Below are 288,358 nucleotides of genomic sequence, written 5' to 3'. Positions count from 1 at the left end.
AATATCAAGAATAGAGAAAAAAGCATCCCTAGCTCATGTGTTCAAGAAAATGTAGAGGGGCTGGGGATGTGGCTCAAGCGGTAATGCGCTTGCCTGGCATGCACAAGGCACTAGGTTCGATCCTCAACACCACATAAAAATAAAATAAAGATGATGTGTCCACTAAAAACTGAAAAACAAATATTTTAAAAAAAAGAAAATGTAGAACATGTTAACATGTTAAGGCAACACTCTGAAATTAGTTAAGTTTCAAAATGTCTTAAGGTGTTGGACTCATAGGTAACTATAGTGAAATAGAAGACATTTATATTAATCACATTTAAAAATCTGTTTTTAATAGATGTTCTCTGAAAAGAAAATGACCTATGTTAATTAAAGTTAATTTTACATGCATTTAATCTCAGGAGTTAACTATGATCAAAGTTGTACTAAAAAGCACAGAGCACAGTTTGAAGTTATCAACATAAAATTTTCTATTAGAGATCATACAGGACCCACTGGGCATCCCCTAACCTACCTTTGTCCACTGATAATCTCCTTTAGGCACTTGATCTAATTCAAGACTCAGTTGCCCACTGAGCACCAGCTCAGCCAACCAGTCTCCCAAAGCAATTTAACACTCTTAATCCTATCCCTCTACCATCTTTAGAGGTTTCAGATGATATACACTGTGCATTACGCCTCCCCTCTCCCACGTTCCCTGACTAAAGTCAGCAAAGCGGTAGACAATCAGTAGTACCCAGAAATTCTGGGAGTTCCAGTTAAATTTTTGCCCAGGAATTTTTAAACATTTCATTTGACTCATTTTTTTAACCTTTTCAACCAAGAAGGATATGTTAATAGAATATGCATTTATTTCACCTGAACATGTGAACATCTAAAGCATATAGATCTCCCTCTACTCAAAACCCAAGGACACTAATCAGGTAAGACTAATCACAAATTTCCTGTGCTACTTTCCCTGCTGAACCTTTAACCCAGAGCCTGTCCCTCCCTTAAAAAAATCCAATTTTAGGTCTTTTATTTCCCTATTGAGTTATTATATAATATTTTAAGATAACCATTTGTTTATCTAAATATTAGTCCTGTATCTTTGGAGAGATAATGATTGAAGAGATTGAAATTTCTACGGGAATTAATATAATAGTAAATTCAAAAATAAAAGTCATTAATTTGAAATGTCATAACTCAGAATTTATAACACCTAGGATCAGAGTTGATTTACTTTTACAAATCATATATAATCACATGTACACACACACAATACACACTTCAGTATAAGTGATGTCAAAATTACTATTTATAGTAGACATTAATAACAAACCAAATGAATCCCTTTTGATTTTTGAAGAGCCTAATGTTTTTCTAACTATAAAACAAAACATACCTGTGGTAGAAATTTAGGAAATGAGTTGGTTGCAGTGGTGCACACCTGTAAAAGCAGAGACTCGAGAGACTGAGGCAGGAGGATGGCAAGTTCAAGGCCTGCCTCAGGAATTCAGAGAGACCTGTCTCAAAATAAAAAGTAAAAAGGACTGGGGATGTAGCTCAAAGGTAAAGTACCTCTTGGTTCAATCTCCAGTATCAAAAACAGAAAAAAAAATGCTGAGGTCTTTTCAACCATTTCAACTTTGTAATCTATTTTCTCCCTTTTTATTTCTTATGCCTCACTCTTTTCAATGTAACAGCTACTGATCAAGAAATCACATGACTGCTCTGAGAAACTTGAGAAGGATATGAGATAAGATATGGCATTTCAACATAGTTGAATGGACATGATTTAAAAAAAAACACATATAAAATGGTATCATTAGCCAGAAAGGATAGGGGCACAGATAATAAGCAGATAAGGATCTATAAAGAGAAGGGTGCCTCCTGGAGAAGATGACCAGGAGCTGCCTTTACTGATTTATGATTGAAAATACAAAGTAAAAACCATTCTTGGAGTATTCTCCAAAAAGAAGCAGCACTAACATATAAACAACAAATAAAAACAAATAAAGCCTAGATGGACTCAATGAAGAAAAAAGAGTCAACCAGTGTTCCCTGGTTTAAATATATGTGAACCAATAATGTTTGAGACATGAACAATTACTCAGGATCTATTGTGTGGCCACTGTTGGAATTTATACAAGACTTTTCTTTTCAAGTGCCTTTTCACTGTTTTTATGGCCTCTCACATTTTTGTGGGAGAGAAGGATGTCTGAGGACACGGTAATGTTGATTATAATTATGGGACAGTGTTATAAACGCTATTGACTAAGCCCATTTGAGCATTGTGAATATTACAGGTGGTGAAGGATCTGTTTTGAACAAAAAGAGGTTGAATTCACAAAGAACTGAAAAAGAACAACCCGGGGTTTAATAAATTCCAAGGCATATAGATTTTGGAAATCGTTATGTGTGCCTGGCATCCACATATGCATATACTAATGAATACACCCTGATTCTCTAACAGGGGACTGTGCACCTTCTGCTTTCCTCCTGCATTTTGACAGATGACCATGCCTGGCCAATTGGATGCATTCCATGCAAGTGAGTCAGCATGACCGATTCAGAGATGGCGTTAAGACATAAGCTATGAAATGAAGGTGTTGGTTTTACCGGATTTGTTTTGCTTATAAGATAAAAACCTGGGTCTGTACAGACCCTACAAGGTAGGAAACTGATTAAGAATACAATAAAAAATATAGAAGGAGGACAGAACTGATACATGCAACAAATCAAGCTCTACTCATATTAACTGAGATCCTGAGAATCCATGTGAGTAAAGCAAGCTCAGATACTGGACTTATCATTGACATGACTTTGAGAAGGGGATGTGGCCAGGAGATTTCTATGAGCTTTAGCCCTTTAGTTAGGCTGCATTCAGTTGAAAAATAGGGAATTATGAGTGCTCTGAGGAGTTAAGGATGATTATCCTAATCTCAATGAAAAGTAAAACATAAGGAGATAATGTCAGTTGCAGCAAACAAAGAGTAAAACCTTCTAAGAGAGAATTTATATGTATAAAATCCTGTCACCACCACCACCTGCATGTGGAAGTCTATTCTGCTTTTATAACACACCTATCAAGACAAGACTCTCTTTATTCCTACTTCTGAGTCATCACTAAACAGATACTGTTTATGCTGATGAAAACCTCTTAGGGACCCTGTATGCTTTGTTGTTTTGTTTTCTACACAGGATTTTTTCTCCCTGCAATTTCTTTTATCTTCATTGCCATGCCAGCAGCGTTAGAGGTGGGTTGGTGTGATTCCATTCACTGTTACCTTCTGAAATGAAAGCTGCCACATGATAATTACTGGTGTTAAGGCATCTGGTTGTGGGCTCACTCATTGCAACACAATAGCGATGGGTTTATTTAATCTCCCTCTTCAGCAGGTGATTTGTCTCATCATAGAATCTGGAAGCTTCTCTTTCCTTAAAAAAATATTTTAAGGGACCAAGACAAATGCACAGCAATGTAAAGACTTGCATATCTGAGTGATAATAAATATAGAAATTGCTACTGACCTGGAAACCTACCATAAACGAACAAAATCAGTTTTAAAAAAAAATGATTGAAGATAACAAGAGGTATACATTATTATCAAATGAAATAGTTTCTTTAGCCTGGTAATAAATCCTCCTTGAGAATTATAAAAGTATCATTAGCTACCAGCACAAATCTGGTTAATTCAAGTAAATAATTTTTGACTTTTAGAATAATGAGATCAACAGCGACTGTTAAAATGAAGCTGGTACAGGCCATGGTTGTACTAGGTTGTGGGGAAAGGAATTTTGATATTCATCCCAAGGCCAGAGAATATAGCACAATTGAATATAAGCAAAACCAAAGCAGCGTCCACTTCCTTTTCATAATTCAGAGATGTGCTCATTGTAACTAAGAAACAGTAACAGTTGAGTGTCTCTTAACAACTAGTTACTAACTAATGTAATTGATGATATAGAAGTTTATATTGTGGGTTTTTCTTGGTTTTCATGAGGAAAACTTTGGGTTAAGGCTGTGGCACCTTACACACAGAAAAATAGAGGGTTTTAGTTTAATCATCATAAACATAGTGATCACAAAAATCAGCACCATACCACAACAAATTTAGCCACACTCTGTTGTTACCTGCCATTATATTTTCTAGGCTAGCCACATGTGCACCCCAAAGCTTAGCAAAAATGCAGCTACCCACCCTTCAAAAAAATTCAACGGGACAGGATGTGAAATGCAGATTGGCCCTTAAAAGTGTTTTTTAGAAGGCAACATTCTAAAGTCTTTACTTTTCTAGAACTACTACAAATTGGTTAGCATGCTGTGGGGAATCTTGAATTATATAAGAAGAAGAATAAAAATGAAAATGAAAAAAGCCAAAAACACTGAAATGATATCAGGAGATGGTGCATGCACTGAGCTGAGCCCACGGTTTTGCTTTCCCCCTTCTCTCCCCTTTATGACCCTAAGGTGGTAACCTATCAAGTACATGGCATTCCTCCCGAGACAGGGCTTGCCAAGTAGGCAGTGTCTTGTCATGATTCCTCCTAGAAGTTAATCCCCAGAAACCTTCTCAGGAAATAGTAGCATAGTGTCCACTGATAGGTTTCATAGTTAGCATGTCTATGAAGCAAAGATGTCCCCTTTGCCTGTTCAACTCCGACAGAAGCCCTCCTTCCATTCCTGATCATCATTCCATAAACATGGCTTCTTTCTTCAAACATCCTTAGCATATAACCTAATGTTCATGTTCAAAGCCTTCCTCACTCCAAGACAAAGAAAAGAGTCATATCTCCTGCCATTTTTCTGACATGTTAAATAGGTCTACCTTTCTTGGGCCAGTGGAGTTTTAAAAAATGTGGCAGCTTTTGACTCAGATATATTTTTATTTAATCATTTGTTAAGCATGATCAACTCTACGACTGTAGTATCTTTCATATATTTTTCCATTATTCACAATCTTAGGTCCCACTTCAAGAGCTTCCTGACTCACCTATTTCCTTTTAGATTCTTCTATGTAATATAGTATGTATCATTCACTTTGAAAATACGGTTGTTCCAATATTCATCTCCAAAACTTTTCCTGGTTCCCAATTAGCCCCATTCACCCCTAAAGCATACCCAGCTTCTTTCATGTTCTCCCATATCCCTAATGTTCTTTATAAAACCTGGGTCCACACAAAAAGTTGGACAATATCAAGGGTGAGTCCACTATTCCTTAGGAACAAATAAAGGCACCTACATGGCTTTTGTACACATTTTTTCCTTTTGCTATTTCATAATTGATTATTTCTTCAAATGTTTTATGTTCTTTCTCCTTGAGTAAGGAAATAAACTTTATCAAATATCTCAACCATCAAATGAAAACATAGGGGGAAAAAGTAGCTTACTATAAAACACAGACCTCATCAGAGACACGTGCAGTCAATCTCTTCCAAATGATGACAAGTTGAAAAGAAACCTTACCCTTGGCATACAATTTGAATAAATCAGTGATTTGTTGGAATGAATTCAGCTTAGTGGACAATTAGTATATCCTTTATAATTTCCTGCTGGGACTAAATCTTGAGCCAACAAAAAAAGGAAGAGGTTATTTCTGCACAGAAATTTGCTCATGATGTTCACCCAACTTCTGGAAATACAGGTTCCATTTGATTTTCATTCTCTCTCAAATTTCATCTGCCTGTCAAACAGCTCTTCTCTGAATACTTCCAACTGAGCATAGTCACACTAAATCTACCACATAGCTACCACACCTCTTCCTTGAGACTTCCCAAGTTGGGGCAACATACCACTACTTAAAAACTGTGAATTCAGACTTCTTTCTTGGTTTCTGTCCCATTCAATCATGCTTTTCTTCTTTGTAGCTTCCAATGTTTACTCTTGAGTCTGCGTCCTCCTTTCCTTCTGTCTTCATCACCATAGTGAGTTCAGATCCTCAGAGCTCTACAGCCAGAATGTTGAACTAAATTCAGGTCCCCTGTTTCTTCTTCTTGAGCATACTTCTCTTCTAGCACACTTCCAGATGTTTGGGTCCTGCCTGTAAACAAGTTTATGTGGCTCCACTTGCAAAGGTATTAGGTCTAAGTTAGATAATCTGTGGATGTGTCAAACAATAAAGTGGTATGATCAGCACCATCCAGATTCTTTGACATGGTATCATTATCTCATTATCCCATTTTAGAAGGGAAGAAACTGCATCTCAGATATTCCCATATTTTTGTACATTAGATAGTGGTTTTGAAGCAATGTTTCAAACTGAGGTCTTTTTAACTGTAAGGCTCAAATATATGCTTTATTATATTTTGCTGTAACATTGTGGTGTTCATTTTATAAATTAATTATTGGATTCTGAGACTAAAATCAGGATCATTAAATTTTTAAGTCAAATCCTTAATGTCAACCCAAGTTTTATTTAGTGCCTCCGGTTATAAATAATGTTTTATAGGACATAGTTGACCTATTTATTTGCATATTGCCTTCATGTCAGACTTGAGTAGTTGTGGAAGAGACCCACACAGTCTAAAATATTTCCCATCTGGCCCTCTAGAAGAAAAAAAAAGACTTTTGTCTATTGGCCAAAGTGTATAATTCTCAACTCTAGTGGGCATTGGAATCATCTACCATAAGGGTCCTATCTCTTGAGATGCTTATTAAGTTGATATGGGATTTGAATGTGAGCATTTGTTGTTCATAAAAATCTTTCAGTGGATGCTAATGTGCATTCAGGCTTAAGAACCACTGGCAAGGAATGCCCTTTATAGACTGATGACAGTTGAAGCCACTGAATGTACAATTAGAAAATATGGCCCAATCACAATTCAGGATTTTGTAATCTGCCTGGTTGGTAAGGATACTGGCGTGATTTACTCAGTGAATGCATGAGGCTTGCAATGTATAAGCACTGATATTCTGTCTCTGCTGACAAAGCCATTGGAAAGAGGAAAAAAAAAGGCTTGCTGATAAGAACTAGGATTATTCTAACACCTACTTCATTTTCCTAAACAAAACTACATTTTATTCCAGAGAGTCAGACAATGGCAGATAATTAAGAAGATCATTTGTGACTTGATTAGAAGCCTCACTTGCTAAAAAATACAGAATACCACTTATATTAAACACAATTGAAACAAGTGGAACATAACTTCAGTACACTTGTGTTGTCAATTACCACCTAATCACCTTATAATTGTAGCCACCATTGTCATGCCTCTCGTAATAGAGATAAACTCATGAAAGGCACTTGCATCCAATCCTTCTTACAGGGTAAGAAGCTCCTAGGATGGTAGAAACCAGGAAGAATATCCAGAGTATGGAACATCCAGGGTTAAAAGTTCACTATCTGGCATCATTGAGATGGGTCAAGGGTAGCCAGGAAAGCAATCGAGCAAGCTAAACCAACCCTCATGCTCCTCTCACTCACCATGAAAAGACATGTGAAGGATCACTAAGCCTGTGCCCTGAGATCCTCACAGAGAGTTGGATCCCATGTCACTGAAAAGAAAAAAAAAGCAGAGGCCACAGTGATAATGCAGAAAATAGTGTCAATAAAAAAATGAGTCTTTTCCAATTCTTACCAATCATATAGAAGGAATCCCTGTCTATCTCTCAGAGATTACGGGGAGAGGAATCTCTCCTTCTGTCCTCCCTTAACAGTATCTTTTCCCCATTGGAAGAGGCATTATTATCTGATTGCTGATATTACCAAAGTACAGCAGCCATTAATCCTTATTTCTCCCTTGGGTAGAAAGATAAGTTTAACCCTCATTGAGCCATTTGAATCTTGGATTCTTGGTCTTTCTGAGCTGAAAGTTGTGAGCTTGGTCACAATTTTCCTTGGTAACTGTATGTCCTACAGATTCAGTCAGTCTCCCTCACTTGAATTTCATTCTTGGAGAGGAAAGATATGAGAGAAAGCTTATTCTACGATCTCATTCCTACTATGGTCTTTAAGTAAGCAAAAGTGAAGTCTTGTCCATTGATTCAGACTCAGAAGAACAGATGCTTGTGATTTATTAGGAGATTTGAGTTACCATAAAAGTTTCTGGCACATTCACAGTTTTCCATGTGATTCAAAACTGGGCCCTTCATAATAACCATGTGAGGTAACTGAAATAGGGAATTGTTTCAGATCTCTTTCCAAAGCCTCTGGTGCTCACATTCCATTGAATTCATACGGCTGTAAAATAATCTACTGCTGGGAGCCATCAGCCAAGTAGGTATGACAATTTCCTTGCCAGCGTACCCCCATGTTTATTTAGTGGAAGGACTCATGGAAATAGGACATTTTGCAGCGACATTGCATGTAAGGTGACCTTGTTCAAGGACCAGGGCGGATCCGTGTTTAGGGTGTTCCTGGTTTAGCATAATACGAGATTAGGGCGTTCCCCATTTAGAATAGGGCGTATCCTGCTGCCTGAGTTCCCCTTGAGTTCTCACGGGATTCAGAATATATTTGGGAGACAGAAGCCCAGTGGGTGGTGGATTTGGGCAGAGAACGTGGATTTCCCCAGAACGTGTTTATAGACGGCCAGTGTGAGACCGGGAATAAAGAATTGTTGTTTGAATCTAAAAAGCTGTGAGTGGCTCATGATTTGTGCCCAGCCAGACTGTGGCAATCTACCACAGTTTATTTATCCCTCTGCCCATCTATCTTTCACATCACCACCAAGTTTGTCCCTTTAGGCAACACATATGATGACCCCAACCTTTGCCCCAAGAAGTAATCTAATTATCACTTTTGACAAATTTTTAGTCCCTTAACCAAACATAAGGAGTTCTTCTGACCTGATACACCTTGAAGTAGAAGAAGAGAGTGGGATTGCCAGTCTTAGTCCCTAAATAGAAACTATTGTTGCTCCATTGCATACTAGATACTGGAGACACAGTAGCAACACATCAGTGGTTTTTGCTTTCAGAGTTTACAGTCCAGTGGCCAAATTGTAGTCATACATTATGTTGAACAACCATTAAATATTGTGGAAGCCCCTCTTGTGTGCTTTTCCCTTGAATCCGGTACTGCTCCCAGCCACACATGGAGTACCACAGAGGAAACATATGCTCATAAAGTACAACCACAGAAAAGAAATGCAAACACAGTGAACCACCATTGGAGGGTCTATTTCTCATTTCTATTGTTCATTGCTTTGTTTGTTTTAAAGGGCATGAAAGGGATTTTGTGAAATCTGATCCTCCTATTTCCCAAATCACAGAACCAGAACACTACCAATCCTCCATAACAAAGCTGTTCATTCATTCCCATGACAACTAAAGATAAAAACAGAATTTATAACTTCAAGAATGGAGTACTAGGAATAGACAAACTTTTAAAAGCAAAGGTTTTATTTCCATTCAACTGCCTTAAAGAAGAATTTAAAACAAAAATATGTTGTATATGAACAAGAGTGGATGTACAAATTAACCAGAATTGCTTCCAAATATTATGGAAGAATTTTTTTTACAAATGGCCTTGAAGCATCAGGGGCTGCTTCAGATACAGCCAATAAATAAAATTTGCACAGCACTCTGCATTATTATTTCAGTAATGAGGAATATTTTTCAGAGATTGGTTCTACATAACATACTAGAAGGCAGATGGTCATCATCATATTAAGATTATGATTTAATCTTGGCCTCAGCTCACTTCAAAAATCACAAATTACATATCCTTAAAATCTGCCAGTTTGAGTGCAAATTGTATCTTTTTATGTTCTTCTTTTTTCAAAAAAGAAAAAAAACATACAGAGTTCCAAATTTCCCTGCTTGAAATAATTCATCGATCTCTCATGGTTTGCAGAGATAAAAGGAAATCTGGAAGAATCCTGCTCAGTTTGGGTATTAGAGAACAGCACTGAAGACTACAATCCTTACAAGCTTAGTCAACTGTGCTGATCTTATTTTTGAAGTAAAACTAAAAGGTGACTGTCAAATTATATAGGTCCATAGAATATTAATATATTCACAGGGTATGAGTAGTTTTTACATATTTGGTAGTTGTTTTCTATATGACCCTTTCATACTTTGTAAATATCAAGGTCTGGAATTACTAGGCTTCCATCTTGAAGACCATGCAAAAAAAAAATCAATTTTGAAATCATAACCATGCAATTTCTTAAAAGAGTGCTCTTGGAAAAGCCATTTAATCTCTCTAAAGACTTCCTATCTACAAAATACATGTAAAAGCACCTACCTAAACATTTGGCATAAAGGAATTAAGCATTTTATAATATTTGTTTTTAAGTCTCCGAACAACACACAGTAACCTAAATCTAGCACTGATTCCCATATTTATTCTTTTTCCAACCATTGTTTTCTGATGAATATTAGTCTTTAGAGACTAATATTTGGTTACAAAATGCTAGAAACAAAGCATCCATTGTTCTCCCAATGAGTTCATTTTGTGGACTAGAGATGCAAGATTTGGCACTGGTATGGGAATGTGAAATAGCTGCCACAGACCTGCTGCTAAGCTCCAAATACATTACCGTTTGCCTATGTGAATTATCTCTTCGTGTTTGTCGAGAGAACAGTGCTTACCTGAAATGCTGCAATATCATAAAATCTTTCTTCAATAATACGTTTTAGTTGAAGAGGGGATATATCAGCCAGACAAGATTCTTAGGCCATAAGGTTTCAGTAATCAAGCCAAATAATCAATGGGTTTTATAGCCTATAATGGATGAATTCATATTTCACTTAAATAATCTAAGTAGCTCGAAGCTTTTGATAATTTTCTCATTATAAAATTCAGTTGTTTACAGATAAACTGTTTTGTAACCTCATCCAAGCAAATTCATATAAATCAAAGTTCTGAAACCTTGCTATTATAACCCCATATGAACACCTTCATTTCTGAAGTAGATTTTGGACTCATAAAATATTCATTTGTGTGCCTGGACACTCCATCATATTAAAAAAATTCTGCTTGATTAAACAGAATATATTATTCTGCCTCCTTATTTGCATAATATATCAGACCTACACTGTGGGTCATTGAGTGCAAGTTACAGCCTCTAACAACTTGTGCCTTCAACCTTGCTCTCAATTTTCAATTAAAATAACTTTAAGGAGATACAGGATTTTCATATTGCAAAACTTAAAATGATCTTCAGAAATATATGGCCTCTTTGATATGAATATTACAGCTACTTGATGCCAAAGGAAATGGTTTCTGCAGTATAGAATTTGGGGTTTTATCTACCATACAATAACTGATATACTTACTTTTGAGATTGAGTGTATTAGGATATTATAGATAAAAGCTTTTGTCACAATTCAAACACAAGTACAGCAATGGTATGTCTCTCTGTTTTCCCTATTTCCTGTTTTGATAGAAAGATTTGTTACAATTCGGAATGGAGATATATAGCAAAATAATCAGAACCAAGTGATAAAAAGAAATCACCATTATTGCTTAAACTATTAAAATACTAAAATCAAAAGCTGATGCCAATTATTTTAATAATTAATATTAAATGCATTATATATGAAAAATACTACCCAGGGCTTCTGTGACAAGAGTATCATTGAAATTTATATATTGATACTTTTACACAATGAAAAAAAAAATACAGTAGCAGTAAAATACACTAATAACTGGGCATCTATATGTTGAAGTGAGTGCTCCTAATAGGAAACTAAACTATTTTCTCCCAAGATTGCAGATTTGTCTAGCCATATCTGAAGATGGGTGATTCAGTTCTTCCAGAAGTGTATTTATAGAATAGATCCAGTAGCTTCCAAGAAATAACTCAAGAAAAAAGATCTTGAGGAACAACAAGGTGGTCCAAGAACAATGGTATGGTGGTAAAAGTGAAAGATTCATCTTAAATAGGGAAGAACATTGACCATTCACAGATGTATTGCTCAGTTGCTCTGAAGTTTGGTTTGATTTTAATAAAAATCAGTAAAAATAAAAAATCTGCCTTGCTGAACTTTTTAAAAATCTTTAAAGAAATGAGGTAGTTCCACTGTGTAACCTGAATAAAAGAATCAGTCAAAAGTGGAAGAGTGAAATAGCTTTCCTAGCATCCGGGATTTGAAAATGCCAAATAAGAAAGTTAGTGTGAGCAACAACATGGACCAGAGAAAGAAAGAACGTTATTTTCTGGTCTCAGCAGAAAATTATGGAATTGAGGAGAAATAAAAACAAAACAGAAAATATAAACAAAAGTTTGTGAATACATAAGATGCCCCCTGGAGATTTCATTCAGTTACTATTTGGACTGAAATACATTGTAACTATTTTCTCTAGTCTTATAAGTAATGCAAGAACAGTGCAGAGAGGGAAAAAATAGAAAAGAAACAAATTAAGCAAATATAATTAACTTTTGACCTCATCAAAATAAAGAATTAGAGGAAAATGGAGTTGTTATTGAAATGATAAACATAGTGAAATGCTATTATAATTATTGTTATAGTGATCTCATGTTTACCCCTGGCTAGGATAGTCTTGTTAATTCCATATGATCTCCCCAACAAACTATAGCTACCCTGTCTTATGACTTCTTCCCTAACAAAGCCATTTCCCTCTAGTTACTAGAAATTAGCCCTTCCTGCCATTTCCTGCCATTGCATATCCAAGCAGCAACATCTCTGGAAGCACAGAGTCATCCAGGGAAGCCTCAGGTATTTGTTCTTCTACTAGATTGTTAGTGGATCTTGGCTTACATATTCTTTCATGGAATTATTTTAATAGATACTACAGCAGTCTACCTTCCCTAGAAGAAATCAACACAGTGATTAATAATGACCTTTGGGATATAATTTTTCATCTTCAACTGCAGGAGTAAAATGATGCATACTTTAATCTCCTCTCTCCAGTCCTATTTTTGCAGTACTTAATGAATTACTATATCTGAAATTTTATAATTCTATCAGAAAATTAAATATTCTGGAATGACATCAGCTCTATTTACTATTGATTTAACCAGCAGTCAGGTCTCTAATAGAACCCAAGATAGTAAACCATCAGAATATCATACAACCAAGTAAAGCTTGGTGCCATAGTATTAAAGGCATAATCAATTCCAAGAAATTAAAAAAAGAAGTGTGTTTTATTCAAAATTTTAGAGGTAAAATTAGAGATTTGAGCTAAACATTTTGAGACAGTGGTTCAATTTTAAATCCCTAATCAATTTCCAAACATTCAAATCCCAATTAATTCCATACACCTGGCAAATGATATTCAAGAAATGCCTATTGAATAAATGAATGAATGATTCCCTCAGTTTTGAAAGCTCAATAGAGTTGCATATATCTACTTTTGTCAGACACCTAACCTTTGTAGGGTGGTCCTTAGATGATAAAGTCAGATTACTGGAAGCCATTATGTTACTGCTCTGTTGCTGATGCCAGTCACACAGGATCTGTCCAAATGGTCTTTCTGCTCACTCTGTCCTTTTCTGGTCAATCCACATTCTCAGTCATTGTCTCCATGGTCACACCTGTGTCCAAAGCTCTTTATCCATTTTGCAATATCTGTGGATTTCAATTTCTTATCCTGAATTTCCAGGACTCCTGTGATCTCTGCCTACTGAACCTCTTTCCCTTTCATTCTCTGTTCTATACCTACATCCTTTCCTTGTCAAGTTCTCTTGCCTTCCTGATCAATGAACTCTCAATAGTCATTCCCAGCTCAGTGAATTACATCATCAAGTTCTCCATGCTGTAACATTCCTCATTCCCATCTGCCTTTTTTAAATATATATATATATATATATATATATATATATATATATATATATATATATATATATTAATTTAAGTTGTTGATAGACCTTTATTTATTTATATGTGGTGCTGAGAATCGAACCCAGTGCCTTACACATGCTAGGCAAGTGCGCTACTGCTGAGCCATAGCTCTAGCCCCACTCTGCCTTTTTAAATCTCCATCTTCAATTCCTAAGACCAAGTTTTCTGGGAATCTTTTCAAACTATTGATATGTCGTTGATCACTTGTTCTTTCACTGTTAACTTACACTGTGCTGAGATGCAGTTACCAGCAGCCAGAAATGCAAATATTAGGCTGCATGAGTGAAGGATTTAAAATTCTTATATGCAAGAGTCAAAAATAAACGTGTAAATAAAAATATTTTAATTTAATAAGGAAAATTAAGCACAAAGCTGAATGAATATAGATTGCTACAGGAGTAGCTCTTATTGCTTTCTCACATAATTGAGAATACATTGCATATTTACTGTTGTTGTTGTTTTCTGATTCTGTGTATGTATTCAGATTGCTTTTAAGCTTGAGTATAAGCATTTTGAGAACAAGAATGTCTCATTGTAGCATTTATATGTTCTTTTAATTGTGCCTAGCATAATAATTCTTATTAGTTGATTCTCCTGTGGATGTCTAGAATTCTATGGAAAAAAAGAAAATTTTCAATAAGTTTGGAAATCATTTTTAAGTCATTTTTTGTGGTGGTGATCAGTCCCAGGGCCTCACATACTTTCACATGCTAGGCAGCAACTCTACCACTGAGCTACATGCCCAGTCCTTCTTTTTGTCTTCCTAAAAATAAAACCTTGACTTGCAGAAGGAATCAGCAGACCCTTCACATAAGGTAGATACAAGTAGAAAGTACAAGAATAGAAAGATACTCAATCTCACTAATTGTCCAAGTGGCATCAAATAAACAAGGTACCATTTTTTAAAAAAATTTTATAGATTTAGAGTTTGTTGTGCTGTACATTATATAAATTGCAATATTTTGTCAATACATAGCAACATGGGGTAAAATCCATTTAAATAATACAGGCTTATCCATTTCACTTTGTAAGAAATCTAGAGATATATATAGTAATTAAATTCATTTGTCCCACTGGGGATTTAGCATGGAACAAAAAAGTCATTAATCTCTTCAAATTTTATTACATTTGTGTTTGGATTTGAAGATAAGAGAAACATTAAAAAATAGATATAAAAATATCTCTCTATATGCTCATATATAAATGTAAGTATATATGTGTATATATATGTACACACATATATATGCATATATAAGTTTTATGAAGAACAATAAAGTAAGGTAGTTTAAAGTTGGGAAAGAAAAACCAACATAGTTTTTTCTGTCTACACTAACATGTAGGTTTGTTAATATCTCTATTCATATTCTCAAAGTTGCTAGAACAATTTTTGTTGGACCACAGGGTAGCCTCCAGTACAGAAAAGGTAAGAATGAATGATGATAGTCATTTTCCTGCTTACACTTTCTATTTTCATTGGGTTCAAAATATTCGCCAAAAGTCCTTCAGTCATTAATTAGTCAATTTTCTGTTGTTTCTAATACAGTGCCACAGATGGAGTAAATTGTTCTGTTGTTTTAAGTTCATTTTGACTCAGAGTTCTGAATGTCTAAGGTCAAGGAACCACATGTAGCAATAACATCCTTGCTAATTGAGTCCAAGGGCAATTAGCAAGGAAAAGAGACATGAAAAGAGACAGGGAGCATGGATGTTGTAATCATGAAGGCTCCAATCTATTGACTCAGTCTAATCCCAATCACATCCCAAAGGTCCCCTCTCCACATACCATAGTTGGATTAAGTTCCCAACCTCTTATTCCCTCATAAATGGAATTAAATCTCAAAACAGGAATCCTTTCAGACACACTTAACTAATATCAGAGCCCACATCTTCCTCTTTTTTGTTTTTAGGTTACATGTGCTCCCCTGAAGCCATGACAGAGAATGAAGAGTGTGATCATCCTGACAGTCCTTAGTAAAAGCAGTTAGTCCTCTGGAATTCAAGCTGGAGATTACCTTCCTCCTGTTATGGGCTGATTTGAAAGTGAGCCTATATTTACCCCATTTTGTTCAGATACCTCACCCCATGTGAAATTACCCCCCCAACAAACACACATTTAAGCCCACTCACATAGAAGCTAACACCTCCACCCCCACCTAATTGCCCCCTGACCATAATATCCTTGCTCTATGGGACTAATGCAAGATTGTTTTTCTGAGAATGCTTGGTTCTCTGTACTTTCAGCCCTGGCTTGAAAAGAAAGCTTTTATCTTCACTTTCAAAGGACCCAGAGAATTATTTGGAAATTTGGGAATAGGACCTTAACATTCCCAGCATATGCCTAGCTTTGTACCTAAAGCTAAGGAGTCTTGTGTCAGATGGTAAAAGAGAAGGAAAGTGACTTTAGACAACCAACAGTATCTATTATATGTTTATTCTAGAAAATTTAAGTTGATTGCACAATGTCACAAGGTTATTAGTTGACAGAGCCCTGACTGCAACCAAATCTTTTGACTCAGTGCTCAGGGCTTTTTCACTACTGAGTGGACTGTTAGTCCACACTTGATTTTGTTTTGGGTTGTTTGTTTAGCAGCATAAACACACTAGAATAGAGTTTCAGAGTAAAAATGGAGAAGGGGACCGGGATGGATTGAGGGAGTAGACACACTAAAATCTCTAACATGTTAAGTACCATTTGTCTCTTAAGACTTTTGAACTTTTTTCAGCCCCATCCTAAATGTCTGTGCAGAACTGAAAATACTGTTGGATTTCAGTTCTTCTGTTATAAAATGAACAATTAAGCCACATAATTTCAATAGCTTCTTGGCCTTACCAGTATCCCAACTAAACTAGTGATGTATTGTCACTTTATACAATCAACAAATTCATATTCCTAATCCATAGAACTCCATGGGATTTACTCATGCATTTTATTTATTTATGTATTCATACTGAGGTTAAACCCAGAGGTACTCCACCACTGAGTCACATATTCATAGTCCTTTTTTTAAATTTTTCCCTTTGAGATAGAGACTTGTGGAGTTGCTTAGATTCTAAGTTACTGAGGCTGGTCTGGAACTTGCAATCCTACTGCCTCAATCTCCTGAGTCGTTGGTATTCCAGACATGCAACACTGTGCTTGGTCCTCCAGGGAGTTTAATATTTATGAAAAAAAATGCATTGCAGCATCAGAATAAGCAAATTATTAAAGAACTTATCTTTCATATATTACAGCATCATTAGAACTTGCAATCTAGACACACACATGGATATAAAGAGAGAATAGACACCCCCTCCTGGCTAATTTCACTCCATATTGTGACCCCTTGTTTTGGGATTGACTTTATCTATGTGAAGGAGATAGTCTAGAAAAGTGGACAGATCACTTTTCTGTAACACTCAGACTGGTCCCAGTGTTACTTCTGCCTCTAACTTGGCCAGTGGCCTTGACAAGACACATAATCACTCATGATTTCTGTTTTTTTTTTTCTTGTTGGAAAAAAAGCATTAACTGTATCTTCCTTGTTAAACTGTGGTGAAGATAATATATGAGTTTTATTTGTGTAATAAATGCACATGGCTATCATTTATTAAGTGGTAAGTATGGCTTTTAATAATGCATTATATTTCTTACATCTGTATTTGCTCTGTCCTCCAGCAGCTTAGTTTTACTTATTAATCACATCTAATGAATATCTCTAACAAATTGGAGAACAACAACAACAACAAAAAGAACAATTTATTTCCATATTGTTTTTATCCCATAAATTTCTGGCTGCACAATAATTAATACCTAATATATACTAAATTAATAAATAAAATCATTGCTTGCTGTGAACCCCAAATACTAAAACCTTAAAAATCTATGGGTCTCACTGAATATGGTGGCACACGCCTATAATCCCAGAAGTTCCTGAGGCTGAGGCAGAAGGATCACTAATTTAAAGCCTGTCTCAGAAAAGGTGAGGCACTGAACAACTCAGAGACACCCTGTCTCTAAATAATATACAAAATACTTCTGGGGTATGGCTCAGTAGTCAAGTGCCCCTGAGTTCAATCCCCAGTACCAAAAAACAAAAAAAGAAAAGAAAGAAAATAAAAAAAAAAATCTATGGGTCTTAAAATCATGGATTCTAAATTAATGAATCAGTGTAACCTAATAAATAAAAATCCCTAAAAAAATAACTCTTGCTTTCTATTAATGCTTAAATAGAAAGTAATAATTATTCAAATTATTATTTCAAGGACTTATTCAATCTGTAATGACCCCGGGCTTCTTGATGTAAGAGTTGAAGCAGTCAGCCAATGTAAACCTTCATTGAAGTTTTAGTAGAAAATGATAGGTTAAGCCAAGAAATGTTACATTGTTTGGTGTGAAAATAAGAGGAAATACATTAATGTGGATAAGACTTTTGCCTTTTATGCTAGGAGAATAAAGCATATTTTATTGAATTTACTGCTTATAATCCACTGATGTTGACATCAGCTCAACTTCCCTCCCCAAACAGAACTTTGTTGCAAGGGCTCAGAGATTTGTGTCTCCAGTTCAATTTTCTCTAAGGAAGATATACGAAGTACACATTTGCATGAGGCTGTCACACCAGACTAAGGGAAAGAAACTGAAGGCCATCTGTGTGGGAACAATGGGCTCCATTTACTGCTTTGTTCTGGTAGGCTATCGGTGGTATTCAATCACCAAAGAACACAATCTAATTTTCTATTCCAGTCCTGAGGGCACACTTGGTATTAAATGAAAATAGTATACTGCATATAGAAAGCATTCAATAAACCGTGGGTAATGTCTCATCTAACCTTTGGATGAGTCCTATCAAGGTAGGCATTATTCTTCTTGTTGTGCAGATAACGAAATGAAGACTCGTACATGTTAACTGAATTTGGCATCAAACAGACCTGGATTAGAGTTACAGCTTCACTGCTTTTCAACACTTTATCCTTGGTTAAGCTGCTCTTTCCACTGCACACAATATGTCCATCCTTCCCTCCAAGAGTGAGTGTCAGTGAAATTCATATTTAATGGGCCTTCTATAATCTGTGATCTGATCTTTATTCTCTGACTGTGCAGGTTGCATGCTGATCAGTTCTTCCCTGTCTTGCTGTGAGGCCCTCTTGCTCTCACTTTGTTAGAACCAGGGAATTTAGTGCATTGTTTTGCTTAGGCATGGCTAAAACTCATGAGCCAGGGAAGCGTTCCAACTTTTCATAAATGATTTGTCCTTTTGATAAAACTTCAACTGATACTTCAGAAAAAATTAAAGGGGATCTAGCAGTACAGGGCACCTTGGGTAGATAAAAGCCCAATATCACAGAAACTTTTCCTCAGTCTTTTCAGATCATCGCCCTAAATAATGAATCTGAAGTTTCCTGATGTCTTTTCTGCCATGAAGTTTAAATTAGATGTGGCATCCCTTGGGTACCAATCAAAAGAGTTCTAATGACAGTGTAAAAATATTGAAAGAAGCTAAACGAGATTCTTTTACTTAAATATACATAACTATACATATATACTCACTTAACTTCATTGAAATGAAAAGGAAAAGAGCTAACTTCAATGCTAATATCATTCTCTCACTGTTTGACTTTATATATAAATGCCAATTATTCTGAGGTTTTGTAAGATGGATATTTATAATTACTGTGGATTTCATTAGCTAAAAAGCCAGCATTAGAAGGTAAAAATTAGATTTTAATGAACAATTCTTTGGAAGGATGTCATGAATTGGTATCTGGAGGATATAATCATGACTTAAAAATCAAGTAGATTAAATGAGTCTAGGAAGAGATGAGATAGAATAAAGATTAAAATAACTACAAAGACAGGCCTCTCTTGAACCACTCTTTCCACCCCCTGGAGGAAAATGGGGTGGGGAAAAAAAGAATTAAGAAAGAATAATAAATGTGTGCTTTAAAAATGTAATTTGTCTTTTAATGCCTTGCAGTTGATGGGGGAAATTTGGTTTGACAATTTTTACAGTTGTGATTTAACATGGTAAATTAAAGGCTTTGGCAGCACATAAATAGATTTGCAGTGATTGGTGATGAAATTCAATGGCCTTCCATGGGTTATTGTCCAAACTCTGCCTTGTCAGACTTCATGAATCCAGCACCATCTCAGGAGAGGTGAATGCCCAGGATAAATTGAGGATATGGGTTTCCAATGCAGCTTGAGAAGAGATCTGCTGCTGCTGATAGAAATGATAACATGTAATATTGCTATCTTAGGTAAATGAATGAAGCAGTTTTCCATGCCCTGCTCTGTGCTAAACAAACTATATACATAAAACATATTTACTTGAAGAGATGAATTAGTCAGGAGCCTGAAGAGTCAGCACTAAGGAGAACCTCACCTCAGTACTGGTTTATTTCTGTTAGGTAACTGCACATTGTGTCCAAACAGCTTTATGCTAGTTCATCTTGAGACTGCATGAATATATTTAAGATAGCAATAAATATTTTTAAAGTAAGGAAAATAATAACTTCCATCTACTTAGTGGTAATCATTGAGCATGACTATTTGATTTCAAAAGCTACCATTTGTAAGTTTGAAATCATTTTAATAACTAAACAGTATTGTGCTTGCTATAGATCACAAAGACCTTGTGTTCCTCTTGTAGAGAAGCAAGAATTATAATTCAATCTAGGTAGTAGTCTAGTAATTTTCCACTCACACTCATGGTCATCCATAATCTCTTCCCCTTCTACTAAAATTTATCTTCCTTTCTAGAGTCTCAGTCTGAAATATCTCTATCTCCTACGACTTTTATATTATAAATGAAACAAGGAAAGAGGATTTTATGGTTCTCTCTTTGATTGTTCACAATTCTGTTATGGGGGCACCAAGAGTAAATCATTCCAAAAACCTATCCTTCTGAGTTGTTTGAAATATTTGGGCCCTTCTGGAAACTTGATGTTTGTTTGGTGTTACTGTTTTTATGAGAGTAAAAGTTTTTGTGTATGAGTGTGTGTGAGTGTGTGTGAGTGTGTGTGAGCACACACATGCATGTATGCACACAGAGTTAGGGATTTCATATAGTTAACAATATGGAATATCAGAGAACACATTAATAGACACTCATAGCCATCAGATATCTTTCCATCTTCTTCTTTCTCTGTCCTCTACAAACCCTAATTACAGAATAACTAAACTATCCTTTAAATTTCCTTCTTTCCTTCTATCTGCTAAAGTGTTCTCTCTCCCACCACAACGTTTCTGCTTCTAATGATCCTTAGTGCCTTCATCTCTGTTGAAATCTGAAATATTTTTAGAATTAAGCTTAAATGCCATCACATTCGTGAAGACATCCATTAACATGCTAATTAACACTCCCCCTCCAAGACCAGAAACCTTAGAGACATTCTATGGAGCTCCATCACATGTTGTGAAGTTTCTGTGGTCACGCATTTTCTCTTGAAAAACAAAGCTCTTGACTTAGATATCTTTACCTTTATCACTGCTTGTTTAAGAAAAGCATCTTGAACATATTCAATAAATGCTATTAAATGATTTGTGCCTTACAATAACATTTAAGTCTTACACAGAATTTTCATGAGACCTCATTTTAAAAGTGATTCCCAAAAAAAATTTTAAAAAGAAACAAAAATGATTTCTATAAATAAGAGGAATTATTACTTGAATCTGTTTACCCTAGGGTTAAATGCAAACACTTTATAGCCAGGTTACAGGGTTCAAATCTCAGTTCTGCTGCTAACTCTGAGATCTATGGGAATGGTATTTTATTTCCCTTTTCCTCAATTTCTTTCTCTTTAAAGTGGATTTGATTAAATAATAGTCATTATCAGTACCTATCTTCTAGGGTAATTAAGAGGCTTAAATATGTTTATATGCAAACAAATTTGATACCCAGGTAGCAAATGGTGGATGTTATGTAAGTTAACAGATGTATTGCACTTTGCTAGACATATGAAAGATTTCAAACTGGCATCCACAGGCTGAACATGTTCTGTAGGGATGCTGTGTCCCAACCTCACACTCGGCGTGCACAACACTTTTGAATCTGTTGTAAACATTTAAAGGGAATATTTTTCATTTTTAGAGTTTTAGATTCTCTGAGGAAAAAACGTAATTAAAGGAGTGGTTAACACCAAGACTTCTGTGTTGTAAAGGGGTTAAAAAAATAGTTGAAAGCTAGTAACACCTGCCACACTTAGACAGGATATGTGTCCTCCAGAATTCTAGAATCCACAGTTGCTTGCTGTCTCCCTGATCAAAGCCTCAATGCCATATGCCATTCCTCACATCATACCTCATCTAAAACACTCATCTGAGCTATCTCCCCCACACATCTAAGCACCGGATTTAGAAGACTCTGAAATTAAAAAGAAAATAATTCATGAATATATGACTGATGACTTACCCACAGCAAAATAATACTACCTGAAAATTAATGATAACTACTACAAATGACTCGGATCTTGGCCACTCCTACCAGTCAGCACTTACTGAGTATGCATTAATTACCAGGCACCATAGTAGATGCATTAATTATCTCTACTATTAATGAGAAACTTGCAATGTAAATATTATCAATGTATTTATTTTACAAGTGAAGAAACAAAGACTCAGTGAAATAAAACTACTTGCCCAAGGTCAGAGATGATGTCAGCAACAAACTCCAGTACTATCAGGGTCCAAACCCAAGGCTTTCCCACTATATTGAACTTGTCAATCTTTCTGGCTTGCTTCTCTCACACAATACCTATCCACATACTAAGGGAAACTGAAAGACGACAGTTTTAACTGTATTTTACATACCACAGCCAGATTCCTAAAATAGAAAATGACAAAGGTAAATAAATGCTTGATTTAGACGTGTACTGTCTTTTCAAAGCTCAAGTGTTGAAGGCTTGATCACCAATGCAGCAACGTATTGACTAGGGGCTTCTGGAAACTGAATAGGTCATGAGGCTTCTAACCTCATCTGTGGATTAATCCACTTGCTGGATTACTAATTGGAATGCACTATTGGGAGGTGATAAAAGGTGTAGGAGTTGGAATCTAGTTGGAGGAAATAGGTCATCAGGGACATGCCGTGGAAGGCTGTTTCTTGTGCCTAATCCCTTGCCCATAAAGGCAGTAGCTTTCCTTTCCATGTTCTTCAGCCATGATGTCTTCCCTCATCTTGGGGCCAGAGCAATGAAGCTGGCCAATCAAGGACTGGCACCTCTGAAACCATGAGCCAAGGTAAACCTTTCCTCCATGAAGTGTTATTGTCAGGTAGTTTCATCACAGTGACAAAAAGATGACAAAGGCAATAAGCATACAGCTCAGATGAATGCAGTCATTGTTCCACTATTAGAAATATTATGAGACAATAATTCTGAAGAAAAATCTTGCCACTATCAGTACTAGAGGCACTCAGTGGAATCTTCTGAAGTGAGACAAAAGCCTTTATAGATATAATTTTCCAATTACTGATGTTCAGCTCTATTTCAGAAAATATGAAAAACTTACATTTTGAAAGCATAACAACCCCTTTCTAATGAGGCAGAGAATCAGTGGATTTCCATTAACATTACAAAAACAAGGGAAAACTCACTATATATATTCAGGGAATTAAGTATCTGTTATTCATTCTCATTAGGAGATACAGCACAGCTTCATAATTTTACTAAGAATAATTTTGCAGTTGCTTATTAATTTTTGTTTATCATTTTTTGAGCTCCTTAAATCTAAAACTAGTCTTGTTTTGCTGAATCATTTATAACAGTACTGGGAATTATATTTTCTGCTATCTGTTAGAAAGGGAGGATCCATTTTGCAAACCCTAATTATCTTTTCTGATTTTCAAAGAAGCATTCAATCTCATACTTCAGTTTCAGAATAAATTAATTTGGATTCCCTAAAATTCGGTCTTTTCTCTCTCTTTCTCTGGGAAAAAATAAGAATGCAAGTCATACATGACTATATGAATTGTCATGCCACTTCTCAAATTATGCTTTACCAAGTAGTAATATTCTAAAAGGCAATATTAAAAATGTAGAATTGACATAATGCTTAGGTGAAAAAATTTGAAATATTGAAGAGAAATCTCTTTAATACTGAATCTTACAAGATCCTCAACTAAACCTAAAGAGGTTATGAGCTCTAAAATGCTCATGGAAATCCCACCACAGTAGTTGCTATAGAGGTTTACTGAAATTATTTATAAGAAAATGAGCTTTGTCACAGAAAAAGGGCCAAAACATATCTCAAAAAATTTTGTATTTGTTCTGATTTCCACCACTGCTAAGCTCCAAGTAAGCATAAAAGTGGAAAGAGAGTGGTATTAATTATAGTAAATAAACATGTAGGGGAAGGATTTCTTGATCACTATTGAAATTACACTGAGCTGCCATTTTAAGAAAAATAAATACATAACCAAGATCTGGGCTCTATTGGATTTCACCTTAACCTTATTCAGATTTACTGACTCCTTCTACAGTAACTGAAGATATCATAGAAACATGGCTTCCTTTACTATAGTGTGAGATTAGTAATTACTGTAAGTATAGAATAATCAAGCTCAACTATTTTAATAGTGAACTGGCACTATGCTGTTTTAAACCTATATGTACAAAACAATTTATCACTTATATAGCACCAGCTCCCTTGAATATGTCAACACATCAATCTGGCTTTCCTTCTCCTACAAGTTCTCAATCTTCTTTACATGAGCAAAGAGCCACTTTCAAAAGGAAGCAAACACCCTAATATATTCATGCTATTATTGTTCCTGGAAAAGATCCAGGGCCTCAATAAGGCAGTGATTGGAAATGCACAAAGTATTTTAATATCCTAATTATTTTGAGTTAACTTCCTCTAATAGTTTAAATTGATACTGAATTTATTTAGAACCCATTAGAGGGTTTTTTCCCCCACCAGATCATAAACACAGACTGAACTTAATCTCAGACAAAATTAATTATTCATGTTTCAAATTGCTGATACCCTTTTCCAAAGACCTGCCACCTCCTTCTACATTCAGGCTTTTATTTTAATTCCCTCTCCAGTTTAGGAAAGTAATTACCAGCAATGTATATGTCATTCTGGAGAGCACTGAGGCTTTCTACCCACTGATCTGAACACAAAACAGAACCACAGAGCTATAGGGAGAGAGGCTGGTAGGTATTATCCACTCGGTGGCAGGATCATAGCTGCACAGTGAAAAGGATGAGAAGTCACAAGAACAATCTGTCCTGTGGTAACAACAAGAGATTCACAGATCCACATGTTACCTGGTCTCAGGCTCTCCAGATAACTCCAGCCTGTGTCTTCAGAGAACACATGTGCTTCTATGGAAATTAACCCTCACCTTTCAGTCACTTTGATGAGTTCAAATGCTTGTTTTTGAAAACGGTGCATTTTTAACTCAATGGGAACATTGGGTGTTCCAACTTGCTAGTAACCCACTGAGGCAAAATAAGAACTTCTGGGTTCTTAGGTTCCCCGACATGAGTAGGCATAGACAGTCACCTCTACAGTGAATCAACAACCATCACATGGCACACATGGTACCACACATTTGTGTACATTAATCCACTGGAAGTCACAGACACTCCTGTGAAGCAAGTTCTACTCCTGTCTTCATTTTACAAAATAAAAAAAGAATTGAAAAATTAAAAAGGTGAAGAAACTCGCCCCAAACCCAACAGTAGTAAATAATACCAACACATGTGTTTACCTCTTAATGTTAATTGTCCAGTGTAATTAGCCACCGTCAGGATGCCTCTGACCCAGTGGCACATATGCATTTGGTTATTCATCCAACACATACAGCAAGGTACCTTTTCACAGATCTTGGTGTGGGCTACTGGCTGTAAAATACCATAATGGTTAAGATATGGGCCTCAGGTTTAAGCTCCTAATGTAGGAAGGCACTTAACAAATGTGTATATTTTTATATAATAAAAGTGACAATTTTGCCATTTTTTTTAATTCAAATAGGAAACACCTAAGGAATTTAATAGGAAAAAAAATATCAAGGTGTGCCCCTAGAAGGACCCCATGGAATGTAGAAAACATGAGGCCCCATGTGTTTCTGTCACTAACCTTACTATTACCTTGTCAAAATCTTTGCCTCTCATTTCAGCTTCCCCATCTTTGAAGAGGAGGATAGACTATAACATCAAAAACAAAAATAAGAGCTGGGGTTGTAACTTATAGAGTGCTCACCTTGCATGTGGAGGGCACTGGGTTTGATCCTCAGCACCACCTAAAAATAAAGTGAAGGTGTTTTGTCCATCTACAACTAAAAAAATAAAAATAAAATGTACCAATGACACATAATATTTAATGATATCATTAATTATTAAAATAATATCATCTTTAATTTCTAGTTGTCTCTAATCTTGGTCCTCTGAACAGTATAAGAATTACTTTTCAGTAAAACTGATCTGTTGGTTTTGTTTCTTGTTGAAGAGCATCTTCATAGGAGGACTCTTTCCCTCATTTCCCCCTTCAAGACAAGTTCTTCTTAGGCTCAAAAGTGCTGGGTACATAACAAGTGTAATGAGAAGTATCAAGAGGGAAACACCCAGAGCCTTAATAAACTCCTTCTCAATGTAGAAATTTTAAATCTTTATCTGTGTTCCTTATTTGCTTTTTTGACATAAGTGAGTTTCATTTTTATTTATTCACTTATTTATTTATTGGGGGAGCATATCAGGGATTAAACTGAGGGGCACTGAACCACTGAGTCACATTGTAAGACCTACTTTGTGTTTTATTTAGAGACTGGGTCTCATTGAGTTACTTAGCCCCTCAAAATTGCTGAGTCTGGCATTGAACTCGCGATCCTCCTGCCTCAGCCTTCTGAGCAGTTGGGACTACAGGCACGCACCACTGTACCTGGCTGATTATTTATTTTTGACAGCTCCTCTTTTGAAATTTTTTCCAAAAATGGCTTTCTAATTCAGTTTTGGTAAGCGTTGTTACCCAGAGCCTAGGACAGAAGAAAGGATTCAATAGGAGAATGATTCAAGAGGCTTATTTTTCTTCTGTTTTAGTCGTAGTGACAGATGAAGAGCAGGTCCATAATTCTCCTACCCCAATATAGGATGTAATTGATTTATCTGCTTCTGTGTCAGTGGATGCCAAACACCTGCTGAACTCTGCGGCAGCATATCACCTGCGTGTCAGTGGTGTGTCTCAATAGATGAGATCTGGCATGAAGTACCAGCTTCCTATTCCAGGGGACACTGCCATTCCCCCATTTGTCCACCAGTGATGGGCCCTTCTCTGTCATCCTCATCTACCCAAATAGCAAATGATCCATGGTCCACTGATAGACCTTCTATTTTGGACCTCCTTTGGTGAAAGTTTGGCTTTTTAATTAAAATTATTACAACAATTAACTTTTGGCTTCCAATATATTATAGCTGAGTGAGTTTGGACTAGTTATTCAAAACTTACCAAAATATAGCCCACTATGAGAATTGGCACAGAACAGTTCTTGACACATAAGAAGTAAGCAAGAAACATCAACAAGGCTAACACTCTGTAATACTCAGAGTCATAATAAATTCATTCTGTATGTAGAAATTTAAAATTTTTTTCTGTGTTCCTTGTTTGCTTATTCACATAAATGCATTCTATTTTTTACAGCTTCTCTTTTGGAATTGTTCTTATACATGGCTTTCTAATTCAGTTTTGGAGATAAGAATGCAGAGTGATTTATTTTTGCCATTTTCATCACACCTATCAAGATGCATTTATACAATGAGTGCTCATTAATATTTGTCATGTAAATAAATAAACAAATGAATGAGCTACTTGTCTTTTGGAGAATGGCCTCTTAACTGCATGTCCTTTGAATATCTCACTTGTTTGTTCTCCTGTTCCCCATAAGAGTCTGATATTTGTATCATCTTGCAGCCTGGAGACAGCTCCTTTTCTTTTCATATTCTGCTTCATGCACTAGGCAGTCAGCATTCTGCTCTCCACACCAATAAGAAGGCAAAACCCACCCAGCAATGCTGAAGGCAGATAAGACTCCGTGATACACAAGAAAACTAGGAGTCTGGACAGCTAGTTGATTGACAAGAGAACACAATAAAACTTCAAAAGCAGTTTGAGATTATGTATGCAAAAATGTACTCCCCAAACATTTAAGACATCCTTTCTAGAGGGAACAAACTAACATCTCTTTGGATGCAGACTTTATCCCTGTTATATGAGAGGAATGTCATGGGAGGTCCTGTCTGAAGAGTGCAAGCAGAAAGTACCAGACTCTTATCAGTAACTGTCATTTTGGGTAAACAACTTCTTGGTGCACCTGTTTCCTTCACGCAAAGGGGAAGAAACCAGATATCTTCCTAGATTTATCTCCAATATACAGTTTTGTTAATAAAGACCGTGTAATACATAGAATAATACATAGCATAATTAAACAGACAGTCATGAAGAAGAAATAGTAGTTAAAAATACAAGCATTTTGAAGTCTGATTCAGTAAAATAAAATCCCCTTTTAATGAAATAGCCTCATAGAATTTAGCCACGAATCAACATTTTCAAAGATAACCATTTGATTTGGGATCAGAATGTGGACATAGAGGAGCAGAAATTCAGTCCCTCAGAGCACATGTCAGAGATGTGTTGGACATGAACACAAAGCTCAGGTAGACATCACAGGATTTTTTTTAAAGAATTTGACTTAAAGCACATGATGCTATTAAAGTACACACTTTGTTTATTTCAATATTTTTAAGGAGTTTGACCAAGTGAAAGAAACTCTGTGTCCTTATAGGTTATGAAAATAGGCTGATTGTTTTTCCTGTTTTCTGTTGAAGGAGATGTGAATTGAAAGTATGGGGATCTGAATTTAATGAATTCCTTTAGTCAAAGTCTGGAAACTTAAAATCTTTCTTAAGAAATTGTGTTAGAAACAATCTAAAAATTCCTTATCACTGTGTCTCACCCACAGTCCAGTTGGGCCAGGAAGGGGAGTAGGTTGCAGACAGACCAAAGAAAGTACCTGGAGATAGCATGGGAGACATAGGATTTATTTAGGAAAGTTCACAGGAGATTTATTGAGAAAAGTAACATCAATGATCCAAGATGAACTGACAGCACCTCTGTCCCTCACAGTGCTTTGTCAAGCAGGGTTTCCTGTCCCTCATGATGTTAAGTCCAGTGGTGGCTAGCTGTATGATTCACATATCCTTCCCACAGTGCCCTCAGTTCTGTGGGAACATCCCCACTCACACAGGTTTTGTGTTTTAGGCTGCAGAAGCAGTGACATCATCAGCATCAGCTTACTTAGCTGTCATGAGCCACATTCCAAGAAGCAACTATCATAGTGTGCATGCAAGAAAACAGCTTTCTACATATAATGTTAACTTGCCCTGGCTCCCAATGTGCATAGCACAGAGACAGTGCCCTTGAGGATAATATGTATCTGAACTTTCTGGCCCTTAATTTGGATAGGATTTTTTGGGAACCCAAAAGAGACATTTAGGGACATGACATTTTCCTGTCCCTCTTTTCTTTAGGGGCCATAAACACTGCTACACACACACACACACACACACACACACAAACACAGGTACACACACACACACACACACACACACACACACACACACCATATCCAGTGTCAATGCCTGTCCTGGAAGAGCAGCTATAGAGGAGAGGGGAGGAGAAGAGAAGAAGGTGGAGGAAGCTGTGTGCCATTTGTAACTATTTCCCAACAACCTACAAATGTTCCAAGTTACTTGGCAGTGTGCTGCACATAAAATTAAATCTGAAGTGTTAATTTGGCACAATTTTTTATTCATAACATCAATTCTCAACATTAATATTGATGTGTTCAATTTTTTTTTAAGATTTCCAACTGGAACTGAAAAATTACTTGGCAAAGTAGTGTTTGGTGAGAAGTGTGACAGAGTCCCTGCTTCTGGCTAAAGGGGAGCAGTGTTCCCTCCCCCCGACCCGGGTACATGGGAGATGTTTTCTGCTGGGCCTGAAGGCCAGTTCTTATCCCTGTGCCATTGGCCCTAGAGAGTTGATAAATAGTACTTATTTCCTACTCGTGACCTAGCTGGTAAGCTCATAAATCACATAAAACTTCCTAAAATCTATTTAAGCTTCCTCTTGATAAACCATGGGGTAAGATACTTGCCAGAGGTCAGGGGATCAGCTAAGAAATCTGGGCTCCACTCCTAACCCATTAGCCACTCAGTTACCTACTCTTTGAGGTTCACAGTCATTTTAATCATCAAAACAGGCCAGAGGCATGTTCATCAATGAAGGAGGTGTGTGTGTGTGTGTGTGTGTGTGTGTGTGTGTGTGTGTGTGTGTATACATAAGCCTGTAGCTATGATCAGAAACCAGGTTTGTTTGTTCTTGTAGCAGGGATAGAGTAAGGAAGGTAGAGAAGATTGGCCAGGTAACATAACTCTGAAAACCAGAGAGCCTAAAGATAATGAAACCAACATGTGTCCTAAGGTTGCATCCTCCTCCCACAAAATTCACCTTTAGTATATTTACATATCTGTTTGCTCTGTATATTATTAATTAAAATGTCTACTTATATCTCTTTGTTGTCAACAAAATAGTCACCTTAAGCCTTGTCTTAAAAAGGATCAGCTGTAAAATTATAGAATTTATGTTCTGCTAATATATTTTGTAATGTACACAAAAACAGAATTATTAAAAGTTTTTTTTTAATATGTATGGCATTTGAAATCGTGTATTTGTGATCACTATTTGTATAACACAGTTTGCAAAACTAAGATTCACCTTTAAGTGAGTTAAATCAAACCAAGTCCTTGTTGAGAATGTTCTTCCTGTTTTATATTCTTCTCAGACAAAACCAACCACTGTTGGGTGGTGTTGCAAGTTTCAGAATTGTGAGGGAAACAACTTCAATATATAGGAGACCCATAGAGTACTTTTGTTAACAAAAAACTAGCAGCTTTTTGACTGGAAAGGAATAGCCAACACTGAATAATGTTATCAGTTAATTGTTCTAGGCTACTGCAGGAACTGAACTTCACCAAAGACCTTTTCCCTGAAGAATGAGAGAGACCAAAAGTTTTCAAGAATATTGCAAACAGATCTTGGAACAAAATAAGGTTGTGAAGGACTTTCTAATAAATCATGAGCTAATAAATTTATTTAATTAATTTTAAGACATATCGCTTTGGCCTGCTCATACAGAACTTTCTCAGGATTAAAGGTACGGCAAAAAGGATGAAGCCTGACCTTTTACTTGGTTATCCAATGCATGTATATATAGAGGACTGTTTCTCTCATGGTCTGAGGGTGCTCCTCCACTCTGGTGATTCACTCTGCTAATTGTACTGTGCTGGAAGGGGGATCAAAGTCCTAAGCTCAAAATACATACCCCATAGCCACATTCCAATTCCCACCTCCTCCAACCACACCCTACCACTTCAATTAATCCCAGCAGGGATTAATTTGCTGATTGGGTTAAGACTCTTACAACCCAATCATTTCTCCTCTGAACCTTCTTACATTGTCCCACACGTGAACTTTTGGGGACACCTCACATCCAAAACATAACAATCTCTAGCATGTCTTTTATTTTGTAATTGAATTTTGTTTTGCTTTGGTTTTTAAAATCATCTTTATGGCTTTAAAATTTATTAAGAGATACAATAGTTCAAAGTATATAAAACATAAACTACACAATAAAATGCACCCATTCAAGCACAAGAGCAGTCAATTAGGCACTTGTGAAACCAGTCAAGATTCAAAAAGTTTCCATCATTTCATCTTCCACCAGTCACACCCGTCTCCAAATTCCAGGCAGTCATGGTCTGTTTATCTTTCGTCTCCAGAGACTAGTTTTATCTTTTAAAAATTTTCTGCCAATGGAATTATATACTAGGTATCCTTTAATGTCTGGTTTCTTAAACTCAACATAATATTTTTGATATTCACCCATGGTATTATTAATATTCTGAGGTAGTGCTAAGTAGACATCTCTTGAATGAATGCATTATCTTTTGCTTTTCGATTCACCTACTGGTGGACATTTATTTGTTTCCCTTTTGGGGATTATATTGAACCACATTTATATACAAGTTTTTGAGAAGAAGTTGGATTTTTATTTTCTCTTGTGAAAAAAAACTAAAAATGGAATTCTTGAACTACATGATAATATGTATGTTAATTCCCCAACAAACTAACAAGATGTTGTGCTATTTTACATTCTAACCATGCTTTAGAAAAAGGCCTATTCTTCTTTTTTGCCAGCACCTGGAATTTGTCAGTTTCTTAAATTTGACCATTCTATGAACAGATGACTGTTTCACGGTGATTTAAATTTGCATTTGTTTGAGGATTAATACGCATTTTTGCCATGTGTTTGCTATCCTCCCCTGTGTCTTCTGTTAGAGAATATGTTTTAAATCATTTTTCAGGTGGGTTGATTTAACTATTGTCTGAAGTTCGAGAGTTCTTTATATACTTTGGATATGAGTCCTTAAGCAGTTTAGGAGTCCTAAATTCTCCAGCTATAATTGTGGATTTTCTATTCGTCAGTTTGCTTTTCTGACATTTTGCTTCATTTTTCAGAAGCTCTGTAATTAGACATATAAACCTTTAGGAGTCTCACTTTCCAGATCAATTGAACTCTTTATCATAAAAAAAAATGTGTCCTTGATCCCTGGCAATATTGCTTTTTCTAAAGTCCACTTCATTTGTACTAATAAAGCTGCCCTGGTTTTCTAATACTTTGTGTTTTCATGATATATATATCCTTTTACACATTTTGTCTTTATTTCCATGTGTATTTATATTTTAAGTGGTTAGGTATACACAGCATGTAGATATTGTCCTCTTATGTAGTCTGAAAAATCTAGGCTTTACATTGGGGTGTCTCCATAATTTAAGTTCAAATTTTAAAAATAGGAATAAATTTAAATCTACAGCCTGTTATTCCTTTCCTATCATGCTGTGTAAGCTCTCCCTGCCTTTCCTTGTCTCTTGTTGGATCAACTTGCTCCACTTCATTTTTATCTTATCTATTAGTCAGTGGTTGCATTAGGGTTCATAATAGGTATCCAAAGTACAAAATCATGTAAGGCTTACACAATTCTTTCATTTTCTTCTTTGTGCTATTCATATCATACTTTTTATCTACATATCGTTTAAACCACAGCAAAATTTTTATTGTTGCATTGAGCAGTTTATTTTCTTTTAAAGAAAAGACACTTAAAAGAGAAAAACCAGTGTTTTTCATATTTTCCATTGATAGTTATCTTCACTTATTCATGTTAATCCAAGTGTTCCTCTCCTGTCACTTCCTTCCTCTTGAAGAGCTTTAAAAATATTCCCTATAGTAAAAATCTGCTGGCACAACTTTTTTCTCAGGGTTTGTTGTCTGAAAAAACTTCAATTTCACCTTAATTTTTGAAGGTATTTTTTTTTTCCTGGGCATAAAATTCTAGATTGTCAAAATTTCCACTCCCCCCCACCTCCATGCACGTAAAAGTGTTTGCTCTATCATCTTCTGGCTTGCATAGTTTATAATAAGACTTCTTTTAAGTAATGTTTTCCTTGTTCCTCTGCACCTGATATAGACTTCTTTCCTGTGGTAATTCTTACCTTTGTTCCTCAGCATTTGATGTGCCTTTAATCTCTTAGTGCTTCTACAACATTTTTCCTTTGCCACTGGTTCCCATGCATTTGATTATGATGTGCCTTTGTGTGGTTTTCTATTAAGTCTGTGTTCACAGTTTTCATGACACTTAGAAAAAACATGGTCATTATTTCTTCAAATGTTTTTCCTGCCTCTCCCCACCCTGCTTTTTCTGGGATAAATTATATGTGTATTAGACCAAGCCATTTTGTTCTAGAAGTCCCTGACTCAATGATATACTTCCATTAGTCAGTCTCTCTTTCTTTCTCTCTCTCTCTCTCTCTCTCTCTCTCTCTCTCTCTCTCTCTCTCGTCACAGTATATGTTCTACAGTGATTTTAAATCTTCTGTTCATTTTATACAGGATTTATATAATCAGATGTTATATATCTTTATTTTACTGTATTGGTTCTTTTATCTGTCTTTCCTTTTTCTTTGAAAATGTTTACATCCCTAAAAGCCGCATTAACATCCTCCTATGCTGGTTTTGTTATCTGTGTCATTTCTGGTTCTGGTTTGAATGGTTGATCTTTTTCCTGGTTGGTTGAAGAATACAGTTGCTTGCCAGCCTCTTGCCCTGTCTGGCCAAAGCTTAATATTGTGAACATTACATTGTTGAGTATCTAGATTTCTGCTGTCTTTCTTTAAAGACCACTGGGCTTTGTTCTTTCGGGCAGGTCAGTTACCAGTGGATCAGTGTGATCTTTTTGTTTTGTGTTTTAAAGCTTTTCGTAGGTGAGTCTAAAGGCAGACTAACCTTCACTCTGGGAGAGTTGGGGCTCACATCTGAAGTGTGCAATTTCTGGAGAGTTTACTAATTGCTCTAGAAAGTCCTAGAGGACACTCCCTGTGCCTGGCTAAAACTTGAACCTCTCTGTAAGCTTTATGTCTAGTTCAGCTTTCTGCTTTGTGGTCTGTATTTTGTTCACCCTTATGGACAGACTTGTAGAGCTTTCTTCTACATTTCTTTCTCTTTTCTGGAGTTCTGACCCACATTTCCTGATATCTCTGTCTCCTTGAACTTGATCTCTGTCTCCTTCATTCAGCAAGATCACCGGGCTCTGTTTGTTTTTCCCTTCCCTCTATCCATGGTTCAAAGTGTCCCTGAGAAGAGGCCTAGAATTTACAGTACTTACCTCATTTATTTCCCTTCTCTCAGGCATCATATTTCAGCACTTCCTAGTGTTCAGGGTCTGAATATAGTCAGTTAATATATTTTACTCAGTTTTATAGTTATTAATAATGGTTCCTTATACTTCATTATTGTCAAGAGTAGAAGGAAGTCCAATATCTCCCATCTGTATTTTAAATTTTGATAAAGTATACTATGGCTTAGTATGTTTCTAAGAAAGCTTGAATTTTCAACTTTCTGAATCTCATGTTAAGCACTGGATTTTGCATTTATGCAATGCCAAAAACCTAATAAGCCATTGTCATTTTCTTTCACAAATCTATGGAGAAATTTTATTGTTAAGGGATGAAGGGGACACGTAAGTTAATCCTTGCATGACGTCTGAGTGACCTCCTGCAAAATTCAATTGTTTTATTAACAGCTTATATTTCAATACCTGCAATGGTGGATAGCTCAGTTCTTTCCAAGGATTCTCATCTTATGATAAGACAGCCCTGTTGCAAAATACTTTCTTTAAATTAAACTAAATTTTTTCTTCTTGTGACTGGAATCATTGAGAATTTATTTATTTTGAATAATGTACATCCTACTTACTTCAAAATCAGATTTGAAGCACAGCGGACACTTGACGCATGCATGCAGCTCTCAAGTCCCCTAGGTGTATACCCTCGTTCAAATTAAGCATCTCTGGTCTCTCAATTATTTCTTGTATAATGTAACTTGATATGTTCTAGACATTTCTGCTGCTCTTTTTTTTAGCTATACCTTGTGGAATTTTATAATGTTTTCATTTATTTAAGTATTATGCATATTACTTATTTTCCACAAATGTTCCTCTAGCATTTGTTGTAGAGAGAGAGAGATAACTCCCTATAATAATTTAAAAGAATGTGCAAAATCTATAACAAGAGGTAAACAAATAAAAACAACAATGAAACTTCATCTCATATTCATTAGGTTGATTTCCCTCAAAAATACAGGAAATGAGTGTCCATGAGGATGTGGAAAAATTATGATCATAATTCTACACTTGAATGCTGTTGGTGGGAATGCAAAGTGGTGCAGCTTTTATGGAAAACAATATGGAGGTTTCTCAAAATAAATTAAAAACAGAATCATGTGATCCAAGAATCTTACTTTTGTTTCTATACACAAAAGAATTGAAAACAAGATCTCAAAGAGATATCTATATACCCATTTCACATTTTGAAACCCTAGTCCTCAATGTGTTATTATTTGTATATTATATTTGTATATTATAGGATCTTTAGGAGATAATTAGGTTTTGATGAGGTCATATGTTGGGACTCCCATGATGGAATTAATGTTCTTATATGAAAACAATGGAGTTATCCCACCACCACTTCTCTCTCTCTCTCTTCTCTCTCTCTCTCTCTCTCTCTCTCTCTCTCTCTCTCTCTCTCTTTCTCTGCATGTGAGAATATCCAAGGAAAAAGGCATCACCAATTGAGCATTGCCGGGACATAGCAGTACTGGTACCCTGATCTTGGATTCCAGCATCCTAAACTGTGAGAAAATTTTTTCAGCCACTTGATCCTTGTGTTTTGTTATAGCTGCACAAGCTCACTAATATATCCATATTGGTTGTAGCATAATTACTAATGGGAAGACATAAATGCAATATAAATATATGTGAATGGAGAAATAAAATATGATCTATGGATACAATGGAATATTATTCAGCTTTGCTTTTAAGTGAAACCTCAAGAAATAATTGCTAAGTGAAATAAGCCAATCACTAAAATATAAATACTGTCTGATTGCACTTATATGAGGTATCTAAAGTCATCAAACTCTTAGAGTAGAACAGTGATTTTCAGGACTGACAGGAGAGGGATAAGGGAAGTTGTTCAATGAGTATAGTGTTTTGGTTTTGCAAGATAAAAAAATTCTTGAAACTTACAGTACAGTGATGTGCATATGGATAACAATACTATACTCCACACTTCCATTTAAGTTGTATATTTTCTCACAATTTAAAAATACAATGGACATATTAATAAAGACAATTGAAATATAAGCAAATCTTAGGTCTTATCTAAGAGTTATGAGGAAGTTTTCATTCTGTTGATATCATTGTTGTACTTTCCTACCAACAAATATGTCTTAAATCTATTTTTTCCCAGAGCTCTGCAGAGTGGGAGGGGTGGGGGAGATAGTGAGGACCATAACAGGGCTCTAGAAATGATAGTATAATTTAGCCATCAGACTGAGGCAGCTGGATCTGCAGAACCAAAATCATAAACTCTTCTTTTGCCACAAGAGTGGCCATGGATTTAGACATTTTTTACATTGGTTCAAAATTAACACCTTGACTTAAACTTGGAAGCTGACCAAGAGCCAGTATAAATTAAAAAGTTAATGTACTGGACTGGAGGACAGCCAACTGGCTCTAGAAGAAGCCGCACACAAGATTCAGCAAAAGAATGCTTCCATGTTATTCCCAAAGTGAGCCATACCTTGGGAGGCTGATGTTGCTGTCCCAAGCCAAAATGTCACTGAGAATGACCAAATATAATCTCCATGGTTCTGTAGTCATATGGGAGGATGCTGTTCATCATACTCATACAAAGTCCTTTCTTCCTCACCTAAGAGTGTCTGCATTTCATTTTGGGATATTATCAAACCTAGAGTATCTGTTTGGGGTGGTAACAACCCACACTTATACTTGTCTTGACCCCGTCATTCAGATAATTTTTTTCTCCAGGCTACAGAGATGGATTTATGGATGTAAGAATCTGAGCCTGGCTTAATAGACTCACATTTTCTGTAATTACTAAGAAACATATACTGCTGCCACCAGTTACTGAGCTGAAAGAAGATGAGGTTCTGGAAACCCTTCTAGACAATCAATAGAGTCAGTTTCCAGTTGACACATTTTGAACCCCTGAATATGGATGTGCTGACACATTCTCTTTGTGTCTAAATTGGTTTGAATTGGTACTTTTTAACTTACTTCAGAAAAACATATCAAATAAAGTTATAACAAGTTGAATAATTTCATACATCACACCCCTCAGGCTATAAGTCTATATCTCATGTCCTCACCTGGTTTGTAAGTTTCCTGAGGGTGTATTAATGTTTTTTTCTCATGTAAATGAAATTCTGAGTGTGTGTTTTTTAAAAGATAAGTATTAAGTTTTTCTCTTGTATAAAAACCAACACCCAACCCAAAACACACTCAGACACACCATTCTTTAGACATCTCTGTAGCTCTTATGTTCTCTCTCTCTCTCTCTCTCTCTCTCTCTCTCTCTCTCTCTCTTTCTCTCTTTTTTTGGTCATTTAGTTCTTTTTTATTATTTTTTTCTATTAGTTGTTCATGATAATACAATGATCTTGACATATCATACATTTGAATCAAATGGGGTATAATTTCTCGTATGTACTCTCTTTCTGCCAAAAACCATATCTGTCCTAAACATTGTCTTCTATATCATGGATCCAGGAAGTCTTAGCATGATATTATGGTTAGATCTAGAATGTCCCTCAAAAGCTCATGTGTTAAAAGCCTGATCCTCAATGTAGCAAGGTTCAGAGATGGGGTTTTAGGCAATGATTAGGGAAATGACTTCATCAGTGGATCAATCCATTAGCTGGATTAATCCACTGACAGTAGAATATACTACTGATTGATAACTATAAGCAGTGGGGTGGGGATATAGGAAGTAGGTCACTGGGTTGCTGGGGGCAATGTCTTAAGGACTCTATTGGTTCTGTCCCTTTCCTCCCTCTCCCCCAGCCCTCTCTCACTCCCTTTCTCCTTTCTGGCTACCTTGCAGATTTTTTTTGTCATGACCTTCCATTACGATGTTGCCTGCTGCCTTGGACCCAGCCAGCTATAGACTGCATTCTCTGAAAGCATGAGCCAAATTAAATCTTTCCTAACCCAAGTTGTTCTTGTCAGGTATTTTGGCTACTGAGATGAAAAGTAGACTAATAAATATGAATATGCCAAGTCTAACATTCTTTAAATTTTGTGGATTTTTCCATTAAGTGCTTTAAATGTTTAAGATTAGCATAATTTGTTTTCTTGCACATATGGGAATAAGTATGAATTGATATGCTGGTATTTTAAGGTCCAAAGGAAAGAAGGCCATGAGCCAGTCTATTGTTCAGCCCACACATGAGTTTTCCTAGGTTTTTCTCACGTATTCTATGCAGAGCAAATGACGTGACAATTGTCTTAGATAATAAATTTACTAAAGCAACATGACTGGGGGTGGGAGTGGGAGTAGGAACATGCCTGGTCCTCTCTGAGTCCAGTGTTGTCAGAGTGTCTAATGGCAACCTCGGGTTTGAATCACCACTGATTAGCTGTATGGTATTGAGTATATTATGCCATCTCCCTGTAACTTGGCTTTCTCTTATGTAAAATACATTTATAACTGTTGTCATTGGGTAATTGTGTGGATGAAGTAATCCAATACATATTAAGCATTTGAAATTCCATGCAGAGTAAATTCTAAGAAATACCAGCTTTATACTATGGAGAAACAGAAGGGTAAGTAAAGACTCTTTTCATAGGGAAAGAAAATCTCCCTAAATAATAGATAGATAAAATAAACAAAACAACAACCAAATTATGCTCAGTTCTTCCAAAATATTCTACCCTCTTCTCTCTCTCTCTCTCTCTCTCTCTCTCTCTCTCTCTCTCTCTCACAGGCTATAGAAAAGCAAAGAAATTATGAAAACAAATGAGCAAGAAAAGTATCTCTATAACCTCTTCATACATCTTACCTCGCTGCTAAGAACTCCAAAGTTGATGCTCCAGATAGGGAACATCTTTTCATGTCTACTCGGACATACCGTGCTTATTTTTCTCTGCTGATAAAAGACTGGAAAAGTCATTATTGGTAAAAACCATACCATTTTTCTCATTGCTCTGGTAACAAAATTGTGTGTACCAGGGGCTTAAGAAAATCACCTACTCTTTCCTTTCAATTTAAGTGTCAGTGACTGTAGGGCAGATAGAAAAAAAAGGGCAGTCCATTTGGAGAGAATGGCTCCTCTATCAGTGTCAAGTTCATGTTTGCCAACATAGCAGGAAAGAGCCTGTGCCAGCTTGGACCCTTACCTGGCTCAGTCTTGGGCACTGATGGGTACTTCATTGAAGTGGATCTTGGCTCATGCTCTGAGAACTCCCCACAAAAAAATCAATCTTTGCCCTTTCCCAAGTTGATACCGTCAGCAGGCCTGCCTCTTTTCTTTGGCCCTCAAACTTGACCTTTCTTCTTTTGCTGTCTCACTATTTATTTTCAGAGCCAGCAAATGCATTTCCATTTCTCCACTGTTCCCTTTTTTCCAGAGAAACCATTTAAATAATTAAGATAGAAGGTAAGGTTTTTTTAGGAGAGAAGACAATAGCATTAAAACTTTAGTTAAAAACGAACCACTTATTCTATAAAACGTGACAAAATGTCTGCCAAGTATTCCGGAAAATATATCATATCCTAACATAAGAAAAACATTGTTAGGGACACATGATGTATGGTTTTGGACTTGGAGTATCACCCCAAAAGCTCATGTGCTGAAGGGTTGGCCCTCCAATACAGCAATGATCAGAGGAGGAACTTGATTGGATCTTGAGAATTCTGACCTCATTAGTGGATTAATCCATTGAGATATGCATAACTGAAAGTATCATTGGGAGATGGTTTAAATTCTAAGAGGTAGAACCCTAGTTGGAGGGAATGGGTCACTGAGGGTATACCTATGAGGTCATGTCCCCAGCCTCCCTCCACCCCCACTTCTTTCCCTCTCTTTCTTTCTCTCTCTTTTCTGTATGGATGCCATAAGCTCAGAATCTTTCCTCCACCACATCCTTCTGCCATGATGTCCCCGCCTTGACACAGGCCTAAAAACAGTGGTGTCTACTAAGCATGGTCTGAAATCTCTGAAACTGTGATCCAAAATAAACCTGTTCTTCTCTAGGTTAATTTTATCAGGTAATTTGTCACAGTGATGGAGAGCTGACTACCACACAGGAGGTATCCAGTTCAAATCCCAACTCTGCTCGTGGCTCGTCATGGAGACTTGCAAGATGGAACGAGTTTCCTTCAGCTTCAAACTTCTGGTTTATAAAATAAGAATTTATAAGGACCAACGGACATGAGTGTTTTGCTGACCAAAGTGTTAGCATGTGAAAGACCTTTGATTTTCCAGGAAAGTGATAATTTTCCTTTCCTCCTCGCCCTACCTATTTTCTCATTAGTAAAACAGAAATTAATTTACCTGAGAATAAATTTAATTCTCTTCACATCTTGCATTACATCCCAGGATTCTCTTAAACTCCTAAATAAATTATTTTAAAATTTGCACACATCATTTCACATGTCTTGCCATAAAGTTCAATGGTTTTTTAAAAATGTGTAATGTTATATATCTACAACTACAGAATAGCTTCACTGCCCTATTCAACCTTCCTTCTCCTTCCTCAGAAGTCTTTGCAGCCAGTTTTTCCTGAAAATAAAATAAGCTACTAGAAATATTGTTTGTGCAGATTCTAAATCATAATTAAAGTACTGAAGAGTGTCCTTGTTTAACATATAATAAAACTATGTGAAGCTTTGTAAAAATTGAAAAAAAAATTGTCTTCTAAATGGCAGTGTGATCTCGTGGACCCTCTAGGAATTAGATGATTCTAATTGACTTGAGTTTGAGTCTTTGATTGACACTAGCTGCATAGCAGACTGTAAAATACACACAATAGTTCGTACATCTGACACAGTGCTCTCATATAATTTCCTTCCCTTGAACGCTATCAAGATCTGTGACTTGCTTCTCACCAACAGAAGATTACAAAGTGATGGTTTGTCATGATTACTTAACATTTTATGTGTCTCTATCTTGCTAACACTGGTTTTAGAGACTTTCTTTGCAAACTTGATAAAGTAAGTGACCATATTGTCAAACCCACATAGCAAGGAAATGCAGCCAAGTCAACAGGGACTTCAGGCCTGTGGGAGCTGAGGATAGCCTCTAGCTAACTGCCAGTAAGAAGCCAAGGTCCTTAGTTCTACAATTGAAGAAAGAAAGTTCTGCTAACAATCTGAATTTAGGGGTGGATCCTTCCCCAGTTCTCAACCTAACCCTGGCCATTACTTTGATTACAGCCTGGAGAGAGATTAAGCAGAGAATCCAATTAACCATATCCAGATTCCTGACCGATGGAAACTGTAAATACACTTTTCATTATAATCAGTTCTTGTACTTTATTGGTTCACTCATTAATTAATGAGTTAAATAAAATATTTGGCACTTGTTAATTTGATGTTGTATTCATATGGATTTTCCAATGAAACAGAGCCAATAGGACATGTATAGAAGACTTATTATATGGAATTGGCTTACACAATTACGGAGACTGGAGTGAGTATTCAAAATCTGCAGTCTGGGCCAGTAGCTGGAAACCTAAGAGACCCAGTGGTGTAATTCCAGTCTGGCGGCAGTCTTCTGAGAATTTCATCTTGCTTTTTTTTTTTTTCCTGAGAATTCTATTTTTCTTCTATTTAGACTTCAACTGATTGGATTGATCCTGACTACATTATGGAGAAGCATTCACTTACTCCAAGTTCACTGATCCAGCATCAATTTCATCTAACCATTTTCTTCCTCAAGTTGACACATAAAATTCAGCATGATAGATGTTTATATGAGACTCAGGAATTTTAAGTAAATTGTCTCTTAACTAGAGGTATAAGAAGTGCTAGCAGCCATGAAGTATTATAAGTTCAAAGGACTTTGCTGAAATATAAGAGTCAGGTGCAACCTGTGAAAAACTTGGAGAACATACAAAGAAGAGGCACTAGTGAGTGCAGAGGCCAGGTTTAGAAGTTTCTCTTCATAGAGAAACAAAGAAACAAGGAAGAGGCCAGTATGGATGGCACAGTGAGGACACAGGAGGGAGGAGAGAGAGTTGAGGTCAAAGCAGTAATGGGGAGTTAGATTACAGACCATGGAAAGGGGATCAGAATTTAACTTGAGCAAAATGACAAACTATTCCATGGAACAGACATAACATGAATTAACTTTGCAATGTTTCTTCATTGCTGTTCCTTCAATTAAAATAGACCTAAAGAGTAAAAATATAGGCTTGATTTCAGACATGTTTCAGATGCTGTCTGAACTGATATTCAAAGCACTTAAGTGAATTGTCCATCGTTATAAAACTCACAAGCAGAGGTGCCAGATGTAATTCTGTTTCCCCTGACCCACATGCTGATATTCAGGTAGCTCTGCCCCTTCCATGATCTATAAGCATCTCTAGGTCTTTATTTGGTGATTTATAGCCATGATTACTAGGACCACAATTTTTAATTCTCAGCAAGACCAATCAAATTAGTCAATAAAGGAAAAGATCTGAGTCTTTTCTATTTTGTGAGCTCCAGACTAGTATTTGTATGCATGGAGAAAGCTACTTCTACCTTCTACTCATGCTCTTTTGCTTAAAAATGTCAGCTTGTTCATTCTCCCAGATTTCAATCTCCTCAGTAATATAAAGAAACATGTTTTTTTTTCTTTCTGTTCCTCCAGTCAGAAGAGTTCAGAAATATTTCCCTGGATAATGCCATTACAATATTCAACAGCAGCTCCCTGGAGAGAAAGGATAATTCAAAATCTTAAATAAGATATTCAATTTGAGATTAGTTAAGTGGTTATTTGGCTGAAAGGGATTTGACAAATAAGAAACACTTCTATACTTCAGGTAAAGAAAATATTCAGTTGGATTTAATTAGCAGTGGGATTTTTCTGGCACCTCTCCATTAAGAACTTTCAAGCATTGGAAGGATAATTAAAATTTCTGCAGGTTAATAATCACAATAAAGTTTCATTTTAAGAAATGAAGATTCAAAACTGAAGTGCAAAAATATCAGTGTGCGATTCCCGAGTGTATTTCTTCAGGGATCATGTTTAATATACAGACTGTAGTCATGCATATTATTAACAGTTGTGGTCTTGATCAATTTGCTTTAAAATCACACAGCTTCCAAGTCTAGTAATTTTAGGCTTCAAAGAACATACATTATGAATAAATGTTGGCAATTAGTTTCTTCAAAACTCCCAAATAAGCACATTATACTCTGGCACAGACAAGACTCACAGGTAAAGAGAGTCTTGTCTTTGAATATTTTATAGGAACAATTATCTTCGTTGTCTTTGTGGGAGATGGTGGCTCAGCACCAAGGAGAGCAGTGACCCCAAAATCAAAATGATGAGGAGATATGCCAGTGTTCCAGTGGGGTAAGGGCCTGGTAATTAATTTTTTTCCCTATAAAATTCCATTCTATATATTCTGAATGTGGTAATTTCTGATTCTCCTTCACCTTTGTCTTTTTTATTCTGGTTTTTACTCCTGGTGTGGAAGAAGGCTTTAAGCATGATGAATCAAAATTCTGTTGAGATAGGGTAGATACTAAGAAGTAAGAGTCTTGTTTATTTTTGAGATATTCCATCCATGATGAATGTGAGGGTTCAATACAAAAGATTTATACTGGGAAAATGTATGTGAGATAAGGTCTTTCCTTAGGGGAAGAATGATGGAAAGAAAGAGGGAGAGAAACTAAAGGAAAAGTGAACCCAAGTGACCAGGTGAACAGCTCATGGCAGTGAAACAGAAAACAGAAAAACATTTCCGTCTGTCCTCTGGATATGATGAGGGTTCCTAGAAGTTTCCTGAGATGTATCATGCCTTTCCACACTTACAGAGCTTAAGTTAACGTTTATTTCAAAGAATTTCCAAAAGAGTGCCTTACATTGTACACACACACACACACACACACACACACACACACACACACATGTGTATGTATGTATATACATACATACATGTATGATTTTAGAATTTTATGTATGTGTGTGTTTAGAATGTTATGTGGCAGTTATTAAATCATCGGTACTCTAAAACTGGCCATGGTGGAAGTATTTACATCAAAGCATTAATGTCTCCACTCATCCACCAAAACCTACCCACATGGAGGGCCATTTGTTTACCCTTTGCAGTGCACCATTTTTCCGCTCCCTGACCACCTCCACACCATGTGGTTGTCCTTATTCCCCATCCAACTCTGTCACCTAGACAGCATGATTTCCCAACCACAGCTATTACCACACCATGCACACCCTTCCTGATCTCTCAAAGCATTGACTGAAATTTGATTCTGATTGTCTACATTAGTATTACTTCTTGGGCCCCTTACAACTCTTAACTGTCTCCTTGGTCTGTTTCCTTCCCTGAAATACAGCCATTTATCAAGACTCTGAACAAAACCTTCATTCTTTCTCCTTTGGACATTCATTCATTGTCTGGTTTACATTATTGCCCAATTCTTGTTTTCCAGACTCACAGTTAAGTTCTTGGTTAGTCTTTCAACAGCCTGGTAAGTGCTGACCATGACATCACAAGCTCAATCTTTCCTGAAACATACAAAACGTCTTTTCATCTCTCACCAGCATATCTTCAGACTTCTTCATTATGGCCATAATAGCATTATCTGCCAATCTAATCACATCTGATGATCACAAATAATTTATACATAATAAAATTTGAAAAATTCATTACATCTGATTTGTTGTCTTGGTATAATCTACCTTCAAAGTGTATTTCATGTATTATCTCTAACATCCTTTTTGTCACCATACAACTTTAGGTAAAGTCTACCCGTTTGGTCTTCTTGACCATGGCACTAGATTTATAATTTGTTTTCCTGCCCCAAATACCTTCTGGAATTGGATACATATGTAAAGTAGAACATTCTTAAAATATTCTGAGGCTAAGTCATCTGTGTTGGTTTTAATTCAGGTTCTTAATTTTTTTGCTATCTTTCCCTTCAATAGGTGGAGCGCAATAACTGACCTCTGCCCCTTGAATATAGATTGAACTTAGGGACCCACTTTTAAGTAAATAGGCTGAAGCAGAAGTGACAGTGTGTGGCTTCAGAAACTAAGTCATTAAAAGTACCAAACTCCCTTCTTAATCATTTTCTCTTGGAATGCTCTTGGAGAAGCTGGCCTCTAATGACCTGAAGAAATTTAAGCAACCTATAGAGACCCATGTGATGAGAAGCTAAGGATTCCTGTGAAAGTCATGATATTGAGCTATCCTGATACCTTCTCATATGGCTATATTCAGAGCCAACATCTTGACTGCAGCCTCACGAGGACTGCCGAGTTGGGACTGCCTTGCTGATTCACTCTTGAATTCTTATCTCTTGGAGAGTGTATAAGTAAATGTTTCTTTTAGGCTCCAAAATTCGGGGGCAATGTTTTATACAGCAATAGATATTAATGCACCACTCATCCTAGACCCTACTCTAAAATAAACTTCAGAAATAATAAAGAAAAAGATAGTAATGTTTTTATGGTGATTACAGATACTTTTTTCTGCAAACTCATTTCAAACTATCTTCCTTAAGGAAATGAAGATATGAGTGATTCTTTTATGTACAGCAGAAGGATACACACACACACACACACACACACACACACACACACACACACATCTTTAGAATGCCAGCAGAGGTAAAAAAAAATAGGCTTCACATCATCTGGTATTCTATTAATGAGACACTGGAATAATGACTGGGGTTGGTCAGGAGTATTACTGTCTTTTTCTTCTGTTGACTTGTTGATTTGGTGCCTGTTCTTTTTTTTAATACTTTAAATGTAACGTTTTTTTGAATTTTTAATATTTATTTTTTTTTAGTTTTCAGCGGACACAACATCTTTGTTTGTATGTGGTGTTGAGGATCAAACCCGGGCCACACGCATGCCAGGCGAGCGCGCTACCACTTGAGCCACATCCCCAGCCCCTTGGTTCCTGTTCTTTCAGAGTTGCTGCTTTCAAAAGTGCACTGTTGAAATGACCACTGCCCTGACTCCTATGTGGTCATGATGCTATGTTTTATTACTCTCAACTTCCCTCATATTTTAAAAAAAAGACACTATATTTTATGGATCACTTGTCAACAAAATTCTCTCTTTAATAATTTTCTTCCTTTTTTCTTTGTTTTTGTTTTTAGGTTTTAAATCTTTATTCTCCACCTCTTTCTCCTCTTTGTTCTTAAGTGCTATTCTATACACTTTTGCTCTGAGATGAATATTTTAATCCTTTTTTGGTTGCTATAACAAAATAAGTAAGACCAGGTAACATATAAAGAAAAAAAGGTTTATTAAACTTATGATTCTGGAGGCTGGGAAGCCCAAGAGCATGGTGCCAACATCTGATGGGGACTTCTTTCTTAATAATAACACGGTAAAGCCATAACAAGGGGTTGCTTTAATGACCTCATCCAAACTATTTACTTTCCAAAGGCCCCAGTTCCAAATTCCATTAATGTATGCATTTTGGGATAAAGTTTCCAACAAATTAACTTTGGGGGAACATATTCAAACTATAGCAATGTGCTTATGCAAAAACTGTTATGATTTTTAATTTTAGTGAACAAATGATAGTATTTCTGTCCTGTGTATTATTAGCTGCTGTAACAAAGGAAAAATTTTGGTTTCTGCCTGGAGTTCTTGGGTTGATGATGGGGCATCTCTAGGACTGTTACACACTGTTCATTGAAACCATGAATTTTTCCACATAATATATTAGGGACTATTCTTATTTAACACTTGCATGGGAACAGAATCATCAGGTATAAGTGAACCTTAGGGACATTACATGTTCATGGTGTTCTAGACCATGAATTTTATGGTTGTTATTGTCCCCATGTTCTTGGATTGTTTTCTATTCATTCCACGCATTCTTGGCAGTGTTCTGCATAAATAAAAGACAGCATCACAGAGAAAAGAACTAAGACTAGCAAATTGTATGGGAAAGAGGATTTGATCTGGTTACATGTGGTTTCTCTGCTATCTATTTGCTATGTGTCCGTGAAAAAACAGCAAAATCTTCTTCAAAGGAGGTGATTGGCCAAGTTGATGGTTGAAGAGGATGCATGATACTTCATACTCAGTGCTCAAGATCTAATTAGTGGATTATTTCTAATTTTCCTTCAAGCTCTAGAATTCCAGGATTCAAGTCAAGCAATTTTGCCAGGCTTGACTCTTAAGAGAGATTTGCCCTGAGCTCTGAAAATGTATAGTCATGCCGAATTACTTTCTGCCTTCTTTTCCCAGGAGAGCATGGCAGTCCCACTCTGAAATTATGCAGAGTGAGCCACTGTAATATGCTCAATAAGCCACCTTGGCATTGCTTTTGCTTTGTTCCTAGAAACTGCCAACTGCATATGCTACCAGGGAACTCACATCCACATATGCACAGAACAAACAAACCTGCTGGTTTCAAGAAAATTTTGTTTGCCAAGGAGTTTAAGGTGGGTTGGTTACATGTTCCCCCACTGTATTTCTTGTTCCCTAAAACTACACAGAGCTAGGAGCCAAGTTGGTGTTGGAAAGAGTGATAATATGAAGAATGTGGAGGGAAAGAAAATACAGACAAAATCTAATTGAACCTTATAATAAATTGGCAGTTACTATATTTATGTGGCTGCTTCTTTATGTCAAAGAAGCTCTGAGAACAGCAGATAATTGATCCCCAGAGGGTTTAGAGAAAATGGAGTCCATGGTGTCCAGAACATCCTTTAGGCAAGGATGAAGGGGCTGTTAGGAGTCCCCAGGTCCCTCTTTCAATCTGGGAGAAGTTGAGATGCTTTCAAAGGTATGTCTAATGTACCTGAGATCAGCTCTTAAATCTTGTTTACTGAATCTCAGCTATTCTCTTGTCTTTACCACAAGACTCAAATGTGAGCACTTGTCTCAGTTTTTGCTGAGACTCCAAATCTCCATTATATTCTGATGTGAACCACTTCAACCCTGATGCCATGATTTATTTGCACCATTCCCTGTCCTGGAGAATCAGCCAGCCCTTCACTAACTATCCACCCCAGGTTACTCTGCCAGGTCTTATTACAGGGACCCATTATTGTGGACTTGCAGGGATCAGCAAAAATTGGGCCATCATCCTCACTTCTGGCATAATCACTGATTACAATCTTGAGCTAACTTGCCTTTGGCTTGGGGTCTAGCACAATCTAAATTTTCTACCCCGCTTTGGATACTGGATTAAATTCAAGAAACAGCCTCTTAGCAGGGTTCATCCTGCCTTAGAACCTTCCCAGTCTGCTATCTTATCCCTTCCCACTTAAGTTCAGGGTTCCTCCTGAGTCAGTAGAACACCCCAAACTAGCTTCTCCTATTTGTAATGATAGAATGAGTTCTTGTGAGTTAAAAAACAAACAAGCAAGAGAAATGTACTTCTTCTAATGTACTTATTTATAATAGAGCCACAAGGCCTCATTCTGAGCTTTTACAAGAAAATTTCTACTTTATGAGAAGTGCAGAAGGAAGATCTTGCCCCACAATGAGGTCACTGAAGAGAAGCCTCATGCATGAAAATGGGAATTACATGTAGGGTTCTTATCTGTAACAGTTCAAGCAATGTCTAAATGTATATGGAGTTATATACATACATATCTGTATGTATATGATATGTATATATTATATATATTTCATATGTATATATTGTATGGGTATTCATATATAGATAGGTAGGTAGATAGATAGCTTATATAAGCTGTATAAGCTGCTAGGTCTCAGATTACTTAGTGCCACTATTTGGAAAACACTCCATCTCCACTTATTTACTGAAGTTAGCAAATATCAGTCCTTTCCTTTGGGAGAGCTTAGATGCTCCACCTATCAAGTATATCATGTTAAATAAGGTCAAACAGAGTAAGTCTTTATTTGTGTATCTCAACAGCAAGGGCTGAGATAGGATTTGCTATATGCTTTCAGAAGAATGATACTGTTTTCCTTGTGTAAACTCTGAAAACTACATTTGAAATAGAACTGCATGAACATGCAATTCTCTTGTTTTGAATCATCTCTTATTTGTGGCTGACCCATAGGTGGACTGGTAGAATGGAAAGAGAAGTGGGTACATCCATAAGTTGAAATTCTGATATTGCTACTTTACTTGTTATGAGATCTTAGATGAGTGAATTAATTTTTCCAGACTGATGTTTCCACATTAGTAAATGAACATAATCACCTTATAACATTTGCATACTTTAAATCTTTTATTCCCTTATTCCTGATTACATATTAAAAGTACCATATGACACCAACTTTAACTTTCTTTCCTTATAGCTGATTGCCCCAACTTATATAAAACCCTTCACATCCTCCTATCCCACAGTCCCTACCTTCATTGGGTAATGTTTGCATAAATTTGGGAGACAAAAATGAAGAAATATATATGGCACATTTGTAAATGCATTTAGGGATTATAAATGATACACTCAATTGATCCAATAGCTTTCTGATTTGTCTGCCATATTAAAAATAAAAAAAATACTACTTTCCCTTTTGTATTTATTGGAAGTAATGTCTGAATATTTATATGGGGAAATTCTATCTCATGCTAATTATTTTTTGTGCTTACTAGTTTAACACACACACACACACACACACACACACACACACACACACACACACAGAGTGAGTGAAAGAGAGAGATTTTTATCAACTTATGCCAACCCTACTTGTCTGGATGCCCAGAGGTTTTGATTCCAAAATTCCCCAGGGACATCTATTAAATCTCAAACAGAAGAGAAGCTCTAAATAGCAAGAAGGAAGAATCGAATCGTTTCTGGGCATTCTTCCAGACAGAAACTTGGCCATTCATGTCACTAAGGACAACTGTGTCTGCCTTTGAGCTGCCTAAAATGTAGCACACTGAAGACTTTGGAAAACAGTCCACAGCTCTCTCATTTAATCCAGCACACAACTGAGCTTTGATAGGAAACAAATCCTTTGGGGTTTCTGAGCTTTGTGAGTGTGATCACTAGTGAGTCTTTTCAGTTCTCTGAGCTTTACCTTCATGAAATGTAAAAGAAGGAAAACTTTCCTTCCTAGGGAACTTGTGTGGATAAAAAAAGAAAATGAGTGAACAATGTCACATAAATGTTAAAAATAATTGTAGCTGCTTTCCTATGTCCATTATCCTGAATGTTTTCCATCCAGGACTTCCTGTTCTTCACTACACTTTTGTTTTATTTATATATTTTAGGTTCATGTAACTTTTAACTCTTAGCTTGGGACTTTCAATCTTAGTAGCCTTTGGCCCTTCAGACCTGGTGGTCGTAGAGGCTCACCTGTTTGGACCTGTACTTTGCACTGTAAAGTCTGGTTGACTTACCAATTGATGGTGAGCATTGCTTCCTGGCTGTGGCCAGTGAGAACTTCCTATCCTTGGTTCTTCAGCATGCACTTGGCTACACCAGTCCCAGCCATTTGTCAAGTGTGTGTCTGTGTGTGTGTGTGTGTGTGTGTGTGTGTGTGTGTGAGGTAGTGCTTGTTGGTGTCACTACTAAATCAGATTGTCTTCCTTCTTGTGGCTGAAAGGTGGTAAGGGAAGCAATGAGCTCCGGGAGAGGCAGGTAACAAGATGGTACAGTAGTTCAAAGGGAGAGTGTTGTCCTCCAGCAGCTTCCACCCGTCTCTCCTGGGAAGGACTTTTCTGCCTACATGTCCCCTCCCCACCTCCGTCTGCTGCACACCATGAATACTAAAGAAACACAAAATCCTCCAAGAGTTAACACACAGTCTATGCAATAGGTCTACAACCTTTAATAGCACATCTTTTGTTTGTTTATGGTACATAAATAACTACTGATACTTCCTTATTTGTTTAAATCCGAGTTTGTGTATGTGCATATATTTAAATCATGCAAAAATATGCAAATATACATATTTATTTTTATGCTGAAAATTTGTATTAATCACATACATGTATGTATCTCTGTGTGGGTATGTACGTGTGTATGATTCATATGCACATGGGTAGCATAATTACAGTTTAAAAATGTTAAAACATTTGAAAATTCATATATTAAATTGTAGGCACCATAACAGCAAAATAATATTTTCATCTCAATATGAATTTAAATTGATAAAAATGAGAAAAAAATATCTTTTTATCTAAGAAATTATTCTTACTTTATTAAAAGAATCTATATACTGTTGGCAGTAATGAATTTTTCTATACACTTCATATTTATTTATAAATAATTACACAATTCTAATAGAAAATAAAACTTTATGCTTACTTCACAATATATTTCTTGTAAATTTTATTTAGCATTTTTTATTTAGCATTTTGAGCATGCAATAAATGTATGTTCATTTTAGAAAATCTTAGAAAGTATGCCCAAAAATGATGAAAAGAATTAAAATATTCAGTTTTATAAGTTAGAAATAACCACTGTTGTTAATATTTAGTCTTTCTGTTTGTACATGTCCATACATATATATTTTACTTTCAGTATTTGGGATGGAACCCAGAACCTTGCACATGATAGACAAGTGCTCTATTACAGAGCTATTCCTCAGTCCTATATTTCTGTAAAAAGTTATCATACCATGTAAGAATTTAAATTCTATTATTAACATCAATTTTTATCCTATGTCATTAAATATTTCTTAGAAAAGTACTTTAAGAGAAAGTTACTGTTATGAGTACATGTATATACATATATATATACATATATGGGTGTGTGTGTGTCTGTATTTCCTACTAACTACTAAGCTTATGCATACTACTCATTGAATTCTTATGCATCCACCAGCTATTATTAATACTTACATATGCAAGATTTTGTAAATACACATATATATGCATATATTGAAATATTAGTATGGTCATGTAGTATTTTTATTCTAATCTAGAAGCTTATTCTTAAAAAATTTCACAACCTTCTTTTGCTTTTCTTTTCTTCTTCCTTTTCTGACTTTTTTTTTCACTACTGGGAATTGAATCCAGAGCTACCGTACCATTGAGGTATATCCTCATCCCTTATCATTTTTTACTTTGAGACAGGGTCTTACTAAGTTGCTGAGACTGTTCCTCAGCTTCTTATCCTCCTATCTCAGCCTCCTGAGTCCTGGAGATTACAGGTTTGTGTAACCATGCCTGACTGTCTACTTCTTGTTGAATACCTTACAAATTTCTTTTCCACACCATCTTCTTTAAAGAGGCATTCTGGCCACACTTTGACATTCCATGGAGCCACAGTGAAGTTCCCAAATAGGAGTTGCTGGGGAGGTGGGAACTGTGCACTGCTTCCAGGTCTATAGAGGTGAATAGGGCTGCTGGCCCCACACCAAAGACCTCAGGCAGAGGCAATGAGGAATATAATGGAGATTGATGGCGTGATTTTCTTTTCCTTTCCCACTTCTGTGAAGACGTTTTTTCTTCTACAGTATATCCAAATTACTTTTCAACTACACTCTGCATTAGTTTGTTCTGCTATGAAGTATTTTTTGAATATGTAAATTTGTTCCAATATAACTGATGTATTAGGGGAGAGTTTGAAGATAATACAAGGGTTGTACAAGCTTGTGTATAACTGCATGAATGAGAAATACCATGGTTGGATATGAGGTGTCCCTCAAAGTCTTACCTGTGAGACAGTGCAAGAAGGTTTAGAGGTAGGATGATTGGATTATGAGAGCCTTAACCCAATCAGTGAATTATTCCCCTGATAGGGATTAACTGAGTAGTGTCTTTAGGCTGGAGGTAGGGTGTGGCTGGAGGAGGTGGGTCCCTGGGTGCAGGCCTTCAGGATAATTATCTGGTGAGCTGAGTGTAGTCCCTCTCTTTCTCCTTTCTGATCATCATTTTTTTTAGCCAATTTCCTCTACCAAATCCTTCTGTCATGACATTCACACTCATCATTCAAGCTCTGAGGAATACAATCACCATCTATGGATTGAGACCTCTGAAACCATTAGCCCTTAAATAAACATTTCCTCCTCTAATTGTTCTTGTCAGGTCTTTTGGTCACAGCAGTGTAAAAGCTGACCAAAACACCAGCTATGTAAAAATACACAGAACACACACACACACACACACCCTACAACTTTGACCAGCAGCCCTCTCCTCCCTGAGTGTTACACCACACTGATCACATTTAGTGTTATAAACTTCTGTGTAATTACAGGTAACTTTCTTTGCTTCATTTCACAATAACTCATAAGCTGGAAACATTTGAATGACCATTCTTTCAAGCAAACTGCATGCCTTCTTCAAGATAAGTGTTTTGTGCATGTGTGCTTGTTAACAATTTAATGTGTGTAAAAGGGCTACCATTTTAATTAGGCTTGTACCTCTTTTCAGTGTGTCCCTGGACACATTATCCTGAGATGTGAAAGAGGTTTTATGTTCCTAGGCTTTGTGGTGTTTTACTTGTGCCATTTTTGCATAGTGAGGGGATCTTTCAGAATACCATGTCACATCATATCACAGAACAACTGATTATATATACCACCCTCTGGGAAAAAACCTCTGCATGTGCAATGTGAGAGAATTTTCCCTGAATCTCAGGAGCATTTCTGAGTTTTGTTTAGATTCAAAATCGTTTTTTTCTGGGTCAGGTGGTTTTGAGGCTGACTTGAAACACTTTGGAACTATGCACATGTCTTCAAATTGCTGGTTCTTGTTCTGTGTTAAGATCAGGGACAGGTTGGTCCTTAACATCAAGACATTTGAGCTTCTGAGGTCCATATCTCTCACTCCCATCCTGGGCCTCAATCACTCTGTTGCCTATCCTGTTTTATTTTCACATTATAATAATGTGAAATTATCTTATGAGCGTTGTTTATGACATGCCAAATTACATCATTCCTGTTAGAATGTGCTTCCCGAAGGCAGATATTTTAACTGCCTTGATAGTAGTTGTGTCATCTCCACCTCTAGCAGTATATGCCACATACAGATCAATAAATATCTTTATTCTTTAAACCACAGATTCTTGTCCATGTATTTAACACTAAAATGTATAATAGCCATTTCCTTGCAGGTGTTCATCTGGAATTATTTTGGGATTTCCCCCACCATGCAAACATCAGCCCAAAAATGCATTTTCAAAATCCTATTAGCTCCTCAGGAAGTAGGTAAGCAAATTATATAATGATCTAGAAATCGAACTTGGACCTTTGATTTTTTATTCCACTTTCTAGCCAATCCCCCCCCCATTTTCTAAAGTGCAATTATTTCACTTAAATTACTGTCTAAGAATAGCTCGTCGAATCCTACAGCTTGCATAGTAACAGAGAGGAAGGGCAGGAGGTGTTGGTTCTTGACAAACAGCAATTGGACATGTAATTAGAGGTGCAAGCTGGGTTAGGTTTGACCCACGATGCTACCTCCAAGATCGTGTCTAAATAAAATGGACTTGCTCACAACACTAAGCTGAAAATCGAGGGTTGAGTTTCATCAAACATTTATCTAGTGCCCCCTAATGGCAATGTCCACAACTGAATGCTGAAGGAATGGAATAAATCAAATGAAATAAAATAAAAACGATCCTCTTTTAAATTAGCATAGACTTCAGAAAAAATAGGAGTAACATGCCACACATAAACATAATGCTAAATTCTAACTATGTGGGAAAAAAATCATAGAGCACGAAGCTCTCCCTGTGTAAAGACTCCCTTTGGGCTGGGGGAGATTTGCGGATTCCACACAGGCTGAATTTGAAGGGAGTCTGTGCCAGTCACCTGCCCGTATTCGCACAGGTCGACATCCCACCCACACTTGCTCTGGCTATTTCAGTAAATGACATTTCCCAGGTTTCATTGACTGTTGGCTTTTGGCCAGGTGTGGGCAGTGAGGAGGATTGCCCAGGAAGAACCAGAGCAAAGACAAACTGCCTTTGCCCTCTCCTCCCCTTGGCCAACCATCACTGCCCTGCCCCCTCGTCCTGTCAGATGCATCTGCTGTGACTTTGGCTTCCATGTGTCAGTATTGGCTCCAAGGCTCTCATCATGCCTGTTATTTCCAGAACAGGGAAATTAGAGATGTCCTCATTAGGCTAATCTCAGCATAGCCTTCTCTGCTTCTAACTGGCATCTCAGCTCTTCCGTTATTCAAGTAACAAATTCCCTGTATTAAATCCCCTTTGTGTGAAATATCTAGGCAGGCTTTCTGTTCTTGTGGCTTACCTCTGACTGACACAGGAGATAATCTGCTTCTGATGGGGCAAAGATTGGCCTGAAGAGCAATGCAGGGTGAGAGGCGTCAGTCTGTGGAAAAGGAAAAAACTAAAGGCAGCCATAAAATTAAAAAAAAAAGGAAATTCCCATGCATACTGAGACTGCACTGAAGACACCACAACCTTCTGACTCCAGTACTATTGGGGGAGTGCTGAGGAAGGTTTTGTGCCTGCACAAATGTTTTGACCTAAGGAACAGATGGTCCCCAAAGAGTGACAGATCCAGTCAACTTCTTTGTTTTCCACTAACTTTGAATCATTTATTTGGAACTCTTGGGAATGACTTATGCACTCAAAACACCACAATAGTAAGGGGTCTTCTTCCTCCAAATTATACACATGGAGGCAGTGAATCTTCTGTGTTAAAGTGGTTTGCTCAAGGTCACACAGCTGATAGAGACAGAAGGGAACTATTCCAGGTCCTAGAACTATTCTAGGTTTCTTTCTACCATCTGAGCCTCTAGTGCATCTTCCAAGTCTCAGTTAATTACATGTAGTTTGGTCCTTCAGTAACTACAAGGTTGCGAATAAATCTGAATGGGTTTGCTCCCTGTTAATTTGTAACTTTGAATTGATAACAACTATAATGTTATTCCTTTCAATGTAACCAGGGTGGAAGGATGCTGAAATGGAATAATACAATGTAATGAAGTGACAGGTATTGTACACTCAACTAAAATATAGGTACAATTTAGATTGGAAAATATATTCTACTTTGTTAGTTTAAAAAACTTAAAAAATATAAAAAACCTTGAGCCTGTGGTGTTAACGATATTGTTTGGTAATTAGCCGTTATGAAATCTTGTAAATGCATAACTTTTTGACTAAAAACAGAGTTTTGGGATAAAAATAAACATCTCCAGGCAAAGACTTTAGAGACATTATCTGTTTAATAAATATGAATGCTAAAGCAATAAACAAGAGCAATTATACATTACATTACATAGTATTTAACAAAAAAAATACACCAAAAAAAGTCATTTTGAAATTAGAAGTAGTTCCAATACTATAAGAAAACTTTCTTTTTTTTTTTTTTTAAATTGGCTTCCTATAAAAAAAAAAAAGTTGGCAAATGAGGGATTTCAATGCTCAGTTGGAATCCTGGAAAACACAGAACAGCTGCCAAGCACCCCATTGCTCTCAAAGTTGCTGTTTGGAACTTCTGATAAAAAGCAAAGCCAACCTCTGCATTTTGGATAGTGGATCCAATTAGGAATAAGGCAAGAGAGAAAATGTTGGTTGGGTAGTTCAGGGTAGAACATGCACAGTTTGCCTTCTGGGGTTTTAGAAAATGTTGCAGTTTTGTATTTTTAGCTTGCCCTGAATCTTACCTTCCACACACATCCCTCTCCACACTCCTCTGGCCTTAGGCCCACCAAACTCCTCATTGTGTTTGCACCTGCTATTAGCGAGTAGGTAGGCACTTGGGTCCCTCCCATTTGTAGGCTGACATCATTGCCTTGTCTTTGGGCTTGAGCTGGAATGGCCTGTTCTGGTGGTTCTCCAACTTGAGCATGCATCATGATCACCTGGATGGCTTGTTGGACTGATTGGTGGGACTACTCCCATCCAGAGAGAGAGAGAGAGCAACACTATTCATCCCCTAGAGTTTCTCACTCAGTAGCTCCAGGGTATAGACCCAGAATTAGCATTTCTAACAAGTTACAGGTTATGCTGATACTACTAGCCTGAGTACCACACTTTGAGAACCAGGAGCCACAGTCATTGGAACAATGAGGTCCCCTCTGAGCAGTACCTTGCCTCACTAATCACCTACAGGTGGGAGGGAGCTTTGAGGAGAGGCACAGGAGAACACTGGAGATGCTGAATCTATATCTGACCACCTTTGGTCACTCTCCAAAATGCCAAGCATCTCATGTCTGCCTCTATTTTAAATTAGGGCTCCTTCTTCCCTATGACTTTTCACTCATTTATTTCACTGACAAATAATTTTCAGAATACTACTCTAGGCAAGGCACTGTGCTAGATTAAGAGTATATACCCCTTTTCACAATTTTCTAATTAAAATGAATTGAACTGCAACTCTGAGAACTCCCTGTGCTGGTGTGAGTGAGCCTCTTTTGGTTTCTAAACACTTGGGTTTTCCAGATGAAATTTGGGAGGCTCCAACTTAAGAGAATCATTGAGGATGTTTTCTAAGAGATAGGAAGCCTGGCAGATTGGGAATCAATCAAATTTTACTAAAAGGTGGCTGCCCCCAAGCACAGCCCATTGCCCAGATTCATATGCGGCCTCCTCAACCATGACACCTTTTACATGGTTAACTTCTGGCAGCAGCTTGCTACTCTCGCCCTACCTAAGCTACATTAGGGCAGGAGTCATTGGGATCTTTAGGATATCCTCATCATCACCAGGACCCTGTTATACCCTGTTGGTGGCTTAGGGACTCAGCCAAAAAGGACAGTAGGTTCTCTGAGTGGTTTATCGTAATGATTTCTCCCACCTTTCAAATGGGCTTTGTCCAGTTCAAGTACTGAGGGGGCTCCAGTAGTGGATGGACTTTTGTTCCCTTCTCTGGTCCTTCTTTCATGATCACCCTGGGAAAACTGGGGATATCTAAACGCTTTCAGGATTTAAGGACTGTGAGGATTTCTTTTGCTTTGTTGGAGGCCTAACTCCTCCCGTGTATACTGAGTTATTTTTCCTTTACTGATACCGTGATGCTCAAAAGATTAGAGACCACAGGTGAAATCGCCAGGATCACCCTAAGTAATCAAAATCTCATCCTAATGTAAGATAAGACCTAATTTTCTCGACTTTTTGACATTCTTAAACATTAAGTCCATTAACCTGCTTCTCCTTCTGGTTAAATCAGTGTTTATTTCACAAGTGTTTTTATTCTGTTGTGAGAAAGGAAGTATGTGGTAACAGCAACTATCACAGGAAGACATACCCTGCAATACAGTCACATGTTCAAAACATTTCTCACAAGAAGCTTCCAGAATCTGAACGCACGAGATGTTTGTTAATGTGCAAGAACACCACTACTCAGTTGTGCACTTTCTTTTCCAAAGAATATGGCCAGGTTTGACTGCTTTGCATATATCAACTCTTTCACATTACATGTTTCCAGGTGGGAAAAGGCAAGGATATTGGGAAAAGGCAGGTTTTAGAGGAATAGACAAAGGGTACATGAAACTGAACCCTGCTGGGCAGGATGCAGCCGGAGCAGTGGGCACAGAAGCTGGCATGCTTGGGAGTGTACAAAACAAACAGAGATCTGAGACTTGCAAGTGGTGGGGTCAGGGTTTGCAGAGCCTAGGCCAGTATTTAGGAGACATCAGGGGTGATGTCCAAAATCTAGCAACGTGTTTGTGAAGAAAAAGTAGGAACAGTTGAAGGATAACTTGGGGATTGAAAGGAAGGGATTCAAAGACATGGACGGATCATGGGTACACAGGGATGGCAAATGAATGGGAAGGCAAGACAGAGGATAACTACTACAAAAAAATTCCATCTTCTACTTCAGTTGGGATGGGAGTAGGGAAAGCTGCAAGGAGAAAAGCTGAACAAGAAACAAAGGTCCGTTTCTGACGTGCTTTGCTTCCCTGCCTCTCTTTTTGTCCTAGTGTACCTGCACGCACGATCTTCAACTTGCATCTTTGTCCCTGTGGCCACAGAGAATAGAGAGAAAGCAGCTTTGTGGCCTCTGCTGACCAACAAAGCTACCACCGCTAACTTAGAAGGGGGAAACGACAGTAAGGACAGTGGGACAGAAAAACGGCTCAGGGTTTCCCTGTGCATGTCTTTGTGTCTTATGAAAAGGCCCGGGATGGCTAATCCACCCCTCGCCCAGGAGTGCTAAAATAGCTGTTAAATCTAGAGCCAAGAATATTTCCAAAAATACATGCAGATTTCCTTGGCCTATATATGTTATGAATTTTCTACAAACACGACCGATCAGAAAAAAAAGAAGAAAGGGGGAGGGGAGTGTTTTCCATTAAAATAGAGCACCTGTACACTGCCCCTCCAAACATGTCCTCAAGGTATTGTCCACATGCACAGGCTTAAAGCTAAAAACCCTTGTTGTCTGTGTCAGAAGAATTAAAAGTCCCGGTGCAATGAGTGTTTGTTTTTGTTTGTTTGGATTTTGACTGTTTTTATTTTTATTTTTTGTTTTGATTTGTTTTTGTTTTTGTTTTTTTACTGGCGTCCTCCATTAAAACATTTACATAGATAGGGATTTCTTTTGTGCTTTAATTCTCAGCAACTATGGAAATACTTCCTGGCAAAAATAGGAAACAGAACAACAGAGGAAAGCAAAGAAACATAAAGTTAGTGGTCATGAAGGATGATGCGCTGGACAAGAGCGAAATTCTTTCCTGATCAGCAGGTTGCCTGTAGCCTTTGGGGTTTTTCCTTAAATTGCAAATTGTGCCCCAGCAGATCCCCGCTTTGGCGTTGAAGGTGGAGTGGCGTGTCTTGCTCTTTGCAATCAGAGAGATGAGTCACCAAGTTGAGTAGAAGGGGAGGGAGGGGAGGGTAAAGCTACTCTCCTAAGAGAAAACGTGTAACACTTACTCATTTAATGACACTGGAAATGGAAAAGTGTCAGAGAATTTGCAATGTGGTGTGACATGTTCCTGGAGAAGAAGGAACTGCTACTTTAATAAAGTAAGCAGCCACTGTGCCATATACCCTGTGGAAATGATACTGAGAAGCAAATGACCCCCAAAATGCAGCATCTTAGATGCTTTGTAAGTAAACAGACAGGGTGGGGTGGGGGGTATGAATTTATTAGCTTATGTCCCCCATAAAAGAAAATGCATGGTGAAAACCGGATACCAGATGTGGCTGCAGGTGTTATTACCACCTACAACAGGAGCCAGTCATTGTATTTGAATTCCCCCTGAATGTCTCCACAGACCTGTCCCATATCCATGTAAAAGAGAGGGTTCTGTTTCTGTTTACATGCTCATTTTCCCCTAAAATAAAAGATTTCAAATCTTATGTAAAAGCCTTCTAGACAGTTTGGCGTTATGACATTAGAGTGAAGTGCAAACACTTATGTAATAATTTATTATTCAAGGTCAGTAATGCAGGATCTAGATGTGAACATTTACAGCTTCAACTCCTGAGGCCAACAGACAAGAGGAACCCAGGAAAGAAATGGATCAGCAATGGTGGCTCCATGGATTTGTCAAACTTCCAGGAAACTTTATTCTGCAATAAATAGTAGGACTCAGCAACTGAGCTTCAGACAGGCTATACCTAGCTGCTTATCTCCCATGCTTACTTCACAGGTGGAGAGAGGTTACTGAAATGTGAAGTCCATTTTAAGGTATCTGATATGGGACAGTTGGAAAAAAAAAGGCATTTGTTGATCTTCTCTGTAATAATCTAATCCTGTAACTGGGCTCTCTTAGGATCCTCTCTCCCAAACTTTGTGTCTCTTGTCCTCAAGTTCTCAGGAACCAGTTTCTAGATAATTGCTACATTAAAAAAATCTCTGGATGGTCACACTTGTCACTCTTATTATGTCCCTTCTTTGGTGGTGCTCTTTGCCCTCCACAGGGTTGTCTATAGTTGGGCTGCCATGTTTTGCTTTGGTCCACTACACCTCGACCCCAACCCCTTGCCAGCCCTCCAGTCCACCGTCCCCAACCTCTGAGACCTCTCTTTCTTGTATATTGCTCATAAACATTTGAAGCCCAGTGTTTTAGGGAGGGTTTTTGCAAAGGGGGAATTAATTAATGAGAGAGGGGAAAAAACTGAATAGAAGCAAGAAAGAGGCATCTTAGCTGTTTCTCTCAGGGAGTGTTAGAACAGAAGGAAGTGGTTATGTGAAGCCAGAAAGCAGTTAGAGGGAGAGTCAGCCATTGGTTACAGAGGCTGAACAACTGATGGCTACTGGGAATCATTTACCTACGAGCTGTGATTCCACCTTCTCATCTCTAAGCTGGCCAGGCCTTCTTAGTTCAGTCTGAGGGATATTGGGCCTGTTTTCAGTGTGACTGACTGGACTGATCATCTCTTGTTTTTTTTCATTATGCATCTGGGTATAAACATTAATCCCCAGGATCTTCCTAAAACATTAACAGAAACCATAACTGCTGTGCAAGGGAGAAGCACAACACTGCCATATGTGCTTCAGAACCTGTCAGAAAGAGGGAGGGGGAAGAGGTAGGGGAAACCTGGATGGAGGGACACGCACCTTTTAAACTTGTAGATGATGAATACGGCCAGCCCCACAAACACCACCGAGAGCAGCATCAACATGGCGGATCCACTGTGGGTTGGAGTAAGGTCCACCAGTGGGGCTGTGGGAGGAAACAAGGAATTGTCATAAGCAGAGACTCAGGCAGGTAAGACTCCATGAGAGACTCACACAGTGAGTCTCACAGGCTTGGTGAGTCCCAGAAAGCCACATGGGAGGAACATACAAAGTACAAATCATACAGCTGATACATGTATGCACCTGAGCCTGTCCTAGCCCCCAGATGCTCCGATTGGCCTGACCAAGTACTGGAGCAATGAAGAGCAAAGACCCTGGAGCCAGACTGTAAGGATTCCAGCCATGCTCCACGACCTGCTAGCTGTAGAATCTTGGGCAAGTTACTCCATCTTAATGTATTTCTGTGGTTAGAGGAGATGAATGGTCTATTCCTCTGTGGTCACAAAGATTAAATGAGTTAATGTACCTTATTATTAAGAACTCTATAAGGTTTGCTTTTATTTCTACAACTGCTACTATTATTATTAATTAATACATGTCTTCCTTGAGTTAATGTTGGGATAATATCCTGATAAACTCATGGATAATACCATTGAATATACTCACAAGTCAAAATACATTCCGTAACTTGAACTTGCCAAAAATCACAACTTAGCTCAGCCTACCTTAAACTTGCACAAAACACTTACATTAGCTTACGGTAGGGAAAAAAGAATCATCTAACACAGATTCATCCCTGAGAGAAACAGCTAAGATGCCTCTTTCTTGCTTCTATTTTGTTTATTCCCCTTTCTCATTAATTAATTCCCCCTTTGCAAAAACCCTCCCTAAAACACTGGGCTTCAAATGTTTATGAGCAATATACAAGAAGGAGAGGTCTCAGAGGCTGGGGATGGTGGACTGGAGGGCTGGCAAGAGTTTGGGGAATAAGGTGTAGTGGACCAGATCAAAACATTCAACTATAGACCACCCTGTGGAGGGCAAGTCTGTGTTAGATGATTTTATATAACTTACTAAATACTGTACTGAAAGTTAAAAACTGAACACTGGTATGGGTAAGCCTCTTAAGCCCAAACATTTTAAGTCAGGGACCATCCATATTTATAATAATATAATGCTAATTGTTATTAAATTTTTCCATATTCTACATGCAAGCTTTCCCACTAAGCAAAGCAGATAACCAGTAAAACCACCAATAGGAATATTTTTTTGTGAATTACCCAATCTCTTTTGCTCCTATTCTAGCAGTTGTAAGGACCAGAACTGGAAAGTGATGGTGCATGTTATATTTTTGTGCACAACAAGGTGTGGATAGCTAAGTGAATATTTTTCAAGGGCAGTCACTCTGATGCTGGGGAAGGTGTGACATGCAGAGGGCTCCATGACTTCATAAAGTCCTGACAACAAGCCCCTGTCCTTCAAATGCAGTGATTTCTCTTCCCAAAAATATAGCTTCTGTGAACACTAGTCTTCTCAAGTTTTCCCTGAAAGGGCACACACACATGCAGTGTTGGAAAGCATCTCTCCTGACCTCCAAATCTTCTTCCACCTCAGGGTGAAACCTGTTGTACTTGTAATGACTTTGTTTACAATTAATTTCTACCCTCTCAAGAACTGACATTCTGCAAATCTGGCACAGCTCCAGCCTGAGCAACAATCCACATGAACCTCATGGAAGCCAGCATGTTGACCTTTACCTTCCATCAATTTAAGCAGAATCTGATGCCCAGAAATGCAGGTGACCTTTAAGCACCATTTTCTGTGGCTTGTTTCTGTTGAGAGCCGAGAGGTCAACATTCTAGTCATCAAGGTAAAAACGTTCAAGGATAAGTGACTGCAATATTAATGGTCTGAATACAGACCCTCAGCTGCTTCTGTACTGTCTGGTTTTCATAAGATTACATCACTGTCACTCAGTGGCCACCACTAGAAAGTATAATTCATGTCACCACCCAGTTCAGTGTAAAATGAAAGCCAAGCCTTCTTCTTTCTCTTAGTGAGTTTAGTAGAATTGGCTCACTGAATATAAGGAAGCTCCCTGCTCTTTTGTCTTCCTCTAAGTCAAGCAGCACTTAATTAAACTGTGAAATAGCTGTGTTGGCGTGTGTGAGAAGATGGGTGCAGCCCTATTCGTGTGGAACACCCAAGGAAAATTTGCTTTCCATATGAAATAAGAAAATAAAGCCTCAGTGCCATCAGCGAAGTCCAGGAACACTTCAGAATTAGCACTACGGTTGGTGGGATATCATCAGGCAGGAGAATACCTTCCATTTACCATGGACAAAATCTCCATAGATTTTCACAAATGAAATGGGGACAATGATCCTTATTGTGTAGATAAGAACAGAGAAGTTCTCCTTGGTTCCTGTCACTCCAAAGACTTGGAACTAATAAACAGAAGCACACATACTTGAATCCAAGTCATCACAGATACACATACACACACATGCTATATACTCAGGCTGCTGGGAGATAATTAGAAATTTAAAAAGATATTTATGAATATGGGCATTGGGACTAAAACTATATAGTACAGGAAGAAATAACAAGTGACAAGCTAAAATTTTGTTTTAAAAGGAACAGTTAGAATCCTAGATCATACACTTTTAAACGTAGATGGCATGTATACATATGCATTAATGTTTGTGGGTGTGTGCATGTGTGTGTATGTGTGGCTGTGTGTATGTAGAGAGAGAGAATAGAGAAATTAATCCTAATGTACTCATTATTTAAGTCTCACCAGACATCAACTGACAGCCAATCTTATTTTCTCTTCACCACCATCTAATCTCCACAGTCTCAACCACTGGATTATTTTGAAGCAGCTTCTATCATACAATTTCATCATCTGCAAATGTAAAAGATAAAATCTCTCTCCTCTCTCTTCATTATCAGAAAACCATCATCATATTGAAAACTAGATATTTTCAAGGTAATCTTCTAAGGCAAACCCTTCATCTGTCAGGTAATAAATGGAGGTCTAGAGGTGGTTAGAGTCAAGAGTATTTAAACTTCCTACCCTGGAAGTGAGCTCTGTCAGCATAGCTTCTTGGTGCCACCAAGAAGAAGACACAGTTTACTTGAAGGGGTGGCATCTAAAATAAATGAAAAAACTAAGAGGAAATTCCTTGGCTAGGTCCTCACTAACACATATGAAAGCAAACTTACATATGCACTTATGCACTTGCACGCGCGGGCACACACACACACTAGAACTTTACCGCCCATCTTTGCCTTCCTCCTCCCATCTCTCTTCCCATCACAAGGTTAAATCTTTTAATCCTAAACCATTCACACTCAAATTGTGGTTCTTAAGGAAACAGTGTTAACACTGTTAGCAATTAGCACATTTGTGTGGGAAAAGCATCTTTTGACCCCCCTCCCAATTTCCAAAACTCATGCTATCCCCTCTCTCTCTCCTCACTTAGTCAATTCTCAGAGGCAGCAAGTGGGACACAGCAGACAGCAGTGGAGAGGGATTGAGTGCCACTGCCCTCTGTGTTCCGTGGGTGGCTTCTGCTTGTTGATGTGTGCCTGGATATAAACGGTTTTTTACTGCTCCACACAACAGCAGCTGCATATCATAGTTTGTCCAATACTTAGGTGTGTTTCTGTGTGTTTTGCTGAGGAATGGAAAGTGGTGATAAATGGGCTTTGGCTTGTTGTGTGGAATTAGCATAAATTAATCCCTCTTCAATTGCAGCCTAAACAAAGTAGATGTGCAGGAGGAAAAGTGCTGAGCAGTTTTTTTCCCCCATTATAAGCGCACAGAGCAAAACACAGATACAAGCACTGCTCCAAGTGACTCAACATTTCTAAGCCCCAAAGTTGGCACACACCATTTGAAAAATCCTATGAGGATCTTAGCAATGCTTTGAATGATCATATTCTATTTAAAAGATCTGAGCTGATTATCCTAATAGGGATGCTCACATTAATAAACACATCTTCTTGTAAAAAATGATTGACATATATAGTCACAGTTGCACATCTGAGAGTAAATTTGAAACTCCCTATTTGGGGTTAAGTAACTGATAGAGTCCCATTTGGGAATCAGATCCTGGTTTTGCTACTTCAGGCTAAGGGACTTCAAATTACACTCAGTTTCCTCATTTGCAGAATAGAGATAAAAATCATGTTTGGTGTAGTAAGTTGTAAGAATAAAATGAGATGGGATTTACAAAGCACTGTTACAGCTTCTGGCACACAGTACATGCCTAATATTTTTACCCTGTCATTATTACTGTCATGTGTCTGAAAGCGTATTCTGTAGAAAAATAGTGCTAGAGAGTTCCATGGTGAACTAGTTTTGGAAAATGGCAAACCTCCTTCTGAAGTTTTATGATGCACATTAAGACATCAGAGGTCTGCATGCCTGCAGGAAAGGAACTCCTTTACCTTTCCTATAGTTTTCCACCAATTCATCAGACCAGTTTCCCACAAAGTGCTTGCCTCACCCTGAGAACCACTGTCCCTTGTACTGCAGCTTTGCCCCTTTCCTTACTTGATTTTCAAGTTCTGAAATCAAGGACATGGTAGCATAACCCAGTGAATCCAGGCAAAAATCCATGGTGGCTGCCTTGCGTCCTCTCTTCTTCTATTAAAGGCATCATCTTGGAGAACTTCTACCTGCACTATGATTCTGAAACTCTCAGCTACTACTATATATTTCTAACCCAAGAACTGGTGCTGTCAAGAAGTTACAGAAGCATATTAGTTCACCTTACCTTGGTTTTCTTTTACCCTCTCCCACCTCCCAAAGCACACCCAAGTCCAACTTGTAGAACGGCAATATGAAAATCCATGTGATCTGGAACTTTTGGGGGGAAATTAAGGTGGTGTTGTAATAGCACAGAGAAAGCTTTCCTAGAGTGTAAAATGGGCATAAAAACTCATGCTCACTTGGCCAATGGACTTCTCTCCAGTTCAAATTCAAGCCCAACTATGATGGTCTTAATGACTGCTGTACCATATTGGGATAAAGCTGTGGGACCACTGGACAGAATAGATGGGAATTGCCAGGGAAGTTGGCTAAGTAAGTAACTGGGAGTCTGGTTGACTGAGGCAGCTTAGGTTCCTCTGAACTTTGCCAAAACCCAGTTCAGCATAAATGGTCATATTGTAGGAAAACAAAATTTAAGCTAACCAGTCACAAATTACCAACCAATCTTTAATCAAGGGCTTCTGACTGGAATAATCCAATAAGGCTACTCCTCCACTTCATCCAGTCACATTATTTTCTTTGTCTTGCTTCAATATTCCACCCATAAAGGCCATTCCCAAGTGCCCCTTGGGGGATCCCCAAACTGTTGTCTATCTAACTCTACCTCTTCAGTATTTGAAGAGTGCTTCAGTTTGTCTTTTAATAGTTTCAATGATTTGTGAAGTATTGTATGGAAATTAAACTGGGGATTAGTCTTCAGAAGTATCCTGTCAGAGAGAGCTGAGGTCACTTGACTGAGTAAAGACAATCATGAGTCATGAGAAACTCCAAGAACAAACCTCATCATAATGAATAGACAGGTCTTTGGTTTTTTTTTTATGGTTGAAAGACAATGAGTAACCAGAAGGATGAAAGTTATATTCCACTTATGTGTGAAGTGTCAAAATGTATTCTACTGTCATGTATAATGAATTAGAACAAAAAAAAAAATAAAACACACACACACACACAGACACAGGCACGCATGCATGTGCATATACACAAAGAGATTCAATGAGAAACCCTTGTTACTCTATAAATTGTTTTTCAAAATGTAGTTTATGAATTTCTTAATCAGAATTACCTGGACTGTGGGAAAGCAGATCCTTATGCTGCAATGGAGAAAAAAAATTTGAATGATAGGACTTGGATATGGTTTGAGTGTGTCCCACTGGGTTATAGGTGTTAAATTTAATCCCCATTGTGAGTTATTAAGGCAGTAGAAATTTAAAATGACTATGGTGGTTAGAGGTGGGGCTTTTCATTAGTGATCAGAAGTAGGTGATCACTAGAATAAAGCTCCCATGAGTGAGTACTAATGGCTTTATAAGGAGAGAGGGAGACCAAAGAATACAGACATATACATATGCTCCATGTCCACTTTCATACTCTACCAGCAAGAAGGCTATAATCAGATGTGAGTCTTGAACCTCCAAAACTGTGAGCTTAATAAACTTCTTGACTTTATAAAGTCACCCAGTCTCAAGTATTTCATTACAGTTATGCAAAATTGACTAATATGATCTCTGAGACTAAGTCTCCAAAATCTATATTTACATATGAGTGTGTGTATATACATATATGTGTGCGTGTGTGTGCATTTGCATATATATACATAAATGACTATTATGTACAATCAGTTGAGACTTATGACTCATAAAATTATCTAGCCCATATCTTTAGGGCATACCTGACTTTCATATTTTCTAGGTCATGAAAACCAAACCAAACCAAACCAAAAGTATCTCTTTGTTGCTATTAGTAGCTGAATCTGACTATGGCTCTCAGAGTTTTCTAAAAATTACCTATAAACATTTCAAGTCTCCCCTTAGTGAATTGTCAGCCTCATGGGCACTGACTACATTGCTGGCTCAATTTTCTAACACTCTGTGTCCAGGCCTTGTACAATGAGTTTGAAGCTTCTCCCACCAAGAGGTAAAATCTGTTTCTTTCACCCCTTGAGTCTGGGTTACCATGACAACATGCATTTGACAGTGGAATGTAACAGCAGTGATGGTGTGCTCATCATGTGTTTGAAGACCTGTGTCCTGTTCTCTGTCCCTCTTGGAACACTGCCATGGTGTGCAAACCCAGAACAGTCTCCTAAAGGATGAGAGGCCACGTGGAAGACAGTTTAGTCATCCCAACCAACGCCAATCTAGAGCAGTCACTATGCAGCTACCCTTTCCCACGTGGGACAGCCCAGCCAAGATTAAGGAGGTCATTAAATGGTAGCAGGAATAACACAGACAAGACCAGAAGAATCGCCCAGCTGATCCACAGACTCAGAAGCAACAATAAAAGCTTATTTTTAAGATGCTGACCTTTTAGGTGGTTTGTTACAAAGCCACGCCTACTTCCTCTCCTTAAAATTCTCTTTCAACTAGTTAAAATCCAACTGGCAAGTCTCACCACATTATCCAATACTTGGTAAGAAATTGGTAAGGCAGGTTAAAAATAAACCCATCTTAAAGAGAACACTTTAAGAATAAAGGAGTATTAGAGCTTGTACTGACAAATAGGTATAATCCAGGACAGTCCGATCTCTTTAGGTATAAGAAACTTGGTTAGTATCTGAAGACTAGCTGGACCTAGGTTCCGGATTCTTCTCTTCATGTGTTTTCTCATTTTTTTTCCCCCAGACCAGCGCTTCCTAGTTGCCTCCTCAGGGCTGGTCAACTCAGGCCAGTTACCCTGATCAGTTCTTTTATGAGCTCAGGTAATTGAAAAAAATGAAAAAAAAAAAAAAAAAGACGATGATGACAAAAGAATCTATTAGAAGCTGAGGAATAGCTCCATTGCTTATCTTTGATAGATTTATGAAAACATCACATTCATTTCATCACGCTGGGATAAGGGATCTATTTAGATCTCTGAGCACCTGTGATTATTCATCTTAACACCATAATGATTTCATAATTGTCAAAAGCCACGTTTGCATATATCTGTGAAACAACTGAATTATTTGAAGAAGAAAACAATTAATTTTAGGAAAAACAAAATGAAGAACAAATACTATCACTATTCAGTTACTCACAAAAGACCTTTAAATGATCACTGTGTAGATAATAAGGCAACCAGAGACTAAATAGAGAAATGTATTGGCTGTGGAAGTTTCACTAGTACTAATTCCATTCCTAAGTGGAAAATGTTATGGGAACAATTTATTTCACTTTACATTTCAGAGCTCCACAACAACCATTTGACAGGAGCATCTGTAATGCTGTGACTTAGATAATGTTGTAGGGTTCAAAGCTTCTTGACAAATGCCAGTTCTACCCTCACACAGGAAGTGTCTTTCTCAATAGGAAGCCGGAGGGCAGAATTCATGAATTGGACAACCTAGGTTGAAATTTGGAGCTGCTAATGCTCCACCCTTACTTATCACATGTCCAGTGGCATCGACTGAAGCCTGGAAATATTAATTCTCTAATATCTCTGTGATAATATCTTTTTATTACACCCACAAAAGAAATTAAACCAGTCAGCAAAACCATGGAAGCCAAGATAACACAAGATAACAGTTTTATTACAAAACCCACACATACCCTTGACAAAGGACAGTTATCCTAAATGTAACTGCTTAAAAAAGGCAACTGATAGGCAGTATGAGTGACATTACTGTGCAATTTTTAATATATATTTTATTTAACCTGAGATTTGAGGCTCTTCCTTTGAGAAATATTAACCTTTGTTTCTTTTTTTTTTTTTAATCACGTGTGTCCAAAATTCCAGGAGAACAATGACCTGTCTGGAAAGCTAAGGGTAGGACAGCATCCTTATTTTGAAGTATGTGTAGGGATCCAGTGAGATGTGGATTTATCATTCATTTTCTGCTCCTATTAGCATATGAATATTATCTAGATGATATCATTTGTTTAACTCTCATAAAACTCACGGCTATTCAATTATATCTGCCACTAAGATTCTCACTCATACTTTAATCATTTTTCAACAGCTTAACGGCCACAGCGCTTTGCTGGCCTTTGCCATTCCTCTAGATTATAGATAGAGAACATCCCAGATTTGGAGGCACATTTCATTTTGCTCACCATCATCTACCTTTCTGCCAATTACACTGTCTCCAACTATGCCAGGAAATTCGATTTTAATGTATATTAGTAATTTTCTCTCATAGTTAATATCACAGCCCCTTCTTATTTCTCTGTTTGAGTGGATTACTAGTTATAAATCAGATTCATTGATGGAGATGGTGCCAACACCTTCCCTTGTTTTGAAGATGGATTTTCATTTGTGGAATGCTTTCCAACAGTGGTTGTTGAGGCTGGTGAAAGTGATGGCTGTATAAGCATGATTTGGGAAACTTGCTAAAAAAAATGCAGATTCCTGGATATCATCCCTTGAGAACTCCTGGGATGCTTCACTGAATGCAGTGAGGTCTGAAAATTCTCTTTTTTCAAAGTTTCATAAGTTTACTGAAATGTGCTTGGGTTTGAGAATAAATGATTTACAACAGATATCTCCTACCATAGGTTAGAAATAGCTTTTCCAACAATAGAACTGGTTTTCACTCATTCTAATTGGGTAGAAGGAATGTGTCAGCCCTTTTCTTACTAGTCATTCTGCACAGGAGTATCACCACTCAGATTTTAGTTCATTTGCCTAATAAACAACTTTTGAGAAATGCCTATAATCCCTGAAAAGTTATTGTTTACAGTTTAGTGTGGATTAATCTAGTTAGACTTTTGCCTACTCAAATAAAATGTCAGTGTGACCCCTTTCTTGCTGTCTCTTTATCTCATGAAGGACCATTATCTGTTCTATGGTAGAAGAATCAACACATTTTTATGCCACTTCCCAATGTCCCTGACCCCAGTCAAATATAAGGACTAAATTTATTCATGAACATGACTGCCCACAAAAGCAAAGATTGTGGTTTTATGGAGCTTGAAAGATTTGTACCAGCAAATTAGGGCTTTAATTTACCACCTGTCAGCAGATTCCCCTCACCTGAGAATCTGGTAGGTGGTGGTAAATTTGAACTCAAAGTTGAATGTATTTTCAGGTCCTGATATTCTCATATGAGTTTTCAAGCTCTGATTTCTAGCTTCCTGATGGGGTGTTTCACTTATGTGCTTTATGACATCAAACCCAACATAAACCATAAAACTTATCTTCTTTGAAAACCAAGAAAGAGTCTGAGACAGGAAGATTCTGAGTTCAATGTTGGCCTCAGCAATGTAGCAAGGTCCTAAGCAATTCATTGAGACCTTATCTCTAAATAAAATTTAAAAAAAGGGATGGGGATGTGGCTTGGTGGTTGAGTGCCCCTGAGATAAATCACCCGTACCAAAATAAATAAATAAATAAATAAATAAATGCCATACATTTTATATATGTGTGTATATATACACACACACATATATATGTAATATATGTATATATACACATATGTGTAATTCAGAAGGGCAAGGAAAATGCATAAGTGAGAGAGAGAGGGAAGGCAAGGGAAATGTCACAAAAAATGTTGGTTTGGTAAGGTGAGGTTGGTTCCATAACAGGTATGTGACCTGGAGCCCCATCATGATGTAACATTGATTTCTGATATTGGAAACTCTCCTGTATGGGAGCAGAACATAGAATAAGGGTTAATAAGTTGTACTTGATTCACTCTCTTTCAGCAACAGCCTCTTGGTGGTCCTTCTTTGAGTCCTTCTCAGACCTCTTTTTCTAGGACACAAAAATCTAGAGACCATGAATCTAATTTTGCTTCAACCTGCCCATTCCCAATGCTTGACACATATAATTAATGCCATATGGAAAAATGAGGTGGATTACCCCTGGATGCTTATTGGATAAATATATGCAAGTCTCCACAAACCAGTTGTTTTGTGACAGAGAATATGATTCCCAACTGAATAAGTTGGATCTAAAGACTAACTGAGAGAATGAGATTTTGACTACATTGCTAAAGTTATACATTCATTACACATCTAATTGCTACCAAAGAAATATGTACTTGCTATGTACAAGTTCTCTGCTAGGCACAATTATGAAGACAATATAAAGATACAATGAACCACACCCACAGGATTTAAATAAGAATGATGAAAATTATGGTAACAATTGGTCATGACCATTATCATCAGAAAAATATAGATTTAAAAGTACATGTGAGTTCAGACCAGGGAAAGATATTATTTAGGTAAAGCTCTCTGGAAAGTTTCTATGTGAATATTGACATTGAGCTGAGCCTTAAAATACAAATAGAATAAGGGGATGAAGAAAGATGAAGAAGTTGGGAAAAATATTCCAATCAGGGATAGCATAAGCAAAGATACACTTTGGTCAAAACACTGGTGCTTCCAGTCCAATTCCCACATGATGGTTTTTACTCCCTTTCCAACTCTCGGGATTATTCTGTAATGCCCCAGACTTTGTCTGCTAAACATGGTCACTGGCAGCCACAAAGTCAGAAATGCCTAAGGGAGCCACTGAGGTCATGTTCCTCAAACTTATTGATAACATGTTTCTCATCTCCTTCCTATTCTCATGCAATTTCAAATCTCTCCTGCAAAGAGAATTTCCTAAAGATTTTTCTGACATGTAGGAGAAAACCAGCAAAACCAATCTTGGATGATTCTCAGGTATCTGCAAATGCTTATCTTGTATTCTCATGAAAGAAAACAGGGAACGGAATTTAAAAACCAAAATAAGGCTAGTGAATTCCTGAAAGGAGACATTTCTTTTTCCCTTGGAGACAACCCAAATTATGAATTGCCGTTCTCACTGGCAACAGACTCTGGCTTGAATATTTTTAAAACACGACTGCTGAACATCTGCTAAGCAATTAATGGAATGCAGCAGCATGTTATAATGGTCCCTGGGAAGGCATTAGCGATCCTGCTTATGAGACATGAAATGTTGCAAACAGTGGTCCTTTTCTTAAAACAAAACAAAACAACAACAACAAAAAAAAAAAACCATTTTCCCTCCCTACAAGGGAGAAGAAACGGAAAAGAAGGTGAAGTGAAGTGAGAATTCTTCCTCACTCTTCCTCCTTTTCTTCAGACTTCCTCCTGCTTCTCTTCTAGGCACCAAAAATGAATATGTTCATTTCAAATTAAAAGAAATTGTGGCAAAACCAGGTGCTGTGGTGCATGCCTGTAATCTCAGTGGCTTGGGAGGCTGAGTGAGACAGGAGGATTGTGAGTTCAAAGCCAGCCTCAGCAATGGTGAAGCACTAAGCAACTCAGTGAGACCCTGTCTCTAAATAAAATACAAAATAGGGCTGAGATGTGGCTCAGTGGCCAAGTGCCCCTGGCTTCAATCCCTGGTACCAAAGAAAAATAAAACAAAGAAAGAGAGAAATTATGGCAATTATCTCATCTCACAAATCCTTCATTCAAAGTGTCAGTCTTTCCATGTGTGAAAGGAGAACTCTCTCTATTGTCTTTGGTAGATAGAGTCTAACACCTGTTAAAATATTTTTTGTATTGTTTTTCTAAATCAGATAGCTAGTTCTAACTTAGAATCAATCTCAAACAAAAAGCTGAACCCTCTTAAATTTGGCTTCCTTGTTTCAATTGTTGAAAAGTGCTAATCTTGACACAAGTCTTGGCCAAATCAGTCTCAGTTAATTACCAAATTCTTAAATTCCCATTTTTCAACTTGGTCCCAGCTCTAACCCAATTCTTCTTGCATGAACATTTTTTAAAATAGCATTTAATATTTTAAATCCCCTCCAAAAATCTGAGCAATATTTGGCACATAATAAAAAAATAATAAGTCAAATGAAAATCAAACAGAAATAATAAACTATGGGAGAGAACTATGAGAGAAAGAAGAATGATGAAATGTTGGCGTACCTCCAGAGTTGAAGAATTGGAAACACGAGGCTAGCTGTCTATCCAGCTTGACTTAGGATGCTCCCCCTTTCAGTAGATGATTCTGGTAAAAGGAGGGTTTTCTGATAAATCACACCAGTGCAGAGCACAACATACAGCCTGAGAATGTTATTCAGAAGCTGAGTATGCTATAAAGCAAATTTTAGACCACAAAGGATGGACTAGATAGTGATCCCTTAAAATGGAGTTCAGTATGGAATATCAGGTTCAGTTGCTCTTCAACCTCTAAATTCATATGGAGTAAGCAGCTCCAGTGGCCACAGGAGAGGATTATGAGATCTAGTCTGCTTTCTGAACAGAATAGAAAATTTAATTAAATAAGTTTCACACCTCTTTTCAAAGGTCTGGTCTTTCCCGTTGACAGGGTCACTAGCCAGAGTCCTGGGACACAGAATCTGACCTGCTGTTAGGTGAGCTGCATGGACCAGAACTTGGACCTCAGGCTTCAATTCAAAGTGCACTGAGTTTTGGTTGAGTTTATGGATCAGTACTTCTGATATCTGAAAGAAGAAGTGTTATAGTTAGTGCTACCAAAACTGTTATCACTGACCATGAATAAAAATGCTGAGAAATATTACTATTCTTATTGAGGTATCCCAACATTATACCTGTAAATTGTATAAGCAAGTTTTAAATGATTTTGAGTTATATTCTGGAGTAAGTAGATGGAACTATTTTTAAGAATGACCAGACTTTACATCCTGATTGCTAAAAAACAAGATATTAGCAAATAAGATCATTTCTACTTTTAAAACTTACCCTGTTTTACCTTAGAGAAGTCACTCTCAGTTTTCTCAGAAAGCATTTGTTATGCATAAGGACTTAAAGGAAGTAGATAAAAACTTCTTTTTTGTTATTATTATTTTTTATGTTATGCTGGGGGTCAATCCTAATGTCTCACATGTGCTAGGCAACCACTCTACCACTAAGCCACAACCCCAATATACACATTCTGGTAAGATTCATGAGATTTCATTTGCCTTTCCTTTCCTCCTCCAAACTATACATCATGGCTCTCCCAGACAAGGTACTTTGAGGGTACTACTGAATGGTACATAAAATTCTTATGAAATAATAAATTGTATAGTTGAAACAAAGTGTATTCACAAACACAAAATGTAACCAACAGGGGCAGTGATCTTATTTGCTCCTTGGGCTGGCACATAAACTGGACAGAAACGTAGAATTCTGGACCATGGAATATTGAACCTGACCATGGGGTGCAGAACTTAGTTTTGGTAAATATTACAATGCAAGGTTTATAGATATGGTAAAATTGTATTCATTTGTTTAGAGTAGACTTTTACCCAGTTTTGCTTATACTTTTGAAGAATTTATGCAAAGCTATGAGGGATAATCATGCTCCTATTTTTTTATCTGGTATCCTTATCTATTTTTAATAATCTGTTTTAATCATAAAGTTCATATTTTATTTGATACACTATTTAAATGTTAATAGATGTTTTCTGAGAATCATTATGCTGGTAAAATTCTTCATTTCCCCCTTTTTTTTTTCTATTTATCAAGCTTCATTTTCTCCACTGAGTTGCCAAAATGACACTTTTGATCTCTTTAATAATTAAACAGGGCCTGATGGCTTAGTTTGGCAGCAGAGACCCTTAAAGAATGCCCTGGTTGGCAATAGAACTAAATTGCCCTGAAGATGAACTTCTCTGTTGAATAACAGGAGCCTGGGATAATTCTCCATGCACTATAGATGGACACCCGGGATCTTGAGTAATACCAGTACATCAAATGCTTTCATTTGGCAAACCACAGAGAAAAATTAGACTTTTAAAACTATGTTGAAAACAACTTTTTCCTCTCTATTAAGATACTCCTTTTCTTGAATACTGACAATCTTCCAGAATGGTTCCAGTTTATAGGAGGAATGGATTTCTAATCAATAATCTATCAAATGGATTACATATATGTCCTGTAAGGTCCTTTCCTACCTTATTCTTTTCTCTTTTTAAACATTATTGGGATATTATTTTTATTATATTTTTATGTGGTGCTAGGGATCAAACTCAGTACCTCACATGAGCTATGCAAGCACTCTACCACTAAGCCGCAACCCCAGCCCTCCTATCTTATTCTTATCATTCAATTGATAGGGTCTTGATAGGAATCTGACAATGGTTCTTTAATAAAGGTTTTGTCTGTGAGATACAAACATGCACATATAATAATGTTTAATATACATACATATATGAACATATGTAATTACATAAAAATTATTTTAACTTAATATGAAAGACTTGTCATAAGCAAGTTAAAAGTTTACCTTTTTCTGTAGAAATTATCACAAACAAAAGAGAACAATGTACTTGTAAGAGAAAGACTTTTCTCTTTCAACCAGGTGAAGCTATACTCATTTCTTATCCCTGTAAATGTTTTTCCTCAAGAGAGAAAAATAAATAAGCAAAGGATAAAATAGATTTTATCAGAACTGCATGCTTCTCATTTATAATCTTCAGGAAACTCCGTTCTGAAAATGATTAACTTCCTAGATGTGTTTGGTTCCTAGCATTGCTTCATTGGTTTGTTCTGTATCATTTACAAAACTAAGCAGGCTGTGCAAAAATCATCAGGTAGCAGAAAGTATATTTCATGTATTTAACTTGCATCAAAGGACATTCAATAAAGAACACATACTCTGTGGGAAAGAAATTGTGCATAAGAAACAAAACTAAGTGAAATTTACATTCCATACAAGAATAACCTCAATTAGAACCATGTACTTTTCTACTCAAATAAATTACTGTGAGACTGTTGACAGATTTTGACAACATTTTAAATATTTACTATGTTACTTGGAGAAATGAATATCTTTGATTGTTTGCATCAGATCATGAGCTGGTTGCATATATTTTTAAGAATATTATACGTGCATTGAGCACTTTATTTTGATAAAATTGCTTCTTTCTGGCTGTTATTCCTAATACTACATGTCTGGTGTCTATGTGGAGTGGAACACAGAGATTACTGGACAGACCTAAGTTTACCCAGTTCATATTTTAAGAATTGAGACTAGACTTCAGCTTTGTTTGACCCGTAATCTAGAGAATTTTCATTTAAAAAAAAAGTCTGTGAACAAGTTGACAAAGACAGCCAGAGATATGTAGAGAAAGTTCTGGCTAAGTGGGCTTAGGAGATAGAAAAAAAGAAAGGTTCCTTTTGTTAATTTTACTGTCATCTCTGATTCATCCATGAAGCACACAAGTTAAAATACCATTCCCAAAGTCAGCTGACTAATATGGACCACAGGAATAGGCAATTTCTAATCTCAGGACTGTCACATTATTTTTACAAGTCTGCACCTTTTGTAATATTTGGGAGCATCTGGGCTTTGAGAAGAGTACAATAAATGCAATACACAGAGAGGCACAGCAAGACCTAAATGAGCAGATCAAAAACACTGGCCTGATAAAGATCCAAGTGAAACAATATGTGATATCTGGGAGACTGAACCTGCCAAAACAGGTAGAATTTACTTCTATTTATTTTTCTGTCCTGTAAAGTTGTGTTCCTATAATGCACCGATAAAAATACATGGAAAACAAAACACAAATTCTTAGCAAGTACATTCCAATAATTAAAACCAAAACATGAGCTTGATTAAAGGTTTTCGTGTTCATAGCCTTAAAAATGCATTTTTTTAGACAATTTCATTTATCCTCTGTACTGACATCTTCCTGATGCTGCTCTCCTACACAGTACACCTCCTACTGTACTGTAGCTAAATAATCATGGTCAAAGAAACACAAATCATTCCCAGTGTCTACTTATTAGGTAGACTATGCACATTATTCAAAGGTAGCCCACACTTCAGTTAAATTACCACATTAGAGGACAGTGGAGATTCAATACAAATAGGATAAAAGCTAGGGGGACATGCTAGAGGAAAAATACCAACTTTCTTCTTGCCTTCTTCATAAAAGATGAAGATCAAGTACAGCAGTGGGAATCAACTAGGGTGGGCTGAAGGAAGCATGGTAACTTCTCGGAGGCTTGAAACAATAAAGGCATACTTCTTGCTGACACGTGGTAACCACTGCGGATAGATATTTCTTAATGATCACACAGGGAACCAGGCTAGTGGAGCAGCCATTTTAAACATTTCTATTTGCTATACCTCGGGAGGAGAAAACAGTTCTCAAGGCTTATGGGCACTTGAACTTGTCAGACTGGAAGTGACACGTATCACGTATCACTTATTCATTAGCCTGAATAAGTACTGTGGCTCTGCCCAATCAGAAGAGATACACAGGTATGATCCTACACTGCAACACAGGCAGTGGGCTGGAAACATTTAGTCAACACCTGTGATGATTACTACACAAATCTAAACCACTTTTAATTAAATTCATTAGGCATAATCAGTCTCAGATTATCAGAACAAAAATGTCAATCATTGAAATATGAAAAAATAGAAGTTTAAGAACAATAGAGCAATTGGCACATTTATAGAACGTGTAGCACAAAGAAGTGGCATCAGGTGAAGATATAGGTTTAAAAATGGGTTTGGAAAATTTATCAATGATAAGGCTAACCTTGGCCAAAATATAACGATTAGCCATGATGTTGGTATGAGAAGCACAAATCCTAATGAACATAAAAAAGCACTGTGGCAAGATAATTGAGATGGAGCCTGGCCTGAGATGACCCCAGAGCTGACCCACTTGGTCAATCCTAATGCTGTCACATTTTAAGATACCTTCAAATAGCATTTGAGGAATCTTTCTCTTATATTCAATGGAGGAAGATTTTCCCCAACTTACACAACACAGTGTCAGGATTAAATCACAGGGAGGCAATGCAGCCAAAAGCTACCTAAGAGTTAACACAGTTCACACAATCCAATTCTTTCTTATCAGAAAAGATTCAGCTTAATGAAAATGCTGAAGGAGTTTTCTGGATGATGTACAAGAAGAAACAAATCAAACCCCTAATAATTCTTTCTGCGTCACCAGTTTTAAACTTCTTCCCCCCAAAAGGTCCATTTCTTACCTACTCTACTTTTAGTTATAGTTTCCTATTTCAGTGACCTTCCTTGTGAACTCCAGAGTACCTTTGTAATCCAAATCTTTTCATTAAAATTCAGAACAAAGAAAGTAGACCAGGTGGATATAGAATACAACCTGGAAGTATTAACTACATTTCATTGTGAATCTTTAGTTTTCTAAAATGCTGCCAATAGTCTATTCTATGTTTATATCTGCCTCTGCTTTCTCCCTTTGATTTTGTATTCTGCCATCTGTCAAATGTGAAAATTAATACAAACAGACAAGGAAATGTATTGTGATTGACATTTTACATGGACTTTTTTTGTTCCTTTTAAACATTCTCATAGCCTTTAAGGATTCTGAAAGACAACACTGAACAACATCATCGCCCCAGAACAGCATCACAAAAATTCTCCCTGAGCATTGTGACCTTCCCTCCTCCCATCAGGAGAGAAGGGTGCAGACTCATCACCCCTGAGGACTTGAGGAAAGCAGGGAAATGCGGTGCCCTGAAGGCTGAGCCTGGTCCATGCTTGAGCATTTGGCCTCAGCACAGCAGGATGCACTACCCCTAGAGAGGCCACAGAGGGCAAGAGAGCCTTTTCTCAGTTGCTGGAGAGCTGAAAGAAAGACTGGTTGGAACCCTCCTGGAAGAAGGTCGCTTGATTAACCCAGCCCACATGATCCTGATAACAGCATCAAGTACTATCACAGGGAAGAGTTTTCAATTTATTTCACAGAAAAGGTAGCTCGATCCAAGCCAGCATCTCTGCTCCCCTGGGAAAGCTCCCACAGGAAGCTCAGGGAGGAGAGTCCAGGGCCTTTGCTGGGTCTTTACCTCCCACTCTTCAGGGCCCGCTGGCCAGGATCCTTGTTCTTCCCTGCTGGGCTTCTGCACACTTAGGTTTACAAGAAGGAGGCCAAAGCATGAGGAGAGGGAATAAGGTCAGCCCTTCCCAAGTTTCCTTTAAGATTTAGAGTAATCTTCAAGGGAGAGGTTCATTTCTGTTGTTTGGATTTTCTGTGCATTTTTTAAAAAATTTGTGTGTATTTCATGGAATTGAAAGTCAGTTGTGTTTGCCTGCCCAGTGGACCTCCTCCCTCCCCCTTCATCTTTCTGTGAGGGACCAAGTGCCCTGCTCTCAGCCCATTTGGTTCAGGAAGGACTGCCCTAACCCCATGAGGTGGAGAGCACATAAAACACTGGAGTAGTCACAGAAAGCACTCTGTTCAAGCCTTCAGGGATTGGTTAAGAGATCCCACTTCACCCAGGCTGGAGTGGTGAGAACTGCAAACCTGGGGCTGTGGCTGGTGCTGTCTGTGGGATGGAGTTGACAAAATGGCCACATGGCAGCTGGTGCTGTGGCCATCCTTGCTTTCTATGTTCAGGCTTCATTCCAAAACCCCCATGTGATGGCAAGAAAAACAGAGAGAGAGAGAGAGAGAGAGAGAGAGAGAGAGAGAGAGAGAGAGAGAGAGAGAGAGAGAGAAGCAATTTGTAGACACTTCTGAACGGCTCTGAATTCATCCATGCCGGGACTGAATCTCTGGACTTCTAAATTAAGTGAGTTCATAAGCTCACTTGCTTTCCTCGGGAAGTTATTTAAGAGACTAAGTCAGAACAGAGGATCGAAAGATCCACCTAGATTGAAAATTACAGGTTTCCAGTGGGGAGCCCATTTCACAGGCCCTCCAAAAGTGTCTTGTTTCAAAAGTTGATTTACTGTACTTTTCTCTCAGGGTAATAATGTTATGCACAACCAAGACACCATTTTCTCAGGGGCTCTGTGTGGTCACCATGTTTACTTTGGTTTGAGTCCTGGAAGAGACTGCAGCCAACCTTCTTAATCAGAGTTACAATCTCTAGCTTGGTATCCTATTTTCTTTTAAAATGATATAAGACTTCTGTTCTAAATCTGCATATTTACATGAAGTCATATCAATAATATACATTCTTCCCTTTTCGTATTGTCCTTGTTTTTGTCTCCATTTTGTGAAATCCCATTCAGTATTTTTTTTCTTGCTTACTCTCCACACCCTCTCTTCCAACATACGTCACTCACTATATGGTCCATTTAATGAGATTTGGCTTTTTTTTTTTATCCCAGAGGGGGCACTCAATCACTGAGCCATGTCCTCTGTCCTATTTTGTATTTTATTTAGAGACAGGGTCTCACTGAGTTGCTTAGCATCTCATTGTTGCTGAGGCTGGCTTTGAACTCATGATCCTCTTGCCTCAGCCTCCCAAATCCCTGGGATTACAGGCATGTGCCACTGTGCCTGGTTAATAAGCCTTAACTTTGAATTTGCATTTCCATATCTCTTTCTATTATGAAATAAGCATAAATATAGCTATTATCAACTTGCCACTTATGGAATATCTTCTATCAAAACAAGTTCCCCAACTGTATTATTTATTTTTTCTTCTCAAACACCCTATGGAATCGCTGTGACTTTGGCTACATCATTTAACTTTTCTGTTCCTTATTTTCCTCCACTATGAAATAGACACATGGATATCAGAGCTGAAACTAGAAGCCTGGTTTGCATTTCTCTAAACTTGTGATCTTCTACCAAAATGGCTGATGCCCCCCCATGGGTGCTGGGTGCTATGTTGCACAGTCTTTCTTCAAATGAGTCAGCTGCCTTAAGATCTCTGATAAAATGGTTTTTCAATGACTCATTCAGGCTGCTTGAGTACCTTCCCTCAGCAACCTGTGTGCCTCTGTGAAGGAAGCACCCAGAAGAGACAGAGACGAGAGGGAAAGAAGTTAAAAAAAATCTGCAGTCAAAGCAAGATACATCCTGCAAAACATGTTTAACAAATAGATCCTTCTTTCCATGTTTCCCCTCAAGGAATCATTGAGAAAATATTACACTAAAAAAGGGGGGGGCAGTATGAAACATAGAAATGCATGGATGATTTCATGCCTGGGAAAATATCTGGCTCTATCTCTGGACTCTCTCCCATACTTAAAATAATTATAATCTGGATTTCATAGAAAATTCCTAAAATTTCCAGAAAAGGAACAGCTACAAATGTCCATATCTTGGATAAGGATTAACTTCCCCCTCAGGTTCTCAGCATTCTGTGGTAAGAAATAATTCATTTTTTCTCTTATTACATTACAGTGCAGATAATAATTTGTAGAATATAATGGGAAGCTGAGCATGGCAGAGGGCAAGTTCAGATGCAAATCCAACAGGTTACCTGCCGCCTGCTCTCCAATTGCATCTGGCTAGGAAATGGGTTCATCCGGGACTTCTGGGACAGCTATGTTCTTCATGATTTACATACAGAGAAAATTAGAGAGGCAATTTTTCTGATGGGTGAGAAAGTAGCAGTTGAAAGGAGAATATATGCTGAGAGGTGGACTGAGCTTTAATTTGGGGTTGTTGTTAGTAAGGGTATTGTAGTTCATAGGCCAACCTGGAAGACTAGAGATCATGGGACTGGATTATGGGTTTATTCAAAGTAAATTAAAAAACTCCAAGTTCTTGAGGAGCCAAATCCAATACTTATTTAGTGGTTGAGAGGAATCCCTTTTTAAATCTATGTTCCTGGAAGAATTGAGAAACCCAAATCCTTAGGTTTTTATGAGAACAACAGACCAAGACTAATCCTTTTAGTTGAATGGATAAAGGAGAAAAATATCTTCCTCAATACAGAAGGAGAAGAGCCTTTTGAAGTTAAAAGGATGAGAAAGAAAAAAAAATGACCAAAGAGGGCAGGACACACACACACACACACACACACACACACACACACACACTCCAGAACTGATTGAAATCAAGAGAAGGTGAACTTTCACATAGCCAGAAGAGGAGCTCTAGAGCAGATATCACATAATCGTTGTGAATACAAATCAGATCATCTTAGCACAGTGATAATAAAAGGATCAATATTTGAATCAAAGTTGTAGCTTTTATAACAGTTGTCATTGTACTCCCACAACACTCAAAATGAAAGAAGTCAAGTAAGTTCTAAGTGGGCTTCTTGTCCATGTGTCAATCAGCTACTTGATTTTTTTTCTCATAATGTCTTGGGCATGTTTTCATGCCTATGCACATAGATTTCTCTAACTAATCATAAATGCTGCCAAGTATTTTGCAGTATGAGCAATTCGGTCCTCTATGTGTTGATTTGGTGAAACTACAGTTAGGGCCACCAGCATGTGACTGAGAAATGGAACCAGAAAGTGGAAGATTCCCCCCAAAGAGGTGGTGCCCCCAGACCCTGCTCCCTAGAACCCCTCAGAGCTGCTGTGATGGTTGAACTAGCAGTGGGGTGACCCAGACTGCAAGCAGAAGCTGAAAATGTTTGCTAGGGGACTTACCTGCTCCAGATCCTCCAGTGACCTTTTGTTTTCTCCTGTTGAATCCTGGTAAGGCAAGACGAAGAGCTCGGCAGTGGTGGGTAAACCAGGCAGTACTGCCACCAGGATGTGCTTGCTTGGAATTCCTGTGACCTGAGAAAGAGAGGCTCAGGTGAGGTCCTGCAGAAAATGGTGAAAAGGAACCAGGTATTCAGCTGGGATGTGGGTTCAGGCAGAAGATACAGGGAAGTGTGTGGGGGACATGAAGGCAGAGGCCTGGGTGCTCCTGGCAGGAAGGCACAGGAGAGGCACCCCTGGATCACAAGTGCAGACTCCAGAGAGATCCACAGAGGTTTTTTTCCCAGCTCCGCCACTGTGAGACTCACCCATCACTTATCTTCTCACTGCCTATATTTCCTCAAATAGAAAACAGGGACCCTCACTAACTTCTTTATCTGCCCCCCCCAGGCCATCATCCGTGCTAACCCAGTTTCTTCCTTTGTCACCAAAGTGGAGATACTCTTCAAATCCACCAGTCATATTCTAATTATCAACCCAACTAGGACAGCCCTCAGGGGCTCCTGTTCACTTCTGTCCAGTACCAGAAGCTGATGGCCAGTCCTGCTCCATGAAGCACTCTGAGCTCTTCACTTGCTGTGCTCACGCTTCTCTTAAAAATTAGAAATATTACTCAATTTCCTCTTTGCCTTTTTCTAGCTTTCCCTTGAACTTATATCCCAGGGTGTCCCCCAATCCCTCTCTCTAGACAGTTCTAGAATCAATATTTATAATCCCATCTTTTCTCTTCATGGTCAGTCAGAACACACTGCTTGGCTCTTCACTAGGACTTCCAACAAATGTGTCAAAAAAAGAACTTGCCATTCCACCCCCCGCCATTTTCTTTCTATCTTTGAGGTGACAGGAAGTAGGCCCTTCCCAGATTCCTTAGCCTGAAGCCTTACACTCACCTCCTGTATTATGCCCTCCTCACTCTGTTACATGCAATCATCCTATGAGACCCTGAGGAGTCCTCTTCCACACTAATGATCCTACTGGTTCCTTCTCACTTAAACATCCACCACTGAAATCCCAATTCAATCTTTATGTGTACCCCATCAAGTTTTACCTGTGTTTCTCTGTGTGCCTGCCACCTCCCTCGGGATGTCTTTTCTTTCTCTTTGCAGATAGAACTCTGCTTACCTTTCATGAGTCATTTACAAATCCACACACTTCAGTACATTGTTCCCTAGTTTCTCAAGTAGGTGACTGTCTTGGAGCTACATTTTTGAAGCAGTCACAAATTTTTTATACATTTGATTCCTTATCGTGTGCCTGGAATTTTGCTAAGTAACCTATAGATACTGTTTTATGCAAAATAAATAAATAAATAATAAAGCAAGCAAGTATAGTTCCACCTCACTTGGATGGTAAAAAATCACATCACAGGTTGGTGCCTCAGGATGCTCACTCCGAGTTTAGTGTTCAGGGAACTTAGTAAGAAGAGCTTGAGAATAACACCTATGGGGTAGGGAAAGTTAGCAGGCATGGACAGGGGAGGAACTGAGAAGCCATGTAGGTCCAGTCTCAAAGGACCTGTGGGGAGAAAGGCTGGCCTTCAGAGTTTTTGTTGGTTGGGCTGAGATGGCCAGGACTTTGTGTGTATAACCATACATGTCCATCACTCAACTGGAGCTACCCTGTGAGATGACATGATCCAGGACAAGGCAGGTAAAGCCTCTGACCACAGCTCCCTAGCAGCCAAGACAAGTCTCTCCTGAACCAGGATCTAGGTATGTGTCCTTATCTCCACCCCAGGAAAGTTGGGTGCTGAGGGCAGGTGAAATAGTGGTTCAAGGCCATTTAGGAAGAGGCTGTGAGGCTTATAAAGCTGCATTTCACGGTGAAGCCTGTGATGGTAACCTGAACTCTAGGCCTCCTTTCTCCTGACAAACACACATACCAGCTCCCATTACAGCTGAGCACATGCTGTTTAATGCCCCTATTAGATTGTAAACTCAGAGATTAAATTAAATCATCCTCATTATAACAAAAATGCTTCCTGAATGAGATTTAATTAAAGATTTCATCATGATATGTCAATAGCAAAAGCCAATTTGATGAGGAATGGACCACTAATTTTATACCAAATTCTGTCACATAAATGAATAGGAAGAAAACTGCCAATAAACCGATTCTAAGTTGTACATTTTATAGGGATTGTTAGGGCACACTTGGCAATGTGTACTTTAAGACTTAGGAAAGTAGCCAAATGTAATTGCTGATCTCAAAGACAGGGTTCCAGGGGAACACAGGCTGGATCAGCTGCCTACTGGGATGGAGTAACTGGAAAATTTGGGGTACTAAAAGATATTACCATCCCCCCAACCACCCTGTCCTGAAGGATGCTGAGCAACACATTTATTCTTGTTTAGCTGATTATAATATGCAGCATCCTTAGGAATACTGATGAGCAGTGGTTTCTGGCCTACTGGACAGCTGGTGGGAAGGAGGCGGCCCAGGGCATCTGACCTCTAGATAATGTGAAGAGAAATCATCCCAGAAGGCTAATCACTGCTGAGCTGGTGCCTGAGCTGGTGCCCACAATCACCTGGTGGGTTTGGATTGTTGCCTGGGATACTTAGGTCCCTAAGGGATCCCATGTCTCTAGAAGGTTGCAGAGTTAACCAGGTGGGCTGTGAGTGGGTTCATGAAAAGTTGTAAGTCATCTCGCTTGAATAGCAGGAGAAAGAAACCAATTGTCACTCCAGGGAAAGATGGCTCCAAAGACAGAAAGTCCTTAGTCTAGTAGCTGCCCTTCCTGGTAGCCATAGTGTTGAAGCTTTAATAATGCCATGCCTGGTGAAGCCATGGAGACAGAGCTGGACTGCAATTACCAGGAGACACATGAAGATTCCCCTTCTCTACCGCAATATGGCTTCCATCCCTGTTTCTCCTTGAAGAAAGACAATAGACAGCAGTACTGTGGAACAGTAGGAAACGACAAAATGGAGATTTTAGCCTTGAAGGTCTGAGCCTGAATTTGTAGTGGCCTGACCTTGGGCAAGTTCCTTGATGTCTCTTATACCTTTATAGGCTTATCCTTGGTATTTAACATTAAACAGTATGAAGTACGGACGGGAGGGTCTAGAATATTTTAAGTGCTAAACAAATGTCAATAAAGGTGATGGTGTGAGGACTGGACTGCTGAGAGGCTGATATAAGATCTCTTTTCTGACCAGGGTTCTCTGAAGGTCTTATTACAACACCATTTTCCATCAGTGATAATATGTGTTGGGAGTAGGATATACAGAAACTTAAACTGGTTTTCTGTGTGGGTTTAGAACCTCAGGAAAAGGCAGCTCGTGCCTAATGTCCTGGGTTTGTGCACCTAGTCCAAGCAGCCACGGAGCTTCTATCCCACTGTGCTTACTCCTGCAAGTGGAGTAGGTCGGGGAAGATGGTACCCCCACAAAGGGTCTCTTACCCACTCTTCAGGAACATCTGCTCAGGGAGGGATAAAGTGTACCCTCTTGGATGCTCCTAGAAACCTCAGGAGATCATGTTGCATTACAAAACCTTAAACACTGGACTCAGGCACTTCATTTCAATTCTGAAGCTTTGTCACCTATTGTCTGTGAGAGTTTATGAAAGTCTTCTAACTTCTCTGAACCTCAGTTGCCTCATCTATGAAAATAAAATAGTAATAGCTTCCTCATGATACTGGTACAGGAGGGAAATGTCTTATTTAAGAGAAGCAGCACATATGACCCACCATCAGGTATGAGTCCTCACTGCACACAGTGGTGGGGCTGGCACCCAGGGTGCTCTTAGTGATTACACCTGCCCACGAGGACACTCTGGCACATGCCCCTCCATCATTATGCACAGTGGCTCATCTTACACTAAAGGCCTCATCCATCATGAACTCTCTCTAAGCAGAATCAACTCTGTGAGGGACAAGCACCTCATGACCCTCACGGTTGCTCTTTACCCTGGTGCCTGCCACAGGCCTGCATGTGGGGGCTCAGCACCAGTGACACCACACCTCAGAACTAGCTTCCTGTGGCCCCATCTCTTTCCTGTCCCTTCTTAGGTGTTCTTCCATAAAGTTCTCCAAGAACAGAGAGAAAATGGGTCCAAATGAGAGAAGAACTCTTGGCACTCACTTCTACCAGGGATTTTTTGATGACTCTGCTGATGTCCCTCCTCCACTCAGGAATGTCCAGGTTGTAGTCATCCAGGTTTGGAGAAAAGGACAAGCAAAGAGAACGGAATTCCTCTGGGGATACAACAGCAGGTGGATTACTGGAAGTCAGGTAGTTTAGTCAAGCAGCATAAACTTTGTATTTGATGCAAAGCCCTCATGGAGGGTCCTGTCTCCTTTCACACTCACCAGAGAAAGAAAACTTTCTATCCCTGTCCCTGGTATCTCATTAGTTTCTTACTTTATAAACCAAATTCTAGGACTCTGGCTCACTCCTAGCTCTATAGACTCTGACTATTATCCCCAATTCCAGACTTGGCCTTCCTGGATACTAACTGACCTTTGAGCTCGGAATACATGATATACTTATGACCCCAGGGTCTTTCCCTGTCCTCTTTCTCCACCTGGAATGCCCATTCACCCCACTGTCTTTCCACAAAGCTTTCAAGCTCTAGTTTAAGTTTTCCAGACTGACCATTCTACCAAACCCCAAACATTTTAATTTTTTAATGAAACTACTATGTTTTTCACATACTTTTATCATTTGATTGTATAATAATAGTTATATAATTATATACTTTTATTTATTATAGTTACTTTATCTTTTGTCTGCAAAGAAGTTTCATTGAAAGGAATGTTAAGCTCCTTATGTTGAGGACTGTGTTTGTTTTTGTGTAACCCCTGAATTAGGCCTGGGTTCATATGCATCCTCCAGGAAATGGGTTGGGGATTAAACAAGCAAAGATTTTATGAACAGAATCATCTTTGGGAGAAAACGAGGAGGGACCCAGGGGAGGCATGGTGAGCCATCAGCTCACAGGCCTGCAGAGCTGTTAGATAGAGGAAGAGGGCTGGTGACTGCCCTGCAGCATGCAGAAGGCTCAGCAAGATGACTGGGAGATGTTGAACCAAAGCTGACCTGCAAAGGAGTCCCCTGTGTCCCAGGAATGGGCCAGCCTCGGTAGCCCTGGAACCCCCATCACTGGCTGGGACCCATCCCTAGAAGAAGAAACCAGGCCCAGGACAGTGAGGAATTCCAGAGCACAGCATCCAGGGTTTGTCAGTTTTGCTTCCCAGAGTTGGAAGTTTCTAGGGTGCATCTTTATGGCTTCCATATCTTAACACAGGGCAGTGTTTGCCAAAGGACACACCCAGGTAAGCTCTCCCCTACAACCTGTGAGTGACTCCACAGTGAAGTTTAGATTCTTACCAAGCCTTCCTGTTCCCCCACACCCTGGTGTAGACTTACTCTCCTACCTCAGCTCACCTCTGCCTCTCCACATTACAGCATGTAGCTCTTCTCATTATTCAGTCTGCTAGCAGACTTTCTGACCAACTGACCTCAGGAAGCCTCCTGTTCACCAGCCCCAAGTACCCTCCATCTCTGGATCCTGTTTGTCTTCTTTATACCTAATATTATCTAATTTGTCTTCACTACATGTCTCCCTAACTGGAATGTAAAATGATTAAGAACAGGGACTATGTTCCTGGCTGTGAAAGAGTGCTAGAACATAGTAGGTTTTCAATTATTATCTCTGGGACATTTAATTAGTAAATGTTTATTGAATAAATAAATGGTTAAATTATAGCGAAGGCTCTCTGTTATTTCTATGTTTATTTCTTCAGTACACAGTACTTATTTTAAGCATGTCCTTGGGTTTCAGTTGGGGCTAAGCGATGTCACTGGTATCAATTATAAATTCAGGAAACATAAAATCCCCCTTGTGCACTTCCTAATGATGCTCATGGTTTATCCAACATATGCTTTGAAGATGCTTACATTATAAGATGTGAATTTATGGCAGGAATCTGATTCCAAAGACATATTTTTCAAAGCTTGACTATTTTATGAGTCACTGGTCACCTAGGTGAATATCACTGATTCAGTTCTGATGGAGAATAACAAAATGCATGTTAATTAGCAGCATGGTAAACCGTGGCACTGAAGATGCACCAACTGAGTCGTAACTTTGCAGCTCTGATGGTATAGATTTATGTTACTCTCACTTTCTCTGCACCTCTCACCAAGCTCTAGAGAGTTATCTACAGGGGACAGTGTTCACCTTAGTGAAAGGACATGGATGACACAGCTGCCTCCATGATGATGGCTGGAAAAGTGGTGATGGTGTGGCTGAATTTATTCAATAAACAGGGGCTGTCTGTGGGAGGACTTCAGGCAAACACCAGAAATATAGCTCTTTTGCAGGTGCTGAAAGAGTATTTGCATTTTTTATTTAAAGGCAAACCCATACCCTGGAGCAAATTAATGGAAATAATGCAAACTAGATTTTCTTTCTTCCATTGTATTAGGAATTCCATTCTATTCCTTCCTCAGCCAAATTTTGTTTTATTGTGTATGCGCAGTGCTGGGGATTGAACCCAGGGCCTCCTGTATGCTATGCATATTGGCCAAGCATCTGCTACTGGGCTGCACCTCCAGCCCCTCCATCCACTTCTCTGTGGAATGCCTTCTTCCTCTGACCATAACGGTATCCTCTGCCCTTTGACTAAGCTTTAGATAGGTGTCTAACAGGAGGCCCCTGACCTCCCTTTCCTTGAGCATTTACTCTAAATAATTTGCAGCTGTAATTTCTTTCTCTGCCCCACTGAGATGCTCAAGATTCTAATCTGCTACAACTCAGGAAAGGGTTCATTATCATCAAGAAATAAAGGTTTCCCTGTCTCCTTGGCTATGAGGGAGGATGGGAAACTAACTTCCCCCAAAGGGTCATTCATTCGAGCAGAGGACTAATGACACTGAAAACTCCATGTACTCCTCAATATCCTCCAGTACTTTCTTATTAGCTAATCCCAGCATGTTGGGTCTTCTGCCTTTTGTTTCAGTGGAGTTCAATCCTGCCTGTTTAATTCTGTCTGGTGTGATTCTCCCTTAATAAGTCACACTTGTCACTAAAAATTCCAAATCCTGTGTAGACATCTTGGATAACTCGCTTGATTGAGGATGAGTTAAGGATGGTCGGTGGCTCAGGGATTTGGTTAAAGGAGGAGGAGACCACTTCCTCTGCTGAAATCTTTAATGAAGAGAGAGAGAATGCATTTTGTGTAAAGTGAGTCACCCTCAGATGATTCCTTTGAGGAGACTGCAGAAAGAGGAAGAAGGAGCAGCAGCGGGGTGGAAGGTGCATAGAAACTTGCCCTCTGGGTTCAGAATCCTTACGCTGTTTATTCATTACACTTATCTCATGTTTGCTTACCTGTAAAACAGAGATAATTACAGATTTTTTTCTTGTCGGTTCAATGGATTCAATAAAACAGACCATATACATCAAGTGCTTAGAACAGATACAGGTGGTAAGTGCTTCATCAGTGTTAGTTATTATCACCTTCACCATGACCACTTCTGGTGAAATGACTTTAAACCAGTACTCATCCAAATTTGGGTCTCAAGTTTCTATCTGTAAAATGACACCTGTTAAGAAAAGGCCAAAACCCTTCCAGATTTAAGGTTTTCTTTGTGATTCTAATGAGGAAGCTGTCCATACACTTAACCAAGAGGACATCTGTCAGGCTAATGGCTGAGTGCCTTTAGTGCAGCCTGTGACATCCAGAAGGGGCAGAGAGAGGAAATAGAGCATCCGATGGAAAAGAAACCGAAGTCAGTCAATCAGGGTGATTTCAGACCATGGGCCCTGGGTCTAGGTGGTCTGGGTTGGAGGTCCAACTCTACCTCTTACTAACTGGGGCAAGTTATTTACCTCCAGGAGAAAATGACTAATAATATCACCTGCCTGGTAGTAGGCTTGATACGGAGAAGATTAAATGCATTAAATGCATTACCTGGACCAAGAAAAGAGGTGGGGGAGGAAAGAGAAGCACACAGCCACTCAATGGCCACCTGGAGGAGAAGCTGTACTCACTGATGGGGCCTAGTTAGGAAATTCTCAGCCCTTGTTTACTTTCTGCTACTATCTGGACTGATCAAGTCTCTTCAGGAGGAAGGGAGAGGAGAAAAATCATGAAATCTAATTCCTGGCCGGCCATGCATGGAATAGTGTCCTTGGCCCTTGGTTCCTCGACATGCTTGAAGTGGCCTACAAATGATTTTCAGGTTTTGAACATCAAACTGGCAAGAGGAGAAATGAAAAACAAAATATGACTCTCCACAGAAAGAAGAAGTCCCAAATTATCTCATCAGCATCAATTAATTTACAGAACTGGGGTCCTTGCTGCCCTTTCTCGGCCTTTCTCCTTCCCACCTTCTTGTTCTCTCTTTCGGCACAGCATATATTTTCCTCACCTAAATTTAAATCCTCTTTTCCAACTATTCTGTGATACATATGTACCCCTTCCATATTAATATTAAATGTTTGCCTTTTTACCCTCTCCTGATAACACCTTGTTCATATCCACCTGAACAGCTTTCTATGCAGAAAAAAAAACTTACCAAAATGGTATCAATCTGGATATATTGTTTTTATATCCCATTTCCAAGCAATGATCACACTTTTCCAGTTCAGCACATTTTCATTCCATCTAATGCTTTGACCACATTCAATTTCCCAGCTTGATCACAAAATTGTTCTATACATCAGATTGTTCAATAGCCAGTCTACTGCTACAAGTGATATCCACTTATGACCCTTCCTTTGCTTTGCTTTTAGTCGAGTAGAGGGTTTTTTGTTTGTTCGTGGTTTTTTTGTATTTTTTTTTAAATGCTGACTTTTGAAAGAGATTTTTAAAAGTAATTTGATAATGGAAGATTTCTCTTAAAGTTGAACTTTCAAAAAATGCCGCAGCATTAGCTCTTTTCTTTTAGAACTGGTTTTAGCTATTCAAATGCTACCAGCATCTCAAGTGAAATGAACCAGCTTTACTCATAATGAAACCCAGCCTGTTCCTCTTAAGGTGAGTGAGCCAACAGTCTAAGTGCTTCAGACCAACTTCAAGAACATAGAACAGGGATGGAGATGTGGTTCAAGCAGTAACATGCTCGCCTGGCATGCACAGGACACTGGGTTCTGTCCTCAGCACCATATAAAAATAAAATAAAGATGTTGTGTCCACTGAAAACTGGAAAATAAACTCTCTCTCTCTCTCTCTCTCTTCTCTCTCTCTCTTTTAAAAAAAAGAAAGAAAGAAAGAAAAGAAACAAACACAGAACAAACTCCTTCTTGGTCCTGTGGCTGCAGTTTTGTTGGCGAATCAAATTTCCCTAAAGGAGGAGACCAGAATCATCTCAGCTCTTTCTCAACTGTCCAGGTGAAAGTCTAAGCCAGAAAGACTCCCAGTGCTATGGTACCAGACATCCTCATCTGAGCATGGGGGCAGGGACAGATCAGCAAAGACAGGCACTCACCGTATACTGCAATGGTCTTTGTGTCCTGCAGAATGGCATTTCCGGTGGAGACCTGCACTGTGATGCTGTTCATTCCTTCTGAAGTAAATTTGAATGATATGCTTCCCTCCAAGGTGATCAAGGGCTATAATAAATAGGAAACAGAGCAAGCAGAAAGCTGCTTAGTTAAAGTTGAAATAGCCGTGAACTACCTGGTCAGTAACTCTGCAGGGGCTCTTCTTGGTACACTAGCATGGAACTTTCTATGCATCCCCATCACCTGAAATGCAGGCCAGAGGGGAGGCTGTCTATTGCAACAATGGCCCCATGTGATTCCATCCATTTTGGGGGGATTGGACACCTCTCTCCTGGTATCATCCTGACTCTAGACTGGAAAATCAACAGGTCTTTCTTGTTGATGGGTTACATGTCTCTCTTTTTTCACAATCTATTTTGATCAAGAACATGTTTTAATCCAAGCACACTTTCAAATCAAACAAGAAAGGGGATCTCTTATTAATCTAAACTTAATAGCAGCCACAGAAAATCTATACATTGCCAAACATTCATCTCTAGGCTCTACCATTATATGAAATTCCAATGGAACACAGCAACCGTGGACACTTAAATTGGACAATAGATAGAAATGGGAGGTGTGGCGGCTCCCTGTGAGAAGCACCATCAACAGTTTCCTGGAAGTAGCTTCCGTGAAAATAAGTAGTTATTGGATTGTGGTTTCAGGACTCAAGAAAGAAAGAAAAAAAAAAAAAACAAGTATTGGAGGAGTGCTGTAAAATAAGCAGATGCCAAGTTTCTAGAAGAAAAAATTATTAATCTGCTGACCTCCCATGACTCACTCCTCACAAATATTTCTTTCCCATCTTAATTAGTTCTAAAATCAAAATTCATTTAATTCCCTGTATGGTGAAGGGCAGACTAAAGTCCAGCATAAGAATTATTTTTAATAGGGTCGGCTGAGAATTTTGTTTTATATTAAAATTAAGAAAAAAAATAATAGGAGGCAGAGAAGAAAGTTGTTTAGTGCTTTCACAGTCTATACCAGCTTTCAGGCAAATAGCATTGATTTCTCCTTTCTCACTATGGTCAGTGGGCCCAATGAGCTACATTTGCATGCATAGCTTCAGAAGAAATCAAGGAGCTTCTTTTGTACTCTGTTGTGCAGCAGTGGGGGCAAGAGCTTCCTTCCCTATAAGGCTTGCAGCAGGTCTAGGTGCAAGAGAGCTCTCCTCCCTGCATGTGCACAGCTATGTTAAAGCCAAAATTCAGTTATCAAAATCAAGTTTTTACTAAAATGAGGTGTATAGCATTGGAAGAGCAAAGCCACAGAGTGAATGTAACTCTTGGAAGATGATACAGTGTCCCTGTCCAGGGAGGTTCATCTGAGTGCCCTTTTGGGAAGGGATGCTTTGGGCCTTAATCCCACTATTTTACTGACATTTGGAAGTATTTAATCTTCTGAGAATGGAATGAGTTCAAAACTGACAAAGACCATGCAGCCTGGAGGACAGGAAGGAAAATGAATAAAGGGAGCAGAAGGCCTGGGATTTTGCGTCTCTATGAAGCACCTAGAAGAGATTGGAGGAAGCTACTTCTGCTGTAGCAGCCTCACTCTTCTCACCTGAAAAAGGAAGGACTAAGAGTAAATGAAGGTTAAGGTCTCTACTGGTTTTAAAATTATTGCTGACTTTTGAGTACCAGGATATTTACAGAAAACATAAAAAATGAAGCTGACCTAAAGAAAGGACCATGTCTGATTTAGGATGCGAGGTCATTTTGTGTGTGTGTGTGTGTGTGTGTGTGTGTGTGTGTGTATGTGTGTGTATGTACATGCATTTATGCGGCAGTGGGGAGGGGGTTGTAATGGATATGGGTTGCCTCTTTGTAATGAGATACTTAACATAGACCGCCTGCTGGCCCTGCAGCTAGGGCTCCCCCTGAACTCTTGCATTCATAAGCCATATTCCCTTCCATTTGGCTTCAGCCAGCATAAGCTGAGCCTCAGTCACCAGCCCTGTACAGAAGGCAGACTCACCTCCGTGTTGTTTCCATACCACCACTCATAAGTGAGGGTGCCCACTTGGCTGCGCCACAGCACTGCAGTTGCATTGACCTCCTTGTTCTTTGTGGTGACAAAGGGAAGAGATAGGTGCACATGCTCCAAGGGACCTAAAACACAAGAAAAAGAGGGGCCATGGAGAGGAAAGAGCTTCAGCTGTTCTGCCTTCCCTGCTCTGAGAGAACACATATTTACTCAGAAGCCTCGCAAACATCACAGCCACCTTCCCTAAGGGAAGTGCCTGGTGCTCTCACCACTTTGGAGAACAGAAATATATTGCAAACAAAGTCATTTTGTCATTTTGTATTTACAGATCTTACTTCCAGGTCTATAACCTGAGTTATAGATGTGTGAAAGTTAAAAAAATTTACAAGTAGTTTATGAAGTCCTTAAATGAACAGACAAGATTTCACAGGGAGATGCAAGGTCTTTCCAAGAAATTATAGCCTTGGTGATAAACCAGAATCATGGGGACCTGCCGAGAATCATATTGGGGTGAGAAGTATGCAAATCCCCAAATCATTCCACAAGTAATTTTTCTTTATTATTTTTGCATTTCAAAGGTGTGTATAGGTGTGCCTGTGTGTGTGAGCATGTGAATGGGAATCTGCCTGGTAAGCATGGAACACACTATATTTGGGGCTGAGTTAGGCTTGCCCAGGAAAGAGGCATACAGGAAGGGCTCTGTGCCAGTGTGCTCTGGGCTTTGGAACATGCCCCTTGGTCTTGCCATCATTGATTGTGCAGATCTTGCCAATGCCACTCACACTTTTCCCCCAGCAGGCACACCTTTGCCTTCTGCAGGGCCTTGCTTATACACCTTTCTCATGGCCCTGTCAGCCTTCAGGTTTCAGTTCCAGCATCACCTCCTCTGTGATGCTCTCCCTGTCATTGTGTCAATGACAAATAGGACACCTTGTTAGTGAGTCATGGTCATTCATTCAATCAATAATTCTTAAGCACTTGTCATGGTTTAGATATGGGGCATCCCCCAAAAGCTGATGTCTGAGAAAATGCAAGAATTGTTCAGATGCAGAATGGTAGAATTGGGAGATACAATCTGATCAGTGAATTAATCCACTGATATGGATTAACTGGACAGTAACTCTGAGCAGGTAGGGTATCCTTGAAGGAGGTCGGTCACTGGGGTGAGCCATTAGGGTTTATATTTTGTCCCTGGGGAGTCAAGATCTCTCTGCATCCTTGTTGCCAGATCCTGAACTAGTTTCCTCTGTCATGATGTTCTGCCTCATCTTGGGCCAGAGCTATAGAGTAAGCCATCTATGGACTGAGACCTCTGAAACTATGAGCCCCAAATAAACTTCCTCTCTTCAACATTGTTTTTGCCAGGTCCTTTGGTCACAGTGATGAAAAAGCTAACTAAACAGTACTGTTAGGTATTGAGTATAATATTAGGTACCAGAGATATTTAGCACTTAATAAGCTTAGGTAATTTTAAGGGAAAAAGTTATTGAAAACATAAAGCAGGGATAATTTTGATGGAGTGGTTAAAGAAGCCTTCTCAGAAGAAATGATGTTTGAACAATGGCCTGGATAGAGTGAAAGATTATACCAAGTGTCTGTTTGTGATGCTCCAGTATAAGACCTTGAGGAGAAGATACGCTTTCCATGTCAGCCAACCAGCAAGGATGCAAGAACAGCTAAGTGGAAAAATGGAGGGAAACGTGTAGCCGAGCAGGTCCATCAGGGTTCAAGGACACACAGCACATTGGCCTTGTAGGCTCTGAAGTACATATATATGGGCTTGTATAAGTTTATCCTTGCATGTATATACATTATACCTCCATAAAAGTGTGACATTTTTCAGAGTTGCCTGACCTCTTGTCTTTACCTACTTTTCATGGGTATAAAATACCTGGGGTTTTGCTGTCCAGAACCCTAACCATTAAGCATCTCTGTTCTGCACAGAGGGTGAAGTCTTCCCTAAAGGAGCCACAGAGTAAAATTCCACCCTATGGAAGTCCCCAGTTGATGGTTCTGCTCAAAGAGCTAAACAAATTGGTAGATGCTGCTCTCTATATAGGTGCCTGCGATGCACAAAAGGGACAGCAGGTGGCGCTGCATCTCTCCATATGAATATTCCTGGCAAGTTGGTTGAGAGAATTAGGAATTACTTGGGTGAATTGGGTTTCCCTATCCTTTTTTTGTATTGCCTTCCTATGCTGCAGGAAACAGCTGATGTCTGTGAGACTGAACATTTTGTGTGTGTGTGTGTGTGTGTGTGTGTGTGTGTGTGTATACACGCACACTGCTATGATCTCCCTCTAGCATTTATGTCCTGAAGACTTCTGAATATTTAATTAAATATTGCAAATATGTAATATTCTTATTTATCTGAAGTGATTTTCAAAAAGACACTAGAAGAAGTAAAGGGGATTTGAACTATAAGGAAGAAATTCCAAAATCAGACTTTCTCAAACTTCAGCATATATAAGAAGCATACTACTGTGTTCAAAGCACACTATGATACTACATTTCCTGTTATCTTAATTTTGTAGGTTAGGGATAGAACCCAGAAAAAGAAAATTACTATTTAATTTTGAGCAGCTGGTTCATTCAACCACACTTAAAAAAAAAAAAAAAACCTGTTCTGATTTGCCAGTCAATATAATGATGGCATGATAGTTGCAAAGCCACACGTTTTTTTCAAGCCATATGGATGACTTTACCCTAAAGGTGGGGCCAGAGAGATATCTTCAAATTGCTCCTATGTAAGGGAGCAGTTAAGGAAATGGTTTGAGGAAGAACTAGAACATCTACCTCATCTTCTTTCACCTCCCATCCTGCAAGTTTGCAGAGTCTTCAATGTTTTTTTTTTCTGCAAGATGGTTGTGATAGGGCAGCTTTCTGAGAAAAATCTGCATGCCCTCTAAAATCTCTGCCCCATCCAGCTGAAGGCAATGCTGGCCGCAGCATGTGTCTCATTAGTTTGCAAAACAGCAGAGCATAGTGAATACTATCCCCAAGGAATTTCCAACTGTCAGCCTTCAACAAATTACCCAGGTGCTCTGTGAGAGCAGAGCAGCTGGCCCATTCCTGCATGCATTAAAGCAGGAACATGGGCTCCATTTGTTTTTGATGACCCTTGCAAACCCATATTGAAAAACCTCTGATTTGGAATAAAATCACCTTTCTGCACTGGAGATTGGAGAGAATGTGTATGTAAGACAAGAAATGGGTTTTCTGGTGTTGACAGATGGGGGAGTCAGTGGGACAGAGGCAGAGAGGAGGTTAGCAAGCTTTGTGGCTAGTTCTGTAGCTCAGAATCCATGAAGTCCAAATGCACATGCTACTTTAAGATGATGGAAAACCAAATGTTGTTAGTTGACAGGGTACTGCTTGATAGATCTTTTGAGAATAAGATGTGCTTCCATTTGATAGAGAAGAAAATCTAGGTTCAGTGAGACAGAGTAATATGACTAGCATTTGGACTTAAACAGCACATCAGAAACTCTGACCAGTACTTTTAAAAACTTTTCTCTCACAAAGCCAACTCTGTCCCCCACCTGCACTTAGGCACTAAAAATCACTTACTACACCTCCCAGGCATTAGAAGTTTGGCAGTGTGACTCAGTGCTACTCTTATTGTGACTTCCTTTTATTGTAAAACTGTGCCAAAATCAGAGAGCTTCTCCAATCTTTGTTTTCTCTACCTGAAAGAAAGGGCCTAAGTCATTAATTATGGTACAGATGCGAAAACAGACAAAAGCACCCCAGAGACTTTAGAAGAGGTGCTGAGCTAATGTGTCAGAACCTGTGGACCCTGCTGAGGTGTGGGTATTAGGTTAATGTGAGCTACAAACAGCTTTAAATGTGATCCTGCTTTAACACAATCTGTATATAAGAGTGAATTCTCATCCCCAAGGCCAAGCTCAGAAAGGGGTTCCATTAATATGAGGAGGTGGGCTTACCCAACAACTTCACCCAAGAGGAGTCTGAGAGATTAAAGTCAGAACACAAACATTCAATCACAAATCATCTCCTGCTATTTTACCTGATCAACCAGGTTGATGGAATGAAAAAAAATGCAGAGGAACAAAGAAACTCATTTCTTTTAGAAGCCTTGGGCTTTGGCAGGCCTTAATCTTGACAGAGGTCAACTATCTATTATTTTCCTTCCCTGGATTTAGGAAATCTGGGACGATCCTTAGGGGAAGCAGTAGATCCCTCAAGGGATCTGATCATGTACAGAAATGAGAAAAAGTGCCCAGGGGCACAGGGAGGTTGAGCCAGGGAGGACTCAATGGGAGGCCCTGAGAAGCGGAGATCAGAGCCACTCCTGAATTCTAGGTCCAGAGTTGTACATGACTGGAGTGAGGTGCATGCATAATAGATACATGAGAAGTGGACTGCAGCTCCATTTCCCAAGGAGGGTCACTGTCTAGTAGAAACCCACCCTCACAGAACAAGTTCTAGGGAATGATAAGCTACTAGAAAGGCCACCATTCTCAGCAAATGGACTGTCATTTGTGTCACAAGTCATTTTTTTGTTACCAATAATTAATGTTTGTTTGTGGTGTACCTTCAGAGATTTTTAGATTATTCTCATGATCATCCCTTTATTGCCATCAACACTGATGGACAGGAGGTATTGTGTCTTGGCTATATGAGATGGAGGGGAACCTGTGCAATGCATCTTAAACCTGCATAGTTGTGTAGCAAGGAAGCTACTTCTAACCTAAACACTCATGTGTCTTCAGGATGTCTGCCAAGGTATGGAGGGAGAGAATACCTGCTGATGGAGACAGTTCCTGCAGCCCCAAGCCACCCTTCACACTGACCCTAACTTTAGTGATCAAGAACTGGAATTCCTGAGATTGGCAGGCCTGAGTCTGGGGCCTGGCTCTGTTAGGTAGTACATCAGCTACCTCAAACAATTCACTTTTAGCTCTGTGGTCCTTTGCAAAGCAGGGTTTCTCACTGCTTCTACTTCATAGGATTGTTTTGAGAAGTGTGGTAATACACATAAAGAGCTTATAGTGCAAAGCTTACCTGGCATACAGAGGAAGAGCTTAATAAAGTGTAGCCAAAGTGGGAGAGACAGTTAGCAAAGTGGGAACCCTGTCTAACTCTGTTTAGACCCAAATTAGGGAGTGTGTGCTTTCTCAGAGAACCCCAACCATGAGTGTACAATAGGCAAAGATGGAGAAGAAGTAATACATTTGGAGTCTTCAGCAACCACACTGTCTCTTGGGCATCCCTAAATAGTCCTGTCCTTTCACACAGTTTTTATATTATTCTTATTATTTAAAGACAGAGACCTAGATGTCACTTTCATTATTCTTATTTTGTTCCCTGGACAAGGTGCAGGGGAGAGGTATAGAGTATTGCCAGGCCTTAATACTCTTTCTCTGGGGACTTGAAATTTGTGCTAAGCCTTAATGTAAAGAAATTACTTTAATGTAAACTATTTTTCTAAGAACCAAAATGAGTCTGAGGACTGTGGGGGACAACTTCATGCATACGATATTTATGACACACAATATACCCAACATAATTTAGTTGTTATCTCATTACAGCCAGCCGTGCCTTCTGATTCCTCAATGGGGAAAAGCTACAGCGTGTCTTGGAACTCTTTCCTAGGGTAGCTTTCTTAACACTCATAACACTCTTTCCCTCCATATCACCTTCTCTGGAATACCAAACCATCATTAGACAGTAGCCCAGAAATCACATTAAAAAGAAAAAAAAAGGAGTGAAAATGTAAAAAGGATGATTTTTAGCAAGACATAACTTGGAAAACTGAAATAAGTGGCTAGGGGAGCAATTCCTTTGCCTGAGCTAGTTTGATTGAACTGTGCATTTCTTTGTTTCTGACCATTTGTAACCAAAGAGCTGGTGGTGGGGGGCAACTCATGCCATGTTTCAACTGAGAAGTTCTGAAAATTGCCCAGATTCAGACCCACACGCAGGTCCTATATCTCTGGGGTATCTGGAAGAAATAATCTCACTGCATTTATAATTTCAAGCAATTCAGATTCCAAGATGGCTCAGATTCCCCTCGTGGATTTTCTTTTTACTTTATCTCTACTTTGCCCTCTGACTCATTTTCTTCCCCCCCCTCTGCTAAAATGTAACTCTTGTGTTTCTTCTGGATAAGTAATGTGGGATCACATTTTAAAAGAAAACAAATTTAAGCTATGCCATAAGACAACAACAGTAATAACATACAAGTTACATGTAAGTACAGGACGGCGCTGTCAGACCCCAGACTGTTGTCCACCTGCATGGTCACTCGGAAAATGCGCATGTTCTGATAGACGTGTTTGATCTCATCTTCCATGGACCTGAGATTGACGTAAGACACTGCAATGCCATCACCAAAGTCCACTTGGATGAGTGTCCACTGGACATCACCCTGCAAAAGAGCCCAGAGTCAGCAGAAATGGAGTCAGAGCTTGGCTGCACTTTCTAGCGGCCTGGGGCTTTGTTTTGGTCCTGACTCCTCCAACAGCTGGGAACATCTGTCTGTTTTGATAGAATCCCTCCTGACACTCCCTGGCAGACAGGAATTTGCTAAGATGGATACTCTCCAAACATGTAGGGCACCAACTACCAGAAATTTCAAGGCTTTGGAGATTAACAGTGTTTGATTATCAGGTTCAATTCGATATTCAATTACTCAAGAAGGCTTTGTTAACAGTCTTATCATCCACATCAATAAAAGTTGCACCCAGGTGGTTTCAAAAATTCAGCCTACCTGTTGTGGTCACCAGGTACCTCCTGCTTCTCCTGAATCATTCTCTTTGTTTCTGGTTCCCTAACCATGTTGGAGGAAGGGTAGAGGACACCTAGCCTAACATCAGATAGGACACTGAATTCTCTTAAAATTCAGTATTTTGTATTAAGAAAATGGTCTCATTTTAGTATTCACAGAATCTGAGTATGGAAAAAAGAACAGGGACAGTTCAAATGCCTTGACAGATGAAGACTACAAAGTCTACAGAGGTTTCATCATCCACTCAGGTTAACACAGCTAGTAACTGGTGGACCAGGATTCTGACCTGGTCCTCTGGATTTTGGTTCATCCATTTCAACATACCACTGTGAGTAAAGTTGAAGCCCCTGAAGCTTGAATCCCAGTGTGTTATTAACAAGCTAGATGACTTCATACATGGGGTCTATCATTCAGCCTGCTTTGGCCTCAGTTACCAAATCTATGAAATGGACACAATACTACCACACCATCTTAACTCAAAAGATTCTTAAAAATATGTAGATAATTAGTAATCCATAAAGTGTTACACAAAAATCAATGACTATAAAAACAACACAGCTGTAAAAGACCTACAATACTTCTGCAAAGATGGACTGGGATTATATGACTCTAAATCTCCCATGAGCAGACAGAAGGTAAAGTCTCTAATCCAAAACCTCAGACCTCTTTAGTTTCTCAAGAAGCAAAGTTCCTTAGACCAAATTGGCAAAACAACAAGAACTAAAAACTTCTTTCACACAGTCCATCTTTATCAAACCATGTTTCATTCTTTTTGATAGTCTTTTCCATTTTCAGATAAAAAGAAAAAGAAAAAAATACCTTTAAACTAGAAATGCCTTTTTGATTAAGTAAGGTTTATATGGTATCACATTTTTTGAAAAGGCCAAATTTAAAAGCTGATGGTTAAAGGATTATTTCATACCAAAGGAAAAGCAGTTCAAATCCTAGGAATCTGTGTGACCTACTCCTCTGATCTATGCCTAGCCGAGCACTGTTGAGGGGCACACAGCAGCTAACACTCATTGAGAACCTAGTACAGCTCTCAGGAAACACACAGGCCAAAGTCCTCCCCTGGGGTGGAAAAAGAAACTCGACTCAAAAGTATGAAGCAAACATCCACAAGCTCAAGCATTGTGAGATTACTTGAAGTCCCTTCACTAATAAATATAAATGTCAACTATTCTTGCTAACTTGTCCTTTGCTTGGGCAACCAGAGTGGACTAATGAATCCATCTTTCTGTTTCTGGTGAGCTTCCGTCTCCAGGTCTTCTGGGTTTTTGACAGAGTAGTTGGGAAGCCAACCCTATGTGTGTGCTGAGGGGAAAAGACCACTTTTTGAAATGAGGGTCTGGGGTAAATATCAGGGGTAGATGGGGTTCTCCAGGGCATTCAACAAGCAGTGGAGTGGGAGAGGGAGAGAGACAGGCTTTGTGGGGACAAAGAAGGCGTCAGACAGGGGCCATCGCTTACAAGAGGATGGAGGGGAGATTTCCACCTACAGCTAACTCTGCTTCATTCTCCCTTGAGAGAGAGACAAACAGAGAGTGAAGGAGAGAGAAGCCACCCACAGAACCGGCAAGACTAAAATGTCAGCCAACATCATTTCAGTCTACATTGGTGTGAATTTCCTGTTAGGTATTCACTATTTTCCTTTAGTTGGCCTTGACTTAGACCTCTTGTCAATTACATAAACCCCTCCAAGTTCTATCTGTCTGGATTTCATGTGGTCCTTTGGCTTGATAATATTCTGACATCTTGATTTATGATAAAGTTCTCTATGCATACAGTTGGTGAAAGAAGGGAGTTACTCAATGTTTACATGAATGCAGCGATAAGCATCTCTAATGGAAAATGTTTTAAATATTTTAAAATGTTGAGGCCCAAACACTATCTAAGACCACAGCAGAATCAGGTTCTTAGAAGATCCATTTACCTATCTAGATGTATGTACATATATCTAGATAGACATATATCTAACCTTAATATACATATATATCTCCTAAACACACACACACATTCTGCAGGGAGGTAAATATTAACCAAATCGACAATACAAACATGGTCTGAGATTTCATGAGCTTCCACATCATTAGTGAGATAAATGCATTTTAAATAATCACACCAGAAAGAAAAAGGCATGAAGGAGTGTCTTGGGGCATGGTGAGTTCATACAGTAAGGAGAGCTGCAAAGCTCATGAACTGGGAACTTCAGGGAAGTCTTCCCAGAGAAAATGATAAATGAGCTGAGAAAACCTGAAGGAAGAAAAAAATTAACCAAATGAAAAAACTGAGTGAGAGAGTGGGAGGTGAGGGAGGCGATGAGAAAGAGAGAAGGAAGAAGAGTGGAAGGCTCTGTGGCAAGGGGAGATGGTACAGTGGAAACAGGTAAAGGAGACTGAAGAAGAAAGAGTTGACAAGAGCATCTTGTAAAATGAGGCTGGCGAGGAAACACAGGCCTTTGGGGACTTGAGGGTCCAGTTTCTGAATATGACCTTTCCTCTAAGAGCAATGGACAGCCATTAAAGTGTGCCAAGCAGAAGTTTGGGGTAAGATGCATGGTGATATATGATCTCTCCAGCTACTATGTGGAGGATGAAATGAAGGGGGTCATGTATGCTGGGAAGCTAATGAGCAGGCAATTTGGGGTAGATAATGGCAGACTGAAAACAAAAGCTGCCTCATGAAGTTACATGCATCTCTCTGAAAACTAACTCACAAATAGTTTATTGGTGTCATAATCAATTATTCTGAGCATTTAACAGCAGTATCTCTTATAGATATTTTTTTGAATGTTGATGCCCAACTACTCCCAAGAACCATGATTCATGATTTCTGGGGAGGATGCTCAGTCTTGTTGCAGATCTAGAAGGTCCCCCACTACATGGGGCTGTACTCAGGGTTGAGGCCCTCTGGTTCAGACTGTTGAATGGCAGGCCTTCTTGTGATTGGATTCATCCAAAGATGAATATAGTATAGCACAAAATGATGCTATTCTTATTAGATTTTAATGTGATGATAAAGTTTCTTCAGGATGCTCTAGGATTTGAAGTGCTAAAGGTGCATTAATAAAGCTGGGAACGAAAGGACTAAACTCCCTGTTGGTGGAATACGGCACAATCACTCACAGAAGTTCTGGGATATGTGCAGTCAAGATTAGCTGCCTTCTCTAGGAAAAAGAGTCGCTGTCTGATACCACACTCATTTGCAAACTCCTAAAGGCTGGAATGTATTCTGTTAATGTCTGGATTCAGATAATTATTTTTAATGCAGTTTGATTGTTGTGCATTTAAAATGTGCTTATCAAAATGGTAATTTTTAACATATTATCTCATTTAGTCGTTAAGATACCTGGGAGATTGAAAGGACAGATGCAATTTCTCTTTGATATAGTAGGAAACTGGGGCAGAGACATGTTAAATAAGATTCCTAGAGTCACACAGCTATTAAGAGTTTTATAGAGGCGTTTTAGACTGTCCATTTAGCACAGTTTTCTCTGAGTTTCTTCAGGTGAGAGTTCCTAATAATACCTTTCAGGGTGAGAGAAAGATGATAAGATGAGGCTTCACTTTCTTCTCTTGTTTGACTCTATTCGCAGCTTTGACCATTTTCTCCTTGGTCAACATTTTGACTTAGACACTTCTAACTCAAGAAGGGTTGGCCCCAGTGAAGCAGTATCATGCTCAAGCCATAGAGAAGATAGAGAATATGAGAAAGACTCAGTTTCCATAATCCATGGTTGGGGAAACTTTATATATAATTGAGAGTTACTTGAATTTAATGAATGAAAGCCATTGTTTCTGCACCTGAACCCAGGCCAGCAAACCCCTGGACTATCATAGAAAATTCTTTACATCCAAAGCCCTTTAGTCACCTGCCCTAATATAGACGCAGAACTGAGAAGACTGGCTCAAATAAGTGCCTGGCAAAAGCAGAAAAGCCACAAAAAATCCAGATGGGGATTCTCCAAGGGCATCACTGACTTCTGCAATAGAAAAACAAATGTATCAATCAGCCACAATGAAGCCCAGATCAACCGAAGCAGTGAAAGGTGTGTGAGTCTATCAGATTCTGTGACATAGACTCAGAGAAAAAAATAAATGGCATAGTAACTCCGCACTAAGGCCTCAGTCCAGAAGCAAGACACAGAGATACAAGGAAGTGTCAGAGACACACTGCATGAAACCAAGCTCATTGTCAGAGTATGACAGTAGGCTTAACTCAGGTTTCGGTAACATTTTGTCTCCGAAGGAGCTTAAAGATCATCCGACAAAAACTGCAATGTAGAGACCGAGTTCGTACATCCCATTTCATTAAAAATAAACAAAAAATGTCACAGTGTATATACCATAAGTCTAAGTGGGTGGGTATGAGAACAAAGAAGGGTGTTAACCAATGTAACCATACTGATTACTCTGGCCTGGGTGGTGTAAAGGAAGGGGCCCGAATACAACAGGAGGTCTGAAAGACAGGGGAGAAAAGTGGGGAAATGGTGATCCCATTAGATTTAAAAGGGGGATAGAAGCATTGCAAATCACAATAGTTTATCTCCACTATTACCATAAGTATTGAAATATTGATTAAATATATGGGACCTAAGCAGAATGTGACACCGATATTATATTTCATGATGAAACATGGTCAACTTTAGTTTGGGTGTCTGTTGTTATTTAAGTATTCTTGTGACCACAAATTAGGACCAAAATAAGATGGTCGAATGAGACAGCCATCATTACCCTAGGTATGTGTATGACTGCATGAATGATGTGACTCTACTTAGTGTACCACCAGACAAGTCAACAATTGGGCTCCATTGTGTACAATGAATTGAAGAGCATTCTGCTGTCATGGATAACTAATTAGAACAAATAAAAAAAAATTTTAAAAAGAAAAAAAAAAGACCAAAATAAAAAATCCTTATGCTGCACTGAGCATCCTAAACAGAAATCATAGACCTCAGCCCTTTATCCTATGGCAATCTTTAGGCAGGGAGCAAGTCACTCAGCATTACCTAGCATACTACTCCAGGTAGGCAGACCCAGGTTAGCAAGATCTTGATAAGTGGGAAAGGAGAAAACTATGGAGCAAAGTGTCCTGTGTAAGGTCCTTGCTTAGCATCTGGCTGGCCATCTTAAGTGACAGCCACCATTTTAAGAAACATTTCACTTTCCAACCCAAGGTTGTTTCTGAGAAAGGCTCATAACTCCCTCGTAACAATCCTGAAACTTCACAAACTTACACACACACACACACACACATGCACACACACACACACACACACACACACACACACACACAGCATCAGGACCCACCTGGCTGTCTAATCCCTGAGACCACCCCATAAAAGTCCAAATCCCCAAGCCTGTTTTGCCTCTCTCCATCTATGGAGAGATGTGCCTTTATTTGTTGGCTCTGACAAATAAAATCCCATGTGTATCTCTGCCTGGTCTCCATCTTTCATTTCTCGTTTTCCTGTCTCCCCGTTCCTCGCTTTCCTTTTACCCTGGACTTCAAATAAGATGTTTAATCAGCCAGTGGAAGGAGCACTGGATAGAAGTTTTATCTACACTGCACTTATTCAATAGGATTGAACTCATGTGACTCACACACAAAGTTGGGGTGCAAACTAGATTACTCTAGAACATACCTTGGTGGTCACTAAGAAGCAGAGAAAGGTTTCTTGAAAGTTTATTGTGCAAGAAATAATAGAAATTGCTTTCTGTGTATTATCTTATTTAATCTTCAACCCTGAAAGACTCAGGCCTGTTTGAATTTTCCTAGACTCATTAGACTGGTCCTTTTTAACTCTAAGTCTCACACTCCTACTAATTCACAGGACACTCATCCTGCTCCGCTGTGCTCATGTCTAGTTGTGTGCTAGAGTGAGCATTCATTCATACATGAAATCAGAGGGCTGACTGTTCTGGTTTGAAATCACCCTCCAAAGGTCAAGAGCTGGAAACTTCATGTCCATTGTAAGAGTGCTGAGAGGTGGGGCCTTCCTGATAAAAATATGAATGTGGGCCCCTTCTCTCTCATTAGTACACATGTTCTCTTGCCAACCTACCTACCACCATGGAATGATGCATGAGACGACCCTTGCCAGATGTAAGTACCTTGACTATGAACTTCCCGGCTTCCAGACCTGTAACAAGTAAATCTCTGTTCTTTATAAATTACTCATCTCAGTCTGTTAGACCAGTACAAAACAGAGTAAGACCCTAATTAAATTTCTTTAGGGGCATGCAAACATGTAAAAAATTCTTCTGAAAATACTGATGTAAGAGGTTCCCAGTGAAATGTGCCAGGCTCTATAAAATACCATGGAAGCTACAAAATTCTGATTATGAGGACCCCTGGTGGTGTGAGTGTTTGAACAATGATTGAGAGACTGTAATTGGGAAGTAACTGTTATAACTGCCATTTGGGCCTTCCCAGGGGAGATTTTATAATGGTGATCTATCTGGGAACTTCCTATGCAGAACAAACCACTCTATGACAAAAGGCAGTTACAACTGTCCTATCTTTTGTCTCCAAGCAAGTTCCTGGGCCTCTTGTCTTCCTTTCAAGAGGTGCTGCCAATGCTGAAAGCTGAGGCTGCCACACCAGAACAGCTGGAAGACAGTCTCCCCAGCACCTCTGGTTTGAATCATGCCCTATGGGCTTTTCTTTAGTTTCAAACCGGAGCTCTGAACCACACGAAGAGGTGCAGAACAGAGGCAGCCTCCTCCCCTTGCCTGTTCAGAGATGGTTTTCTAAAGCACAGGTGTCTCCCCAGGTACACAGGTCTCCTGGGCCTCTGGGCAAGCAAAGGCAACATGAACTTGTATGGTCTGACCCAGAGGAGGAATGGCCATCACACTGAAGAGAGTGGTACGTAATGTTTTGAGGCATAAGTCAGGCCTGATAAGGCCAGGGATACCAGAGAGACCACAGTATTGACCAACGCATCATTGGACTTGACTTATGATAATTTCACCTTTTATTAATCAGATGGCAACTAGCTCGGTTTTTAAGCCTTTCTCTGAGGACTCTGATCCTTGGAATTTGCCAACTAAACTTCCAGGTACTTCTAGATGTAACATTCAGATCAAGAACTTTCAATAGGAACCTCAAAAATGATTTGCTCCTTCACTTTCAAATGGATATAACACCATATATTTGAAGGAACTACAGACTTTCAAATTTTGTTTTTATGTCTTCTGTACTTGGTACCTGGCCTAGGGTAGAACAGCGCACATAGAAGAGGCACACTTGGCTTGTGTAAGTAGAGAGATGACTATAAATTGGGGCCTCTCTACTCCATGTAGATATTTTTAAATGACTAAGAATTTTCTCTATATTACCACTACATGGTGGCTTAAGGAATTACCTCAGTAGACTTTTGCAGGAAAACTATGGAGTTACCAAGGGACATAAATCTTATAAATGTTTCTGAGTGACTTTTAAAATCACTCATAAAGTAAAACATTCAACTATGTAATAAGAACAGAATTACATTTTTTAAATGAGTAGTAGGAAGATTCCTTTAGGAATCAACCTGGGCAATGAGATTTTCCTAGTAGTAAAAGATGTAATAGAAATATGTAAGCTTTATGAAAAGAAACAGAGAGAGAAGTCATGGTGTATTCATTGGAGAAATGTCAAAAAATGATGAAAAAGAAAATTAAAATTGCACACAATTTTGTCACCTAGAAAGCAGATTGTCAACAGATTGGTGAATATCATCTTAATCAAGGAGAATTCCTGAACACATACACATAACCAAGACTACCATAACAGCTGTGGAATCGCTATTTGAAGATTTTGCTGTAGACATTTTCACATACCTTTCAGTTTTTATGCCTGTCATCACTTGGTGGACTTCACCAAGTGACACAACCCCTTCTATGAAATGGACAAACCATTTCTTATCCTTAAAGTTGCTTCATCCCCTTTCCAAATTATTAGGCTGTTGTGGAATCAAAGTGAGTTTACAGAGATCTAGCAGGGTGCTATATGTGGAAGAGGTGCCTTGCAGAGGTCAGCTAGAACAGATAGTTGCATGTCCTTTGAAATACTTTAAACATTTGGATCTCAATTTCTTTGCCTGTAAAATAAAGATGGGCAGACCCGAGGATCCTTATTGCTATTTCTAGTTCAGATAGGCAGTGACTTTTATAATTCCATTATTCTTATCATTGGTGGTATTGAACACTCACACACACATATCCTAATACATCTTTGGGCTGATGGGATCATCTCAACTCTGGTGAACATGCAGCACTTACTCAAGTGCTGCTGTGACATGGTAGAAATTTTCCATTGCACATCAGTTATGGATTAGGTTGAACACTGAGCTCCTGAGGCTGAGGCATAGAATAATGAATGGTAAACTGCAAAGCCTGAGCTAGAGGAAGTTATCCACAGTCAAGGATTAGCAGGTGTGGTGAAGCCCTTACTGGAGGGTGGTTGCCACCCTGTTAATGATGTGGAACGTTAGAGCCTCAATCAAGCAGGCTAGGAGGGTAAAATTCCAAACTGAAGACTATTTCAGGACTCTAAGCCCTAGGATGTTCATTGAGCTGAAACCCTCAGTAATCAGCCAGGTATCTCCCTTTGCTGGTCAAGGCGGAGCAAAACTCTTTGCAAACATCTCTCCTTTGAGACCCTAAAGAACAGCAATACCCAAACTTATGTGTACTGCTTTTGAGAGGAGAGAACAATGGAGCCCAACCAATGCAACTTGAACTTTAGACACTAGGCCTCTGGCTGAAGACAATCCTAACTGCCTGCCCCATTTCCTTCTTTCCTTTGTAATCTTAGGCAACACGGGAAGAGAAATGAAGTGGCTCAATTTCCTCATTAGAGTCAAAGAGAGTAAAGCTGAATGGAGTAAGCAATAATACACGAGAAAGTCTCAAATCTCATGGCTCATTGAATTCAGCTTTTGCTCCTTTGTGTAGAAGGAGAAAACAACTGAGGCTTGTATGTCAGAACTGAGCTGATATCTGCCCCAACTTAACACTGTCTGCCAACCCTTTTGTGCCACTTCTAAAGGCTCTAAATAGTCTTTCTTCTGTCATGAATTCAAACAAAGGAGCATCTCACAGCCCGTTTTATTAAGGTCATCTTCTCTAATATCTGATGGTGGCCAGTACCCTGCAATATTTACACTGTGGGCACGTCCATGCCCCATCAGTCTTTCAATGTATGTGAAAGTGAAATTATGGCTCATAGGAATCCATCTAATGAGGACACAGCCCTCAGGTTTCACTTAAATTTCACTGAAATGTAACCATGAATTTTCCTTTTTCAGTTTCAGTGTTTGTATGTAAATGGAAGTATTGAAACAACAAGATACCATTCAAAGTTTTAATTTTAGTCTCTTGCCTCAGATTTAATTTTAAATCTTAAAGTATGCACAAAATGGCATCTCTTTATTCTTACAGCGGTATAAAAGAGATGTGATTTATTTTCTGTAACATGCAGGCACTACTCCCAAATTAGTTGTGTTGAGTTCTGGAAATGGATTTGTTCCTTCACCAACCACCCTGTGCCTGCAGGTTCCTGCTCTGGATTTCTCTGTGCAGTTATCATGTTGAAAGTCTGCAGGCTCATCAGATGCTTGTTAGTCCTCCAGAGACCATCCACCTTGAGTCAGTCTCCAAATGCTGAAATGCCACCTCTCACTGCATGATTAGTTCTCAGTGCAAAAATATCTTTGATCAACTTGGTAAGACTCAGGCATAGTTGAAAAGGTTTGGCTTCTTAGACACAACCTCATAGATTCTTCCACTTCCTTCTTGGTTGGTTCTTGGATCAACTGTTCTTTGTTCTTACAGAGACAACAATGAACAAATACAATGTATGTGTGTGTGCATGTGAGTATTCTCCTCAGTTGTGCTACAATGAGTTTGAGATGGAAGCAATACCACTCCTTTGCCTTTCTGATCCTAATGAAGCTCCCCCCTCCTTTAGCATACATATGGAGAGAACTCTAAAAGCAGAAGGGATGGATACTGACAATGGAATTTTTCATCAACCTCAACAGTTATGTTGACCTCTGAGTAATACTTTAGGTAAGGCAGACTGTGGGATGTTAGAGAAACTGTATTAGGAAGTCACTTATGTCACCTAAATTTTGAGAGTGACTTCATATGCTATTTGCAGAAGGGATTTAATTTTATACACAGGTAAAATCTGCAGTACTCTAGCTTTGGTACTTACTGTCATATGTGAAATTGCAAGCTAGCCTGGGTAACCTTATCATTGAGTTTCTATTGTCAATAAGAGAAAGTTCTCTGCTTTGCTCTGATTTTGGCAATGTTATCAAGTTTTATCAAGGTCATCTTCTCTACCATTTCTCCCCCTCCCCCTCCTTCTTCTTCTTTCTCTCTCTCCCTCTCTCTCTCTCTCTCTCTCAACTGGGGAGTGAATGCAGGACCTCACTCATGTTAGGCAAGTGTTCTACATCTGAACAACATCCAAAGCCCTTTTCACTTTTGAGATGGAGTCTTGCTAAATTTCCCAGGCTGCTCTTGAACTTGTGATCCTTCTGCCTCAGCTTCCTGAGAAGCAAGAACTACAGGCGTGGGCTACTGGGCTTCGCTTCATGTATTCCTGTGTTGCGATTAGAACATTCACAATTAGAGGATAAAGGAAGAGACTTAGATTTCAGATGGAGATTTTAACCTGTTTTGTAAGGTATTCAAACTTCAACAGTCTTTTTCTTCCAAGTTTGGGCTTTGTCTCTGTTCTTCCTGGATAAGCTTATTCAAATCCACACATATTTATTGTGTTATTTTTTCTCTATAAATGTGCTCTATCAATATGCAACTAGAAGTGACATGATTCTTACCTTAATGATATTCATAGTTTGAGAATGTCAAAAATATTATTATAATGTGATGCAATAAATTTGTTTTTTTTGTTCTGTACTTTTTAGTCATTTATGCTTCATATGGATGGATTTTTACATAGTGTTTGATACAGCAGAGGTCCTAGTTAACTCAAAAACATGTATTCCCACTTACACCTAAAGTAAGTCTGCTTGTGAATGGAAAGTACATTACATAAAATTGATGCTTAGAAAAATATATATTAAATAACAAATAAATAGATATACATCTAACTATTGCATCCTGAGCCTTATGGTGCTTCAGTTAATAGGCATAGGAGATGGAAACTATGTGAAAGGGTTTGGATGTAAGTAATTGAGAACAAAAAAGAGGGCTTCATCAGCCCATACATCCTCCAAGCCCAAGAGGGACCACAAGACTATAGGAGAAAGTTGAACAATGAAACAGAGACACAGGCTTCAGTGCACAAGTAAAAACAAATATCCTTCTAGGGAAGGGGAGTCTTTCATCCACTTCTGCATTAATCACAACCATGATGTCACATCATAAGGTAGCAGGGACCTCTGGATCCCTTTGGCACCAGAAAGACTTGCTATTTTTCAGGTATCAGAGGAATGACATTAAATATTCCTATTGTTATGACACTTGGCACTAGATACTGGGCATGAGTGAGACACTATTTCCAAAGTAAATCAGGTGCATCAAGTTCAAGTGAGGAGTGAATGCTCAGAAATGTCTGAGGAGGATTTAGAAACAACATGTGCTGCCAGTTGTGGGGAATTTTTAAAATCGTTTTAGTTTGGGATTTAATTTTTATAAAACAATTACATTTTAATTCATACCTAGGCCACAGGAGAAATTTGATTTACTATACATGAATTCTAAACTCCTTAGGTACTGCATTCACAGCTTATGATTTTCAATATTCTTCAGAATAAATTCAACAATTTCAGATATAAGTAGGCATTCAGGAAAGGCATAGTTTTTCAAAGAGGGAGAAACCCAAGAGAGGATTTAGTATCTCTCTTTGCTGAAATGTTTTTCAACAAACTGGTCTGAAAGTATAAATCATCTCATAAAATAAGGAAAATATTAGTAGATTTGTCAACTAGTGTCTGACAATACATGAGCACCTGTAGGCCAAACTGGCTTGGGCAGAGATGATGTTGGTTTTCCTTTCTACTTCTTTATCTTTGTTACTATCTGCCCTCAGCCAAGGGTTTCTACAGAGGCATAGAAACTACAGAAAGTTCTTGCTCAGAAAATGTTTCTTTCGATCATAGAGAAGCTATAAAAAGATGCTACAAGCTTGAACTTTGACTCCTGAGTCTACTACTTAGTACGTGTATGATCTCAGCTAATTTACTTTCCTTTTTTATGCCTCAGCTACATCATTTATAAATGGCAAACATGACACCACCTATTTACATAGAGCACTGTGAGATCTAAATGAGATAATCCAAGTGATGCACTTGCAAACTAGAACTGATACTGCTCAATAAATGTACATCCAAATTGTCATTAATTGTGCCAAAGTTCAGTGCTCCCTGGATACAAAGAGACCTTTTCTCTCCCTTGTTCATTACATTTATCACACATGCCTATGTGCATAATCAAGAGAGCAACAGAAAAACTGAGGTTGTTTCTGAAAGAGTCTGTGAAGAATAAGCACAGAATCCCATATTCAAATGTGTGGTCTCCAGGGCCTCCTGATGGGAGTCAGTTGTCTTGGCTTCCATGTCTGCACAGGAGATAAGAGCATCCAGGGGCCATGTCTGACAGCAGAAGGCAGCAGACTTTATCCCTTCCAATGTAGCTTCACCCACTCAAGTGGAATGAATTGACTTAATATGTTTTTTCCCTTCCTGAGAGAAGAAGGCATGAATTCACACATCTTAGTACCAGGTCACCCAGTCTGTTTTTATTTTCCCATGTCAGGCAGCCCAATGTGAAATGCCTGATAATTATTGTTATTTGGAAAGCCAGATGGAATTGAGACAAGGCCATGCCCGTCAAGTGTGTTCTCATTTGTTCAAAGGTCTGAGCTCACCAGGAGCCAAAGGTCTTACTTCAGAGAGTGCTCTACTATGTTCTAAGAAATGGACCAACAGAATAAACATCTACTACTTCAAAAGAGATACCTTTTGGTGAATCATATTCAGGTTCCATGTGTCTCTGGGTAATATACAATGCAGGTAAACAGAGTAGAGGGTTGGTCTAGGAAATGAATTCTTCCCTAAGAATCCAACAGAGATTTTTTTTTCCCCACAAAGATCTAAAGACAAAGTACTATATTTTGTTTGATTTTATATAGTATTTGTTAATGTGCTCTAAACCATAGATTCTTTATGCCCAGCGGGTGGTTTCCTTTAAAAAAAAAAATCTTTGTCAAACTCAAGGTCATGAGGATACTCTTGTTTTATTTTAGAAAGTTTGGTTTTACCTTCCAAATTAGAATGACAGTCCAGTGAGAATTATTTCTCATATTATGGGAAGACATAGGATAGTCAATGGCCTCAATATCCCATGTAAATATCCAATGTTGCAGCACCATTATTGAAAAGACTATGATTTGTTTATTGATATTTATGTATTTGTTACTGAAAAAAATATATATATATTCATTCTTTATAAGTACACATACTCATATATATTCATTTCATTAGATAATACATAAACATATATTTTTATATACCTCTGTTTCTTGACTCTGTTCCATTTATAGACTCTAAGAACATTCTTAGTCACTATTTCTTCAGAAGTGATGCTTGCTCCTAATGTCCCTCTTTGCTAGGCCTATAATTCCATCTGTGTTAGACCTACCTATCATTTCATCATTTTCTACCATTTTTTTTTAGTTGTATATGGACACAATACTTTATTTTATTTATTTATCTGGTGCTGAGCATCAAACCCAGTGCCTCATACAGGCTAAGCACGTGCTCTACTACTCATTTCCTTTATTTCTTATATTATTATTATTATTATTATTATTATTCCTTTTTAGCTAACACTTTCTGTCTGGTCTTATTTATGAATCTGAAATCCAAGCTTACTATATAGTATAATATATCAATTGACAAAGTTCTTCAAGAGAAATATAAGATAAAATATTGTACTAATCCCATCGAATCCCTCATCTCTCGAGAAGAGAACTTAGCTTCCCAGTCTTCTTGATTTGGTTTGCTGAAGCTAATCTGTCATAGCCTCAGGCAGAAGTCCCCACAGAATTTATTTATGTGAAATACAAGCGATTCCAATTTATCTAAATTAACTTGTATAATTCTAGTCCCAATACATGATTTTGGGGAAATCTCAGTATTTAGAATATTGGTCTTGAAAGGCACTCATTTAGGAGTATTAGGAAAAAAGTATTAGATTAAAGCACTGGTTTTTAAGTATCCCTTGGACCAGAAGGAAAAGCATCATCTAAGCCACGGTTTCAAACTCAATATTCATTTATCCCAGAGGAACAAAAATACAAATAATTTTGATGTAACCTGACACAGCAATCCTAATTACTTCACCTTTTTCTTTCAAGTCATGCCCCAGAGCCTATAATTTTGTTCTCTCCTTATTTTTCCTCTCCCAAAAACACTGACATTGTTTTTGTTTGTTTTCCTCCAAGCACAAGGCATAACCCTTGAACTTGCTCCAAAAAGGAATTCTTAGGCTCCTTGCCAACTCTCCAAATAAAAATCTTTGGGGATGTGACCAAAACACAGCATTTGAACCTGCTCTCCAGCGGAGTCCATGCATGTCAAAGACCTGAAGCCAAGAACTGTCAGAAGAGGAAACTGGAAGGCAATGGTATATATTTAATATTGACTTTTAAAATCCCTTTTTATTTGTTTGGCCCAGTACAGTGCTGGGCACATTTTAGCTTCCTCCAAAATATGGTTGAAGGTAGGACTGCCTGGTGTAATAATTGAAATAATGTAATGAAAGTACTTATCCTTGGGAGGCCTTCTTCTTCATTTACAAGATGACAAAAGCCCTGTGTGCATTCTAAACCTCATAGGAGAAACTTCATTTTATCTGCCATCTATGTAGTCAGAAATTTCAGACAACCATAGTTTGGCAAAAAATAATTGATGCTCACAATGATATCCCTCAGGTTCTACCAAAATACAAGCTCCCAACTGTCAAAGATATTAGACTTGGTGATGTTTCGATTGGCCTTCGTGATGTATGTTTGACCAGCCTGTTTCCTTTGGAAACAAAACAAAACAAAACAAAAAGCCAAGAAGTGAGGCTGAGAGGGCAAAAGCATTAGCATCTTTTAGGTTGGTGAGTATATGTGTGGGTTAAATTACTCTAAATACTGTTAATGTATCCTGAGAATATATTTTGCTGAAAGTGCCAATAAAGCAAAGTTAAAAGACCAAAAAACAACTGCATCAAAAATGAGAAGGTTAAAAAGGATACTCAAAGGAAACTATGCTTTGTTAGAACATAATCACCAGCTCTAGAAGGTTAGAGGAAGACAGGAATCAGCCTACCTCTTCCAGCTGCACCATGAGATGACATTGTGCCCCTGTTCTGCAGTCAGCTTTCCATCTGCAGTGATGATCCGGAGCCCATGAGGGGCCTTCCCTGGACACTTCTGTGGTTTGGCCGTGTACTGTTCTCGCACGCCATCAGTGCAGTTATTGGAAACCACCTTTCTATACCTAAAAGGAGAAAAGCTCAAGTTGTCATCTAGCTCTTGACAAAGTAGATCACTCCCACGATTTTACTACACTGAGCTGCTTGGCCCTGAGGGTCATCAGGGCCATCAACCACCTACCTTCCCTGTTACTCTGAGCATTAGGGCTGATTCATATCTAGCATTCAACAGAGATAAATAGAGAGAAATAATTGGAGCAACAAATTGTTACCTATTATTTGCATCTTAATTGACTTCTTTGATTCATCAAATCAACTGATTAATCACTTCTTCATTTTGGAACTGTAGGAAATACACACAGTGGAAGACATTGTCCCTACACTAAGTCAAAAATCAGGATGAAGAGACATAAATCGATAATTAAGGAGATAATTTAAAGAACATATAATTAAGGACCAAAATGAATAATACAGTCCTGGGCATTTGTTCTAAGATCCCCGTTGATGCCTGAACTATGAATAGTAACAAATCTGATAAATACAAGCTTTTCCCTATACACATATGTCTATTAGAAAGTGTGATTTACAAATTAGATACAATAATAGATTAAGAACAATAACAATAAAAGAGAACAATTTCAATAATAGACTATAATAACATTGGTGTGAATGTGGTCTCTCTGTGTCTCCCTTTCTCTCTCCCAATATCTTACTGAACTCCCAGTATCTTCCTATGATGATGGGAGGTGAACAATGGCTACATGATGAGACGCTGTTAGCTGAACAACAAAGGCATTGTGATGTAGACTTAGGCATGGTTCACCTCACTGCTCAGAATGACACACAGTTGAAAACTAATAAAACATGTATTTCTGGAATTTTCCTTTTAACATTTTTTGGCTGCAGTTGACCATGGGTACCTGAAACTGTGGAATGTGAAGCTATGGATAATGGGGGACTACTGCATAGATGGCAAGGGAACTTACAGTTCAGAGAAAGGATGCTACAATAATGGCACAGTACAGAAAAAGCTGGCTAAATTTGGTAATTTCTAATCATTTCTTGAGAAAGTATACTGATTGAACTATTGAAACCTTACACCAAGGAGGCTTCAGTTTTTGCATTCTGAGTAAATCCTTCAAGCTTTTGCTTATTCTCATTTTAGCTCTAATAAAAGAATAAATGAATTATTTTACAAATATGTCCCTTTCAATTTATTAGAAATTTATCAGCTTCACGGTAAATTAGAATCTGTATATTCAGGATGACCAACCTTTGAGAACTTTGAGGTTCAGTATTACCAATTCATCTTTTTTTTTTCTCCCCTGAGGGGCTCAGCAATCCCTGTAGTTATATTTGATCTCTCAAATTCACTTTTCCAGCGTTAGTGGTAGAACATAAATTGGAAGAAATCAAAATATAGTAGACCAGAGGTTGGCAAACTTTTAAGGGGCCAGCTAATAAGCCTTTTGCTTTGTAAGCTATGTAGTCTTTGCACTACTACTCAGCTGTGACTATACCATGAAAAGTTCACATAGTACATGAAAGAATGGGTAAAACTAGGTTCCAGGAAAACTTGACAACACTGGCAATAGATTGGATCTATCTGAGCTGCAGGCAGTTTTGCAATTCATTTACATCTAGCCAATGTCCTTCCCTCTGTTCCTGAATCTCAGGATTGACAAGCTAAAAGCAGGGTTAAAAAATCAATGAGAAACTTGCAAAAGCACTTTGGACATTATGGATCAGCACAAAGGTCAACCATTAATACTTAACTCATGTCATGGGGTAGGTGCAAGAATTCCATGAATTAATGTACCCAGATTGCTGAAAACTGCCCTATCATTTAGCAAGTACTTGTGAAATGTTTTCAACTATTTTCAGTTAGTATTGTTATTTCTTTTCTCTGTTCACAAGCTTCATGGTTTCCAAATGCCCTCCAGATAAGTGTGAATCCTGTAATTCTTCACAGAAGCCCTCTACAAGATGATTTTATTCTACTTTTTCTGAAGTTTCTCCCCAGCCAGCTCACTCTGCTCCATCCAAAACTCTTTCTAATCTTCTTGAAACCACTTTTTTTCTTCTGCTCCTTCTGCTTCTGTGCCCTCTTGCATGGCCAATTTGGATTATTTGTCCCTATAACACATCCTTTCTGCACTGCCTCTTTACAGTAGTAAGAATGACCCACCTCTATACTCTTAAAGAGGTCTTCATGATTCATGTAATAGAAATTCTTTGAATTGCATAATTTCACAGGATTCCTGAGAAATGAATAAACTTTAAAGCTCCTTGAGGGTCTCCTTGTGCTCAAATAAGCAGAGCTGAGAATCTAGAAATCCTCACTGGTGTAACTGTATCAGTTTACATGTTGACATGCCAGCATAGCATCAGTTATTACTGCTGCCCCACACACTCCAAGCCCCTCACCCACCAAATGAGCAGTGCTGATCTCTATCCTAGGAGTCCTTGCTTCTCCTCATAATCTATCAACTAAGGAGTTAACACCTAGCTGACTGGGCAGCCTCCAAATTCCAGCTCCGGTACTTAGACCATTCTGCTGGGTCACTGTCATGCCTGAGCAATTTGAACATCAGCCTAGAAAAGAAATTCCTTTTTATGTTTTTATGGGTGTAAACTGATTATGAGAGAAAATAAAGGCAGGTGGAAGAGAAAAAAGGGGAAAAAAAACTCCCATGGTGCATACATTGGAGAATGATAACATTTTGGTAACAGCAATGGTAGCAAGAAAATGACCAGCAAAAGCCTCCGGAATAATCATGGCATCTCAGGGAGTTTAACTGTGCATTAGAAACTGCCTGCTGGTTTCAGAGGTGTGGCAGTGTGCAAACTAAAGGCAGGTTATGTTTTTTAATTGCATAGTATCAAGCACACCTGTGGCTCCATCTTGGCGAGCCGCACTAGAAGCACTGGCCCACCACTGCTACTGGCATCATGAAGTGCAGAGTATTTCTTTTGTTTGTCACCCCTTCTGACCAATCATGACCTCAGGTTCTCCCAAATCCTGCAGCAACAGGAGCTCTGCTTCAACCCAAAGCACGAATCTATCCTCCTGGGATTCTGCCACAGAGAAGGCTGTTGGTGATTTTTTTTTTAAATGCTCATCAAAAACCATTCTGAAACCATTTTATTTCTTGGATGAAAATGGCATCACATTAGCCCTACCAGACCTGTCCCTGAAATTTAGAAGAAAATTGTGCAGAAATACCGAGTTAATTTATTCAAGTAAGCACACACCTGCTTTTTGCATTACAGAATGGTTCCATTTTCATCCCAGCAGCTGTCCCTGGGTCTGAGTTACATAAATGAATAATGCATTTAATATGTTATTAAATGGGGCTGCTACTTCCGTAATAACAAGGCAACTTGTGATTATGTTGGACCTGAGCTCTGGATATTACTGAGATGCATTTAGTTGGTAAAGCATTCTTCAATTTGCCAAGAAGAAAAGTGCTTTGTAATGGCAAGGGAGTCTTTGTACAATTACTAAAAAGGAAATATTCTGAAAATGTGCCTTTGATATTACCTACAGCTCATCAGTGGAGCCTACCTTATTACTCCAACACCCCCAGTTTCAGCCATTCTCCTCCTTCCTATCTTGAAATGACTCTGTCACCTTTTCCTTTTTACCCATACTTTCTTTCATTTTGCTTATGTGCTGCCTGGACAATTTTTTTAAAAAGATGAAGGCCATATTTTCTTCTTTGTGAGGCTAAACCTGGAAAGAAGCATTGTGAGTCTTCATACTGCAGATTTTTCTATTCAGCCTTTTTTATTTTCCCCTCTTGGGAATTTGGGGTGGTGTGGTCAGACTACATGTATTTATGACTATTCACTTATTAAGGTAAGAGCATTGTGTAAGCTCAGCAGATCTCAAATCTAATAATAACTGCATATTTATGGAGTACAATGTAATCAATATAGACATTGTAGAAAGATTCAATCAAGGTAACAAACATATACATCAAGTTATTTTTTGTGGTGCGAACATTAAAAATCTCTCTCTTTGAAAAATCTTAAATGCACGATATGTTGTTATTAACTGTGGTCCCATGCAGATCACTAAAACTCATTTCTCCAGTCTAACTACAATGTGTATGCTTTAAAGGACATCTCCCTTTTCGCTATCATCTACCCACTATGGTAAACACCTTTCTCTTCTGATTCTATGACAGCAATTTTTTAAGATTCCACATGTAAGTGAGATCATGTGGTGTTTGTCTTCCTGTGCCTGGATTATTTCACTTGGCAGCATGTCCGCTAGTTCCATCCATGTTGTTGGAAATGACTGAGGGTCTTTCTGTTTAAAGACTTCTTAGTAGTCCACTGTGTATACCTCATTTCCCTTATTCATTCATCTACTAATGGACACCTATTTGGCTTCTATATTTTGACCACTAGAGTAACGTTGCAATTAATATGAGAGTACACCTATCTCTTTCACATTCCATAAGATGCAGAAATCTCACTTCTATCTGACCCTTTGAATCACTTGAGGGCATTTTATACATGTATGATGCCTAGGTCCTTCCCCTAGGAATTTGAATTTAATTGGGAACTTTGGACATCAGTTTGTTTTTGTTTTCACTTTAAGTCCCCTGGTGATTCTAGCTTGCAGCCAGGATTAAATGCCACTACCCAGGAGGTTAAAACTAGTGTTGTGGAACAAACTGTCAATTGTTTTTCATTCTATGTGGGATGCTCTTGCCTCCTCTTACACTTTGACTCATGCTTTGAAAAATAAGCCGAGAAATCAGGCTTTGATGTAAAGATGCATCTTCCTTTTTTTCATAGGAATTAGAACATGTAATGACCGAGGTAAACTGGAACTCTAGTTCTTGCTGTACCCAGATGGATATTATTGCCACTGAGCGATGGTTTCCCATATTACTACTCACAATGAGAAAAAAATATAATAATTTCATTTTGTGGATTGGACTATGTGCTTTGGTTTCAAGGGAAAACTCTGCTTTGTTCTAATGATACTGGACTTAATGAAGTAGGAAATAGAGCAAGCCTTAGGGACACAGAAGGGGGTTGGGTCTGGGTACAGTGTGTGGCTAAGACTTAAAATATTTCTAGACCCACTACTCTTAACAATGAGTAAAGAGCAACATGTTACGTTCATGTGTGTAAGTTGAAAGAGCTATATACCTACAGACCTCTGACAGCAGTAGTAGGGCTTAACAATGGAATAGAGATAGGTTTTTCCATCACTTTACTCAGAGAAACTGCCCCCAGGAAAGCAGTGGCTGAGGAGTCCAGGTCTCCTCATCTTCAGTGAAAAGGGACTGTGCCAGACATCCAAGCTGACAGGCCTTACTGGTGGCTGGCTATATGTATCCGTTGTGTGTAGGTATATGCAGCTCAAAGATGCTTTAAGTGGAATCCAGGTGATAAGGAATGCTCAGGGATAGCAATGTGCCCATGAATCAACAATCATCCTATGCAAAATCCCTAATAGCAATATTTAGAAAGTCCTTGGCTGACTAGGGAGGTCTTGCAAGTTCTTTATCTGAAGGCAAAATCACTCTCTCAACTTTTCCTTTAAACCAAGTAGGCAGACCTAGGGATAAGGGCGTGGAATGAGACAGAAGACCAAGTGAATGGAATAAAGTGGCTCTTGCATTAAGCAAGATGAAAGCACAAGTTATTTAATTTGAATAGTAAATGGAATGGGACTTCATTTTGAACACAAGCTTGATAAAATGGGGCATGTGGCCACACTTGACTAAATGGCTTAATATAGAGAATCATGAGAACTGGCTCATAGGATCCACAATCTGAGTCAATTCATTGTCAAACCGAATTATAGAAACATGTTTCCTTTTTTAGAACACCTGCAATCCAAGGAATCCTACTATTGAATCATTTCAGTTGATCAAGGAAATTTTAGAGTTAGAAGGCTTCTCAGAGATCATCTAATACCCTTGTTTTGCACATCAGGAAAAGGAGATAGCTTAGAGAATTGCACAAGGTCAGACAGAAAATGATTAGGAGTCCAGGGACTCTGGGCTAATTTGCTGTACTTGTGCCGCTTTGCCAGAGCACCTGGGTGAGAAACACTAATGCCAATTCTACCCATGTGGGTAGGAACAACCGTAAGAGGAAGTGGGTGTCCATGACTCTAATACACATCTTCTTCATTTCTCAATCCCTATGACTTCCCATGAAAAGATGGGAAACTTTAGCTAAGAAGCATACTCTGAGGAGTCAACTTCATATCAACAAGCAATTATTGTGTGTTCGCATTGAAACTGCAGAGTTCTTGGCTAGAAAACAGCTACACAGTCCCCTGCAGCGATCAGTCTATAAATAATGCAAGTGATTTCCTTTCTGTGGACTTTAAACACATGCACCACTTTTAGGGCCAATTATTCTCCTTGATGCACACTGACAAATTTCACTGAACAGAGATCAGACAGAACATCAAAATCCCCACAGGGCACCTGGAATAGAGTCACATGGGAAGAGATCACAGCTCACGATGTCCCTGGAAATAGCAAATTCAAGGGAATGGTACATTAGATAGGGGTTCAGTGTTACTATGGCTGATGTAGAGAGGAATATGTTTATAAAAGCCTGTTCTAAAACATTCAAAATGTATGTTAATAGTATGGAAATTGTTATTTTTCATAGAATTTAAGTCTGTATTTACTTTTGTTGGACTCACTAAATATTTTATATAGCGACAGAAATTAAACTATCATTTTAAAATTGTGCTTCATGAGGAAATATCCCCATCATATATTGATAAACTAACCCTGAGAAATAGTAAGAGTTGTCTTTGAACATTATTCCATGAGGAATTAATGGCTCCTATAAAGAAATTCCACAGACAGAAATTTCTACATGCACTTTAAAAAAAATACATCTAGAAATAACTGCAAATTAATAGCAAGAAGAAATCTGTCCCTTGAGAAGATTATCTTGTTTTCTTAGAGGAAACCAACCCAGTGCCACTTTATTTGATATTTACAGAATCTTTTACTACTGGCATGAAACAAGCAATGTCCTAGTTAATTTAGCAACTTAAATTTGCAGTGTTTTCCTTGGTTCCAACACACTATAAACAAAATTTAACCATATGTAGGTATAACTCAGTGAGGCTGTGCTTGTGTATGTGCAAACTGAGATAATTATAGATACTGGTGGAGAAAAAAGAGAATGGATTTGAGGTTATTTCAGCATTTACATGCAACAGAATATGAAATTAACATGGTTGTCATTTTGTTTGAGCAAAAGAAACATGTTTAGCAGTCAGGTAAATGAGTTTTCTGGTAAAAATGGCAAGGAAGATAGACATGTGTTTGGTGTACCACAGTTCCATCACTTTCTAATTATGTGACTTTAAGCGCCTATGGGGGTACTTCTTTTTGTTTTATAGACAGCATAGCAGAGGTTTAGATGAAAAATGTCCCAGATATGAGCATTGCAGTGACAACCAGGCATCAATACATATCTGGGCTACAGATTCACAATAAAAGAAAGTTCCCTACCCCTCTTTTTTTTCTCTACTCTAGAGAAACCCTTAGATGATAGCAATTGATGGTATTTATATTTTGTAATACATGTGCCCAGCATTCTGCTACATGCTTTCTATATGGTGTCACAGTTATTCACACTTGAAGGCAAATAGCAAAATGTAATTGGTTAAGAAACTAAGGCTCAAAGAAACTAAATCACTCATGAAAGATAACAGTCAATGGTAGCTTTGGATGGAAAACCCTCCATCATTTCATTCAAAAATCTCTCTCTTTTACACCATATGAAATATCCTTAATTATATTTCACTTTCCATCCAAGCAGGCAAACCCCTTACTTTTCATCTGGATGTGAAATGGCTTATGGATGTTTTAAGGGGCCAGAGGTGAACCAGGCAGGTAGCTGACAGTGGAAGACAGCAGGGCATTAATGACTCACTGCTCCAGCCCTGGACATTAGAAACCCTGATACCAGTGGACCAGGAGCCAGGATGGCGGCCCCCTGGAGGCACATTCTGTGCTTACTCACTTCTTTTTTAACCATCTTTTCTAAGTTTTAGCCAAAAACTGAAACAGAAATTGTGCAAACATTCATCTCTATACAGTGAAGCTGATAGACATTTTGGCATTTCCTCAAAAACTGCCTTTCTAGCCAGGTGTGGTGGTGCACACCTGATATCCCAGCAGCCTGGGATGCTGAGGCAGGAGGATCCAGTGTTCAAAGGCAGTCTCAGCAAAAGCAAGGTGTTAAACAATTCAGTGAGACCCTGTCTCTAACTAAAATACAAAATAACCTATTACATTTTGCAATTTGGGATGTGGCTCAGTGGCTGAGAACCCCTGAGTTCAATCACTGGTACCCCTTGCCCCTGGCAAAACAAAAAACAAACAAACAAACAAAAAACAGCCTTTCTGTTGGCATATTAATAACATATTCAGGGATTTTTCCACCTTGGTGAAACCTGAGAACACTGCTCTCTACACACAGTAGTAAGCTGATTCTGAAATCAACCCTAACCATTTATACATTGAGTCATTCAAAACTAAATAAAAAGTAGGAAGGTCTTCCTGCTTGCTTCCAACTAAGCTCTCAGAATGGTGGTGCTGGGAGGTCTGCTTACTGCCCTGGACTGACAAGAGCGACCTTTGGTTTAATAGACCCACTCAGTTCAAGTTTTGACTACATTTCTGCTCCAGAAGCTATTTGGGAAGGGACAGCCCAGGAGTAACCTGCAGGCAGGCACTAACTGCAGGCCAAGCCACAGCTGGGATTCTTCTGCACTTCATCCCAGTCCTGAGGTTATTCTACACTGAATGAGCACAAGCTTCTCAAGGACAGGTTAAAACAGTCATTGGAGAGACTCAGGGGGCACAGTGGCTCCTTACTTCCATAGCTTCCAAGCACTGGTGTCAGAGCCTTGAGAAGATTACCAGTGTGGCCCTGTCACCAGTCATCTCTTGTTATTTGTGCCAGAAATGACCCTGTTTACCTGATTCATCTAGGAAAAGCTTACTTGAGCTTCCCCTCATCTTACCCTTACTGAATCCACTAGCATTTGCCTCTAAAGAGGGAGGCAGTTAATTCAAATTCCTACCTTGTGGGACTCACAGGCAACAGGTGGGCAGGAGGCTCCTGTTTAAAACCCTGTGAGGGAACTATTTGGCACGGCCTGATACTCAGGTCCAGTTGGCTGAGTGGAATTTTATTTATAATCTAGCAGAAACACCTCCATTGCCAAGAGATTTAATTAGCTTTGTGTGTTTTTAATAACAAGTAATATGGTATTGGAATGTTAATTGTAGCCTTGTTTATAGTGGCAAAAAAAAAAAAAAAACCCAACCCAAATGTTCATGAAAGGGAACAATTAAATAATTCTATAATACTTAATACCATGGAATAAAAAGAAATGAGATGGAAAGTAGCCTTCTATATTCTGACTTGGAAAGATGTTTAAAATATGTTTTTAACTTAAAAAGGGAAACAGAATATCTATCACATAAAGACAGCAAATCACACAAAAACAGCCTTCCAAATTAATTTTATATACTTTCTCTTGGCACAGTTATTCACTGGCAAATGCTAAAAAAAGTGTTTGGAAGCATGAATACCAAATAAATAATTGTGGGAATGGGGCTAGGATCGGGTAATGATTCAAGTAGACTTTTTAATATCTAAAACACATCTATACAATTCTTTTGTAATTAAATATTTTTAATAGAAAGGTAGCAGCATTGTAGTGACTACAATGTTACATGTTGAATCTGTGCTTATGAAGAGTGCTGAATCAACACACAGCCAAGGGACATCTAAGGTGATATGCTGCGCTGACATTAGGAAAGACAGAGAGTAATTTTTCAGTTTCACCTACATTTTTCCACTTGACAATTCTAGAGCTGGCTACAAACACTGCACATGGGAATTTGATGTTGTTAGGTCTTGTAAGATGACTCTGGCCCTTGTCCCAACTAAAGGTCTTCCAGTTTCCCATGCAAAATGAGTGATTCACGCGATATACTGATCAGTGAGTTTATTACTGACACCTCTCCCTCCGAATGTCCCCTATAGGACCCTAATGCAGTGGTTACTCCTTCACCTATGAGTACCATTCTTAGAAGTGCAGGTCATACCTACTGGTGCCTAGAACTTATCACATGTTTTTTTTTTTTCCACATAAGCTCTTAGGCTGATGCTGATGCTTTTGTGCAAAATGTTTGAATGGAATGTACAAACCCAGTGGATAGCAACCTAATAAAAATCACCTGGGGTCAGAAGCTATTAATGCTCATTGATAAGAACATAATCCTGAGGGTGCAGGTTGTACTGTAGGAGACTGTGTTCTGATTTTGACTATTGAACATAAACAATTGCATTGATACACATTTATGTAACCCGGACACTTATCACCAAATCAACTGAAACTGTAATTTTTCAAGGGCACAGGCGATAAATGCTTCTGAATAGGAAATTGTAACTTAATCATTTGATGTTTCATTTTATATAAGTCAGTATATTCAGAACTTATTTTATTTATTTATTTTTTATTGGTTGTTCAAAACCCTACAAAGCTCTTGACATATCATATTTCATACATTAGCATACATTAGCTTCAAGTGAGTTATGAACTCCCTTTTTTACCCCAAGTAAAGATTGCAGAATCACATGGGTTACACATCCACATTTTTACATAATACCATACTAGTAACTGTTGTATTCTGCTACCTTTCCTATCCTCTACTATCCCCCCTCCCCTCCCCTCCCATCTTCTCTCTCTACCCCTTCTACTGTAATTCATTTCTCACCTTGTTTATTTTCTCATTCCATTTACAACCTCTTATATGTAATTTAGTATAACAATGAGGGTCTCCCTCCGTTTCCATGCAATTCCCCTTTTCTCTCCCTTTCCCTCCCACCTCATGTCTCTGTTTAATGTTAATCTTTTCTTCCTGCTCTTCCTCCCTGCTCTATTCTTAGTTGCTCTCATTATATCAAAGAAGACATTTGGTATTTGTTTTTTAGGGATTGGCTAGCTTCACTAGGCATAAATCTGCTCTAGTGCCATCCATTTCCCTGCAAATTTCAAGATTTTGTCATTTTTTAGTGCTGCGTAATACTCTATGGTGTATAGATGCCACATTTTTTTAATCCACTCATCCATTGAAGGGCATCTGGGTTGTTTCCACAGTCTAGCTATTGTAAATTGTGCTGCTATGAACATCGATGTGGCAGTATCCCTGTAATACGCTCTTTTAAGGTCATCAGGGAATAGTCCGAGAAGGGCAATAGCTGGGTCAAATGGTGGTTCCATTCCCAGCTTTCCCAGGAATCTCCATACTGCTTTCCAAATTGGCCGCACAAATTTGCAGTCCCACCAGCAATGTACAAGTGTACTTTTTTCCCCACATCCTCGCCAGCACTTGTTGTTGTTTGACTTCCTAATGGCTGCCAATCTTACTGGAGTGAGATGGTATCTTAGGGTGGTTTTGATTTGCATTTCTCTGACTGCTAGAGATGGTGAGCATTTTTTCATGTACTTGTTGATTGATTGTATGTCCTCCTCTGAGAAGTGTCTGTTCAGGTCCTTGGCCCATTTGTTGATTGGGTTATTTGTTATCTTATTGTCTAATTTTTTGAGTTCTTTGTATATTCTGCATATTAGGGCTCTATCTGACGTGTGAGGAGTAAATATTTGTTCCCATGATGTAGGCTCCCTATTTACTTCTCTTATTGTTTCTCTTGCTGTGAAAAAACTTTTTAGTTTAAGTAAGTCCCATTTGTTGATTCTTGCTATTAACTCTTGTGCTATGGGATTTTCTGAGGTAAAGTGAAGGTAGTCCCTCAATTGCAGTCCCCTGGGGCACACTGGACAGAATCTGAGCCAATCACCATCATTCCAAGATGGCTCCATGACTTGGCTTGTGGTCAGTTGTGATCAGTGAGATGGATTCAAGACAAAGCAACCTAAGAAGAAGGCCCCCTCTGCCTCACCTCCCTGCCTCAAATGCTTTTGTGGGATGGTGCGACCCCAGGAGTGTGACAGAGGCTTGTGACGGTGAAGCAACAGGCCTGGGACAGCTAGCTGCATGCTAAGGTTGGCGGAGTGGGGAGCTAGATGCCATCCTGGACTGGCGACCTCTAGACTTCCAGTCAGGAGAGATGCACTCTCTGGCCATCCACCAGCATCCCCGTCCCGGGTATTCACAGCCTTCATCACCACAGTAACCCCAGCCAAAGCCCAGCAGGAACTCCAAGTGCTTCGTCATCTTCTCAACAGTGTCCAAGTGGAAATGAGCAAGGTCCTCACTATATAGATGACCAAACTGAGGCACTGTGCAGGTAAACAACTCCCCCTGGGCAGTTATTCAGTAGGTGACAGAGCTAGTCCTGACCCCAGCAGTGTGGTACCAGCCAGACTCTGAACCATTGGGCTAATATGTCGTCTAACCCTGGTCATGAAGAGTTCAGCTGGCACACACAGAGGGGCAGTGCACAGGAGTGCCAGGGGCCCTCCCTGCAGACCCAGCCCAGAACCCCATCTGTGTATGTGGCACTTTAAGTACAGTGTGACAGCCCTTGGTGGTGTTTGCCCCCTGCCTGTGTCACCATTGTATCCACAGGGATTTCACAGGAAACCAGGAGTGGCGTGCCCAGAATAAACACAGAAAGAAATCAGGAGCCTTCTGCAAGTTGGGCCCCAGGGGCAAGGCAACCCAGGAGCCACAAGGACCTCCTGCCGAATCTCGGGGTGCAGTCTGGAAGACGGGGGGAGAAGCAGAACTCCCCACTGGGGGCAGACCCAGAGCCAGACCCAGAGGCCAGACCCAGAGCCCCAGAGGGAGCCCGCAGAGGCCGACCTTGTTCTAAGTGTGTCCACTGAAGAGTGATGGCAGTGTGCACTCTTCATGGGTCTGGAGGGACAAGGGGAGGCCTCAAGGATGCAGACCCTTGTGGAGGAATCAGTTTTGCCTCTGAAACTCTTACTGAGGGTGTGCTGGGCTGAGGGGCTGCCCAGCCAGGCTCTCTAGGTGGGTGGTTTTCCTGTGTTCTGTGAAGTCCTTGGGCAAGCATTCTACAGAGAAGTCTAATCCACCAGCTCAACGCTGGGCAAAATGATTTTTCTTATCACAACCTGGCCTGAGTACTGGGCAGAGATGAAAGGGGACAGGCAGACCCTGAAGAGAAGCCTGCTCCTCCCTCAGGTGGGTGCAGGGCCCAGAGGGTGGGCACAGTGGTGAGTCCAGAGTCCTGCCACACACAGCCCGGGCTGAGGGGAGGCAGCCTTCAGCAAGCCAGGCCTAGAACTGGAATGTCCATTCCATTCCGAGGCTAAAATCCCTTCTGGAAGCTTCTGTCCCTTGGGCTTGTTCCCACTTACTCAGCCAGCAGGGCAGCAGCTGTAGGACTGGACCCTGGCAGGAACCAGGCACCACTGCATGGGAAGGCAGTGAAGGGCTGAGTTTCTTGCAGTCAGATAATTGGTGTCAATCATTCGTAGGATGTGATTGACAGCAAATCCTGAAAACAGCCTGGGAGTTCGACCAACTTCACCTGCAGATTCTGCATATATATATATACAGGTACACATATCTGTCAGAATCCTCCGTGTGTATATACACGGAGGGAGAGAGACAAGAGGGATTTGCAGATGGAGAGATGCAGAGACAGGGCCTGTTAAGACTTGTTGGTTTCCACCAGGAGCTCGAGTGCTGGGGCTGGGGTTGGGGTGCTCAGACGGCAGAGGACTCGGGAAACTTGCAGAGCAGGAAATGTCCTTCTGCTTCCTGCCCTCTGATCATGCAGAAGAGGGACCGAGTGTACAGAACGTGCTCTAAATAGGACAGGCCCTGGGCAGAGCACGAGGGACACAGAGGGCCTTCCGAGTGCCACTGTCCACTGAAGCCTGTCCCCAGGAGGAGATGGCTCCTGAGGGCCTCTCTGGGAGAAGCTGTCTTCTCGTCCTGTGTTCTCTCCTGCTTGTTACCGTTGCTGTCCCTTCCTCAGAACCCCCACTCCTCTGACAGGTGCGCCAGAGTGTCACACCAACCACAGCCCATCCTCATTGTGATGATGTCACTCTCCCGCCCTCTCCCTCTTTGGCCCAGGATCTTGATCACAGTTTCTCTCCGATTGCCCTCTTCTGGGTCCCCAGGCCCCGTGCCTACGAGGCCAAGGACACCCCACATTTCTGATCACAGCCCCCCCTCCAGAAAAAGCTCCCCCAGGCCTCCCTCTGTGGTTGCCACCCACCCTTCCTTGAGAACCGTGACTCCTGGTGGCACCCTGAAGCCAACAATCCAGGACCTCAGCACCTCCAGCCCAGGGGCCCCAGTGCTGCCACAGGATTCGTGAGACCCCCACTGTGTTCACTTCCTGCTTTTCCCTGCAGGGACTCGGGGGTCTGTCAGTGTGTCCCTGCCCTGGTCCCTTCCCCACCAGGGGTCTTGCGACCCTGGTTACCCAGCACCTCACCTTCTCTGGGCCTGCCCCTGTGCAGCTGGACTCCTTGGGGAAACCCCACAACCATGCTGATTGGTGTCATGCGCAACCAGAGCCTCTGCGGCCCTTGGCCACACCTGCACTTCCCAGCCGTTCCCCCGCCTGCTGCCTGTCTCCCCTTCTCTCTCCCGGCTGGTGGCCTTCTTTCTCCTGTCTGTGGAACAGGAGTGACTGAAGGGCCACCTTCTGCCTTGGTTGGCAGCTTGGATCTCTGCTGGGTCACTTCCCTCCACAAACAAACATGACACCAATTCTCCATCTGATCGACTTTGTTAGGTGAGACGGTGACAGTGACAGTGGCGAAGAGCTCAGGTTCTTTGTGTCTTTATCTGTTGCGGATGAATACCAAAGTAAATCTGGGTGAAATCATAGAATGTCCTAGATTTTCTTTAAAATACATCTGGGGGTTGGGTGGAAGACAGGGACCCACAGGAGTCTGTTTATTCTCTTTCCTTTTGTGTAGGTTGACAAAGTCCCATGTTATAAAAGTGCTGTCCCCTTCTCTAATCTCTTCTGAGGAGAAATTTCAGCTCTCTGCTGGAAATCTTATACTCCAGAGGGAATTCCAAAGTGGGATTCTTCCGGGCCCAAGTCTTCCTCTCCAGCAAACCTTCCACCAGCCCCTGGGCCCAAGTGAGCCACACCACCTGGCTTGGGTGACACAGTGGCCTCCTTCCTTGCCCTTCCACTGTCACCTCTGCCCTGTAGCAGTTCTCCAGCAGGGACCCAGCACATTCTGTGGTGGATTTTAGGTCTCCTTGATGCTCCACGCAACCCCCGCCCCCCAGGTTCCCAGGATGTTGTGGATAAAACTCTTGCTCCTCGCCAGCCCACCTCACCCTGACTTGCTCCTGCCGGGCCCCTGTCCTCTGGTCCCACTTTTCATCTGGAATGCTCTCCCAACCTTACCTGGCTCAGCCTCTGAACTGGTCAGATCTCCTCTCCCCAGTCAACCTGGACACCCTGAATTTGTTTCTTGGAGCCACACAGACTGGGGGCTCTAAACAGCAAGATGTGTTTCGTCCCCATCCTGGAGACAGGAGTCTGTATTCAGGGCATTGGCTGGTGGGTCCTTCTGAGCCTGCGAGGGAGGGTCTGTTCCCGGCTTCTTGTGTGGCTTGTAAATGGCATCTCCCTGATCACACCTGTTTTGCCTGTGTGGGCTGGTGGCCAAATTTCCCCTCTTGTAAGAACCCCAGGTGGACTGGACTGGGGGCCCTGCTGACCAGGGGGTAGGACTTCGACATATGAATGGGGCAGGGGGGCACAGTGCGGCCCACAACATGGCCCCCAGCAGCCTCTTACATCCCCTCCCTTGCTATTCTTGGAAGCATTCTTTCATACTTCTGATCTTTTTTCCGGATATGCTTGGGGTGTGTCTGTCCCATGTGAATGTAATTGGGAGGAAGTGAGTCCTCTCTCCATCTTCCCAGCCTGAGCACCTGGCTGCTCTGGGAGGGAAGGAGTGAATTCAGCTCTCACCTATGTGTCTTGGTGTCCCACTTTCCCTCTAGTGGCCACAGTGCCCCCTAACTTCTTCAGGTGAGCATAGGCCCAGCTGCCTGTGACTCTGCAGAGAACCACTGGTGACAGGAGAGGCCTGAGTCCATTCCCAGAAAGCCTTGGAGGTCACAGAGGGACCACAGATATTTTTTTCTTTGTAATCACCTCATTATTTGTCAGGTCTCATCCCCCTGCCAGAAATGACAAGATGGAAGAGTTATCCTCTGTGTTTATAAGCCAAAATGCCAGGGGCAGGTAAATACCATCAGAGAGAGCTACCAGTGCCTGGCAGCTGCTGTATAATTGGACTGAGATGAAGGAGGTTTGGGTCAGGAGCCCAAGGCTTTCTACTGCACCAAGCTCTTTGTGGAAGGAAGGGGCTCCTTCTGTGGCCAAAGGAATGGGGATCTCAGGGGTCCCTGAGCAGCCAGGGGCCTGAACAGGACCTAAGGAACTACTATCATTATCATGGTAATCTTCATTGTCAGCATTACCATCATTACTACCATTACTATCACCATATCACCATCATCAATATCACCACCATCATCATCATCACCACCATCACCACCATCACCACCATCATCACAATCATCATTATCACCACCATCATCACCACCATCACTACCATCACTACCATCACCACCATGATCACTATCGCCACCATCACCACCATCATCACTATCATCATTATCACCACCACCATCACCATCATCATCACTATCACCATCATCATCACCACCATCACTACCATCACCACCATCACCACCATCATCACCATCATCATTATCACCACCACCATCACCATCATCATCACTATCACCATCATCATCACCACCATCACCACCATCACTACCATCACCACCATCACCACCATTATTACCATCATCATTATCACCACCACCATCACCACCATCACAACCATCACCACCATCACCACCATGATCACTATCACCACCATCATCATCATCACCATTACCACTATCACCATCATCAATATGAACATAAGCAGTGTCATCACCATCACCACCATCATCACCATCATCACCACCATTACAATCATCACCATCACTATCATCAATATGAACATGATGAGCATCATCAATCTCATCAATATGAACATGATTGTCATCATTACCATCATCATCATCATCACCATCATCAGCACTACCAGCATCATCACCATCATTAGCATCATCAGTATGAACATGATCACCATCATCGTCATTACTATCATCACTACCAACATATTACCACCATCGATATTAATGTCACCAACATCATTGCCATCATCACCGTTGCCATCTTCATCACATGCTATTATTTTATACAGAACATTTTATAGAAATAGCCGTCTCAAGGCAAAACACTTCTTTTTGTCAAAGAGGCAGTATACCACACAAGATATGAAAATATGGGTACGAACAGGACAAACGACCCCCATCACATATGTAGCAAGCAACCATGAACTGGAGCTACCACCTTAGGCAGTTGCCAGGTGGCTGGGTGGCTTTGCCCACCATCACTGTCTTCACTCATGCACTATTGCAGCTGGGAGTGGTCTCCCTGGGCTGGGCTGCAGAGCTTAGGGTCAGCAGGGATGCCTCTCTTCTAGGTGTCACAGAGGGTGTGTGCGCAGGCTGGGTCCTGGCTGAAGGGGCAGCAGCTGCTCTCATGATGATGACAAAATTGCAAGAAATAAGTGGGAACAGACAAGTTCTTTTGAGGATGGACTTAGAGCTGGCACAGTGTCAATGACCAAAAGGAGTCATGTGGGCAAGCCCAGAGCCAAAGGCCAGGCCACCAGCACCCTGCAGTAGAGCTCATCCTCACGGGCTCTGAGGACCCTGGTTGCTGTGGTGTGAGGCACCCTCTTTCCTGCTTCCTGTTGTGAAGGTCCTCTGCCATCTCTGCCTGAAACACTGGAGGCTACAGGTGTGGTGAAGAGCTGAGGCCATGCTGGGAGCAATGGGTGTAGGGGCCCAAGGCAGCTGCCCTGAGTAGCCCATCTACCAAGGGTTCAGATTCTGTTTCTGACAGATTCCAGCTTGGTGATGTTGGACAAGTCCTCACACCTCTTTGGGCCTTTGCACTCAAGTGTGTAAAATGAGGTCATGGCCCTGGAGGCAAGGATAGGATGAAGGAGTGTGAGCCCGAGGCCCACGGCCTGACCAGGGTGGTGCTCAGGAGGCGTGGCTGCTCCTGCTGCTGCTGCTCACTACTCGAGTCCCACCGGGAGGCAGGACTTGGGTGGAAGAGTCAGGAGGCCTGACTCCTACTGATCTGTGTGGCCAGGGAAGGTCGAGTAAAGAGTGGGCAAATGAGGAAGAGAAGGACATGCCCCATGAGAGGAGGGAAAGCCAAAGCAGGGGGACCCTGGAGGGCCCCCAGGTGTTTCCTCATTTACAGTAGGAGTGGCTCTGGGGCCACCATCAGCAGGGAACAGGGAGGCCAGGCGACACTGGCGGAGTCCACACAGGCAGGGATTCTTGCATGTCTGACTTTGGAAGGCAGAGTGGCAGCAGGTTGGCCACGGGGCTCTGGGTGTCCTTGAACTGTCACATCCAGACATTGTTCTCAGAGGAAGGACTGACTCTTCTGCATCTTCTTAAGAGCCAGGAAATTTTCCCAGCCTGGGTCCCGTGCCCTCTCCTAACCAATCTCTGCCAGTTAGCAGAGCATGATCTTGGGTTTGGTCCAATCAGAGCATGTCCTGGAGCTGGGGACAGGGTGACCTGGAACAAAATTGGGGGCATGTTGTGTGAGCAACCCATAGTACCCGCTAAACCCTGGAGCGGGAAAGAACTTCGTGCCCGGGCAGCATCTGCAGCTGCTCTACAAGGCCACTTTGGGTAGAAAACTGTGTGGTGTCCCCAGAGAGGGGCCAGCTGGGGCCTCCCTGCCCATGGGGACTGCAGGTCTGTCCAAACAGGAACTGAAATAGATACAGCCTTTGTTTACAGGGATCTCAGGGGCCCAGCATTTGGCTCATGAAAGCAGGGCTGCAGGGCCAAGTCTGGGTGACTAGTCCAGGCCAGAGGACAGGCCATTCCAGCCAGACCCTTTCCTTCACAGCATGGGCACTGGCAGCTGCACAGTGGCCTGCTGGCCAAAGGTTTATGTGTCACCGTGGTTTAAAGAAACACACTCATTGCCAGAAAGTGGGCTGGGGGCCCGTCTTCAGGATGGCAGTGTCCACACCTCGAGCTTCCCTGTGGGATCTTCCAGAAGCTTCTACAGGAAAGCAGTAGAATTGTACCCTGCCTCACAGCAGCACACCAGAGCAAGGACTGTGGAGATCTTCTCTTTCTTCTTGCTTGATGTGACTCACGGTCCTCAGAGGGTGATGATGACCCCTGTGCTGCCCACTGTGTGCAGGGTAGGGTTCCCCTGCTCTCTGAGGGACTTTCCAGGTTGGGGAGAGGAAGAGCTCCTCTGTAAGAAAGCAGCTCTCAGGCCCTCATCTGGGAGCTGTGGACCCTCTGTGCAGACGGGCTGCCTGTTCCAGTCCCCTGAGTGTTTGGCTGACACCAGTGGGCTCTATGTCCCTCTGTGAGTCAGTGACCAAGCATGTCCTGCAGAGGTCTGGATCCAGCCCCAGCCCTGAAGATGCTGGGGTCCCCACCACTCTACAGGCAACGATCCATGGCACAACCCTTTGGAGGTGTTTCTCTGGCTTTCCACGCCACTTCCACAGTCCTTGTTGAGGGTGGCCACTGGTGCCTGGAATCAGAAAGAAATCCCCAGAGCTCAGGCCAGGTGTTCTGGCTCTGCAGCAGAGCCTCCCAGGCCCCCAGAGACTGCAGGGCCTGGCACTCCAGACCTGCTTTTTAAAAGCACCATTGAGATCAACTTTGCAAACCACCTCGAGCTGGTTCACCCACAGTACGCGGGAACCTCAGCCCAGGCCTCTTTTTACTTGGTACCTGCTATTTAGGTGGAGTGGGAAGTCCTTGCCCTTTGGGATCCCACTTTGAAGTAGAACTCCTGACTAAGAGGCCTGCAGGACCCCATGACCTTTAGTCACCAAGAAATATCGGGAGAGAAAGAATAGATCCCGTCAACTCTGTCCCCTAGGCCGCAACCCATGCTTATGGGAAATGTGCCGTGTTTTGTTCTTTGAAAAAATTTTGAGGCATTGGAACAAATATCACAATATCACATATGCACACACATGCTTACTCTCTCTCTCTCTCTCTCTCTCTCTCTCTCTCTCTCTCTCTCTCTCTCTCTCATCCCCACATACTCACACAGGCATGGGCAAGACAAGGTTCATACACCCAGATCACATCATGCTTATGTCACTGGGAAAGTGGGGAGAACATCTCCCTCTCATAAGACAGATCGCCCAGACCTGAAGAGCCCCTCCCTCCACTCTATGGCATTCGTGTCCCTTTTCCTTTTGCTCTGGCTGTCCTGGGCCCCAGCCCCTGCATTCCTATGGCCAACTTGCTGCAATTCATGCACGGGGAGAGACTCAGAACATTCGTACTTAGTTTGGCATTCAGGTGAGTCCCCAAATGAAGTAGATTGCACCCTAGAACTGGCTTCATGATGATAGCATTATTCATTCCACAACGAGTAATTGAACAGCACCACATAAAAATAAATAAAATAAAGGCATTGTGTCCAACTACAACTAAAAAAATAATTTTAAAAATCTGACAAACATTGGGAGAATTACAATCTATCTTCTAGAAAGCAATCTGACAAATTGTGTTAAGTTTTGGAATCCAGACCTGTTTGGAATATGTGAGAAATGATAAATGAAGTGCAAAGATTTGTATCAGGATTCTCCAACAGTGGTGTTGGTGATTCCAAAATGATGAAAATGGCAGGAATGTGCAGTAATCGAGCTTTGTTTATGTGTCATAGGATTGCCTCCTACAAAAACTATGTCTCCATTAGTTGTAGTCCAGGTCTATCTGGTTATATACAAGATTCCCGTTATTCATTATTAAATGCGTAGCAAGTTAAAAAGTCTCCATAAGGTCCAAACAATTTTATTTTCATTAATGAGTGTATTTGTGTATTTCTGTGTGTCCAAAATGGCATGGACACAGCTCTATCAGGGCATTAACATCACCCAGGGCATGAATGACTTTTGATCTAAAAAAATCATTACTCTGAAAGTATTTCATGGTGAGCACAAAGATGGAGAAGAACTGATCACTGAATGCATCAGGCTGAGATAAGCTGAGGCATGGACTTACAGTGAGGGTATCAGAACACTCTAAGCTGGTCTAAGTGTGTTCCTCCCTCTCCGGGCAACTCACTGAGCACCATCGAAGCCAGGCTTGCAGCTCAGCTTTCCCTTGCCTCTTCTCATTGACGCAGTCACTGCTGCTGAAGCCGTGCCCTACAGCTCTGCACGCCCTTATGTTTTAGGAGCACTCTGTGTTTCTGTTATGACTCAGTACAAGTGAACTCTCAGGGAGTAATTTTATTTCCCTTATTTCCAAGATTTGGAAGGGGCATGAGGGAGGCTCAGTGCTGGATTCCTAGAGACAGAGGATTAGCTCCATTCTGCTAAGTCCTGCTGAAGACTTCTGACTCAACATTTTTCCTGTTTCTTAATTCAAGGCACGAGCAAGGATCAGGTTTCCTTTACAGGATTTCTCAACCTCGCTTCCACATAAAACTAAAAATGACTATTTCCCTAGAGGCTAAACCAACATGACCTTGCAGAAGCCCCATGTGCCAGCTGGAAACTCTCCAGAATGTCTCTTTTAAAGAAGGAAAAATATTCTATTGAACTAAGAGCATGACTGATAAGAGGAAGTAGGCTGGATGGGAAAATATTGAAATTTATTATAATCATGTCTGGCACCGAGGGTCCCAGAAGGAAATGGAAACTCCATCAGCTGGTTCACAGAAGTCTTCTTAATGAAGGGACTCTTACAGAGGCTTGGCAGGCTTCAGAGAAGCAAGGAGAGGCTGGGCTACTCAGAGGCCAGCAGTAGTGGGAAGCTGTCATTAGCCCAAGGTGGGGGGTGGGCTGAGCGTTTGGAAGCCCAGTGACTTCCCAGAGCCAGCAGGAGGAGCTTCCTGCACAGGGGAAGTCCTGGAAGAATGTCACTACCCCCAGAACCAGACATAGATGCCCTCTAATGACCCCTCACTGTTGAGCCCAGCCAGACTGCGGCACCTCACTACCTCCCATTGACCAAATTATAGCAGAAACCAGCTGAGAGAGACCCCTTGAGAACTCACAGGAGTGGAGAAAGCTAGAGAGAGTGATGAATGGGTGAGGCCACCCGTGGAGAGGGACCCTCTCGATCCCTGGAGGAACATTCTGTTCCTTTACAAGAGAGAACACAGGGCTTGGGGTTGAAGGTTAGTGGTAGAGTACTTGCCTAGCAAGTGCTAGCATGCTCCAGGCCCTGGGTTCCATTCCCAACCAGCACCACCAAAAAAGAGAGAAAGAGAAAAAGGAAAAAAGAAGGAGACACACAGAGATAACATGACTTCAAGTACAATTTTGGTGATGCTCAGCCATGCTTCCTCAGAGTTCACCTATGTGGGGTTTTGGGAATTTAGAGTTTTCAAGAGAGACTGAACAAAACAAAGCCCAGGAGCAGCCCAGAGAAACACACCATTATAGACCAATGTGTCCCTCCAAACTCACATGTTGAACCCTAGGCCTGTGGGATGGCATTGGAGCAGGGACTATGGAAGGTGATTAGGTTAGCTGAGGTCACGAGGGCAAAGATGGGGTCCTCACAAAATGATTAATTAGTGTCCTTATCAGAAGAGCCACTCACCCCTGTGCTTTACCCCATGTGAAGAAACTGTGGGAGGGGGCTATTTGCATGCCAGGAAGCAAGTCCTCATCAGAACTCAACCATGCTGGGCTGGGGAGGTAGCTCAGTGGTAGAGCGCTTGCCTCGCATGTGTGAGGTCTGGGTTCAATCCTCAACACTGCATAAAATAAGTAGATTAAAAAAAACCTCAGTTATGATGGCACCCTGATCTCAAGTTTCTATGCTCCAGAACTTGAGAAATAAGTTGATTAAGCTTCTAAGTCTATGGCACTTCGTTGCTGGAGCCTGAGCTGACCAAGTCCCACACCTAAAATGAAACATGCACATTTTGGAGACAGTACCATCTTCACCAAGCACCTGTCTGGTGCCAGGTACTGTGCCAAGTACTTATGGCACGGGCTCTTTTAACACCCACACTGGCAGGGTAAACACTGTTTTCCCCTTTGACATAACGGAAAATTGTTGTCCATGGAATTGTCCATCTTTCCCCCAGGTCCCCAGCCATCCAGGGTGGTGGCATTCATCCTTGGTGGACAGGTTGCTATAACTGGCAGCAGATGCTGCCCCAGGGGGAGGGGCTGCTGTTGGGGTCCTGGGTCACAGGAGCCCCCTGAGGACCCGAGACCTGACTTGTGTGGCAGGGGAGGGGTAGGACATACTTGCTTGTAGTCTGGTTCCTCTTACCAGGACACTGTCAGGACTCTCACAGCAGGAAGCTGGTAGGTCTTGTTCGTCACTGTACCACCTGCCTGGCATACAGTAAGGCACACTGTGTTTGTGAAGTGAATACATGACTGGGGTCTAATAGAATCAATGTTTGTAACTTACATTCTTTCATCTTGATGGTGCGTTTAGGTTGTGCAAAAATCATCTTCAACAAGGGGAAACACACTGACACTTTTTTATACCCAAGTCGGCAGGTGTGTGTTTGAATACAAACTGGTTGGCACCCTGGGTCTGGCTTGCTAAGGGGAGCAGCTCACCAGAGAGGGGTGTGGAAGACGGACATTGTGCAGGAGGCTGACATGATGGGAAGAGAGAGTCTCAGAGGTATGTGGCCAGATGTCATGTAAATGCCTGTGAGGGTGAGGCCTGGCTTGCAGGAAGGTGACAAGAGTCACCCAGCACTCCTCTGAGAGACTAGAGGAGGTCAACTAAAACCCTAAAGGGAGTGAGGGTTCCCATCACCCCCATCAAGCAGGAATGTTGAAAGAAATTCTCAAAGATTAGTTAATGCTCTTCCTCAAACCCAGTTAACAAGGTCTTCAAAATTAACACCCTCAGCAAGGTAAAGGCTTATTTTCTCCCAGTGTCAGACTATGAGAAAGTCTCACTGATTTGTAATTATTACTATTACTTGCCATTGATCTGAATTTGTTTATTTTTTCTTTACCTAAGGAAAAGCTGAACCCATATGATCATTTTGGAAACTAAAGCTAGACAGACAGCTTCAACATTCAGGTCCAAATGTTGTAGTCTCCTATAGCATGGCACCCGAGCCAGGTGGGCATGAGCACAGGGATGAGATACTCTGGAAACTGAGGAAGGGAGGCCCCCCTGGGAAGACCACTGGATCAGCTCAGGGTCAGGTCCAGGGGACAAAGAACAGAGAGGCTGAGTTCACTGAGCATCAACCACATCCGGGCCCATGCTTCCCTACCCACACGCTGGCTTCTTGGAGCTGATGACCGTCCTCAGTACAAAACTTGCTTATTTATATAAGTTGACAAATATACAACATGTATGCAACATCATATTTTGAAATACGTATCCCTTGTGTTGGCCAGCACCCCAGCCTCCCTGCCCCTCCTCCTGGTGACCACCGGAAACATTCTTCTGCTTCTGTGCTAGACTTTTTTCACTTCCACATACATGAGATCATGTGGTACTCATATTTCTGTGCCTGGCCTATAATGTTCAAGTTCATCCATGTTGTCACAAGTGACAGAATTTCTTTACTTTTTAAGGCAAATAAGTATTCCATTGTGTATGTATATTACATTTTCTTTATCTACTCTGTTAATGGACTCTTAGGTTCTTTCCTTGTGTTGGCTATTCTGCAATAAACATAAGGGTGCAGGTGTCCCTTGGGTGTGCTGATGTTAAGTACCTAGTAGTGGGGGTGTTGGGACAGATGGCAGTTCTATTTTTTAATTTTTTGAGGAATTTCCATACTGTTTTTCATGTGGCTACACTAGTTTACATTCCCACTAATGGTGTTCAGGGTACCCCCTCCTTCACCCACCTCTTTTTTTCTCCCACACTTCTCTTCTTCTCCTTCTCATTTCTTTTTGCAGTGCTGCAGATGGAACCCAGGGCCTCGCACCCTGAGCTGTTCCCCCAACCCTATCTTTCATGGTCTTGATCATAGCCATTTGGATAGGTATGAAATGATATCTCACTGAGGCCTTAATTTGCATTCCCTGTTGATGGTGAGCAAGTTTTCCTATACCTGTTGGCCACGTGTATGCCTTCTTTTCAGAAATGTCTATTTGCCCATCTTAAATCAGATTACTTTTTTTCTTGATATTGAGTTGTTACTTATATATTTTGGATATTAATCCCTTCTCATATATTTGTTTTAAATATTTTCTCCATTCCATGGGCTTTGACCTCACCCTGTTGGTTGTATCCTTGGCTGGCAGGAGAGTTTCAGTTTGATGCAATCTCCTTAGCCCATTTGCCTTTGTTGCCTGGGTTTTGGATTCATGACTAATGTCATGGAGCTTTTCTCTTGTGTTTTCTTCTAGTGGTTTCACAAGTGTTTAATCCATCTTGAGTTGAGTTTTGTGGATAGCATAATGTGTCTAATTTTGTTCTTCTGCATGTGGATATCCAGTTGCCCAATGCTTCATTGAAGAGACTGCCCTTTCCCCATTGCATGTTCTTGGCATCTTTGTTGAAAACACTTAACATGTGTTGGGCACTGATCCATAACTGCTGCAGGTAGGGTGACCTGGGACAAAAGCAAGCTCAGAACTGGAGTCTTAGCTAGGACTTGGCCGTCTGACCAATATGTAACTCAGGCACCTTGAGAAGGCAATACAGGTGCTGAAGCAAACCAAATAATGCTATTCAAGTTTTTGCCCAAAGCTCAAGGAGACTGAGAATTGGACACATTAGAACAAAGATAGCTCAGCCTTCCTTGTGAACCTATGTACAATGGGTAATTAAGTAATTAATTTTCGATGTGATTTTAAATTAAATTTAAAATTTGATTGAATTTATAAATAGTATTGGAATGTTCAAGTGCATATGAGATTCACTATTATTTATAGGTTTAATTTACTAGATTTATTACTATTGTCTAAGTACTTGGAATGGCTGTGCTGTTTAGGATAGGCACTTAAAGTGGTTCAAAAGAAAACTGAATATATTAAATTTATAATGGAAATTTAACATATTTGAGGGAATTTAATTAAGCACCATGTAAAAGGGAATGGTTGTTTAAGGAGTTCAGTCTGTTCAAATTGATATAGCCATTGCTGACAGAAAAACTGAAATGAATCATTCTTGTTTTACTAGATGTATAACCAAAGAGTTATAATTTGAATTTAGTTGTGCCAGGAGCCACTTTAACTAGGTTATAAAATTTGGCATGCCCTGGGCTGGGGGTATAGGTCACTGGCACAGCACTTGCCTAGCTTGAGCAAAGTCCTGGGTTTCATCCTCAGCATTGAAGGGAAAAAAAAGGCATGATCTTCCTCCTTTCCAATTTCCTTTGGCCTTTGCTTAAGAGGCTCAGGGGTCCCTGAGCTTTCTGAGATTAGTGGGGAGCTGGGAGCTGGTGGCCACCCATGAAGTCTTGGGACAAGCAGAGAGAGACGCTGTTGTCTTCTCTAGGAGGGACAGGGACCGTTGCTGCTTACAGGGTCAAAGAGAGACCTGGCTTTGCCTCTGGGGGATAGTGCATCACAAGAGAGCCACACACACACTTCCTAGAAGGAGACATTGTCAGTGACAGACGTCAGCATCAGATGGAACCAGACCCCATTGGACAGAGACTGGATTACCTTCTTGCCCAAGCTTGCCCATTTCCCACGAGCCTGTGCTAGAACATGGTCCTGGAGTGAGATTGGCTGTTACTATTACTAACTTCCAGTGCTATACAGACACCATTACCTCTTACCTCTATTTAAATTTTATGTGGAAGCTGGTTTCAAAGAATTATAATTCTTTAAGACAATAAAAAATAGAAATAAGATTCAAATTCAAAAGAGTTTTTAAATAAATAAGTAAAACTATCCTAAATATATTTAAAAGGATTAAAATGACACAGAGTATCTTCTATGATCATCATGAAATTAAATTGGAAAAAACTAACAGAAATATATGTAGAGAATACCTGAATGCTTGAAACTTAAACACCATGCTTCTAAATTACCCATGGGTCCAAGTCGAAAGCACAAGAAAAATTGGAATATATTTTGAATTAAATAAAAATTAAGACAAAACATGAATATTACTCAATTTTTAATAATGCATCTATGGCCAAGTACACTTGTAATCGCAGAGACTGGGGAGGATGAGTCAGGAGAATTGCAAGTTCAAAGTCAGCCTTGGCAACTTAATGAGACCTAAGCAACTTAGTGAGACCTTGTCTCAAAATAAAAAATAGAAAAGCTGGGGATGTAGCACTGGTTAAGTGCCCCCAGGGTTCAATCACCATTATTCCCCACCCTACTCCCCCCAAAAGAAGAAGCATCAGTGGAACTTGATACAGTGTAAGACAGAGTGCTCTTATCTGTCTGGCAGTAATTAGAAATGAGGTGGAACATTTTGAATCAAAGAATTAAGCAGCCTCTGGGGCCGGGGCTGTAGCTCAATGTCAGAGTGCTTATCTAGCATGTGTGAGGCACTGGGTTCGATTCTCAGCACCACAAAAACATTAACAAATAAAATAAAGGCATTCTGTCCATCTACAACTACAAAAAATTTTTTAAAAGAGAATTAAGCAACCTCAAAGGGAAGAGTTAGTAATGATAAGAATGAGACATGGGCTGTGTCTCAGTCTTCCGCTGGGATCCTAACCTTCAGACATTCCAAACAGCATGTCCAAAGAAAGATCCACCACAAGACAGAGAAGGACAAATATTTAATGGATATGACAGACACCCAATCAGAACACATTGACATGCACAGACAAGGAGATGCACATGCTTTCTGTAAGCTGGCTGGTGATGAAGCAAGGACCAGGGTCCCAAGTACCGAATTCTCTAATATCCTCTGGGACAAGATTTAGTGGAGTTTAACAAAACTGAAAGCTAGATTATGTAGATTCCAATGAAACAAGCCACGGATTGAGTAAAAGGTGTTTTCCTCTATAAATGATAAAAGTATCCTAGACTGTGAACAAAGTAAGAATGAAATAGTATGCATATGAGCCATACTCACATCATTTAGAAGTACTATCTTACACCCATGGATACGGAACACACAGACACACACACACACACACACACACACACACACACACCTCTGTTAAGTTTCAAAGGCAATCTTAAGATTTCCAATTGTTAGTTTGTTGAAGTTTGAGTTTGAATGTAAAAAATAAAATAAAATACCTTGGTAAGACAATTCTTTCTAAATGCAGTTGACCTTTAGCTACTATGACTCATGATGAGTTCTTCCATAAGATCTTTATTAAGACAGATTGGGAAGATATTTAAGACCAAAGAAATAATAGTCACAACCTGCTCTGGAAAGAATGAACCCAATTTCCATGAGAATAGCAACCCTATCGCCTCTAACAGGCGTGCCTGCTAGCACCACCACAGAGGCCAACTGCCACATGAGCTTTGAAGGGGACGAACAACCTTCAAACCACAGCAGCAACCCTAATCTCATCACCGTCACTGCAGATTTCTCCTTGTTTTTGAACTTTATGTAAATACAATAATATAGCAGGATCTCATTTTGTGTATTTTTTTTAAGTCAACATGGTGTTTGTGAGGTCAATGCAGGTCACAGGATCACAAAATTTGCTCGTATTCATTACCTTACCCATCCCATCCCATGACTATTCTACAATTTATTTCTTGTACTATTGATGATGGGTCATTGTTTTATTTTCAGTTTAGAAGAATGGTGCTACAATGGCCATTCTTCTTGTGCATGCCTTTTGATATGCGCATAGCAGATTCTACCAAACAATTTTCAAAAGTGATATTGCAGGTTAGCTTTTGCTGCATTGTAAGTCTCCTGAAATGTAGAGATTTACCACAACGGCCTGTGGTTCTCTGGGTCAGCATAGTGGACTGGACTCACCTGGAAAGGTTCGTTCGTACTCCACGTGTGTCCCCTGGATTCAGTCCTGCATGTGCAGTCAGCTGGCAGTTGGTGGCTTTGTTCACAGGTCCAGCAGACAGTAAGTAGGTTGCCGCTAAGAGCCGGGGACCGTGGGTCACTCGTCATCTGTCAGTGTGGCTTGGGTTCACTTACAAGTGATGGCGGCATGGTTCCCGAGACCAGCAAAAGAGAAAACTCCCACCTACCAACTTTTTTCAAGCCTCTTGTGTCACATTTGCTAATGTCTCATTGGTCAAAGCGTGTCTCAGGGCCACACCCAGATTCAACACTGGAGCAATGGACCCTGTGGAGGGAGAAATGCACCGTCTGTAGCCAATGGATATGTTGATTGCAAATGTATACATAATGTGAAAATCTGTGGCCATTTATTTAACTTGCTATAATATTTTGAATTGATTTATGCTCCAACTATCAGTGATAAGTGATCCAGTTGCTCTTATCCTCACCAAGACTTGGTATTATCAGTCTTTTTCATTTTAGCCATTGTTGCAGGTGAATGGTAACATCTTATTGTACTTGCAGTTTTCGTTTCCCTAATGACTAATGCTATCAAACACAGTTTGTGCTTATTGTTCTTTTGGATATACTCTTTCTTGGAGAGTCTACTCAAGATTTTTCTTTATTTTAAATTTGATCACCTGCTTTCTCAATTATTTGTAGGATGCACTAACAGCATATGTGCATGCACACATACATATTATTTACTATATATATATATATATATATATATATATATATATATATATGATATACATTTATACATTTATACATATGTATGTCTGTATATGTATGTGTGTGGGTGTGTATGGATACACACTTTATTTGTGTATTCTCACAGTTTGTCACTTGCCTTTTCATTATTTTAATGGTACTTTTTTATTGTGGGGTTACTGGGAATTTAATTGAGGGGGGTTTTATTTATGAGTTACATTCCAGCACTTTTAATTAATTAATTTATTTATTTTTGAGACAAGGTCTCTCTAAGTTGCAGAGGTATAAGTAGGTTAGCAGAGGCTGACCTCAAACTGTGATCCTTCTAAATCCAGAGTCACTGGAATTGATACCGCTGTTGACCGGTGACCAGTTCTTGCTTCCCCAATGTTGAAGAATAACACCAAAAAGCACGCCAAGGTCAGAATAGAAATTAGAAGTTTATTAAAGGACAGCAGAAAAGACTTCTCCCGGAGGAAGAAGGGGACCCAAGAGGTGGAATCCGTGGAAGTGCAGTTGTTTCCCCTTTTTATAGTTTTTTCAGTGATGGAATGTAGGTTGGAGGCCCGAGGGGTGGGACACAGGTGGGCCAAAGAAGTAATCTGGTCAGGAAGGACTTCTGAGTAAGCACCTTCAAGTTTGCTGGGGGCTATTTCCTGGGCTCCATTAACATTTCTCTGAGGTGGACTTTGGCCTAGGGCCTTTTCAGGACTTCATTAACATTCCATGAGTTGTCCTGCATTTTCCCTGAGTCATTCTCAGCATGGCCTCCATTTTAGATTTCATTCGATATTAGACCCGATTTACCTAACTACACTGACTACCTAACTTTAAATCTGGCTTCAGAATTACAGGTATCAATGGTGCCTTTTAATAAATAGAAATTCTTAACTTTTAATAACATCCGGTTTCTTACTTTCTTCTTACATGTGGTGCTTTCGATGTCCTCTTTGAGAGCTCTTGGTGTATATCAAGGCAATCAAGATCTTGTCCTGTGTTATCTTCTAGAAGCTGTATGATTTTTCCTTTTTCATTTAGGTCTTTGATCTATCTAGGATTGATTTGGGCGTAAGAAATAAGAGATCAAGGTTCATTTTTTTTCCCATTAGAAACCTCATCTCTATTGAAGAGACCACTTTTTCCCCCCCTGAACTCTGATCTCCCCTGAAAATAGAGAAACTCCAACAGACCAACTCTTTTCAAGCCTCTTGTGTCACATTTGCTAGTGTCTCACTAGTCAATGATGTTCCATCCATAATTACTATGGTTACCTAGTTCCCATATACCATCGTTATTTAATTTGATGTTAGAAAAAATCTGGATATTTGGCAATATGTCTTCCAGTTTTTTTCTTCATCAAAATTGTTTTTATTCTTTTCGGCTCTCTGCACTTCCAGATAACTTTTAAATCAATTTGTCAATGACCTACAAATTATATAGTATATGTTAATTGATTTAAATAAAATTAACCCTTAAAATATTTATCATGGTTCAATATTGAATAGTCAGTTGATTTGAATGATGTTTGTATCATTGAATTTGAGCATCATACATACTTTCAGTTAAGCCTTTCCAACATTCAAGAAGTTTCATAGTGTTCAATGCAGAGACTTTGCCCATCTTCCATTCCATTTATTCCCATCAATTTGATCATTTTTTCCTTTATTGTATACAATGTTGTCTTCATTTTTTGTGAAAATATCAGAAATTTATTAGTTGCTCAAAACATTACATTGATCTTGACATACCATATATCATACATTTGATTCAAATGGGGTATGAATTCTTATTTTTCCACGTGTAGAGATTGCAGGATCACATTGGTTATACAACCACGTTTATACATACTGCCATACTAGTGTCTGTTGTATTCTGATGCCCTTCCTATCCCCTTCTTCTAAGTCTTGTTTTCTAATTTTTTTCTCTAATATATAGAAACACAGTGCCGGCCTCAGAGTTATCTTATTGTTGCCCTTTGAGGGTAATAATTTTTCTCTAATTCCAAATTTTCTAACTGTGATTTTCAGCAATCTTACTGTGACTTTGCCTACAAGTGATTTTCTTTCTTTATCTTGCTCAGAGTTTACAAAACTTTAAAAAACAGTGTCTTGATTTTGTTGTTGTCGTTATATTGTCAGTTCTTGTCTGTTTTGGAAATAGTTTCTGCCCTGTTCTCTCTCCTCTCCTGGGATTTTAACTGCACGTACATTAGAACTTTCTACCATGTCCCATACATCTTTTCATTCCATTGTCTGTTTTTGAATTTGTTCGCTGTGCTTCAATTTTTTTTTGAACTGACCTATCTTCCAGTTTGCTAATTCTTCTGCTTTTAATAACTATTAAATACAGATTTTTAGTTCTTACTTCAGTTATTATATGTTTCTTTTATAGAATTACCATTTATTTTTTTTTTTATAGATTTCAGTTCTTGGTGAAAACCTGTATGTTTTTGTCTTCATGACCATTACAATCATAGTTATCCTAAAGTTGGAGTATCATGAATGCAATGTCCAGATTGTATGTGTTTCTCTTTCTGTTGTTTTGAAATTTTGGTCACCCTCCATGTTTTCTGGCATGGCTGAAAACTTTGGATTGACTGCTGGACATTTCTTATAAACATTATACAGGCTGTAGATCAAGACTGCCTTCTCAGAGAGGATTCAAATTTATTTTGGCAGCAGATCCCCGATCTGGTCAGGAACTGAGGTGTTTGAAGTTGCGTTTCAGGTTTTACAAAGGCTACCGTCTCTTTTACCTGCCCTTGTTCCTCTGCTGTTGATCTTTAGGGGTTGCCCACAGTTGGGCACTCTGGCCAGGAATCCTCTTTTTTGAAGTCTTGTACTCCAACTCTTGTCTTCCAGCACCACAAGGCCACTAAATCTCTTATCAGCAAGCTATTTGCCAGGTGGTTTCTTGGCCTCTTGCCGATTAGACTGTGCATGCTTTGCTGAGAAGTAGGGCAAGACCTTGAGGGGAACCTACAGAGAATGTGGGGATCAATTCTCGAGTAAGCCAGTTTCTCAAAATCTTACAGTTGATTAGCCACCAACTCTAGTGTTCTTCGCCCTAGCCCAGTGAGAATCTAGCACCACTAGGTCATCTTGTTTATTTATTTATTGGCGTCTTTAAGCCCCAGAAAATTCCCATGGACAAATTTTCAGGGGAGTCTTCTGGCTCACCCCAATACATTTTACTTGTCCCAGGACTTGGGCCCTATTTAGTTCTGGCTCTTTGGTTATTGAATATCTGTTGTGTTTATAGCTTTTTACTTGGGATTGTTTTATCCTGCCTTTTTGGTTGGGTCTGTGGGAAAGTTAGTCTGATACAAGCTACTCATTCACAGGCAGAAGTAGAAGTTTCTCATTCCTTAATTTTTAAAGACGAATAACATGCTCTCAGAAACCTGCCTCTTGTGAAGGGAGGATTCTTGCTCTTCACTCAAGTGTGGGAGGCTTCTTGTGATGCTTCTGTGTCTTCTCACCCTCGTTCTCCACTTGACACTTGACTTTAAGCAGATTTGGAGACTTTGGACAATTGGGTTACATGTTCTGTAACTTTCCATCACTCTCTGAGGGCCTGACCTTCATCAGACTGATCTCTGGGAGGAACAGAATGGTATTTATCAGCTGTTGAGGAGCTGGGTGTGTGGTTATGGCAGTGTTGGTTGATTTTTCCAAGACTGGACTTAGCCTTGATAAATCCACGGGGATGAAAGATGGGTTTGTTTCATCAAAACCTCCACGAAGGAAAACAGCTCAATAACTCCTTCTTAAGCTAAGGCTGTTGCCAGTCCTAAGGGAATGGTTTCCATATGAAACAATAATAAAAACTGCCTTAATTTTAAAGGAATTACACTTAGGTATCCAGATTTTAAAATAATTTAAAATAACAGAGGAAATATTCAGAGTCAGCTATTTCAGTTTTACAGCCCCTCCTATTCTGAATCGGAAATGCTTGTTCTTTGGGTGTCCTCCTTTCACCTGAGGGGGTTATTGAAATGTCCTCAGCCTTTTCTACTTAGAAACGTGAAAGTCTGGCACTACATCCATATGTTCCCATTTTTGTCCACTGAGAGCACATTCTGTCCACTATGAATTTTTGAGGTTTCTTTTAATAGATTGAATTAACCAACTATCATGAGTTTGTCTCTTAAGAAATAATTTGGGATGTGGCTCAAGCGGTGGCGCGCTTGCCTGGCATGCGTGTGGCCCGGGTTCGGTTCTCAGCACCACATACAAACAAAGATGTTGTATACGCCAAATACTAAAAAATAAATATTGAAATTCTCTCTCTCTCTCTCTCTCTCTCTCTCTCTCTCTCTCTGTCTCTCTCTCTCTTTAAAAAAGAAAGAAAGAATTTTACAAGAACTCTTTGCAATTTTTCTTTTGTATCTTTGACATGTTTTCCATCAGTATCCAGAAGTTGCTCCCAGCTTGAAGAAACTTTCTTAAATGTGTCTTTCTTTCCAGTTATGGTAGCATTCAGATGTCATGTTAGCATTCATAACATTGGGTTATGAGAAACAGAAAGCAAGCTTTGGATATTTTTACAAATTTATTTATTAACAATCACTTTTTGCAACTGGTCGTGCAACCAAGCCCATGAGATATTTGTAGGAGGCGGGGTCAGTCACCATTGTTTGGGAGCCCTAAGAAAACCTAGTCAAATGGGTTAGCCCATCAACACTCAGGTGAGGGACAAGACTGCTATTCTTAATCTTAAAAAGTCAGTTTTAGAATTTAGACAGCAATGAAATTTGATTTCAAATACATCTCCATGATGGGTCAGAGATGTGCTTAGAAACGTGGCTGGGGTGTCACTTCTGCTGGCCTTAGAGGGTAGCTTGCTTAGTGGCTGGTGCACACAGCACTCAGACGTACCTATCTAAGGGAAAGTGGCTGTTGTCCTCTATTGACACCATTATAATCAGGTTATCCTTGCCAGAGCTGTTAGCAATTAGGGCTTGCTTTGGCATCTGAGCATGCCCAGTTCTATCTGCTATTCTTAAAGAATTGCAACATCCCAAAAGAAATAAATGACAAGACCATGGGGATAAAAAGAGGGGAGTAATTTCTAAGCCTTGGTTTCTACCTATAAAAATAAAAGATCATTTCTGAGCCTATATTTTTACGTATTTATATCTCATCAATCTCTCTATCTACCTATGACATTATTCCAGGGATAATGGCAAAGGTGAAGGAAGAAAAATCAGTACCTGCACGCTTTCTAAATACATGTCCCCCTTCTGCTTAGTTAGTACAGTGTCCTCACACTAACAGAAGCTGGCTGTGAGGGGGGTGTTAGACAGGAAAGCACGTTCCCAGCAGTCGAAAGAGCTGCTTTTTGGCACATTATGGCACCTCTCCAATAGGTTTCTGTCACTACCTTTGTGGTCACCAAGGGGCTGCTAAGTGACTTCACTGAGAAGGCCTTGGGTTTACAGAAAGATCTTTCCCATTAAGTAAAGACTACAGGCATGGACAGATTACGTCAGAATGGGCCAGGGACATCTTCCCCCACAGACTAGGCCAGAGAGCTCACTCCTGGTTGCTAAGGTCTCCTCCCAGGTTTCTAGGGTAGGTGCTGACTCAACGGGCCCAAGATTGTGCTCAGGCTGTTCGTAATATGAGATGCCAGTCTGCTTCTGTACCTGGAGGTCTCTAATTCCTTTCACTCTTTATGGCTTTTCTGCCTGCCTTCCCCATTGCCACTCTTCCCACAAGCCCTTTCAGACTGGGCTCCCTAGTTGAGGACAGCGAGACCACCTAGCTTCCACAAGCAACATTCTTCTGTGACTTCCACGTGGCTCTTCTAAGCAGACTTTAACACTGTTTAGGATGCAGCTTCTTTAAAACCTGGCCCTATATCAGGGTGTGGTGGTGCATGTCTGTAATTCCAGCAATTTGGGAGGCTGAGGCAGGAGGATAGCAGGTTTGAGGCCAGCCTCAACAACTTAAAGAGGCCCTTAGCAACTTAGCGAGACATGTCTCAAAATAAAACATAAAAAGGGTAGGGAATGTGGCTCAGTGGTTAACCCTGGGGACAGAAGGATCCCTGGTTTAAAAAAACAAAAACATGGAACCTTTTATTGGCTTCTTTGGAGCCACACTCTGGCTTTTTCTCAGCTGACTTATTGCCTTTGCTCCTCCTACTTTCTAACCCTTAAATTTCAGCACTCCCCAGGGCTCTGCCCTTAGCTGTGTTCTTCCTTGTTCTGTATATTCATTTCCAGTTCCTGGTGACCACGAGGTGAACAGCTTTGCTCTGCCCACTGTGATGTTCTGCCCATGGCAGTGGGGCCAGGTGACCATGGACTGGAACCTCTGAAACTGGGCCCGAATACATCTGTCCTCCTTTTAAATCTCCATCTCATATATTCTGTCAGTCACCGAGATGGAAAGCCTGCTAACAGGAAGGATGGCGTTACCAACATACCCAGATTTGCCTTGGTGCCCATGATTGGGAACCTAACCTGACATTGCACATGTCGCTTAGGTGCCTTCTCTCTCTCTCTCTCTCTCTCTCTCTCTCTCTCTCTCTCTCTCTCTCTCTCTGTCTGTCTCTCTCTCTCTCTCTGTTTCTGGTTTCTCTCTTACCATATTCTTTTTTAAAATGTCAGTCTAAAGAGAGTTTTGTCCAAAGTTTTGCCTCAAACTTACTGAACATCTGTGTTAATCTAGATAGCCACATTTGTTTGATTGTTAAGACACCAAAGCCAAGAAAATGGAATTTATATTACCCCTTTCCCTTTTGCCAGTAAGATCATAAATATTTAGTGGAGGAGTGCTGGTGGCAAGTTTTTCTTACGGTGATGATTTTATACACGGACAGGACGGGCTGCCGTGGAGGCTGACTGTGTGGATGAGACTCAGTGCTCCACTTTATTCCCACTTGTCCAGTGAACCAGGCATGCTCTCCCTCTCTCCAGGCATCCCTTCTAACCTGTGCTTGACAGCTTCTGCATTTTGTCTAACCCTAGAGATTCACACTGCACACAAGGCACTGTTGCTACTGCAGGGTGTGCTTGCAGAGCTCCCTCATCAACCCAGGAAAGGCCTTGCTAATGTCAGAGTAGGAAATGTCAAAGGGAAGTTTCCTTGTATTTGGTGCTTTCCAGAGGATAGATTTCTATCTGATATGATGTATTGCTTAAAAAAAACTTTTACTCATTTCTGAACAAATTGGGGTATGAAAGTGATATGGTAATTTCATTCTTCAAAAGTATATTAAGAAATATTGGAGGAATACAAAAATGTTATTACAGAAAATAGCATAATGAAATCATGATAATCTCCATGGGCCCATCACATAGCTTAAGAAGTAAAATATTTTGTGTTCATTTAAAGTCGTGTCCTCTTTTTCATCTCCCCTACTACATCCCTTGCAGAGATAACAAATATTCTCAATTTTGTATTTAGCATCCCTTTGGGTTTTTCTTTTAAATTTTAGTATATATGTATTTAACCATAAGTAATATATGCTATTAAAATTCACAAAAGATATCATGATATTTTCACACTTCAGCAAATTTCTCTTTTCATTGAATAAAATTTACATGTTTATTCTTACAGATCTAATTATTTCATTTTACTAATTATTTTATTTCATATAATGTCTAGGGTGTGAATGTCTACAATTTCTTGAAATAGTCTCCCACTGATGGACATTAGGTTTTTTCTAGTATTGATTTTTTACTGTTAAAGCAATGGTCCTGGGATTGCCCTGGGACATGTCTTCCTGTGCTTTGCGCTAAGGGCCTAGGTGGAGGTCATATGTGATAGTTCCACTGTTTCACTTTCGCACCAACATGAGGAATTGTCTCACCTGTCGTTTTTATTACCATTATTTCTGGCCGAATGTTATGATTAAGCAAGGGGGAGGGGTTGAGGACAGCAGGCTTCATCAATAGTTGTGTTAGTTCAATTTGCTATAACAAAATATCATAAACTTGGTGACTTAAGAAACAAAGATTTATTTCTCATAGTTCAGGAAGCTAGAATTCCAAGATTAAAGTACCAGCCCTTTCAGTTCCTGGAGAAGGTGATCTGATTTTCAGATGCTCATTTTCCTATTGAATCCTGACATGGCAGTGGAGAGATATATACATGTCTCCCTTTATAAATGGAGAGAGAGAGAAAAACTAAGCTCTCTCACATCTCTTCTTATGAGGGCACTAACCCCATTCATAGGGGCTTATGATCTAATTATTTCCCCAGGGGCCCATCTCCAAATACCAATGTTGGATCAGGGTTTCAACACATGAGTTCTGAGAGGGACTCAAATGTTCAGTAGAAAACATGAATCTAAATCCTAGACCGGGCTGGGGATGTGGCTCAAGTGGTAGCGTGCTCGCCTGGTGTGCGTGCGGCCCGGGTTTGATCCTCAGCACCACATACAAACAAAGATGTTGTGTCCGCCGAGAACTAAAAAATAAATATTAAAAAATTCTCTCTCTCTCTCTCTCTCTCTCTCTCTCTCTCTCTCTCTCTCTCTCTCTCTCCCCCCACTCTCTCTTTAAAAAAATTAAAAAAATAAAAATAAATCCTTGACCACTCAAATGCCATCTTTAAAATAGAGATATTTAAAGATTCAAATATTTACTCCTAAGTTTATATAAGAAAAGGACTCCTGGACAGAGGTTTTACATGAATGAAACTTGAATAAAAAATATGAAGAATTAAGTTCAATAAACTTTCTTCTTGTATTTACCCTTGGAGAGATTTAAGTTGACTTCAGTAGAAAAATGACAACTTGAATAAGTCTACACTGTCCTCTCCCAATTTTAATTGCAACTTCTACTTCCAAGCTGGAGGGAGAACACTGCTGAAATCCAGGGATAAGGGCTAGCCTCCAACCCTTCCAGGTCCAAGTAGAACCCAGCAGTAGGCCCTCTTTTTCTGGGTGGCAGAGTTTGGGAACCACAGGTGGGGGACTCTGGATGAGCATCAGAAGGGCCTCCAGGAGCGGGTGTGGTCTGAGAAGTCCATTCACCCATGGAAGTAAAGGCCGCACTCAATACAGCGGTTTCCCTGGTAGCACACAACCGGGGAGAGATCACAGGACACCGACAAAAGTTTGTCATGCGAGTTCCACTGCAGGCTATCACAGAATAATTGGTGACTGAATAGACCCTGTCTCCACAGTGGTTAGAAAATGAGCCAAAATATATGAAGCAGCAGCTTTTAGAAGTTGTACAACAGGCAGAAAATGAGGGTAGTGCTACAATCACCTCAGCTGTTTGCCCAAGGGAATTTTCTGGACTTTTGAGCAAGGAGAAGCAGCCCTGGCACACCCTGGACATTCATCACGCCAAAAGGGCAATGTTACAGGGATTGGTTGTTACTCTAGTCTTGGAGTGAAGACCACTCTAGACCCAAATCACAAACCTTATAAGCAAACATTGAAATGCTTAAGCTGTTCCAGCAGTGAGTTGACTGTCCAATAGGAACAAACAAAGAAACAAAAACAACTAAATATACGTGCTAGTCCAATTTCTGTAACTGTAACAAAATGCCCAGAATAATAAACATAAGAAAGAAAAAGATTAACTTTGGCTCCCAGTTTTGGAAGTTTTAGTGGATGGTCAGTTGGCCTGTGGCTTTGGGGCCTGTGGCAAGGCAGAGCACAATGGCAGGGTGCATGTGGCCGAGAAGCTGCTGACCTCATGGTGACTGCAAAGAAAAAGAAGGAGAGGAAGGGGCTGGAGCCCACCATCCCCTCAAGAGCACTCCTTAGTCACCTAAGTTCTTCCTACCTCTTGAGATTTCACTACCTCTCAGTAGCCCACAGGCTGGGGACTAAGCCTTCAACAGAGAGCCTTTGGTGGAAACTTACCCCAGCCACAGCAATAACAGACATCCCTGTTCTCAACAGTGTAGCATTCCCAATGTCTGGCAACAGTGGAGAATTACTAGACATAGAAAGAAGCAAGAAAACCTGACCCAGGAACAAGAGAAAAACAGAGGTCTAGGAAGCAACCATGAGGTAACTCAGATGCTCTAATGAGCCGACAAGAACTTTAAAAGACAGTGCTTACAAATACGATCAAGGACTTAGAAGATATGATCATCAGTCAAGAGATGAACAAAGCTCAGCAAGAAAGGAAAACCCCATAGAAGAACCCAATGGAAATTGGTAGCTGCAAAATAAAATATAAAAATGCAACTGGTGGGTTTAATGGCAAATTGGAGATAGCAAAAGAGTCTGTGAACTTGAAGACAGACTAACAGTAGCTATCTGATCTGAAGAACAGAAAGATAAAAAACTCTAAAAAATGAATACATGGAGCCTCATTAATCTGTGGAGCAATAGCAAGCAGTTTAACACATGTGGAATTGGAGTTCCAGAATGAGAGGGGAGAGAGTGGACCATATACAAATATATGTGTGTGTATTGTGTGTGTGTATTGTGCACGTGCGCGTGCACACACACACACACACACACACACACACACTACATATACAAGCAAGGATCAATATTTTCCCATATTGAATAAAGAATGAATACAAACTAACAGATCTAAGAAGTTCTGAAACTTAGCTTAGGCAAGATAAATAAAAAGAAACCACAGTTGGACACCTTACAGTCAAACTTGAAGCAGACCAGAGACCCCCACCCAGAAGGCCCTTACTATAATTAAGCAGAAACCACCACCATATTTGTAACATATAAGTTACTCTTCTTGTCAAAAAGCTTTTTACACAGGGTATCAGTAAAAACTTCTGTAGAGGGCACTGTCGTGTGTAGCTTCCACTTTGTTGTAGATGCCAGGGTTGCAGGGAAAAAAAACCTTACAAAACCTCTATCTAGCCTAAAAAGAAATGGAAAAGCACCTATCATGTGAACCTTCAAACCCCTCCCTGACTTGGGTATAAAGTTCCAAGAATTTCCAGACTCGCGTCCACAGAATTTTAGGCCATAGCCCCTCTGCAACTTGCAGCCAATAAACCTGCTTCCTGAAAATTCCCTGGGTGCCCAGCCTCTTCTGTCCTACATCAAACTGAAGAAGAGTCTTGAGAGGCCCTTTTTCTGAGGGATGGACTACTGGGGGACAGCAGCACAGGTGAGAGCTGGCTTTTCATCAGAATTGATGGACACTAGAAGAAAAGGCCTAACACCTTTGGAATAATACTGCGGGGACAGCACCCATCACCCAGAATTCTAAATCCAGTCAAAGTATCCTTAGGAAGAAAGGCACCAAGACAGCCCCAGATAAAGGAAACCTTTCTTTAGCATTTCTTTAGGTTGAAATAAATTGGTACTAGATAGAAATGTGGAGCTATGGAAAGGAATAAAGAGATTCAGAGTGATAAGTATGGGACTGAATATAAAAGGGTTTTTCTTGTGATGTCTTTAAGTGACATATGAGTTTGTTGCTGTTCTTTCAGAGAGTATTTCCCCACTTCCCTGGAGAGTACCCATTTTGGAGGGGAGGAAAATAGCTTTTGAGGTTTCCTGGTGGTGGGTAAAAAAAAGAATATGTCTGAGCAGTTAGTTCTGGATGCAGCTCATAGACCCAAAGTGGAAGTTAGATCCTTTTCTTTTGTTAGATTATTGTGTTTAAACTAAACTTTTATTTTAGGATGTTTCAGACTTATTGAAACACGAGGAAAATAGTACCTAACTTTTTGCTTTGTTGGTTCATATTCCAGTCCTTCCTCATATACCAGTGTTTTCTCATGAGGAGCTGAGAGTTCATGAATTGATTCCTCATGCACAACTAATAGTCAGGAAAAAAAGATATGCAAGTGGATTCAAAACACACGTGAGAAAAGTCACCTCCCAGGTTTACCCACACAGATGTGCACACATCTGTCTTCCAAGGTGGCAGGCTTCAGCCTCAGTGGGCAGAGAGCAAAGGAGTCAAATCTGCTTAATTAAAACTATTTCTGATCATTTAAAAAATATCAGGAATATTGTATGTTTGAGTATGAACCCATAAACATGAAATGAGGAGAGAAACCCATTTGGTAGCTTATTTGCAAAATCAAGATTCAGTATAGGGGGTGGGGATGTGGCTCAAGTGGTGGCGCGCTTGCCTGCCATATGCGGGGCACTGGGTTCGATCCTCAGCACCACAGAAAAATAAAATAAAGATGTTGTGTCCATCGAAAACTAAAAAATAAATATTCAAAAATTCTCTCTCTCTCTCAAAAGAAAAAAAAATCCAGTACAAAACTTTTGCCAGGTGACTTAAAAATTCATGGCTTTTTAAAAAAAGTTCTTTACTCTTAGAATGTGAAAAGTTTGGTTGGAGACCTCTCCAAGGCCCTCTATTTTTGTTAACACTATTGCGACAGTAGGGTGGAAGGCATGTTTTGCTGTTAATGACCACAGTGCATATTTGTGTAAGAAAGTGAATTTTAGGCAATAACTCACTTGAGTAGGCAGGATTGTTTTACATAACTGCTTAATGGTGCTGGCTGCAACACAAGCCTGTAGAGGCAGAGATTCCACCAGGATTTGGTCATAGTTCAGTGTTATGGTGGAAACACATGAGAGTCAGTCTCAGTTGGGTACACATTGAGACTTCCGGTGGTGATTCCCCAGGGGAACGTGACTGTATTGGGTCCACATGGGGGGCTGACATCTGAGGCTAGGTGGGTGGGACATGGGGTGACCCTCCACGGCAGCTGTCAGTGTCTGGTGGGACCCTGCTTTTCAGAGGTCAAGGCAGTAGCAGGTTCCCCCGATTCATGCCTCTCAGGTCTTCTCGGTAGATGCAATGTGGGTGACGTTTGCTTGGGCAACCCCCTTTATTTCCTGGTAAAGGGCAAGGGGCCGAATATGCTTGGTTGGGTAAATGTGGTACCCTTAGATATTTATTAAGCACCAACAGTAAGTCAAGCACTAGAGCAGAGCAGGGGACCAAACACACCACACTGCACCCCTGTCCTCGTGGGGCTGATGTTGCTGTGGAGGGTCAGAGACTGAAGGCAAGAACAAATGACCCAACCTAGTGCCTCCACCTTGCCATCTCTTTCTTCCCTCTCTTCGTCTTTGCTGTCACCTGTGAAAGTGTTACGTGAGGTTTCCATTTTCTCCAAGGGCATGGTGAGAGGCTGGTCTTCTGCCTCCCGTCCTCCCAGCAGATATTCTGAGTGGCCTTCAAGTACCTGTTGATAGTGGAGAGGGGCTCTCTGCTAGCTTCAGTGCTTCCCAAATGTCCTGCCCCAGTGGCTGGTGATCAGGAGCCTACCTGTACTTAGTGACTTTTGTTTTTCATGGATTCTGTCTGTCTCAGGGTCAGACAAGCTACAATCAAAACCTGTATGATTCTGAATAAAAAAGTAAGAATTTATGTTCAAAGACTTGCAGGCCTAGGAGCAAGAAATCACTTTGACAAACAGAAAACTCATCAGAGGCTCAGTGATCAGGTACCTCAGAAAGAACAGGGTATGAGGTCAAAGCTGGTGTAATTGTGTGTGGAAGTGGTCACATCCCCCTTATGTGGTCCCTTTGAGGATGTGGCAGATGAAAGGGCTGATAATGTAACATTATTCACCTCCAGCAAGATATTTAACTCTATCTTTAACACCACAGTCATCCATTAGCCAGAGGAAGTGGTCCAGGCCAGGGGCCCAGGTGCCATAGTGGGTAAGGATCCCCAGGAAGCTTTTTAAGATACCAGTCTCCTGGATCCCACGTAAGATCTACTGACTCAGAACCTCAGAGCTGGGCAATGGGTAGTGATAAAGCTCAGGAAGTTTCATTTATTAAAAGCTTTCAGTAAGTGACAATAGCTAGTCTCTAAAGGTTATATACAGTATGATGCAATTATGTAAAATTCTTAAAATGACGCAGAGAACAGACATACAGTTCTCACAGGTTAGGGGAGGGCAGGAAGACAGTACAAAGACTCTGTTTGTGTTGATGAGACAACCCTGTATCTTGATTAATCTGTACATATGTCAAAATGTTATAAATTTATGCAAAAGAAATCAAATAAATGACTTCATGCAAAGAACACAGTACAAAGTTCCTTGTACTGTGCCAACCAACTTTCTTTCATTATGTAAGGTGTCACTCTTAGGGTAAGTACGATGTCAGTACTTTTTTAGATAGAAAATAAGATCAGTGAAAAGGTTAAGGGTAAGAAAAATAAGCAAAGGAAAGAAGAGAGAAATTAAAAGGTCGAGTACTGCCTGCTCTATTTTTGCAACTCCAATCAGTCTATAATTATTTCAAAATAAAATGGTAAAAAGAGCTTTCCGGGTGTCCCTGGTATGACCCTGGTGTGTGGCCAGTGGTTTCAATGACACACCCATTAGTGGTGGCAGTGTATCAGTATGTTAGTGTGTGGCAGGGAGCTGGCCTTAGACCTGAAGTTTATTGGATCCTTTATCAATTGCCTGAAAGCAGAAGATAGTTTAGAATGGGAATGGATTTATGCTGGTGTAGTCATTACCTTAGAAATGCCGGTGGAAAGGACGATACCACTAAAGTGACTTTGGTGACCTGCAGAATGCATGGTGATAGACAAGGGCACCACGGTTCACCTGCGATAGGGAAGAGTTCAACCAGGCCACACCCAGGTTAGAGTGGGACAAACCCACGTGTCACACCATGAACAAGGGGTTGTGATATTAAAAGTGAAGGCCAAGTAAAAACCTGGAGGTGCTGGGGAAATGGGGAGAAGGGTAACCCCACCTGTTGAGGCGTTCTGAGTGCTCAGGGCAGCACCTGGTGTGGAGGAGACACCCCTTGGGTATTTCTGGAAGTCCTGGCCATGTGAGGCCCTTCCAGGGGCAGGGGCATGCAGGTGTTCCTGTGGTCCTCAGTTCTCACTGCCTTTCGGGCACCTCATTTTCACGGCACCAGCCCCTCTGAAATGCTCTACAACAGAGGCTGAGCCCCAAGGGTACTCCAGAGTTCTCTCTGTAGAGAGAAGCTGATGGACAGCCATCTTCACCTGCCAACTGGTGCCCTGCGGGTGGACGCACCTTCTATGGTTCTGTTTCTCAATATGTTATGTGATGGCTTGGTGTTGGACAGTTTGCCTCAGGAAGGGGAGTTTCTTATTTCATAGCATTAAAATTACCTCAAATAGCAGGTAATGTTCTTTCAGATTGATCTTTTTTCCTTTTTTAGGTAGATCTTTTAAAGCCTTTTTTTTTTTTTTTGGTAAGTCAGAAGGCAGCCAAACATTTCTCACATTCAGAAACTTAGTGGGAAGAATGTGTGGGTGTTTAAAATCTCTCTACACTGCATTTTCTTAAATGTTTTGTTTCATCTAAAGCAAGTCTCCATGGAACCTCAGAACTCTCCTCTGTCCACAAATTATTCTTTCTCCACAGAATTTGTGCCAGTGCTCGGGTTGCCAAGCCTGGTGGCTTCCCATGAATATTTGCTCTAAGTGTCCTTTCTGCTAAGTGCTGCTTTATTCCTTCCTTCCCAGAAAGGCACCGGGGCCTGGCCTGTGGGTCAACACAGCAAAGGCCACCCAACACGTTTCTGTATTTATTTGCTTTTGCAGAAGTTAATGTGTCACTCACCTTGCAGTGTGACAAAGGATTCGGGTCCATGGTGAGCTCATGCCAGTTACTTGGGGATCTGCTCACTCAGTGAGACCTTGAGAGTCTATTTAGAGTTTTACATAGACACATGTACCACTAAGTAAGGGACATAAAATCAGAGATTCTGGATGTTTGTATTCTCACATCTTCCCAAAATGACATATCCATTGATTCTCTCATATATTCCAAAAATACACATCCAAAATTACTGCACCAGGCATTGAAAATTCACAGGTGACCTACATGGGCAGAGGGTTGGTTATATTTGTCTGGGTCCCTGGGGAATCAGATGTGAAGGGATTAAGTGTGCTGTAATTTTATTAGGAGAAATGCCCTGATGGGGAGAGGACACCAAGGGAGCTGGGAATCTTGGAAGGTTAGAACCATTAGAACATTCGGTTCTCACTCCAGGGAAGGCAGAAGTTGTATGAGGCCTTCTGCGCAGTCTAGGGAGGGTTTGGCAAATTGTTTGGAAAACAACTTGAGTCCAAGTCAGAAGACAGGGGTCCTAGGACCCCTAGGAAAAGTTCTGTCTCAGAGTCCCCACTAAGACATTGAGTGGGGACATCACTGGGAGGGGTGGCCTCACACAAAAGGGATTTCCAAGTGCAGCATCTTGGTCCCCTGCTATTATGCTCCCCAAAATAGGATTTCTGGGACATGCCATCTGATTCTGCCCCACTAGTGGGGATGGGCAAAGATATTAACCCAAATCACCTCAAAAAAATGTAAAGTCAGAGCTGCAAGGATCCCTGCACACAGGGGAATTTGTTGGAAGGCACAACATCACCATGGAACCTAGTCTGCAGTGCTGGCCAGGGAAGGCCCTGCCCTGGGGGAGCTGAGCTCTGAAGAATGAGGGGAGCCTTCTGGGAAAAGTGGGCATCTCAGGGGAGCTTTCTGGACAGGGCTTCCCTCCTGCCCTTTTGAGTAACTGGAAGAGGGGTCACACTGGCCTGCTAAGTGAGCAGTGGAAGCCACAGATAGCATGGAGAGAGAGCTTTGAAATGACAACTTGGTTTAAGCGTGGGGGGCTGGGTGGAGGGGCAGGAATGGAAGAAGTCCAGGGGTGGCGAAGGGTCATCTTGGAGAAGGAGTAATGGACTGTACTTAGGTTGGAGTGGTGGGTGGAGAGCCCCTGGTTTGCAGTCTGAAGGTGGTGGCAGAGAGGGAGAGAGGGAGGGAGAGAGGGGCAAGGGCTTGACTTGTTGAATTTGAGGTGCTCTTGTCTAACCTTGGGAGTTACATTGTTGAGTGTGACCGCATTCAGGGAAAAAGTTTAACTGCAAGAATGGCTGCTGGGACAGGCAGAGGCTGGAAGGGGGTGGGGGGACAGAGCAGATGTGAGAAGGGCAGGGGAGACGAGGAGGACAAGGGGGTACAGGCAGAAAAGGAGGGTTTCAGTGGGGAGGCGGCCATCATGAATGCTGGTGCTAAAAGTGGCTACTGGATTTGGTGACATCCTGGTCATTGGTGACCTTAACAAGAGCTGTTCTGATGAGACAATGGTGGGGACACCAGATTGGAGTGGGCTGAGGCACTGTGGGAGGCAGGAAACAACATCGTCTGTGAGTTTGGCCACGTGGGGGAGAAGAGCAAGGTCAGGGCTAGAAAGGGTCTGAGACTGGGAGGGGGCTTTTTTTTTGCCTTAAGGTAGAGACTTAACTAGATTTACAGAATTAATTGGTTCTAAGAGAAAGAGTCGGGTTTTTTTTTTTTGTTTTTTTTTTTTGTTTGTTTGTTTGTTTGTTTGTTTTTTTTGCCAGTGCAAGCTTCCCGAGAAGGCAGGAGGTGCTGGATCCCAAGTGAGGCAGAGGTTTTGGCTGTGGGAAGAGAGACTCTTCTCCGTGTAACAGGCAGGTGGTAACAGAAGTTCAGGATGTGTCTGATAGTGGTCCAGAGTTTACTTTGAAACTTTCCTGATGCTTCTCCTTTGTCCTTTCTGACATGGGACATGTACCTTGGTTCTTAGCCTGGACCATAATGATGATTCATTTTTGATATCATAAATTATACTACATATGAGGAAATTATTCTGTGTTTTTTGTGGACTTCTGTGAATGGATAGTGTTTCCCAAAGCATTTGACACTGGTGACATGTAAACATCAGCAAATCCTGTAGCTGTATCCTTAAACACCAAATGCTAATTGCTTACCAAAGCGGGAGAGGGTAGAAAAAGAAAGGGAAATAAAGGGAAGTGGTCAGTGATCTCAGATGATTGGCCAGAGGGCAGCAGAAGCAGAGCACAAACATGCATTTGTACCCAGTTTCCACTCACCAGCTGGGTGAGTGGAGCCTGTGCGGGTCATTGTTGGATTTTAGCTGAACACAGGCTGGTGCAAAATTTCCCTGGGTCTGCTAGAGACTCCTGCTGTGAATGCACAGCCTGCAGGGATGCACAGTGCAGCAGGTGCCCGTGGAAAGACCTGTCCTGCTGGAAACTGAGCTGGGTTCTCCTGTTTGCCTGGGCACCTGGAATGCATACCGGAAGTCACCCCTTGTAACAGAAACTTCCAGCTGCCTTGATCAACCCCTTGGTTCTGAAGAATCAAAGACCTGGCACATGGACATCACAGAATTTTGATCTCTGCTTCTTGCCCTTCTTTCCAAAGTAAGGGGGGAAATCTTGAAATTACTTGTTAAGCTGAGACAGCAGGCACAGTGCATGGGACTTTTAGTGTGTGGGTTGTTTCTGTAAGAATCAGATCTAAAGCAGCTTCCATCACTGGGTCATCCTTAGCCACAATAGTCACCCCGGCTCTGCTGCTGTCCAGCTGTGTGCCTGTGGCTCACTCCCTTTGCCTCCCTGGGAAGATTTTCTTTATTCCCAGATTTACTGGATGGCTGAGCTCTCCTCCAGTTCCAATGGATGATGATCTAATGAGCTAGACTCTGGGGCTGACTGGCACCCACAGTGATGACAACTGTGGTGCCATTCTTCCCCTCCTGCCTTTAAAGTCAAATCAGAAGAAATCCTCCACATTGATTCTTGGGGTGCTGGAGAGAAAGGGGACATGAGGAGGTGAGTCTCCATGATGTCAGCATCTGCAGCATCCAGCTGGTGGTGTCTCTCCCTGAGTTTAAATGATAACCTTGGAAAATTCACTCACAACTTCTTTCTGTAGTAAATGTCATGTTTGGTTTGGGGTAGGTACAATCTGCACCCTCTAATTCAGATCTTTGGATTTTTTTTTTACAAGTCTCTTCTTTGCCTGATTGAATCCTGTCTTGTTTTCTTTCTTTCTGCCTGTCTGAATGGCACATTTTCTAGATGTTTTAATAGCACGTGATTGGATCCATGCATCTCTCATGCTTCTGTCTAGCTATGTGTTTAATCCTCTAAAATGTCACACTTTCAGGACATAGTGGGCCAGACTTCACAGAAAGGATGGTGGGGGGTGTTGGTAGAGAAGGTGGGGTGTGGGACTGGCCTTGCTCACTGTCGAGAGGGCTATACTGATGATGGTTTAATGCTTCCAGCTTCATAATCAATATATCAACAATGAGTTAATGAATTCCTGTTGTTTTTGTTTTTAAAGTTCCTTCTATATTTTGGGTTGGGCTGGGCTCCCAAAAGCCATTAAGTAATACGATAAATAATACTGTCATAATAATTTATTATTATCTTTGTTTTTAAAAAATATTTCTTTCTTTTTAAAAATTTAATGCTTATTTATTTATTTTTATATGGTGCTGAGGATGGAACCCCATGCCTCACATGTGCTAGGCAAGTGCTCTACCACTGAGCTACAACTCCAGTTCTTATCATTATCTTTCTTGCTAGTTTATTAAAGAGTTGTGTATGGAGTCGGAAAGTATTTTTTTAAAAAAATCACCACTCTCAGAGGAGTTGATATAGAGGCAGGAAGGACAGTGGAGTGTTGTTTAAGGAGTGAATGGAGCCCTGAAATGTGCTTATTGCATGAAGATTGCTAAGTGGGCAACGTTAAGGCTTCTATAGAACAGAGGGGGATGCATTTCAGGAGAGAGAAGCTCATCAGACGTCATCTGTTCAGAGATAATAAGATGTTCATTTTTTCCCCCAATCCTGGATTCTTTGGAAGGATAAACTAAAAGTTGGTGGCAGGGAGATTTCCAAGACAGGCATAATTTTCTAACCTGAAAAATTCCAAAATTGACTTGTTCACTCAGGGAGCCATCACAGGGAGGCAGTGACACAGGCCCTCAGGGAGCTTGCAGTCTGTGACATGTAGCTACAGGTGCAGGCCTGGCCAAAGCAGGTGACGTTGTGGTTAAAAAGGAAAATTCCGGTTGCCATTTTTTACATCTTCCAATTTCCTGGCCCCCTTTTAACATTCAAAACAGTATTGTTTCCTCAGAAGGTTTCCTCCCTAAACACCTTTTTAATATGTTGGCACACACTTTTAAATGCTCATTACTGTTTTTCTTGGATCACCCAGAGAGTGGGCGAGGAGTCAGGCCAGAGCCTTGACAGTGGACCTGGATGGAGCCGTGAAGTGGCTCACGCTTGGAATGCCAGGGGGAGCTCTACCTGACACTTCTCAGCTAGGGGAATAATTGTTCAAGAAGGACCCACGTGGAAGCTTAAAGATCTTATAAATTAAGCAATTCCACTTAAGTGGGAGTCAGGAGACACTGTGATGGGAAAGAGGGAGGGCTGGGGATGGTCCTCCTGCAGTTTTTGAATGAGCTGTCTTTGAGGATAACACACAGTTTTTCGACTAATACTAGCAAAATGGTTTTCTTCTGCCAGGATTTTGACCATTAAAACAACAAAAGAAAGAACAGAAACCATTGTGCGCTGCATGTAAAGATCGACATATGGCCCACAAAAGCTCTCCAGAGAACAGGGGTGTCTTTGCGACTGTCTTCCTCCTTCTCTGTATGCCTCTCCAAAGCCCACAGGAGTAACATTGCTGTGGACCCTGATGCTGGAATCACCCACGCAGGTGCACGTGGGGAGAACAGGTGTTATGCAGTACTTTCAGCATCTGTGGGCAGTGATTCATTGACCTTGTCTGGTTTTATTGAGTATTGCCAGGAACATTGCTTAAGGAATCTCCAGGCTGAACTGTATGTTTACAAGTTTGTGCCCCCTCTTGAAGGGAGATGATTTAGCCCAGTTGCATTAGATACCAAGCTATTCAGCCTAATTTATTCATCACACACATATTATTATCCTTATTACCTTTACTACTGCCACCACTGCTGTGTACTCCAAAGCCAAATAATATTTTGATATGTACCACTGTCAGCTTCCACGGCCCACCCGTGGGACCAATTAATTAGATATAATTACCCCCACTAGGCAGGTGAGTACACCCGGGCTCAAAGGGTCACAGAGGAGCATCTCCAGCATAACTTGGGCTTATGGTCCTGATACAGGTTCCTCTCTCTCCAGAATATCACTGTGCCAGGTTCCAGGGACACAAGAGGGGAAAAACCCAAGTCTCTGCCCCTAGCGGAGGCACGTGATTTAGAGGAAGAGGAGGGAGATGCAGACCAATGGAAACTGGAGAGTGAAATGTAGGGGGAGATCAAGGGGGACAGGCTCCTGGGAGGAAGTGGTGCCTGAGGGAAGGCAGGCAGGAGCATTCTGGGGACTGGGATGCACAGATTAGAGAGAAGAGAAAAATTCTCATTGTCTAAGAGTCTGGTGGGAAAATTCTCCAACTTTCCCCCCAAAGCTCACCATCTCTGGAATGTCATTGCATATTGTGACAGGTGCTATTTTAAAAAAGATACACAATTCAAAATTGGTGTCTGTACTGAGTGGCTGTGCTTAGAAGTGCCCCAGGTGTAAACTGGGTACCAGAAGGAAATCTGGAAAACCAGGGTTTTCTTGCACTAGCTCTTCAAGGACTTTGTAAGTGCGCCGACAAGAGTCTGTATCATTGCAAAACATCTTTGGTTTTGGAACGTGTATTTGGAATGAATTTTGTAAATTTCCTCTTACTCAGGCTATATTAAAATTTATTTTGTAACTCCCTAATTCATACTGACTGTAGGTAGCTAGAAAGTTGTAGAGAAAGAGGAAGAAAAGGGTTAAAAACTGCCATTTTCCTGGGGCTAACCTTATAGTTCTGTGTGAAAAAGTATGATTTGAATGATTTTCTAGGCAGTAATTTTTGTATGTGTATTTTCCATTAGAATATCTGTGAATTATCATAATTGAGTCCTTCAACCATTTTGAAAGTGTTTTTTTCATCTTGATTAAAGAAATTATAAAAATTGTACATGCTATAGTAAAAAGTTCCAATTGTACATATGCTGTTTAATGCAAACAAGTCCATCCCCCCCTACCCCTGCAATCCTCCCCTAGTTGTAACCATTGGTAGCAATTTTATGATGTCCTTCCAGAAATGTGCTTGTTTGTCTTTGTGCATGCATGCTTGTGCTTAAAAGCATATGGGCCTATGGATAGACCCTACACACATGAACTTATACCCTACATGCTATTCTGTACTGTTTTTGTTACCTGATCACACACCTTGGGCAGGTCTCTGTGTTAGCACATCAGAGCCCCGGTCTCTCCTCAGGTGCTGCACAACATTCTGTGGTATGGGTGGACAAGAAGGTACTTAAGAAAGATGGACTTTTGGCTGCAGTCAACATTCTTGTACATAGAGTTTGGCATTCACATGTGACTTTTCTATAGAATTGTTATTACTTGATTTTTAGCTGTGAGTTACAGAAAATGATGGTTTGCATTGGTTTACATGATATGTAAACCTACTGTCTCTCTAAGGAAGAAGTCCAAGGTCAGGCATGCTCCAGGATGTCTCAAGGGCCCAGGCTCTTTCTCCCTCTGCATTCACTCACTGCAGGGTCCCAGGTGGCTGCCCTGACTCCAGGGGGACACATCCAGATTGGATACCATCTAGGGAAATGTGAGGCCATCATTTTCCAGAAGTCAGGAAGCCCTAGTCTGTCTCATGACCCCTTCTAAAACCAGTCACAGGCCAGGGGCAGAATGTGCATTGAGGGGTCAGTTTTCATGCTTCTAGAAGGATAAATCCCCTCAAGCAGAATTCAGGGTCAGCAGTCCTGAAGCCAAATTTAAAATCTTAAAGAATATCCCCAGATTTCCTGGAGAAAATGTAGCACCGATTTATACTCCTGTAAACCTAAAGGAAGCTGAAGCAGTTGTTCAGGAAGTGACTTTTGGAGCTGAGAGTGCTGCACTTTGGAGGATTCTATGAAGCACGATGTGTCCATGATCAGATGTGCGTACCCATTATCCAGGAAGTATGTCCAAACAGGGTGGGGAAGTGGACGTATACTAAATGTACATCTGAAAACACAGGTGGACAACACTTGTTCATATTTTGAGATCAGCATGAGGCCTTTTCATCATTGTGACACGGTGTGTCCTTTTACTGCACAGTGGAAGCCAGAGAACTGTGGTCTCTTTCCTCAGCCATCCCCCATCGTGTCAGATGAGCCATTCAGTATTCCAGAAACATCTCAGTGAGTGAGTGTCTATCAGACTTCTGCAAATGTATCTGTTACCAAATAATTCACCAGGTGTCGGTTTCCTTGTAAGTCCGAGCCCTCATAGAGGGTCAAAGATAAGGGGATTTAGAGTGAGCTATTAAACCAAGTTGGGAACACTGGAGGAACTTTAGCGATTCCATTGTTATATTGGACAAGAGTTGCATTGGAATACTAAACTGAAGATGCTAGGACTTTATACGTAGTGCACAAGTGGTGATTGATTTAAGGTGCACATGCAGGCTTGGAGGACATCTGTATTGCAGCAAGCTTGGGACAGGGCTGGGGTGGATCCCAGGGGGGTAAAAATAAGGGTTTTTAATTTTCAGCCTCCTTGCAATGATAGTGTGGTACATTTGTTAAGATTGCTCAGCTTACGTTGATTCATCACTATTAACTGAGGTCCACAGTTTATGTTGGGATTCACGCTGTGCGTGGTACATTCTGTGGGTTTACGTCATGTGTGACGTCATGTACCCACTATTATAGTACCACACAGAAGAGTTTCCTTGTCCTGAATATTCCCTGCATGCCCTCTCCCGAGTCTGACAATCATTCATCTTTTTATAATCCCTAAGTTGCAGACTGTTACACAGTTAGAATCATGTGCTATGTGGCCCTTTCAGATTGACTTTTCTTGCTTAACAATGTGTATTCAAGTGTCCTTTATGTCATTTTGTAGGTTGGCACCTCTGTTCTTTGTACTGTTAACTGGTATTCCACTGTGCAGATGTACCACTGTTGGTTTATCCACCACCATTTGAAGGACATCTTGGTTGCTTTCAATTTTTGGCACTTATTAATAAAACTTTGATGGACAGGTTTTTGTGTGGACACAAGGTTTTGACTCATTGGGGTAAATATCCAGAAATGTGATTACTGGGTTAAACTATGTTTAGATTTGAAATAGTTCATCAAATTGTGTTGCATAGGGACCGTGTCCTCCTGCATTCCCACCAACAATGAGTGGAAGGGAATTTCCACTGCCCCACATACTTGGCAGCATTTGGTATTGCCAGTGTTTTGGATTTTAACTATTCTAATTGAAGTGCAGTAGCATCTCATTGTTTTAATTTGCAGTTTCCTGATAATATGCTATGGGGTGTCTTTTCACATGTTTATTTGCCATCTTTCTGAGCTATTTTAATATCTCTCACACAGCAAGAAGTCTCTTGTCTTAGGAGAGCAAACTGGAGACACTAAGGATTGGAGAGAAGTTGCTGTCATTCAAGCAGCAGGCTGGGCCTCTGAGACTGATTTATTGTCAATCTGAGTGACCTAAGTCAGCTTTGAGCACATCTCAGTGACTGCTTCTCTTTCTTCCCCCTGTGGAAGCAGCATGCTCTAACGTTTAGGTTAGAACTTGGACACATTTCAGTCCAGTTGAGTGAATGACTCAACAAGGGAGATGACCTTAAGGATGGGGTTTGCCTGAATGGGTGGAGGGCTAGTAGGTTCCCACAGTGGCCTTGTTGGTTTCAGTAGACATTACCTCCTGTCCCTATGCAAAGTAGGCCTCAGGATCAGCTGGCCTGACCTTCATATAAGATCCAGATGAGCCAACTCATGAGTTAAGCTAGCATGAGCTGAATTTCCTGATGATTTACAGCCAAGGCATCCTGACATATAGAATTTCTTTTTTAGTAAAGAGCATTCCTATATTTTCTTCTTTATCAAGTCCTTGTACTGTTGCTACTAAGAGCCCAGAATTGAAACAAAACAAAACTTGGAGTCTAGCTATATTCTACAAACCAAGATACAAGCAAACTACCTGCTCTTTGAACTGCAAACTATTCAAATCCCCACCAGCAGTGAACGAGCGTTCCTGTTGCTCCATATAACATTCAGGAGAGGAGTTGCTGTCGTTCGAGTAGTGAGCTTGAGGGCCTTCGTGGAAAAGTAGTAATAGAATTGTAATAACTAACATTTCATTATGTGTTGCACACAATTATCTCATCTGAAACTCAATCCTCCATTCAGCAGCCTTCCTAGGTTTCAGGAGAATCATAACAGCTCTTGGGAGCAGGGAATTCAGCTCCATTCAGCAGGTGAGAGCCCTGGTGGGCACAAGAAGCAACTCAGCCATGTGTCTGGGTCTGTTTGGAACTCTTTCCAGTGGGCTGAACCATAACCTTCTCCAGAGCATCTTCCAGATATTCCAGCCTGCAGGTGATGTAGTTAAGAGGTGATGTAGCACAGGAAGGTGGTTGATGGAGGGTGGGAATACACTCTGTGTTAGGATCAACATGGAGGTCAGCATTAGTGCTCTAGAAGCAATGCAGACTTTGTGTTTTTCTTCCGTCAGATATATCCCACACCTCTCCATTGAATGTTCCAAATTTTAAAAATATTCCAAGTCCCTTACTGGGACCTCCACCCACCCACCCTAGACTTAAAGGGGTTGAAGGGACAAGTTGATGACTGTGGAGCTGAACTCCATCTCTGGTGTAGTGGGACCCAGGAAAGCAGGGAGCTCTGACTGTGTAGTGGGAGGTGGCCTGTTTAAGACACCTGTTACCTGGAAGCTTCTTATGCATCATTATAATGTGGACATACTAGATATTCCATTTTCACTGAATGACTTTTGAAGGTGGTCCCCTGTTTTTAAGGGTTCTCCCTCCAGTGTCAGGATGGAAAAGGTAAGTCCTGTTCATGATAATGGGGGATGTGTCAGCAAAAGTTAGTAATGGTATGTTGCCGAGTCTGGCTGCAGCAAAATAACCTGGGGGAGACGAACAACTTGCGTAGATTGATACAGCAGGAGTGGGAGCCGTTTATTGTAGGACAACAGAGGTATTTATACATTCCACACAGCTTATCTTAATTAACATAAACTAGATACAGCAGTCAACCAATAAGGAATCTCCATTCTTAATGGCTTGCTGGCGTTACTTCACAAACCACTCCCTCTGGCAAAATGCCAGGCACCATCCAGACTTGTTTACAGACCTTAACATTTGCCAGGCACCATCCTGACTTGTTTACAGACTCTAACAGTATGTGTAAGGCATTTGTATAGACCTATTATGTGCTTTTTGTATTTTAAAATTTTGTGTCTTTTTATTATGCATTTTGCAAACTGTGCAAAAGAGAGTGGCTCTTTTCACAATATGTCTATATCCTCAGGGTCTTCCATGTGCAGGAATGTGGATCTCTGTGAATAGGAAAAACCACTTAAATACGTGTGCAATACTTACCTTACCTCACCTCTTTTTAAATATTAGTTATAATGTACTCTTCTGCTTTCTATTTTTTTTTTTTGGTAAGGAAAATATTCTCTAAGGCCAAACCAACTAGACTTAGGTTGTACTGTTGCCAGAGACACAAGCCTTCCCTCAAGGTTGCTGGTACTCCCGTTGGTAAAGTTTATTGTTATTGACATTCCTCAGCTTAATAAGATCCCCAAAATGCCAATGACCTTGAGTTAGACCAACTTTGCTTGGATTTTAGGCCTTTGCTTTTCCGTCCAGAAATGAGTTAAGTGGAGGCCGGTTGACAGGTGTGGTTACAGTTGAAGGAAGGCAGGTATTGTAAGTTTTAGGGACCTTTTATTTTAAATGCATGAAGACTTTTGGAATTCCTTTTCCTTTTATTTGGAATATGCAATCATTCATAGGTTCAGGCTGGAAAGACCCAGATTTTCTTTTTCTTCTTAGACAGTGAACATGAAATATGATAAACATTATTCGTAAGTAAGTGTTTGAAATGCTACTTTTTCAAACACCTCAAAGTTAAAAACTGAAAGTAATAAGTTATATTATATTTTTAAAAATTCCACAATTAACGATTCCCTTTTATTTAATCCAAATTGGTGAGGCTTTCCTAAGTATTTAGGGATTTCGTAGGTAGGCTCTTTAGCCGGTGGAGCATCTGAAGCCGGACTGGGATGAGGAATTCTGACTTGGCAGCCTTCACTTGTCACGTTGGGGCTCTAAAATGTAAACAGTGGCACAGGCTGCTGCATCAGTGAGTAGAACATGTGTCACCTGCAGGTTCATCCCCGAGGAAGTGGCCTTCCCTTACTGAGCTGTTCCAACTCTCAATCCTCTCACTGTGGGCTGTGGCTCTGTAGGGTGGCATCTTTAGAAGGGCAAGGCCCAGGCCTCTCCCCAGAGCTGCAGGCTGACTCTGAGCTTGGCTGGACCACCCAGGCAATTTGTGTACAGTGCAAGGTGTCAAGGCACTGCCCCATGCACCTCCTCTTGGCACCTCATTTTGTAGCTCCCAAAGAAAGCCCGGCTGACAGACAGTCGGGGTGAGCTGGGTCCCAACTACCCTCATCAAAAGCCTCTTCTTGTTTCACCCATATTTTAACAAATGCAGACTTTGCATAACTGGCTGTTTGCACCAAAAACAAATACGTCTCTTTTTCATCTCAAACACCACATGCACTGAGCTGATTCCTGAAAATGTTTGAGGCAACCACTGTGTGATCTATTTAAACATACTTTGTTCTGGTTGACAATGTGTTGAAAGGAGCTGTGAATTGGGGGGGGGCGAGAGGCAAACCTGAAAGGGACCTTTCTCCTGACAGAACGGCAGGTGGGGCAGTGGGAAGGTGCATTGTACCTTTGGGACTTATTTATTTATTAAAGAAGAGGAAAGGTAGGATCGAGGTGTCCTGTCAGCAAAGGAAACCTGGACTCTGGTTAGGTAGGTCTCCAACATGATCGCTGCTCTGTTTTTTTTTTTTTTTCCTAGAATGATTTTCAATCAAGAGGAAAAAAGAAAAAGCACAGAGAGGGAAGGACAAGAGTCACCGAGGCTCCCTAGGCCAAGGCCATCCACTCACCAGAGCTCTCAGCAGACACCTCATCAGCAGTCAGAGTGCAGAAGCGATGCTTCACTGGGCCATGAACACACACTAGGTAGCGAGACTTTCAGGAGGGCCTTGTTAAATGTCCACTGGGCCCAGAGACATGGCCACCAGCCAAGATGGGATTTCAGAAATCGGGGGGGGGTTAGGTTTGTGGGGTGTTAGATTACTGATCTGGCACCCCTGAAACAAGGAGCCTTCCTTTCACATCTCTCACTCAAGTCCCATGTCTGATCTCAATGGAAATATCTCTCCAATACATCCTTTCTCTGCATGTCCAATGCCACTCCAAACCTCAGGCTCTGGTCCCCAGACCCTGGTCCCCAACCTGGGCCCAGCATTCCTCATCAGGACCACAGCTGGGTCTCCTTGTTCCCCTACCCCCATCCCTTTCGCTCTTCTTGCAAAACCACTCTGTAACCAGAGGGAATTTTTTATGTAAGCCCTAAAATCAGATTGTTCTGATATTTCAAAAACCTCATCATTATTTTGGGAAGGATTCCATTGCCTTTATCGATTAAATGAAAAGGATTGCATCAGTTTACCTCGAATCTTATTGTTTGGGAATAGACTTGAAGTGATTTTCATCATTCAGGTTAATTTAAATTCTCTTCATAAAGATCTTATACAATCCTTTTTAAGAATTTCATACTGTTGTTGCTCCTACAGATGGAGGACTTTCTTCTAATACTTCTTTCAACTGGTTATTGTTTGGATATAAATAAGTTATTGATTTCTATGTATCAATTTGTGTCTACCAGCTTACTGAATTTTCTCATGGAGTGGAGAGTTTCTTTCTTTTTTAAAAATTAATTAATTGATTAATTGATTTTTATTATTTCTTACATACATCACAGCAGAGGAGTGCATTACATTCATGATTTTTTTGTATTACAATTCTTAGTACATCTTTATACCACAATTTATCAAATCTCTGTTTGTATATAAGGATGTTGACACCAAATTTACATCTTCATACATGAATTTTGTATAATGATGAGGGTCTCCTATCACTATCCTTGCTATTACCATTCTCCCTCCCTTTCCCTCCCACCCCTATTCCCTATCTAGAGGTAATTTTCCACTCATGCTCTCCCTCCCTACCCGACTTTGAGTCACCCCTCTTATATCAGAGAAAACATTCGGCATTTGTTTTTTTGGGATTGGCTAACTTCACTTAGCATAATCTTCTCTAATGCCATCCAGTTCTTAGTGGATTCTCTTGGGGGCAAGTGGCTCTGTGAGCATATCATATGTAAACAGTAATAATTTTACCTCTTTGAGTTTTGATCCTCATTCCTATTCTTACCCAAATGCATTGGCCAGTTCCTCAAAGAATGATGGTCATGGACATTCTGTCCAGCTCCCGAGTCATGGAATACTCTGTGCTCTCTGCTCCCTGCTGCATTTCAGGTTGGAATCATTGGATTTCATCATGTTAGGAAAGTGACCATCAGCACTTCATTGACTAAGTATATTGCAGAAGTATATTTTTAAAAGGTCCACTTGACCATGTCACTCCACCACTTCCCAGAGCTCTGGAGAGGAAACTCAACTTCTCCCTGATTCCCAGGCCTAGGGCCATCAGTGCCTGGTCCTCTCCAGCCTCGTCTTGCCAGATGCTCCTTTTGATGCCTGCAGCCACACTGGCTGCCTGGTAGCCCAGAGCACGCCCCACACCATCTTATCCTGGGACCCCACTCTACCCCAGGTTCCTTTGCCTCCTACGGTCTTCAGAGGTCATCCCAGTAGGCACTTTGTCATGGGAGCTGTTAGATCCCCTGACCACATGGTCCCACCTTGCCCTCTGCATTCTTCCCACAGAAGCAGGCAGAGTGAGAGGATGAAGAGCAGGCTGTGTATCCGAGGTGGTCAGACCAGGGGTAGGAGGTCCAAAGGTGGTCATCACTCTGGTTCACATCCAGATGCTGAGGGCCTGGTACAGGTGTGGCCCTGGGGCTGGTGGGAGGGAGACAACATGGAGGTAATAGCCACATGACATGCAGAGAATAGATGCAGGGGGGTGGGGTATGAGAAGGACAGTTGTAACAACTGAGGACCTTCTTGGATGGTTGGGTGGCACCATTTAAGAGGCATTCCAAGGACAGAAGGAGGCTTAAGGGGGAAAGCAATAGATTTGGTTTGGGACATTCACTCAGCTTATATCATGCTTAGGGCATGTTTGACACCATGTTAGGTTTGCAGGATCCCTTCAAACAACCAAGGGCCACATGGCCCCCACTCTTGTGGAGCTGATTAACTGGTTAAAGGGCCTTTTGGAGCCCTGAGTGAAGAGTGCCAGGTGGTAGGATATACGGATCTGGGGGAGAGGGTGGCCTGGGATGTCATTGAACTCTGCTGTAAGGGTAAATGAAGAGAATCCAGGGAGACCTCAGAACACAATGCCACAGAGAAACAGCTTTTGGGGTTAGAAAGGCAAAATCCAGAGAAAGGGGATCTGGAAACTGTTAGGAGGGAGCTCAAGAAATGTGAGTGGAAACCAGCATCAGATCCTGGAGTGGGGTGGGTAGGAAAAGTTTGCAGTGGGCTTTATATCTGGCAATTTGGAGGTTGTAGTGATCTTCGCAAAGCATTTTTGTGGAAAAGGAGATTTCATTATAGTGGGTCAAAGAGTAAATGGTGGGGGCTGAGGAGCAAGGAGGGGTGGCACCAATTGCAGCCTCCCTTTTATAAAAGGTAGTTATGGGGAGGAGGAATTTTAGGTGATATCTGAGGGAGAAGGCAGGTGAAGAGCCAGTTTAGAGAAAAAGTAGAAAAAAAAATCAGGTGAAATAAGGGTGTATCTGGGAGCAGGGCCAGGAGCAGAGAGGGTGGAAGTAGGGTGCAGAGCAGAGCTTGGGAGAGTGACCCAAGACGGGAAGGGCAGCCCTACCCTAGGACTATAGGTGAGGAAGGAAGGTCAAAGGTTGGGTGGCAGGTGAAGGGGAGGGAGTTCTTACCTGCTGTTCTTGATCCATCTGTCCTCAGAGGCCCATTGGATAGCTCGTTCTGACACTAATACACCAAGGGAGCTGAGAAGTGAGGCTTGTGGTCGAAACGGAAGTATCAATCCATGAAATGGGGAGGAAAAGTGCCACTGGGACAGGACGGTGTTCCTTGGCCTCTAGGATTTGGACTTCTCGTGTCTGGGGGAATCTGCCGCATGCACCGTGGCTCTCTTCTGCCAGGCCTGGGAGTGTGGGGTTGTGTGAGCAGACCTGTGATCCATTAAGGGCTGGAATTTAGCAGAGAAAATGCAGGACCGAGAGCCCTGGCAGTGGCAAGAGAGGAGGCAAGTGATGAACCGGGGGTCCAGGCTGGCAGGGCGACAGGGAGATGGTCACAGGCTCGAGGAGTGTGGGTATTCGGACAGGAAGGCAATGTCACTTCAGAAGGGCACCAGGTCGGCTGATCCTGCAGATAAGAGTCAGAGATCCACCCTGAGCCTGGCCTGCCTCCATTAGAATGTGGAAACATCTCGTTTGTGACATTACGGACCTAAGGCAATGGAACCATGAGGTTCCAATCTTCATCTTTCCTGGGTGATGGCATAAAGTGTGAATATAATGAAACGCTGCTGGCGGTGGGGGTGCAGGTAGGCGTTGTGATTAGAGGAACATCCCGTTCCTTGGGGGTTGCTCTGACATTGACGTGTGCTATTTTGGGCCCCCTCAATATTTTCTGCCAGAAAAACTCTGGAGAAGCCTGAGAGGGCTCTGCAAAGGCAATGTCTGAACATGACCCAGAACTTGAGAAGCCCCGCGGTGTTCCTGTGGGCAGCCCCAGCCCAGAGCCGGGAAGGGAAGGGCCTCGTGGAGGCTGCAGGGGCCACTCATCCTGCAGAGCCTCTGGCTGCCCAGCAGCTCTGCCAAGGAATCTTCTCGGCAGAGTGGACTGAATCTGCAAAGCAGGGTAGTGTTTTTCTAAATAAGTGATCTGGGAACTGCTATCCATCTAAAATTAGCCCGTGGAAAGATAAGCTTTAATATATGTCATTAGGTGGAATGACAAGTAATTGAGAGTGAAAATTCCCATTTCAAAAAATAATCTGTGCAAATAAGGCTCTCTTACATAAAAGGGTACTGTGACTTTTTCATCTGCTTTTTATAGCAGTGCCCTCTGGAGCTGGTACCCTGGGCACCCCACGGAGGAGCACCGGAGAGGCATTCAGCTGTGCGCGAGTCCCTAGCACAGGCTTGCAGAGGGCCTGACCAGGGTTTGCATCGTCCACTAGTAATCTCCCCTAGATGTGTGGGGTGATTCATGAAGTCAGTCGCAGCACATTTTTAGTCATTTGGTGTTTTGCCCAAATGTTTTGGTAGCTTCTCCTTGCAGGAAGATTAATCTCTGTGGATAGACTGGACAACTTGTGGCTTTGGTCCTCAGTGCTGCCTCCGTGGGCACTGTTTTCTTCTTCATTGCTCTGAGCCCACACCTGTGACTTCACTTGAGTGACATTTGTGGCCATGTACCTGGTTGGCAGGAACAGCACATCACGGCTTTCCACATCCAGCTCCTTTGATTCCTCAGCCTCCCGGGCTGGTGGGACTGTGTGTTTGTGGTTATCACAGAACTGACAGAGCCCGAGTCAGCTCACCTGAACAGACAGTGAGGTGCGGGGGGGGGGATGTCTGCAGACCACCAGGGCCTGGTATGCGTTCCTGAGGACTAGCCTCTGTGGAGCTGAGGAGGGACCATTTTACATAGGTATCAAGACTTCTGGGTTAGCTTTTTTCCCACTGAGAAGTACACTCCATGACAGGTCGTGAACTCAGGTTATGGTCAGAATTAAGAATGGAAAGAATAGAATATGCCGGGCATGGTAGTGCATGCCTGTAATCCCAGAGGCTCAGGAGGCTGAGGCAAGAGGATCACAAATTCAAAGCCAGCCTCAGTAAAAGCGGGGCATTAAGCAACTCAGTGAGACCCTGTCTCAAAATAAAATACAAAAAAGGGTGGGTTTAAGATGTGTCTCAGTAGTCTAGTGCCCCTGAGTTCAATCCCTGGTAATCCCCTGCCACCAAAAAAAGAATAGAATAGAATGTTAGTCAGAATGAAGGAAATAAGAGTACATCCCTTTAAGTAAGGGTAGTATGATTTGGTGAAAGTTTTATTTCCATTTGCCATGTGTGTGTGTGTGTGTGTGTGTGTGTGTGTGTGTGTCTGTGTGTGTGTCTGTGTGTGTGTATGTGTGTGTGTGTGTGTAGTAGACTGTGACATAGAAATGCATCTATTGCTGTGGTAATGGTCTAAAAAGTTTGAAAGTCACCACTCTAATTGGATGGTAAGTCTTTGACTAATGAGCTCCTTGGATAAAGATTAAGGATTATTCACTCATTTTTGTATTTCCTTGCCTCTGGCAATAGGTCGTATATTACCAGGGATTGAACTCAGGGGCACTAGACCGTAGGTAGTGTATAGGTGCTTAATAGTTATTTGTGGAAAGAGGGAAGAGAGTAAAGAGGGTGGAGGGAGACATGGCTTCATGGACCTGAAGCACTGGATGGGGCACACATGGGTATCAGAAGTGTTACGGTTTGGATATGAGGCATCCCCCAAAAGTCCAAGACAAATTAGAGGTGAGATGATTGGATTATGGGGCCCTTAACCCAATCAGTGCCTTCATCCAGTGATAGGGATTAACTGGGGGGTAACTGTAGGCAGGTAGGGTGTGTCTAGAGGAGGTGGTACCTGTGGTTGTGGCTTTGGGGGCTTGTGTTTAGTGCCTGGTGAGAGGAGTTCTCTCTCTCTGCTTCCTGGCTGACATGTCTCCTCCACACACCACCATGATGCCCTACCTCACCTTGGGCCCAGAGCAATGGAGGCCGGCTGTCAATGAACTGAAGCCTCTGAAACTGTGAGCACCAAATAAACATTTCCTCCTCTAAAATTGTTTTTTCAGTCTTTTGGTTGCAGCAACAAAAAAAAGCTGACTAAAACAATATGTCACTCCCAAGTGGCATCCCAAGGTCTCAGCAACCATCTCTCTTCTTTCTTCAAAATCTCTTCCTGGGGCTGGGGTTGGGGCTCAGTGGTAGCTCACTTGCCTGCTATGTGTGAGGCACTGGGTTTGATTCTCATCACCACATATAAATAATTAAAATAAATGTCTATCAACAACTGAAAAAAAAATCTCTTCCTGAGTGATCTTGAAGTGAATCAAGAAAGTCTCTTGTACAATGGTCAGAGGTGACCCAGCCTCTAACCAAAAAGCTGAAGTTCAGAAGAGCAGAGACCCTTCTGGAAAAGGAGGATGTGTGAGGAAATGGCTTCCATGCAGGATCCATGGGGTTTAATGCAATCTCGATCGTACAGCATAGGATGTTAATTTCTGGTTAGCTGCTATAGAAAGTTTCCACAAACTTAGTGGCTTAAAACTTCCCACATTTATCATTTTACAGTTTTAGAGTCAAGTAGTTCAAAATGGATCTTACTGAGCTAAAACCTAGTGTTGGCAGGGCTGCGTCCCTGCTGTGGGCTCTAGAGGAGAATCTTTCCCCTTGCCATTTCTGGCTCCTAGAGGCTGCCTGCATTCTTTGGCTTGTGGTGCCTTCCTCTCTTTTCAAAGCCTCAACGTGAAGTTGAGTGCTTCTCACGCTGACATCTCTCTGTTCTCTCTTCCACCTCCCTCTTTGGCTTTTAAGGATCATTGGGATTACACTGGGGTCTCCTGATAATCCAGGAGGATCTAGATTAACTATTAACTGATAAGCAATTTTTCCTCCACCTGCCATCTTCATTGCCTTTTGCAATGTCTCCCAGTGTAGTCACAGGTTCTGGGGATTAGGACAAGGACATTTCTGTGGGGCCACTATTCTGCCTACCACCTATGATTTATTTTAAGATTGCCAATCAGTGTGTGGCTCCTGCCAAGGGTTTTGTATGTGGGTGGAGTACAGTGGGGCTGGGTGTGTGTGCTGTGAACATCACCAGGATGTGATAAAAAGTTCCCTTCCCAGGAGAGAGACTGATCTGACACCTGGTTTGGCTGGGTTAGTCTACAGCCAGGTTGTGTTCTTCTTGAGTATTTTTCCAGAGCTGTCATTGTGTTGCTGATCTGCTTGATGAAGTTTTCTGTAAATAGCAGCTGTCTTTATCTGGCTCACCTACTCCCATCTGCCAAGGTTCATGCAGGGTGAAAGGAATGCAGGCCTGGGTAGACCCAACTGAGCACCTACACTGGGCTCTGAGCAGAAGTGACTAGACACCCCTTGAAGGAGATGCCATCACCCTCCCTGTTCAGAGATGGTCAAAGCTCAGGAGGTTCATGATTCATCCATGTAGATCACTCATCTAGTCCAGGTGACTTCCATCCCTGAAGTTCTCCCTTGCAGGAACCTCACAGAGGTGAGCTCAGTGCAGCTCCTAGCACTGGATGAGAATCTGTCTTTGTTGGGTCAGTCCTGTGCTCAGGTCAGCTAACTCCATCGCAAGGGCAATATACTTGGATCCTACATCCAATGCAAGCAGATGCACTGTGATGGGAAAGCATGAAGGAGTGTTGAGTGGCTGAGAATTCTGTTTTGGTGATGGCCCTAGTACATTTGGTGGAGGTAATAGGGCGAGTGTCTATGTTCTTGTTTGCATGGGTTTTGTTGAAATCTCTTAGCTGTTGAGGTCTCAGGGTTACCTCAGTTCCCTGTGATTACTGAACCAGTAATCAAAACAAAAACAAAAACAACAAAACAAATAAAAACACAAACAAAACAAAAAACAAGTTACCCCGTATTTTCTCCTTGGCATTTAAAAGAAATGCTGCTTTAATTTTTTTCCTCTTGGACTTTTGGAAACACTTAGCTAGAAACCATCTACTGAGTGAAGGGGATCACTGTCATCCTGGTAGAAGGTCATGGGAGGAGCCCAGAGCTCATTTGTACTTTTTTGATAGTTGTGATGCAATTTGTGTAAGGTGCAGTTTGCTGCTTCATGTACTGTGTAGATTTCAGTTTTAAAATAAATGGAAAACGTTTCTGGCAAAAATCAAAAAGAACCTTGTTTTACTCATCTCTGTATCTCCAGTACTTGGCAGAATGGGTACTCAACAACTGTTTTGAATGAATAATCAGATTATTCATTCCTTTATTGATGAGCTAGCTTTTGAGTCAGAGATTGTGTGGAACCAAAGAGAACAGGACAGAGCTCCTCAGGGAGCACACTGTCCAGTAGGTGTATTTGCCCTCTGCTTTTTTAGGGACATTAGTAGTTGCCTAGAGGTTGTGAAGTTATGAGAGAGTTCATAAGTCAACCAAGTCTTTCCTGAATAAGAGTTTTCCTGAGCAATTTATTTTCTTGTCTGATAGCTTCCAGTAGGAAGTGTTTTTTGGGAACATTTTCATTATAATTTAATTTAAAATTTGACTTCCTGAACAAGAGAATAAAAAGCATCAGGAATGCTTAGAGGCAGCAGAAATCTAGAAATCTAATTAGATCTCCTTCTGTGTGATTTTATGAACAGCAAGATGGTTCTCCTGACAATTAAACCACTGTCACAAACCACAAATTTAAGCCTATTCTGACCACTAAGTAACACCAAAAACCGTAGTAGGAAAGATAGCTTTTCGTTTGTGCTTCTGGAAGTTGCTATATACTGTTGACATTTAAACATATGCAGTTTTGGGGGATCATTTTTATGATTTTGAATCCAGATGGTTTTTCCAAAAGGAGCACTGTCCCTGCAGATCAATTGGTAAGTAAAGAAACACTTTCCTGCTGCAGTCACACCCACTGTGCGGGGCAGACCTGTAAGTAGTATGGACTGCAGCCCCTCACCTCCCCAGAGCTGCGTGTGTGTGTGTCTAATGAAGGCTTTAAACAGCCTGTGGTCACCTTTCTTTGAAAACCTTGTCCTGTGCCTTAGCCAGTGTGCATTTGGGCATGAAATCTAGCACACCACTGACACGACTGTTCTCTTTCTGGAGACTTTTTTGGGTAATAAGAATTTGAAATTGAATCACGTTGGGCCTTATTACTAATTGTTTTACTTCTGACCGTGTGGGCACAGGCTGCAACCTAATACCATCACATCTTCGATGATCCTGAAAACAGGGTAATTTCTTTGCCTAACTGTAGCCCCCGCTTGAATGCATTCCACTAGCCTAAACTCAGAGACTCTTAGATGTCCCCTAAATAGGGGAAAAAAGAGCTTAGAAGTGGTAACCAGAACAAAACCAGAGGTTTAGGGCCTTTAGCGGTGAGCCAGGAAGTGATGCTCAGGAACTGCGGGGCAGACCACTTGCCCTCCAGGGAGTTATTTTGTCCCAGTTCCTATGGGAGGAGTCTCTCCAGCTCCACAAATTCTCTGGCTGTGTGACCGTGACACTTGGAAGGGCAGGTTTTGTGACAGTAGCAGGACAGAGTGGGACGTGATCCTCATGCACACAGATGTACCCCCTCATGTGCCACAGCACCCCTGGCGGCCCTGGTTGGCCTTGACAACCGTCCTTTTTAAATGAAGATGTTAACAAACAGTGATTGACATGTGTCGTGACAATGTGAATGCCCTGGCGTCCAGTTGGCTGGCTGACATCGTTCGTGAGGGAACCCTAGACTTTTAGGTAGAGAACAATGGCAGTGATGAGGAAAGAGATGTACCCACCAGCCCACCCCTTGTCCCTGGCAGAAATGTGTGACTTAGTCAAGTGCAGTCAACCTGTGAGGTGCCGAGATTCAGGGGGCATCTTGGGATGTGGTTTCTGGTCCTCCTAAGACGAATGCTGAAAGATTTTAAACTCCAGCTTCAGGATTATATAGCCCCCAACAATCCAAAGAAAAACAGTGCTTGCTGGGTGCCATGGGGGCACACCTGTAATTCCAGAGGCTCAGGAGGCTGAGGCAGGAGCACCTTGAGTTCAAATTCAGCCTCAGCAAAAGTGAGGCACTAAGCAATTCAATGAGAGTCTGTCTCTAAATAAAAAACCAAAAAAAAAAAAAAAAGGCGGTTGGGTGGGGGCAGACTGGGGATATGGCTTAGTGATACTTACCCCCAAAACAAAGAAGAAAGAAAAACAGTACTTGGCCTATCATGTAATTGGTTACTGATAAACTTTAGAAGTCAGCTTATAGAATATACACTTACAAATTATGTGCTTATATACAGTAATGCTATTATAGTTAGAGTTCTGGGTCACTGAGCTATTCTGATGTTCTGGATAGATTAAGGCCTGGTGACTGCAAAGTCAGGGCTGGGTAAATCCTCCTGACAGCCAGCCAAGAGCACCCTCAGGAGCTGAGGCCTCTTTGCAGCAAGCAGGTATGAATATTGGCCCAAACTGGGGCTAGAGCGCCCTGTCTTCTCTGTGTTCTGCTGCAGAAGTCTCCATGAAGAGTCTGGCTCATAAAACCATTCCAGGAGGCCCTGGGTTCAATACTCAGCACTGGGGGGGGCGGGACCACTTCAGTGGTCATGTTCAGTGGTCATGCATGGATGACTTATGTAAGTGACATGATTGGCACAGTTCCTAGTGCTCTTAAACATTTTATTTGGGTCACTGGAAACACAATTCTATTAATCATTTAGGCAGCAGTAAGAACTGCAATGGGGTTTTCTTATAATATCCTTTGGGTACTTTCAAAGTGGATCTTTCATTTCAGGTTTATCGTGTGTGTGTGTGTGTGTGTGTGTGTGTGTGTGTGTGTGCGCGCGCGCATGTGTGTGTGTGTTTGGGCGATGCGGAGGCTCAGACTTCAGGCTCCAGGGAAGAGCCAGGTTCAATTAAAAAAAAAAAAAACAAAAAACGCAGCTCTGGCTCCTGTCACTTTAGTGCATTTTATTGTTCAAGGAGCTATTTGCTTAATGAAACTGGACCCACTCCGTGCTGGGAGAGTCCTTGTGTGACAGGTTTAGAAACTGCCCTGTCGATGGGGATTGGCTGTGGTCTTGGGAGAGGGGGACCTCCAGCATGACCCGGGCCCATGGCTCCCAGGGAGATGCACCCACAGGTATACCAGGAGGCAGGTGTGCCAGGAGGCAGGTGTGCCAGGAGGTGTACTTGGTTTGGCCTTTACATAAGGACAGAGTGCAAATCATTCACACCATTAGTGAACACAGAGGAGCTCCATGGTGGATCTTGGGGCAGGTCGTTCAACCCTGGGGGAACTGCCATGTCAGGCCCTCAGGGCTTCTGTGTGCACATTCATCCCCCTCGATCCTGCTGCCAGTCTAGTAGATGGGGAAACTGAGGCTCTGTGAATTCCCTGGGGAAGTCAGAGGTAGGATTAGGATTGGTTAGGTATTTCCTGCCCTGGGGGAGGCTGCCTTCTAAGACAGGGAGACTGGGTAGGAGTTAATCTGGGAAGAAGCAGGAGGAAGGGATCATGGCAGGGGACACGCTGGCTGTGGAGATGTGAGTAGGAGTAAGGGGTGTGCTGCAGAAAGTCTTCCTGAGCCAGTGATGGTGGAAGGATGCTTGAAGAAAGGCTGGGTTGCACTTGCACAGTTACGTGGTTATCCATGAATGACTTCTCTGGCATTTGCCTGTAAGCTCGATAGGATGGGGCATTCCATTCTTCCCTTACTGTTGTTCATGGCAGCTGTGTTAGCTGGCTTTCCATCACTATAACAAATACATGAGGAAAACCAACTTATAAGGAAAAAAGGCTCCTATGGGCTCATAGTTCAGTTCATGGTCAATGGGCAGCACATTGTGATGGGCACCCAAGGAAGGGAAAAATTACTCAGGTCATGGACAGGAGAGAGGGTGGAAGGGAGAAGTTGGGATTCCCCACAATCCCTTTCAAGTGCATGTTCCAATTACCGGGAGACCCCCCACAAGGTCCCACCTCTTAAGGTTTCTACCCCCTCCCAGTACCGCCATGGTGGGGACCATGGGGCTTTGGGGACATTCCAGACCCAAATTTGGCAGTATCCCCAGGCCTAGCACTTGGTGGGTAGTGCCCTGTGTACACTACTCCAGGGGTGGTTGGGAGGGATCTGGACATGGAGGCAATTTCAGGCAGAGTCCTGGGTGCGAGGATCAGGGCCAGTGTCATTTGACTGGTCACTTGGGTCAGGAGAAAACCTGGAGCAGCATTCATGAGGCAAGGCACCACGGGGGTTGGAGTCACACTGTGGGGGGTCTTCTGATGCCAGCTGAAGGGGCTCCAGGGAGCCGCTCTCCTGCTGCCCGGAGTTAGTGATAGGGCATGGATGACTTCTGACCCGCCATTTCTTCCTCATTTGTAAACTGGAGATTTTGAGGGTGCGAATGCAGAGGAGAGGTGGTTTGGAAGGTTCGAAACATGACTGTCAAGTGCTTACCACCGAGTGACACCAGGGTACGGGCTTGATTTCAGCTGTAGTGTGTCCTCAGTTCACCAGATGACGGGAACATGTTGCTTTCTTGTGGGGAAGTGACATGATTGGCAGCAGGCAGGGGCAGGGTGCTCAGGAAGGGAGGTAGGGACCCCATAAGTGCTGGGAAGATGAGTTAATAGGTAGCGGGGTGCCCAGGGGAGGAGCGATGAGGACCTGAATTGGGGTGGCAGGAAGGAGGTAATGGTGGGTACAAGGGTCGGGGTCTTGCCGGGGTCTGCAGGACGTGGCAGCTGACTAAAGGGTAGGGTGGAGGGTCTACTGAGTCTCCAGGGAACAGACTCTCCGTCTTCACAGAGTGAGTGCTGGTGATTGCCTGGCTCCTAGGCCCCTTCCAGATGCGGAAGTTTTGCAGAGTTAGAAAATGCCAGAATTCTGGGGGAGGTCCACAGAGGAGTCCGGGAGAGCCTCTGAGAGAACTGCAGGGAGCTCCCGGGGTCTGAGGGGCTGGAGGGGGCAGTAGGGCAGGTGCAGCGGCCTTCATCTGCAGGTGAGCTTGCTCCTGAAATTCATGGCAGCTGTGGAGAAAGGCGGAGGACTGTGGGCATGCGTGGTGTGGTGACAACTGGCCCTGCTTCTGGGGCCACAGTCTTCCTTGTGCATCCCAGAGGGCGCGGGAGCCCAGCGCGGTTTGGGAATACCTTTTGGGAGTGCCTTTTGACAGAGCCTCCCTGTTTCCAGGTGTCCCATCTGCACGCGGGACTTGTCACTTTGTTTCAGAGGTGCATGCAGAAGCACTGCAGAAGACCAGCCAGGACAATGCGGCCTCCTTCCTGAAGGAGGTCACTGCCCTGGAGAGGACACCTGGGTTCTCTTTATAGCAGTGCCACGGAAATGAACCGCCAGCCGCCCTATGCTCCGAAGCCTCCCAACAGGCACTTGCCCTCCTTCCCTGGCCTTGAACTGCTTTGTCTTGGTCCTGAGATTTAGGTTCTTAATGTGTTTGGCAGGAAGTCATTGGAAACCCCTCCACGTGCCTGCACCTGCACTTGGACCCATTCACTGGGTTCCCAGATCTCTGAGAATGCCAGTTAGAAATCCTTCCCTTGCAAGCATTTTCTTTATTTCTAAAATATATTTATTGTTTAGTTTAATTTAATTTTTTTGAGGGGGGTACTGGGGTTTGAACCCAGAGACGCTTAACAACTGAACCACATCCCCAGCCCTTTTTTTTTTTATATATCTTATTTAGAGACAGAGTCTTGCCAACTTGCTTATGGCCTCCCTAAGTTGCTGAGGCTGGCTTTGAACTTGCAATCCTCCTGCCTCAGCCTCCAGAGCCACTGGGATTACAGGCCCAGCATTTTCTTATTAATAATAAAATGAACATCAGTGTCAGGGTAAAGTGTATTTAAATTATTTACTGTTGAAGGATACCAACCCTTCTATGCAACTATATTAATTGATTACTATGGAATAATAAGTTCATATCTTTAAAATTGGGAAAAACAGCCCAATGCATGATTCATTCTTCCCATATGAAATTACGTGATCATGTAGCTCAGACTTTTACAGAAGGAAAAGCCCCAAATTGGTTAAATTACAACCTTAGTATTTCTATGAAAGGGTAGGGTTAAAAATAATCCATGTATACCTTCTCTCTATTTTATAATTTATTTGATTTTCTTAAAAGGGATTGAGCTAGTTTAAACTTATGTATATTGAACTATCATGTAATGTTTTCATTGAGTTAAAATATACAAATAAAATTTATAATTTTAACCATTTTTAAGTGTACAGTTCAGTGATATTAGGATATCATACAGTTTTAATTAATCTGATTGTGAAAAATTTCTAAAGCTTCCCCCCAAAACATATGAGAAAGTGGAAAAGGCTGTAAGAAAGTATTTACCTGGGAAAAAGAACAGTTGGAGAACTGAGAGCTGAGGGTTAGAGATGTGGGCTTGCCTGGGCAGCAGGATGGAAGCATTTAAGATAAGAATGTTTCATGGGGCATTCTCATAGGTTCTACAAATAGGATTCTTTTTAAAATGGAGTGACTATTTTTATTTTGTCAGGGAGTAAAGAAATCTCTGAGGCAATCAATAAAATTTTGGAGATGATAAAATCAAAATCTGGACTTCAAGATGTGTTCAGAAAGAAGTGTAGAAAAATCATTGATATTCTTGAACATAAATATCCTGTGTCAACAAATCTCTGTATTTTGCATCAGCTGAAGTTAACAAATTGTCCTCACAATGATCTCAAAGTACAGCACAGTGCTGACGTTCTCATGTGAATCTGCGAAAGAGGGGATCGCTATAGCAACAGCTATATTCAACTTTACCTTCTAACATTGTTAGTAAAAGACACTTGTGTCTTTGTAAGTCTTCCTGGGGAATAGAAGGCATCTTCCCTCCACTGGACCATAAGGTGCTTTTTCTGTATCTGAGGCTTTTTTTTTTTAAGCTTGAAAGTCTGGATGTCAACTTGGGAGCAGCCAAAACACTGGCGTTGGCGTCAGGATGTTAGAAGACATTTTCCAATTAGAAGCTTGAGGCCGAGCTCTGGAGTTTGTCCATGTGTTTGGCCATGGAGGGGGTGGCAGGGAAAGCTCTGGACAAATGTATTTTATAAGTGATAAATTCAGGGTATTGTCCAGACTGTGGTGTGAACCAGGAGCTGAATCCATCTAGACTCACACTTTCATGCTGAGTTAGCCACTCTGCTGCTTAGGGACTCGTTGACACAAAGGGTCTCAATTGCTGTTTGTGTGAGGGTCATTGAGTGGCTTTTTCTTAACACCCTGTTCCTGAGGTTGGGTGCAGATTCCCTGTCCAAAGAAATGTTGTCATTTCCCCTGTCAAATCATCCTTGCACATCTCTGATTTCCTACTAAATATGTTCTTTCTTCATTCCTCAAATATCTCCGGGCCCTTAAGGAAATGGCAACTGCAGCAGCAGAGGGCTAGAAATTGTTTTTAAGCCTAAGCCTTGGAGGAGACACGGGAGGTTTCTAAAGTTTAGAGAAGGACTGGTTCTAAGGTTGCTGTTACCCAAAAGGAGAGGAGTCCTGGTGGATCTTGATTTATGACTTCATTTTATTGCGGAAGGTACCAAATTAGGTAAGTAGGCCATTTGCAGATGTTAATCTTGGGGGACCTGGAATGGAATTCAGAGTAAGCCTGTTTGGAAAGTTAAGCTACGGAGAAAGGACTCCTTAAGACACCCTGTTATAGAAATTGAAATGTGCAAGGTTGGTCTTGTTAGGTTTTAATTTGTGTAGAAGAATATGTGGTTGTTGATCTATACAGGAGGGATGGAGAAAAAAAGAAGAGGCAGACAGAACTGTGGTTTGCATACCCTGTTCAGTCCTCCAGAAGACAAAGATTATGGGAGACCTAAATCTTTTAGGTCTAATTTAATAGAGACTTTGTGAGTCTGGGGCTTAAGAAGTGCCATTTATAGTCCAGAAGACAAATGACTCTCTGGAACCACGAAAGGACTATTTTCCTAGTGCTTCAGGAAACTTCCAGTTCCCTGGGTAGACTTTGGTACCATTGGTATTCTCTCAAGAACTAAGTGGACAGGAAGGAGAGAGAGAGAGAGAGAGAGAGAGAGAGAGAGAGAGAGAGAGAAAGGAGCAGTATGAAAAAATTAGAATGGACATATGGCTAATGATGGGGCCATCCCACAGACTCCTATAGATGCTTGTGAGGGCTCTGTTGATTTATTTTATCTACTTTATTCTCCTATAAACTCAGCCTTGAAGCCTTGGGTGATATTAACCAAAGTTTAGGGCCCTTGAATAGAAAGAGCATAGGCCAAGAGACCAAAGTTCTGATTTCAGGTCCAGCTTGTACTATTAACAAGATGTGAACTTTTTGAATAAATATTTCTCTCTGAAGATTGAATTATTTTTCTTTATCCAAAAATAAATAGGGGTATTAAATATTTATTAACCCTTTTTAGTACCAGGTGTAAATATTGTTGCCTTCTCAGCCAAAGGACTTTGTGAAAATATTAAGAGCATTCAGATCATGCTTAAAACTGTTTGCTCATTTCCTCTTGCATATGGATGGAACCCTTGCCTTGATCATGGTCTTCAGGTTGTCCTGACATGGTCTTTGCCTCCTTTGATTTCCACTCCTACCATTTGTTCCAAGGGTCTCCATGCTCCATCTATACTGCCCTTCCTTCTGCTCATTGGGTCTTGAAGTTCATTCTCACCCCAAAGCCTTTGACCTTGTACTTCTCTCTGTCTAGAAGACTCTTTCCACAAAGTGTCACAAATCTGGATTCTTCTCATCATTTAAAATAGTTCAGATTTTTATCAGAGGGACTCAGAAATAAAATGGTCACCCCCACCCAACATTGTAGCTCACATTTATCTGTTTCATTTTATTCCCAGCATTCTTGATATCCTGTAATTATCTTGCTTGTTCTCTTGTTTATTCTGACTCTTCATTAGAATTTAAATCTTTGAGAACAGGAAACTTGCTTGCTTTACTCAGCACTTAGAATAGTGGTTAACTCATAATAAGAATCAAAAATTCTTTATTCCATGCATCAAATAAATGAATAATAAATAACTCAGCGTCCTGCTTATTAACTGGGCACAAGAGTGTCTCACCAGAGCTAGAGTCTATGAAGGGTTGAAAGGGTATCTTTTTGACTGCATCTCAGACTGAGGGATATTGTTTCCTTTTTCTATGTTTAGAGACTGATGTGTAAAAGAAGTGATTTATTCACCAGATTTTAGCCAGAGTGAAGTTTGAAAAAAATATAGAAGGTTTCAAAATCACACAAATAAAAATACCATTTATATATGGCTATTCTAAGCCTAGTTCTGCATAAGGCACATCATTAATGTCATCTCCTTTAATTACCACAACAAACTTATCATATAGTTATTTTCATCTCCACTTTTGAGGTGAGGAAACTGGAACTCAGAAGCAGTAGGTCACCTGTCCAAGCCTCATGTCTATTAATTAGCAGGCTAGGAAACCCACTCTGTGCCTCTCCACCAGATGGCCTCCCACATGCTTTATAATGCTACTGCTACCCCTTGAAACAAATTAGTCTTGTGACATTTTAGGTCCATGTAATTGCTGAACCTAAATCTTGAGGAACTTGATTTGCCTTCTACTTCTGGCAGGCGACTAGGAGAAAGGAGGTGTTGTCATTTAGAGGACATATAAAATCAAGGACTTTGCCACTAATAGTCAATAAAATCTTCACGATGCATTTTCCATAGCTGTTCTGGATAAATTCCAGTTGATGCAATTAGCTTTAATGCCATTAAATGTCCCCAACACTTTTAGTTGCTTCATGCACTTCAAGTGTCCACCTAATTTGTAGGACATTAGTGACTATGAACTGTGAATGTCAACTTTCCCCAAACTTGAGACCAAGGAGGAAAAACTAATGTAATTAATATACTGATTAAGAAGGAAGGACAGAAACTCATGAGTAGGGTGAAGGTAGAAGGAAAGGAGGAGGAGAAAAAGGAAGATACAACACAAAGGTAGAAGAACTAAAGAAAGTATAAAATGCAACCACGAAATGGTAACCACAATCACAGTAACACACATTTATCAAATTTTTTAATGTTTATTATGTTCTAGGTCCTATTCTATGAACTTTCAAATATTATTTTTCAAATATCATTTTTCAAGGCAGTCCTATCATATTAATGATCATATTTTCATTTTGCTAATGTGAAACTGAGGCATAGAAAATTTAAGTAACTTGCCCAGAGTCACGGGCCTATTAGATATGTAAACAAGAATAAGAAGTCACATGCACCAGATTTAGAATCTGCATTTTTGAGCAAAATGACTTAAAACATGATCACAGGAACAAACTTAGTAGGTACCATTGTATAGTGACACTGGAAGATGATTGTTTGCTTGTCTATGATGTGTTAAAGAAGTCCCCTAGCCTCAAATATATTTCATGCTGGGCAATCAATGATGAATTAAATCTTAAGAGATATATTTCATTTTGATAAATAAGGTATAACATACTATTTCAACGCCATCATTATATAGCTCTAAGTATGTCCTGGGTTAAAAACAATCAATGAGAAATAAGGAGAGGCATTATTAGTAGATCTGAAATGTAGAACCTGGCTTAGACCAGAAGACTTAGGAAGGCTTTTATTTTTGAGATGAGATCTCAGACTGGCCCCAAACTATTGCATTCAAACCAGTCTCCTGCCTTAAGCTTCCTAAGTAATGGGACCATAGACATGAGCCACTATGCCTGGTTTTTCTGAGAAAGGCTTTCTTTCTTTTCCTACCAAAATGCACAGCACCCTGACCTAATGGCAAGATGACAATATTGGAGATGGTGAACATGCTGAAGCAGGTCTATTCTGGTGCACTTGCTGAATGGGAGACACAGCCAAAGAAGATTCCCAAGTCTTGCTTCTCCAGTACAGGCAGTAAATGAAAGGCCAGGAAACCTGGCTTACCAAGTCACATCAGGCATTCCTCTTGTAGAAAGAGTGAATAGTAGAGCCTTGGAGGATGGGCGGCATGTCTTCAGTAACCTTTTCTCATTCCAGAATAAAATGTTGGACCATGAAAGCAAATGGTGTTTTTCAACTAATACGATCTCAGAGATGAGAGCAAGAATGAACATAGAACTAAAAGAATGCTGGGGTTAGTGAGCAGCACTAACTATACTGTACATGGAAGAGAACTGGTCTGAGCATGGATCCTTTCTTTTTTTAATGGACACAATACCTTCATTCTTCATTTTATTTATCTATTTTTATGTGGTGCTGTGGATTGAACTCAGTGCCTCACACATGCTAGGCAAGTGCTCTGCCACTGAGCTACAACCGTAGCCCTCAGATATTTTTCTTTTAGGAATTTGTATACTTTTATTATTTTGAAATTATTCATTTAGTTAAGGCCACTTGTACATTTTTCATATTGAAATTGTCATACATTTCCTAAAAAATTGATATGTACAACTTGGTGAACTCCTTTGACAGTAAAAATAATTCCAGATCACAATATATAAAAGGCTGCTGTGGTCACTCCACAAACTTATGATAATGTATTATGGTATTTATAAGCTCACAAATGTTGTCTGATACTTAGCTTTTCTTTGTGTTTTCCTTGGTTTATGTGAACAACATGAATTAATCTACACTTGAGTATGTGTGCTCCAGGTGATGGATTAAATGAAGAAGATGGAATAGAATGTTTTTGTTTATTTAATATGTAACTTCCAAATGTTCATGTCATAAAAAAGCAATGAGATGGTTAAAATAATTTTATTTTTACACATTTTTTATTAGTAAATTTTGACTTTTTTTTCTCATGTGTGACTTCCGACACAAAAAAATTAGAGGGTTGCTAATTTAGGAAATTTTGAGACCAGCTGGTTTTCAGGCTGCAAAACACTCAGAGTGTCCCAACATCGTACAGTAAATTAGAGGCAGAGTATAGAAGCTAGGACTCAGTTTCCCTGAATTTCAAGGTATTCCCATTACATTGTCTTTTTGGATTTATTTACCAAATGAAAAATAGGTGAAATTGCCTCATTCATCTGATTAACTCTGTCATGTGATAAGAACTGCACTAAGACACTGGGATACAGTTGTGAACATGGTAGACACATCGCTGACCTTGCAGAAAGAGGTAAGACGTTGAAATTCTTATAATAAATGCAATCAAATATGAAGCAAAATTGGACAAGTCAGAATTATATATTAATAGACTCCTGCTACCTTCAGTGTTCATAATTGAATAGGTAGACAAAAGTGTAGTTGGAGAGGGTACAAAAAATTTAATCAGAGATTTGCTTTTTTTGTATAAAGATCAAAACCAGTGGTGCTTTACCACTGAGTTGCATCCCAAACCCCACCTTGTTTAAAAAAAAAAAAAAACATTTATTTTGAGATAGGATTTCACTGAGTTGCTAAGGGATTTGCTAAATTGCTGAGACTGTCCATAAACTTGTGATCCTCTTGCCTCAGCCTCCCAAGTTTCTGGGATTATAAGCATGCAAGCCGTTGCACCCAGTTGAACCAGAGTTTTGCTATTGAAGATGGAAAAATGCTTGAAAAATTTAGAACTATGAAATCCTAAACTAATATGTAGTTGGGAATGAGGAATGGATAAAGAGAAAAGTCAAAGGTAGCTTCTCACTTTTCTGAATTGGGCAGCTTTATTAATGTTGCTGATATTCATTGTGGGGAAAATGATATATCCAATATTGGTGATGTACTCAGAGAGACATTGCGTTAATGGGGATGTTAAAATTTTGTCATTGGTGGGAGATTTATTGGATTGTGGTGGTTAATGGAGTCCTAATAGTGGGAATACTCCCAGTAAGTAAAGTGTGGGATGCAGAGCAAAGGAGCAAGGCTCTACTATCAGAGCACAAACAAGGGATGTGAAAAGGGAGAAAAAAGGGAGAAAATACCACAAGGAGACTGAGTAGACGTTAGGGAGTAAGAGGGAAAATCTACAGGAGTAGTTCATGAAAGAGGTAATAGTCAACATTGTGAAATTATGCCAGAGGATAAGAAAGATAAAGCCTGAAAAGAGTCCACTCAAATTTAGCAGAAAATGTTTCTTTTGACCAAGGAGTAAGAAGTTTCTGTGACATTATTGGGGAAAGGAGCTAAATTACAGAAGGTTGAAGAATCGGTGCATAATCTAATAATTTAGAACTTTCTTTTTGAAGGATAGTGGAAAAATAGGAGTTCAGAGGGGCTTAGGTTAAAATTCCAGGAAGTTGTTTTAATTATTTTAAACTTATTAAGAGGAGAAGGTGAAGATAAAGAGTGGAGAGAAAAACAAGAAAATTACGTCCTAGAAAGGGCAGGTGGAGAAGACTTTAAAAACATAGGTGGAATAATTAGTTTTGGAGGAAGAATGAACACATTTCTTTCTTTCTTTTTTTAATATCATTTAGTTTTCAATGGATCTTTATTTTATTTATTTATATACGGTGGCTGAGAATCCAATCCAGTGCCTCACACATGCTAGGCAAGCTCTCTACCACTGAGTCATAGCTCCAGCCCCTAACTGAAACAAGGAAGAGAAGATGTGTGCTTTTGGGGAATGTAATGGGGCAGTAAATTGATGCTTTACTAAGGGCTTCTATTTTATTTTGTGTTCTGGGCTAGCAGGAGCTTTGAGGATGGGACCTATATTCACAGGGAATTTCTTGTGGAAGGAAATTGCATTTGTAACACATCTCAGTTCTTCTAAGTTTAATTTTCTATGTGTACGTAGTTTCTCACATCAAGCAAAACCAATTCTGTCAAAACCAACCTGAAAGATAGATGTCACAACCAACAATAAATGCTACACCTACCATTAAGGAAACTTTTTTTGATAATGTAATCATTAGAAATATTTATAAAGATTTCTGTGTGTGTGTGTGTGTGTGTGTACCTGATTACATCCTCCTTGATATAGTTTTATGCTTGAGATGATGCTGAAGGTGGGCCATCTACTTAGTAACTTTTTGTGCTCCTCACTTAAATTTTCTGATTCAGAGTTCTTATCAAAAAAATGAAGCTAATATATGCACTACAGAGATGTTATGATCATCAAATTAGAAAATAAATGGAAAATTTTAGTTGGCGTATTTCATTTCCTTCCACATAAGGAAGATGTGGATTATTTCTCAACAAAGCACAGATTTGTGCAGATGAAACAAAATATGACTAGATAGACAGTGGTGGACCATATCAATGGACGAGATTGATGTGATCATAGTGAAAATAATTGCTTATTATAACAGAATACAATATAATCTTTATCTTCTAGGCCCTGAACTTTCCTGGATTATTCTCTTTTTCATCTCAAAGTAAAGGAACCTCCCCAAATCTTTCTTTTTTTCTATTTTATGTTTCATTGTGGAGTTTCAAAACTGACATTTCCTGCTATTGAATTGACTGTTCCCACAATTCCTCTCTCTCTCTCTCTCACACACACACACATTCCCCCAAAACACACATGTGTACCCCCAGACACTTTTCTGTATTCTATTCTGATTAAAAGGCTCCTTTTCACATCTGTCTGCCACTGGCTAGGGGTGCCCTTGGGGCTCCTCCTTGCTAAGAAATGCCAAATTATCCATAAGGGTAATAAGATTATGCTGCCTCACTGGCCAGCAGGGGATCCCAAGAATTGTGCTGTTTGCTTCCTTAATTAAAAATTTAAATAAATTGTAGATATTAAGTGTAATTCTGAAGAAATAAGTATAAATTCAAGGTATTTATGCATAGAAGGTCTTAATTAAACCTATCATTTCTTAAGTATACTAAGCTCATTTTCTCCTGTAAGCCCTTGGAATCTGTGTGGATTTCGACTGGCATACTCTCCCCTCAAGTTGGGCACAGCTCCCTCCCTCAGGCCCTCAGGTCTGTGCTCCATTCTTACGCCCTCAGAGACAATTCTTGTTTAGGGAGCACTTCTTGCCCGTCCTGTTGGTTTTTCTTTATGGGACTTCCCCTGTAGAATATAAATTATATCAGGGCCATGTAGTCTGTTTAATCATTATAACCCCAGCATTTAGGACAAGTCTAGACACATAGGAACATTCAAAACATTTTTTTAATGTAAAAATAAATTTGAATTTTTCAGAAACAATGTAAAAAATCCTGATGATATAGACAGATGACTTGATCTCAAACAGGTTTTGCAATAGGTATCATATCATGTTTAAGAACTGAAAGAGAACAACCCCTGATAATGCACCATTTTTCTTTGACACAGCACCTGCAACAAAAGCTACTTTACTGAAGCCTCACTGGGACTCTCTAGTAAGTGTGCATAGGAATTGGATTGGTATGTGGGCCTTTGAGTCACAGAAATCTGTGTTCCAAGTGGAGGCCCCATCAAGAGCAGGACCATGACCAGTTACCTAACTTATCTGTTGATTTCCTGAAATGGGAGTTATAATATCTACATCACAGATGAGTTGCAAGTCCTAACTAAACTGGAAGATGTAAAGTGGTTAACCCAGAAAATGGTCTAAGAAAGGACTTCAAAATTATAAACTGTTACTACTATCCCAGGGATGAACTAGAGACCCAAGACTGCTTGCTTTCTCAATGAGTTCTAAGATGGATGTGATAGGCCTCAGAAATAAGTAGAGGCCAAGTCACTCATATATTTTGCTTGGCAAGAAAATAGGAGAGGACAGAAAAAAGTTCCTTCTAACCTAGTCATGACCAGGAAAGTACAATGGGATAAAACATTTGTCATGGTATCTCAAAGGCCAAGATGAACATGTCTCCTATTTTGGATTGTTTACAGTTTGCCTATACAGGGACTTTGTGCAAATTAGAAAAGGTTACTTTCTCTAGGAAAGTAATTAGAAAAATCTTATCCTACAGTGGGACCACTTTAAGGAACAGGGAGCAAAGTCTCATAGCTTGACAAGCAGAGTCTAAATTTCAGCCCAGGGATGCCTTGTGTGATGTGCAATCCTGGAGCCTTGCTCAGAGCTGGCATTGATTGCCCCATGGGCCCAGCCTATAAGATACAGTGCCATATTCCAGAAAGCCATTTACTTCAGTGCTTCTGAAAGGTTAGGGTATGGCAGGGAAATATAGAAACAAAAATCGTGAGGTTATTCCTCAGCCAATCTTGTTTTCAACAGTTTCTTCTTAGATGGAGGCTCCAGAATTTGTTATGGAGAGAAGCTGCACTTTGTTTCAACAGATAGTTTTTTTCCCCAAAACCTGCAGAGAACAAAGCCTTTCCTTCCTCTCAGATTATGCAGACCTATATTTATTCTGCATTATTTCTTCTTCCATACAAGAGGGGAGGCCTTGGTTGGGATATGGTGTTTACCTTCTAGATGCTTTTTGATTTTCTTGTAATCATTTCTACCTTCCCTAGGTCTGCACCTGTAGGTTAAGGGAGTGATTTAGGAGCACAGAAATTTGAGTTCCACCTTAGCTATTCAGCCAGGAAATTGTAACTATATTGGGATAAGAAGAGCTTCTGCATATCTACTACCACTTTTTGATGTCTTTGGGAAATTTGACAAAGATATTGTCTAATATTCTGCAACTCAGGTTTGTCATGATGTGAATTGTTTCTGCTTCTGCTCAGCAAACTTTATGCATGAAGTTGTCAACGAATCCCAGCATTCACTATCTGGCTGAAGGTCTAGGTTCTCCTTGTTTGTTTGTTTTTCCTACCTAATCCACCACTTTTTTCTCTCTTCTTCAGGTAACTCTTTTCTAGGCAGCCTAGTCTATTCATTGCCAACTTCTTTGGCAAATTATTTAATTTCTTCTTTTTTTATAAAAAAAATACAGCAAATAATACACAAATATTAGATGTGAGCAAGATCTAAAAGATTAGAGAGCCTGTGTGGTTGAGACAGGCTGGTTGCTAACCAAACTGTTTTTATCTTCATAGCTCACTTCCTTGCATCTAATTCACTCTACATGAAGCATCTTACAGGCAGTGGTATTGAGGAGTGGGTGTTTCCTTCATTTTTTTTTTCTTCTCCCATCTGCCTGCTATAGGATGACAGGGTTGTTTCCAAATCATGTGGGGAACATGGTGAAATCACAACTGTAGTTCGCCTTTATCTTTTGAGTCTCCAGCTGGTTGAGAAGAGCTGCTCAAGAGAGCTATACCATCATGGTCAACAACGTTAGACATTTCATGTAGGATGCAGGAAAAATTAACTTTTTTTCATAAGACTCTGAGACATGGGGACAATGGCTACAAAAATAGCCTATTTTACATATTGCAAGTAATTTCAAGATTAAGAAGGTGAAGTCATGCTATATCTTAGGCTATTATCTTTAATTTATGGAGAAAAATGTAATCCTGACTCATAGAATTGATGAAAAATATCAGTAAAAAAAGATTAATATAGAATAATGCAGGTGCTCTCAAACTCATCTGAGCATTAGTATTTCACAGGTAACTTCAAAAAATAAGGACACCTATATCGCTCCACAGACCCATTAAATTAGATTTATAGATTAAGATATCAGATACAGACCTACGTGTAAGCATTAAAAAATAAATAAATTCCTAAATGAGTCTACTATGCATCTGGGATTGACCACTGCATTTGATGGTCTTCAAAATCAAGTGGCGCATGGCAGAAACAGATGCCTCTGGAGTGAAGCAGGTGTACAGAGGGACTTTGCCTCTTACCTCTTACCTACCACACCCATACCAGTACTCCTGTGTCAACAACATTCCATCGAGTCTCACTAATGCTCCTTATTGGGAGAAAAACATGCTTAATAAAAGTTTCACCTTTTATTTTTGGTTTAAGAGAATTACAATCTGGTGACAAAGAGAACAAACCATCAGCCTCTGACAAAGGTTGAGACGTCAGGGTGACACACTGAAATGTAAAACTGATGTAATTTCCAAGGGCACCTGTTGTCAAGGTAACACACGGGTGGAGAAGGAAGAAAGAAAAAAAGAAAGAAAGTAATCATGAAAATAAGAACAATCAGACCTAAAAGAAAAATATATCCTCATGGATAGAAGGAAATTCTTCACAACTTCTCCATTTCTTATTACTCCCTAAAAATACTTAATTTGCTGGTGATTCAGGTGGCTAAAGTGAGAGGATCACAAGTTTAAGGCCCACAACTTAAAAATGAAAAATAAAAAGAGCTCAGGATGTTACTTATCAGTAAAGTGTCCCTGTGTTTAATTCCCAGAATAAAAAAAAATAATAATGACTTAATAAAACAAGTACTGAAAAAACAAGAGAAAAAGATAGAGAAGGATATAGAAACAATCTTATAAACATTGCAGATCTGGGTGGTAAGTTCAATATAAGACCAAAAATAACAAGTGAGTGTAAACAATAAGGGCCCAAATCTATGCACTGAATAAACAACAGAAAGGAAAGATTGAAGCTCATCAGAAAATAAGTATGTAAAAGAGGAAAAAATGGATTGATAAATAGACTCCAATGTAGGAATAATTGGAGCATTTGATTAAATACAAAAATATTTTTTTCAAATATAGAATAAAACATCCTAAAATTAAAAAAAAAACTTCATACAAATATTGAAAAATTATTAAATCCTCCATGAAATTTTGAGATCCAACATTAAAACAAACTATCCATACTCGTGAAGGGATAGAACTCCTCCAAATTCTGTGAAATCAGTGTCACCTCATACCAAAATCAGATAAGGACACATAAAGGAAAGAAAACTATACAATATCCCTGATGAACTTTGATGTAGAAATACTTAATAAAACATTAGCAAATCATATTAAGCAACATAAACAAAATAAATAAAATAAATATTAAGCAACACAAATAAAATATTAACAACATAATATTAAGAAGATTGTAGACTATGACCAAGTTGGTTTTACTCCAGAGATGCAAGGATGGTTGAGTATATGGGAAACAATTAATGTAATTCATCACATAAGTGGATTCAAGGACAAAAATCATTTAGTCATCTCAATACATGCAGAGAAGGCCTGTGACAAAATGCAGCACCCATGATAAAAACACTGATGAAACTAAGGATGGAAGGAATCTACCTCAACATTGTGTAGGCTATATATGAAAAACACAAAACCAACTTCATAGTAAATTGAAAACTGAAAGCATTTTCTTTAAAAGCCGGGACAAGACAAGGATGTCTACTCTCAGTATTCCTGTTTACTATTGTGCTAGAAATTCTACCCAGAGCCATTAGGCAAGAGAATAAGATAAAAGGGAATACAACAGACACCAGAATGGCAATATGTAAATCAATGGTTGTGCAACTGATGTGATTCTGCAATCTGTATATGGGGTAAAAATGGGAGTTCATATCCCACTTGAATCAAAGTGTGAAATATAATATATCAAGAACTATGTAATGTTTTGAACAACCTACAATAAAAATTAATTTAAAAAAGGGATTTAAACAGGAAAGGAAGAAATCAAATTATCACTGTTTGCAGATGGTATGATCCTATGCCTGGAATATCCAATGAAATCCACCAAAAGACTGCTAGGACAGATAAACTAATTTGGCAAAGTCACAGGTTACAAAATTAGCATACACAAAATCAATATCTTTCCTATATACAAAAATGAACTTTCTGATAAATAAATCAGGAAAAAAATTCCATTCACAATAACCTCAAAGAAAAATAAATAAAACAAACAAACCAAAAAAAACTAGGAATAAATCTAACCAAGGAAGTGAAAGATCTTTAATGAAAACTACAGAAAATTGAAGAAATAAATTGAAGAAGACCTCAGAAGATGGCAAGACTTGCCATGTTCATGGATATGTAGAATTAATATTGTTAAAATGGCCATATTACCATCAGCAACATACAGATTCAATGCTATTCTTATCAACTACCAATGATGTTCTTCACAAAACTAGAAAAAACAGTCCAAACATCCATTTGGAAGACTAAAAGACTCAGAATGGCCAAAGCAATTCTAAGCCAAAAAAGCAATGCTGAAGGCATTGCAATACCTGACTTCAAATTATACTACAGAGCTACAGTAACAAAAAACTGTATGGCACTGACATAAAACAGATACATAGACCAATGGTAAAGAATAGAAGATAGAGACAAATCCATATATGTACAGTCATCTGATCCTTGACAAAAGTGCCAAAAACATACTTTGGAGAAAAGACATTAATAAATGTTGCTGGGAAAACTAGATAACCATATGTAGAAGAATTAAACTAGCCTCTTATCTCTCACCCTGCACAAATAAAATGCAGCAGGGGACCTAGAAATTAGACCAGAAATTATATAACTCCTATGAGAAAATATAGGATCAACATTTCAGCTTTTATTTTGTTACTTTATTTTTTAACATTTCAGCTTTTGGATACAGGTTAATTGCTTTCTCAATAGGGCCCTAAATTTCAGGAAATAATGTCAAGAATTAATTAATGCGTGGCATCAAATTTAAAAGCTTCTGCACAGCAAAGGAAACAATTAGGAACGTCAAGAGGGAACCTACAGAATGGAAGAAGAATCTTTGCAAGGTATTCTTCTGAGAGGATTAATATTTAGAATATATAAAGAACTAAAAAAAACTTTACACCAAAAAATCAAATAACCAAATTAATAAATGGGCAAATAAATTAAATATACCTCTTAAAGGAAGAAATACAATGGCCAACAAATATATGAAAAAGTATTCAAAGAAATGCAAATTAAAATTATAATGAAATTTCATCTCACACCAGTCAGAATGACAGTCATCAAGAATATAAATCATAATAAATGCTGCAGAGGATATGGAGAAAACGGAATGCCTTTACCCTGTTGATGGAACTGTAAACTAGAACAGACACTATGGCAATCAGTATGGAAGTTTCTCAAAAGGTTAGGTATGGAACCATCATGTGACCCAGCTATACCACTCCTCAGTAAAAAATTCATCCTGAAGAATCAAAGTCATCATAGTCATTATACTACAGTGATACATGCATAACCATGTTCACAGCAGCACAATTCACAATAGATGAACACTGGAAGCAGCCTAGATGTCCATCAGTGGATAAAGTAAATGTGGTATATATACCCAATGGAGTTCAGCCATAAAGAAAAATGAAATCATGTCATTTTCAGGAAAATGAATGGGACTAGAGATAATGATGTTCAGTGAAATAGGTCCAACTCAGAAGGTTAAGGATCATATGTTTTCTCTCATATGTGGAAGCTAGAGAGAAAAAAGGAAAAGGAAAAGGGAGATGAGAGATCTCATGAAAATCAAAGGAAGCACAGAAGAGGAAAGAGATGGGAGGTGGGAGGGAGGGGGCATTGCTGGGAACTGATATTGGCCAAATTATGTTTTTATATTGTGTATTGTGTGCATGTACAAATATTTACCAGTAAATCTCATCAGTATGTACAACTATAATGCAGGTAATCTGTTCAAGTGGATTAATACACTGATTATATTAAAGCTCTTATAACCTGATCATTTCATCTCTAAATTTTCTTGTATTTTTTCTCACATGAGCTTTTGGGAGATACCTCATATATAAACTATAACAGTTGTTTCTATAAATAATACATTAAAAGCAAAACAAAGTAGTTAATGATGGTTGATGAATTATCTGTGTGTATGCTTATTATTTTCTTCCTGTTTCTATATATTTAATTCTCCTTCTCTCCTTCTCTCTCCTCACCCCAAATTTCCTTTGATGACATTTAAAATCTTATTCCCATTCCAGAGGCATTTGTTATCACCAGTTTGTCATATTTTCTCCAAGACTCTTTTTCTATGAATGTTCTAACATACCTACGAAGAGATTTTCATTTTCACTTGTGTTTACGTAATATTTTCATACTGCATATTTTGTTCCGTTTTCTGTTTTAAAATTCTGTTTTTAAATTGCTAAGTTATAAATATCTTTACATGAAAACTAAAAATCTTTCATCTCTAAACTATTTCATAATATAGATCCATCAAAATTTATTTAGCTATTCATCCATTCCTTTCATTTAGTTTACTTCCAAATCTTTGCAATTTGAATAAATGTGAGACTAAGCATCACTGTGAATGTTGTCAAAAGTGTATCTCTCTCAGGTAGATACTGAATAGCAAAAATGATAGATATTAGGAACATAGTTTTTCTTTTCTTTTTTGTCATCTTCAATTGGCTATACAAAGTTTCTTTACAAATTTACATTTCCTTCAGAAAGAGTGTATATTTCTAAGTAAGCGTTTCTCGTCTTCAGTGCTAGCCCATATACTTCAACTTGTGTCTAACAAACATGATATTAAGAGTGAAATGATGATACAGTAAATTAATAGTAAGAGTTAACTTCTTCTTTCTTCCCACCTCTCCCCACCCCACCTCTTTATCTATGTGTCTCCTGGTGTCATGTGGGATAGAGAAATATTAATAAATAATTGAGCCATTATGTGATGAATGTTTTATGGATAAGCAGAAAGGAAAAAATGTAGGGAACAATCAACTCGAGTTTTAGAGTGTGTCAAAAGGATGTTTGAGTCATCGTAAAAGGCAAGAAATTGTTCTCTGAGTGCAGTACAAAGATGGGCCTTCCTGGAAAATATATGAAAAAATATTTGAAAACCAGTATTTATGATCTCAAACTCTTCTTAGAGACCAGGCAGGTAATATAAGCAGGAGAAGTTCTTCAAGGGTAAGAAAAATAGCAAAAGAGAGAAGAGAATGTTCTGGCCTCATTGGGTAGAAACTAGGGAAAGTGGAGTGGTGGCAACCCAGGGGGCTCAGGCCCCACCCACAAGGGACAATGTCTATGATTCAATACTCACAGCTCTGAAGCTTTGAAGAGCCATTGTTGCTAGGTCTGAGTTTTTTTCAAGAGACATTTAAATCCTGAATAGCTGTATTATTTCTTAGTTATTAAATGTGGCATTTTGATTCAAAAATATATTTTTTAAATACCATGTAATTTAAAAAAAAATCAAGAGTGGAAAAACTCCTGATGATTTGCCTGGGACTACCTCAGTTTTAAAATGAAAAAGTCCTGTCTCCCTGGAAAACTGAAAGTGTAGGTCACCATAACTAACAAAATCCTTCTGTGGCCCACATCTGGCCCAGGGGCTGCCATTTGGTAACTCCAGAAAAATAAAGCTCTTTGTTTTAAGGAAGTGTAAGAGATCCCATGTTCATTATGAAGTGTTAGGAGAAAGAATTGCAGACTGGAGTTGGAGACACTGATAGAAGCAGTATCATGTGTATTTGTACTTTGACACTTAAAGAAAGTAGAACAACACTTATGAAGAATTAGCCAGCCTAAAATTTTACTGTAGCTTTAAACCTTCCTGGTATCTTCATGAAGTCAAAATCCACCACCTAGCTAATTGGTTCATTGCTGAAATAAGGTCAAGAGGTGCATTCTCTGGAGTCCCAGTCAATTACTAGCGCTTTGTATGGTTTTATTTTCCAGTTATTAAGGGCTGCTACCTTGGAATCCTCTATCCTTCTAGTCCCCCTATTGCGGAGGATTCCAGCACATGTCAGATTCTCAAGTACCCTCAACAGCCAGCACTTACGTTTCTCCATAACCCACAAGTTGCAGCAGAAACAATGAGTATTATCTTTGACAAGAACAAAATTCAGCACTCCTCTCTAAGGATTTGAGTGGTGCTGATCACCATAGTAACCAGATGAAAATATAATTTATATAATACATTTAAAAATGATGTGGTGCAAAGGCCATGCCTGTGAAGAATAAGGGAAAGAGGGAGGAAGCAGAAAAACATAAAACTTCAGTATTTTTATGGAATAATGCAAATAATTATATTCTAGCATACCAGTGTTGAATTCCTGAGTTTGTTCTGGGGCAGAAGAACATGAGATATAGAGAGGTTATGTCACTTTTTCAACGTCACTCAGTAGCTATAGCTGGGGATTTAGAACCTGTCTCTTTAATTCGATACTTAAAAAAATAAATGTGTGAAGGCTAAGGCAGGAGGATTACAAGTTTATGTTTGAAGCCAGCCTCAGCAATTTGCAAGGTCCGAAGCAACTTAGCAAGATGGAGACCCTGTCTCAAAATAAGAAAACAGCGGGACACAGTGGTGCACGCCTTTATCTCAATGGCTCAGGGGGCTGAGACAGGAGGACCGCGAGTTCAAAGCCAGCCTCAGCAAAAAAGCGAGGTGTTAAGCAACTCAATGAGGTCCTGTCTCTAAATAAAATAAAAAGTAGGGCTGGGGATGTGGCTCAGTGGTTGAGTGCCCGTGAGTTCCATCCCAGGTACTCCCCCAAAATAAAAAGGGCTGGAGATGTAGCTCAGTGGTAAAGCCTCATGGGGTTCAATCCCCAGGATTCAAAAGAAAAAAAAATAAAATGTTTGCTGTATAAGATAAGAGAATTTAATTTAATAACATATAGCCTTTTCTCATTCTCAAAAATATAAACACCAGTGTAGTATATTGTACTCTGTTTAGTACTCTGCATATTCTCTGCTCTGTGTATTTCCTTCCCAAACCAGCTTTTTCATAGCAATTTTATTTGGAGGTGACCCTAAGACATGCTGGCAGTGAAGTGGTGAAAGGTATAGGTGAGGATGCGTTGTCAAGCAATGTCACACTGAATGCACACGGCTCAACCCTTTCAGAGGGTTTTTAATTTGTGAATTATAATTATACATGGTAGTGGGATTCATTCTGCCCAACCTTCTAGAGAGCTCTTGAAGTCAGCATCACACAGGTGTGCCTGAGTTATTTCATGTGAGGAATAAGGAAACGTGCATTTGCATGCTCCTACTCATTATTCCTTGGTTAAAAGTTGCTCCCAGGTGGTACTAACCCTTTTGAAGGATGCGCAGCATACTTCACATGTAAGCAGAGGAAGCATAGATGACCAGGGAACACATTAGGCAAAGAGAGGCATGCACAAATAGTTGGAAGACTTTACCATGCTTCTCAGCACTGAGGTAAATTTACCTCATCTTATCATTGATGGGCAGAGGGCAGGAAGAGCTGCTGTAACTGCTGCTGAGACATGGACTGCCCTTGTAAGATCTCCCTCTTCTATAAGCTCAAGGCATAAGCCAGGCATATGTCTACTTACTATCTCCTCATTAGGCTCAGGCTGTTGTAATGACACATTCCTGGTTATTACTGAGAAATACAAAAGCATATTCCAATGAATACTCTAAATTACAGTCATACCTCTTCCTTCCCATTTTGTAGCGGACATAATGATAATTGGGTAGATCATCACTCTCAGAATGGCAAATCCTTTCTTTCCCTGCCTTTATAATGACATAAGAGATGAATGATCAATGTTGTCTATTTCTTAGGTTTTTTATTTTGAATTTTTGGAATTTTTTTTGTCTCACCTTGGAAAATTGGGCTTCTAATACAGTAGAGAGCTGCTGCATTAGTCTCCAATGCATCATTGCTAGTGATAGGTGGGTTGATTCCCAATTCTACTTTCTGTTCTCCGCACCTACATGTTTTACCGAGTAGGGAAATTATATGAAGGCTTTTTTTTCTGAAGGTATGAACCAAATTTTAAATAAAACCACCTTAACCTTTCAGAGAATCATCAAGATCTGGTGCCTTAGATATGTTTTTATGAGAAAATTTCAACAATGTACTAACTGGTAACATCTGAGAAATATGGTATACGGTAGAATGGGTGGATTCCATGGTCATTTATATTTCTCATATCTCCTTCCTGGGAGATAAATGTCCTGATACTCAGCATATAATGGGAAGATCCATTCATGATTTCACTTGATATGCTGTGGTTAGGTATTTAATATATATAAGATTAGGTAGCATAGAAGATGTTGTTTCATTTACTCAATCCATTAATTTGTACATTCCTACTTCCTTTATCCATTCATCTGATTAAGTGTAATTTGCACCACAAACTAATCCTATGTAGATAGCTTCATATGTGCTCATCTGGGTAAACCACAAAAATTAAGATACAGACTGCTTCCAGAACTCCAGAAAATCTCCCATGTTCATTTAAAGTCCATATGTCCACAGAGGTAATATTCTTGAGTTAAACATATCTTATTTTAACCTGCTTCTTGAGAATCATTTAGGAAAAATGATGTATAGGATTCTATACATCAGAAATTCTATACATCAAATTGATGTATAGGATTCTATACTAAGGACTGTTTCTGGCTTCTTTGGCTAAATATAAAATTTTGTGAATTTTTTTCATGTTAGATGTGTATCACTAATTTGTTATTTTTATTAATATATTATAATTATCCTCCTAATGTGGATGAACATTTATAATATTTTTTTATTTGTGGCCACTGTGCATAAAGGTATATTTTATTTTATTTATTTCCTCATTTCTCTTGGGTATGTTCTCAGGAGTGAAAATGCTGGGCTAGGGTATTGGTCTATATTTACCTTTAATGAAATGTACACAATAGTTTGCACAATGGGTGAAGTAATTGACACTCCCAGCAGTACTTGAAGTTTCTAGTTTCTCCCATTTCTGCCAGCAATGGCATTCAAGTCTCTATTTTATTCACCTGCCATATGCCATTATGCTAACCTAGGGCATTTCTAGGAGAAGTAGTGATGTTGAGCAATTTTGAAATACCCATTGGATATTTGGTTACCTTCCTTTTTGAAAAAAAAGTTGTCAAAATCCTTCCCAAGTTTTAATTAGATTGTTTGGGAGGTTTTATTACTAGCGTTTGAATTATTTATATATTCTGAATATAGGTGTTGCCAAGATATGTTGTGTGGTCAAACATATTCTGTAAATCTGTTATAAGCCTCTTCACTTTTAAAGATGTACTTTGATAAATGTTCTTTTGTTTTTCAAAATGTCTTTATTTATTTATTTATTTATTTATTTTTATATGGTGCTGAGGATTGAACTCAGGGCCTCACACATGCAAAACAAGCGCTCTACCACTGAGCCATGGCTCCAGCCTTTGATAAATGTTCTTAATGGATTTTATTAAGTTTAAGAATGATTATTTATCAAAATACATTCTTAAGAGTGAAAAAGCAAACCATAGACACTGTAGACTATTTGAATGTTTTATTTCCCCATTTCTATGAATTATATTCTCTCAGCCCTCTCTCCTCTCTTTCCCTCCTTCCCTATTTCTTCTTTTAAAGATTTTATAGGGTTGTGTTATTTTGCCCTTTAAAAAAATAAACTTGATTTTGTTGATTTATCCAAGGAATCTTTTTTAAAGGTAGGGGATAGTGCATTCCATTGTGCCTTTAATTTGTAGTTTTCTAATGACTAATGCTGTTGCCCACATTTTAATATGCTTACTGACTATTTTATATCTTATTTTGTGAAGTATTCATTTGGTTATTTTTCACATAATAATTATTTTATATATTGATTTTAATGTAAAATTGGGTTGCTCTTATTTTAAGAATATTTGAAGAGTATACACATCTTGGATATGTATCCTTTGTCATTTTCTATGCAAATATTTTTGCCAAGTATGAGTTCGCTATACATTTTCTTCAGAGAGTATTTTCATGAAAAAAAATATTTTAACTGCATATTGCTTGTAATTTTACTTTTATGATTATTTCTTTTTCCTGTCTTTTATAGTTTGGATGTGAGGTGTCCTTCAAAAGCTAATGTGTGAGAGAGTGCAAAAAGTTTCAGAGAAGTGATTGGGTTGTGAGAGTCTCAACCTAATCAGTGAATCGATCCCCTGGTGGGATTAATTGAGCAGTGACTGAAGGCCTCTGGGATATGGCTGGAGGAGGTGGGGCATTGGGGCCTGGCCTTGGGGTATATATTTGTATCTAGCAGTGGAGTCTCTCTCTGATTCCTGATCATGGCTGCTTCCCTCTGCCACACTCACCCATGAGGTTCAGCCCCACCTCCAGTCCCTAGAAATGGAGCCTGTTGTCTGTGGATTAAGAGCTCTGAAACTGTGAGCTCCCAAGTAAAATCTTCCTCCTCTGCAGTTGTTCTGGTAGGTTCCTTTAGTCACAGTGGTGGGAAAGCTTTGATTAAAAGACTGTTTAAAAATACCTAAGGTAAACCCCAAACTATAAATATGTCCTTTGGTTGTTGATAATGTTTAAAATGCTCTATGGTGTTTCACAGTTAAATCTATTGATTTCTTAAAGTCTGGTAGGAAACATGGTTGGAGTTTCATGTTTTTCTCAGGTAAACATAATGCACCATTTCTGAAAAGGCTCTCCCTTCTACTTCCACTTAGCAGATTTGTAAAATAGCAAGGTACTCTGTTAAGTGTATGTTCATTTCTAAACAACATTCTGTTCTGTTTATTTACTATCAGTTTTTACTTCAGTGTCAGCAAATATCACTTACAGTAGCTCTTTATTCAGTACTGAAACCTTTTAACTTTGACATTTCCTCAGGATTGCGCTACATATTATGGGCCGTATGTATTTCCTTATATATTTTTTAATAAGTTGTCCGAATTCTACAAGAATTTCTGCTGAGATTTTGATTTTGATTATAGATCAGTTTAGGGACAATTAAAAACTAAAATAATGAGTATTGGGCTGTGGTAGAACACTTATCTTGTACTTACATGTGCAAGACCCTAGGTTTTATTGTTAAGATCACACACACACACACACACACACACACACACAAATGTGTCTTGGAATTTATAAGCCCAGTCTATATCTCCACTTATTTAGGCTTTTTAAATTTTTAATTTTCAATCAGTAGTGTTTTATAGTTTTATTTCTAGAAGTCTAGTCAAATTTGGTAAATTTAATTTTTCGCAGAGCACAATAGTAAACACCTATAATCCCAAGGTGTTCAGGAGGCTTGGGGAAGAGGATTGCAAGTTTGAGCCCAGCCTGTACTACTTAGCAAGACCATGCCTTGAAGTTAAAAACAACAACAAAAACCAAAACCACATATACAACTATATATATAACTATATTTAAAAAAAAAAATATATATATATACACACACACATACACATAGGTGTGTGTGTATATATGTGTGTGTGTGTGTGTGTGTGTGTGAGTGTGTATATATATATGTTTTTCCCTTCTCTTGCCTTATTCTAAGCTCTCTAGGACAATACTGAATAGAAGTGATGGGAGAGGGCACCCTTGCCATATTCATGATATTATCAAGGAAATTTTCAGTCTTGTATTATAAAGTATCAAGTAAGCTCTAGGGTTTTGTTAACACTTTTATAACTTTATGTAAATGTAATTATAAATCATGTACTCTTTTTTGTCTGCTTTTCCCCCAGAGTATCATACATTGAGATTTATCTATACTGTTGTGTGTTTATTAGTTCATTTCTTTATATCTTCAATGAATTTAATTTATTGCTCATTTTGTTTTATGGCTTTGTATATATGTATGTGTATATATGTATATATATATATATATATATATATATATATATATATATATGTGTGTGTGTGTGTGTATGTGTTGATTTATTATATATAGCATGATGTTTTGATGTACACATGCATTGCAGAATAGTTACATACAGCTAATTAGGAAATGCATTGTTATCTCATATAGTTATCATGTCTCAAGAACAGTTAATATTCATTCCTTTTTCATTTTCAAGAATATATGTTGTAATTAACTATATCCATGCTAGCTCATGGATCACTTGAACTTATTCCCTCTACCTAACTGTAATTATCTATGCATTGACCAGCATCTCCCCAGAATTCTCTTCCTCCTAACCACTCTAGCCTCTAGTAGCCACAATTCTATTCTTAACTTCTATAGGATCAACTATTTAAAATCCCATATGTAAGTAAGATCATGTGATTTTTGTCTTTATATGCCTGGCTTGTTTCACTTGGCATAATGTCCTCCAGTTTCATCTAAATTGTCAAAAAAGCCTGGATTTTCATCTTTTTCGTGGATGAACAATATGCGTGTCTCTATTTTCATGGTTCATTTATCAGTTGATAGGCATTTATGTTGATTCTAGATATTGGATATTGAGAAAAATGCTGCAGTAAACATGGGAATGTAGTATGACAGTATGTCTCTTGGACATACTCATTTTATTTTCTTTAGCTGTCATAAGTGTTAGAATTATGATTTTAACTTTCAACTCATTAATGGCTATTGAAGGTTTGGATTGTGCTCTTATGCTTATTTGCTGATTATATAGCATATTTGGTGACGGATCTTTTCAATTTTTATACTATTCATTTGTTTCTCTTATTGAGTTCTTACATTCCAATTACAAGTCATTTATTTTATATAAAAGTGTGTATATGTGTTCACACACTTTTCAAATATTTTCTCACAGTCTGTGGGTATATGTTTTCTTAATAGCATTTTTGGTAGAGTTTTTATTTTTTATTAAGATATATATATATATATATATATATATATATATATATATATAATATGTATATATATATACATATTATTATGTGCATTTGAATTTATAATCACAATATTGTCTTGTAAAATGATCTTTTTCCTCATGAATCTTCCTTTTCTTTGTATTTTTCTATACATTTTAAAAACATATCATTTACCTAATATTAATATAATCAGACCATATTTCTTTTAAGGTTCTTTGTTGGCATATAAATTTTCCTATCATTTTAAACTTTAATCTGCTCTTTTAAGATTTAAATGTTCACTTATGCAATGATAGATGTATGGTCTGGTTTGATAACCTTGTTTTTCATTTGTAAACCTTATTTAATTTACATTTAAGGTCAATATTGACATATCTGGTATTATGATGGTCATCTTGAAATTTTAAAAATTATTTATTTTTTCATTTATTACTTTCTTTTGCTTGATCACCTATTTAATTTTTTTTTAAGTACTGGTCTCATTGCATGTTACCTGAAAATATTTATTAAAATCCAAATTTCACTGTTATAGTCTATCTTTGGTTAGTACTTTTACCATGTCTCAAACAATTTGAAAATTATATAAAGCTAGAAATACATTTAACTCTCTTGTACCTTTTTTTGGTAATTATATTATACATTTTAGCTTGTTATACGACTCTCGAGATTTTGCAATTTTCAAGGCTGCAGATATTCAATACTTTTATATTTACATTTTTATTTCCTATTATGTTTATTCTTTATTGCTTTACCATTCTTTCAGAATGAAAAGAAGGGAACATTACTACAAATTGCACAGGAATAAAAGGAAAAAATCTTTTGTAATGAAAAATTATGCCAATGTATTTAACATGTTGATTGAGGCAAAGTGAATAATCAAAAAACATAAAACTATGTAAATTTTACAGCAAATAAAAAGAACATAGAAGATTCTTGCCTTTGTTAATGAAATTAAGGATGCTATTTTAAAAAAATATACTTTCACAAAAGAAACCCCAAACCCACATGAATTTGCTTGTGAAATTTTCTAACAAATGGGAGTTCATAACCCACTTGAATCTAATGCATGAAATATGATATGTCAAGAGCTCTGTAATGTTTTGAACAACCAATAATAAAAATAAATAAAAAAAATTTCTAACAAATATTTAAGAAAAGAATATCACTAATCTTAAATAAGTATTTCCATTGCATTAAAAAAGAAAGGCAAATTCCTGACTTTTTTCTGAGGCCAGCATAATTATGATTCCAAAATATGACAAGGACATTGCAGAAAAGGAAATTGCAAAGCTGGACTGAACTTTCTGATGCAAGTCCTAAGACAAACAAATGAAGGAGAAGGTATATCATTGGTATAGAGGAAATAATACTGTCATTATTCTCAAATGATTTGAGTTTTATGCCAAGAAAATCTAAAAACAAATCTTAAAAAAATATTAAATGTAATAAGAGAATTAAATGAGATCCCTGGATTCAATGTCACTGTAAAAGCATACAACTTATTCAATAGCAAAAATAAGAAAAAGAATAAAAAGGCTCAAATTCATTTTTAAGTAAAATTTTATTTTATAAGTTTTAGAATTACAAAAATAATAAAAAATTCCTCTATACAACTTTCCTCTGTTATTATTAACATTGGTGTGATATATTTTGTTACAATTAATGAGCCAACATTACAACAATTAGATTAATTAAAGTCTACCTCTTACTCAGATTTCTTTACTTTTTGATGGACCTTTATTTTATTTATTTTTATGTGGTACTGAGGATCAAACACAGTGCCCCACACATGCCAGACAAGCCCTCTAACACTGAACAATGGCCCCAACAGATTTCCTTGCTTTTTAAAACTACTTTAATTTTTTTATTGTTTTGTTTTAGATTCCTATCCAGTGTAACATATTACTTTATGTATATTTGTCATTCCTCCTTAGGCTTCTCTCGGCAGCAAAAATACTCTGGACTTTCTTTGACAATTGAGGAGTCCTGGTCAGCTATTTTGTATAAAGTCTATTGATTTGGAGATGTTTAATGCTTTTATCATGATTAGACTGAGGTTATGAGTTTTGAGGAAGGCAAAACACATAGCGATGCTGAGAGCCATAGCCCAGTCCGAATGACCCATGGCATTTTTGCCAGAATGAAGTGGTTGAGAGGTGATGGCAGCAAGCTATTGAGATGATAATGGTTATGTTAAGCTGTGTATATTAGACCCCTGCTGTCCGCCTAGGCCTGCTACTTTGGAGTTCTCGCGGGGATTCCTGGAGAGTTCCTATTGGTTGGGGAAGTGCCGGAGGAGGGATTTCCGGTTGGTGGTTCCTGGAGGAGCCACATGGGTGGCGTTCGGGAGAGTTCCCAGGGAGCGTGTGTGGAGTGTGCTGGTGGAGTTCAGAAATAAAGTTTATTCCTGCTTCAGTGGCTCGTGATTTGTGCCCAGCCAGACTGCGACATAGAGATGAAGTGATAGTCTCATCATGTTATATGTAAGAGGAATATTATTGCATGACTTTGATGTTGATGTATGATCATCTGGCTGAAGTAGTGCTGGTCAGGTTTCCAACTGTAAAGTTGCTCTCATTTTCTCCTCTCCTCTTCCCATACTATACTCTTTGGAAGAAGGTTACTATGTGTGGATCACATTTGAAGAGTGGGGAGTTCCGTTCAACCTCTTTAAAGACAGTGTATATGTGTAAATTATTTGGATTTTTTTCTGCAGACTAGGTTTCTCTCTTCTCTCCCATTTATTTATTCATTCATTTTTGTATCTCACTATGGAACCATGGCTATTTATTTTATCCTTTAGGTTATTCTTCAATAGTTTTTTTTTTTATTTTGTTGCTCATCTTGTTCTAGCTTTGATCATTGGACCCCTTTTCAATTGGTTTCTGTTTTCTGTTTTCACATTCATTACCATTGCTATGTTTGGGTTATTTTTTCTTGTAGTTTAGAATACTACAAGGTGCTCTAGGTTCATCTTTATATTTCTATTTCCTGATTCAGCCTATAATGAGCCATTTCTCTTTGGACATGGTATTAGAAACCAAGTTCTGCCTAATTGCAAGGCTTTTTATTCTGAAATGCTGCTAATAGGTCCTGTAAGCTGATAAAGCAAAGAAATAGTGTGTGCACACCTATTATCTGGAAATAGTTTAATATGCAAACATCTGTAATGATATTAATCTAAACATGAGTTCATCCTGATGTCTCTAGCTCCACTGGATTACCACTTAAGTAATTCTAGCTTCCTCAATTCTTGGTTATCTGGAAATTCCCACTTCAACAGTAAGAAATATGATTCCTACTTTTCTTTAACTGTCTAATTATAGTAAATACCTGTAGTTTTGAGTGTACTTGACCTACATCTAGGTGTGGTGTGTACCTGTAATCCTAGCAGTTGGGGACTAAGGCAGAATTGCAAGTTCAAGGCCAACCTCACCAAATTTGTGAAAGCCTTTGTCAAAATAAAATAAATAAATGAATAAATAAAAGGAGCTGTGGATGTAGCTTACTGGTACAGTACCCCTGGGTTCAATTCCCAGTACTGAAAAAAAAAGTTACCCAACACCTCCATGAGGAACAACTGTGTATGTTAGAATGTGGTACCTAAGTATGGTTTCTTTCGCCTTCACTATCACACACAATCTCAGTTCAAAAGCTACTTAGATTATCATCTTTTTCCCACTTTTTTCAATGAAATCATTTCATACATTTATGATAGAGTTAAATTGTTTTATTACTTATTTCATTCCGTCTTGGGATCCCCGACCTCATAAATGATTTTTAAAACTCCTATGAAAACATCAAGGCTTACTGTTTGTGTGGCAAAATTTATGAGTTTCACAAAATACATAGTATTATATATCCAGTTTTACAAGGTTATAAAGAATAGTTTCATGCTCGCCAAAGTCCTCCTTGACCGACCTTTTAACCCTTCCTTAGACTTCCCTTCTCCCAATACAGACGCTTATCTTTATAGTAACAATTATTTTGAATTTCATAATACTTTATATGATAGCTGTTACATTATTAGATTTTTATGGTTAGCTTTTTTTTTGTTCCTAGCAATATACATTTAATATTCCTCTTCATCTGTGTGTGGCTGGCTAATTTCATTGTGTGAGCATCATGGAGGAAATGATAGTGCATCATTTCTTGTAATCACTGAACATTATTCCATCATAGGTGTGCACTCCAGCTTGCTTATCTTCCTGTTGAAGGCTTTTGGGTTTCTTTACAGTCTGAACTTCATTTTTGTAATAAAAATCAAATCACTTAGGAACAACTCTGCTGATACATGCACAAGATCTCAATCTGTGCTATAAACTATGAACCTCACTGAGAGAAATTAAAGATTTAAATAAAATGAGGGATAGATCCTGTTTATAGATTGGCAGGATCTATCCTGTAAAAAATGCTAATTCTCCAAAAATTAATTTATAAATACAATGCAATTCAAATTAAAATCCCAGTAGTCTTCCCAGAAATCGATCAGTTCCTTAGAAAACTTTCATTGAAATGTAAAGGGAGAAGTATAACCAAGATAACCTTGAAGAGAAACAAAGTTGATGGGTTTACACTGCAAATATGAAGACTTTATAAATCTATAGTAAATAATACAGCATAGTTTTGGCACAAAGATATAAAAAAAAACAATGGGACATAGATTCTGGAAATGGATCCACAGTTACTTTGTAACCTGATTTATAACAAAGTGGGAAAAGGTGGTCTTTTACATTATGAGAGTTATGCAAATTAGATTTCCATGCTGGAGAAAAATGAATTTCTGGAGTTCTACCTCAAACCATATATAAAAACAACTGCCAGGTTTTATTTTGCAACCCTAAATTAAGAAAGACAAATAAAATCTCTAAAGAAAAATATAGGAGGAAATGTTTATTACCTTGGAATTGACTAGATTTTCCTCAACAATGACAAAGCATTAATCAAACAAGAAGGCAGCAATAAATTCTGATTTTGAGAACTTTGATCAATTAGAAGATGCAAATTTCAAATGGAAATGCAGGGAGTAAGAAGATATTTGTGGTCTATGGAGTAAAGGAATTACATTTATCATTTACTCCTAAAATTCAGTAAGAAAAATTACAGTCACAGTTTAGAAAAATGAACAGAAAGGGGATTAGACACTTCACAAAGAAGGATGTACTAGTGGTCAACGAAACTATGGAAAGTGCTTAATCTCATTTATCAATAATAATATTCACATTAAATCTATGATAAATATCAGTATAAAACCATTGGAATCACTAAGATATTAAAATGAGAAATACCAAATTTTTGTCAGAATATTGATCAAATTTCTCATCACTCTCACAGCGGGAGGGTCATTTGGAACAACAGCTTTGAAAACTAGTGGATCTATTCCAGTTGGATATATTTTCCGTGTTTTTACTGACAGTTACACTCTTAGTTCTATACCTAAGCAAAATGTGTTCAAAAGTTACAGAAAAAGACATGAGCTGGCAGGTTCATTGTAGTTCTATTTTTAATAGACACAACTAATCAGCAGCTGAATGGATAAAAATACTGGGTTCTCCTCTTAAAATGGCACATACTATAGCAATGAGAATGAATTATCTGGGAATGATGCTACTATGATAGGGAAATATTGCATCTTATGAACGTGAATGGAAGGAGCCAGACACAAAAACTTAGCTTTGGGCAGACAGCCTGAGCAGAGTTTCTGGGTATTGTGGTGCTCATTGCCTTGTCTGGTTGGGTTTAGTTTGTAAAATCTTCACTAGTCTATAAGCTTATGTATTATACAGTGCTCCAAATATACTACATGCCAAAAGTTTAAAAACCCACATACAAAAAACTCCCATGTTTTTTCTTCTGTCCTGATTTCACACTTGTGCACTCTACTTCTCTGAGATCTTTAGGTTCCTGCCATATCAGGTATCCATCAACTGTTGCCTCTCTAGTGCCACCAGTTGTCCTCTGAGGTGCTGGTGACTCCCTTTTCTGCACTACTGGCTTTCAGGGTTTCTTTCTTGCCTCTCATGTACCTCATCTCTTTCTTAGTTTGCAAACCTTGAAAGAAATGCACTCTTTGTAGTCCCTCTTACTTTGTTTCCTATCCACACATCACCCAGAGCTCATCTTCTTGGTGCTGTTCTCCTCTACGTGAGTGACAGGATTTTGCACATTAGATAACCCAGCATGCTGTAAAAAAAACCACGATGTTCACAATAAAGTCCAGAGCCATGCAAATTGATATAGAGACAGAGAACTAATAGATTCCCCATTGGATTTTTGGGACAGGACTCCCTCCAAAGACAAGGAGGGAAGTAGATTTTGGCAACACCTGGTTTTACTTAACCCTTGTAGTCTGGTGGAGGAATCCTTCCATTTGAGGTCAGAGTCTATTTGAATTTGGGAGTGGGTGTGATTCTAGCTCACCATCTCCAGGCCTTCTGATACTTATCCCCTAAGATCCATGTGGTGACAGATGAAGGATGTCCCACTTGCTCCCCCAGGAAGCCATTTCTTCAGACTATGAAATATACATCTGACTCGAATTGCCTCTGCTAACACAATTCATCTAACCCACACTATTTATTAACAATACAATGTGGAATTCCCAAATGCTTCAGATGACACTGTTCTGACTGAAAGTTATTTAAAAGTGTTCTTCAGAAAAAAAAATTTTCTCTTGGTTATTTTAATTTTCTTTTATTGTGTCTTGGCAATGCACACAAACATTCATTGAAAAAATGAGACATTATACAGCAGAGATTAATCACTACAATATTAAGAGATCCTGTGGCAGTGCTTTTGGAGCTAACAATGTCAGACTCAGGAAAATTTTGGAAAGACTATCACCCTGCTTTTTATTTTCCTACACAAAACAGAAATTATATACATGTTGCAAAAATTTTTATTTCTTTTCTTTATCATGCATTTTCTTTAGTTCTTTTAAAGAGAACAACTCTTCTGTTAGACGATAGAAAAGATAAGGACTGATAACCTCCTACTGTTGGATCATGTTATTCTAGAACAGAGAAGCTGTTCAAAGGGTCACTACACCAAGTGTCACATGCATATGTGATTTATTTTTTGGTGATGCTCTTTTATTCTTTGGCAGCAAAAGAGAAGCACTGAATGTCTTTTTTAGTGCATCTTTGACCTTTTTTTTTTAATCTGCATAGCTCTTCTTCAAATGTCATCTTTACTTGTCCTGCATTCTCTTCTGAAGTTTGTGAGCCTCTATATGGCCAGAGGTAGAAACAGACTGAAATGTAAGTGCACAGTGCCTAGTTACTTGCACTCTGCAATCAAATTTATTTTAAATTTCATTTTTGTTTTCTGTATTCTAACTGCATGACTTCGGATGTGAGCTTGTCCCTTTTAACTTTAATTTCCTAATTTTTAAGAGTAGGTATTTTAAAAGGTTACTATGGGTGATATATGTACATATAAGTATATATGTGTATATATACAACATATGCATGTTATATGTAAACATAAATATAATATTCATCCATTTAAGTATATATGTAAATGGCACATAAATATGTATACAGACATATATTCAAAATATATTAGTGATAATTACCCATTGTTTGGGGGGGATTGAACTCAGGAACACTTGACCACTAAACAACATCCCCAGCCCTATTTCGTATGTTATTTAGAGACAGGGTCTCACTGAGTTGCTTAATGCATTGCCTTTTGCTAAGGCTGGCTTTGAACTCGCGATTCTCCTGCCTTAGCCTCCAAAGCTGTTGGGGTCACAGGCATGTGCCACTGCACATGGAAGTGATAATTATCTTATCGTACTGCAAATTTGGCCTTCCTCAATTTAGAAAGAAGTCTTCATGCACATATATGTTTGCCTACACGTCCCTAAGGAAACCATTCTTGGTGAGTGATGGACAAGGCCCTGCATTGATCATGGTTCTCCAGAGATACAGAACCAACAGGAGAGGCAGAGGTAGAGACAGAGGTAGCTATAGAGAGATATATGGAACAGAATTTATTAGATGAATGGTCTTCCATGACCTTGAGGCTGAGAAGCTTTACAAGAGGCCATCTGGAAGCTGCACACAGTGGTCTTGCTTAATCCATGTCTGAAAGCCTGAAAACAAGAGCTACTGACCCTTGAAGGCCAAAGACCTGAGAAACTGTGGGGCTTCTGGTTCAAGTCCCAGAGTGTGGAGGTTGGAAAATCTGGATTTCTGATGTCCAAGGGCAAGAAAACAAGGTGTCCCAACTCTTGGAGAAATGCGGAGGTGGGGACAATAAGTTTTCCTCTTTATTCTGAGTCCTTAACTCATTAGATAGTGTTTGCCCCAACAGTGGGTGAGGGCTGACCTTCCTTACCCAGTCCACTGATTCAAATGCTAGTCTACGCTGGAACAGCCTCAGAAGCATAATCCAGAAATAGTGCTTTATCAGAGACCTGGACATCCCTTCATCCAGTCAAGGTAGCATCTGCAGTTAACCCTCACAGCTGTCCTCAAAGCCGTTTTGATGTTAGTGTGTACAACTCACTTATGTCACTGATTACTTTCTTGTTTACTGTTTTAATCCAGATGACCACTGAGGGGCCTCATTGTCATTATATATCCAGGTCAAGCTAATTTAAATTGATTTAAAAACTACCTGCCCCTCCACTGACCAGATATATGAGGCATTCTCCAACGTTTTAACAAAATGTTATGGGATTTTTGACTTGGCATTACATTTGTTTCTGCATTATGAATCACTATATTTTTTGCTTTGCTTTTTAAAAAGTATATTGTTAAATAGGTAGTACGTTTATTTTGCTTGTTTAAAATTAAATTTGCTTTTTAACTGATACATACCAAAAAAATATATATGTTAAAAGGGTATCACAATGTTTCAATACATGTATGTATTCTGTAATGTTTAAGGTTATCTGTCTCAAATATTACACAATTAATTTTTTATGGTGAAAATAGTTGTTACCTCTAGTCACAATGCCACACCAGAGCTTTACTGCTTTTCTGTGTGCACCCTTTCCCTAGCAACAGCCAACTTGAATGAAACTCAGGGCTTTTATTTGGACTCTGGTTGACCTTTCATGGAGGATTTTCGGAGTTCCAGTGGAGACACAACAGGGATGACATTATATCTTGCATGACTTTCTACATCTTTCTGATTCTTCCTTCCTCTACTTACCAATTACATTTCTTTCCACTTCTTTATGGATAATTCCCAAGATTTCAAAATCTGCTCTATGATGCAGTTGATCCTTGATCTGATATCATGATACTTTGATGCCTACTCTTCCCTTCTATCCACCACCATTATTTCAGTGTTTCATTACAAGTGAAATATAGTTCTTGCCCTGAAAAGATTTCAAGCATCAGCTAATATGGTAATTCCATTTTTCTTTTTGCAAACCTATACCATGTTTCCTATGAAACCTGACACTCATGGATAGAAATATAACCTGGAAAAATGAAGATACTGGTTTTGGTTTTCTTAGCACTTTCAATATTTTCAAAAGTTTAGTTCTCACTAAATCATTTTTAACTTTTGTGTGATTCTAAAGGGAATATCAACAAGGTTTTAATGAAGTGAGGGAGTTGATTTTAAGGTCTCTATATAAAGCATGTAATCCCAGCAGCTTTGGTGGCTGATGCAGGAATATTGTAACTTCAAAGCCTGGCTCAGCAAAATCGAAGCACTAAGCAACTCAGTGAGACTCTGTCTTTAAAAAATACAAAATAGGGCTGGGGATGTGGCTCAGTGTTTGATTACCCCTGAGTTCAATCCCCAGTAGCTCCCTGCCACACACACACAAAAGTCTCTATGTTAAAATTAACAAATAAAAATAGTTAGAATAGTACCCCAAAGGAAGAGCTAAGAAACAGTATTAGCTCTCTCAGATATTAAAATGTATTTTAAAGCTTCTCTGTTAACACACCATAATTCTCACAAGTGAATAGGCAGAACAATGAAATAAAATGAAAGAGAAAAGAAAAACTACCTAAGAATTCTATGATATAATTAATGTGGTAACTCAAATTAATGAATCAAAAAGGACTTCAATGGAAAGAATGGTGTAAATATATTAAAGTATACAATATTAGATGTACTCCTCCCATCATATGCAAACAAATGAATTATACAATTCTCAAGGAAACTCCAATTCCTTCCATTTATGAAACATCTTTCCAAGTAAATCAAAATATAGATTTGATTCAAAATTGGTAAAGTTAACTATACAATAAGAAAAGTATGTTTTTCATGGAAAAATTCATATAAACAAAAATTAAAGATAATTGAAAACCTAGAAAAAAAACATTTGTAATATGTCAAAGACAGAGGCTAATACCATTAATATTAAAAAGAACTTTCAAGTTTGAAAAAATTACCAAAACTCTCATTAAAAAGCTAGGCAATAATTGTAAAAAGTAGACAATCAATGCAAACAGGAAATTTACCATGAAGACATTAAAATGGACTTTAAATTTGTAAGGTGTTCCAATACAAATTCAAACTAAATTTAGAAGTAATTTCTCACCCACCACATTGGCAAGAATTTGGAAGTTAGTGGAGCTTGGGGAAGGAAATTTGGCAATGTCAAACAATACTATATTTGAAGTTTCACTCATTCAGAAATGACTCTTCTAGGAAATCATTCTGAATTTACTCTCCCAACAATACAGAACTCTGATGCAGACATTCCAATGTTGTTTCTAACTGTCATATACTGGATTTCTAAATATGCAAACAAAAGAAGGAAGAAAAGCAGAATAAATTATGTGATATTCAATAAGGATATAATGAAGAATAAAGACAATTCTAAACTAAAATAATGTGATTTCCAGTATGAAGAAATCCATATACTGAAAAGTATTATGTCTAGTGCTTAGGAAACTAATAGAGTTTTGTATGTGTGCATATCTGAATAAAAGAAATGAAGGGCAGATAAAACAGAAAATAAGCTAGTTTTTACAAAATGTTCAGAAGATGGATGGTAGAATGAAGGAAAAGATTATTATCATATAATAAAAAATGAGAATATTTATAAAAAAGGATACCATAAATATTTTTTTTGATTTAAGGAAGTATATCAATATTATGTATTAATACATATTAATATATAATATTAATATATATTATAAAATAACAACAGCAACACACAAACACATGTGCACTTGTATACATACAAATGCCATAAAGAAGAGATAACCAAATCTGAAATAATAGCCAAAACAGGATATTTATGAACACCACTTTTGTCTGATGTGATAGATAATAATCTGATACATGGGGAGCTCACAATTCTTTAATGAAACTGTGTCAGTTTTGACTAAGTTGTCTGAGACAGTTTAAAGGGAGACTCTGAATATCCAGTCTACTAGCAGGGAGAACTTCACTCAGCTCTGAACACCAGCCATGTCTCATGAAAGAGACAAGAGTGCAGAGTCCAGAGAAAAGACACTCAAGACTTGTGTGTGTGTCTGTGTGTGTGTGTGTGTCTGTGTGTGTGTCTTTGCACATGTCTGCCCATTTGTGAAACGGGGAAAATAACTCTTCTATTTTGGGAGGCTGAGGTTGGAGGATCATGAGTTCAAAGCCAGCCTCAGAAACGGAGCAAGGCCCTGAGCAACTCAGTGAGATCCTGTCTCTAATAAGATATAGAAAAGGGTTGAGGATGTGGCTCAATGGTTAAGTGCTCCTGGGTTCAGTCCTGGTACCAAAACAAAGCTCTCTTATGCCTTCCTTCTGATGCTTCGTCTCTGTGCTGCCTTTCCCTGCCACAGTCATGCTCTACTCAGTGTCATGAACAGTGAAAGAAACAGCCACTGCTGCTGGGGCACTAAAGTCTCATACTGCTTGTCCCTGCAGTTGTAAAATTATGCCAGTGATTATTCCTGAACAGGTTCAACAGAACCCATGAAATTATATTAATTTCCTATGAATTTATAAAAGCAAAATCATTAAATTTTCTTTTTAAAAATTATTATGGAGATATGTTGTTTAACTCTACAATTCTATGATTTAGAACCTTAGAATATTTTTCCTATTAAATTAAAAAAGTGAAAAAAAAACTGAGTTGAAAAAAATCTTGGGCCTGGGTTTGTGGCTCAGCGGTAGAGAGCTCGTCAAGTATGCTTGAGGAGCTGGGTTCGACCCTCAGCACCACATAAAAATAAATAAAATAAAGGCATTGGGTCCAACTTTAACTAAAACAATATTTAAAAAAAAACTTTAGGCCTTTTCAGTCTGTAAAAGTGGGATGCATTTACAATTATAACTTTTAAAATTTGTTTAAGTATGTTTTGTAATTTTTATTGTACAAGACTTTCACCTCCTTGATTTTTCACCTCCTTAATTTTTACCTCCTTAATTCCTCAGTGATATGTTCTTGTTGGTGTTATTGTAAATGGACTTATTTTTGTAATTTTTTTTTCAGATGATTCATTTTAAGCTTATAGAAATATAAATTATTTTTGCATTGACTTTGTTTTCTGCTGCTTTACTGAATCCATATATTAGTTCCAACAGTTTTGTTGGTGGATCTTTAGGATTTTCTGCATAAAAGATCAAATCACTTATGAACAGAAATAATTTTACTTCTTATTTATCAATTCTGATGTCTTATTTCTTTTTCTTACCCAACTCTCTGTCTAGAACTTTCAGTTCAGTGTTGAACAAAAGTGGTGAAAATGGGCCTCCTTGTCCTCTTCCTGATCTTAGAGGAAAAGTTTTCAGTTTTTCACCATCAAATATAATATTTGCTGTGGTTTTTCAAATATATGACTTTCATTATTTGAGATAGTTTCCATCTATTCATAAATTGCGGGGGCTTTTGTCATGACTAGAGTGGAATTTTGTCAAATGTTTTTCTGCATCAATTGAGATGATCTCATGGATCTTTTCACTTCTCTCTGTTAATTTCAACCAAGTACAAAGGCAATGCACAAAATGAAAGAAATTATTTTCAAATCAAATATTGATGTAGAATTAATAGACAATTCGATAAATACCGAGCTCCTAAAAGTTATGAAGAAGAAGAAGAAGAAGAAGAACAACAACAACAACAACAAAAAACAGATTGAAAATGGGTAAGATTTAATTGCTATTTTTCCACAGAAGGCAAAGAAATGTCTAATAAGTACACTTTAAAAATACACACACACACAAACAAGTGTTGGTCACTGTGTGGAGTAATGGGAATTCTTGTACACTGTATGCTCGCTATGGAAAACAGTGTGGCAGTTCCATTAAAAAAACAGATACAATTCCATCTCTGGTGATGCATTACTAAAATTGAAAACAGGGTCTCAAATCATATCTGTATACCTGTGTATTCATAGCAGTATTATTGGTAAGACCTAAAATGTGGAAGAAGTCCTATGCTCATTGTCCACAAAATGGATAAATAAGACATGGCGTACACACACAATGGATTATTATTTTGTCTGAAAAAGGAAGCAAATTCTCACGCATGCAAATAAAAAAGATGAATCTTGAGGATATTCTCTTTATTTTTTCCCTCCTTATAGTTTTTCCCCCAAGTATTTAATAGCTTGACCTGGACACCGCTTAAATAATTGAAATGTATTTTCTCAATAATTTTGTTCATATCATCTTATTTAGTTCATAAAACTTTACAATAGGTATTATTAAGTCACATGTACAGTGGTAAGAAGAGGTTTATAATGTGCCACGTTGTCAACCCTAAGATTCAGCATCATGGAAGTCCCTGCTCCATTTTAGTGCAAGTAAACCATAAAATCAAATCTGCATCTGATAATGGATTACATTATATCAGAGGGTGGGGGAAGCAGTTCAGAGGGAGGAAGGAAGGGCGGGAGAGAGATTCACTCAGTTTACCAAGCCATACTGGTTGGAATTTGGGGTGTTTGCAATTATTATATAGTCTGAGATTACCTCCTTTTCTCTCTCTCCCTCTCTTTCTTTCTTTTTCTATTTATTTATTTATTTTTGTGGAGCTCTAGCAAGACTGGGGAGAGAAAAAAAAGTATAAATTGATTTAAAGTATGTGAGTATTTCTGTTTCATGATAGCTTATTTTCAATTTAATCAATAAGTATTGAGTTGAAAGAGAACCCAATACTTATTACAGGGATTCCTGAGGCCTAAGTTTTATTTACTCAACTCCTTTCCCAACGTTCTCAAAACTGTTTGTGTTTGGTACTTTCTATCCTGTTCACCTGATCCCAATCTCCGATTTCCTAATATAATTTATTTCTCACTTTCTGTTTCCAAAATGAACAGTTATATCTCCAGTGCCATCTTATTTTTCCATCAAACCACATTATTCGTTTAGAAATAGACACTAATTATACCACCACACAACTCTGTTTTCATATATAGGGAGAGAAGGAGCAGGTGACATGGATCTGTAAATTTATAAAAGGCAGCCTTATCAAGTTGCGCAAAGGTGAAAATACTGATGCTTTGTTTATTTGTTTGATTCATGACAATGAATCTGTAGAAGACAGATACAATCTCTTATGAATGTCACTACATAGAGAAAATTAACCTCTCACCATCCAACAGTATATAATATACATATAGTCCCCAACTTCTGATGATTTCAATTCATTTTTTTACTATATGATGGTAGCAAAGTACACCCATGTAACCATTTTGTTTTTTACCTTCACTCTAACATATAGTAAATCACATGCAATATTCAAAACTATTATAAAACAGGCTTTGCGTTAAACAATTTTTGCCCAACTGTAGGCAGAAGTGTTCTGAGCATGTTCACAGCAGGCTAAGGTAAGCTGAGATGTTTGGTCGGGTAGGCATATTAAATGCATTTTGATATATGATATTTTCAATGTATGATGGTCATTTTAGGAGGTAAACCTATTGTAGGTCAAGCAGCATTTGTAATGAGGCTTTAGGATGTCTTTTGGAAGAATTTTCAAGTGATGCAGAAATTTTATTTTATAATCATAGCAGATACTTTGAGGGATACTTTCAAGTTATGTACTTAACTACTAGAAACATCTTCAAACTTTCTGGATTTCTTTAAGTGTATAAATTATTACAGATTGATATTGAGAGGTTTTAAGTATAAGAGACCCAGTTATCTTTTCTTAGGATAATATGTATTTTAACATCCCATCTTCAATAATAGGATGTATCAAAAAACTCATGATAATCCTGTGAGTGAATTAGCAAATTAAAGGTTAAAGGTTCTTATAATAAATCAAACTTCCTTCCTACGAAAACTCAATGCTTTCTTTCCATATCAAAGATCACTGCTAAGTAAGTCTGAACACCACCCCATAAAATAACACTTTTTACATCAAAACATTGCCCCCAAAATGTTGTCACATTCTATCAGGGAGTATTTTCTAGAAACTCTCATATCAGATTGATCTTTATTATTGAACTGGGTCATATAGGCTCCAATAACTTCAACAAAGGATAATAGAATATGTTGTTTTTTTTGCAGTCTCTGTAAACAACTAGCTCAGAAGTAAAATTTATAGAGTATGACATCAAATTTAAAAATTATCAGGCATGGAAAGAGGATATAAAAAGACCCATAATAAGACGTAAAATTAGTATAAATATACCCAGAAATGAAAAAAAATTGTATACTTGATACACAATGACATTGCAACAGTTATTACTAATATTACTTCTATTAAAAGTATACTTCATACTTTCAAAAACTAAGGCAAAGTTTGCATGTATCAACTAGAGGCATGGAAGACATTTTTTAAAAAGATACAAATGATATTTCTAGAGATGGAAACTACAATATCTGAGATGGAAAATTATCCTGGAGGTTTGTTTTTTCTTTAATGTCTTTCTTTCTTTCTTTCTTTCTTTCTTTCTTTCTTTCTTTCTTTCTTTCTTTCTATGTGGTGCTGAGGATTGAACTAGTGCCTCACATGCATGAGGCAAGTATTCCACTAGCTATAACCACAGCCCCTGAGTTATTAATGGTATACTATGACTGGTAAATTAAAAGGCATCGAAATAAAAACTCTCTGAAATAAAACACAGCAAAAAAACACCTGGTCACTTTGTGCTGTAAGAGAATCTTAAGCAATCTAATATACAAGTAACTGATATCACTAAAAAACAGAAGAGGGACAAACAAAATAACAGATGAAATTTCCAAACAAAATTACACGTGAATTTTTTTTCAGATTTGGTGAAAACTATAGCTGTGCATCCCCACTAACCTCAGTAGAACAAAATGCATAAATACGAATAAAACTACACAAAATTACCACATAATTACTTGAAACCAATAATCAAGAGAAAACCTTAAGACAGAGAAACACAAACACAGACAGACACATAAACACACACACACAGCATACATACACATATAATGCATATATGTTTATTATATTAAACTTTGTGTTTTATATATGCGTATACTTTTATACATATATGAGTATAAAATACACATACACACACACACACACACACCTGCGTACACACACATATACACACACACTCACACACACAGGAACTAAGTTCAAAGTAGGAGACTTCTCTTTGGAAACCATGCATGCCAGAAAATAGTGGAGCAACATTTTAAAACACTGATAAATGTCTGTCCAAATCAAATTCTCTACAATTAAAATATTTCAGTAAATAAGGGAAAATTTTTTTGTATGTCCAAAGTTGAGAGAATTGCCAACTAGTTAAACATAAATGTATTATAGGAAATCCATCAGACAGAAAAAAATTCTATCAGATGGGAATATGGATTAATAAAAATTACACAAAGTAGCAAAGCTTAATTCAATGACACACTCATCATTTGATTAGCCTGATACTTATTAAAATTTAATATTTAGTTTAAAAAATTTCCCAAAAGGAAATTCCAGGAACATAGGCTTCACTGTTGAATACTATCAAATATTTAGGGAAGAATAATGTCAATTTATTGAAAAAGAAATAGAATCTAGATAAAAAGAAAAGAGAAAGTACTTCACATTCCCCAAATCATTAAATGAGGCAAGCATTCAGCATTATTCTGATACTAAAACTACATAATGTTAGAAAATAAAACTACAATTTTCCTCATGGGCACAAATGAAAAATTTCTTAGCAAGATATTAACAAATGTAATTCAACAACAATTTTAAAATAAGCTCACATCATGACCATGTATAGTCATTATCCAAGATTGCATTAAGACTAAAATAATAAAGATAATTTACTATTTTAATTTTAAAAATCACATCAGTGGAGAAAAAAAATGAATCTAATCCTGATAAAATCTCTTATTCAAGTGGTGATAGAAAGTTCCTCAACTTGGTGGTGAGTATCTTTGACCAACCATTGAGCTCTTATTATATTTAGTGGTGAAACTTAATGATCTCTTTACTTTTATTACTAGAGGTTTGAACTAGTATTGTAAAGCAATGAAATGAAAGAGAGAAATCTGGGTTGGAAACTTAAGAATTAAAACTGACTTTATTAAGAGAACATATGAATTCCTATATTGAAACAATTATTAAATCTAAAAAAAGGGCTACTGATCTAAAAGATGAGCTTAGTAAGACTTCTTAATACTAAATCAATATACAAAAATATCTAATTGTGTTTTATGTAATAGAATGGAAAATTAAAGTTTGACATTCAAAATTCTATTCAGAATGACTGTAAGTATGAAATGCTTAAATCTGATAAAAGATGTGCAAAATCTATACAATGCAGGTGATTGAAATTATACTAAATAATAAATGAAGAGATATACCACATAAATGAATTGGTATAGTTGATGATGATGTTGTCAAGTCTCTGCAAATTTATCTGTTCAACACAATTCCAATAAAAATCTAAGAAAGCAAGTGTTGCTTGAAATTTAAAAGTTTTTTTTTTTCTGAAATTCAGGAAAAAATGCAAAGGGTCTAGAAAAGCCTGTACAATTTGAAAAGGGGAGACTTTTTTTGTTTTGTTTTGTTTTTGGTGACTTTATATCACCTGGCATGAAGACATTTTAAACATAGTTAAATAATCAATGTGTTAGCTTTTTGTCTCTGACAAAATACCTGAGAACAACAACTAGAAGGGAGAAATATTCATTTTGGTTCATAGTTGTAGAAATTTTTCATCTGCATTTCACAGGCTCCATGCTATGGGCCTGTGGGGAGGCAGAACACTATGGTAGAGAGGGCATGGTGGTGGTAAGCTGCCTGCCTCATGGCTACCAGAAAAGAGAGAACAGAGAAAGAAAGAGAAATAGGAACAAGATGTAGTCTCCAAGTTCACACTCCCAAAGACCCACACCCTTCAACTAGGTTCTACCACCTACAGTTCCCACTACTTTCCAATAGTCCATTAAGCTTGAATTTCTCAATGGATTAATAAGACAGTAGAGTCAGAGTATTCATAATCTAATCATCTCTCCCAAACCCACTGAACATTGCTGCACCAAAAGTGTAAAAATTGAGCTTTTGGGGGACATTCTCCATACAAACCATAACAATTAAGATAGTTTTTTGTTAGCCTAAAGTTAAAAAGAGAAATAAAGCAAAATAGAAAAAAGCAGAGTTTTGAAATTGATTCATGAGTTTTAAAATTGATTCATACTTATTTGTCAATTGATTTTTAGTAAATGTACAATGTCAATGAGAGAATAGTATGCAACAGATGGTTGCATGGTTATGTTTGTGTTTAAAAAGAGAATGTATAGCCCATACCTCATACCATATAAAAATTAACTCTAGATGGAAAATAGATACATATGGGACATTTTAAAATTATACAAATACTAGATGAAAACATAGAAATAAATGTATGTCAGGCAAAGATTCTTAGATAAAACATTAATAGTAAGATCAATATTAAATAAATAAATAATAGAATCATAGAAGGAAAAAAGAGAGGGTAGGGATAAATGTTTGAAGATCTAATATTTGAGAAGTTATTAAAACTGATAAAAGGGTGGATCCAAGATGGTGGGCTAGAGAAAGGCTGCATTCTGTGTTGCTCTGGGACCTGAGATTTAAGTAGTCACCATGCCCCACAAGTCTCCAGGTCTCAGAGTCAGTGCAGGATTCCCAACCATTCATCCATGCATATCCTCCAGGTGGCTGAGCATGACCACAGGCATCAGCTCCTGCATAGGACTCCTGGCTGCCCACCCACACAGGAACCCCAGCCACCTCTCCTAAACAGACACCTGGCAGTTTTCTACACACAAAAACTACGGCCTCCACACCTGTGTGGACCCTCATCTACCAACATGGTGCTCCCCTGGCTGCCTCCATCTTGGGACACGGCAACCACTGCCATAGTCCCCTACACACAGTAGCCTGCACCTGGGGACATGGCACAGGTTCTGGAGACAGCTGCCAACTACAGCACTGCACATCACAGAGCTGCATGTCTGAAGATGAGGCCCACTGCCGCTTTCTCTGGACCTGACCCAATACCCCACTGCTAAAGCAGCCACCTCCATCTTGGGACACATTTGCTGCCATCTTTAGTTGGAGCAAGTCCCAGCTTGGAACACCAGCTGGGCTTAGAAGAAATATCAAGGAGAAGTATTGGAACCATGCAGGGACACTATAAGCCTATAGGGTAAAAACTGTAATGCCTCAGATCCACAGTCCTAGAAGGGAAGACACATGAACAACATGGAGAAACAAGGGAAGAAAGTGTCTCAACAAACTAAGATTCTACATTATTAGAATCTGGGGTTAGCAAAAGAGAAGAAATGACAGAGAAGGAGTTCAGGATGTATATAGTTAAAAACTTCTGTGAATTAAAAAATGACAGAGCGAATACAGGCAGCAAAAGACCACTTTGATAAAGAGCTACATAAGCAAATACAGGCAGCAAAAGATCACTTTTATAAAAAGCTACATAAGCAAATACAAGAAGCAAAAGAACATTTTAATAAGGAGCTAGAGGTTCTTAAAAAAAAAACCCTGAAATCCTAGAAATGAAAGAAACAAAAAATCAAATTAAGTATTCAACAGAAAGCACCACCAACAGATTAGATCACTTAGAAGACAGGGCCTCAGACAATGAAGACAAAATATATAATATTGAAAAGAATGTTGACCACACAGTGAAGATGGTAAGAAACCATGAGCAGAACATTCAAGAATTATGGGATAATATAAAAAGACCAAATCTAAGAATTATTAGGATAGAGGAAGACATAGAGTTTCAAACCAAAGGAATAAACAATCTATTCAATAAAAAAAAAATCAAAAATTTTCAAACATGAAGATGGAATTGGAAAATAAAATACAAGAGGCTTATAGGATACCAAATGTACAAAATCATAACATTATAATGAAAATGCCTAGCATACAGAATAAGGAGAAAATTTTAAAAGCCACAAGAGAAAGGAATCAGATTACATATAGGGGGTAACCTATTAGGATATCTGCAGATTTTTCAACCCAGACTCTGAAAGCTACATGATCATAGGAAAACACATACCAAACACTGAAAGAAAATTGATGCCACCCAAGAATCTTATATCTAGCAAAATTAAGCTTTAGATTAGGTGACAAAATAAAAACCTTCTATGATAAACAAAAGTTAAAATAATTTACAACTAGAAATCTTGTATTATAAACATCCTTGGCAAAATATTCCATGAGGAGAAAATGAAAAACAATTAAAATCAGCAAAGGGAGGTATTACACAAAAGGAAAAACCAATCAAAGGAGAAATCAAGTCAAGTTAAATACCAAAAATACACAAAAATGACTGTGAAAACAAATCATGCCAAATAATAACCCTGAATGTTAATGCTCTAAACATACCAAACAAATTATATAGACCTGCAGATTGGATTTTTATAAAGGACCCAACAATATGCTGCTTTCAAGAGACTCATCTCATAGGAAAATACTTCCACAGACTGAAGTTGAAAGGTTGGGAAAATCATACCACTCATTCAGACTTCGGAAACAAGCAGGAGTTTCCATCCTCATATCAAATAAAGTGGATATCAAGCAAAATTTAATCAAAAAAGATAAAGAAGGACATTTCATACTGCTCAAGGGAACCATACATTAACAAGACATAACAATTATAAATATATATGCCCCAAACAAGGAAACATCTAAGTTCATCAAACAAACTCTTCTCAAGTTCAAGGGTCAAATATACCACAACAAAATAATTCTGGGTGCTTTTAACACACCTCTTTCACCACTGGATAGATCTTTCAAACAAAAGCTAAACAAAGAAACTATAGAACTTAATAATATAATCAATAACTTAGATTTAACAGACATGTATAGAATATTTCATCTATCAACAAGTGAATACATTTTCTTCTCAGTAGCACATGGATTCTTCTCTAAAATAGACCATATATTATGCCACAAAGCAACTCTTAGAAAATACAAAATAGTAGAGATACTACCCTGCATTCTATCAGATCATAATGGAATGAAATTAGAAATCAATGATAAAATAAAAAATACAAGCTACTCCAACACCTGGAGACTAAATAATATGCTATTGAATGAACAATGGGTTGCAAAAGACATCAAAAAGGAGATTAAAAAGTTCTTAGAAATAAATGAGAACACTGATACAGCACATAAATATCTCTGGGATACTATGAAGGCAATACTAAGAGGAAAGTTCATTGCATGGACTTCATTCCTTAAAAGAAAAAGTCAACACATAAATGACTTAACATTACATCTCAAAGCCCTAGATAAAAAAGAACAAATCAATACTAAAAGCAATAAAAGACAGAAAATAATTAAAATCAGAGCTGAAATCAATGAAAGTGAAACAAAAGAAAAAATTGATAAAACAAAAAGTTGGTTCTTTGAAAAAATAAATAAAATTGACAAACCCTTAGCCATGCTAACAAAGAGATAAAGAGAGAAAACTCAAATTACTAACACATGTGATGAAAAAGGGAATATCACAACAGACACTACAGAAATACAGAGGATAATTAGAGTGTTGGGGCTCTGATTCATTGGTAGAGGCCTTGCCTTGCATGTATGAAGCCCTGGGTTCAATCCTCAGCACCACATAAAAATAAATTAATTAAATAAAGGTATAGTGTCCATCTACAACTAAAAAAAAAAGACATTTTAAAAAAAGATAATTTTATTTTGAAAATCTGTACTCCAATAAAATAAAAAATATTGAAGGCATCAACAAATTTCTAGAATCATATGATTTGCTGAAACTGGATCAGGATGATATGCACAGTTAAAGTGATCAATTTCAAGCCATGAAATAGAAGACACCATCAGAAGCCTACCAACCAAGAAAAGGCCAGGACCAGATAGGTACATAGCTGAGGTCTACAAGACCTTTAAAGAACTAATACCAATACTCCTCAACCTTGCTGGGTTCCCCTGCATGGAGTGGGCTGGCTGAGAAACATGGTGAAAAAATCACATGACACAGAAAAAATAGCTTTGAAGAGCAAAGAGCAGGACAGCTCTTCAACCTTAAGGGTTGAGCTTCCACACTGGAAAGAGAGTGAGAGCCCCATTGGCTTTATTTATGTGGGGGAACTTCAGAGGCTTTCTACAGAATGTTCTTAGTCAATTAAGGTAGGAAGTGAGTGCTGCAGTCTGGCTGGGCACAAAATCACGAGCCACTCACAGCTCTGTAGATTCAAACAGCAATTCTTTATTCCCGAACTCACACCGACACTCTACAATCGCGTTCTGGGGCAATCCACGTTCTCTGCCAAGTTCCACATTCTGGATCCCAAATGCTCTCTGAATCCCTGGAGAACTCAATGGGAACTCCAGGAGTGGCACGCCTGAGGCAGCAGGATACGCCCTATTCCCAGCAGGGTACACCTTAAACCTGGAACCGCCCTAAACCCAAGGAGAGCCCTAAACCCTGATCCACCCTAAACCCAGATTCACCCTGGTCCTTGAGCAAGGTCACCTTACATGCAATGTCACTGAAAAATGTCCAAGGCAAGTCCATTTCCATGAGTCCTTCCTCTAAGCAACATGGGGTATGCTGGCAAGGAAATTGTCATACCTACTTGGCTAATGGCTCTCAGCAAGTGAGCTGTCCAGTCATGCCCAACCCCAGAGCTATGAGATCAGTCTTCCTAGATAAGTGAAGATAGAGGTCACATGCATTGCACAATCCATTAAGTGGGAGGAGCCACAAAAGCTTGCAATACCAAACCAAAATCTCCTTGACTCCAAGGCCAAGTGAAGATGCTCAAATAGCTCAGGGGTGGCTTCCGACAACCTCAAATTGTTTCATAAAATAGAAGAAGAGGGAACACTTTTAAAATCATTCTATGAAGCCAATATCACCCTGATTCCAAAACCAGACACATCAAGAAATAAAACTTCAGACCAGTGTCCCTAATGAATATAGATGCAAAAATTCTCAATAAAATTCTGGTAAATTGAATACAAAAACATATCAAAAGATGGAGCACCAAGATCAAATAGGGTTTACCCCAGGGATGCAAGGTTGGTTCAGCATACAGAAATCACTAAATATAATTTGTCACATTAATAGACTTAAAGATAAGAATCATATGATCATCAAAATAGATGCAGAAGAGCATTTGACAAAATACAACACACCTTCATGTTCAAAACACTAGAAAAACTAGGGATAACAGGAACATATCTCAACATTGTAAAAAACCAAAGCCATTTCACTCCTTTGTATTTATTCAAAATAACTAAAATCATCATTCTGCAGTGATATAAGTACATTGATTCTTATAGCAGCACAATTCACAAGAGCCAGGTTGTGAAACCCACCTAGGGGGCACATCAACAGATAAATGGTTAAAGAAAATGCGACACAATGGAGTTTTATTTAGCTATAAAGAATGAAATTATGGCATTTGCTGGTACATGGATGGAACTGGAGAATATTATGAAATAAGCCAGGCTCAGAAAGTCAAGGATCAAATGTTTTCCATCATATGCAAAAAGAAAGGGAACAAAAAGCAAAATAAGGGAAAACAATGTGTGGGGAGCCCTTTAAAATTTCATGGAAATGAGTGAAATAGGGGAAAGGAATTAAGGGAGATGAGAGAGACTTGAAAATGGAGGAATTACAGAATGAAATTGACCAAATTATGCTACAAACATCTATGAATAATGATATATAATAATAATGAATATGCCACAGTGAATCTCACCTTTATGTACATCTATAAAGCACCAATTATAAAAAGTAAATAAATAAGAATGGCCCTTATAGAAGAGGAAGGCGAATAAGAGGAGAGAGGAAGGGAGGGAAAGAGGAAGTACTGGAGATTGAAGTGCAGCAGATTTTATTCCATGAATGTATGATTATGCAAAATGAACCCCAATATGATATAGAACTATAAGGTACTATTAAAAACATTTAGAAATAAATTATTAATGTTCGAGGAGACAAATGTTTAATCTGATTTAAATATTACACCATGTAAACATGTATTGAAACATTACATGGTACCCCATTAATATGTAAAACTTTTATGTTTGACTCTAATTAGTAAATTCTATAAATTTTTTAAAAAATGAAATAGTCAAACTCATGGAAAAAGACAGTAGAATAATGTTTGCTGAGACCTGGGGATAGGGAGAAATGAGGAACTGCTATATGAAGTTACAGTTGTACAAGAAAAGTAGGTTCTTTTGATCTGCACCCCAACATCATTGCCATTGCTCAGCAATACTTTTGTACACTTAAAAGTCTGCTAGGAAGATGAGTCTCATATTAATATTCTGACCACAATAAACAGAAATAATTGTAACTGGGAAAAGTATTCCATGTGTAAATTTAAGATATTTAGAATACATAAAAGCAAAATTCAAGTGTAAAATGCTTTAAAATACAAACTTAAAATAGTATTGCAACAGTTTAGAGATGAAAAAAAAATGCCCACTTCACTCCATGTAGGCTAATCAATATAGTATTCAGGAAAGGCAAAGCAGAATAAAGAAAATGTACAATACAAGTTGAATATGCTTTTGTTTATCTAAAGCAATAGCTGCCATATTAAGCTTTGATTAATTTTCTTTCAATATTTATTCATTTTCTTCTTTCAATATTTATTTATTTCGATATTTATTTCTGTGCTCCTTTTAAGCATTTCAACCATCTCATCGGAAAACCTATGAGATACGTCAAGTAGGCAGATAGGTCAAGTAGGCAGAACTTTTCCCTCACTTATTTCCCAAGTGTTTTAATATTTCCTTCATAAATATGATTTCTTGTTCTATTATAAAAACAATTAGAGAAATAACTTGAATTTCATACTGAACTTAAATGAGTAGCTCAGATATCATATGGAACTAGAAACAAAGCTTTCCTATCCAGGTGGCCAATTACAGAGTAGCTTTCAAGAAAAAAAGTGGCCATTATCCTCTACCACTATCCCCAGATCAGACTTGTCTTTATGATAGAGGACTTAGCAGGAGGAATAAAATCTTATCACATACATAGGAGAGGATTGACTCTTCTTAAGCTTATCCATGCAACTGGTTGCAAATGAAAATATTTTTTAAAAAAGTCTCTGAAATCCTAATTTTAGCAATATGGAAAGAGTTAGATGCTTTTTCAAACATGTTTTTCTTACTAATGCTCTAACATGTATTAAAATTATGCTGACAAAAAAATATTGCAATAGCTTTTAAACTAATGATAAAATCCCATGGATTATTTCCTCTAAATAGCTCAGAGATGTGAATGAATGAATCATATATCATTGCAGAAGCAATTTCCCTCTATGAGTTCTACCTGCTGGAATCTCAATTCATTATAGATTGAGTAAAAGCTTTTATTTGAAATAAGACTCTCAAACCGGCTATGGAACAAAACTTACACCCTGAGCTGGCTGGGGATATATTTAGAATTCTCCACTTTCTAGGAGCTCTTGTGATCCAAATGTTTCTTTTGTACACTGAAACTTGGTGAAATATTCCAATGACATAAGGAATTTCCAGCAAATCTGCTTAGGTTTCATTCTCCTTAATGTGTTTGGCTTTTTCCTGATGGGTTGCCAGGTGCAAATGTCTTAGCAATATTCCCCTCTCATTTTATATCTGTCTGCTCTTTAATACCGCCCAGGTGTACCTGTGCATGTCGGTAAAACAAGAGCTCTTAACCAACCAAACATCAGACTCTGGGGACTTGCAAGGAGACATTAAATACCACCTGTTAGAGTTTGGATGTGAAGTCCCCAAAAAGCTCATGTGTGAGACAGTGCAAGAAGGTTTAGAGGACAAATGATTGGGTTAGGAAAGCCTTAACTTAATCTGGGATTAATCCTCTTGATGGGATGATGAGATTAACTGGGTGGTAACTGAAGGCTGGCAGGGTGTGGCTGGAGGAGGTGGGTCATTGGTAATGTGCCTTTGGGTGTATATTTTTTATCTGGATATATTTTTATCTGAAAAGTAAAATTTTTCTCTCTGCTCTCTGATCATAATGTGAAACTTCCCTTTGCTACAATCTTTCACCATGATATTCAGCCTCACCTCAAACCTGGAGGAATGGAAACAGGAGTCTGTGGACTGAGACCTCTGAGCGCCCAAATAAACTTTTACTTCTTAAAATTGTTCTTGTCAGGTCTTTTAGTAACAGCAATGGAAGAGTATTTACTAAAACACTAAAAATTATTGACTAAAACACAACCCAATTTCAGATAGCTTTTCAAACCTTTAAATTTTTTTAAAAAATATTTTTTAACAAAATTATATGGAGAAATTGGCATTCAAAAGAATCATGTTAGCCTCTCTCCTAAAGTTAAAACAAAACTTAAATGGGTAATACTGTTTATCTTTGTTGACTGCTCCCTCTGCTTAATTTAGCTTTCAGCCTGAGGAATGTATGAAATATCTCCTATGAAGAACTTATGATTCAAGGAGAACAAAAGATTAATGCAAAGTTACAACCTACAGTCTGTGGACTCAAGATCCCAAAACATTCCTCCTAATGTTCCTTCTTTACACAAAATTCAAACTTGCAATCACCTTTATGTCACGAGCGTTGATTTTGAATTTCCATGTAGGACATATATTAGTTTCCAGGACTGCCATAACAAAGAACCACGAATGTAATAGATATTTATCATCTGACAATTCTGGAGGCTAACAGTCTGAAATCAGGGTTCTGCAGAGCTATAATTCTTCTGAAGTCTGAGATTAAGACTCTGCATCTCTTCTGGTGGAGGCCATCAATTCTAGTTTGCCTTGGCTTGCAGAAGCATCTGTGTTCTGTCTTCACATGGAATTCTCCTGTGTTCTCTCTTTACCCAGCTATAATAATGAGAACCCCATTCAGACTGGATTAAGGTCCATCCACCCTGAAGAGTATTGACTAAAACACAACCCAATTCCAGATAGCTTTTCAAATCTTTGGATTTTTTTTAAAAATATTTTTTAATAAAATTATATGGAACTATATCTTAATTTGATTAATTTGCAAAGACTCTATCTCTGATTAAAGTCACAGTCACAGGTATTTGAATTTAGGTCTTCAATACCTCTTTTTGAGGACATAACCTAACTCATAATGGATATAAACCCTCTACAGAAGAAGAAAGTGTTCTAGTCCTCTTGGGAGTCACTTGTGTCTTCTGGCATATTGTTGATCACATGAATTTTCAATGCTTGTGATAGAATATTGACATGACAGGTAAAAAGTATCATAGATTAGGAAGCTTCTTTGGGCAGGTGAATAACCAGTGTTAGGAATGCTCAAGTATATATTAAGACTTACTAACTGATTAGAAAATCAGCATCTTGCACAATCTGGGTCCCAACTGTGGAAATTAATTAATTCAAAAACCTTTTAACAATGTTTCCTCCTTATTAGAGATAATGTCTATTTTGCCTACCTGACTTGGATATTGTGAATAGCACAGATACAATGAATGTAAAAATTGTTTGATGGCATGCAAATTACTAGACATCAGAATTAGTCTGATCATCTGGTGCTTTCTAGAGTCTTGGAAAATCTATGGAGAAAGAGTAGATGGTTGGTGCTCCTCACAGATTCCCTTGGATTCCCTTTCCTTCTCTTCCCCAGATATATTTCATCTTCTATGATCTTTCTTCTTAATGGCTTCCATCCATGATTTTCTTCAGAGTATGCCCTTTGGTGCTGGATGCACTTTGCTTTTATGAAGATCCTGAAATTATTTTGGGTCATACCACTCACTCTGTTCTAAGGCAGTTCATCATCGATAAATTCTAGGTAAGGAAATACAAAAATTCTAGTTTTCTTTTATCAAGATGGGGCAAGCTCTCAGGAGCTTAGACCCTCGAAATTTTCATGTGATTAGATTGAGGAAAGAGCTTCAGAGAAAAGAGGGTTCTAGTTTTTTTGTTTGTTTTCTTCCTTTGCTGTATGCTCCTCACTTAATAGTTTCACCAGAGACAATGAACCACTTAAATATGTCCTGTAACTCTGGAGGGTCCTTTAGAAAATGTGACCCAAGACACTCTAAGAGTCAGATTCTGGAGTTGGATCACTCACAGCTGGTGAAGATGGCACTGCAGGGGAGACTGAGTGCTAATAGCCCCTGGCAGGCTATAGCCTTTGTATTGCAGAGGTTATTTATGTTGAAGTGGGGTGAGATAATGATGGAAGAGGTTGTACAGTTTCTATGGAATGTATGAGGTGAAAAGAAAATAGCAACTATAAGGGCACTGGAGTAAAGTGATTATTATTGCTAAAGCACTAAAGAGGGAAAATGGCAATGTGATCAGTTTTCGATTTAAAGCAATCTATCAAATCCTGGTGGTTTACATGGAAGCATTTAAAGTGTTCTCCATCAGCAACCAGAGAGCAAAACATAGTGACTACCAGGACAGGACTTGCTTGTATAAGTAGCAGCATACGAGAGAAGGCTGAATTTGCAGACTTGGTCAGTCCTTCAAACCAATGTCAGGGCCATGATAAGGAATAAGTGGAATATTTAGAATTGGGATGGGGATATTTGGTGAAACTTCCTTGTGAACATTCATCTTTTCAATTCTTCTGAAGCCTATGGGCCTGGAGAAGCATTGTGCTTCTGTTAATCTATTCTTTATCTCTTTTATTATATGTGCGGTATATATGGAATTCTTTGTCAGCAACCCAGCTGCCTATATTGAACCCAAGAAAAACTACATGCTCTATCAGCCACATCAATAACGATCACAACACCTTGCGTAGATTCTAGATCTAAGCCAATTCTCAGATACGGAACACACCGTTTGAAAGAGAGGTAAAGCCAACATAAGAAAAACAATAAAAGATAAAAATCAAATGGTGCAGCAAATGTAACAGAAGTTATTCTCTCTAAAAAGAGATATCCCTTCAATTACCCAAATGTCGTTCAAGAATACTAGACACAATGGTTGGCTTCACAAATATATATGAAAATAAAATGGCATAAGGCTCAGTTTTGTCAACATTATATGTCAAATTTGCTGGGACACAGTATCCAAATATGTTGGCATTATTCTGGATGTTTCTATGAGGGTGTTTTGGGTGAGATTAATACTTAAGTTAGTAAACTTAATAAAGCATATTGCCCTCCATAATGTGCATAGGCTTCATCCAGATAGGTTAAGACCTGAATAGAACAAATGAATTACCTCCCTGGAGCAAGAAGGAATCTTCCAGTGATAGTTTTCAGACTTGAATGGCAACATCATCTCTTTCTGGGGCTCTAGCCTGGGACTGAGTCTGTTGGCTCACCCTGCATATTTTGGATATCCTATTGATTCTGTGTTTTTAGAGAGCCTGTCTAATACAGGCTCCTTTTAATCTAGCAAAGCAAATGAGGTTTATGTAATAAATAGAATTCAGGCCTCAACTCCATCTTAGCCATTTCACTTGTTTACTAATATTGACTTTCAATGCTGGGAAATTGATGTCATATGACAGTATTTTAGGTTGTTACACAAACTCAGATGTTTGGGAAAACCATAGTACCATTAGGAATCCCTGATAAACAGCACATAGAAGTCAAATAATTAATGGATTTCTAGCTCAGATAGTAACACAATACTTAATTGCAATGGACATAATTAAAAATTGGCAGAAACCTCACATTGGTTCAGTGACATGTTGAAGTAATAGCTATTGCTATAGGAAAGGTGAAATGTTGTGAAAATATATTTTAGCTAATTAAATCAAATGACAGAGATTAATGTCATTTTCTAAATAACCTAAAACGTACAGGAATGGTGGTCCCCATTATTTCTCTTTTTAAATTTATCTGTATTACTGCCCCCCAAACCAGGAAATAGTTAGTACTGCTAGACAACTGCAAACTTGATTAATTAACAGCTTCAAATGTAGCTGCTGAACTAGATGTGATTTTTTAAAATGAGAACTAATCAGCTCGACCTTTGATACTTAAAATTTGTCTATTTATTAATGTATTTACTATATACAACACTCATCATAACAGGGTATTATCAGAAGAGGATCACACTCATCTGGGATATAAAATGATAAACCTTCACTCTATTCTTCTCTGTTATAGGGTAGCTCAAAAAGGCCTAAACCACCTGGCTTTTTCAAAGACCTTATGGTGATCAACTATATTAAAAATCTTAGACCTACTTAACCTTAAGTATCAAGTTCTTTAGAGGCCCTAGTAAGGCACATGTACTTCTCATTTAAGGCCTTCCATATTATGTAAGGTTTTAGGGCTCAAGTCATTTGGGACATGAAGACCATTGCTCCTCAGTAAGCAACAAGTTATGGAATTTGGCATCTCATCACTAAAAAGGAACACAGAACTTGTTATAACAATTGAAGTTGCAAACCCTGCATTTAGAAATACTGCTGTTTTATTTACAAGGTGAAACTGATAGCTTCCATTTTGCTGAAGGCTAGAGAAAGAAAGTTCTGCATTAGGTCCAGACTGTAATAGAATCAGCCTTATCTCTTGAATAATATGACCTAAAAGATACCATAGTAGTTGATCTACATTGGGTAGATAAAGACAGTGTGCAGGAATGGAGACACAAAAAGGAAGTCATACCCTTAGGGTCCTGGGGAAAAGTCATGTTTTCCTTCAGAAAATCAGTCATCATTTAATACCAGCTCCTGATGGCTACTAGACCATGATAGCAATCAATTTACTGACCATGGTAGATGAAGTGAATATGCAAACAGTGCTCTCCATCATGGCTGAGAGCTTTCATACCCCAAATCTTAAGATCAGGCAGGGCCAGTATCAACCTATTTTAGAATTTAAGTGGTATTTTGAAAATTGGCCCTGAGCAAAACAAAATGGTATAAAGAAGCTACAAGAATAGAGGTCTGTTCACCCATGTGACCCACCATCCTCACTATGGTTTTTCCTCACAGCCACAGCTCCTGGGAGATTCTGTAAGGTAGAGATTCAACAGTGGAGGAAATGGTCTGCCTAGGTAAGTTGTTCTCAGGCAACAGTAGATTAATAGTGCCCAGCATCCTACCATGGATAGATAGCCTTGAAATATCATAAGAGAAGAAGTTCTCTCAGTGGGTCAAGTCTAGGCAATGCAGTTTGTCAGGGGAAAGAGGATAGCCCAAGGAATCCTGGAGAGTAACAAATGACTCACTTGTTTGCTAAGAGAAATTAAAGGACTATGATTAAATAATCAATAATAAAAAGGTTCTGGAAAAGAAGTATATGGGTGGGTGGGTATACAGGGAGGACACAATGAATAAAACTCTGCAAAAGACACATGTTAACTGATCATTTATATATTTGCTACCTGAAATAGCCCTGTATCAGAGCTGATGTTTTTTGAATTTTTTTCTTTTCTAACAGTTCATTTTTGTCTCCATATATCCTATACAAATCTGTAATCCCTACAAAGAAAAAAATAGTGGGAGATAATGGAGTGTTTAAGTAATTTTTCCTTTATGTTTATATTAATATGCATTTTCTAGAAGTTTTCAAATAAGGATTTAAGTTTTGCTAGCAATTGTCTAAAACTTAAATAGATGTAAATGTGAATTAAACAAACTTTTCTTTTCATATGTGACTTCATGACTTTGTGAGACCCAGGGCATGGAATTCTCTCTCCACATACCACTCAGCAGCAGAAGATGTGGACTAGGTCTGTCCATTTCTGGTGACTTGTCTGTGACTAGTTTGTAGTGTCTTATAGCCACTCTTGTGAACTTTTCTTCCACTGAAATATAACGAGAAGTGCTGTGATGTGGAGTTACATTGTTTCCCTTCTATACTGTGGGGGCCCACCCTAAGACTATTCTGTGTCCACTCACGTTGGACTCTGTTCTTGCTTGGAAACTCTCTGCTCCATAGGCTCTGTATTGTATCCCCTCTCAGGAGACAGAAACACTTGGATGCAGATACACCTCTTATTACTTTATGGATTTAAAAATTAAAACATAAATAAACACTATTCACAATTTTCATTTACTCATGATGGAAAAACCTTATCTCACATTTTGCTATATATGCCTTTTTCTAAGGAAAAAAAATCAGACATATCAATTGTGGAACAACAAAAAAATATTCCTTCAACAGTGTATGGCCAGAAACAGATCACTAAAGTACACTTGGTTTCCTTGACTTCAAGTAAAGCCCGACTGTGGCCCCAACCTCTGAATAGTCACTAGTTGAGCTATAAATGTAGAGTACTCTAGTAGGTAGACTTAAAATTTTGGGTGAGACATACCAGAATCTAAACCCTAATTTCACCATGTATGAGTTGAAAAGCAGGAAAACATAACATTTACTTAAAAGTTTGAAAGTGCATGGGTTTAGGATTAATGATAGTACCTAAAAATAATTTTGCCTCAACTCTGGCTCATAAAAAATGCATTGATTAAAAAATGCATATAAAACTAACCTTGTGAATATAACTAATTTTTTTGGAGTCTCTGAATATCCTAATTCTGTCCCTGAAACTCAAGTAGGAGCCAATATTTTCTATTCTTCGCACTGAGCTCATGCATGGCAGTATTAGTGGCAAAGACCATTTCTCATCTTCAAAAAATGGATTCAGCTGACAGAAAGAAAGATACATTCCATGTAAACAAGAAGGACCGGATGTGCAGTGCCTCTGGAAACACCAAGGGGAGCTCCTGCCTGGAATTGTCAACCGAGGCTTGAAGAAAGATAACCCAGGGCAGGATCCAGCTTCCTCCATAGGTGGCCCCACAGAAAGGTCTGACCTCCACAGGTGCCTCCCTTTGTAGGAGTCCTCAGAGTCACTGAACCAGTCACTGGTGGCAGCCAGAGGCTTTGTACCTGGCCCTCTCTCTGCTTACCTCCACCTTTTCTTTTTACTTCAGCCCCTCCACTTACTTTTCCCTGCCTCCACAGTTGCATTCTGGGTTTTGCAAGCTACTCAGAGATCCAGCAGGAAATCAGGAAAACCCAAAGTGGACATGAATTCAGTAAACAAGCAAACAAACAAAAAACACATTTATGACTGACTGGAGTGACAGGCAGCAGTTGCTCTTATTTGAGGATGAAATACTCATTTCCCACCCTGCCTACCCTTATTGTGAGACACAGTTTGAAGCCCAGGGAAGGGAGAGTCGATTTTGAGAGTGCAGAAAGACCCACAGTAACTCTCCTCCTCAGGCTCCTTGACTGCCTCTTGGAGCTCACATCAGAGTAGACTGTGAGCCTTGAATATTTCTGGGTATTTTTTACATGGGGTCTTCACCTTCTACCCAATGCTGCTGTCTCCTACCCTTCAGAAGAGAGAGGGCTGGGGTGTGGCTCACGGTAGAGCTCCTGTCTGGTTCAGTCCCCAGCACCAATGAAGAACTGCCTTTGGGCACAACTGCCCTCTTTTTCTGAAAACTGTGCCCTCTAACATACTGCTGCCTTAATCTTTTCTTAATGGGCACTGGTGTGGGAGTTGGAGGGTCTGGGAAGTATCTCTTCCTCTCCCCTGTTGTATGACCTTGGGAAGTTACTCAGTTTCTCTGAGTCTCTGTACTCATATTTCTGAAACAGGGAAAGCTCCTACCCGTAAGGTTGTTCTGGGAGGTATGAATTACGTATATGATACATCTGCCATATTGGAGGTATGTCATAAAATTTAGCCAGAATTAATATCATGCCACTCTTCTGCTCCAGAGCCTGTAGTGGATCCGCGTTAATTACAGTTCCTTCACCATCTGTCTTTGTACATGAGAGTATGCAACCCAAATTGTAACTTATTGATTCTGGAATCTCAGGTTTCCATAACAGGCATATTACCATCCATGGACTGATGACCTTTTCTGTCTTACAGAGGCACTATGCTCCCTTTCTCCTCATGACCTGGATGGATCTTTTACCTACAGGGCTTACCATCTCCTGAGTTTATTGACAAAGATTTTTTTCAAAGATGCAGGATCTGATTAATTCCAGAAGTGGATGGCATTTCCCTAATTTAATCATTAACTTTGCATTTATTCATCTACTTCTCCAAAAATTATTCTCAGAACACCATGCCAGATGCATTGTTTGGAATTGAAATGTTAGTCGGGAGGTCATAGTCCTTGATTTCAGGTTGCATATAATCTAGGGAAGGAAATCAGAAAGTTGAAGGTAGAGAAATTACTTATCTTGGCAGCAGACCCCAGCCTCCCTCTTGTGGTAAAATGATTTGTTGGATCATTTTAGTTAACGTCTAAGTGTAGAGGGTAAGACTTCTAATATCTGATGCTGACTGAAGGAAATTCTGAGCTTTCTTGGCCTGTAGTCAACATCAGTGCCAGCTATGTCTGTCTGTCCTCACCATTGAAGCCCATTTATTATTAAAGTGGCTGACACTGGGGAGGGAACTCAAGAGTCATGGAAAAACAAAACTCAAGTTGATCCTCTCTTCGGCTTCCCATGAGAATGGGCACAGTGTGATCCTGTTTTTTATCCTCTACAGAGAACAAAGGGAAATCCACAATGACAGTTAAGTATAGCCCAGCATCTCTTAGTAACCAAGCCTGTTTCTAATCATCCATTTAACTTATCTTTCCAAGGACATGTATAACAAATACCTGTACTCTCTGCGGGTGGGCAGTGCCCCATCTCATTAAGTATTGAAAGAAAGCGGAATTCACTTCCCTTTAAGAGGGGAAAATGCCAGAAACTCACCTTTTCAACTTCTCCTTTAGGGTTGAAGGGATGTGATATAGACTCCCCAGGCGTCCACACTTGATTTTGATTCTAAAGCTAGTGGGGGGTGGGGTGGGGGGAGACTGCGGAAGCTGTTTGGTGAAGGCAGTAGCAGGAAGAGCCACATCAAAGTAGAGAAGTAGAACCAGTGGCAGTGGTGATAATCCAACTCAATCTTAAATACCTGAATACTTAAGTATTGTCACCAGACATGTGGCATACTTTGCTCCCCACCCCTGCCTTTTTTTAACCTGATTGTGTCGTGTGAAAGTATTGTTTTTTAACTCCTCTAAGAAATGTAGTGCATTATACATTATTCAATATATATTTTAGTGAATTTATTTTCCGCTCAAATTAGGCAGGAATAGGATCTATAAATTGCAACAGAAAAGTCTAACTCAATGACTTCCTATAGATTAGTCTGAGAAGAAAGACATGTAAATTAATAAGCAATTTCCATGTAATGTTACTCCAGAATTTATTAAAAATTTTCAGAAATGTTCCATGTTTCCTGCCTCTTCCAGGTCCTAACACACATTAGATTCACAATTTACTTGCCAGCAATATTTACAGGATGCAGTAGTTCCTTGGGAAAAACAAAACAAAAACAAAAACAAAAACAAAAAAAAACAGAAAAGGATTGTTAACCCAAAATAAGATTTCCTTTTATTTGAAAAATCTTGCCTCCAAAGGAATCAGCTTTTTATCCCCCACCCAGGATGGGAATTCAGTGGAAAAGCATATCTAGTCCTATTTGTCAATACTGTTTGTATTCTATCAAGGACTTTAAAAATCACCCAGTCTAAACCCAATCCCTGAATTGCCTTACTCTTCTATAGAGTGCAGAAATCTCTAGTGACAAGAAACTTGTAGACTTTATGAATAAAAGACTTCTGTTGTTGCACAGCCCTGAATTTGGAGAATTGGCTCTCCTATTAACCCAAAATATGTTTGTATCCATTCTGTTCATAGAGAATAAATCTATTCCCTTCCTTCAGTATGCAGTTTATGTCATTTGTTATCTCATCTTCCTACGTACTCTTTTGCAGTTTATGTTGAAATAATAGCACAATGCTGAGCTTAACAAATAACAGCCCTTTTGGCTTTGCAGGTAGGCTGCAGAAAATTCTAGAAAGCCATTGTGCCTTGTTTAGCAGTAAAAAAAGCCTGGATAAAGTAAAATGAAATAACATCTTTTCATAGGACCCTTGAAGAACTTCAGAAGCAGAAACTCAAGCAAACCAAATTTAATAAAGGATCAAGCCTTTCGTAGGTGAACAAGGACCAGCCGTTGCATCTTGTGCTTGGAACCAATTGCCTCATGGTTATGGAGATGTGGAGGAGCAAGCCTAAAACTGAACTTTGCTGAGACAAACTTAAATCAGATGACTTTTAATGACAATTGTCCACAAGGATAACATTAGTAAAGATTCTCAAACATAAAATTATCCCTCTTTCTAGTCTTGTGAGATTAAATCTCAAAACCCTGCTGAAGAGAAGAATGGAGTTCACCCTAAAAAATTTCAAAACCAAAGTTGAACTTAAGTCAAGTAAGGCTTCAAGTAGCCCTATTTAGATCAGTACTCTATTAGAACTGAATGAGGAGCTCTTCCCAGGCTCACTTACAAAGGGAAGGGTGTGAGGTCTCTGGAAAAACAATATCATCTTCAGTCTCTCATGTTTTATAGCAATGTTTAATGTCTGCTGTAGAAGAAAAGGTAATATATAGTATAAGCAATGGAGTACAAATAGAAACCACAATTAAGATAACTTTGTTATTAAAGAGAAAAATTCAAAACAAACAGTCTCACAAATGACCTGCATATGAAAACAAGCAGGCCAAGATTTTGCACATATTATTAGGTGTTAAAGAACTTGGAGCAAAAAGCAGACCTAAGTATGCCTATAGGGAATAGAAAAACAAACAAACAAAAAAAAAACCCAGAAACAAACACATAGGCATTTTTCAATTGGAGAAAAATCAATATCTGAAATTAAAAAATCATTAGGTGTAGCAACAAAATGAGTCAGAAGTTGAATGATAGTTGAAATGCAGTTTAGGTCAATCAAAATTGTCTAAACAAAAAATCTGAGAAAAACTGAAAGAAAATAAAAATATATTGTTAGATACCTGTCAGACGAAATCATATGATTGCGCTCCATGTATTGGAGTGACACGTGGAGATATTTTGAAGATATAAGGGAAAAACATCCCAAAATAAATGATGGTGTCAGCCCAAAGGTCTTAGCAGCTCAGCAAGATAAGCACAAAGGTTGTAGCAAGGTAAATCAAAAGTAAAGAAAAAAGTCACAAAGGTGGCCACAGGAAAAACAGTATATTACATTTTAAGGAACAAAAATAAGAAGATGTTTGACATTTTCTTAGGAATGAGAACAGAAAGAATTGAGATTGCTTCTTTATGGTGATTGGAAAACCTCACAATCTGGAATTCTGTATTTTGTGGTGAAAAAAAAGGAAGCTGAAATAAAGATAAAATAATAGCCTAAAGAGTTAGATACCAGTAGACCTACATTGTAAGAAATGCAAAATGAAATTCTCTAGGTTACCTGAAAATAACTCATTTACGGAAGCCAAATATCATGAATAATGAAGGGGACTTGAGTGAAAAAATATGTGGTAAAATAGTTTTTATAAAATTTATGCTTAAAGAAATGTGTGCCTGGCCGCCGCCTCCGCCAACACCGCCATCTCCAACGCCGTCCCCACCTCCGTCGCCACCACCGCTGCCTCCGTGGGGTTCTCCACCTCCCGTGCACAACGCAGGCCCCCAGACCCAGAGCAGGAGCCGCACTCGGGCGCGGGGTGCAGGCATGGCGGACGGTGGCGGCGCGGGCGCGGGCGCGGGGGGGGGGGGGCGGCGGCGGCGTGGGCCAGGCCTCGGCTGGGTCGGCTGCGGCGGCCAGGGAGGGCGGGAGCGGCCACCCCAGCAACCCCGCCTCGCTGCCGCTGGGCGACCCGCAGCTTATCGCGCTCATCGTGGAGCAGCTCAAGAGCCACAGCCTCTTTGACAGCTTCCGCCGGGACTGCCTGGCGGACGTGGACACCAAGCCAACACATCTGGACAAGCAGGAGTGGAATCCTACGATGAACAAGAACCAGTTAGGAAATGGGCTGAGGCAGAGTGTGGTTCAGTCGGGGATGCTGGAAGCAGGAGTAGACAGGATTATTTCTCAGGTGGTGGATCCAAAACTCAACCACATCTTCAGGCCACAGATTGAAGGAGCAATTCATGAATTTCTGGCGGCCCAGAAAAAAGAAGCTGTGCCAGCACCCCCCCCTGACCCAGAGAGCCAGGACCTGCCTGCCCCGTCCCAGGACACTTCCTAAGAATATTCCTGGCACCTTTTGAAAACTCCATTTAATTAATGGTGAAGAAATGGATCCCTGTTCCGAAAGAGCATGACTTCATCTGGCTGGGGGCTTCTGAACTCAAGATTTCTACCCTGACTGTGGGACAGTGTCCTGATAGGACAGGAGCAAGCTTGGCAGTGGGAACTCTGTCTGTGGGTGCCCCTGCCTTGGGCTGCCACTGGCCTGCTTGTTCAGGGGTGTGGCACCCAGTACACACTACAGAGTATGAACACTACAGCTGCTGGGGTGGTTCCCAGACAGCTTTATACTTGAACATGGAGACTGCACATGGACTTTAGGGTTTGTGCTCTGGGATGACTAGAGGCTACCACGGAAGACCCTCCCTAACCAGTCCAAGAGGTAATTCAGAGAATAGGGACAGTAAAGCTTAGTGGGGAGTAGGCATCTGACAGCGCTAGTCCAATACCTTTCTCAAAGTTCCAGACTATCTGTACAAGCCCTTAGCATCAGATAGCCTTAAAGTTGGTTGTGACCTTCTTGTCTGTGACTCTTCTAGCCAGTTTCCTCCCCGTGTCAGAGGTGACAGAAGGTGGAAACAGTGAACAAGGAGGCCGAGACATCAGGCATAAGAAAAACGTTTGCAGGTTTCCTGTGCAGGGCTGCTTCCTGTCCTCCAAGGCTGGTGAGCCTTGGATGCGTTTGTTCTTTTCTCGTGTTTGTTTTTTAGAAAAGTAAATTATCAGTAAATGGCGTTAAGTTTTGTAATAAAATCATTTGATACTCTGAAAAAAAAAGAAATGTGTGACTGTTTAAAGCCAAATGAAATTATAAAGGCATTAACAGAGTTCATAACACATAAAGAAGGACGTTGAAGGATTTCAGTTTCTCCATCTGCAATACTTGTATTTTTGTGTATAGTTTTAATAATAGCCATCCTAACAGATGTGAAGAGTTCTCTCATTGTGGCTTTGATTTGCATTTCCCTGATGTTCCTGTGCTGTTGGTGAGAATGCATAATTGGGCAGCCTCTGTGGAAAACAGTATGGAGCTTCCTCAAAACCGTGAAAATAGAACTACCATATGATCTGCTGATCCCACTTCTGTATGTTTATCCAAAAGAATTGAAATCAAGGAACTGAACAGTCACGGGTGTTTTAGTGGGCTAATTGATACACAAAGACGTGCACATATTTAAAGTGTACAATTTGATAAATTTGGACATAATGCAAAATGTGATAATATCACCAAGTCAAGGTAAAAGACGCGTCTAGCATCAAGGAGTTTATGCTGTTCAGGTGAACACACTTGGAACCCTGTTTATCTCCAGTCTAGATGACTTCATCTGTGTCCTTTCATGTATCAGTAGTATGACTGTTACTTCCAGATTATAGAATTCAATTATTCATTTTTTCATTAATTATTTACTTATATTCACAAGTTACTGATAACTCACTACTTTCCAAGAACTTCACTGGGCACTAGTGATAGAAAACAAGAAACAAACACTGCATCTCATGTGTTCAAGGAACCAAAAATCTGTCCAGAAAACAAGCAAAAATACACTGGGCATCAGGGTGGAAGGTGAAGGGCCTGGACACTGGCACTAACAAGCCCTGGGTTAATCATCACTCCTGGGGCTGTATGACCTGACCAGTTCACCTGTGGTCTCCTCAGTCACCAGCTTGCTCCTCGTAAACCCCTTTACTGCACTGCATGTGACATGAGGTCTTCAGCATTATTACTAGGGGAAGGGCTAGAAGTGTATTCTAAGGATGATGAAAATACAGTTGGCAAGCCAGGGAGTCAGTAAATGCCTCAGCTGAGTGTTCGTGCTGGGAAACATTCCCTTCATTATTGTCTTAGTTTCCTTTCTTACACAAATTTTCTTTTCCAGTTAAGTTGCTCAGCATATACCTTGTACATACTAGATGATTGCTGTAATTTTATTTTCTTGTTGGAAGGTGAGGATGGAAATAAAAATACATCTCTTAAAAGTTATCATGAGGAAAATATGAAAGGATTTAAAAGCTAAAAATTGAAACCCACTGTAACACTATTATTTCTTCCAATGTGCTACTTTTGCTCATGTGATTTGTTTAACTGCCAATGATTCCTGCTTTTTTTTTTTTTTTTTTTTTTTTGGTACCAGGTATTAAACTTATGAGCACTTAACCACCGAGCCATATCTCCAGTCCTTTTTTTGTATTTTATTTAGAGATAGGGTCTTGTTGAGTTGCTTAGGGCCTCGATGAATTGCTGAGGCTGGCTTTGAACTTGCCATCCTCCTACCCGAGTCTCCCAAGCCTCTGGGATTATAGGCATGTGGCTTGGCACCTGGCTTCATGCCTAATTTTGATTGTTAAAATTCTGCCCCCGCCCCTCTCTCTCTCTCTCTCTCTCTCTCTCTCTCTCTCTCTCTCTCTCATACACACACACACATATTAATAAAGCAAAACAGCTTCATTTTATCTTACATGGTCCAACTCAAGTCCTTCCATGGTGAAAACACCATCTCCTTTCTATGATGTACATATTTTTAACCATTTCCTTACAATGACAGTGTATCATCATAACATGTGTACATATGTGTGTATCATATCCCTTCTGTCTATGGGTAACAAAGTGCTGTAATTAAAGTCATGGATTCTGGGTTCAAACCCAGCTCTTTTTCTTGAAAGCCCTCTAATTTGTGGGGGGGTTGATAATAGTGAGTATTCTTCACGCTTAATATAAGAATTAAAAGAGGTAAAACAGGTGAATTGTGTAGAAGAGTACCTGGCACATAGTAAACCTTCAAGAATAACAAGACACAAACATTCTTACTGAGGACAAAGGCTACATTTTTCTTTTAAAAGGATAGCCATTGATCAGTCCCAGAAAATTTTCATTTGACATATGACCTAATGTTGATTATTGGAGCCCAAACAACCTTCTGCCATCTCTGGACTTATCCCATGAGATTCCATCAATGGTTTCTTCAGTTCTGGGGACTTTAAAGTGGTTCCATAGATGATTTCCCAGCTTCTTCTGCTCTAATATGTATCACCTGAACTAAATAAGTAGCAGGTTTTGGAGGAAGAAAAACCTAAATAAATATTAATAATAAAAAACTCAGGGGTTTTGATTAGGTCTCATACTCAGGGATAAAATTATGCATCTTCCACTGTTACACAAATATATTTAACAGCCAACTGAATAAAATAATACAATTTTGTGGTACTTTAAAATAGCTACCATGATACTGTCTTCCTGTCCTGATGAAAACCTCCAAAATCTTTTAAAACACACACACACACACACACACACACACACACACACACACACACACACATTCATATATGCACATTTCATTTTCTGTTTTATAGTGCTGGGGATTAAAAACCTCAGGACCCGATGCATGTTGGGCAAATGCTCTACCACTGAGCTATACCCCTCAATACAATTATCTACAGAAATTCCTTGAAATATTTCATATTCATTAAGCCTTATTCCTTCTTAATTTTGAAGTGCTGGGTAGCTTACTTGCCTCCTGAAAAGCAGTATATGATAATAGCAAGTAATTCCTAACTTAAGAATGAAATGATGGTAGAGGAGGAGGAGGAGCAGAAGGAATCCTTCTTAGTTTGTGATCCTTCTTAGTTTTCTGGACATAATTAAATGAGTCATGTCTTGATGACCCTAATGGAAATACTCCTTATGGTATTTTTTCCTCTGTCTACATATTTATTTGTACATTTTAAAAATTTATTCACCCAAAATATTTTAAGTACTGTCTCTGACCCAAACCTTGTTTGAGGCCCTGGGAAATGGTATTAAATAGTTTACCAAATATCACTCTTTCATGGAGTTTACAGTCTAGTGATAGATATAAGTAACTGACAAATAACATGATTACTTGTTATAGTATTAAAAAAGAAGAAATTAAGACACTGTGGTGAAGAATAATGGGAAGCCTGGGCAGGCATATAGCAAACTCCATCTAGGGTGACCATTGTCTCATAATCCCTAATTGTACAACTCTGAAAGAAACCACCTCATTAGTGAAATAAGGAAAGAAATGGTAGAGCATGTGTATAGGTGGTAACTTAGTAGAATAGGGTGCATGAAGGGAATACCAAAGAGAGATGGTCTATATAGAAGTTAGTTTGTAATATGACTTATCATACTGATTCTATGAGGTTTGCAAAATAAAATTTTAAATTACATGTATATTTGTCTTTTGAACCAAATCTGACTTTTATTACATGAGGAATTTTCTATTCTATTTCTTTTCTACCCTTGACTAAAGAAGACAGGTAAAGTGAACGTTTACCTTATACCTTGCTTAGTAAAGTCCATTTGGAGTGAGTTATACTTTTACTCTTGAATGAAAATTGCTGCTTCTGTTCCTGAGTGATTTTAATGACCTGTCAAAATTGCACATTCCCAAGTTTGTTTTGAGTTCAAATTGTGCAGTTTAGTTCTGTAGCATCCTGGCTTCTTGTCTAAGAATGTGCCCATGGTTTTTAGTACTTTCTTAAAATTCATTAATAGTGAAACTTCAATTTCATCCAATTATCTAGCATGCCTTTCCCATTCGTAGTTTTATCTCTAAATAGTGTGAAAAGACACTCTTAAATTTTTTGAGCACCTAATATATACCAACAATTATGATTTTTCATAAGAGGTCAGAGATAAACTTGAACAGTATCTGTTTTCAAGAAATCCAAATATTAGTGGGAATAAAGATTCTCAAATGCACTCTTTTTAAAAAAATGTTTATTTTTTAGCTTTAGGTAGACACAAAATCTATATTTATTTATTTTTTAATTTTTATGTGGTGCTGGGGATCGAACCCAGTGCCTCACGCATGCCAGGCAAGCACACTACCACTTGAGCCACATTCTGAGCCCTTAAATGTACTCTTAATTTGTGTCATAGGTATACATTTTTTCTACTTGAATGTGAATTCTGTGGGTCTAAGTTTTGTTACTTACCCAGGAACCTTGTGCTCCATGAGTACACTTCACAGGAATAGTGAAAATAAACCTTTTCGGGCTGGGGATGTGGCTCAAGTGGTAGTGCGCTCGCCTGGCATGCGTGCAGCCCGGGTTCGATCCTCAGCACCACATACAAACAGAGATGTTGTGTCCGCCGAAAACTAAAAAATAAATATTAAAAATCTCTCTCTCTCTCTCTCTCTCTCTCTCTCTCTCTCTCTCTCTCATTAAAAAGAAAAGAAAAGAAAAGAAACCTTTGAAATGCCAAAGGTTATCATTCTTTACCAAATAATTGGTTGAGAGTATTGACTGTGCTCCTGACATTCAGGGAGAGCTTCACATTCTTTGGACTTCACAGTTATTACCCACTTACTCGTCAGATTTATCTTCAGTGTCCATTCTTACACATCACACACTCTAGGAACTGTTTACCAATGTGAATAAGGGCATCTTATGGATCCCTTCTAACTTTACTGTTAAATTCTCCGATCCGCTGTTCTGTCACTGTGCAATGATTCACCAGAATACTCCTCAAAAAAGTACAAAAAAATCCTTTTAATTTTTATGCTTATTTTTTTCTTGTGTGAACATGAATCTCTGTGAATTGTCCTTTGAAGCTTTGTTCCATGTTCTAAAAGGAAACAAAACTTTTCTAAACTTTCTGCTAATTATTTGTATCCTGTTATAGTCAGTTGTTGTTGTTATTGTTGTTGTTCTGCTATGACCAAAAGACCTGACAAAAACAAGTAGAAGAGGAAAAGTTTATTTTGGGGTTCATGGTCTCAGAGGTCTCTGTTCATAGATGGCTGGCTCCATTCCTCAGGATGCAAGATAAGGCAGAACATCATAGTGGAAGTGTGTTGCAAGAAAAGCATATAGGGATATGGTCCAGGAAGGAGAGGGTGTGTGTGTGTGTGTGTGTGTGTGTGTGTGTGTGTGTGTATGAGAGAGAGAGAGAGAGAGAGAGAGAGAGAGAGAGAGAGAGAGAGAGAGCTTTCCTCACTGAGACAAAATATAAACCCAATGGTGTACTTCCTTCCCTATTTCCTCCAGCCACACCCCACCAGTCTATAGTTACTACTTAGAATCACTTTCAGGGAATTCTTTCCCTGATGGGATTAAGGGTTTCATAACCAAATCACTTCACATCTGAACCTTCTTGCATTGTCTCACACATAAGCTTTTGGGGGACACCTCATATCTAAACCATAGCATATCCTTTCTTATTTTATAACAACTCTATCTGTATCATGGGAACATAGGAACTATTAAATTTTTTTAAATGTTAAATAATGATATGTATGTATACATGGTTATGAGGATCCTAAGGAACTATCCTCAAAATTGTTCATTTATGGAGAAAACAGCAGCCTGAGACTCAAAGAGATTTAATGCCTGGACTCTCACGGCACTTGGATGAGATCTGAGGTTTCCTATAGTGATGATCCCACTGTGTTTATCAACATGAAGCCTGGTTGAGATTGACATTTCCTCTGTACCATTTAGCAGTTCCTTGTAGAAGAACTGGGGATTAGCAGATCTGATATTCAGCCCTGGTGCTGTTGTTAATCAACTGTTTGACTATTGAGAGGTGGTTCATCATCCTTGCATTCTTAACTTTTAAACCAAGGAAGCTGGACCAGATCGTCTGTGAGGAGCTTTCTGTAGCCCTATAGCACCTGGATAAAATAAAAACCATCCTAACAATAGCAACAATAAATATTGTTTATCAGGCCCTTATTATATAAAGCCAATCTTAGAGCTAAGTATAGCTCATATATTGTATCTTATGTTTTTTCCCAAAGCTGTCTGTAGTAGGAATCAAAGAAGAAACCAAGGCTGACAGAAAATTTTCCAATTACTGCTTACCAAGCAAGTGTCATGACCTTGAACAAGTTCATTGGCAATGGTTGCTTAATGAGGTGGCACTCATAGGAAGAGAGGAAGGAGAGCATGTTTTGGCTCTTAATGAGTAAGGAAACTTGATATCTTCCTGTGATTCTGATGTGTCTCAGTAATAGGAAGGCAGTGGAGGGGGCAAGGAGAAGGGAAATACTCCATGTGTTTCCTTCCTGGAGAAAGAAAGAAGAAACCAACTCGGTTCCTGCACTCTACAAACTCACATTCAAACCTGAGTGACAGCAAGTGGAATTAACACAAATGCCAGTTATTGTGGCAGAGGTGCGTAGGATGCAATGAAAACATGCAGGAAAGAAGAATGACTTCTGCCTGGAGAAGGTGGGTTGTAGGGAGAACTTGATGGTGAGGTTGCTGTCAGTCAGAGGTTCAATGTATTTCTTTCTTTTCCACATTTTTAATTGCTTAGGCCTGATATCTAAATGACCATTGAGATAGGCTAGAATAGGCATAAATCAATGCAAAGAAGGATTTTGTAAGAATATTGGTGGTTGCACCCTCATGCCCAAAGTGCCTTTTGACTGGTGATCATTTGTTTCCCACTTATTCTCAGGAGAACAGATAATCAAAGCAAGTTTTGTCAGCAGAAACACCTCCCTTTCTCACGCTGCTTTCCAGGAATCAGCCTCAGTAAGGCCAAGCACGCTTTAAGCCTGCATGATGTTAGTTCAGATACTAGTACTGTTGTTATAATTATTTTATCATTATTTATGTTCTAATGACTAGACGAGAAAATGCTTAGGGAAAAAATGATACAGTCCAACACCAGCTTTCTATTTGTTAATAGACATGAATAAAAGGGCCCCTCATGAATCATTCTTCATGCTCTATGATGAATGCAAGAATAAAAACAGTAACACTGGGCTGGGGATGTGGCTCAAGCGGTAGCGCGCTCGCTTGGCATGTGTGCGGCCCAGGTTCGATCCTCAGAACCACATACAAAGCAAAGATGTTGTGTCCACCAATAACTAAAAAATAAATATTAAAAAAATTCTCTCTCTCTCTCTCTCTCTCTCTCTCTCTCTCTCTCTCTCCCTCTCTCACTCTCTCTTTAAAAAAAAACAGTAACACCACAAATAAAGTTAAGTTCAAATAACTGCATTCCTATTACTGAGACACATCAGAATCACAGGAAGATATCAAGTTTCCTTACTCATTAAGAGCTAAAACATGCTCTTTCCTCTCTTCTAATGAGTGCCATCTCATTAAGTAACCATTGCCAATGAACTTGTTCAAGGTCATGACACTTGCTTGGTAAGTAGTAATTGGAAATTTTTCTGTCAGCCTTGGTTTTTTCTTTGATTCCTACCACCTACAGCTTCGTGAAAAACATAAGATACAATATATGAGCCATACTTAGCTCCAAGATGGTTTGGCTCAGGCCCGAGTTCTCCACTTCTGGTTGGGTAGTGCTCTATGTGTCTGTCACTCTTTTTCTGGGGGAAGACATGGGAGCACTGATAAAGGATTATAAATAATTCTTCTTGCTCTATGATGAATGCAAGAACAAGAACAGTAACACTACAATTAAAGTTAACTTCAAAGAACTGTGCTAGATCCATCAAATATGCTCCCTCAATTGCAATCTTAAGTATTTTACCTGAGTTAATAAGAGTAACTAGATACTTTTCCTTGCCTAGTTTACCCTGGGCAGACCCTAAGGTAATGACTTCAAGCCAGGACTTGGTTTAGAAGTGATCCCAATGAAGTGGGAAAGTGAAATAAGGAAGGGACATTTTCAGGAGTAGTTACTAAGGAAATTACCATAACCCTACTAGATCTATCTTAGTATTATGTATATATAGATACAGTCACATATAGTCAACTATCACATATAATCATCTATATTTATAACTTTATCTCTCTATGTATCTATAAGTGTAGATATATATCTTATATCTACGTAGTTAAATATAATATGTAGAGATAACACATAATCACACATACCAAACATATTTTAAATATGCATTATCACCATCGTCATCATCATCATTAAAAAACATTTTAGAAAACTTGCAAGAAGAGAAAAAGTTGTTTGGAAAAGTTCAAATCTATAATTAAAAAACAGAATGTAAATAATCTAAGCCTGGAAGATTGCATAGCTTTCAATTCATCAATTTTCTCATTTTAAAAGTTGAAGTTACGGTCTTTAGGGAATAGTCTGAGAAGAGGAATAGCTGGGTCAAATGGTGGTTCCATTCCCAGCTTTCAAAGGAATCACCATACTGCTTTCCAATTTGGCCACACCAATTTGCAGTCCCACCAGCAATGTACAAGTGTACCCTTTTCCCCACATCCTTGCCGCCAGCACTTGTTGTTTAATTTCATAATGGCTGCCAATCTTACTGGAGTGAGATGGTATCTTAGGGTGGTTTTGATTTGCATAACTTTGACTGCTAGAGATGGTGAGCATTTTTTCATGTACTTGTTGATTGATTGTATGTCCTACTCTGAGAAGTGTCTGTTCAGGTCCTTGGCCCATTTGCTTATTGGGTTATTTGTTTTCTTATTGTTTAATTTTTTTGAGTTCTTTGTATACTCTGGATATTAGGGCTCTATCTGAAGTGTGAGGAGTAAAACTTTGTTCCCAGGATGTAGGCTCCCTATTTACCTCTCTTATTGTTTCTCTTGCTGAGAAAAAATTTTTAGTTAGAGTAAGTCCCATTTGTTGATTCTTATTTTTAACTCTTGTGCTATGGGTGTCCTATTAAGGAATTTGGAGCCCAACCCCACAATATGTATATTGGAGCCAACTTTTTCTTCTATCAGACACAGAGTCTCTGATTTTATTTCAAGCTCCTTGATCCATTTTTAGTTAACTTTTGTGCATGATCAGAGAAAGGGATTCAGTTTCATTTTGTTGCATATGGATTTCCAGTTTTCCCAGCACCATTTGTTGAAGATGCTATTCTTCCTTCATTGCATGCTTTTAGCCCCTTCGTCAAATATAAGGTAGTTGTAATTTTGTGAATTGGTCTCTGTGTCCTCTATTCTGTACCATTGGTCCACCCACCTGTTTTGGTACCAGTACCATGCTGTTTTTGTTACTATTGCTCTGTAGTATAGTTTGAAGTCTGGTATCGCTATACTGCCTGATTCACTCTTCCTGCTTAGAGTTGCTTTTGCTATTCTGGGTCTTTTATTTTTCCATATGAATTTCATGATTGCTTTATCTATTTCTACAAGAAATGCCATTGGGATTTTGATTGGCATTGCATTAAACCTATAGAGAACTTTTGGTAATATCGCCATTTTGATGATGTTAGTTCTGCCTATCCAGGAACAGGGTATATTTTTCCATCTTCTAAGATCTTCTTCTATTTCTCTCTTTAGGGTTCTGTAGTTGTCATTGTATAAATATTTCACCTATTTTGTTAGGTTGATTCCCAAGTATTTTATTTTTTTTGAGGATATTGTGAATGGGATGGTTGTCTTCATTTCCATTTCAGAAGATTTGTCGCTGATGTACAGGAATGCCTTTGATTTATGTGTGTTGATTTTATATCCTGCCACTTTGCTGAATTCATTTAATAGCTCTAGTAGTTTCTTTGTAGACCCTTTTGGGTCTGCTAGGTATAGAATCATGTCAACCACAAATAGTGATAAGTTAAGTTCTTCTTTTCCTATTTTTATGTCTTTAATTTCTTTCGTCTGTCTAATTGCTCTGGCCAGTGTTTCGAGAACTATATTGAATAGAAGTGGTGAGAGAGGGCATCCCTGTCTTGTTCCAGATTTTAGAGGGAATGCCTTCAATTTTTGTCCGTTCAGAATGATGCTAGCCTGAGGCTTAGCATAGATAGCTTTTACAATATTGAGGTATGTTCCTGTTATCCCTATTTTTACTAGTGTTTTGAACATAAAGGGATGCTGTACTTTGTCGGGTGCTTTTTCTGCATCTATCAAGATGATCATATGGTTCTTATCTTTAAGTATATTGATGTGGTGAATAACATTTATTGATTTCCATATATTGAACCATCCTTGCATCCCTGGGATGAATCCTACTTGATCATGATGCATGATATTTTTGATATGTTTCTGTATCCAATTTGCCAGAATTCTATTGAGGACTTTTGCATCTATGTTCATTAGAGATATTGGTTTGTAGTTATTTTTCTTTGAAGTGTCTTTGTCTGGTTTAGGAATCAGGGTAATGTTGGCCTTGTAGAATGAATTTGGAAGTTCTCCCTCATTTTCTATTTCCTGAAATAGCTTGAAAAGTATTGGTATTAGTTCTTCTTTAAAGATTTTGTAAAACTCTGCTGTATACCCATCCAGTCCTGAGATTTTCTTAGTTGGTAATCTTTTGATGGCTTCTTCTATTTCCTCAATTGATATTGGTCTGTTTAGGTTGTGTATATCCTCCTGACTCAATCTGGGCAGATCATATGACTTAAGAAATTTATCAATGCCTTCACTATCTTCTATTTTATTGGAGTATAAGGATTCAAAATAATTTCTAACTATATTCTGTATTTCTGTAGTTTCTGTTGTGATATTGCCTTTTTCATCCTGTATGCTAGTAATTTGAGTTCTCTCTGTTCTTCTATTCGTTAGCATGGCTAAGTGTCTGTCAATCTTATTTATTTTTTCAAAGAACCAACTTTTAGTTTTGTCAATTTTTTTCAATTGTTTCTTTTGTTTCAATTTCATTGATTTCAGCTCTGATTTTAATTATTTCTTGCCTTCTACTATTTTTGCTGTTGTTTTGCTCTTCTTTTTCTAGGGTTTTGAGATGAATTGTGAGATCATTTATTTGTTGGTATTACTCTGCACTAAAAAAATGACAAAATCATGGCATTTGCAGGGAAATGGATGACATTAGAGCAGATTATGCTAAGTGAAGCTAGCCAATCCCTTAAAAAACAAATGTGAAATGTTTTCTTTGATATAAGGAGAGCATCTAAGAACAGAGCAGGGAGTAAAGCATGAAAAGAAGATTAACATTAAACAGGGACAAGAGGTGGGAGGGAAAGGAAGAGAGAAGGGAAATTGCATGGAAATGGAAGGAGACCCTCATTGTTATACAAAATTACATATAAGAGGAAGTGAGGGGAAAGGGGAAAAAACAAGGGAGAGAAATGAGTTACAGTAGATGGGGTAGAGAGAGAAGATGGAAGGGGAGGGGAGGGGAGGGGTTATAGTAGAGGATAGGAAAGGCAACAGAACACAACAGACACTAGTACGGCAGTATGTAAAAACGTGGATGTGTAACCGATGTGATTCTGCAATCTGCATACTGGGTAAAAATGGGAGTTCATAACCCACTTGAATCAAATGAATGAAATGATATGATATGTCAAGAACTATTTAATGTTTTGAACAACTAATAATTAAAAAAAGAAAAAAAAGAACATATATTTGCTTACAACAAATACACATTAAAATATTTTAATAACCAAAAAAAAGAAAGTTGAAGTTACACCTCACACTCATTAAGGGGGCTACTCAAAAAACAAGAAATACTATGTAAAGATACTAGTGAGGATGTGGTGCAGAGGGAACCCGGGTACGCTACTACCAGAAGTGAAAAATGATGCAGAAACTGTGAAAATTACAAACTGTACCGGTTTAGATCTGGAAGGTCCTCCAAAGGCCCTGAGTCCCCAGTTCAGTGTGATTAAGCAGCAATAAAAACCTGTGAAAGGTCAGGACTTGTAGGAGGTTTTAGGTCATTGGAAGCCTGCACTTGAAGGGGATAATAGGACCCTAGTCCCTTTTTCTTTGTCTCACTCATCTCTTCGCCATCATGAGGTGAGCATCCTGCTCCATCATCCAGTCTTGCTAGTAGGGTATGTTGCCTTGCCACGGACCCAAAAAGCAACTCGGCCAACTGACCATAGACAAAGCCTCCCAAATTGGGAGCCAAAATAAATCTTTTTCCTTTTTATGTTGATACCTCAAGTATTTTGCTACCATAATGGAAAGCTGACTAATATAAATGGTTCCTTAAGTAACTAAAAATAGAATTAGCAGTTAACATAACAATTCCACTTCTGGTATAGCCCCCTCCCCCCAAAAAAATAAAAAATAAAAACAGGATCTCAAACAAATATTTGCATACTCATGTTCATAGCAGCAATGCACACAACAGTCAAAAGATGGAAGGATCCCAGATGTTCATCTAGAGATGAATGGATAAATGATATATGCATGCAATGAAACATCATTCAGCTTTAGTAAGGGAATTGTTATATGTACAACATATATGAACCGTGAAGACATTATGCCAGTTAAAGTCAGTCACAAAAAGACAAACACCATGTTATCCCATATAAGTTACTTGATGTAGTCCAATTCATTGAAAACTAAGGTAGAATAGTGGTTGCAAGGTCTGGGAGGAAAAGGAAATGATCAGTCATTTAACTAGAATCAAGCTTCAGTTTTTCAGGATGAGAAAGTTCAGAGATTTGTTGTACAACAAAATGAGTATACTTAATACTACTAAACTGTACACTTAAAAATTAAGATAATAAACGTGGGCAGCATTTAAAATGTAATGGATATGTATAGCGTACTGTCTGTTGCTTATACCTCAAAGCTGCTAAGTGAAAGCTTGCCCAGGCTCTTGCTGGTTTCTTAGAGTTGAAGGAAGTGCTGCTTTGCATCTAAGCAAATTCCATAGTTATGCTCTGCTAATGCATATGGGAGGGACATGGGAAAGAGCACTCAGGGTGTTTTTTTTTAATGAGAATTTACTGAGAAATTAATAATCCAAAGGACTAGTGGAATGTGCAAGGATGCAATGTTGTTGAAATGTTAGACAGTAGAGTTTTTTGGGTTGTTGCCTAGTTTTTTTTTCCCCACAGATTTGTTTTCATTGTGAAATGTTGTTATTACCCACATGCCTTGACTTTGACCTTAAGAACTTAAATGTGTTTTACATGCCTCCATAAAATTGATATACTATCTATGTCCTGAGAATAGTAAGGGTTAATTAAAATACATAAAGTACTTCAAGACCTTTTTCTTAAAGATGTGAATTGAGTACATTATTATTACCATAAATACAATTGAAAAATACAGTCACATTCTCCCCTTAGACATCTCTGTTGGAGACTGTTGCTTCCAATTCTACAGGGCTCATGATAAGGTGATAACATAAGCAATCTAGCATCAAAATTTATTTTTATCTTCATTCTGGAGAAAAGATTTAACCTCTTGAGGAACAATCCAAAGTTAAAATGAATATAAATATTTTTAATATTTTTGCTACACATCAACTCTATATAGTTCAATTCAGAAGAGCAGACTTTTTTTCTTCCCTTCAATTTCCCACAGGCAGAGATAAATCAAGATAGAGACAAAGTCTCTTTTGGATCAAATATATTTTATTATCTAATCTTAAAGGCTGGAAGATGATTTTTACCAATGCCCAACAAGTTATTCCAATTCTAGAAGGCTCCATGTATGCAGATATAAATTGAAAATGCAATGCCACAGGAGCAAATAATTTTAAAAAATGAAATCCAGAAACTGATCAAAGCTAAGCACCCTTTTATGTACTAAAACTGTTTTCATGATTTGGTTAAAAATAAGATAATATTGTCAGAGTGACTTATGGCAAATTACATTATCTCTGTAATCCTCATTTTCTTCAACCTATCTTTCATGTGATAGTGGATACTATGCTAGGCTCTAGAGTCAGACTGCCCCGATGCAAATTCAGGCTATGACATTCATAAATTATGTGGCCCTAGAGAGGTTTACTTAGTATTTTTTGAAAAGAACATTTCAAAAATTATTTTTCTATTCTGTTCTCTAAAGAGGAGGTGTCGTGTTATCACCTAACTTAAATGATGAGAAAATTAAATGAGGTGGTGCGTGTATTGACAGTAACACAGAAAGAATTTGCACAGTGTCAGAGGTTATTGGTGTCCTTGCCATCAGAGCATGATGAATGCATGCTTTGCTCAGGATAAACAGGGTGAAACTATGGAATTCTATACAATGAAATAGTGCTCATCAAAAAAAAATCTATTACACAACAGTGTGGAAACCAAAACTGCAGAGACAGAAAACTGATGAGTGGGTTGCCAGGAGAGAGGGGTTGAAAGAGAGGCCAGTCACGGTGGGGCAGCACATGTTCTGGTGGGGAGACAGCATTATTTGGTATTTTGATTGCTATGGTGTTCACAAGATTGAGTTTGTGAGTCAAAATTCACCAAAATGATCAAATTTTACTTTTATTTTTTGTAAATACACTTTAAAAAGTCAACTGAAGTGAGTGAACTATGCATTTTCCTTTGCTTGTGTACTTCAGTTCAAAGAGAAGAGTCTTTATAAGACAAGGCTTTAGATTTAAGTTAAAAATAGCATTTACGAACACACACATCTGTTGCTCCAGAGGAAAATGCATGTAAAAACAGCTGCAACACTCTCCCAATCGTTTGAATTGTCTTGTCAGCTACTTGGCCTCTGAACACCAGACAGCAGCTCCTAACCTCAGCCCTCCTTATTCCTCCAGACTTTCAATGAGAATGAAATAAGAAGTATACTTGTCACCTGGATTGTGATGATGGTGTGTCAGCATATACCCAAATTTACCCAATTTTATACATTATGGGGAGTTTTTTTTGTTTTTTGTATGTCAATTATATACCAACAAAATGGGTGTTGGGGAGTCTTACAGAATGGGAGGACTCAAAACTTGGAGCTTCTCATGCACTTAGTGAATTAGCCATTTTTAATATTGAAGTTCCTAAATTATTAATGTTTCCCAAAAGTGATATTTCTTGGCAAAAGTAATATCTTCGTGAAATGTTAAGTGATTTTTATTAAATAAATCGACTAAGCTGACAGAGCTTAATATTTACACTGTCAGAGAATACAAGATCCCATTTTCTCAAAGCCATCTACGTTTCCTGGCTTTGGTTACATGGGCTGACATCAAGATGGTAAGATTGGCTTCTCCTCTAATTGTACCATGGCAGCCAGTTCTATGTGAAAGGTCGCTGTGATGCCCACCTTTCAGAAGGGTGCCTATCCCATGACATGGCTTCTGCAGGTGATTATGAACACATCTAAGAGAATGGCTTGCATGCCAATTCGACAAGAGGATGGAGCCTTTGTGGAGCCCTGGGGTACTGTTCAGAGGCTTTAAAATATAAAACAACTGGTGATTTATTTATTACCAGGAAGATGAAAAGCAGTTTCTTTCCACAATAGTTTGTTGTAGACTCAAAGCTCAAAGGAACTGCCCACCAGAGATGTGTGTTTGACCTCTTTTGTGCAATTTCTGTGGTTTGCTTCCTCATACATTAAGTATGGAGTATACATTATTAACTCATTATGGAGATATCAAGGTCTGCGTGTGGCCTAGTCTTATAACCTTGGAGATTTTGCACGTAAGTCATTGGAGATGTACTGTGAAGGAGAGTTTAGAACTAAGAACACAGGCCATGATCAAATAGTTCTTTTGATCTGTAATTTGTTTCAGTGGAGGACAACCTGGATGGTCTGCCAGGCTTTAGTACCCTCAATGCCTATTTCTGCTCAATATCATTTACTGAATGGATTTTACACTGGCTATCCCCATTTGGGCAAAAAACTTGGGGCAACACATATGACATGTCTCAATCCTGATGATACTTTAGAATAGCATGAGAGAATTACCATTTATTGTTATGAAAAATTAGAGGACAAAACAAAACTCCAAACTGTTGTGAAATGGGGAATTGAATATAATTAGATGTGTCAGTGAGTGGCACAGTAGAGCTTGGTTGTTGAGAGTGCAGCTCCCAGCACCTGCTTTCCTGGGTCTGAATCAGAGTTTTACTGATAACTAGTTGCATGTGTGTGAGTCAGTTAGTAAAGCTACTTTTTCTTTCTTTTTTTTTTTTTTGCTTTTTTTTTCACTTTTTACATTTGTTTTAATTAGTTACACATGACAGTACAATGACCTTGACTTATCATATATTTGAATCAGCTACTTATTCTTGATCTGTAAAACTAAGACTATATGACCTATCTCATCAGCTATTGTGTACATTAAATGTGATCCTCCATGTGAAACAATTAACAGGGTCCAGCCCTGCTCGAAGGAAGGCTATGGATAATGTCCAAAGGAGAACTCCTGACACTTATGGGGCTTTGTAATGCAACCCCTATTTGACACCCTGTAGTGCTAAAAGTGGTCCCTTCTTCTGTAATTAAATTCAGTGAGTTCTCCTTCCCATCATTCTGACCATGATTTTAAAATGGGTTTCTAATTTCTTCTTTCATTTTAAATGCTGGTTCTTTTAAGAGCCAATTCTGGATTCTGTTCTGGTTAAACCTATTGCAGGTTTTCATTTACAATGACTCACCTTGTGGTATTTGCTCCTGTGTAATTCAGAGACCCTGGTCTTCAGCCCAGAGCTGTCTCCCTGGAATCCAGCGTACCTGCCTGCCTGCTGGGCACCCCCACTGAGGAGCCTTCTAGTTTCCTTCACCATGACAGGTTGGGGCATTCCATTCTGATCATACACCAAACTGTGCTAACTTTCTGGATGATCTCATTTGGCAGGTGCCATTTTTGTCAACGCAGTGATACCAGCCATTGATAAGAAACTTGGATTTCAAGGCTGTGCACATTATCTCCACACCCAGACAGACCTACAGCAGCCCTGACACTGTACCCTGATAGACACCTGTCTTCCTCTTGCATCTCTCCTCACAGCTGCCTGCATGTCATGGCTACGCCTGCAACCATGCTCTCTCAGTCTCCACAGTAATTTAGTAGAATCATTAATTGTTTCTTTCTAGGTTATTGCATAAACTTAAAGCTGAGTGTCTGTTTCCTAACATTACCTCTCTGTTTCCTTCTGCAGAGAAGGGAGCTGATTTGAAAAGTCCTTCTAACGTTTCTACAAATCTTTCTGTAGTCTTTAAATGAAAGAAAAAAGAACATTACTTTATATTATGGGCTCTACATGCTCATAAACTCCCTCTCTGGGTGAGCAATTCTGTCTCCTTATGTTTGTGGTAACAGTGTTAAGCACAAATGAATCCAAAATTAACATATTTTTTTTTATTTTTAGTGATTGTCAACCCCTTCAATTCCTTCCTTATTTCTCAAAATTCCACAATAGGCAGCCTTTAACCCCACTATAGAAAATTACTTGCAAATCTTACACTTTTGGGTTGAGATTGTAGCTCTGTGGTAGAGTGCTTGCCTGGCATGTATGAGGCACTAGGTTTGATTTTCAGCACCCCATATAAATAAATAAAGTTTCATCAACATCTTAAAACCTATTTTAAGGAAATCTCTTAATTCTTGCTATTTTTTCTGTCCATATCTTTACATATGCTACTTTAAAATTTTATAGTCATACTATATACTGATGACTAAGAAGGGAGCAAGATAACTCACAGTTCTTGTCCATAGGAAGATAATAGTTCAACAAGAGAAAATTAAACAGGCACTTTAAATATGAGTGGAAACATTATTGTATGTTATCTGCAGAAAATTACAATACCATAAATGTCCATAATTGAAGAAATTATTGACTTATTGTACATTTATTCCAGGAACTATGAGCCCAACAAAAATAAAGTACATCTTTAGTGACTGTCATAGAAAGATGTCTATGAGATATTATTTGAAAAGACTAGGCTCCGAACATGGTTCCCTACCAATATTAATACACCTTACTTACTACTCATATTTTAAGCTTTAAGCTTAATTGTCATTGTTTCCTGAAAATATGTCCAAGCTTCCTCAGTCACCTCTGAACTTCATGTTATACTAATATAGAAAATGTGGCAGACATTTAAAAACAAACTTAATTTTTTAATAGTTTTATATTATAGAAGAATTGTGATCATGGTACAAGGAATATCCTGTGTATTCCTTCACCAGTGATCATCCTAAATTATTATTACACATTCATCCCACTGAGTGATAGACATTGTTGTAAATAAAAAGTGGAGCCTGGTCAGTTTTCTGTGTAGTACAGTCATGGCACCCCCAGCTCCATTGCAAAGCCTGGCCCAGTTTGAGAGTTCCGAATGGTTCCCACCATTTGGATTAGGTTAATAAGGAATATATATATTTTTCTTGGCCTGAATTAAACATGTTTTCATGTCAGGTGTTTCTGTGAGTAAGCACAGCTGTTGGCTGCCAGGTCTCTGCTTCTCTCTACCACAACTTACAACAGAGAAGACCAAAGTCTGTGCAGCAACTGAGCCTCATCAGAAGAGGATCGCAGAGAGCAGCTCCATCCACCCTGCCTCCACCAAGGACTGGGCATTGTCTTCTTTCGTCCAGCTCTCTAAGTACGGTATTGATCACCAGCCAGCCCCTTTCAGACTTCCCTTAAAAGTAACAAAAACAAGTAAATTAATGTCATTTGAGGACATTTGAAAGGTCAGTGGCTACTCAAGACCTTGCAACTGTAAGCAACACTCTCAAGCAGTTGATACCATCAGTTCTTTTATGTACAATTTTATTTGTACATGAAAGCTTGAAGCAACTTGCTAACTCCTATTTCTGACATTGACATGGGTTGCTAGTTGTGGCTTGGACACAGTGGACCTTTGAATCAGGGCCTACAAAGTGCCTGGCATGAGGTAGGCACTTGGAAAACACTTAGAAGTAGGTATCATCATTTCGCGGAATTAAGCTAATATGTGGTCACGCAGTAATTTGAATCAGTACCTGGCTGCTCCAAATCAGGTTCTTCCTCTTAACTTACAAGGCCTTTTGTGAAAGGGTTCAGAGGCAATTCTCACTAGTGTCACCGTCCAATCTATCGTTCCTCAAGAAAGTTAAAAGATGCTAGACACAGCAAAGCTTAATAGACATAAGGTGATCTGTTTTATGAAAAAGAATGAGATTTGACTAAATGAAGAGTCATCAACGCTCCATGGGAGATTGCACAGGGTCTTCAGTGACACCATCACTATCACAGCCTTTGGATCTTAAGAGCTTGCCACCTTCAAGGGAGTTCCTTGAGGACGGGGCCAGTGTCTCCTTTTGTGTCCTTATTTTCACAGGGTTTGGTGCTGGGCTAGAGGTATATCAGTCACTACCACCAGTCTATTTCATTCTGTGAATTAAACTGGATGCAGCATTTGTTCCTAAAAGAAATGCAGACTTTCGGGTTAAAGAGCAGAAAGCTAATCCTGCCTTGCCCTTTGTGGCATGCCCCTTGACAGGAAGGTAATGGAGCAGCTTTATTCTTCTCGTTTGGCAAATCAGGATTATTCTGCAGAAAGAACGGTTGAAAAAGCCAAACAGTACCCACAATGTAGCCGTGTCTGTGTGGCTCTCCAGTTCTGAGTAGGCGTGAATAATCAACCTTGTTTTTCCTCAGGAACCCCAGTCAAACCAGGGATCTTCTCTCCACAGAGCTTTGAACCACATCTATCAACTCACTGAAGTTGGAAGGTAGCTTAGATCTTTGTACTGTGCATTGTTCAAGGGAAGAAACTGGAAAACGAATAATATCAACACTGAGAAGAAAGCAAAGGAAGGACAGAATAGAGAACTTCATCTATAGCAAGACAAGGAGAAAGAAGTCAGGAATAGCTTTCTGAGAAGTTAACAAAGATACTGGCAGATTTGGTGGAAATGGCAATGATCCTACACAGGAGGAAAGGCCCCACAGAGAAATACAGATGACAGCTGTACAGTCAACCCCAGGTCAGATAACAAACCTTCTTAATTAACTAGGAATGAATGAAATTCTCTCAGATGAATGAGTTGTTGATCAATTAGCTGCTTGTAAACAAAAATTGGAATATTTTCAATGTCAACACTGGGTTCACACTTTGCTCTAATATCGAAGAATATCCCTAGATCCAAATTTGGCTTGACTCAGTACCAAAAAAATTTTGAAATTATATGCTACTGAAAAATGATAATTCTGCCATCTGTATGTTCCAGAACTTGCCGGAGTTCCCCCAATAACCAGCAGTGACTCTGCAGACATCGGCTGTACTGCTCATGGTCTGGAACTTGCTGTTACTATTCTGAGGTCTATATTTGGAAAGAGAATCCAATTATATTGAAGTGATTTTGAAATAATAAATTAGAGGATTTTCTTCTAATCTAGCCTTACTTCCTCAAAACCTTTCAATGGCCATCTTCTCCTAAATGGTCCCAGTCATAGAGAACACCCCGCATATAGATCTTTTTCGAATCATGATACTGTGACCAAGGACTTCTATTTATAGCTGGGATTTTCTCCTTGCCTGTACCTCATTTGCTCCCCTGCTGCTGTAGCGTGAGGGTTTGAAGGTGTGCATGAAGCCTTGGCTGATAGAAACAGGATTTGGATGGCAAGAACAACCTTGGCAGCTACTTGGGTGCCACAGATGGCTATTGTTTGGTCTACACAACGTCTGAGCCAGCATAATATTTAATATTCTTTCCCAATTAGTTATGAACATTTCAATTCAAGATACCAAAATCTGGATTTCTGTTTCCTTGTGAAAAACGTGGGGTTCCACCACCTCGGAGCTCTCACGCCTTCCCTGAAACAATCAGCCGAAGTGAGTCAGGCTTTAGTTTCAGCACACACCCTGCAGTTGGTCAGTTTCTCCACTTCTCCCCCTTTCTTCTTAATCCTGAGTTCCACTGAGAACTCAGTCTTTCTGTCTCATTTGGATTGTGCTTATGTTTTCCACTAAAAAAAAAGGAAAAGTGAAATATTCTTTGGATGCACATGTTTAGTAGAAGTGGGTAAATGAAGGTAGTACAGGAGAGCAGAGCATTTCAGGAAGAAGAGCAAAAGAGGAAGAACCCACAAAATTGTGGAAAGAGGTTGCATGTTCACAATACAACAAAGCATAAACGTGTATGAGAAACTAAGCTGCATAAGAAAAACAACTGTGTAAAGTAAATAAAAGTACCCATGTGTCAGAGAAACCAAGATGTGTAAGAAATAGTGAGTCTGACTAATGTATATATCTGCACTAGTGAGTAGTAAGTGAGGAGAGGGGGCCTACAGCAATCAGTTGAGCAGAGTGCATTTAGGACAAACACCATAAACTGGATGTGGAAGGAGTAAAAAAGATACACAGAGGGATACTAACAAAAAAGGAGATAGGAACATCAAGAAGCAGCCGCCACCTTTGGGCTGGGAGACAAACAGGAAAAGGGTTGTATTGGTTAAAATCTGAAGTCCTGGAAAGGGCTGAAAACAACCTCTGACCAAGGAACCTGGAGGCTGTAACCTAGACTTTTGCACAAAAAAGCACAGGGCCATGTGGAGGTACTCCATGGGGCTGGGTGAGCCTGGACCAATTGCAAAATCAGTTGCTAGTTCTGGAATGTTACGGGGAAAAAGAAATGTTGCTACACCAACACTGATGGGAACAGATGGGAAACCGGGACCAAAGTAAAACTGGAGCAGGAAGAAAAGAGAAGCAAACTCCCTCCTCCCGGAGCTTCCAGCCTCCCTGGAGTGCCCTCATGGGCAGAGCTACTGTCCTTGGCTGAGGAAATGTTGTTGGCAGAGTTCAGGTGCCTGCATCATGTAGTAGTGACAATGAAAGCCTAAGAGCGGGTCCCACTCACTAGTCCTCCACAGACTGGATCTTGTGACATCTTCCTTAAGGACAAAATCAAAGTGATATTTAAGAAACTCTTAGGTTCATGTCCTACGTTGTGGTCTAGAACATCCTCTCATAGATATTTTCAGTCAATTTAGTGCATTTTAAGCTCCACACCTATGGAAGGTGGTAATGGTGGATAGGGTCACCACAGTTTCCCATGAGAGAAGATTTGGGATAGCTGAAAGGACACTGATAGGCCAATGTCACCAGTGTCACAAAGTCGGAATGACAGCTGTAACACTGTCTGCCAGCCAGTGTCTGGGCACTGCAGCAGCTCCTTCTGTGAGTTCATAGGTAACTGGACCCCTGACATGAGTGAAGTCCACGAATCTCACTACCTTTGGGAACGGCCTCTGGGACCCAGTGTGGCTCAATGCCCCGGGTCAGGGATTACACCTATGTGTCTGCTCACTGGTTTTATTAAGTTCTGAAGAAAGAAAAATAATGTGTCTCCAGTTGAAGGCATTGGGCTATCCAAGGGCAATTGAATTTAATTTTTTCTGGTACATCAATTTCATGACATTAAAAAAAAAACTGAAGTAATACAGCTCAGCTTGTTAGCTTAAAAGAAGTCGGTCTTGGTTTGAAGAATTGCTCCAAGTGCCAGAGAAGGGCATGACTTCTGGGATGCATGTTTTCCTACTATCTGTTAAGGGTGAACTTGGTGGAATTAGGAAAAGAAAATCCCTTCTTTAGGAAACTAACCGTCATCTGCCAGGAAGATGGAATAACAAGCAAACACGTCTATGGAAACAGCAAGATGAAAGGCAGCCTTCACTTGTTCACTGTACAACTTGAACAACTGTCATTGGAAGTGACCTAAGGGATCCTTCCGAAGTTAGTCTGTATTTACTCAGTCACTGGCCCCATAGACTATTCAGAAGTTTCATGTGAGGAAATGGAGAATTGATGTTAATTAGTCTGCACTTCGTTTTCATTGTTATATTACCACATTGGTTAAGATCTGCCCTCTCAAGACCAAATTGCTCTGACATACACACACTCTAAATCTGGTTTCTCAGAGCCAGCAGTTATTCTGTTTTGCCAATTTTCTCCACTCCTTTCCCCTTCTGAAAAGTGAATGCTATTTGATAAAAGAGATTGTGGGGGGGTGGATCTGGCTTGGACAGGACTATCAATCAGGAGGGCACAGGCACTCCACCTAGGTACAAGGGCCAGGGCTCATGTGTCTGGCTTGTTCTCTGCCCCACTGTCTCCTCCAGTCACTCATGATTACAAGGTGCCTTTTCTCCCCTGGAAATGGCCTTGACTTTCTAGTCAACTTGCTGTCTCCCTCATTCCTGGAGGGACTGCGGGCCTAACCAGGTGTTGACCTAGAGGACGTTGAAAATTGTGTTCAATGTGAAGAGTGTTTCTGTAGGTGACTTCCACCAAATCTTCAGCCCTCAAATTTTAAACAAATATTTCATAAGAGCTGGGATGGATGAGGACTGGAGATGGTGAGTTTGGGGTCACATATGCTTGTGTTTGAGTTCCAATTCTACTACATATGTTTTTTGTCTCCTTCAAAAAAGTTACTTAATTTTGCTGAGTCTCAATACCTCACCTCTAAAATGAGAATAATAAGAGTATTATTATGGAGAAGTACTTAATAATTAAATGTAAAATTTTTTAAAAGAATTAAATGTAAAAACATTGTGTAGCGTGGGGCCTGCCACTCATTGAGTAAGGGCTATTATCATTATCACTTTTAATGGATGCAATTGAAAGCAGAAAGAACATGAAACTTTTTTTTCTAGTATAAAACTAACAAAAAAAATGTAGCAGGTGTTTTGGGGAGAACAAAGAGATACAGATCCTTCCTTGGGTTGCAATTACAGAGTTTGGGGAGCAGATTGTCATCTCATCCATGTGAATCTGTCCCTCTTCCTCATTCTCAAGAGGGGGAACGTCCCTTTTTTAGTGCAACTTTGCAATGCCTTTAAAGAAGAAGAGTCTTTCCTCCTCAGTGCAGACCTACCCGTGACCCTCTATGTGGCCAGTGCAAAGTGAGAGAAATGTTCCTCTGTCCCATGTGAAGGCCTGAGGACTGCTTGTCTGTGGGCCTTGCTATCCCTTGCTAGCACAGGGATCCCTGCAGGATATGCTCACAAAAGAAGGGTGTTTATTTCTCAGGGCAGGATGCACTGACTTGGAAGTGACCTAAGGGATCCTCCTGAACATAGTCTTTATTTTGGTGTAATATGTAAAAATTTGTCCAGCTGACAAAGGATGTATGAATCTGCGTGTCCATAGGAATGTGCACATACATGTAACATGTAAGTTACAAGGAAAATTGTGGGATTGTAGTGGCCATGGGTCCAAGAGATAGCAATGGCTGAAAGACTTATCCCATGAAAATGGCGTGTTTATACTGGATGGAGCAGCATCGAGGTTGTTGATGTCCTAGGTGAGAGCAGTTTTCTTGGGAATAGTTGGGGATAAATCTCACTCTGGAGGAGGACCAACAGTGCATTGGTGATTTGAAATGGTATCCTATCTGAACAACCTGCATGAAGACTTTGTTGGGAAGAATAGAGAAATGGACAGGTGATGAGCTAATCCAGGTCAGTGCGTTTGAAGTTGAGGGACACCAATGTGTGCTGGTGTATTTATTAGAAAGATCTAGGAGGTAAGGCAGGTTTGAGAGCACAAAGGGTGGGAGGACACAGAACAAGGGGAAGTACCAGTGACCTGCTGCATGAGTTGGGATTCAACACATTAGGTTTTGCCATTTTATGGGTCCTGACCTACCCCTTGGAGTCTGGGGTCTCCTTGACCCTGCCAACTTCCTTTACCCTATTACAGAGAGGCGTGGAATTGAGATCTCCTAATACTATTACAGACTCTAGTATCTTGTTTGTCTTGGTTACTTCTGTTTTGAAACAGACAGCCACAGTTTTCTCATAACTGCCATTAAAGATTATGGACACAAAATAGGATAAAAAGCTCCCTCTGGAAATCTAAGATTTATCAGTACGGTTCTCTTAAAGTGCACCTCACTTACAAATTCCCCCAAAGGCACCGGTGGCTCTTCAAGTTTTAATCTCTGCCTTTTATTCCCACAAACCAAGCACATTTCCTTCCCCTATAAAACCACCTTGTTGCTGGTGCCATTCCTGTGGAGAGGAAGTCTGGTCAAAGCAGTCTTTGCCTCTCTTGATCTTGCAGCATGCTCCAGGCAAGGCACCTCCAGTCTGAAGATGCAGGGCAGAGGTGGGTTTCGCTTTCTGGTTTTCAGGGAGAGTCAGGGAGGGAGCAGGAAGAGCTTGGCCAACATGCCTGTGTCTTTTCACCTACTTCTGCTTTCTCTAACCTGGAGTTTTAGAGGTGAACCATCTCCTGGGTGTCAGCAATCTACCTCTCATTCTTTTACACATGAAACAAGAGAGTCGTAAGGTGATTTGCCCAGTAACTGAGTTTTGATACCAGGGTCTCCAGCCCCTCTGCCATACCCTGCTGGGTTATGTGTGGGGAAATTTGCTTCGGGTAGGCTATCCTGAGTTGCATGTGGCTTCTTCTGTTAGTGTTCCCAGCCATATAACAAAGCTAGAGATTGCCTAGTCCTATTTTATCACTGTGGCATCTGAATATGTGCTATGACCCTGTCCCCAATTCTGTAATTAGATGAAGAAGAGTTAATGTGGGAAACTGGATCTGCTTGCATGACTGGCCCCTGACTGGCATCTGGGCACATGGATTTTTTTTATTCCAAGTGATAAGAACATTTGCTTCTCTGGGGCCCTGATGACCTGATTTCCATCAAGGCATCTAGAGGTTTGATAGTTATGGCTGATCATTTGTGCCTGTGTAACCAGCCCCTGATAAAAATCCTAGACTGATTCCAATGGGCTTCCCTGGGCAGAAAACCACATGCAGGTGCCTGCACCCAAGGCAGGGGAGGCCCCTGTCGGAAGGGAGAGCATGGGAAGCCCACACATGGAGTTAAATACCCAACCCCACTTGAGCTGCTCTGCTGGCGCTAATCTCTCTGACTGTGATTCTTGCCCTGTCAGTGCACTACATCTTGGCCATTGAGTAGAACTATTTGTGGAATCCCTGGAGTGCTTCTGAGGAAGCACGGAACTTTTGCCTGGTCATAGGGCAGCAACGACAGACTGTGTCCAAAGTGGCATGGTGGAAGTGTTACCACAGAACTATAAAAATATCTTCTGCTGAGTCTTAGCAGCAGGCAGGTTTGGAAACTTCTGGACAAGACCACAAGGTCTGAGAGTCATGGGGAGACATACTTTGTCCCAGTTGTTTCTTTGTTATATAATAATATTTGCTAGGGGACTATTGAATTCTGAGCAACTAAGTGTCTCCACCTAGATATATGATTGGTATCTTAAACTTTAGAGTTTCAAAATTGAAAATTTGATTATTCATCCTAAATCACCTTTGCTGGTTGTCTTTCTCAATGAATGGCAGTTTCAGCATACCATTCTTTGTTTTCTCAAGCTAAAATCTTTAAAGTTCCTCTTAATTTTCTCCCATTTTTATACCACATGTAAAGCCATATATATTTCAGAGACTAACCTCAAAAGACAATCACTTCATAGTTACTCTGCCTCTGTTCTTCTGGGTTAAAGCACCCTCTCTTACCAGGGGCACTGTGCTACTGCCTCATTGACCTGCCACTCACCCATCACCAGTGTTTGCCTCCCATGATCCCATTTGATTATGATGACATCACATCATCAGCTGCTAATGGAATCCCAAACCTTCATGGTGACTTGAGACTCCTGCCTCTCTCCACCATGGCTTCCCCACTAGTTATATTACCTCTGTACATTCTCAATCTCACCAGTTATATTCTTGTCTTAGTGTCTTTGTAATTGTTGTCCTTTGCCCAGAACACTTTTCTCCTGAATATTAGACTGGCTCTTTGTAAGATTTATGTTTTCTATCAAAGTTGACCCTGTAATGCAACACAGGCATGATTACCATAACTTATTTCAGATGTATAATGGATCCATCTGCCTTAGGGAACCAAGTGGTCAGAATGGAGCCATCTTCATTAGGGAATCAAATGACCATAGTGGCGACATTTTAAATTTCTTAACAAGTATCCAATCACAACTGTAGCCATTTTCAATGTCCACTTCCTCCAATTGTAAATTAGCTAATGGCCTAGATTGTACCTCTAATTTCTTTGTATCAGGTTCTAGGGGTGATTGCTTTTGGACTGTCTTTGGGAGCGCACCCTTCTGCAGAGGTACAATTGTGCCTCACTGACCCACTTTCAAGCACATGTTTGATTTCTTGTGGCACTTTGTTACTTCTAACACTCATGTCCCCACTTTCTTCAGATCTCAGATCTGAAATCACCCTATCAAGGAAACCATTACTGAGCAACCTAAATACAGATTTTTCTTTCTTGCCCTCCCACTGGCTTTTGCCTTACCTTACTTCGTTTTTCTTCAAAGCACTTTGGAACTCCACAGTGCGAAGTTGGTTTTTTAACTTATTTTCATTTAGACTTTAGATTCATAAACTGAAGTTTGTAAAAATTAAAATGTTTGCACAAATCATAAGGTATTGTGAAATGAGTTTCACTTCCAAAGCCCTCTGAGCAGTGTTTAGCAGGAAGGCTGATAACATTGGATAAGTGTTTTGTTCACAGTATTAGCAGGGTGTGCTCCTTTCTCTCTGCTCTAACATTTTCCAGCAGTCTGATGTGCACATTCCCTTTTCGTTCCTTCTCACATTCACAGTGCAGAGCGCTTTCTCAGCCCAATTTCCACGTCTGAGTCACAATCAGTCCCTTTTAAGTAAACCCATTTGTGCCTCGAACATCAGCTCCTGAGCTACTGCACTTATCCATGACCTAGCAGTTTTTCTCCTTAGATGCTAAATTATTGCTAACCAGAAAGTGACAAATTTCAGTTTGCAACCTTTTTACCACCATAAAACTCACTCAATAAAAACAAAAGGAGCCATAGAGAAGAAGGGCTTGGGAGATCTTAAAAAATATAGATGTTTCAGGCAGTCTGTGTCTATTAAAGTGGTAGCATTAAGTGAGTTAAGGACAAGTAAGTAGACAGCTTCAGTTAATGAGACAGATTACTTAGGGAAACAGAAATGTCACAGTCACTGGCCACATAAAGTAGTGGGTTTGTTACTTTTGAATGCTGACTGTATTCACAAGAACATTATTTATTAATATTGAGATATTCTCCAGCACTGCACTTTGGTCAATATAGACCCTTACATTGATCATTTAGTGATCATTAAATGTCACCTTCAAAGCTTGGGAACCTTTCCAGCAGCAACCTAGGCACTTCCTCCCTGAGATGATGGGTTTAGAGAACCTAGGTGGGTTCTCTTAACTTAGTCCTGTGACATCTTGATATTTGCAACTGTCTGGTTTGCTGAAGCACAGAATCTAAAGGAAGAGAAGAAGGAGAAGAAGAAGAAGATTTAGAATCTCAAACCCAGAACAAACTTCCATGTTTTCTTTGAAACGTTTTCAAACTTCTAGTATCCCTCTTTCTTCTTTGTAGCCAAACCTGCTCAGAAGGCCTCCTCACCGCCTCACCCCTTCCTTACTGCCTGGCCCACTCTCCTTTGACTCCAATGCTGGCCGCCTTTTCCCAGAGATTTCACTAAAGTTAAGAAAGGGCTCCATGTCACTAAACCGAACTAACAGTTTTAGTTTTCTCCTCTCATCCATTATAACTACTTGACACCATTTTTTAAAAATCTATAGCCAATTTCCATGACTCACACTATTCTGTTTTCTCCTTCTCTCACTTGCCAAGTTCACTTCTCTCGACCTAGTTATTAAACTCTGGTATCCCTCATGCCTCAGGATGAGCTGCTCTTTCCTCCTACTCTCTATTCTTTTCCATCTCACTTTCACCTACATCTCTGAATGCCACCCCTTTGCAGGTGACTCACACTCAGGCCTGTCTTTCTGACTCAGACCTCTCCTATAACTCCTGGTCTCACTTGATAAGTCACACTTTCTATTTCTCCTAGAAGACAGCCCAAAAGTCTCACAAGTTCTTGAAATGTTCAGTCCAAATACCTGAATGTCTACCCCAAACATGGGCTCCCTCCAAAATCACCATACATTGTTTTCTCTGCAAGCCACAAACTTGAGTGCTATCCTTAAAACACACCCTTTACACTCCATGCCCCAAAGATCTACACATATCAGCTATTTTTCTCTTGAATATTGCTCATGTCTATCCAACTCTTTTCATCTCCATCCCCTAATGCAGGGAACTCAATGATTAAATTCTCAATATTTAAAGATTCTCAATCATCCACACTTTTATAGTAAAAGACCAGCCTACTGCAAGAGCTTCTGAATTGGCCTACTCAATGCACATTTGTCCTGCTTTGACGATTCTCCAAATTCCTGCTAAACTGTATGCTTTAAAAAACTAAGTATGGTTGTCTTTCTCTTTTTCCTAGATTGATAATTTAAATTTTTGAACTGGGAGTGCCACCTCCATTAGCCAAGTTGTTCCTCTAAGGGCCACCACTCCTCCCACTCTGTCTTTCACTCAGTGTGACCACGTGCACATCTCCTCAGGCCCCTCATGCTCACCATTCCCTTTCAGAAACAGTATCTTCTTTCTGGGCCACTCTTTGCCTCCACCTCAAATGGCTCCTAAGTAGTGCCGACTTGGCCTTTAATTCCAGATCATCTCAGCTCCTTTCCTTACATATACTTATAATAATCTCTCTGACAAGGCTAATCACCTCAAGTAAACTCTAAAAGTGCAAAAAGTTAAATTATAACTCATTAACATTTTTATTAATATATACAGTTTAAAATACATTTTCCAAATCATAATTTCATTAGGGTAGGAAAGTCTTATTATTGTCACAATTGCATACCCAGGAATGACACACATATAATATATATAATAAGCAGATATCACTTAATATAATTTGTAACATCTATGTGACTATTTATGTGCACATATATATGTCTTTTATATATATCTTGACATGGAACAGTTGAGACTCAGCTGCTCAATTTTCTCATCTATTTAATATCAGCAAATCATAATACCTAAGTTATTTTTTTTTGTCTAGACGTGATGGGATAAAATATTAAGAAGTTTGACATAAAACTAGCATGATGGGTTGGTAACTTAAAACCATTTTCTGTACTTTTTTGCATTACAATTCTTAATACACATATATACCAAAATTTTTCATATCTCTATTTGTATATAAGGTATGCTGACACTAACTCCAAATCTTCTTACATATATTTTGTATAATGATGAAAAGTACATGTATATTGGCATAATTTGGTGTGAACAAACTTTATATACAGAGTTACGAAAATTTATGCTGTAAATGGGTATTAATGAATGTAATACATTCCATGTCATGTATGTAAAAAATAAATTAAAAAAGAAAAAAGACAAACCCCAATTACATATTAACAGAAATGAAGAAAATATATGATTAATATTATTTTCAAAAGAAAGAAAACATTTTCTGTGCATTCTAGGTCTAGGCAAATAAGCAAAGATAGTGTGGATATTAAGAGCTATGTTTTCCATTGTCAGAGAAGGAAGTTAAAATATGGAGAGCTGAAAGAACTCTATGCCTCTAGTATTTGACTGGAATTTGGAGTAAAACTTAAGATTGTCAGGTAGATCAATAGCTATGATGGATATTTCTGGTTCTCATGTATGTTCATATGTATGTGTGTACATAGTTACATTTATTGTATGTATACAGATATATGTGTATAGGTGCATCTATGAATATAGATCTATTGACAAATGCATATAAATATAAATGTAGGAGTATGAGTGTATAAACCATAACCAGGGTTTCTAACTCTGGCCACTGAGAGAACCTATCAATGAACACATCCAGTAATTAGATTTTGGCTTCTAACCATACTTTTCACTTAAAAGGAATGAAAATATTTTGAAAAAGTGGCAGAATTTGGAGAGAGATAGAACAGAAACAATATATGCCCAAAATATTATTCTGTGCCATAAAGCAAAGAAGTACTCACAGAATGCCAAGTCTGCAAGGAACCACTTACTATATCTGGAATCATTTGAGCACATCTAAATAAATAATGATAGTAAAGGATTTTAATCCACTTAATAAAATAATAATTCATGAGACCACATGGATATAAATCCTTAAATAAGAATAGAACTCCTTCTTACAGTTCAAATTAAAGTCATAAATGTAGAAGACTAACGGAATTAGAAAATTACCAACTGGCAGTGGCCATAATCATTGTTACAGGAAAGAATTGTCAATAGGTGCTGCGATTCATGGGTGAAATATTAGCATGTAGTAGGAGGATAATTGCCTATTTTCAAAACATCTATTTGCAAGTTACTAATTAAGAAGGAACAAATTATTAAAACCAAGTAATCATGGTTAACATCAGGAATGCAACAAATCTACATCATGTGCCTACGATTGTCATGCACACAATCTAGAGCAGAATAGAACTTAATAGACCTTATGTAAGATTCCAGTCAACAATGATGTCAATCTAGACATTAAAAATATAAGACAGAGCTTTTCTGTGGCTCAGTGGTAGAGACCTTGCCTAGCACAAGTGAGGCCCTGCACCACATAGAATAAACAAATAAAATAAAGGCATGCAGTCCATCTGCAAGGACAAAAAAATTTTAAAAAAATATAAGACATCCCCAACTTAGATGGACAGAGCCTGAAAAATTCCTAACTTTTTCTCTTCAAAAATGACAAAGTCAGGAAGCAAAAAATTAAAAAGTCTTATAAATTACAGGAAATTAAAGATAAATGACAGTTGAGTGCAACAGATCCTTTCCTTTGACATGACTGGAGCATGACATCTGCAACTTATTTTTTTTAATATTTATTTTTTAGTTATAGGTGGACACAATATTTTTATTTTTATGTGGTGCTGAAATTGGAACCCAGTGCCTCACACACACCAAGCAAGTGCTGTACCTCTGAGCCACAACCCCAGCCCCTGCAACTTATTCCTAAGTGTTTAAAAATGTGTGTGTGTGTGTGTGTGTGTGTGTGTGTGTGTGTGTGTGTGTATACAGAGATGTATAGATAGACACATAGGATACAGAAAGAAGGTTGGGAGGAGAGAAACAGGAAGTGGGAGTGAGAGAACCCATTAGGCATGTTCATAGGACAGAGAAACTTGTTAATATTTAGGGAATCTGGGTGAGCGCTTGGGAAAATTATTTGTACAAATCATACAGCTTTTTAAAGTCTGAAATTATGACCAAATTTTTTTAGACTAAAGTCTAAAAAAAAGTGAAGAGATTTTATGTTTTTATCCATTTGTATTTCTAGTCTTTTATAATCAGTCAAAGCCCAAATGGTAACATGATTTGACTAAGATCAGACAATCTGTCAGAACTGGATGTAGAACTCTATGGTACTCTTCTTACTAAGCAGTAATCCCCAATGCAAGATGTCATCTTTTCTACTCCTGTACTCTTATGCCCAAGGCAGATGTTTGTGATCAATCAACTGAGGCAGGAGAGTCTCAGACCCACCTGCCTACATTGCCCTAAGAAGTGTTGACTCACACTGAATGCTATTACCTACTCTAAATGTCATACATTGCCCTCTCTAATTCACAATGATATGGAGATTCCTTATACTACAATCTGTATAGATGTTAACTGTATATAAGATGATAGAAAAGAAGTGCAAAATAAAATTTTCTACTTGAGAGAAAAATTTGCACTCTGAATTTACTTCAAAACTAAGGACTGGTCTCTTTTTTACAAGTAGCATTCTTTTGTCTTCCTACATGCAAACAACTCCTTATCTTGTCCCATTTGAGGCAGGCATGCTGACTTATGCCCTAACTCTCCCCAAGTAGAGACAGGAACATCTAGAAGTCTGCTTCAAATGTGACCTAAATTCTATACATTAGCAATTGGTGATTACATCATCCTCACTATCCTTTCCTCTTCATCACAACCCCACTTTAAGCATAGATGCTGTTTCTGAATCTCTCTTAATGAATTGCCTCAGACCCTTGCTACCTGAGTTGACACCATAATGAAAATCTTATGTTTTCACAATGATTTCACCTAGGTCACTGAAGGTTACTGTAAAAGATAAATGGATTATGCCAAAAATCTTTCCTAGGATATTATTTTGATTAGTGGTGGGAGTGGGGTCAGTGATAGGAAAGTGTTATAGTGGAAAGAGGAAATAGCTGATGGAAATAGTTGTATAATCTATGGAAGAAACATTACTGGTAATGAAGGAGAACAAATCTGGGAGATGTGCCTCTGAGTCACAAAGACAGCACCAGCTGATTTTATGATATGCCATGCTATCTGTAGGAGGAAGCTGCATTTGCATCTTAAGTTTGGGTTCAGAAATAGCCATCCTGGATTAGGGTGCACCTTTGCAGCACATTCTACCTTGCCCAATGGACAGGGACAGATATATTAAAGTAGCTAAACTTTAGAGAGTGAGATAGGTTTCTGTGCTTTACCAAGTGCCATCTTTTGTCCGTCTTGATGGGACAAGACTATGATTTGTTTTCATGAAGCCAGGCCTACCAAATGCTATTTACATGGAAAAGTCTGGACTTTAAATTTATTTATGATTGCACAAGCCTTTTAGAAGAATCAATATGCTTATCATTTACATATTAATCCTTTAAATGGTGGTCTTAGTCTCTAGAAGCTTGGAAAATAGGAATTGGCAGCATTTAGCTACTTCAATCTAATTTCCCAGTCTAATTTCCCAGTCTAATTTCCCAAATTCCCTCCATTGGCAGCTGCAAATGCTCAAGGGTGCATATTTCAGGTAAGTGAGCTTTTTAGTTGAAGCTGAGATGGTCAGCTGCTTGAATCTCATTGAAAATTCAGAGAGAAGAGAAAGTGAGAGCCCAATTCACACTTTGGAATACTCAGAACTTTCCATAATTACTCTATGGCTTGAGACAGCTGAAAAGAGATAGAAAATAAGTCCAAAGGTAGGAGACCACAACTACAGGGAAGAGAGTAACCCTCTAGGTAGGACCCAGAGAACACATGAATTATTATTAGCAAAGGCTGCCCTATATATACAACAATTTCCTATGCCTTATTCCATTTCTTCATCTTTACCATGAGGCTATAATTGGTTCAGTCTTTGTGGCCATTTTCAGCTTTGGAAAGTCAGAATTAGAGGAATAAGGTGCTTTTTCTATATCATCCCTCTACTAAGTTTGAATTTCAGATTTTTTGACTCTAAAATCAATGAATTATATTATTATACTTCTAATAATTTTATTTTTCCTAAATACAGGACTAGGGGCAAACTGCCCTCTGCTGGCTTCTTCACACGCACATACACATACACACACCCTCCCTCTCCCTGCACACAGAGATCTGACTGCAGTGTGCACTGGTGGTCTTGCACTAGAGAGTAAGGACAATGAATCCAAACCTGGGGATAAATATCTGATAGAAAATAGACATAAGCACATATTGTCTTTTCTAATCCAAACTTATTTTGTGTGTGTGTGGGGGGGTACTGTGGGTTGAAAGCAGGGGTACTTTACCACTGAGCTACATCCTAAGCCCTTTTTATTTCATTTTGAGACAGGGCCTCTCTAAGTTGCTGAGGCTGATGTGATCCTGCCTTAACCTTCCCAATAGCTGAGATTACAGGCATGTGGATGCCACAGTGGGCTCTGATCAAACCTTAATCAGAGTTAAATTAACTTTGATTCTAGGGCCTGCCCTAGTCTACCTGGTCTACTTACAGTTGGTATTGTGGATCTGGGTCAACAGATTGATCTGTAACTGTGATAAAGACAGAGTTTCCTGGAACACCAAGGGTCCTTATGTTCTGTATTGGCACTTGGCAGCCCAAAATAAACACGGTATGGAAGTAAGTGGAGGTATTGCCAATAAGACATTAAAGCCAAGATTTGCTATTTAAAAACCCAGTATTAACTGAAGCCAAACTTCCCTTGTGAACACACACACAAAGATCTGTTCATTCTTATAGGTTAAAAAATAATGGACTTTCAGTTGCATAGGCTTAACACTCTGTAATTTAAGTGTGACACTTAACTTGTAAGACATCCCCCCTTATCTCCCAACTGTCTCCTCACTTTGGCACCCCAGCATAGCCACACAGTCTTTCTTAAAGGTTAATATTCTGATTATAAAACTCTGCAAATTTGATGAGAAAGGACTAACTCTTTGTTACAGCAACAATATATATATATATTTATATATATATATATATATATATATATATATATATATATATATATATATATATATATATATATATATATATATATATTTTAATCACAAGGCACTCAGACAACAAAGCCCTATTGGTGGTGGGGCCACTAGGTCTCAGGGCCATCCTTGATTGTATTTTCTGTGTTCTCTAATTTCACCTGTGTCAAAATTCATTAAGGGAAGATCAGCAGACATTGAAGGCTGAGTTCCAGGGAGATAATTGTAAGAAAACTTTTTGGGGCTACGCATTAGCCTCACATCAAAGTCCTGTGAGGGAAAATAAGACTGACAGGTTTATGGAATTTCTCTTAGGAGAGAGACCCACTGGACCACAGGTGGCAATATAATCCACACAATTCTCACACTGCAGGGCCTTGCCTTACCCTAGAGTAATAGGTTTTATAAACTTAATTTCATTATATCTATCAGTGTAATTCACTAGGGCAATTCAGTATTCAAGGGAAACCTGCAGTGAATATTCTGAAAATTTAAAGACTCCCTTTTGTTTTCTTTATTTTTTGAACAGCTTTATTAAGGCATAATTCACACATATTACAATTCACTCTTTTAAAGTGAATAACTCAACAGCTTTTAGTATATTCACACAATGGAGCATCCATCACAATTAGATTTTAATTGTGAAGTTAAATGCAGAAAATGCTGCATTCCATGGCCATTGACCAAATCTCTCCATTTCCTCCAGGACTTCCCAGTAATATATTTCTGTGTCTATAGATTTATCTCTTCTAGACATTTCATATAAATGCAATGATAGAATATGTGGCCATTTATGACAATCCTCTTTGACTTAGCATAATGTTTTCCAGGTCTGTCCAAATTGTAGCATGTATCAGCATGTCATAAGGGTTTATTTATTTATTTGCCAAATAATATTCTATTGTATGGATATGCTACATTTTCTTTATCCATTCATACAGATGAATAATGCTATTGTAAACATTCATATACAGGTTTTTGTGTGGATATTAGATTTCCTTTTTCTTGAGTATATATACTTGGGGGAAGAAATGCTAGATCATATAGTACTCTGTATTTTAGTATTTGAGAAACATCTAAATTATTTCCCAAAGGGGACTCGCTATTTTACATTTTCACAATAGCATACAATTTTACTAATTTTTGCATTCACTCATCAATACTTGTTTATTTTCTGTGTTTTTAATCATTTTGTCCACTGAAGAGCAATGGCTTTAAAAACATTTAGATCTGGTTGTTCAAGTTTAGATTTCCATAGCAGAGTGAGGATGTTCGTCAAATAAGTGTGCCCACTGATAAGGGTGG

General features: G+C 39.3%; 1 protein-coding gene and 1 pseudogene across 1 annotated transcript; one reads left to right on the top strand and one right to left on the bottom strand.

The window, feature by feature from the left end:
• Window positions 1-56,656: 56,656 nt before the first annotated feature.
• Window positions 56,657-250,897, bottom strand: LOC143410704 (VPS10 domain-containing receptor SorCS1-like). Its single transcript, XM_077110654.1, is given in 15 exon segments — window positions 56,657-56,736; window positions 61,461-61,621; window positions 61,750-61,855; window positions 74,741-74,840; window positions 83,687-83,818; window positions 87,832-87,944; window positions 93,187-93,310; window positions 95,219-95,352; window positions 101,435-101,621; window positions 117,322-117,344; window positions 117,347-117,492; window positions 131,468-131,585; window positions 134,382-134,665; window positions 248,043-248,155; window positions 250,745-250,897. Coding segments are annotated over 15 exon segments (1,974 nt in total).
• LOC143410333 (biorientation of chromosomes in cell division protein 1 pseudogene) lies at window positions 250,896-251,498 on the top strand (annotated as a pseudogene).
• Window positions 251,499-288,358: the final 36,860 nt, after the last annotated feature.

This window comes from Callospermophilus lateralis, chromosome 11, assembly GCF_048772815.1.
Source record: "Callospermophilus lateralis isolate mCalLat2 chromosome 11, mCalLat2.hap1, whole genome shotgun sequence".
Classification (NCBI taxonomy): Eukaryota; Metazoa; Chordata; class Mammalia; order Rodentia; family Sciuridae; genus Callospermophilus; species Callospermophilus lateralis.
Note: the sequence above shows the minus strand (reverse complement) of the source record. Positions and strands in the feature narration are given on the sequence as shown.